Source organism: Pyxicephalus adspersus, chromosome 5 (genome assembly GCF_032062135.1).
Source record: "Pyxicephalus adspersus chromosome 5, UCB_Pads_2.0, whole genome shotgun sequence".
Lineage (NCBI taxonomy): Eukaryota > Metazoa > Chordata > Amphibia > Anura > Pyxicephalidae > Pyxicephalus > Pyxicephalus adspersus.
This window is the reverse complement of record NC_092862.1, coordinates 107316849-107585392: the sequence shown is the minus strand read 5'-3', so window position 1 is coordinate 107585392 and position 268544 is coordinate 107316849. Positions and strand designations below refer to the sequence as shown.

The 268544-nt window shown below is 36.7% G+C and overlaps 2 protein-coding genes across 4 annotated transcripts in view; both read right to left on the bottom strand.

The window, feature by feature from the left end:
- Positions 1-106111: 106111 nt before the first annotated feature.
- NEK10 (NIMA related kinase 10) lies at positions 106112-245685 on the bottom strand. 3 transcript variants are annotated; one of them, XM_072412389.1, is made up of 36 exons: positions 245623-245685; positions 236259-236369; positions 235427-235487; positions 231982-232097; positions 231797-231895; positions 230065-230149; positions 228046-228087; positions 226992-227070; positions 226395-226462; positions 223938-224017; positions 222765-222851; positions 222229-222453; positions 221454-221593; positions 219042-219103; positions 218237-218320; positions 215715-215779; positions 213932-214034; positions 213708-213836; positions 210473-210610; positions 209410-209455; positions 208140-208261; positions 207617-207719; positions 193404-193479; positions 177554-177683; positions 163071-163141; positions 160110-160323; positions 144055-144241; positions 131380-131460; positions 127723-127774; positions 122998-123035; positions 119575-119675; positions 117117-117227; positions 110661-110757; positions 108535-108587; positions 107885-107951; positions 106112-106515 (listed from the first exon to the last, which is right to left on the bottom strand). In XM_072412389.1, exons 2-36 carry the CDS (start codon positions 236330-236332, stop codon positions 106472-106474), a joined length of 3330 nt encoding a protein of 1109 aa, XP_072268490.1. In that variant the 5' UTR covers positions 236333-236369; positions 245623-245685; the 3' UTR covers positions 106112-106471. The 3 variants fall into 3 exon arrangements, with proteins under 3 accessions (XP_072268490.1, XP_072268492.1, XP_072268491.1); XM_072412391.1 differs by having other exon boundaries at positions 107896-107951; XM_072412390.1 differs by lacking the exon at positions 245623-245685 and adding an exon at positions 238372-238471.
- A 7225-nt stretch (positions 245686-252910) lies between these two features.
- SLC4A7 (solute carrier family 4 member 7) overlaps positions 252911-268544 on the bottom strand; it is a 90322-nt gene continuing 74688 nt past the window's right edge. The window contains 8 exon segments of the mRNA XM_072413379.1: positions 252911-258391; positions 261725-261829; positions 263024-263124; positions 264720-264740; positions 265198-265329; positions 265640-265813; positions 266546-266614; positions 267857-268132. Coding sequence (XP_072269480.1) covers positions 258310-258391; positions 261725-261829; positions 263024-263124; positions 264720-264740; positions 265198-265329; positions 265640-265813; positions 266546-266614; positions 267857-268132 — 960 coding nt within the window. The 3' untranslated portion in view covers positions 252911-258309.

Here is a 268544-nt window from a genome sequence, read left to right as displayed (position 1 = left end):
AATTGGCTATAGAAGGAGCAGCAGATTGCTTCCACAATCTCGGAATAGTGGCCCTTGCTGCCGTAAGAAAATGACATAGGACCCCACCTTTGATGCTTTTGAGCGAACCCAGAACCATGGATAAAAGAACTATATTGGGAGTATTGGTTATGGAGGACCCAGTGCTGTCGTTATACACCTGAATAATCGTGTCCCAAAATCGATATATAGGCGGACACTCCCACTATATATGAAGCATCGTCCCCTTTTGTAAGTGGCATCGCCAACAACGATCAGTTTGTGTGGGGGAGATTCTATGGAGGTCCACTGGGCAATAATACCACCTGGACAAAATTTTGTAATAAACCTCTTGAGCTCTACAGGTTAAGGCCAACTTATGCGTTAGGGTAAATGATTTTTCCCAATCATCCGCAGTTATGAGATCATTCAATTCCCTCTCCTAATATCTAGTGTATATAGGTGCAGAGGGCTCAGAGTCCAGAGCAAGTAGCTCGTACAACCTGGACAAAACATGAGAGGGGCGGTCATGAGAGCCAACCAACCGCTCAAAAGCTGTTAAACTTCTATATAGGAGTGATAAGTCAGGAATTGAAGCTACAAATAATGACAGTTGCCTGTATGAAAGCCAAGAAAGCAGCTTGCTTCTGTTTGGGAGATCCAGGGAGGCCAGTGGGGGAACCCGTCCGTTATGTAATATACTCCTAAGATGACGGCTGTCAGAGGCGGACCACGATAAAAATGTGGAGGTTCGCATTGCCGGGGGGAACGCTGGATTATCAAACAGCGGTGTCATGGGTCCTGGATTCGAGGACAATTTGCCTGCTCTGAGGAGGATATCCCAATTATGTAATAAATCCACTGTAAGTGGGAGTAGAGGGTGGGCCGTTTGTAGCAACGACCGGTCCACCCATGGCACGGACCGGAGGCCAACTGGAGATAGGCAATCTTCCAGCTGTACCCATTCCTTCATCTCCCTGTTGTGAAACCAGTCTATCAAACGCACTAAAATCGATGCTCTATAATAGGAAATACCATCCGGAGCCCCTGCACCTCCTCTACTTTTGGCTTTGGACAGGGTACTAAATGCCAGTCTAGGGCGTTTCTTGTGCCATATAAATTTTAAAAATAACCTATGAATTTTACGAAGATATGCGGTTGGCAAGAATATGGGGACCGATTGAAAAAGATACATAAAGAAATGATAAAGAACAGTTTGGGGATTATATCCATCTTAAGAGTGTTTATACGGGCGAACCAGGAGAGAGGCAAGGAATCATATTTCTGAAGGTCAGATTGAAGTTTACTATACATTGAGGAATAATTAAGGGAGAACAATTTGGAGGGATCCGATGGGACTATTATACCCAGGTATTTAATGGCATCAGAACAAATCCGGAAAGGCACATTAGAACACATAGCTGACATTTGAGAAGAGTTTAGGGTAACATTAAGAATTTCGGATTTGGAATAATTGACCTTGAAATTACTATGTATACCAAATTCAGCAAGTTCCTTCAGGATGGTAGGTATCATGACATGAGGGAATGTTATATATATCAAGAGGTCATCTGCGTATAAAGAAATTTTATAATGTGTATCACCCACCTGGATCCCATTTACATCTGGATTGTGGTGCAAGGCCACAGCCAAATGTTCCATGATTAAGGCATACAGTAAAGGGGAGAGAGGGCACCCCTGCCTCGTGCCATTCTTGATTTGAAAAGAATCGGAGAGAGTGCCATTACCCGCACCCGAGCTCTGGGTGTAGAGTACAGTGCTGCAATTCTAGAAACCATGCAGGGTCCCATGCCCACCTGACATAACGCCGAGTACATAAACTGCCAACTAACCCTGTCAAAGGCTTTTTCAGCGTCTATTGACGGTAAGCACGCAGGGGTGCCTGAGGATTTAGCAAACTGGGTCAGCAGGAGAGTCTTAATAGTATTATCCCTGGCTTCCCTTCCATAGATAAACCATGTTTGATCCTTATGGATCAATGATGGCATATGTGGGGACAACCTATTGGCAATCAATTTGGAAAAAATTTTTGCATCCACATTAATCAATGAAATTGGTCTATAATTAGAGCAAACTGTATGGTCTTTGCCAGGCTTGGGAAGAACCGTAATATGCGCTTCCAAACTTTGTGAAGGGAACGGCGTATCGGCAGAAATGGAAGAAAACAGTTTGGTCATGAAGGGGACAAGATTAGAAGCGTGAAGCTTATAGAATCGTGGAGTAAATCCATCTGGACCCGGGCTTTTTCCGGTCGGGGTGGCCTGCAGGGCAGCAGATACCTCCTCCTCCGTAAACGGGGATTGCAATTGAGAATTCACCTCAGAATTTAAAGTTGGAAGGGCTGTTTTAGTTAAGTATTCCTGTAGAGAGGAAGGAGTAGCTGGAGCAGGACGTAGTTGATAGAGCTCTGCATAATATTTATAAAAAGTTTGCAGGATCTCTTTGGGGATAGATGTCAGCCTGCCATCAGGAGTGTGTATGGACGGGATATATGTGGTGGACGTGCGTGGGTGAAGACGCCTCGCAGTAGTCTGCCACATTTATCCCCATATTGGTAAATCAATTTACGGAAACGATCCCGGTGGCGTTGGTGAGCCAAGTCGTACAGTTTCAAGAGATGGATTCTAGCAGCTGTCAATTCTAAAAATACAGCAGGGGCCATGTTTTGTTTATGCAAGCGTTCCAGAGAACGGATTTTATTGGATGTACAAACAATATCCTGTGCTCTGATCTTTTTAAGCCTAGTGCCTTGTTGTATTAGAACCCCTCGAACTACCGCCTTCATAGCCTCCCATTGCATAGGAAGGGGAGTGGGGTCCGAGGCGTGATCTCCAAAAAAATTGGTTATCGAGAGCCGCCTTTGCACAGAGAGAGTCTTTGAACAGAGTCATTACATCTCCATGTCCATGCTCTAGGGCCCATATGGGGAATCTGAAATGAGAGGGACACTGAAGAGTGGTCGGACCAGGGACAGGACTCTAAAGAAGCACTAGGACACCAATCAAGTATGAAATGGCTCACCAGGATATAATCTATGCGACAATACATATGCGACAATACATATTGGGCGGGTGGGAGAAAAAGGTATAATCTTTGGTAGTGGGGTGCAGAATGCGCCACATATCCATTAGTTCAATTTTGAATATGAGATCGGGGTTTTCCCTGATGAGGTATCTATGCGGGGATCCAAAACACAATAAAATTCCCCACCCACAATAATGGATCCCTCGGCAAACCCTTTCAGTAACTCCAAATATTGAGAGAGGGCCGTTGTGGGTTGGTGATTGGGAGCATAAAAAGAAGCCAATGTAAATTTCTTATCCCAGAGAGAAATTTTTAAAAACAAATACCTACCCTGGGAATCAGAGCGAGAATCTAGAATCTGTACTGGTAGCGATTTATGAAAAGCTATAGAAACTCCCTTAGTTCTAGATTCAGGATTGGGGCTATGGTACCACAGGGGATAATATTGATTACGGAGAGAGGGAAGTCTAGTGGAATGAAAGTGGGTCTCCTGGAGGAGTAAGATATTCACCCGTGCTTTGTGTTGGGCATATAACAATTGAGAGCGTTTGTTCGGGCTATTTAGACCCTTCGCATTAAGGGTACGAATTTTCAAAGCATTTGCTGGGGTATGTACCGAGGACATTAAGGGGAGGGGGCACGGGAAGGGGCACCAGACAGGCGAGGCGGGCTAAAACCTCGACCGTGGGGTGAAAAATCTAAAGCGGGACCCCAAAGGTCCCAAATCACTGCCCAAGAGGGCAGCAGGCCTATGTGGGGAAGTGTCTGCGAGCGGCAGGGGGAGGCAAACAGGCAATCAGAAACAAACATACGAGTCCCGCCTGGGGGAACCCGCAAAACCATAAATAATGTATAGAGTAAGCACAAACTCTTAGCAGTTGCCCAATAAAACCAAGCACTAAACAGTCCCAGAATCAAGATACCTAAGGTGTAGAGCATATATCAAAAAGCAGCAACATAAGATAAACAGTACACTGAATTCCTGCCAAAATAATCTAAGGGAACAGGGATACAACATCCCAGGGCCCATAATAGAGCCCTCTGGGGAGGCGAGAACAGTATAGTCCGCGCATCCCCCAGCGGGCCCTGGACAAAATTAACAAAATTAACCACAGGATCTAAAGGACATTCAAGAATAGCAGGTCAGCTAACAGCAAAAACAGTGGCAATAAACATGAGATAAATAACGCTCAACATAGCTACCAGTACATGGAAAGTCCCACCGTGAAGGAGAAACTACTTGCACAGAGTCAAATGTAATCCGAGGATGCTTGGCAACACAGAAACATATAACTCCATTGAAAGGCATACTGATCTCCCGACCAGGCACGGCAGGTGATGATAGTAGTAATCCAGTGATGTCTTGACCTCATGACCTCAGGAAGATGCAGATCCCATACGATATGGGGCAGGTCAGATGGCTCGCAAAGAACCAGGGTTCTGCCTCCAGATCTGATGATGAGATGGAAGGGAAATCCCCATCTATATGGGATGTTCCGTTCACGAAGAACTGTCAAAAGCAGTTTAAGAGCCCTGCGGAGATCCAATGTATGCTTAGAGAGGTCAGGCAGCAGTTGTATCGGAGCCCCGGCGTATTCAATATTCGTAGATTCTCTGGCTTTTTTCATGATATCCTCCTTGGTACTGTAAAAATGGATCCGACAGATAACATCTCTAGGGCATTGCCGATTTATGCTACGTGGGCCCAGCGTTCTGTGTATCCGGTCTATCTCTATATCAACATCAGATGGGACAGCAAGAAGCTTAGCAAACATAGAGTAGGCAGCTGCAGGCAATTCTGAATTCGGTACGGTTTCAGGTAAACCCCGTATACGAATGTTATTCCACCTGTTGCGGTTTTCAGCGTCATCATGCAACAGATACAACATATTAATTTGCGCTTCATGGCGTTTCAAAATAGTCACATGAGATACTACTCGTGAAGAAAGATCAGCACATTGGGTTTGCAGAGCTGCGGTGGCACTAGTAACTTGTTGAACGGACTCACGTATGGAATGGAACTCTGCCTTACAGCTCGCTTCCAAGTGCCCTATACTGCGTTCTAAATCCTGTTTGGTAGGAAGGGCACGTAAGTGGGCCTTCCAGTCCCACTCCTCTACAGATTGTCTAAATAAAATATGCCTGATCGTAATGTTTTCATTTTTATATTTAGTTCACTAAACCTAGCATTGTAACCAAAATTGCTGGAGGTTTTAGGTGGACACATGGGAATATGTAGTCAAAGCAAAGGGTGACTTAAAAGCAAAGCACAGTAGCTTGCATTTATAGTAAAAATACCAGCATTTCCACATGTACAACATAAACAGAACTATAGAAAAACAATTTTATTGTTATATTTACCAGGGCAAAAGGGACTAAATAAAAGTCCATTGTTGGTGTTTTAAAAAAACTTCAGCCATGTAACCAAAAGAAAAAAAAAACAACTTTTGCTGATTACAGATTAAAATGTGGTAGCTGGAGTTGGTCTTTATTGTGTTTGTTTCTAACTTAAAACCCATTTCAAATGACATGCCTAGCAAAGACCAATCTGCCAGCAGAATAATAAAAGCTGCTATGGGATTTCACTGCAGAATGAATAATAAGTAAAAAAAAAAAACAATGTTAGAGAGGTGACTAAAAAAACAAAAACGTCTATTTAAATATTACATTGTTTATGACAGGCTGCATCACCTACGTCATTTCTAAGTTTTCCCATAGTTTTACCTGGAGCGTAACTTTGCCATCATACAGCCTGGTCAAAGGAAATCTATTCTTTTTAATTCCTACTGAAGTTACATATATACACACCTTGAAAGTTTTTTGTCATATAGATTAACAAAAAACACTCTAGCTGGATTTTGTATTTGTGCATCATATCTGTTGTTTTTATGCTGCTATACTTTGACAGTTTGGTTTCTCTGCTGATATACATGACTGTGTAGCTACTTTCTGATGTATGACATGCTTATGTTTTTTTACTAGTCAGGATTTGTTGGTATATCTTGTATTGTTTATTGTACATTGAATCGCAGACAGATATTTCAGTACTTGGCGTCAAAACCCAGCACTGTGATAAGTTACTGAGAGATGCAATTTTGAGAACTATAATAATCTTAAATTTACCAGTCAGTCCTAAACAAAAGGGAAAAAATATCTTGCAAAAAAGTGATGAATAAGGATTGTTTTTTGGTTCACCTTTGGCTTCTTCTGCAAAGTGTTTCATCTCTGATTAGATCATAAGTAAATCTGTTTAGACCAAAAATTGGTAGCTTTACCTTCTATTTATCTTAAATAAGAACAAAGTTTGTGTTTGCCACTGCCATAGGTTTGCAAAAAAAACTTTTTCTGGGAAAGTTTGCAGGTTTGCTGTTAGAAATAAGCAACACATAGGGCTCTATTTAAAAAAAAATCCTTAAACAATTCCTAGTGGGAAATAATTACTGCCAGTGATACACATTGAAAGAAATATTTCCTGTTTCCCTTATGTTATCCCAATTCCTGAGAGCTGCATCTTTACTAAGTCTCTACTAGCTTAATAATCACACAGATCTTAAATACCAAGATATTTATTAACAAAGAAAATAATTAACAAGTAATCAACAATTATTTAAAATAAGCTTTATAATGATCTTACAAAGTAAAATGATACATTATACAAAGAGTCCGTCCTCTGTATCCTGCACCTTGGCTGAGTTCCAAGGTAAGGGAGAGGCAATAGGAGACGTAAGAAAGAGATTTATGGCTGTTGTCCCTTCTTATACATCTCCAGGACCCCTGGCCACATTCAGTCAGACCCATGCATCCACCCCTTACTCAGGTGTCCTCCCACTTCCGGAAATACACTGTTCCCAGGTGCCTGCTGATAATCTCCAGTAGGTGTCACTGTTGCATTGGGGGCAAGTCCTCTGACCCTGCTGACCAGCTGGTTCTGGCTCCTTTGGGTGTCATCTGATAACAGCGATGTTTACACACCTGGCAGGATATTTGTCCTTGAAGTAGATTTCCCAATGCACATCCCACATACCCAACAACTAGTATGGTGTGTTATTCTTGCTCACAGATATGGTATCTCTTTTTTGGTTGCTTGGCTCTGACCTCCAGCTGGAATCATCCTGCTAGTTTTTTTTCCGAGGCATTTCAGAGTCAACCCCCATCAAGGTTTCACCAACACCAGATTGAACTTATCATTTCCAAAAAAGGTTTGTTTATGAGGGAAAAATTGATATCATTCATGTTGCACACTCCAACACACATGGACCTGGAAGATTCTCAGAGTGGAAAGTTTGAGGGAATGCCAGATTCTATAATGGTATACTATATTATAAAATATAACCTTTTTCTTTGAACATCTAATCAACAATCATTTATTTAAACTAATGTGTGCTCACAGCAGTAGTCATAACCCTGTTGTAAATGTTGGGGACACCTAACAGTTATATGTAGGGAGGAAGATTATTTTTTCATTACTTATAAATTTAGACATGTCTGTCACAGCAGTGCCCACCATCCCATGCCTTTGGTTTGACAAAAGCATTCAGTGGATTTCAGTGGTTTTTATTGCAAGTTATAAAATACTTACAAACAAGGAGTCGTAATCACATTCCAACAGCTGGGGCAAATTGCAGCCCGAGGCCAGGTGGCTCAGGTGGACAGGCTGGGAGATGTATGCTGGGAGAGCCCAGGAAGTCTACAAAAGTTAAGGTGTGTGGGACCAACATAGAGAAACCAGTAGGCTAAATTTGTGCTTTACTTGTCATGATGACTTTGATCCCCTGAAAGGGAAAACCATGGGTGAGAGAATATATATCTGGTGTACAAACGAGAACAAAAATAATAGATTTCTTTTTATAGAGTCAGACACAGCAGGAAGAATTGCCTATTGGTGGGATTATAAGACACTTTCAAGCAAGAACAAAAGGTTTTCCAATAGTTTATCTTAAACAGATAACCTAACTGACAGATATCTGGTGCATCTGATGTTGGAATATCACAAGCACCTGAGACTGGATATATAAATATATAAGGCTAACATTAATGCAGAAGACCAATACTGCATTAATGCAGAGGGACAATGCAAAGCACAAGATGCCAAATGAAAAAGACATTTTTACAGCAAATAGGTAAAATGATCCCTACTGCAGTAGATACAACTGTCATTCACAAGACACAGTTAAAACATAACCAAATATGTGTTATGGCTGAGCAATCATTGCTATATACATTTTATTTATGGGTGAGTTTATGGTCTATGTTAGTCCGAAATAATAAAAGCATGCACACTCTTTCTAATTTATTCTACACCATGAACATCCTAAAACTTAGGAGACCCAGCTACCCTCTTTCTGTAATTTAGGAACTATTATGCAAATTAGGATACTTTCACCTTTTACATAGCTATAAAAAGCCATTTGTCTTATTCAAAACCTTTTTATTTTACTCCATTTACCCATCTGACCTTCCTAAGAGTTACTATGACTCCTGACATGAAACTAGGCAAGATATAACAAGATACTGCATCTGTGTTTGATCATCTACAACTGTATAAAGGTTTTAAAGGTTAGCTAGCTCCTGGGCATTATCCGCTTTAGGAATGTATTACATTATTTATTTTTATTTTTTCTATCACTTTACCAAAAGTATTTTTCTTTTGTATCATATAGATAAGGGTAACATTTAAGGTTTCCTGTCTTTTATTCAGGCATACCCCGAAGTGGGGCCTTCACTAAAAAAGAACACTTACCTTTACTTGTGAAAAGCCCCTTAATCCATCCACAAATCATCCGATCTCGCACTGCGCAGACGAGACCAGGGGACTTGTCTTTCTCCAAATGTAAACAGATAGTAAGATCTTTTTTACATTAGAGGAAAGCCCCTTGATGATGCATGCCAAAACTCGGGCATGGTCGTTAGGAGCAGCCCAAAGCTTCTTGGGATATGTTTTCCCATGGCGGTAAAGATGGAAGGTAGGGGGACCTCCTCTAAAACGTAAAAAAAAAAAACAAGGCAAAACAACACATTTTTTTCCCATTATGTAAAAGCGATAGCCACTCTTTTATATAATGTTAAAATGTGATGATAGGTCTGCTCCCATCTTCTCTTCTTCACATGACTTCTAATTATCTTTATTGTGCTACATCAACTTTAGAGCCCTAAAGCTGGTGAAGTGCAAAGCGTTTTTGTAAAGCTCATCACTGTCCTTTATAAATGTGCCACTGCATAACCATACTACTGAAGTTTCCCCATGGAAACTAACTACCCTTACATTGGGAGGTCAGTTAGTTGGGTTTGACTCTCGGAGCAAAAAGTCCACAGTCCTCCTCGATACAAAAAACAGAGGTGGACTAAACATCCCAACCACCCAGAATAGTTCAATGATAACGATTCCCCAGCAAACTAAGGCTTTGGACAGAGCAGAGATTTCATGGTGCTGGTGTCAGGACAGGTAAGTGTTTTTTTCTGAACAAGCGCCCCTTAATTTGTAGTTTTTATTCAAGCATCAGAGTCAGGCAATAGAAGCAAGTAACAGCAAGCATATTAGTGGGTTGATTGAGCTGCTCTGTCAGACTGACTGAACCTCCTATTGTTTGACATTGACAAAATGTAATTGTTTTTACAACAGGTGTCATGACAAATATTTCCACAGTCAGGCAATAAAACTAGTCTGATTGCTTCACTACAGTAACATCTTAAGAATCATTTTCTGTATACATTTCAAAAGCTGAATTTCCTACCACACTCAGTATATTAAAAACTGTAGATATTGAAGATACAATTGGGGCGTTGTTTTTATGAACTGTATTGTTGTTTTAAGCAAAAACTGACAAGGTCCTGAATTCAGAGTAGAACCAGAAGCACTCCTCATTATATCTTAAGGTACTGACCTTGTTGCAATTGCTTTGTGAGATTATTCTTTTTACTAATTGATTATTTTTGAAAAGAAAAAAAAGTTGCACTCTTTTAGAAAAATAATCCAAAATTGTAGAATATCAGGCATACATTGTTTTTCTTTTTTATTTCAATGACTCAACTGACTCAGATGTCTTTTGTGAAAAGGAGCATTAAAGCGCAGCTTTTGTGTAGTACTGCAATGCAGAAGGTGGAGCCTGGGTATGTAATGAGCAAATAAGGCTCCCTTAGGGTCAGATTTACAATTTGGCAAATGACTATATTCAATACTGGCCAAAAGATTCTTCCCTTGGTCTTTGTGTTTATGTATAGACACCTTCTGCATACTGCAGTTCTATGAAGGTGATATATCAAAATTGTTGGGACTTCTGCAGCACTAAAACATACTACAGACACATGAACAAAAAACACAATAAGCATTACAAGAACATTGGGTGATTAGCAACATTTAATGTACAGCGCTGCATAATATGTTGGCCTGTTTATTAATAATAATAAAAATAATAACATTTACATAAGTTGACATCAGTTTCTATCCTTCATGTACTTCATTAGGTTCCCTAAATCTCTAGTCTTAATTGTGACCCTTCACATGATAAAATGCTGTGTTAAAGTCCTAAAATCACCTATAGGGGAAAAAATTCAATTATCAACTTACCTTTTCTAAAACTACAATAGCTCCCAAGAAATGTTAAGTAGTTTAATTCCCATGAAAGGAACCTGCAGCAAAACAATATAATCTTTTCAGCAAGATTTGAACTACATGTAGAGAAAGAGAAAACCCCTACAAAAATTAGAAAGGTAGGAGAGGGTTCTAAAGTAGGGGTTACTGTAGCTACATTTTTATCAGTTAAAAATTCCAAAAATTGTATTTGTAAATAGTTAAAATCTAGTAACACTTTGCACTGAGAAAAATGTATCAAGCATGAATATAACTTTTGAAGAATATACATCCAGATTATTAAAGGTGAATATTTATCCACACAGGTTTATCAATCCCAATTTTCCTATGTGTTTTGGGGATAATGTAGTTTTTTATGTTGTTCCTACGTGTTACTATAAGATTTGAGCTACCTTATAATCCCTAAATCACAATGGATGGGAGATGACATTACCCTCACCTAGGTTCTGCAGGCGGAAATTGGAGTCAGAACATTTTGCACCTCCACGTAGTTTGTTTCCTTTAGTGTTGTAGCAAGTGAATGCATTTAAAAAGCCAACATTATATTTTGGGTACAGGATCTGCTTTAAAAAACCATACCATGTAAAAAAGTCATCACTAAAGCAAGAAATATTGAGACATTTAAAATAAATTTGTTAAGCAATGTGAATTTTAGTCTAATATGCAAAATGCAACTTGTTTGCTAGTTAGATCAGTGAAATATAAAATAGGATTGGTTCCAATGAGTTACAGAGCTCTGCACATTGTTCTATAAAATAAACCCAAAATGCATGTAGGCCGTTAGTACATTTTAAACTATCTGAGTTTTTCCACTACAACAAAAATCAATCCTCATTTCTTTGTTCACAGCAAAAGTAAATTTGATGGCATTCTGTTGAATTCTTCCTTTAATTAAACAAAGTTAAACAAAAAGATAGCTAATTAATTTAAACAGGAAAAAGTCCTATTTCAGGTAAGAAAACACAAGACTAAAGCTAGAATCTGGAAAACCAGTGCAAATGAATTTACACCGATAAGGTGCTCAAATGACATTCAGCTATCTAACAAATGAAATCAACACAAAAGTTAAATTGCTTCTATGACACTGAATACTAAATTCATGCTTAGAGCAACCTTTTCAAATTAAAATTCTCTAATTCCTCTTAGGTTTAAATCCTGTTCTTCTGCTGAAAAGAGTGTATGCAAAATAAATGCCACCAGCTATTGTATAGCTGTCTTGATTCTATTTTCATTATGGCTGGTTTAACAAAGCATTGTCCAGGACAGGGATATTGTAATACATCCCACAGTGATTTGCAATTTGTCACATCTCTTTCCTATTAAATCTTAAGACAGAAATCAGACTTCTTTTTGTGTGAATTTAATACACAAACATATAACTTATTCAGCATTTCATTAACAACCATTATTAGATTTTTATATCAATGAAATATTCATTTTAAATATTAATTCAACTCATAACTGCCACTGGTTTCTTCAATTTAGTTCTCTTTCTAATGTTACCCCAAGAAAACAAAGACAGCACAAAATGGATGAGGAATTGCCACAGCAGTTCTTTTTAACTCCCCTAAACAGTTGACAAATAAAATAATATCATAAATAAAATAATAAATAATAAATCTGTACACAATAAATAACCAGCTAAAAAAATAAAAAGTAAATCCTGCTATAATTCAATAGATAGAGAATATGCTACTCTATATATTAACACTTTAATATTAAGATTATTACACAGTATTTATCGAGCGCCATCATATTACGCAGTGCTGTACAAAGTCTATAGTCATGACACTAACTGTCCCTCAAAGGATCTCACAATATAATGTCCCTACCATAGTCAAATGTTTTAATAAAGCCTAAAGTAAATTTTTGGGGGAAAGCCAATTAACATAAATGTGTGTTTTTGGTATGTGGGAGGAAACCCACGCAGAACCTGCAAACTCCATGCAGATAGTACCCTGGCCAGGATTTGAACCCGGAACCTAGTACTGCAAAGGCAAGAGTGCTATTCCCTGAGCCACAGTCCGGCTACTTTTGTGTTAGGATTTTGATATGCTTTAAAGCCCAACTTCAGGCTCTCTTTGGGCCTGATTTAATAAAGTTCCCCAAGGCTGGAGAGGATACATTTTCATCAGTGAACTTGGGTGATCCAGCAAAGATGGAATGGATCTGGTCCAGGCTTTATACCATTTGCTAACAAATAGCAAATGGCTTCCATTCCAGGTTTGCAGAGTCACCCGGGTTTACTGATAAAAAAGTGTATCTTCTCTGACCTTGAAGAGCTTTAATAAATCAGGTCCATTGTCCTTTGTTTCCATAGTGAATATGTAAGGTAATACATTTTATATTTGTGTTTCAACCGTGTCAATTATATTGAGCTTACAGTTTGAAGACTTACACATAAATTATGCTACAGAGTATCTGAACATGTAATCATACTTTACTTTGTAATATATATATATATATATATATATATATATTAGTTCCTAAAACAGCTAAGCATCGTTGAACTAAGATAAGCAGCTCTCAGAACTAATTGTTACACTTTTAACGAAATAGGATCATTCCATCATCTAAATGACCCATGGCCATATTGTCATCCATACAATAAATGTCATATAAAATTTGGTTAAACCTAAATATTGTATTTTTCTCTTTCCCTGACAGGCTGCTTCATCCACTCAATTTCTGCATGTCATCATTACAGAGAATCCAAGATGTATCCTTAACTTTTAGCACGAGAAGATGCCACCCGACCCCTTCTTTTGTTGCATAGTTGTCATAATCATATCTTGTAATCCAAAGGGTAATCTCTTCTTAAACCCACGGTCCATCTCTGCATCTTTGGTGTTGCTGGTACTAGGCACCTTGAAGAATTTGCTTTGGACTTCACAAATATTTCCCTTAAATGTTCTGGCCTCTGCCTCTTTGTTTATTGCATGCAATATTGTAACTACCAGGTTGTGGTTGCTGGGGAGTAACTTATTCCTGAGCATTGCATATTTATTGCACTCTGTATCCTGGGCTGTATGCTACATACCCTTAACTATTGAACCCCTTTCACTATATAATTATGTTCTGTTAAGCATCTCCCATTGTTAGTGCAATGTGGCCAAATTTTCCCTGGACCAGCACATTCCATATCTCTTACCACAGTCTTGCCTCAATAAAGACATTGTATGAGTCACATGATCACACTTTTAAGTTGAGTTTTAAAATTGTAGAGCAACATATATGGGCTTTATAAAAAGGGTTCATTCACATTGGAGGGTTTTTTCTGTTTTTTCCTTACCCAGTGGGCCTGATTTAATAAAACTCTTCAAGACTGGAGAAAACAGACTAATATGGGAGAACCTGGCTGATCCAGTAAATCTGGAATGACCAGGAAAAGTACTTAATCTCCTGTTAAAAGAAAAAAAATAAGACTTGATCATCATGCATCTCTTGACTCCAACTCTAGGTGACTAAAAAGGCCATTTTTTTCAATGACAGTGATAAGTTAGGGGGAGAGTGATGAAATAGATAGGTGGAATGGATAGGGGAAGCACAGAGATTAGCTTTAAAAGTAACATTTTTCTTGCTTAGTAAAACACCTTTGCAATCTTACCACCAGTGAAGTTTAATTGGTTGTATTTCTGTTTTCTAGCAATATATCTTAATGTTGATTTGGTATTGCATTTACATTATTTTACAATAAGGGTATATTACCAGTAGGAATAAATTTTTTCAGTAGCACTTTTTAAAAGAACTTTAGCTTTGCTTTAAAATGACAAATCTCTACTTTAGTGTTGGTTTCTTTTGATTGAAAACACCATCAATTCTTTTCTAAGTACCACTCACATAAATGTAGGATATTGCATTTATCAACAAAACAGTGATTGCACCATCCTACGTACACCTCTGCAACAAAAAAAAGAGGAGCATGTAATAAACTAGATTTAAAAGAAGTGCACCGCAAGATTTTTTCTGTAGAAGGATTTATTGCTGTTAGGTCACTTTGTGTAAGAAAGACAAAAAAAGGAGCCTCCGGGATGGCATTTAGAATTGGAGAGATACATCAATGTTTTTTGCTCCTGACTGCACAGTGATAAAATGGTAATAAAAATATTTGATGCTCTGCAATTAAATCAAACATGATTACTTGGGCATTTATCATGCCGCAAACTTCAATAAACATTTTGATCTCAGATGTTAAAAAAAGCTGTGTAAATTGAAGAAAATGTTTCCTAAGTCCCCAAAACATTAATCAATGCATAGGCAGTGTAACTATGAAATAAAGAGCAATTTGTTCTGCAAATTGATTTCACCCTTTTACAATGAAAGATAAGAGTACCCAGCTCTTTGCATACAACACAAAGCAGACTACTTAACTTCTTTGTGCACAAAAAAGCCAGTTATATATTCAATACAATGTTATCATTTTATAGAGGAAGTCCACATTTTTATGATTATTTAGGATATGTCATCTGCTCCATCTTTTTTCATCAGTCCACATCATATGCTGTCACAGTATAGAAGACGTTCATGCATATTAATATCAATGTATTGTGTGTACAAGACAACATGATGATCACTGAGTGGTTTCTGGTGTCTTGCAGTGGTTTAAGAATACAACATTGGTGCTGTTCTGGTTAAACTGTCTGCCAACATATAGGAAAACACAAAGACAGGGATTCAAATAGAATAAGTTACAGTATGAAAATCTGATTCTTACTATATTAATATTTTAACACCGGATACTGCAGGGTGCTCCATAAATTGTGAATCTCAATAATACCCAAATGCTCTTAGTAGTTTGGCTAATGCAAAGCTTGTAAGATTGTCCATGCTTTCAGGACTTAAACACAGCTTAGGTATAATACAGAAGCCTTAATTGGTGAGAATGTTTTATCCTTTGTTACAGGAAAGAAAAGGTAATAGTCTGACATAGAAAGTGTAACTCGCTTAAAACTTTAATGAGAATTCTAGATATATGTAGTATGTGAAAATGTCACTTGCCTTTGAAATCATGCCTCTTGCCAAGCATACCTTGGCACTGACAATCCTGTTCATGCACCTGTCTATATAGAAAGAATACGACCTATTAACTGGTCTGGTATAAAACTAGTTCAACTAGTTCCTTTATTCAATTGATATTATTAATCCGTTACACATGTAATAATTCAATTAATCAGATAGCATTGTTTATGGGATCCAGACATAAAATTAGCCAAAATCAGCTTTACTATGGACCTGATTTATTAAAGCTCTTTCCTGAAAATCATTTGCTATTAGTTGTCAAATATTTTTATTCCTGGACCAGATCCATTCACGGTTTGCTGAATCACCCTTTGTTTTTCCATGATGGTCTATTTTCACCAGTCTTTGACAGTGTTAAGAAATGAGACTCCGTATATCACCTAAACCAATATTTAATTAAAATAACTGATCATTATTTAGTGTTAATACTTTGGTTATGTTGTAAAATGTTTTTTTTATTTAGCATTTAAAAGAAATTGTCAGGTAGATTGAAATGAATATCAATTTGTATTGCCATTATGATTCTAGTGTGTTTGTTACAAGCATATTTTTATTGTTTTAGTAATTTGTAAAAGAGGGGTAACCTCTCTAGTAGTTTTATTATTGCAATAAATACAGAATTCTAAAGGGTCCAGTTTGTAAGATTGTAGGATTTTTTTGGTGCATTGGATAAAATGTTTTTCCATTTACAAAAGCAGAAAAGCCTCTACAAAGTACAATTCTGGATAAATAGATGTGGAAATTGTCAAATCAGGGAAATATAATACTTTGCAGATGAAATACATTTATCTAATGCTCCAGTATAGATGTTCTGAGTTTCCTGATCCAAGGGGAATTCCACAAATCACGTTTCCTGAAATTGTAAATTGCTCCTTTACAGGATAACTCAAAAGGAACATATTCCAGTCATCTAAATTCTCATGCAGAACAGATAACCTATGCCTCCAATTAGCAGAATCGTGTTGATCTACCTTCTATTCTGGATAAGCTAATAGCTGTATGTTTTTGGGTGCATTTTTATCAGTTTTTCCAATATTATTCTGGCCTTATATTACAAATGTCTTCTTCTGGACTTTTGGATGGTTTTAGACTTTTCTTTTTTTCTGTTTTCTTGCACCCCACTCCATCAGTTTTAGTTTCCATAAATTCTTTAAAATGTTGTGTTTTCCTGCAGCTGATATAAACACAATTATTCACATCTTCCAGTGGTCGATGTAGTGTATCTCACAGAATGTACTTTGCAGAAACACGGAGCAGAGCTGAATGCTTTGTATTACTGTAACCCTTCCCCTGTACAGTACTTACAGCTTTGTCTGTCTTTTCCCTTGAGAAATCTGTCGAAGCACAATGTGAATTCATGAACCATGTTTTTTTATAGCAGTTTGGCGGGCTATTACATTGGCAGTAAACAGAAAGGCATTGTTTGATGTGAAAAATAGAAAAATGATACAGCCTCTGTACGTTAACATGCAATAGCAGAAACCCAAACAGAGAACATCAATCTAGTCAATAGTATAACAGCAAGCAGCTAGCGTTATTCTGAAGAAAACATTTCAAGTGATGTTTTCACTTTGTTCTATGCTGTCTTCCAGTTTTAATAAGACTTCTCTTTCCCCTAACATAATATATTTACTTACGAAAAAAAAGACCTCATTAGGTTGTGTGGTGATTACTAAACCATGCAATCCGCTAGCTCTGAAATATGCAAATTGGTTGCATTCATTTTCCTGATGCAGTTGTTGAAGTAGACCACACAAATATACTAAAAAGATTGTCTTTAAGTGTAAAAAAGCCCTTCTGATCATAGGAAATACTTTAATTATCAAAAAAAAGTTTGTTAGCCAGTTGGATGAAAAAAACATTTTTTGATTTCTAAGTGTTCCTTAAAGAGACAGCATATAACTTGCTACTAGTGTCTTTGGATTAAGCAACATATGACCCATACAAATCCACACCACACATTGTTGTAGAAATTTCCCAATTTTCCAGAAGACCAATTCCACAGAGATAACCAATAGTCAATAATCGGCATTTGTGATGCCCATCTTAAAATATCTCCATGCAATCAATGGGATATGCCTAACAATATGTTAGATAACATGACTTACATTTGGTTAGATCATTGTTAATGTGTAAGTAACAACAATGTTTTTGATATGAAAAAAATTTTCATGTCTTTTAAAAACCCAATATAATTGCTATATTCACAGCTCAGAGTACATTAGAGTGGAGGTCAGAGGGAAGAATTCCGCCCTTTCAGATGTCCCCAGAACAAAAAAAAAAAGAGAACTCTTCCAATGGGAACATATATGACATAAGTCATAATATTTGTAAATAATAATGCTTAATGATGTATACAATAATTCAAATTTTTAATCTATAGCAGATGATTGTTTATCACCAGATACATTTATTAAAGCTCTCCAAGGCTGGAGAGGATATACTTTCATTAGTGAAGTTGGGTGATCCAGCAAACCTGGAAAGGATCCGGTCCAGGATTCAAAACATTTGCTAGCAAATAGAAATCCAATCCAGGTTTGCTGAATCAATCATCTTCCCTAATGAAAGTGTATCCTCTCCAGATTTGGAGAGCTTTAATAAATGAGGCCCATAGAGAGGTCAGCCTACCTAAAAGTGACATTTGATTTTTGGCAGTCTGGCAAGCATTTTCACCTACTGGTGTCTAATCTCAGGTACCTGCAAAATATTAGTGATCTCCCCACTATATGTTTTAGTTCTTTTTTGTTCCATATTAAGGTTTTAGCTGTTCTTACCCACGTTTTGATTTTCCATTTCTTCCTTTATATTCTCATGTAAAATAAAATAAATACCCAACACAGCAATGACAGGGGTACAGACTTTGGACCATGGAAGCAGATATCTCAATAATGAAGCCCCGAGGTGTAAAACAAAAAATTGTAATTCTCCAACATTTTTAGGGGGTTTTTGGTGGTGAAACTTTGATCATAAAAACAGATGAAATAAATCCTGTATCTATAATAGTTTTAAGTATTTTCATATATTTAATATATTTTCATATATTTCATATATTCAGTATATTTTCATATATTTCATATATTCAATATGTTAAAATGATTTAGCCATGGACTGTTTAGCAAATATTTAGTTTTCTAAACATAAATAACTAATTCAAATAAAAAGAAAAAAAACAAAACAAAAAAAAAACAAAAAAAATGACACCGAATGTACAGAGTGCCTCATATGCGTTTTGCAGCTAAAGTTATTTATTGTAGATATGAAGAAGGTCAGAATTCAAGGACATCTAGCTAGTGTGAAATAAATACTGCACAGTACTTTCTTGGCTGAAATCTCGTCTGCATTGATTCTGATGTTCCTATTACATAACAGTTCTATTTAAATCCTTGAAGCTCATGTCTATTTTTTTAGTGTTTTGCTTGATCATTTTCAATACCTGTTGCTGTTCTGTTCCTGACATTCCATCCTCCTATATCATCATCCACAGTTGTACTTTGTGAACTAATGTAAATTTAAATGGAACCCCAATTCCAACTCTCTGGTTTTGGTTACTTGGAGTAGTAGTGTTTGGAAATGAAGATATCCTCTATGTTAAAGCTAAGAGAGTAGAATTTGTCCTAAAAAAACAAAAGGATGTAGTTATAAATGAAGAGATCTATTTATTTAAAACTATCCTATCAAATAAAAACTGATCCAAATATAAACAAAGGTACCCACTTTTACCTGGGAGAACAGGAAAAGTTTATTGACTCAAATGTGAACCTAGGGCACAAAATAGGTCAATTACTGCTAACATTAAAAAATCAATAGAATTGCCAATAAAATGAATATTAATATGTGCATTTGGTATTATTTTTACAACATTATATAAAAGGAGAAAAAATTAAATCAAAAGGCAAGGTCTATTTATCTTTTTTCCCCATTTTTACAGTTTAAATTATTTTGTATTTTTGAGTTAGGAATGTTGGGTAATTTGCTCTGAAATTATATTTTGTGCATTATTTTAAACACTAAAATGTTGGTACTGTGTTCTCATGTAAAGTGTTACAGCGTCTCTTTGACAGCTTGAATCTGTCAAACCAAAGACAAATGCAGTTCAAGGACATGGCACTTGGTATTACTTAAGTATAAACCAAAATGTTTTTTTCCAATGGCATTTTGAAGTCAACAAATCTTGCTTTGTACTCAAGTGTATACAGTAACTCATTTCCACATTGAATATATTTAGAAAATGTGTAAAACAACACTTATTTGTCCACTTTCCTAAATAAATCCAATGTGAAAAATGTAAAAAAAAAATTAGGTAAATATGAGTGAATCTTGGATGAAAACATTTATATACAGACCCCATATTTTTTGATTTGTGGGAAATATGGCAGTATAAAAAAATAGAATTTAGGCCTTGCAGCACTTGATTTCAAAGTTTGTTGTTATCTGTATGAAACATATAAATGATCCATTTCTTTCTTTACATACTAGAGTTTTCAGTCATAAAACTAGTAGGTTATCCAGTGGCTGAGAATATTCTTCTTTATTTGAATATCCAACTATTTTATCTGTATACAGAGTCTTGAAGAGTCGACACTAAGCACACACAAGAAATGTAAACCCGGAATCAGTATTCCACTAAGTCCAACCAACATTTCTAGTCAGTCAATCCTTATGTTTCATCACAGTGTTCAGCAGTTCCTCCCAATGACTGCCACAAAGGTATTTATTCACTTGCTTCTTTTACAGAAATGCCTTTTTTGCATTGGGATGGATGATGACAGTCACTTTAAAATAGATTAAGGATTAATCAATAGTCTCTGGTTTAATGCAGGACCACCCTGTTATGCACCTAAAATCATCACTACCCTAGACAGCTCCAATTTCAGTCTTTGCCCTTTACCGTGGAATGTCCACATCCTTTGACAATGTTCTGTAGTATTATGTGCACTATGGGCCTGATTTATTAAAGCTCTCCAAGGCTGGAGAAAATACACTTTCATCTGTGAAGCTGGGTTGTCCAGGATTGAAAACATTTGCTAACAAATAAGTTTGCTGGATCACTCAGGTTCACTTATGAAAATGTATCCTCTCCAGCCTTGGAGAGCTTTGATAAATCAAGCCCTATATATTTATATGGTCCTTTGGCGGGGTCATACTTAATGCATAATTTTCAGTAAAAAAAATTAAGCTAAATGGGTGTAAAGTTGTCAATCCCTCAACAAACCGAATCCAGTAGGTCCCGCGCTGCCCTGTCTTTCTTAATCTTTTTGGTGCAGACTGGAAAATGGACACCATCATCTTCTGTCTTCCTCTGGTTTGTTCTTGTTACATCATCTGGTGCAAGATCAGGTGACATGCCTTCCAGGAAAAGTAAAAAAAAGAAATGAGCTAATATGAGAAATGTAAAAGATATGTAAAATGTAGAAAAAAGAAATGCTCCTTCTGCACATTCCCTCCACAGATCAGAGAATGTGCAGAAGGAGCATCTTGCAGCTTCCAGGGATACATGACGTATGCTTCAGGTTTCCCATTCAGCCTTTACCGCTGCGCCACTAAAGATGGAAGGGGAGGGGTCCTCCCCAAAAAATAGAAAAAGTAATTAAAAACACATTTTTGTTCATTATATAAGAGGGTTAGCCACATACATACATTATGTGTATGATTTAATGTAGAAAATAATGGTGATAGGTCTGCTTTATGTAGTTGCCCCATATTAAACACGTTTTCTACCACTACAGAAGGGTTGATTCCACTAGCTATTGTGTTCTGTAGGAGGCTCTGTGTGAACAGATAACCCATACAGAGCAATAAAGGGTGGTAAATAATAAATCTGAGTAAACAGAGAATACACATCAGATATTACAAATAGAAAATGTTATAAGTGGACTATCATTTCAAATAACAGATTAAACCCCCAAAAAGGATTTGAAAAGAATCATTAGATTACGTGTATTTAGTTGTTCTGATCTATTGCACTCCTTTAAATCCCCTATCTTGTGTTTACTTAGCTAAAACACTAATTCAGAGTAATGCCTGCAATGCGAAGCTCTGTGTACTGTGCACATAGTAGAAGATAAAAATATCTACTTTTAAGTGTAACAACTCATACTGTCAACAGCTATTAGCTAGAAGCCAGGGGGAAGATGAGGGAAAGCCTCTCCCTTGGTACTTCATTCAGCAGAGTGGATTTATAATGGATTCAGATTATTTATGGCTTATCAGTTTCTGTTGCAATATAGACAGGCATATTAGCCATTAGTGCATGCACCTTTATTGAGATCTTAACCTAGAATAGCTTCAGAAATGAATGACAGAAGAGTTTCCTGCCTCGTCCATCTTTATAAACCATATCAGCTCTAAAAACCTTTCTTTTCTAAAAAAAAGTCTACGAGCAGCCAATTATATAAGAAAATATTCTCAGCCCATTCTGAAGAGAATAATTGCAATAGATTAAAGGCCATACTTAAATTAAAACAAAAATATTATTGTTTAAAATGGACTTGTCTCAAACCTGGGCAATTTAAATTGAGCAGAAAATGACCAGTAAATCGAGACTCACTGGCGGCAGAAAGTTTGATCAAATCTTAAAGTGGAACATAACCCTAAACTATCACTTTTTAAAAAATAAAATATAAATTATTTACTTTCCTGTTAGTTAAACTCTCCTGTGTCCAGATCCTGAGATAATGATGTGTTTGTCTCCATTCACATCACTCATGCATGTGCAATTGCATTTATAGCTGCACTGAGAATCTTCAGTATGTTGGGTTGACATCATCAGGGCCCCGGTACATAAAGTCCCGAGATACTTGGGTCTCCTTCCTGGGTAACTCGTTCAACTCACACAGTCACATGGGTTAATCTTCCACCTTTGTTGAGGATGGGTAGAATTTCTCTATGGCATGGCAGAAGGAAACAGACAAGATGGCGGCCATGGGATGAACTGCATGAAGGCCAATGAAGTACTAAATTGGTTTGTGTATGATTTTATTGTTATGGGTAGCTTTTGGATAGTGTTTGTCCTGCTTTAACTTTTTTCGTAGTGGTTGAAATTTCCTTTGCGCCTCCTGTCTTTGTGCTTGGATCACTAATTTTCAGATTTTTTTTTTTAAAGTCTGCAATAATATAGATAGATATAAGTCCTTTACAATAGAATTTTTTCCTAAGGCTTGTCTACTAGTGGCATGCAGACACTGAGATTTGCACAAATAATTTTAATGATTACAGACCCTCCTAATCAGGAATCAGCCAAGATAGGAATGGATAAAACAGCAATTTCTTCAGAACAGTAAGAAGGTAGGAATCTGCAACACAGTTTGAAAATTAAGTTAATATCTTTGTACACTGGTACACTGTTCACAAAAAGAAGATTTTTTTTAAATTGTGTTTATTACATTTGAGTGTTTGTCATAAAGATTTCAAGGGGGAAAAAATTACAGTAGAGAAAACAAATGAGGAAAAATATCTAAATTATATATAAAGTTGTTAGATGTTATAAGACACAAAGCACTCCATCTTTATAGAAGAGCTGTGGTTTTTCTGGGCCCATTTTTTTAAGGCAAATTTATAAAGCACAACAGTGTGCTTTACAAATGTGCTTGGAGAGCCCAGGCACATAATAATAATTCATTTTCTACTAAAACTATCAAGCAATGGATTTCTACCAAGTTTGCTACACAACTTACATGTACATCACACATAGTTCTAGCACCAATTATCAGACAGCAAAGCTTCATACAAAGCTTCATCAAGCCACTAAGTTATCACCTGTGTATAGTGCCAGAAGGCAGCTACTTTTGACTTAATAAAAAGGACATAAAAAAACATAATATTGACATAATAAAAAGGAAATATTAGTAGCTCAGCTCTATAAAGCTCCTAAAATGTCACATATAAAATTTAGGTTTAAAAACATTAGCCAATTCTTAATAAAATGCTAGCCGGTCTGATATCTGTTTTTTGCTGATATTGAAAGAGTTATTTTAATGTATACAGAATAAGTAAGACTTTAAAAATAGAAATTCATTGAAAATTTACATTTTTCATTTTCCATGAAGAGCTTTGCTGGAGTTCATGCATATTGAGTTATCACAATTGCACTTGAATTCCGGTAAATCTCCGGAGATATTGCGTTGTTTTACTGAAGACAATAGTTATTCAATAGTTAGAAATTTAAATGATTGATTAAAGCTGATCATGCATGCCATTTGATGTCAGTACCCTCATCTCTTTTTTACTGGAAGGGAAGTACAGAGGTGATTTTCACAGCTAGGGCTGCTTTGCCTAGGGTAGTGTACCTATCAGAACATAACATCCTAAAATGAATGATGGGAAGTTTGAATGGCTTGTTTGTTGACTACTTTGCTAGTGATTGCTCTTCAGATAGGCTCAGTTGGAAAGATAAGTCTGAAGAATAAGCAATAGCTTTTTTAATAGCACTCAGCTTTCTATCTTAGAATGACTGTAAGGTAAACCTTTCACTGAAAACTGAAAAAAAATATTGATACATAAAGCTATAAAAAGGTTTTGAAAATGAAAAGTGTGTCTTTTTCTAAACGTCAAAAACTATCCATTTTATAACATCTCACATTGCACTTAAATTGATGTGTTAACTGTACATTTCAGTGCTGTAATTCCATATCCTCTGAGTGTGTCATTGACCTAGTATATGTCAGGGCAAAATGAAAAAAATACATCCAGTACACCTCTGCAATATGTGCACATTTTCCATTAATTTGTATCTTTAAAAATGCTGGAAATAAAGAAAAACAACTGTTACAATTCCCCCAAATAATTGCAATCTTAACTTTCTAATAAAATTGACCTCACTGCAGCACTGAAATCCGGAACAGTGTTCTTAGCCCTTCTGCCCTAGCACAGAGGTACTTCTATAGAAAACATTTCTTCTCCATTATATAAGAGGTGTTGTATACTTCACATGAGAGAACCCCAGTATAACACTTCATTGCAGGAGCAATGTGTTGAAAGTTTACAAAAAAGGTTAGCAGCTTGTTGGATTTATGACTGGGTCGATTGTTGCATTTTATTGGGTAATTTTTTGGGAAATGTGTAATATAGAGGTGAATTAAATGTTTAAGGTATTTAAAATGTATTCATTTTTATTTTTATATATAATAACATTTTCTTCTAAGCAAGTAGCATTGCATGTTTACAAAACATTTAATTATAATTAAATACAATAACTATGAAATGTTAAAATATCTTTAAATATCTTTTTTATTATTATGAATATTACCATTCATTGTGATTCATGATGACACATGGTTTTTATTGATTTTAAGCTTATTCATTTTTATGACTGAGTTAAAGTATTTTTGCTGTTAAAATCCTTTCTTTATTAATGACTCTCTGTCATATAAAAGTTATATGATAATACACAAATATTGCTTAGTATGTGTGCACTTAATATAAAAACTATATCAGATGCAAGGTCTGCTTTCAATACATTTAACATTACTAAAATCCAAAGTTCACTACATTTTGGACTTGAGATGTGCTAATATGTTCAGACACATGTTAGTTCCAATGAAGATCAGAAAATATATTCTAGTGAACAGGTTCCATATTCTGGAGTGGTGATAAAAATTCAGAAAATGCATTCTGTATGCTGTCACCATAATCACAAACAGTTCCTGTAGCTTGTAATGAATTTTCCCCAGTGCATCATATTTGCAGGTTTAAAAATCATCACATTATAAAGGTGCAATAAATATTTTCATACATCTGATGCAACTGGGTCTTATATAATAAATTAACTTGAGATGGAGGAATTATTTCCATCTATATGCTGTAAACAAATTATACAAAGTGTGAATCATCACTTTACTTCTTAAATCTGGATTCTGTCTGTCAGTTGGTTGAATTGTAACATTAATTTGCTTTGTCATTATTTCATCTTTGTTAATCTATATTTTTATGATATTGCTTTAGGACTTCCCCTGTGCCTCTTCTCTTCCCTGGGGTTTTCTTTTATTTATTACAAACAGAAAATACATACATATATAAAATATATCCTATCTGTTGCTTGTGGTGTTTGTTCTGAATAGGTAGTGTTAGTTGAATTTGACTCTGGTCCACTATTCCCCCAATGTTTAGGTTGATTCAATTGCCAAATTCAAATACCTGTTATTGACAGTCATAGCTTACGCCTCTGGGTGCTGTAACCCATACCTATCAATGACAGGTAGGGCTTTTGGCAGCTAATCCAGCCAGCAGTCGTTGGCAGCTATCACCATCAGCCGCTTGGACTGGCTGAGCCAAAAGCCTTACTGTCATTGATTCTAAATGAATATGTTGGTTAACAGCTTAGTCAGGTCAGCTAAGGAAGAGATGGCCCAAAAGCACGAAGCAAAGAGGTAAAAAGCCATAAGACTACGCAATACGACTAATTTCCTGCAAAGTTATAACCAACTTTACTATGGAGCCCAACCTGTGTAAGCCAGACACTCCACTACCTAGGGCCAAACCATGATGCCCAACCTCAGGGTGGCCAACAGGCTGCTCACCAGCATACTTACCAGTTCAATAATCAGGGTGATAAGCTTATTGTGTAGAAATCCCTTTTTAAGAACAGGGAGCCTGGACCACTCATCAGCCCTGGGGTGGCTGCGTTCACTATACAAACGTACACTATATCCTGTCAATCACAGGTATAGCATATGGTTTAGCCATTCCAGTCGGAGGACAATATAATAATAATGACAGATCAATACATGTTTAGCGTGTGTCTCTGAAAAACATATTCTCCCTGCAGCAGCTTCCATAGGGAATGAGCAGCTGTCAAATGTGCAGTTGCTGGATCTTTTTAAAGGTACAAGGTGCCAGCTGTTGAGAACCAAACAAAATTGTGCATTGAAGAGGCAGGTGTGAACCTGTCCTAAATGTATTCCCCGAAAAATCATTTAGTAAAAATTGATATACATATTTCCTAAATGTGAAAAAAATTATTACATTTTGAGTAATAATGGGTGAAACATTTGTAAAAACATTTATAAAGACCTTAAGTTTTATTTTTTATCAGATCAACCAATAATTCTTCTATTTGCCTTGAAATAAAACATAAAAGACAATTAACTGTGACATAATTTGATAGATTTTTACAACTGTAATAAAAATGTATTTTTTAAGGTTCATATCAAATAAATGCACAGAAGCTACAGAACTGTCCAAACGTTTCTAGATCACGTTTGATTTCAGTCCAAATATCACAATGTCATCTTCTTGACAGAAAGGCATGTCAAGACTAAGCAAAGTTCATCTGTATACTGCATGCATCAACAAAGCTGATGGCTGATGGAATATTATGATGAAGTGCTGCAACAATATTTTAAGTCATGTTTATGGATTTTACAAGGAAGTTTACTAAAATGTAATGTTTTGTACAGTGTAATTAGTTTTGTGCAAGTGTTCTATTCATACTTACTTTCCACAGGTCCTAGATACTACCGTGAACAGGAACAAAAACAGTCATTGGGGGTCCAGAATGCAGTGGAACAAATCTTTAAATTGGGAAAAACACAGCCAGGCCCCCTTTATATATAGTGACAGTATATAGAGTTAGTTTGCCATTTACCATTATCCAATAGGATTTTGTTGATAAAGAGAGGGGGATATAAAGAGAATTCCATGGTTTAGCCAGTGCAACAGTGCTGCCAACAACATATATTATTGCAACTTCTTAGGGTATTTTGGTAAAGTAATTTCAGTTTTACTCAGAAGAGCATGTTCCTAGCTGGGAGACAATGTGCTTAGTAGCATCAATGAGATTAGTTGACAGACCTTAGACCAGTATTCTTGTGTTATTGGGCAAGACCACCAGATGTGCTCCATGCTGTCCCCACATCCCCTGAAACAGAGGCTAGAAGAGCCCGGGAATCACTGATCAATCTTGGTTGGAACCAGGTAGCAACACAGCATGATTTTATAGCTCAATTCCATCAGGCCTACATTGTAAAGTACAGATATTTGACCAACAGGATCAGCTAAGGATTTACAGGTACTCCCAATAGAAGTCATAATATGGGGGGGGGGGGGGGGGGGGGGGGACAAAGAAGTGGAGTTGAGCATAGCAAAAGAACTCTGAGGGTGGCAGTTCCTTAGATTCTATTAAATCGGGGTGTCAAACTCAAATGCACAGTGAGCCAAAAAGAAAAAAAAAGAAAAAAGAAAATCCAACTATTCAAGTTCGTGCCTTGTAGTAGCAATGAAAAGTACAGAGGGGGAGTGCTGAAAATGCCAGACGCGAGCAATGCGAGCTGGAACTCCCTTTACATTGAAATAGCGCCGCTACTAAAATTTTTGGCATTACTTGCGTTTAAAAAACAGTCCAATGCGGGGCCAAGCATAGGCAGAGAGCACGTTGGTCTATAGACGTGAGTGATGCCGGCAGGGCCAGCTGCAGTTCATATTTAGGATTCCTTTGGGGGCCCAAAAAAATAGGACGTGTGGGGCCAGAGTTGGGGCTCCGGGGCCACAGTTTGACACCCCTATATTAAATGATTTAGAAATTGAATGGACCTACCAAAGATAAAACCCTCCACCCACAACTTCCTCAACTTCCCCCGAATCTGCCCTTCCCAAGTTCAATGTGTTGGAATGCATTCTAACATAACTTTGAATGCCCACAAGCATGGTAATTTATTATTTTTTGGGGGGGGGCTTCCTTATTTGTATTTTAGGTGTGGGTTTCTGTGAGCAGACAGTACCTCTTAGATGACTGGTTATAATTTATTAGCCCTTTTATAAGCATAGCAGAGTCTTACCCTAATCCAACAGAAAGGGGCTGTGGACATTTTAAAGATATTTAGTCCATTGTGCTAATAAACATGATTAGGAGGTCATTTACTTACTGTTTTACTTTTTGATTTCATAAATCTTCTCAAAATATAATAACACTAATTCACTTTCAAAAGTAATAAATGTTGTTACCTTTTCATGTTTTATGACCAGACAAAAGTTTATGTTTACGTTTTCAGAGGGAAATCAATGCCAATTTAAACTTTTAGAACAGGCGCTGTAATGTGAAAGTTGATGCTTGACAAGAACTTGTATTAACGCCAGCTCTGGCATCCATAGTTCCCTACTAGTGTGCATGTCTCAGCTGGTGCCTGTCAAGTGGAACGGGTCCTGCAGTTATTGCTCAGTGAAGAGAATCATTTCTGGCCTTTGGTCACCAGTGGGCTGAAGCAGGTGGCAGAGCATTTTAGTTACAGAAAGCAAATAGGATTAGCATAGAAAAAGTGACCAAAGCCAATGCATAAGGAAGATATTGAAGACTAGGTCACTACAAACCTCACTACGATACCGAAAAACACCATAAAACAAATTTAAACCAATTTGATACTGATATGATACTTTGATATTTACCAGTTCCCAATTTTTTGATGTACAGTATTTCAAATTATCCTGCCAGATTAAATTAGATTTTTAGTGCAGTATTTTTCATGTAAATAAAACTACCAGAAAGTTTGAATTTAGCACACATTATGGAAGTCTATCAAATGTAATGCGCCTGGGCACACAAACCACAACCAACTCCAAGAATCCTTTGTCAAGCTTTATTGGTAGTCATAAAACAAGACAGGATTAATCACAGATGATTAGTTCAATAAGTGTGGCACTGAGGGGTAAAGCAGAGACAGGTCAGGAACAATCCAAGATCAGGGCAGGCAGCAGGCAAAAGTGTTCATAAACAATCCAAGGTCAGGGCAAGCGGAGTTCAAGCAGAGTCAGGTATCAGACCAGGTCACTATGGTAATGGCAAAACAGGTTAATATAAGCCGACACAGAGAACGCACCCAAGCACACTGTACTCACAGAGGCTTATAGCGGGCAATGGTGTTCAGGACAGGTTGCCACCTGGCGCCATTCGATTGGAGGGTAACTGAATGCCCTGCAGCCGATTGGCCGCAGGGAATTTAAACTATGTCCTGCCCTGCGGCGAGGCAGCCGAGTGCCACGCCCTCGGGGGTACAGGAGGCACGCATGGTAGCACGCACACCTCTTCCCACAGCACCCCTGGGACATGCCCTACTTTGCACATCCAGAGGAGTGCTGAGAACAGGCACTCTGTAATCACATCCATAGGGATGATGGGGATGCCGCCTAGCCAAACAGTAGTTTGGCTAGAACAGATCCCTCCATCTCCCTCTGCGGCTGTGATCCCCAGGGACGCCACGGGCTGCCTGGACAGGTAAGTTCCTTACTTTGAAACAATTATCCAATAAATAATCTCTTGATGATTGCATCAATTATTTATGAACTGTATTTTCAGTGAGTTAAAGTGCATGTCTAGCCAAAATGTTTTTTGAAGCCAGGTGAACAAAAGTTTTGAAGCCAGGAAAAATTAGATATCATTTCAGAGGTTCTGACCTTCCCCTATTCAACTAAACACAAATATTCTTCTGCGTTGCTCTTGAAGATTTTGTACTGGGTCAAGCCAAGGATATTTAGGGCCCAGAGAAACTGAAAGTAAATAATACCTCAAAGAGAGGACACTTGGCAGCATGGGGAATCTCTAGAATGAAACTGAATTTTGCAACAAATGCTGGTTCTGGTTCTGGTTTTTCTTGTTGCTCATTAAAGTTAACAAAAAGGTAAAGGATAACTTTCCAATGTGAGAGCTTTCATAAAGTTTTGTAAAAAAAAAAAAAAAGATTACAAAGAGTAGCAAAACAACACAATTTTAAAACGACACATGAGATACAAGGTCCACAGTAGGTCATGGAACCAGTGTACAAACTGCAGAAGACTTCATTGCCAAGGGTATAGAAAAAGAGCTTGTAAAAGGAGTTTAAACAATATTAACCACACGCAATTTGAGCAAGAAACCTATTAGTCTGAACTTTATGTTGACAAAAAGTCAAGGGAACTCTATGATCTGTAGTTACTTCCCTGTTTCAGTTCAGTAAAATGAATGCTAAAGAATCTCTCCCAATGGGTATCTCACAGAGTAGTGAGCAGTACAGCCATACACAGGTGATGGTTCTCAGCATTAACTTTTGAAAAAGTCAAGATTTACATCCCGCAAGGGCCCAGGTATTTGCGACTCCCAGAGTATCCAACAGTGACATATTTTCTTTTAAGTTACACCAGTTTGTTTCCCCCGAGATACTTTATTGGTATGGTTATTCCTTAAATTCACGATTAAACTAACAGTAGCAAAAAGATAATGATTCTCTTGTGTTTATCTATTTTCCTCAAGGGAATTCAACTGAAGCATGAGTTTTTGTTTATCCACAGAACTTCTTGTTCTTGATGGAACATAAATCTTCTTGATGATTGCTGTCTCTTCTTGCGCAAGTCTAAATCTAAACAACATTTACGAAATGTGTACATTAAATTATTCTGTTTAATCCTCGCCAACATTATCCATCATGTTCTGAACGAAGAGTACAAGTTGTGAATCTGTTTTTTTAAAAAAAACAATAGGCCAAATTCAGTAGTTCTAGAACACATTAAACTTGCTATTATTTTCTGACATTACTGTCAGAGCAACATCCATTTCCAAGTATCCTTTCGTATAAGCTATTTTTCAAAGTTCATTTTTATCCTCCCATGGCTCTTTGTGTCAGTGATGAGCCGCACATTCTCCCAAGCAATTTTCCAAGTTCATTCAGCCCTGATTTCATTTGAAAGGAACATTTCCCAAAGGAACTAAAAAAAGAAAGAATTATTAATTAGCAGCAATGCTGGCATTGTCAGTAGAGTGTCGCAGACATGTCAAAATTAATGTTGTGGAAAGAAGAAAACTCTGGTCTCGTATTGTCCATCTTTAGGTTTTGACTGTTTTTTAATTTTTTTAAATTCCCATCAGATCTTAAACCATTCAAATTTTTTGACAGAACTGATAACATTTGTTAATACAAAAGCAAGAATAGTTTAAGAACACTTGAATGTTCTGTATCCTATGCTGTAACATTACATTATGTATAGCATATCCATTCCATGTGAATATCAAATTGTACAAATTTTTTGTGGGGTTTATTGATGTTTTAACCAAGATTTGATAAACTTACTCAGGATTTACACACTCTGAACATGATATTTTCACACTGAATTAAATTAATGTATAAATCATGAGTTAAGCCATACATTTTCTTAAGTGAAAACATTTTCAGAAGAACCCGATATGATTTACATAAATATGCTAAATACATCAGCTTTATGCAAATACAGTAATGTTAGTGTATGTAAACCCAACCTCTAAAATCTCATATACATTTTAACTTTTTGTTATGACAATGAAAAAATACATAAAAACATTTATTAAAGAAAACCTGGTCACCCTGCCACAAATGTCCTTGTTCACGTTATTCCAAATGCAAGAATAAATGCCAAATGAGTTATCCTTTTTGTTAACAGCAGAAGCAAGTCATTTAAGACTATCTCCCCAAAGCTTTGCTGATTCTTTTTCCTCTTCCAGCAGTAATCAAGCAGCCTTCTGGCCTTCAACTCTCCAAATAAATTTTAGAGAGCAGGATAAGTGTTGCCTAAAAGAATGACCTTAAGTATACTTTATTAAAAAAAGAATATCACATTAAAATAAAACAAAATAGATAAAAAAATGCACACATACCCTTTTATGTAGTTAAACAATGCCATGTATTCAGGTATAATCTTCTTTCCTCCTTTTCATTCCTTTCAAGTCATTTCAATCTCTGGCATCACTAGCTTCTTCTCCTGCAGTGTAACATCAGGAACAACACAAAGAAGCTCATCAGGAACAACACAAAGAATCATTTCAACCCCTAACAACTATAAATAAATGGGTTATCTTTGTGACCCTATTGTCAATGAACACATCAGGGAGCGTTCTCATTGACTAATGGTTGTCAAGTTTGGGAACTCTCTCTGCTGTTTTATTCCCTAAAGAAATTTCATGAGCTGGGCAGTTGCGTACAAAAGATTTTCTGACTTTCATCAATGCAGGTCCTTCTACTTCTGTTACATTAACACCGAGGAGGACAGGGAGGAGACTTCTTAATGTATTTTTTTATTTAAAACTTATATACTTACTTGCCAGGCCAAGTCCAAATTTGATGTGTCTGCTGGAAACAATGAGAGTACATTTCTCCAATTTCTGAGGATGCAAATGTCAGTGAAGGACCGTTTGAATGCTCTTTTACCTCCTTCAAATTCTTAAATGTCCACAGCCTGACCACAAATCGTTTCAAGTAAAATATGCAAAGTGGACTTACCAATAAAAGATTATAAGAGCTGTCATTGCTGAATTCATTGTAAAGAATGCTACTTGCCTGGATGTAAAGCTGATCTCTTGCTTTCAGAAGTTTCAGTCAAATACCGGATACAAGCATGCCAATAAATGTGAATATTAAATTAACCTAACAATATGTAAAGGCTGCCACTGCTATTATCCTAAAAATGCTAAAGCTTGCCTGCAATGTTGATCCAATGGCATCAACTACTCTAACACAGAACAGGTATGTGGATCGGGAGTTCTGTCTTTGCATACTTAAACTTTACCCTAGGTCATTAATCAATAAAATAATGCAGCCAGAAACAGCAAAGCAAGCGGAGGAAAGTCAGCAAAAGCCACTTACCTAGTTATCTACCACATGTTTCTCAGAAAGGCTTTTCCAGAATGTGCTAAATGAAGGTTTCTGGTTAGTGTTGCACTTGTCAGACTTGCCTGGTAAATAAAATGATACATAACAGTGAATACTAAGAGCAGATGGTGGTGAATATGCATGGATGTGGCAAAGATGCAGTAAATGATTTGTAAATGTGTGGTAAATGTCACATTCACCACTATTAATATGCATCATAATCATCTTATGTAACAGTCCCAGAAAGGCTTGATCTCTAAGAATTTTTTAGAATTGTAGATCTAACCCCCAATAAAAAGTTTATAGAGAGCAACAATACTTAGAGATATACCCCTAAGGTATATTGAGGTTAGACATGTATTTAATAGACATCCAGACCTAACAAAGCAGACAAAGCAAAGGATATTTTCAATCTAGTAAATCCAAATGCCTCGAGTGTTAGATCCTGGCTCATATTTGCTGTATCAATGTGCTCTTCTTACTCCATTAGCCAAGAGACTGTCCATCTACTCTCTTATCATCACCCCATCTGTCATGTTTATGACTAATTACGCCAGGCTCTGTGTAACAGTTTGTGAATGTAAATTATGAAAAATGCCAGAAGGAAAGCAAAAGAAAGAACAACAAAAATATATGGAAAGAAAACAATTAGACACCCAGCACTTTCCTGTTGTCCATGATTTCATCAATAAATTGTTGTGGAACAGATGCTTCCTCCATCATTTAGTTGCTGTCTAGTGATTTCTAGGGGGACTAGGTATCAAGTGTTCTTCCAAGCGTTATAACAGTTCACAGCCATATTATCTGGGCTGAAGTCACCATATTTTTTTTTTCTTAAACAGAATCATCATATTCATGGAAAAAAACACAAGTTCTGTTTAGAAGTAAGGGAAATGGTTTACAAACAAAATACATGCATACGTTTCTTTTCTAACTTTGCAGCTAAGGACACTGATAAAATTGTAAAGGACCTAAGGCAACTATGGAAAAACTGGGAAGAACAATTGGCATGGCTTGGTTGCCTTGAACAAAGTGACTAAGATGGTGATTGTTTGAGCCTTTTCCATGTAAGTGCTGCACATGTATGTAATTAATTTTAGTTACTTAGACTTATTATTAACTATTGAGACAACTAAAATATGTTGGTCAAATGTAATGTAAAGCAGAGCTTATGAAGTGTAGGTGCACCCTTAAATAACATATCATGCGCCCACATATCATGTACTATCGGTATGGTTAGCCATCACATGAAGGTTTCTATATATTTTAACTATCCAAAAGAGATATTTTATCTTTTTCCAGGGTAGCCATTAGGTTGTGGGCATTTCACATTTTAATACTCAGCCCTACTTCTGTTAAATGTGATTATCAATTACTTATTCTGCCATTCACAGGACTTCACCCAAGTACACAGTAGATACCACTGCTTTGTGATCTTAGATCTTTACTAGAACCTCTAATAGAAGAGAATGATAAATTGTTCAGTACAAAAATGTAAATGTTGCCATTGTCAGTTTGGAGCAGGTCTTGTTATCTAGCAACTTCTCTCATAAGCTTTTTCTAACCTTTCTGAATGCCACAAATCCTTGGGGTAACCTTGACCTGGTGTTCATAGTAGGAAGGAAGAAGTCCAAAAAACATAACAGTCCAGGTCTCAAAAACTTCTACCACTAAAGTTATCTCTCCCATTGTCTTTACAGAATACTCCACTGCAACCAAAACTCCTTCTCTTGATTAAAGCAGCAATAGGAGGAACATGATTTAAAATATGTAAGCATCATTGCAAGCCTATGAACATTCCCCAATTTGAATACAAATGGCTGGATCAGACAGCAACCGTTTCCCACTGTCATGTTATAAGTGTAGCACAGGGAAGGCAACCTACAATTGAGTTGTTTTACAGTAAAGTTATCCCTAAAATCTGAGTGTACTGTGTCTGTGCTATATGTTTTGTGTAATTATGAAACCAAGGCTCAAATGACATCGCTTCACCAGACACATATCCTTTATACATTTCTGTAATCTTTACCTATAAATAAGATAAATAAACCGCTTTACTTCCAGAGGCTAGTTGAGCAGGTCCAGCACATGGTTGCCACCAGACCTTGAGTACACAAAGACCCTGATTTATTAAAGTTTTCCAAGGCTGGAGAGAATTCACTTTCATCAGTGAAGCTGGGTGATCCAGCAAACCTGGAATGGATCTGGTCCAGGATTGAAAACATTTGCTAACAAATAGCTAATACCTTTTAGGAAATCTATTCAAGGTTTGCTGGTTTTCCCAGCTTCACTGTTAAAAAATGTATTCTCTCAAGCCTTGGAGAACTTTATTAAATCAGAGCCATTGAATCATCCTGTAAGGACAAGGTTAGACAAATGACCGGATAGCCCATGGGGCAGACAGGTCCACAGTAATAACAAGGGCTTTACTGTAAGTATAAATTGTCAAGCCAAAGCAGGACAGAGGACATAGTTGAGGACATGCACATAAAACTGATAAACCAGGCAAAGTATCTAAAGGGCACAGTAAGCTTGAGGTCAAATAAAGGCAGAGGTCTGTCTAGGTGGCAAACAACTGGAAGGTCACACTGACAAGTATCAAACAATAACACACCCCAGGTGGACATAAACTGAATGCTAATATACTGACTTCATTCTAAGATGTGATTGATAGGTTGGTTGGGGATGGGTGAATGTTAAATCAACCAGCAGGTAAGGTCAGTTGACAACTTTTCTTCCCAGTGCTAACGGATAGTAAGCAGCTGCAAGGTAAAGACAGCTACTTGCTGGAGGACAGGTAACAGCAGGACGGCAAAAGTCAGGAGAGTGCAGATCCCCTTGGCTGGCATGTACCCTGCTGAGAACAGCGGCACCAATAAAGACTATAGATGGTATACATCTATCCAGCAACAGAAGATCCAAACAGGGAGTGCGGCTGCTGAATACTCACTGACCACAGCAAGATGCCACCACGAGAGGGAAGAGGGATAAGTACTGACAGTAATTTTGCTCGGTCTGCTGTTCAAACATGACATCTACAATTCAACTGGCTGCAATATTTTTTATGACAGATCATTTCAAAGCAGCTGTGCAGGTCAAAGAATGTCCCATCATATTAAACTGATATTAAAACATTTTTTGGATTTTTTGGCTCTAACCAGCATTTTTCTATAATATGATTGGGTTAACTAAATCCGTTCACCTTTACCTGTTCCATTACAAGGCGCCACTATCTTCCTTCTTCTTTGCTTCCTAAAGATGATCTTCAGCTATCTTTGTTAAATGTGCCAGGATGACCCAACTCCCTAACAAGTGCCCAGTAGTTCATTCATTCCCATCACATGTAAATAAAGCTATCATGCGCAGTTTATCAAAATTTGACAAGTGGGTGGCGATCAGGCAGATACAAACCATCATTTCAGAAGGGACACGGTACAATGGTAAGAGTGGGATTTTAGTTCCGCTTTAAATCAGTATTTTTCTCCACTTGTAATGTACTGGGTAAAACAAATGCCGCAGTTTTGTTCTTTTAAAGCATTTCTGCATTTCAAAACTATTTTGACATGTGTGTTATACTTAAAACATTTGACCTCCTATTTTTACTTTAGTAGCAAACAACAGCTTTAGAAATGTTTTAAACAACTTATTGTCTGCTTTACAGTACCTAACTACAGTCTGATACTCTGCATAGTTGTGTTCATTTCTAAAATGTAGTTACATAGATGGTAACTGGAGGAATGTATTAATCAGGGTCAGTTTTACTTCACACTAATCATGATTTTCAGTAATTTATCAAAATAATTTTAAAACTAGTGAAACACAGTTTCAGTAAAATCCAGTAAATAAAAAATTACAAATTATTTTTATGGAAAGTTTAATTTTGTAAATGAGGCGTGCCAGCAGAGTACCTTAATTTGTCATGTTCAACTTTATATCACTTTCTAAAATTACTTACGTAAAATGGGCAACACATTTGAATCTCAGGGCCTTGTAAATGAAACGTCAGCTTCCCACAAATCTGAAATAATGACATAACTCGAAAGAGGTTCATAGAGCTCCTATATTGGACCATTTAAGGAGGAAGGAAATGAAGAGTTTATTTAAAAGATAAATAATCAATACTAAACTTTTAGAAGAACTTAAAGAATTAATCATTTTTAAACATTAGGTGTATTTTTTTAAAGGGCAAAACAGTAAGAAATATCTAAATATCTCAAAATCAGTGTTGGAGTTTGTGTTTATGATGATTAACCACCTGGGCGTTACACTGATGTCTAGATTTCTGTACCAAAAGCGGTACACTGTTTTTCATGATTTTTTTTTTTTTAAATTGTAGACCTGTAACTTACAGAAATATGTCCGAACATAAAAAAAAAATAGTGTATAATGTAATGTAAATATACAGTAGCTTATATAATATATATAATACAATTATATATATATTATATAAAGATTTCTTTGTATTGGACTCAATACAGCTTTTTTGTATTGAGTTCAATGGATTCAAAGAATTTGTATTTCCCTCCCCGCCTTCCACAGTGACGCATGCAGCGACATCACCGGGAAACCCCAGAGATCGTCCCTGCACTCGCCTGGAGAAGACAGAAGAGAGAGGACGTGTCCGGAGGAGCTGCGGGGACCGGGTGAGTATTTTCTTACAATTGTAATCCGATTGTCATACAATGTATGACAATCGGATTGCAATACAACGTTTGTTAACCACCTGAAAAAAGTACGGGTTTAACGCTTTTTGCAAGTGTTATTACCCCGTACCAAGGTCAGGTTTACCGGCCAGGTGGTTAAAGTAAAATTTTGTACGCTTTAAAGAGGAACTAAAGCTGATTGACTCATCTATCTGTGATCCATTGCAGGGCGCCACCATTTTCTTTCTCTTCTTCCCAGAGATGGTCTTCAGTCATCTTGATTGGCCGTGTCAGGATGACGTACCTGTGCTGGAAGTTCATTCACCACTAGAACACACAAAGGAAGCTGGGATTGCTGACATTGCACAGCTAAGTTTTGTGACCAGAAACCCAGAGCAATCAAGTAGGCAAGATGCATTTTGGCAGAACAGACCTCGCCTGTCCATTTCTGCGATAAGGACCTGTCTGATCAGGCATTTAGAACTTTAGTTACATTTTAAAGCTGAACTCCAAAAATCATCTAAAAGAGAGATATAGGGGTTTTAACTACCAAAAAAAAATTTAATACTTCTCTGGTGGATCACATCCAGTTTTTATGATACAGGGTACCCTCCATTTTTGTCAAAAAACTCTATGACTTTTTTTTTACAGTAAAATATTTGAAAAGTAATCGAGTAAGCGGTTAAGGTAAAAAATTACGCTTATAGCTTTTACTGGAATGTTCAGTGTTAGGACAATTCCTCCGAATGCTCCAAAAATAGTCAGCCATCAAATGTACATCCCATCTACCCTGATACCATCCTTCCATGACCTTCAAATCTTGGTCGAATCGTTCACCTTGCTCATTACTGACTGCACCAAGGCTTTCCGGCAAGTTAGAAAGATGGCTATATCACGTGTTCTCTTTGTCCACATCCTTAAACCCTCAACACACTGTTTGCACATCTTATGAGGGGCCCAAGACTTATCTTGATCACCAAGTTTAGTTTTGAAATTTGCCAAATAGGCTTGCTCTAAAAATGTGCTGACGTTTGCCCTTTGACTGGGAATGGTGAAACTGCCACAGGTATAACAAAATGAATCAGGGTTGTTTAGGCACTTACGACGAGAAACAGCAGAGCCAGGCATGATCTGAAGGAAATGAAATATGTGTGTAAGTAAAAAAATAAATTTTGCTTATTCACTACGTAGAGCAGCGCACAACCTATACAAAGCCATGCTATAGTAATCGCATTATTATAAGCGGTAGAGAAAAAACCTGACGTGATAGAAGAAAACTAACTGCTAACTAACAATCAGCATACCTATTTTAGTGTAAATAAGGTTAACAATTGAAGTCAACAAAAAATTTGTTCAAAATTGTTCCCCAGTATTATGTATGCAGAGGTTCCTTCTATGTTACTACAAGATACAGTAGTGTAGGGGGTGATGGGAAAATCACAGAATACAGTGAGAACTGTATGCTTCCGGGTTTGTTAGAAACATTCTCCCCAAACCAGTAGCTTAGCAAAATTTAGACCTGTCATATGCTAAGGATATAAGTATTAAATTCTTCTATTTGATTTTTTTTTAATGACAAAGTCACTTTAGGACATGGACAATTCCTCCATTTTTATATGAAGTGTGGACACAGTGTGGTTTAAATAGTTTGGTAAAAATCATTTGCTATTAGTTGGCAAATGCTTTCAATCCTGGACTAGATCCATTCCAGGTTTTGTCTGGATCACCCAGGTTTTCCCATAATAATCTGTCTTCTTCATTTTTGGAGAGCTTAATAAATCATTTGAATAATGTTTGCATTATAAATACATTTAACTATATATTACTGATTACAAATCTGCATTATTTGTATCTCTCACAAAGATTTTGCAGAAATTATTAAGACTCTTGTCTCTTGCCCAATGTCTAAAAACCTTTCATAATTTCAAGCACAAGGAAATGAGTAATACTACTACCAAATATTATTTTTGCCAATCAATACAGTCAATGCCAAATAAATAACAACAAGGCACTAACCTTTAGAGAATGTATGCGGAACAAGCTGAAGTTAAACCTGGCTACTCAACAAATCAATAACCACATGATTTTAGTGAATCTAAACATTTCTGTACTACCCTTGCATAAATGCACATAATTTGACCTTAGTTGATCAAAGGAAGCAGGATGTTCCTTTAAAAGAGAACTCCAAGCATCATAAAGGTTTTCAGTTCAAAACAATGACACGAGGTTCTATGTATTTCATACATACATACAAAAGCTCATAAAGGTTAATCACTAACAGTTGATGAAGAAGTTTTCACCTTAAGACTGAACTACTGGCATGCGTATGAAGAAGGCATATTTATGAAGTTTTTAATGTGATTGCCACCATTCAATGATGGCAAATCATTTTCTCCCAACACATATATCAGATTATTCTACAGTAGGGGGTGTCCAACCTATGGCTTACGGGCCTCATCCGGCCCATGGAGCTGTCAGATTCAGCCCCCTCCTCATACCTTCTCTCCTTTTCTGCTCTCTCTGCTCTTTGTCTTGCGGGAGATGAGGGCGGTCACATCTCCTATGTTTCTCTATCGAGATTGTGCTGCCAGGAGAGGGAGGTTCTTCCTGCCCACCTTGTACTGTGAGATAATCCCAGCATGAGAGCTGTGTCTGTCTTCATGCAGCTGTCATTGTTCCCATGTATAAATCCTGGTATCTCCTTCACTGATTGTCATAGAAATGTGAAATTATTAGGGTTCACAGGGGACCCTGGGAGCTGCTACTAAACCAAATTTAAGCCCTTGCCAGATATGTCACATGCATAAAATCCTAACAACAATCAGGGATATTTTCCCATTAAGAGGGGCTATTTCAGGACCAGGGTCCCCAAATTGAGTTTGCATGTTAGGGACCCCCTGGGAGCCACTCCCATGGCAATGAACATTAGGGTACTGCCAATTGTCTTTGCACTGTGGGGCCCCTAAAATTCACAAAATTTCAAGGCTTCCCAAAATTTCCTTTTGCCATGGAAAACTGGCTTGGGGGAGATGCCCAGTACCACTCACTGCCACCTGCAGTTAAATCTGCAGATGCTGAGGTGCGAGGGGCTGAGCAGCCTGTTACACATAGCTAGACACTTACATTCTGTGAATTCAAATTTCTCTGGAATAGGGGGATGTTGGAAACTGGAAATATGGGAGCCAATAGGAACCTACTTATATCTCCCCCTCCCCATTAAAATGTTATACCCATCATATCATGCCTACCATGTCACTTATAGCTATCCCCTTAATCTCTATGAATCTCAATTACTCTGTCATAAACGGGAAATGTAACTGCAAGTGCAGGACTCTTATGGCTAACTCCCCCTAAAATGTCATCACTATGGCACCATCAGAAGATATAAAAAACTGTAACTGTTGTAATGTGCTAACCTGTCACACTTAGCTAGCCACTTACCTTCTGTGAACCCCAATATCTCTTTAATGTTAGAGGAAGGGAAATGTAGGATAATTTAGGGACTCTTGTGTCTACCCAGCCCCCCCCCCCCCCACTAAAATTGTATCACTCCTATAATTCCATGGTCCCCTGGCACATATAAATGTCCGCTTATTTTCTTTGAATATAAATTTCTTCTGAAAGGGGAGCTGTAGGTATATTAAAATGTATGATAAGTGGGGGACTCTTGTGGCTAACTCCCCCTAAAATTTTATTGCTGCAGCGCCATCATATCACATAAAAACTATACCGTGCTACCCTGTCACACATAGCTGGCCACTTACCTTCTGTGAACCCTAATTTCTCAGGAACGGGGAGATGTAGGGCCCTGTAGGTGATCCAAGAAGTATCCATTGCAGAGATTCTTGATTTGTCATTACTTTAATTTGGTGCAAGTATGTTATGGTAACTAGAACATTCATTTTAATTTAAATAAAAAAAAACTATTCTAGTTTTAAACATGTATCTTTTTTGCATTGTGGCCCGCGAGTTTTATCCCAATGTCAACATAGTTACCTAGTTACATAGTAGGTTAGGTTGAGAAAAGTCCATCAAATTCAATCACTAGGGAAATAAATATATCCCAGATATGAAACCATATAAGATATAGTTGGTCCAGAGGAAGTCAAAAAAAACCCTGGTACAATGTGCTTCAAAAGGGGGAAAAAATTCATTCATTCAAAATTAAAATTGATTCCATCAGTTGTTCCGTGGATCAACAGTCTCTGTTATCTTTACTTTAAAGCCTTAATACCCAGTTATATTCCATGCTACTAGAAAAGCATCCAGCTTTTTCTTTAAGCAATCTATAGTAGTTGGTGAAACTACTTCCTGAGGGAGCCGATTCCACATTTTCACAGATCTTACAGTGAAGAATCCCTTCCTTATCCGGAGCTTACACCTATTTCCCTCCAGACGCAAAGAGTGCCCTCATCCAGCGGCCCCTGGATGAAGAAAGGTTTGGCAACCGTGATCTACAGTGAATGTCTGGTGAATGTAAGAATATTGGTTTCAAAGTGTTCCTCTGTGTTTCCTGTTATAAGTGACTTGAGCTAAAACAGTGATCAGAGAGTCAAAGCTGATAGATTTTCATTACAATTGATATGCAATTAGCATGTAAATGTAAAACCTTGTTTATGGAAGCACCAATTTTTTTTAACTACTATGACATAAATTCAACATTTACCGAGTCTGTGGATGGCATAAAAAATGAATGGGTGGCTTTTTTCTTCAAGATAATGGATCACTAATGTATGCCTAAAAGTCTATAAAATCTATTGTTTTTGAAGTAGAATGATTTCATGGTTTGCTTATGGGAAACACTTTGGAGTAAATCTGACCACAAACCACTAAAAGTCATGATGAAAAATCCTTTGGGTAGTCCATCTAATGGAATACACAGACTGTTGTTTCATTTACAGAAATATCATCTCAAAACAAAACATAGAAGAAACATATCTGTCTGATGTTCCTTTAGAGCCAACATAAAACACCTAATAGCAATTAAAAGAATTAGGGTGCAAACTAGGGATCCTTGAAGAGACCTAATATAATGCAATTTTAAATGACAGCTGTGGCAGACATAACATAGGAGCTTTTCCGGCATGTTAGGCCAGATAAAATTATTGAATATGTCTCTGTTTAATTTCAGTTGTGTTTTAATGACGTAATTTCCCTGCAAGGTGCTCAGTGGTGGCATAAGTTGATCCATGTAAAATCAGAATTCAAATGTATTTTAATAGTTTTTACTTCTTCCTGAAGAAATACCTTGTTAAAATGATTTTTTGAGGGATTTTTTCTTTTAATATTTAATTCTCTGGTGGCTGACAAGTTTATATATTTCTCTATTGGGAGTTACAGTGTCTGGAACAGCCTTTCTTATAATTTTTATAAGGATTTTAATTAATAAACACCTTTCAGGTCTCAGGGAGCTCCTGACAATATATAGGATATGCCCAATGCATGGTACAATGCCTGGTAGTCAATTGCATGAATGCCAGTTGGCCAGTGGAAAGAATTCAACCATTTTAGATACTCAAATAGATCATTGATGTAAGTGGTAACTGACTTGAAAGGCACAAAATGCTCATTGATTGAAGAATCCATAGCAACTTCTAGAGGAATGCTAAGGTTCCAGTGAACCCTGGTAGAGAAACACTGGTCAAGGAGAATTCTAATATGTGATGCCTATGGGTGCCTATATTGCACTCTGCATGTAGTTGTTCCTTTTACTAGTACTTAAATCAATACAAGAGGCAGTAGAAACGTTTTTGGGAATAGGGAAGCAACCACGGGTGGATGTGAAGATTCTGTCCAAGTCAGTAACTCAGTAACATACCAAAGTTTTTCATCTGTTGAACAAGTATTATGGTTCTCATTTTACTGGTTTCTTCATTAACTTATCCATTTACCTTATGCGGAAATACAACTAGAAGCAGGCTGATGTGACTCTAGCAACATAGTTTTACCTTTAAATGTTCTGGGAAATAGACGCAGCTAGGAAACTGACCACTTGCTCAATAATGACTTCAATAGCATTAATGATCTTTGGAGAATTTTAAAATGCATTTAATGTAGATTGATTGTCGTTCCAACAAAACAAAAAAGCTGGAATAAATTATATTACAATAGGTAAAATATTACAGAAAAGTAAAGGCACTTTAAACAAAGTTTAATTATTTTATTAGGAAATGGAAGTGAACTTTTAGGTTTGCCAGCTCAGGGCAAAGTGTCCCATATAAGTTTCTTCCTATGTTTTCTACCTTTGCTACTCTCCTCCAACACTCCATCTATTAAATCCTTGAAAAATACCCTGAGAATCTATATCAATACGAGGTGCAAGCCAAAAGCTCCCAAAAAGATACTGTACCACTTAAACAGAGCATGCTATGCTGTAACGGTGCTAGATTTCACTTCTAGTATCACTCCGAAGCTAGTCTAGAAGTTTGTGTTGCTGTGGAAACCTGTGTTTGTTTACATTGTACATTTTTGTGAAGGTATAGTCAAGCTGTTCTGCTTTGGACATTGTTATGTGAAATTTTGTTTCAAACAGGGAAACATGGCAGCAGAGATCCACCATATTTTAAAACAAACATTTAGGGATGAAGCTATGGGTTACACTCAAACCCGTGGGTCAAGTGGTTTTAAAATAGTAGTCCCATTGCTCAATAGAAATCAAGCTAAAGGGAAAAGTTTTGAGAGGGTAGATGAAATGAGGAAGATAGCAAAGGATACACTGAATGAGATGACAAAAAATTACTCCCATTGTTGCTTTCAATCATTAAAATTGCCCAGGCACTGGTGCAATAATCCAACAGGAACCTACTTTGAAGGAGTTGAAGTCAGTTAATTTATACAGTGTATAATAGTACATTGTATACTGTGCAATTTTCAAAAAATAAATTCCTGAAAATTTTGGCTTGCACCTTATATATTCATATTAAAAAGTGTTTGACATGTACCATGCACATCCTCCCCATCATTCCTATTTTTCTTCTGCTAAACACTGTATACTATACTATATTTAATAATACTATATTTTATATTTTAAACAAATCAGAGAATGCCTTGGATGGAGAACCTATCCAGATGCTCCTGTATATAACCTATATGTTCATCTTCAAAAATTAAAAAAACTGATTATATAAATTCCTAGTATGCAGGTATGGTATTTGCACTTTATAGCACACCTTAATTGCCTGTAAGTTTCTTGTTAACTTTTTTTGCAGACCAAAAAAGTTGAGCGGTACATGTAGTTGGTCATGCTTTTATTTTTTTTACATCATGTGAATCTGGAAGAGGAACATCTGTTTCCAGCCACTAGTATTCACCTCAATGAGGTAGAACTGGTCATAGTTAATTTGCTATTAAAAGAAAAACTGAATGGGCATTGCCTAAATGGTAGCCAAGAAAAGGGTCATTACTTTCCTAGGTAAGTGTTCCCTCACAATATGCTGGGTATGTGATTGGTGCTGTGATGTCATTTCTAAGTAACTGCTATTTAATCAGGAAACAGTAGAGTTAGCCCAATGATGGCCTAAAGGGCTTTTTTTCAGCACTACTTTTCCTTGATACTGCCTAATTACAAATCCAACAGTTTAGAGATTAAATAACACATTTAGTGTAGTATAACACGTTTTCTAGTTACATTTTTTCTAGTAGGTCTAGAAAAAAGAGGCAACTGAAGAGGAAAGAGATACAGAGGGATCTATTTACAAAAAGAAGGTCTTATTAAATGAGGTGGGTGAAAATATACATACACATTTACAAAAGATAAATACTTTTAAACATTTATATAAAGACTATTACATCCATATGAATAACTAAGAAAAAAGAGCTGATAAGACATTTTCTTTCAAATTGGAGAATTCCTTTAAAGGCAAATTAAGCTTGCCTAACAGCTAAAGATACAGTAATTGACATTGTATTCTTTATTTGTTTAATCTTTTATTTGGTTTCTAATTTCATACAGCAAAAAGGTGATGATTAGCTTCATTGGATGTGATGTGTTATCACCACCCTGAGAGTCCTATTACTACTCTAAGATAGTGTCATAGTAGCTGTAAAATCCCCAACCTCATTTCACAACATGTATTTTTAAGATATATCCACACATTTGCTTGCCAAGTTAACACTTTTTTCTTTCTTATAATACAATGAAACTTTGCAGGATGAGGCCTGTGTAAAATATTTCACATGTGATTCCAGTGGTAGTTATCACTGATTTTATTTTAAGCTGTTTGTCTTTCCTCTGACATTCCAAGCAACACATGCAAAATGTGACAATGAATGTTAGGGTGTTTTATCTTTACTGGGGAAAAAAACAATTAATTTTAATTTTCTTGAAGTGAAAGGATTAGCCAAAGTAGAATCCTCACGTGAGTAATTGGATTACCAAAAAGGAATGGATTTCTAAGAATTGCTAAAAGGTTCCAATATTATATTGAATAATTTAATCCTTCCAAGATTTCAAAGGAAAACACATTAATTCTTATATTTTAATTGAAATGAACCCTTTACAATTTATTTAATAACATATACAATAGATGGTTGCTCATTCTTCTCAAATGTTCTCCTTATTGACCACTTACTCTGTGTGCATGTACAATCACTATTTTAGGGGCCCAGGTGGGGTAACTTTTATGCAAATAAACTAAATTGGCAAAGAGCGAGCCAATGGAAAGAGATAGATAAAATTTTATTAAAACACGCTGTAGATACCTTTTCCAATGCTCCAGCAGACAGGGTTTACATAACACTAGGGAACAATTTTGAAAAAAATTTTTGTTGACTTCAATTTTTAAGCTTATTTTTACTAAAATAGGTATGCTGATTCTGAAAGTGCAGTTAGTTTTCTTCTATCACGCCAGGTTTTTTTCTCTACCACTTATATTAATGGGATTACTCTAGCATGGATTTGTATAGGCTATTCAATTACACACAAGACAATGTGGTCAGAGGTTGTGTGCTGCTCTACGCAGTGAATAAGCGAAATTTATTTTTCTACTTACACACATATTTCCTTACTTTCAGATCATGCCTGGCTCTGCTGTTTCTTTTTGTAAGTGCCTAAACAAGCCTGATATTATATAGTGGCAGTTTCACCATTCCCAGTCAAAGGGCAAACGTCAGCACATTTGTAGGGCAAGCCTAGTCTTGGGCCCCTCATAAGGTGTGTCGAGGGTTTATGGATGTGGACAACATGGATGTGGGAACATGTGATAAGATGCCATTTGATATACCTACGGTTTGGCGAGAGCCAGGAGATCATTTCAGTGACTGTTACTTTTGTATAGTGAAAACCAAGATATAACAAGAAAAATAAATGTAACATGGAGTATCCTAGTCTACCATCGGCTATACCCCCAGTGGCTCTCTCTTGAAGAACATGATTATGGTGATGAACTAGGTGACAACACTGATGAGGAATTTGAAATTAAAGAGGACTCTGTTTGTAAGGGATTTGATCAGTTGAGTGATTTGACATGTGATTTGGGACTTTTGAAGAAGGCTTCAGAACTCCTAGCATCAAGACTGCATGAGAAAAACTTACATGAAAAAGGAACGAAGCTATCATACTTTCGAACCAGAGAAATTGCATTTTTGCAGTACTTTAGAACTGACAGTGGCTTTGTGTAATGCCATAACATACCTGGGTTATTGGAGGAATTGGGAATTCCAATCTTTAACTCAAAGCGGAGCTTAAAGTGTGTCCTCCTTTACAATGGCAATATATTTGGATCAGTACCAATTTGCCATTCAGTTTCTATTTGTGAAGAATATGCAGACATAAAGAAAGTCATTGAGTTTTTGCCAACACAATTGGGTCATTGTGTTGACCTTAAAATGGTATGCTTCCTTCTTGGTCAGCAACGGGGGTTAAACAAGTATCCCTGTTATCTATGCATGTGGGACAGCAGAGCTTCTGGGAGGCATTGGGTGGATAGGAATTGGCCTCCAAGATCTGCCCTAAAGCCAGGTGATCCAAACATTCTACATGAGCCACTTGTTGATAGAAAGAATATTATATTCCCGCCTCTGCACATGAAACTGGGTCTGATGAAGCAGTTCGTTAAAGCTTTGCCAACTGAAGGAGACTGTTTCAAGTACCTCATTTTGGCATTTCCTAGCCTGTCATTTGAAAAAATAAAGGCCGGTGTGTTTGATGGTCCACAGATTCGGCAGCTCATCAAAGATGAACATTTTATCAGGACAGTGTCAGAAGTGAAAAAGAATGCTTGGTTATCATTCAAAGCCATTGTCAAGGACTTTCTTGGAAACACACGAGTAAATAATTACACTGAAACTGTCCAGAAACTTTTGGAGAGCTACAAAATGCTTGGTCGCATTATGAGCATCAAGATGCATTTTCTGCATATCCATCTTTCTAACTTCCCGGAAAACCTTGGTGCAGCCAGTGATGAGCAAGGTGAACGATTCCACCAAAATTTGAAGGTCATGGAAGGACGGTATGATGGCTGACTATTGTTGGAGCATCCGGCGGGATTGTCCTAACACTGAACCCTCCAGGTAAAGCTATAAGCGTAAATATTTACCTTAACCGCTTACCCGATTAATTTTCAAATGATTTACTGTACAAAAAAAATGTCATAGAGTAACAATAAATCCTTTGTTTGAACAAAATAAATTAAAATAAACATTACATTCAAGTTAATATTTTATTATTTTTTCATTGTATGTAAAATTTGTATGTTTTTTGACAAAAATGGAGGGTACCCTGTATCGTAAAAACTGGATATGATAGCAAAAAACTGTAGTGATTTCTGGATTCACCACCCAAAAGCTAGTAAAAAACAAGTGTAAGATCTATCTAAACAAAAAATGCATTCCCCAGTGTAAGTAACCTTGATGCCTTGCACCTTGATGCCTTGATGATGGCAACTGGCTGCTAGGGTGACTAAAGTCGATCATTTAATAGGTTTAAGGGTAAGTAACAGGTCATAGTTTTAAATTAAGGTAGGCAAAAACAGTAACAAAGGAACATAGTTGGAAATCATGTTAAAGATGAAAACAGAACAAAGCGTTAGATTTAACATAAAAACTTGTAGTCAAAACAGCACATTTTTAAAGCTTGGAAGTTAAACAGGTGGTGAGGGCAAGCAACTGATTTTTCCAGCTCAGCGATTAGTCAACCCCCCCATATAAGTAAAGGATTTCTGGTATTGAAGGTAATCAATCCTGGGTTTATGCCATACCTAGTCATTGGGATTGGTGCCTAGTGTATACACTAGGCTAAACAAAATTTAGGCTTGTTATAGATTAATCATTCATTTAGTGCTGGTCTTTAAAGTTTTAATTCATAAAAAAATTGTGAATTTCAGAAAAAAAAGTTTTAATTCCAATTGAGGCTAACTGATTGCAAACAAGAACAAGTATGCCATATTTAGCTGAATAAACTGAAGTGGCAATGTTTTGTTCTACGAAAGTACAATAGTTAAATGAAATCCTCTTGATTTATTTCCTTTAAATCAGAATTGACAACCGTTTGTTGAAAACATGTGCTGTCAAAACATACGTCAACTTTTTATTCTGTGGATTTAAGTAGATTAAAATCCCCCAAACAAGTCTAAATATTACAGAATGTTCAGCATTTTCATAGGGTGAACGTCACTGTTCAGTACAATATTACAAATAAACATAAAAAGAATTTCTTTGATATCTAAATTAAGAAATGCTTGCCAGCATGTAGAGAATGAAAGAGTCCTCTGTGTCTATAGAATGTCATGTTTAATTGTATTGTGGGTGACAAAGGCACCATCTTGTAGGCTCAGCTGCAAACAGCAAATAACTGTTTTTATGTTGCTTACAGGCATGGGCAGCTGTGGAGACAGTTGTGTCAGTGTAAATTAACTAAAGTTTTAACAACTTTAACAAAATTAGACACAGCATTCTGTAAATTAGACAATGCCCATAGTATCCACCTAGTAAACATTACATTACCATTTTTGACATAATGCTTACTTTATGAACTACATAAACAAGTGATCTAAAATTTGTGTATAATGATACCAAACAAGTTATTTCACTGCCTTTGACTGTATTATTTCCTTCATTATTACTCTAGGATGTATGTATGTATGTATGTAAGAATAAATCCACATTCCCCATTCCTGTGCCATGTATAAAAACATCCACATTCCCCACTCCTGTGTCTTCTGCTTGCATTGCAGCTGCAGACTGCCCATTCTCATGGAACATTGCTATATTAGGGTTGGGGGGAACCCTTTTTTACAGAGGACCCCTTTTCCCACTATCGTCTTACCCTGTCTTGTTCTAGGCTTTATATCTGTGTAGAGGGAGCCATCTTGGTAGCGGAGTAAGATTTTTGTTTCCTCATGTCATAGATTCACCTTCAGCATTGGTGATCTGATAACAGTCAGGGTAATTATTAAGAAGCAAAAGAAGAAATGCAAAAAGCACAGAACTATTAAATAAATAAAGCGGAAGCATGAATTTCCATGCACTGTAGGTCCGTGGGTTGGCTCCTACTACAGATAAACAACTATGGTGCTCAAGGCACAGGGCTTATGTGAGGGTTTCAAGACAAAGGGTAAGTTTTACAAGGTGCATCTTTACAAAACAAACTCCATTCCTGGACATGAAATGAAAATTTTTAGTTTTTGAGTCTAATATAAAGGTCGTGTAAGGCAAAGCAATGGTTTTATTTCTAACCATGGTCCCTTAAAGCAACACATTTTTTTTTCCATTTAGGGATTGGAAAAAAAATGATGAGTATGTGATTTACGGCACGGTAAATTATTAGTACTTGACTAGGAGATAACTGCCTTCTTACCCTTCAGCTCAGTCCTATCAAGGTGTGACTATAATAATTGGTGCTGAAACTAAACAGAAGGTACAAATGAAAAATCACAGTTGCAGCAAGATCTTTATGTCAATAATATTTTAGATATTTTCACAGTGGTCGCACATGATTTAGCTTTTGATTCCATCTTATTACTTGTTTTTTACAGATGTTTATGGAAGCACATACAAATCTACAATCATGCTTAGCACAATGATTTCAGACCCATAAACAAAAAAAATTATTTTGTTTACATACTGCAAAATATTTAGCTTGTCACAGCAATATAGTGCATGTCAAAAGTAAGCAGGGCTTGAACTGACCTTTCTCATTGACAGCAGCGCAATGACCTTTATAAGCAGCACACACAGAAAGCTCACTGCTGTGTCAGAGGCTGTTAACATTTGGAAGCTGGCAAAAAAGCCTGGCTATGTGAAGTAATGTGTAACCAGAAATGATGGCATTGCTGGCTATTGAAAAGGATATGTGACCATGCATTAGACTGAAAATACAGGCTGATCATATGAAAAATAATTTTACATCTTGAGCATGTAACCTAGAAAAAGACATGGAAATATACATATTTATAATGACTATCTTATCATATAAACTACAACTAAATCCAAAAAGTATGACTAATTTATCAATTAGGTAAACTCTTTTCTTTATAGTCCTTACCATTTTTATATTTCAATATTGTTATTAAGGATAAAAAACAAAGACTTATATGACGGATGAAACTAAACATTTGAAGAATAACACCAAAGTTGGCCATGTATTATTTTTATCACTGTTTTTCCTTGTGCTTTATAGGAAATAATTATACTGCAATAATTTACAATTTGGATAGAATGTTTAGTGTAATATTACATTTATGGTAGTTACATTTAGCATCTATAAATCTTAAAAGAAAAGATGGATAGAGAGATTTTGCTAAAAGAGGAACCATCCTTCTGAATGAGGGACAGTCGGGAGATATGGCATAGTTTTCTAAAATGTGTAAAGGAAACTTTAGGCTATTTGTAAATATATACTATTTTTTATTTCATTTCATAAATAATAAAATGTATTTATTTATTTTATTCTAAATAAAATACTTTAAAACTATTTTTACAACATATTTTAAATGTAATATATCTATCACAATAGAGAACTAAGATTACTTTTATGTTTGAAAACTGTTTCCCTAAAGCAAACCTATCATGACATTTAAAAAGGTTTATTTCATAAATACTTTTTAAAATGTTTTGGGTGGAGGATCCCTCCTACTCCATCTTTAACAACACATTGATAAAGAGTAAATTGAAAAGCTAAGCCTCCTGGGATACCTACGTCACATATCTCAGGCTGCTCTTTCTGCGCATCCCCTATCTTGGGAATGGGCAGAATGGGCTTTCCCAGAATAGATAAAAAAATCACCAATCTTACGCATGTACAGTGAGATCAGCACTTATTTTTACATTTTCAAGAGACAACACCCAATCTTGCGCCTGTGTAGTGTGACATTAGGTCACATAAGAAGAACCCGGAAGAAGTACAAGATATTGTTATGAAAATTCTGCTTTAAGAAGTATAGAGGTACCGGTAGTAAATCTATAAAAAGCATATCAACATTATTTTACAAAATAGTATTGTACTTCCTTTTTAGGGCAGTGATTTACAGGATTAATCGCTTTTTTGGACACATGTACAGCCCCAGACAAATGCCCAGGAGCTACTTAAAGAATTGCTACCTTATAAATGATTAAACCACCTTCTTATTGACTTCAATGCATTTCATTTGTCAAATATAATCGAAATCTCCAAATATATACAAAGCAGGAATACCAGCTAGAATGTGAATAATACTGCTTATAGAGCCCATTAATACAGTTTGGGTACCATGAAGACTGCTTTAAACTTCAAACATTTCTATTTATCTATCTGTACGTCATGTGCTTTTCTGTATTTACAATATTTTTTATGTGAATTATTCAGGTTCAGATGTTGCATATTTTGTAGCATAAAACAGGAATAACAAATCCATGGAATGCTAATGAAAGTTCTCCGTCTTGAAGATGATTGAGCACCGATGAGCTAAAAATGAATATTATAGTAAAACCTAATTTACATTTTAATGAACGTTTTTATCCATAGACATTGGTTGACAGCTGAACTAGAAAGATGTTGACCAAGTCTATTGTGGCTATCTATTCAGTTGTCATGTCAAACATGCTAATTCTATGAAGACTACTTTTAGGATCATTTTTTGCCATGTAATATTTGACTAATCTTTAAATGAGCTCAAATGTTACATTTAAAAAAAAAAAGGTTATTTTAGGTTAAAGTTATGATTATCCCCTTTGAAAGGATAAAAATAAATGTTGCTTGCAATATCAATTTTATTTATTCCCTGTAGAAAGTAGAAGAGCAGCTGTAGCCCTGTTTGTTTTATGTAGATATCTTTATTATACCTGCAATAGAAGTTTACTGGTTTGCCAGTCATTATTAGGGTTTTTACAGTTCTTGATCAGTAGACATAATGGACCTGACCTGATTACCTCTAATTTGCATTTTTAGGGTTTGACCATATTTATAATTACTGGTAAATTAGTCTAATAACTCCCAACTGTTAGCATTGGAGAAATTCAAAATTTGAAATTTGCTAATTTGAATTCCAATAATTCAATCTACAATACGAGTGATGATGTAAACATGCCAACTGCCCAACAGTGCATTTCTGATTCCCATGGGTTGTATGCCTAGTGCAGAATCTGTCATATAATCTGACACTGATAGTTTCCATGGTACATTCCCTCCAAATTCCCATGGTAATAGATTTTTTCTCTGTAATTATTTCTCTAGTGTGCTTACTATAACTAAATAAATAAAATAATACATATGGCTGCTGGGTGCATGAGGGGGAATAGGAATATACCGGCAAATACAGAAGAATTGCAGTTATGTCTGGCATTTAAAACCAATCACTGCATCAATAACATATTACAGAAATAAATAACAATAAAAACTATAAATACATATGAAAACAATACACTGTAAAAAGATTTCTCTCTCAAATACAGTTTCTCATGATACAATTAATGTTTGTTGCTAAATAAAAGTTGCCAAATTTCTTTCTTTTTGCTCCCTGTTTAGATCCTTGCATAGACCCTGACACTGGCCATTTTCTACAATGTTTCAAGGTGAATTGAATACATTTAAATGCAAATGTTAAATAATCAATTACACATCCAAAATATGAAGAATACTGTCAGAATACTGTGTCACTGACATGTCAAATTTGTAAAGTTCTGTAACACCATGTACAGCATGTGAGCCAAGCATGTGATTTAAAGAATTTGTTGTTTTTCCATGTTGCATTCGGATCAAATTATAAGGGTCCTCTTCCTATTGTACAGTATTTTTAAACATTTTTTTTTCTTAGTTAAACATTTACTAGTTGGTAGTCCCCAGCTCCCTATTGCCCAGAGGTTTCTCTGCCCTACTGTCATTTTCCCGTCTGCTTGGCTAATGTTGGACCTCTTCATTTACAGGTAATTAAAGTCTTCTTATTCAAGTGAACACTTTTCTTGCCACCCACTTGCAGTGAAATTCTGTACATAGCATAGAACATTGTAAATTCCTCATGACATTGGGCTGAAATATCTTTGTTATATTACTTTGGTAACTGTTAACTTCCATTTTAATGAACTTTTTGAATGCTAATTTTACCCTAGAAAATTATTTAATCATGTATATTTTTCAATTATTTAGGTAATGCTTTCCTAGCATGGTGGAATGGTACCCTTGTTAGCTGTGGCCCCTGGAAAGCCGTTGCCCAAAATTGTTGCAGTATTTATATTTATATACACAGGGCCTCTGGTGAGTACATATGTTAAATGTAATGCATGGAACATTTTGTAAATACCAAGTTCCCTTTTCTCCTCTAGAAAATTAGAAAATACTGAAGGAGCAGTCATATTGAAACACAGTAAATCGGTAAATTTGTGAGTCCCAGTCTCCTTGCATACACATTTAGGGTAATATATACTATATATAGTATTCAATATAGGCGGCACAATATTGGACCATCATGCTACATGTGGAATGTTTAGCAATGCTGAACATTTGTCTTTTAAAACTTGTCTTTTAAAAACAATCGTTAACTTTTCTTGTATTTTTGTCATGTAAATGTGCATATATAATAAACATTGTAAAGCTTTTTTCTCTGTTGATCAGTGTTGAAATGTCATGGTTGTATATTGATTGAGGCTTCAAACGTCAACATCATAGTTAGCGTCGTATAATGTTTGGCTATCTTATTTTACTGCTTAGCATCAAGATTTTGCTGATTTCAATCAGGATTCAACAAACCCATGGCAAATCAAACGCGGGAACAGTTTTCCCTCCCTATTCACCACTGGTCACTGTTATAGGTTACATCTTGCAGTCCGCAGGAAGTGCAAGGCATAACAAGACCTCAATGTCATCTGAGAGGAACATACACATGCAAGTATGTTGTGGGTGCTGAAACCAGAAGCAGCCAAGGGGAAATACCACCCCCTTCCTAAGGACCATAAGTTTACAGCATGATAGGAAAATTTAAAATAAACATTTGATTGGCTTGTGTGGGTTAATAGGACACTGCCAACTAAGCGGCAAAAACCTATAATACTGTTACTAGCATCTGGAAAGAGGAAAGCTCAACAAAGAGATTGAAACTTAAACAATACTTGACACCATTTGCTATGTTCTTGGCTGTGACAGGGTGTGATTATTATGTGCTACAGAGAGCAACAGATGCTAAGCAGGAAGCTTCTCAGCTGAATTCTCTGTAAGTTCGTAGACAGTAAAAGATCAAAATATAAGAAGTAACTCACCAATGTCCCTTGTGCTTTTCAATAAAGGTAAGGTTAATGCAATAGTTTTCTTTGTGTAAGTTTGGTAAAAAGTTATCTGTTGCAACAGTCAGTACAAAGTAATTTCTCTTTATTGATTCCTGTTCAAAAAAAAAAAAACACACAATGCATATTTATGCACCAGCCAACTGATAATTTATACAATATTGTAAAACTGATTATACATTTAATCACATTCCTTACATTCCTCAAACAAAGATACTCAAATTTTTCCATAATCAATATGTTCTCCACTAATGCTAACTCTGTGAAGATACTGGATTTGGTCAACTTGGTAGGGCTTTATTGCAGAAAGAGGCACGCAATATCCCTTCTGCATTATGTATTCTTACCTGCCAAATCTTGGTAGTATTTCCACTAAACTATTATACAGCCAGTCTGACTGCAAATCAAATATTTTCCTGTTGTTGACCATTCCATCCATTAGCATGCCTCTTTGTTCATCAAAGATAGAATTCATTCTGTATTTGATGAAGTGCATATGTTTTAGCCAGGTTGACAATTGTGGCACAGCCATTTCTGCCCTATAGTTTCTTGACATGTTATGAATTTATTTGCTTTCTACATACAGTGTAGAGCATAGAAAATGTTACTCTTTACCTTTACAGTGATTTTTTTTTTTGTGCCAAGGCGTATACCATTGCTTCAAACATTGTCCAAGACTGGGACAAAGGGGTTAATTTATTAAAGTAATTGAAAATCTTCATATAAAAATGAAATTCTCTTATGCTAATGATATAAAATATTGGAAATTTAAATAGACATAAAAAAAGACAGTACATTACAATAAAAGCAGTCAATTACCTATGTAATTAGTATAACAAGAAACACCTGTATAAAAATAAATCAAAGGGAATATTTTTATTGTTAGGATGCTGAGAAGGAACATCAGCTCAATTGATTGCTGTATATTTTAAAATACAACAATGGCAACATATTGTTCACTAAAGATCAAAGCTTCCAAATTAGATTTAATATAAGTAGGATGGCTCACATGACCTGATGAAACAGGTGCCTCAATGACAGACCAAAGTTATAAAGAAAATAATTCATAGCATTTGAAATGCCTAAATACGCATAACCTTGGGGCAGATTATGTAAAAGAATTGACATTAATAGGGGATTAAAACATAATCAGGATAAAGCAATATGATTATTTTATACTTTAAATGGATTTAAAACCTCTAATTCTTGACCCTGCATTTGGCCTTCTTTGAAGTTAAAACTCTATGTGTGGCTGCAGCTGTGCTTGCAGTGTAGCCTGAGATAATCATTAACATTATAATTTCTTTCAACTTCTACATTATAGTTTGTTTTACCTCCGGTATTATTGTTTGACCTCCCTTATTTCTGCAGATTCTGGTACTAAAAATGTTGTTATACCTTCCGGGTTTTAAGTCTGCACAATCTCCTGAGATTTAGATTTTGATTTACAAGAGTTCATCACATCATCAAGTTTGCAATAGTTTTATTCCTAGCTGACGTCTTCCCAGGAGTAATAGTTTATAACCATAACAGACAAGTTAACTCTTATAATAAGGTGTCTTCTGATTCGCACTTCAAAAAGAAATGAAAATGTTATGTACAATATTATTCTAATGTGTAAAATAAAACTATATAAATGTATTGAAATAATTTTGAACAATAAAAAAGTGAAACTCTATTTTGACAGCTGGTATTCTTATCCCGGGGGAATAGGAGTTGCTTCTGTGGAATCCCTTCTGATTGGCAATTTGAAACACTTACAAAAGAAGCTCTGGTTTGCCTTTTTAGTGATATACAGCCCCGACTCTAAAATACTTTTAAGTCTATTGAGACATCCACCACATCACCAGCTACATTTTTTAAAATTTTGCTGAAGATTGATACGCATTTTATTTTAAGGATACAGCCAAAAAAAAAAAAAAACAATGTATCTGTGTTATCTGGAAGGAATGTATCCACTAGACCAGCCATTCTCAACCTAGGTTTGGTTCCTCCAGAGATTGTTAGGGGTTATTTGACTGATTGACCTCCAATTTGATGGTTTTTCTGGTTTGTGGCCAGTGCCCCTTGGCAGACCAAAACCAAAGCTCTTTTTACTTTTTTTTTCTATCTGTAAGGGAGGCACCACTGTAGGGGGGGGGGGCATTTTTTCCACTTACTAATAATATAAAGTGCATTTTTCCATGACCTCCATGCTTTTAGTGGGGGATCCCTAGGACCTATAAATTATTTCATAGGTTCCTCAGGTATAGAACAGTTGACAAAAGTCTGCACAAGACGTATATCTAGCCTATATCTTGCACAAAGATTTTATATGCAGATTCTGGTAGTCAGACCTTCGTTTAGGAAGTATTCCTAGAAAGAACCACAAACCTTAAAAAGATGTATGGCCTTCAGCCATTGGGTAAAAGTTTTTTGCCGTGTAAAAACTAATAATATAGAGGTAGACAAGAAAAGAGCCAAGAAATATTTTTTTTAGGCAGAGTGTTATGTATTGTATTCATACATATACGAATATAACAAGTTCTAGGCAAATCACATTATAATAATGTAAAGGGTTCCAAGCAGCGAAACAAAAATAGGAGGTCCACCCCATGCAGTGATGAGATTAATGACCATAATGCTGTACATAAAATATTCTAATCAATCAGCATCTTAAAGAAGAGGAGCCATAGGTTTTTTCTTCGCCCAACGCGTTTTGCCTGTTGGCTTCCTCAGGGGTACTTACAAAGAGAGAATTAGGTTGGCGTTGAAGATGTTGAAATACTTCTGTTAAGGATATTTCGATGGTAAGAACCAAATTGGTAAAGAGGTAAAAAGTACATGTAAAATATGGTTAGGTACACCAGAAATTTAGCAGAGTGTCTGCAGAAGGAGACTGCCATGTAGGAAGGCAGAGCTGGATACCAAGGTGAATTAGAATTGCCTATTTATTGCCCTAAATGAACTGGTATAGTGAAAAGGCTAAAATCATTTATAATCAATCCATGAACAAAGATTACCATTGCAGAAATGTAAAGGATAGGCAGAGGGTAATGAATTAGTTACTAGTATTGCCCGTAGTCTCCCTAAAAATGGCCTTTCCCTATTACTGATATACTGTTCCTTGTTTTGCATGGTGTCCATAAATAGAGGCCAACATCTTGATAGGGACAGGACTTTGCTTTCTCATATCAGAGGCTCCAGCTAGAAGAGCAGTGAGCAGAACAGTAGTAATATTTAACTCAAAGTGAACATTGCCCAATTCTCAAACTTCAGATCTATAACTATGAGGTTGGAGACATAGGAGTGTCTAAGCAAACCTACATATCAGTTTGTCTAAAAATAAAAAAATTACATTTTTATTTTTTTTTAGAGCTGTTTAGGCACAAATAATATTAGCTAATATTAGATAAGTTCTTTATCACATTGTAAATCTGTTTTTTAAGTTCACTTTAATTTTAATTTACAGATTACATGTACCTTAGTAATACTACTATTTCATATTAAATATTATCAGTCTATGAATCCATTTTAGCTTTACATTTTTAAATAAAAGATGACGATTTGACAAAATATTATTTTGACAATACAATGAAAAATATGGTCATAATATTTTTACTTCTTTTGCTACATTTTTCCAGCTATCTTATCTATTTTTCTTTCTTTTATGGTTTACTATATTCTATAAACTTCATTTCATTTATCATCCCAGATGTTTCTGAGAATGTACTCTTGTATAATTTATTGACAGTGAATGCCATACTGCTCAGAGAAATATTTTTATTTTTTTTAACATTTGTGCTTTCCCAATTCTATGTTCAAACTGATCTGAACTCCAGTCAAACTGCTAGAAAGAGATGAAAATATATATGTGAGCTGTGTTACCTGCCAAAAAATATGTACTTTGTCCATCCAGGCCTGGCCAAAACAGCTCTGCCACACAACAAAGCCCTTTCTGGCAGAGAAGAAGCTGATTAATTGTTTGATAAATAGCAGTACTTACAAATAGTGTCGCTTCTTCATCTTGTATAGGGTCAGTTAAAGGAGATGAAGTACACTTATGAGATAAATTCACTATCAATCTACTTTCTCTATTCCTATCTGCAAATTAATTCTAAGCATAGGATCCATGCTGCAGAACTGGTTTGTTCCTTTTGCTGCTTCTCTCTCCCAGCCTAAGCTGAGCTGTACAGGGGATTGTAAAAAAACTGATACAAATTAAAGAAAGTTGCTACTAGATGTGCACTAATTGCATGTTGTTTGCAAAGTTTACAAAAATAAAAGGAAGTAGAGGTAGAAGGCCTTGGAGGGGTTTCTCTAAACCCCTAGGTCTCATAGCAGAAGCGGGTCTTAGGGAGAGTCTTCCTAAAAAATGAGCTAGATGCAATAACAGAGGCATAAGACCTTGGAGGAGCCTTCCTAAAACACTTGTTATAGTTGCAGAGGCAGAAAGATTTGGATAGTGGCTACACACAAAAATAGAGATTGAACTCTTATTTTACCATTAGTTAAACAAATAGTATTGGAAATAAAAAAAAAATGAAAAGACAATATATATGTAATTATTTATTATTTTTAATATCCATGTTCGATTTTTGACCTGCTTTTTTTGTAGCTAGCAGACAATTTTATTACATAAACTAAAAGGCGCTTTAAAATATGATTGAAACTCAATAAAATGTATAGACCTTTTAGAATGATGCAGCTTTTGAAGGTGAGTAGTGTCTTGGGAAAATCATTCTAATTATAACCTATACAGGGAAAGTTTTAAATTGCATTTTATATGAAATATCACAAACATCTAGGGAACCGTCAGTCTATTTCATACATTACAGAAAATATTAACGCATATCTAAACCTATATATATGTCAGCATACCAGTGCTTGGATGTAGGTAAATATATTGCTTGGATTTGGCACAGATCAGTTTAATGTATATTCAGGACTAGTAAACTAAAATTTTTGAATTCCTAATGTATCAAATTTATAATAATCTTTAAACATCATCATATCCGGATATTTGCAAAGCATGTTAACATAGCATTGTCACTAATATTATTAGGGGTAGAAGGTAGAACACATCCTAAATTAAAAATATGCACAACCTCTGTTTTTTGTATAATATTAAATAATCAACTTAAGTAGTGTGGGTTTGTTATAAGAGCCATATTGTGGTTAAACCTTCTTCAGCTCTGTAATTGAGGAACGGGTTAAGGGGAAGCTGGATGAAGAGAAGCATAGGATAAAATAGGGGTAGATGCATAAAAGCATAGTAACAAAAAATATAGGGGGTGGATAAAGGGCTGGATTATTAAATTGGGTGCAGAGTTAAAAGAAAGATTAGGTGGCAAAGGCTCAGAGCAGAATGACTACAATGTGTTGAGGGCATTGGCAAAGTTATTTGTTTTCGTGCCCATGTGTTTCAATTGGATACATTGATTCTCCATCAGAGAAGACTTCAGTTTATGTCAGATGCACTACTTTAGATATTGATGATGGTTCTTAAAGCTGGTAGCTTGTGGAATTTGCTCTTAGATACCATTTTTGGTTTTAAAAAAGTAGAAAACTGACAAACAGGTGGCCTCCAAAAAATAGCTTTTCTGGGGCATAGACTATTAAGTCCAATGACAGAGTAATAATGAAAGAAGTTATCACATCAATAATCATAAACCAACAACAAATACATTTGTAGTGTGCACATAATTTTTCAAATATATTAATAGCAAAAGGTTTAGATCTGAGCATGTAGGCCCCTTAAAGGATGTCGCTAGGTTTGTAACTGGGGATAAAGACAAGGCAGATTTACTAAACACCTTTTTTAGCACTGTGTACACAAAGGAAAATGTCAGAGCTCAAGTCCAAATTCATAATAGCACTGCCTGCATGTCACTGCCTTAAATGAATCACAATGGCTGAGAATTGATATGATTGAGAAACAGCCGGGAAAAATTAAGGTTGACAAAGCACCAGGACCTGATGGATTACATCCACGTGTCCTCAAAGGGCTGAGCTCAGGTATTTCAAAGCCAATATTTCTAATGTTTAGAGACTCTTTAATCACTGGCAAGATACCAATGGATTGGCGTAAGGCCAATGTGGTTCCTATCTTCAAAAAGGGAGCAAAGTCATTATCAGGTAACTACAGACCCGTTAGTTTAACGTAGTTGGAAAGGTCCTAGAGAGTTTGATAAAGAGCCACATAGAGGAGTTTCTGCTAGAAAATAATATTATAAGTAATAGTCAGCATGGCTTCAAGAAAGACAGAAGTTGTCAAACAAATTTACTCTCAGTTGATATAGTGTACTTGGACTTTGCTAAAGCATTTGACACTGTACCCCACAGACGGGTAATATGCAAGTTAGGGTCGATAGGTGTGAAAAGTCAATCTGTAACTGGAAAGAGAACTGGCTTAAAGATCGTATCAAGTTGAGTTGTAATTAATGATTCATACTCTGAATGGTCTAAGGTTATTAGTGGTGTACCCCAGGGTTCATTGTTGGGACCTTTACTGTTTAACATCTTCATAAATGATATAGAGTTTGGGATTAAAAGTAGCATTTTTGTGTTTGCAGATGAGACCAGAAGTCCATACAGAATGTCAATAATCTACAAGCAGATCTGGATGTACTGTTTGATTGGGCAGCCAAGTGGCAAATGACATTTAATATAGATAAATGTAAAATTATGCACTTGGGAGCTAACAACATGCATGCTTCATACTTTCTATGGGGAATACATTTGGGAGGGTCAGAAATCGAAAAGGATCTGGGGGTTCTGGTAGATCATAGATATAATAACAGCATGCAATGCCAAGCTGCAATATCTAAAACTGGTAAAGTACTTTATTGTATTAAAAGAGGAATAGACTGGAGAGATGGAGACATTATCCTGCCCCTGGACAAAGCATTGGTCTGGAATATACAGTCCAGTTTTGGGCACCAGTTCACAAAAAGGACATTGTGGAATTGGATAGAGTGCAGAGAAGGGCAACTAAACTAATAAAAGGAATGGAGGAGCTCAGATATGAGGAGAGATTAGCTGAACTGAATCTATTCTCCTTTGAGAAGAGACGTTTAAGAGGGGATATGATCACCCTGTATAAATATATAAACCATATAGAGAACTCTCTTCCCCATTATTCACTTTGAGATCATTACAAAGAACAAGAGGGCAGTCTCTGCGTCTGGAGGAAAAGAAGTTTAAGCTCCGGATAAGGAAGGGATTCTTCACTGTAAGGTCTGTGAAAATGTGGAATCGGCTCCCTCAGGAAGTAGTTTCAGCAACTACTATAGATTGCTTTAAGAAAAAGCTGGATGTTTTTCTAGAAGCACAGAATAGAACTGTGTATTAAGGCTTTAAAGCAAAAAAAACAGTGACTGTTGATTCAGGGAACATCTGATTGCCTCATGGAATCAGGAAGGAATTTTTCTTCCCCTGTTGAAGCAAGTTGTATTTTTGCCTTCTTCTGGACCAACTATGTCTTATAGGGTTTAATATCTGGGATATGTTTATTTCCCTAACGGTTAAACTTGATGGACTTATGTCTTTTTTTCAGCTTAACCTACTATGTAACTATGTAACTATAAGCATAGAAAAATTGTATGAAAATAAATGCAGAAATATCATGTATCATAAAAAATTCCATGATACTGTCATTGTAACTGGCATGTGACAATGATTTAACACTGTAATTAGGGATCAGTAGATAAAGATAAGTTGCCTCTATTATTACATTCTTTATTCAACAATACTTAATGATACCACTGGAGATAAGCATACCTTATAAATGTATAGCTTCCATTAGATGAATCCCCACTCCAATGACTCTTGATGTAATAGCGGAAGAATGGTTCATTATGTAGAGGTTGCAATAATCAATTACCTAGACATAGCAGATAAATCTCTTTGATCTATTTTGTAAAAAACATCTGTAAATTATAAAAATGGTATGTAAAGTCACAACCCGGGGTGTAGGAAAAAAGTAATTAGGAAAATAATTTTCACATACAGCTGCAACAATCATGTTAATATGAACATGGAAGTGCATATATCTTCAAAGCCAAGAAATGCCCTTTAGTTGTCTAAATCTTTGAGACTGTATAAAGCTCAGATTTAGTTTGAGTTGTTTGACTGAGAAATATGTTTATCTATATCACATTTGGAGTGCTCCAAAATAAATTCACCAAGGATCAAACCTTTATAGTGAAGTAATTTACATCTTCCTAAATGATAGCAATTTCCTTTTAATGTATGTAATAGGAGGTTATAAATTATGTTTGTTTTTTCAAAGAAATATGTCTATATCCTGATGACCTTGTATAAGATGAATAAAACCTAAGCGTTTGAGAGCTTGAGAATTTTTAGTCTGAATCCAACATTCCCTATTTCATGTTTGGCACTCTACTTCAAATATCTTTTTATATTGTATAGGTTAAAGAGTATTAAGGCAATAATTAAAAAAAAAGTCCTAAAGAGCAAATTAATTATGTCTGCTGGACCAACCTAATTTAAGCAAATTTAAACTCAAATTTTGACTTTACATAAAAGGGTAGACAACCCATTTATATAAATTGAAAATATTGTTCTTTTTTTTTAACTGCAACACCCTTTTAAAAAAAATGCACCTCCCCTTTCTGTCTTGATTGCCACGGCGATCTAGTCTGAATGGGAGCAAGGAGCCTCCTGGGATACATACGTCACGCTTCCCAGGAGGCTCTTGGCTGCTCCTTCTGTGCATGCCTGAGCAGTGAGATCGGCGCCCTTTTTTTTTTTCTTTTACAGAGCACTACGTCACCCGATCTCACGCCTCTGCGAGATCCTTTAGTGTACCCTGAATAAAGACAAAGTAGGAAAAATGGAGACACTGGGACGAAGAAGAATTCCAGGACAATGTAGAACCTGATCAAGGAAAGCTCCAGTGTGGTTTAGTGATCTGCAGAATTAAAAATAAGTGGGATTTTTTTATTTTTCAGCCAAACTCTAGCAAAAAGAAAAAAATCTCCCTTCTGGGGTCAATCTAAAATGTATTTCAGTTAGGTAACCATTCAATTAATAAATATATATTTTAAATGTAAGTAGAGTAATTCCATGAAGTTTGACTTGGCATCATTCTCTGTAATTACACTTTCACTGTCATAAATCAATTTATTAATAAGAATAGGAATAAGAATTGTCAAAAAATAAAGCAAATACTACACTATTGTGATAAAAGTAACTGTATGAATGTTTGCAGTTAGTGAAATATTTAAAAATGAAACATTGTGAATAGGAAAAGCATATGTGCGATTGGGTTGGTTATGTTCATATCTAAAGAGCCATGCAGAAAAGTATAGCAGTTTTTTGTGAAATTTCGTAACCATAACTCATTCTTACATTGCTAGATATATATTCTGATCCATTCAGCTTTGCTGAAGCCTTCTGAACCAAGAATAATAAACAGAACTTTCTTCAGCAGAACATTGTGTAAGTAAACAAAAAGGAAACAACAGTACAAAGCAATCAAAACCACAACTTAACATTATTTTATCTGTTGTTGTTTTTTTTGGTCTGTTTGTTGACATTTTTGTGGTTACTGTTTGTGATCAAAGTTTATAAAAGAGGAAAAATGCAAAAAATATTTTTTTACAGTAGTATTGTTTATAATACTTACCTAAATTTTACTTCCAATTTATAACCTAACATTTTTTCTTTTTCCTTTTTTATTGATTTGTGAGTAGTATATATTTGTTCTGGTATCTGAATTACAGCAAACATTTCTCAATGTGTGCCCTGAGTTCACCTCAGATAAAAGCTCATCTCTGATCTCTCATCTGTACAATGTGGTCTGATTTTCTTAAAATAAATTTGGTCTGTAATTACAAATAGTGTCAATTATTACTAAGGCAAAATTTTTGTATTACTGTAGAAATGTTTAGTTAATAGTGTTTCTAGCCTCACACTGCTGCAGATTTGTTGACTGGATATCCATGATGTGAACCTCCCATTCCATAATATTCCGAAGGTGCTCTAATTGAGTGAGTTCCGGTGACTGTGGAGGCCACTTGAGTACGCTTGACTTGTGACGTTCCAAAAAACTGTTTGAGACAATTTCTTTGTGACATGGGGCATTATTCTGCTAGTCATCTGAAAATGGGAACGCTGTGGTTAAAAGAGGATGAACATGGCCAGCAAAAATGCTAAAGTAGGCTGAGGCATTTAAGGATGATGACGTGGTGCTAAGGGACCCAAAATGTGCCAAGAAAAAATCCTCCACACCATTACACCACAACCAGACTGAACTTTTGATACAAGAGAGGATGGATCCATGCTATTATTTTGTTAATACGAAATTCTGACCCTTCCATCTGAATGATGCAGCAAAAATGAAAACACATCAGACCTTGCAACATTCTCCAAATTTGATGAGCTTGTGCAAATTGTAGCCTAGGTATCTGTTCTTAGCTGACAGGAGTGGCACTTGGTGGAGTGTACAGCTTCTGCAGCCCATCTGCTTCACGTTTTGACGTGTTATGCATTGAAAAATTCTCTTTTGCATACCTTGCTTGTAACAAGTGGTTTGAGTTGCTGTTCTCTTTGTATCACCCTAAACCAGTCTGGAGATTCTTCTTTGGAATCAACAAAGCATTTTTGCCCAGATAACTACCACTTACTGGATATTTTACCCTACTCTCTGTAACCCCTAGAGATGGTTCAGTGTGAAAATCCCAGCAGACCAGCAGATTTCGAAAGACCAGCATGTGTGTGGTAAGAAAATAGGTGTTAGCACTGGAACTCTAGAGGCACAATCGGCAGATATCAGCCAGATGGCTGTAGATGGTGATAGCCAACAGTGCAACTAAAAAAATGGCTCTGTGGAAGGTCCCGGGCTTTATTATGAACTTATTGATTGTTTTAAGTAAAAGTCAGGCAACACAAAGTGTCTGCTAATATGTTTGTTTGTCCGAAAACATTTTTATTTTTGGTTCTTGGTTTAACTTTGCTACAATTGACTTTCCTGACTTCAGGGCTAGGTCTCATTCCCAGGAGTAAAACCCTTCTTTGTGGTATGTTGTATGTCCTTTGCTTAGTTTAGATTTCTGCTACGAATGAACTGACTGTATGTAATATGCGTTGATTGAACTACATGAAAATGTAGGCAAGCCTTACTTACATCGGCTTGTTTTGGCGATAAAGGTGTTCCCACAGGAGATGGGGCAATTTGTGGGTACTCAAAGCAGTTATGACTATAGGGATTAAACCCAAAGAAGGTGAACTGCAACCCTTAGTAATAAAAAACAGGTAAAAAGATGTAGACAAAAAACAAATTTCTGAGTAATAGATAATACTTAACACTAGTGTTAGTCAAATATCTCACTATTCGATTCGATAGCTATTCAATCGAATAGTGAGATATTGTTTGGGTGATCAAATGCCAAATTCCAACAACATTGAAGTCAATAGTGGGGGAATTCAGATTATTTTTAGGGACTATTAAGGGCTGCAAGTGCAATCAGATTGCTCTTGTAGCCCTTTACTAGTTGTATGTGTTCTTGGGTAGAGTTTCTTTATCTAAGAACACAGGGCTGCACCAGCGATTCTGATTGCTGTTGCTGCACTGTACTAGTAGTATGTGTTCTTGGATAGAGTTTTTCTATCCAAGAACACTGAAAAAACTTGTCCCCATTCAACCTCTAGTGCCCCGGGGATCGCCTGCAGTCACAGCTGTGACCGTGGGAACTGAACTGCAGATAAACTTTGCAGTTCCACTACCATCCCCGGGGTATACAGGTTAATTAACCTGTAATGCCCTGAGGATCGCCTGCAGTCACAGCTGTGACGGCAAAGTTCCCACGGTAATGTGACCGTGGGAACTGAACTGCAGATGAACTCTGCAGTTCCACTTCGATCCCTGGGGTTAATTACCCTGTAGTGCCCCGGGGATCGCACACTCTTCTCAATGATTGCAGACTCTGCTGCAATCATTGAAAAGATGCAGGCCGGCAAGTATCTCTTACTCTGTAGCACACACAGTAATATCATGCATTTGTTACATTTTTCTCGCAGTGGATAAAAGAAAAATGTAACAAATGTATCAGAATTTTTCTGTGCTGGAAGGTGTGTTAAAGAGTAAGAGATATTATGTCATTGTAGGATAATCTGTAAAAAAAAATTAGTTAAATAAACACAAACACTCAATAAATACATTTATCATTCATTTTTATTTTTTTCAACACATTTTTTTATCTAAAATTTTACCATCGAATCTCGTTTCTTTCAGTCGGGTCTACCCGAATTTGAACAGTCAAATTTGTGTTGAATATAAGGACAACCCCAATTCTAACACTAGTAAACACTTCATATCATCTGCTATTCATTGGAAAACTGGTTAACTTAAGATGATCTTTAGCATCTTTGTTAATAAATTATTTTAGCATTAACAGTCTTCAATATTTTAGCTTTCTGCTAGAATGTCACTTCATGTGGAATTTCTATTTTGGGATTTATGAGATAAAGATTCCTATTTATCTGGAATACTCATCTATAAAAGAGACAGAGTACATTTGGACAGAAGTTTCTAATCTTATGGTTGATTTGCTTTGCTCTGACTTACATCAGATTCTGGTATTGATGTAAATGTAATGAAGTAGATGTGCTTGAACAGGGAGGGAGGTGGACCAGAGTCATATTTGTACGAACATTTTCTTCTTCATGGATACACGTGTGCTAGGCTTTTGTTGTATAAATAAGGTATTCTAAAATTTCTAATAAGGAGACTAAATAGCTAGTTTATCTGCCTTCGTTAATGAGCATTTGAATCCTACTAGCTTTGGCTTTAAAATAAAACATGTAGACATATTTTACAAATATTCACCTAAGGACGCACAACTTAATTTTAGCAATGTGAGTAATGTGTGTAAATGTTTACTTTTTTTTTGTATTCCTGTTTCATTATATATATCCCTATCCTCATGTGTTAGCTTTGTGAATGGAACCTACTAAGTAACCAAATGCTTTATAGAGAGCAATATTTCATTTAGCTCTAGCATGTTCAGAACATTAAACATTTGTTTTGGAAGTAAGACTGCAAATTAGCAAAATTAAAATAACTGTCCCCCCATCGCCTATACATGCTGGAGTTGATTTACCAAAGAAGTTTAGGTTTCTCACTTAGCAATATAAAGTATCACTTGGCAAAGAATAATTCATTTCATTTTTTAAAAATATTTTTTATTAATAAGAGGATGACAACAAAAATGGTATATGGAACAGATTCAAGTATCAATTCACTTATTTAGTGAATAAGGCAAAGGTCTGCTGACTTCAGCCATCCAATCATGTGCAAGCATGTTTTTTTTACTTTTTTTTGCCAGTGTTTGAGTCATCTATTCAAAATGAATTTGTACTATATTGGGCCCACATTGCTTCATCCCATTCACTATGCTTGCTAAATTGCCCATACCAAAGTGATAATTCACTTTGCTAAATTATTCACCTGAATTCGTTTAGTAAATCAACCCCATAAAAGGAACATGGTCCCAGCCCACTCTTTAAAGCAGAACTAAACTATGCTAACCTGTCCCTGTTCTGTCGCAAAGGGCTACCATCTTCTTCATTCTTTTCTTTCGCCATTTTGACTAGCTGGGCCGGCATGACATAGCTCCCTTGCAGGTGTGTAGGAGTTCATTTAGTCCCAGAATGCGATGATGACGTTGAGATTTAAAGCTTCATTGTGACCATTTGACTAGTACTGCCAAGTGTCAGGTAAAGTTTACCCAGTGATTGGATATATGAGAATATCTTGCTAATGCTAATACAAGAAATACATATGAAAACATTGGTACACTAGACACACGGGAGCTCTATGGGCAAAGTGGGGTGAGTAGAGTTAGAGTTACTGTCATGCCTAGGGAGACAGAGTCTCTAGGGGTGCTACGGCTTGCACAGTAGATGTGTGAGCCCTGAGAAGGGCCAAGGTGCAAATTCTAAGCTGCAGCTAGTCTTCTCCAGAGCCTCAAGTGATGAGGATGTTGCGTTACTGGCTGCTGCCAGGTTGCAGTTCTTGGGCACACCAGGGTGGGCAGGATAATGCACAATACGAGGAGAGGAAAATGGTCAAAAAGGCTGGGGTCGAGGTAGGCAGCAAGCAAAAGGGGTCAGGAACAAGGCCAAGGGGTCAAATACCAGGGATCCATGAAACACCGCAGACACAGGGGAACGCAGGAAGCAACAACAGGCACAGGTGACACGGGAGACCGCAGACACAGAGGAACACTGGAATAATACAAGGGAATAGCCAGAGAAACAACAGATTGGGCAATAACAGGTTAACACATGAGCTGGACTGGGAAAGCACTCAATTAAACAACAGGTCTAGAGGAAATTGTCAGCGGAGCTATGGGGCTTAGCACTAGTAGAGACACATTTCACTAATGCAGAGTGCTGTGCCTTAGCTAGCTATATAGCCAAGGGCAGTTAAGAGGCCATTTCCTGATTAGCCAGCACAAGGGGTAATACTGAACAAATCTGGAAGAGCAGGCATTCCTGGCCCCAGAACTGCTTGCATGTGCAGGAGAGAGGAGCCTGCGCTTTAGTGAGGAGGGGGTAAGTGTGACAGTTACATGAACGCTTTCTGTAAGATTCAATGTTATAGTGAAGTTTTAAAAGAAGGTAAGTTTAAGATTAGGGATGAGCAATTTTTTTTCCCCGAGCCTCTGACTCATGTACAGGGTGTTAAATATCACGTGTAAAAATTGAATATGTAATATACATATGTGTGAATAATATCAATTACTTTTTCACATGAAATATAACTGTTTAGTTTTACCTCATTTACGGAAATTGGGGAAAACCTTGCAAGCTTTGCATTAATATTTGCATATAGATAGCTTTTTTTTGGTACCGAAATTACAGTCTCAATTTACAGGGAAAATCTAATAGAACAACTTCAGAAAAATGTTTTTTCCTGTCTTCTCTTATTTTTTTTAGTTTAAAGTGTATTGAACGGTTCATATTTTACACATGATTTGGAGCTAATAGAACTAGAGTTGATTTTTAGCTGTGAAAGGAAATATTATATATTGGTGTACTGAGTAATATTGCAATATTGTTATCTTTGAAGATGAGCTTTGCAGTCTGCTTACTTATCATTTGATGAAATTGAAGTTCTAATGAAGACACTTTCTGTAATTTGCTTGCCAGCATTCATTACTTTGACTTGGGAAGAAAAAGTCATTTTTTGCAAAGAGTAAGTCAAGCTTTAGTATCATACAGTAAAATACAATTTTTTCAAGCTAATCTTCATTCAGGTAACTAGCTCAACTTCATTGACATTTTCCACATTCTTCTTAGTTAACTGCCCAAATAGATTAAAAGAAATAAACTAAAATGAATAGGATAAAGCTTTCATTTTTTAGACATTATTAAAATAGATAGGATCATACAAGTAATAAAAAATAAGAATACAAGAATAAAAAAAATAAACATTCTTCAAACTGAGTTCCAAATGATATGGAATGTGGTACAAAACAATTTTGTTAATTAATTATCCGGCAAAAGTTGCCTGATGTCCTTGGACACAGTTCAGTCTTTCACGCATTATAGATGTCCAGTTTCGAATTAGAAAACTTTTAGTCCGTCACACCATATAACTCAATGTCATGAAGTTTGGTGGACTGACTGTGTCACCAGAGATTACAGTTACAAACTGTTAAGACAGATGCTGCGTACACATGCTCAATTATTGTAGTTGGTAGCAATCTTTCATGATTGTTTCCAGTGACAATAGAGTGACAGATAAACGAACAAGCACTCTACACACAGTGCCGTTCTATTCTGTGGAGAGTAAAAGGGAGAGAACTAGCAAGTGGCATTCCGCTGTGCTTTCCTCCTTTCACTTATATTACAGTTGTTCCTGGTTAGTCACTAATGGATCCGTCAGGACAGATCCATGAACATTGTCGGGCAACCTCTGAACACACTCAGATTCTCACCTGAGACAAGCCAGACTATTTCTATTAGGCGAGAATCATCTGACGTGTGTATATAGTCCTCAGACAGATGGTCATAGCAGAGGGTAACAAAGACAACAAAACGAACCAAAAGTCAGGTTCCAAATAAGTGAGCAGAGTAATGACATAATACCAAGGAAAACAGGCCAAGAAACAGAATTACCAATAAATGCAGTGCAAACAGACTTGAACCCAGGAGATGAGCACAGAAACAAACCTGTTGATCAAGTACAGGCTGAATGCCCAGCAATCAACCTAAACATTTCTAAGTCTGCCTAAGGACAGAGAACACCAACTGATTGGAAAGACTTAAAGCGGAACTACTAACAACAATAAAAATTATTTTAGTCCCACGTCGTCCTGGAATTCCTCTTCGTCCTGGTGCAGAGGAAGTGCTGTCTTCTTCTTCTGTCTTTTTTGTTCGTCACTGCAAGGAGCTGAGTAATTTTGCTTGAAGTCTTGAAGTTAAATATTTTTGTACTTTTGTTATGTTTTGTAGATGATTGATTTATGTTGAAACTAGTTGTACTCTTCTTATAAGTAAACTAACATCCGCTCCCCTTTTTTGCCTTGAAACTCTTCCTTTCCTCCCTACGTCCATTTATCTCTTACCTTGACAAATATTTTGTTCTAAGATAACCACAAGGACATTTGTCATGTCTGCTAATTGTCTGTAGTCATGTGATCATGCACTGATCATGCCTTTGAACTGTTATATAAACTGTGTGCAAACAATAAAGTTTTGTGAGTGATCTAACCACACATTGAGTTGTGTGTGTTACTCACTTTACCAGCGCTGTAAATGGAAGCTATCAGAAAGAGGGACAATTCATCTGGGATCAATAGGAGATCGCCTTAACAGTTTGGCATCAGAAGTGGGATATCTACCTACTTAAAAAGACCAGGATCAAAAAGACCTACCAGCTACCAACTGAATTAACAATAACTGTGTACAACCGTCTGATATTTATACTGTAATTTATACTATAGGGAATTCCGAAGGTAAGGGGAATTCCACAAAGGAGGAACAGCTCCCAGATCCACATAAAAACATGTAAAGAAACGCATTAAAATCAGACAGGAACAAAAACCCACAGCCATGTCACCCAGTGATGAGGATATTCCTTATAATATTCCAGGGGAAACTCCTGTTGATTTTGTTAAACGCAGGGCAGGAGACTATTACTTTGACCCGTTTACATTGCATTTGAAAAAGAGCACTGAAAACCTGAAATGCCCTGACCCCTTCCTGTTGATTTGGAATATTATCTGCATAAATATGGATATTATATCCCCTATCAATGCATATAGATATTCAATAAAAGAAGGTTCATGCACAAATGATAGCTAGTCACTCAAACAGTTTGATTAAGAAAACAAGGTGAAACATAAAGTACACAGCAATATTGTTTGATATACAAATATAGGAACTTCAGTCAAAAATATATACAGTGCATGAAAATAAGGTTATTAGTAGTTAACCCCTGTAATAATCTAATAATGCTTAGTGCACAACACAGTAATTACAAAATGGCAAAGTAATGAAATAATACTATAGACACCAATAAGACTACAATCAGGAATATCTTATAGCTAAGAAGTTAATGGGCACATCAGGAGCCTACTTTCTTCAGAAGAGTACTCCATAACAGCTTACCTAAGAAGACCCTCAGGAGACAAGAGAGCAAGCAAGAGAGCAAGCCCGAGCAAGCAAGGTAGATTAGGTATCCTTGAGGCTCTAGGATTGGTTACTGGATGTGATCTGTAAGATGACTATTGATTGATGCACCCCCCCCGACTGGGATTGGTTCTTGTAATTTCAGGAACTTACTAGGCCTCCTAGCTAAGTTGATATCTAATTTTAGGGGTCACCAAAAGGTCTGGATGGGCCATCACCCCCACCCATCTGTCCAGCTATTTATCCAACTCTTGCTTACTCAGGCTTCATTAATATGGGAACTTAATCAGTATGTCCCTAGTGTCACTGGAACTCCTTGGAAACCCTAGGTGGTCTGACAAAGGGAAACAGATCACCAACATCCCCACACATATACATTATATATATATATATATATATACATCTATATATATCCACATATATCTACAAATATCTATAAACAATCTTGAGGTGCAACACTTCCCACTGGAAGGATCATTCTCTAAATTCCATATTAGTTGTACGTTAGAAATGTGTCTCAGTAATCAAGACGGATGGGGATATAAATTAGATCCACGAGTTCCTGAGTGGGACCTGCAATACATGAAGGCTTGCGGAGAAGTCTGGTACACTTTGAAAATGTATTGGAAATATTACCACCGTAAAGAGAAAACTGTTGCCCAAATCACATCCTCTACCCCCCCCCCCCCGTATACACCCCTATATCCACAACTAACAGCAGAAACACAAAGGAGAACACAGGAGGATGAGGATTACAAGCACGATATCTGTCTAATACTGTCCGTGCAGCAACAAACCGTTGCACAGGATTTCCCCTCAGCCGCTCCTCTTCTTACCAAAACAAGGACCAAACAGTCACAGATATTATTACCACCCCCACTAGTCCTACATCACCCAGCAGCAGCGGCTACACTTCATCCACTGTTGTGTACTTAACCCCAAAAACACAAACACAGACATGACCAGGCGACAATACCCGATCCAAGGTGAATTCAGAAAACTTTAACTCAAACGAAGGCTTATTAACAATGCCTTTTATTATCTTGGGAGATCAAATGATTATTAAACCAATGAGGACCTCAATGACATTATTAAAAACACCCAAGATCCCTGTAAAACACCTCCACCCACTATAAATTATTTAAAAAGAATGGTACAAGGCCAGCAATTTACTGTACAAGACATTAGACTTATCATTGAAGGAGTAACAGGATACACAAATTTAGATGATGAAGGTGTAGATTTTGGAAAAATACCGTGAAAATAGCGTGCAAACAGAAAGCAGAAGAAACAGTAAATGAAAAAAGAGGTAGACAGGACAGGAATGACAATAGAGGCAATAGCAAAGGTTAGAAGGAATCAAACATGTTTTGCCTGTGGACAGGAAGGTCATTGGGCCAGGGACTGCCCCACACACCAACAGCAGTTAGTACAATAGTAACCACATAGCGCACCAATGCAGCCACATTCAGCTCACATTTACAACCACCCTGCCCCAAAGTACCCCATACAATGGGGAGGAAAACCACATCAAGCATAGGGATGCCCACAGGTAGACTCCACCACCACTATGTTACGAATCTCTGACCAGGCTGATGAAAACCCAACAATCACATTAGAAGTAGGACAGTTCCTGATAGACTTCTTAGTAGACACATGTGTGACTTGTTCTGTCCTCCGATACTGGTCAGGTCCATCTACACCTGGTGGGCTCTCTGTGGGACTAAACGTCATCACCCCTACACGACGCACACCTCATATTCCCATATGTACAGTATATGGAGAATACATTACACATCACTCATTCAAGGTATTACCTAGTTGTCCAGTTAACCTGTCAGGAAGAGACCTGATGGGATCTCTGGGAATGTTACTGGTTTTTGACCCAAAGGGAGGGATTAATGTCAATACAACCTTGCAACTGCCCTTATTGGATTTTCCAGTTCCTGACAGCACATGGTCCACTGGACCATATGACATGGGATTCCTGGACTGCACCTCATATACAGCACTCACAAAACCACATACACCAATATAACAAAAGCAGTATCCTTTAACTAAAGACAAGGAAGATGCCTTAGCACCCATGATTCAATCTTTCTGCCAGTAAGGCATACTTACAATACTCCAGTAAATCCTGTCAAAAAGCCTGATGGCTCATACCATTTTACACAGGATCTCAGAGCCATCAATGAGCTGGTTATGCCCCTGACATCAGTCATGTCAGATCTTAATACCATCCTTACAGCAGTACCGCCCGAGACCCAATTTTACAGTGTTATTGATTTGGCAAATGCATTTTTCTTCATACCATTATCACCCGAGACTCAGCCCCTTATGGCTTTCATTTTCATGGGACAGCAGTACACCTTTTGCAGCTTGCCCCAGGGTTTTGTTGACTCATCCACAGTTTTCTAAATTGCCCTCCAGCAGGTCCTTGCAAACTGGCAGCCGCTGCATGGTTCCACTTTATTACAGCATGCTGATGATCTATTGTTGTGTAGCCCGTCGCAGGAGGCATGCAACAGGTCACATTCCCGGGAATGCTTTTAACCCTAGCATCCTTGCTGCTAGCCCCCAGCTGTGTAAATGCCATTATAAGTCTGCCTTGCCCACAGACAAAGAAACAGCTGCTCAACTTTCTTGGCATGATCAAATTTTGCAGACACTGGATTCCTGACTGCTCGTATTGGGACTGACAGCTCCATCCCAGTACCCCTAACAACATTCAATGATCTGATAAAATGACTAAAGCATATGTGGTGTTAAAAGAATCCCTAACCTCTGCCCGTGCATTGGGAATGCTCAATTTTAATGTACCATTTGTATTGTATGCAAGAGAGAATTGTAAAACCATGGGTGCTGTCCTTGCTTAGATGCACGGAGGTAAATTGAGGGCTGTGGCATATGTCTCTAAGACACTGCCTGTTACTGTGCAAGGCATGCCAGCCTGTCTGCGTGTGCTGGCAGCATGTGCAATGAGACGATACTTTAAACATCCCATGCTGTACTACACTCAACACATAACCGCACAAAGGTTGTCCAGTTATGAAGTTATCCTAACATCCACTGCAGAATTAAGTGTAAAATATGCTCCTGCTACCAGCAGTCATGTCGCTGTGCTCAATGCCCTCTTAGGTCCTAAAGGGCCAGAGGATGAAGTGCCAGAGTCACACTCATGTATCACTGAAATAGATAACACATCAACACCACGTTCAGACTTATCCATAACACCCATTCCTCTAGCAGAAAATGTTTTTGTAGATGGGTCTTGTTCCCGACCCTCTGACAAAACTTATTTAGCTGGATATGCCGTGGTACAGCTCCCTGACACAGTCCTTGAAGTCGCCCCACTCTCTGTTAACTTGTGAAATTATGGAAGGAAAAGTTGTAAACATATTCACTGACTCCGGCTATGCTTTTGGAGTCATACATGATTTTGGAGCCATTTGGCAGCGAAGAGGTTTTACTACATCTGATGGAAAACCAAATAATTTCAAAACTTTTACAAGCCATTTACCTCCCCAATCAAATAGCCATTGTCAAATGTCAAGCACACACTTCTTCTAATTCCTTCAATGCCAGGGGCAACAGACTAGCAGATTTTTCATGCCCAAGCCGCTGCTCAGTCTACCATATCACTAGCCCTCCGGTACACTTCTGCTGGCCATCCCAGATTACACTGAAACCAACACACTTCTAATACAATTACAGTCCTTCGCCACCTCATAGGACATTGAATTCTGGGAGAAGGAAGGATTGACCTTGGATTCCTTTGGAATCTGGTCAAAAGGAGGCATAGTAGGGCTACCTCAAATAGCAGTACCCCTCTTTTGTTTTCAAATCCACGGTATAAGACACAAAAGCATTAAAACCACAACACAAGAAATAATCAAGCGATTTTGTGCCCAAAATTTAAAGGAACATACACAAGCCATACTTTCCCATTGTTTAACATGTGATAGAAATAACATGCAAGGAAAGAAAGCAGGACAATATGAACATTTGTTACCTCCATAGGGTCCATTTCAAGAGTTACAAATTGACTTCACACACATACCAAAGGCTTCCAATGTATGTCAGATAATGTTAGTGATTACAGATAGATTCAGCAGATGGGTAGAAGCTTTTGTAGTCAGGAAAGAAAATGCAAGGACATTAGCTAAGATACTATGCAAGGAGATCATCTCCTGATTTGGATGCCCAGTGAGAATAAGCTCAGACAATGGCACTCCATTCACTTCTAAATTCACGCAGGAGATTTCAAAAATGATGAACATAGAATGGATATTCCACATCCCATATCACCCCCAGTGTGCTGGAGTAGTAGAAAGGATGAATAGGACAATAAAAGACAATCTGGGACCAATACCTACTAGCTGTGCTACCAGAGATAAGAATGACACTTAGTCCAGTTAATAAGCTATCACCCTTTGAAATTTTAATGGGATGCCCATTCCCCACCCCTTGGGCCAAAGAACCCCTTATCTTAATACCGGGAGACTTACAACCAATGCAGGATCAATATGTAGCCAAGTTAATTGAAAAATTGAACAGCAACTACGGAGATATCTCTGTCTCTTTTCCTCTCCCTACAGATCAACCGATGTACCCATTCAAGCCCGAAGATGTAGTGTTGGTTAAAGCTCTACACAAGCACAAATCCTTGGATCCCCCCTTTAAACCTCCGGTCACCGTGCAAGCCGTCACTGGAACAGCCGTGCTGATCAGTGGAGGACCCACCTTGATACAAGCTTCAAGAGTGAAGAAGGCACTGCCGATTTAGCGCCAAGATGATGCTTCTTGATCCACAAGTACCAGCCCAGATGCTTGTCTGCAGCTTTGGAGCCCTGATGGTCATATTCTGCCTTGTATGGGTCACAACAACTTGCCACTATCACCCTCAAGATTTGCCCTTCATTTGTTTCCAATCAAACCATAGCCTAAAGAATGACTCTACCCTGTCTATGCACCGGTGAGGATTCGAGTTTAGTGATCAGACTGATTTCCAGGGTAACATATGGGAAAGTCTTGCCAAGACTCATGCTACCAACGCTGTAAACAGAAGCTATAAGAAAGAGGGACAATTGATCCGGGATCAATAGGAGATTGCCTTAACAGTCACCTGATCTTGCACTGCGCAAATATGAGATCTACCGACGTAGTCGCTGTGAAAGGTGGAAAAAAGAGAGCTGATCTCACTGTGCATGCATGGGATGCATCTCTTTCCCCTAGCAGGAGCAGCCAGAGCCAATCAAGACTTACTGGGAGCACAAAGCCTCCTGGGATACATAGGTCACGCATCACGGGAGGCTCTGCGCTATTCTTCTATGTAAAGTAAAAATGTTGAATTTAGGTTCACTTTAAGGCTGATAGGTTCGCCAGGCTATGGCTAAATATACTGATAAAACCACTATTTTATCTGAAACAACTTTTCGTGTAAATTCGCCATACAAACTTTATTTTTAGTTCATTGTTAATTATGAAAAATCTCACAGCAATGGACCAAAGATTTAAATTAAGTTAATTGGGGAAGGTGGCTTTATTGTAAATCCAAGAATTATGAAACTTAAAATCACACTTAAATATTGAGAAAAGTTACTTTAAACTTTGTAAACTGAAAATACTTCACCCAGATCCTAAAGTTTAATGTACCTTGTTACACAAAAATGTATTCAAGGCATGTATTTTATATGGTACATCGGTTTATTTGACACTTTCATTTATTAATTTTACTTTTTAACCTTTTTTCCTTTGAAGAAAAAAGTAAAGTAATAAGGCTAAAAAGAGTCTGTCTTTTGGCATAAAAACTAAGATAGTTGTCTAAGATAGTTGAAATGAACCCTCTGGAGAAATGTAAAGCCCATTGTAGCCCATGCAAAGATCGCAAGTTTATAAAAGCAAAAAGTTGCTCGTAAGGAAAGTAAGCGTGAATTCCCATCAATTCTTAACTTAGTATTCCAGGATGTAGTTCTAATATTTCCCACAAAAATGTTTAAACTTCAAGTATCCAAAGCTCCAAATGTTTCTTAAAAAATAAAGCTACTTATCATTTCTATGATTATCCTAAAAGCTTTGTCAGGTCATCCTTGCCTTCACACTTTGAGATGAAAACTGGGAATGGTAAGCATCTATGTTAACCTTTTACCTATGTTTTTGTCCATATAACCTACAACCAAAAATCCAACCAAAACACCTTAACTTTGTCTTCCTTATGGACCCCAATGCAAATTCTCAAAATGGCAACATTTTGTGAAATTCTAAAATTTCTGGTAAAAATTTAGGGAAATTTAAACTTTCAATTTTGCCTGTTTACTTTTACAACTTAAACAAAAATCTTTCACTGCCATTTCCCTAAGTGCTAAATTCAAACTACCTGAGCTGTTTAGTGGTGCAATAGTATAGATGTATCATGACAATTTACATAATGAAAGGTATTTTGATGTTTACAGAGGAGAACATTGTCTTGCACATCACACGGAGACATCAAGTCTTTGTGCACCCAAGTGAATCTGAATATGCTAAATTGTTGAAGTGAATGTGTCAGTTTCTACGGGCAGTGTGGTGTTTGGAATAGTTGATTACTAGAAGGGACAATCTTATAAATAAGTAAACACATCATGAAATGTTTTTTCTAAATATGACTGCTAAACATTATCTTCATTAGTTAACACATACAGCTAAAATTTTTTGTTTTAATGTATAAATCATATTTGATGTAGTAAAAATATATCTTAAACCAGTTCACTTAACTTTACATAAAAGCTGGTTCTGAATTGTGAAAAAGCAGAATTTATTCTGTCGCTAAGGCACTTAAAAGTAAACCACCAAAAGGCTTAAAGGGAAACTATGATGGTTTTGAGTAAAGTTTTTCAATTTTTAACTATTTAAACTGATATTTTATATATTTTATAATTTAAATAACCATGGCAAGTGGGGTGTTCTACAGAAGCTAATTTTGAAAGCAGTGATAAAGCTTTGCACTAAAAACAAGCACATTATAAAGCACAGCTGTGTACTTTACAAATGTGTGCTGTGTTGTGCTGCACTTGCTTTATGATTCTAATCAAAACTTTTAAAAAAGGGCACCAAACAAAATAAAAACAGGAAGAAAGCCTGGTCCTGTGGCCTTTTAAAGTAATATCACTTCCATCACCTATTTAATTCCAAAGCTTACTTTACTTTGGAGCATAGAGATCACCAAAGGCTTTTCTAGCTAGACACCAAGGCATTATTTTTTTCAAATAGAATGGACCACGGCATGGTTAGTGCATTGGCATCTTGAAGCAAATAAAAAAATCAGCTCTTTTCTACACTAAATTACCGCCCTTATTTGTACATATATACAGTATTTATGAACCAATACAACGAAAAGAAAGCTTTTTTTCTGTAGGTATTCCTTTTAATAAGACAATATAAAACAGTTATTGATTACTATGAAATGTCTAACATTGTACAAGTAATTAGATGTAGATGTAAAACATTAACTCTGATATCGTTGCTGCACCATTAGCTTTATAGAAATTAAACTGATTAATCTTTGTGTGCATTTTTACTAAAACATTTTAGGGAAACCTCTGCTAACTAATATTTCCAGAGTTTTCTCTTTTATGAATATGAGATATATCTATTGTTCAGTAGCAATTGAAAGACTTTAGACTTGAAAAACGCTTAAAGTAGATGTAAACCCTATCTATAAAATATATATATATATATATATATATAGTGAAATATTTGTTTAACATTTTTCATTCATTGTTGTATCTCATTGATTCTGACAACAATGGACCATGCTTGAGTAATAGATCTTGAATTTGAAATTAACAAAGCAAAAGAATGTTTTTTGGCACATTAATGAAATGTATTTAAAGCACATGTAAATGACAAAGGTATCAATAGTAAAAAAAAAACAACTTTTTTTGGCCAAAAAAGCGCTATACAGATCTTACTCCTGTATCATTTAGAAAGTTAGAGCATATTCAATATATTAAAGGAGTATCCAAAGTGCGATCGCAGTCTTCTTAGTAATTCCAGACGTTTCGCCTAAACAGGCTTCCTCAGTGGTAGTACCAATATGCGATGCAAAACTGAATAACATAATGATAAAATAATGCAATAATAAAATGACTTACATGTCTGGATACTAATAAAAAAAAGGTTGGATACATTTATGAGTCTTAGATAAAAAGTAGTGGATGGTTCATTATAAAAAAAATTTTAGGTTGAAAAAGAGTCAAAGATATTTGGTAAATTTATAGGTAAAAATTTATAATTTAACTATATTTTAGAGTAGCTATAGTAATGCGACAGTGATACCTAAAGATGAACAGTCCACCTAATGTTTAAGTTTCAATACTGCTCCATTTGGTAGGATAGTAGCTTGATTTTCATATATCCATTGGCACTGCTTACAACCCCCACATTTCAATGTGCCGTTAACCGAGGTGTATGGAACTTCAATTTCTTTATGGTTGATAACTAAGGAATCTTTTGGTAATGTGGATTTCCTATAGTTTATCATGAAATCCACATTCTTCATTTAGAGTAAGCCCCTGCTCAGTAAGCTAGTTGCACTGTCCCATTACGCAGTGCCCCAGGACATCCGTGCGCAAAGGATGGTGTCTGGGGAGAACTGGCAGAGGACCAAGATCAGTTGCCAAGTGTTCCAAGATATGTAGTACTGGAGGATCCAGCAGAGGCAAGTCTAAAAATAGAGACAAGGGTCATTTACAGGAATCAGTCTGCCAAGCAAGGTATCCAAGGGTTAAGATAAGCAGAGTCGGGGTCACAAGCAAAGGTTCGGTCCACGCAGCAATAATCTCACGTACAGAAAATAGGCAGAGTTGGCAACAGGTAAATAAACAGAAATCACACCACCAGCAGTTTAGACTAGGTAAAGCCTACAATGGGCAACTGGTGCCTGGGAGCTGAGCAAGATCAATCCAGAAACTAAGGTACTTATTGGTTGCAACACAAACTTCTAAATCCATCTCAGCTCCACACAGTCTCATACGAGGGATGCTGAGAGACCATTCACAGCTAAAGGGAAACTAGAGACACTGCAAGCTGCACAGCAATGCCATCACAGGAAGTAGACGGGGCGCACTGCATGGAGGTGGTTTACAGCCTATAACAAAAATGCCTGATCAAGAACCTTCATGAGTGGATCTTTTTTATATTCTGATTGGTCCATTCTAATAAATTCTAATAAAAATGGACCAGATTCTACAGCAAGATTGTCCATTTTAATATTTAGATTCATGTCACTAATCTTTGTTTCTGTGTCACTATATTATAATTTTTATTGCTCTTTCTTCATCCTGTTATAGTATGTTAGAAAAGTTTTCACCAAATTTGTGGTTTAAGATTTCTTGCTTGTTTGCATCCTATTTCATGGTTTCTGTACAGCTGTCTTGCCCCCTACATCAAAATGATAAAATTGATGATAGAAATTCTGTAGAACTAGGTAAGATGTTCTGTATGATGAGTTGGCATCATTGTGACTGGTACTCTCACTTGTCAAATCCTAACTAGGACATTATCTGCAAGGAATTTGCATAATGTCCCTATATTTCCATGGGTTTTCTATGGGCACTTGAGTTTCCCCAACATCGTGAAAATGTGCAGTTAAGTTAACTGGCTTCCCCAGGATTGACCATGGTGTGCATGAAAATCCAGAAGGCAGCATGAATTGCCAGGAGCAACATGCTAACAAGAATATAATAAAAATAAATTAAACAAATAAAAATTAAAAAAATAAAGATTTAGCTGTATTTGGTGTCTGCATGTATAACTGACCATAGAAGATGCATTTCATGTCTTGTAACTAAAAGGATTGAGTCATTTATTAGGCTTACTGAGAAATGATTTTATTCCCAGTAGCTGCTGTCTATGACAAATGATAATCAAAGTCTAACACGCAAGAGACAAGGTAGCTGAGGAATTTCTTGTTTCACCTTCTATGAAGACTTTTTAGCTGTGGTGACAGGAAATACCCTGGGAGATATAGTGTTATTTTGGTTACAGAAATGCTACTCATGAAAAGAGTAATGTTTCCTTGTCAATGTGCCTTCCTTTTTAGATATAAAGATATAGATTGGCTAGGGGAAAAATCCCAACAAATTGGATACACAACTGTATTGTTCTGTTACCAGATAAGACTATATTGTTCTGCAAACTTGTATTGACAATGAAGGTTTTATATTTCCCTTCATTCCAGGGCTTGTTTAATATTGTAAAAGTAGGACATACTATGGTATTTGTAGTCATATTTTATCAACCAATGTGGATTCTATTAGTCCTGAAGGGTTGGGTTAACAATCTCGAATGAGATGACTTTTATGGTTTACTCTCTTGATTACTTTGAGGTTTCGAGGTTACAATTGTATGGTTTACCATTCTTGTCATATATATTTACAATACCTAATATTCTATTCTATTCTCTAGTTCTATTTCTTATGTGTCTCTATTATATTTTGTTTGTTGTTCTTTTTTTGTTATTAAGTGTGTTAATTTTCTACTGCTCAAGAATGTATACTTTTGTGTGTTTTTATATTTACATCTTGTCCATAAAGGGCATTGTTAATTTTATCTCCTAAAATGTTTGTAAAATGTATTATGTTGAAAAACCAATAAAATGTTCCAAATACAAAGTGGATTTGTTTAAATTTGTGTAGAATGTACTGACATATTTGCTCAAAGTGTACAGGAATACAGGAATAGTGTTGATGTTTGAATTCGGGTTGTCCCTATATTCGACCCGAATATGGCTGTTCGAATTCGGGTATACCCGAACTGAATTTTGCTGCATTCGACAGCAAAAATTCGGGAGAAAAAAAAAAAAAAATTAAATTATTTATTTTATATCTGTTTTTTATTTTAAACTTGTTTTTTTTTATTTTTTACAGGTTATCCTACAATGACATTATGAATCATAATGTCATTGTGGGATTCCTGTAAGGTGGGAACTGTGCGGTCACAGTTAATTGAAAGCAGGTGCCTTCAATTAGCTGTAACCGCAGGCAATAGGAGGGCAATGAATGGAGATACTATGTTCATTCATTACCTCTACTGCTCTGTGATTGGCTGAGAAATAGACCAATCACAGAGCAGTAGAGGAGCTTTATGCTGACAGCTCTGCTCCCCTGATCCTGGAGGCAATACGAGGGCAATAGAGGTTGAATGGAAATACTATGTCCATTCATACCTCTACTGCTCTGTGATTGGTCTATTTCTCAGCCAATCACAGAGCAGTAGAGGTATGAATGGACATAGCATTTCCATTCATTGCCCTCCTATTGCCTGCGATTACAGCTAATTGAAGGCACCTGCTTTCAATTAACTGTGACGGTCCAGGAATCCCACAATGACATTATGATTCATAATGTCATTGTGGGATAACCTGTAAAAAATAAAAAAAACAAGTTTAAAATAAAAAACAGATATGAAATAAATAATTTAAGAAAAAAAAAAAAAGTTAAATTACACAAACACACACATTAATAAAATAAAATCCGGCCGGCAGATTCAGGATGCGAGTGGACGCGCGCACTCGAGTCCCGGACCGCGGTAATCCGCGATCGCGGGTCGCGCGTATTATCGCGCTTCCCGCGATCGCGGATTTCAATGATGAATCAGGGGCATTGACTTTAATGGGATTCGAATTCGACCACCCGAATTATTTTGCTATATTCGGCCGAATAGCTGTCGAATCGAATAGTGAGCTATTCGACCAACACTATACAGGAATATATAGTATGTAGTTGCCACACAACTATAGTTGTATTTTATTTAATGTTACTAAAATACATTTTAAAATCCAATCTAAAGCCAGCTAAATTTTCTTGGAAAATTTTTCTAAATACCAACATTCAAATTTATAACAGGAAATATTGTAAAGTTCTTTGTTTTGCATTTACAATGTCCATTGTATGTTATAATATTGAAATACTGATTTGATGCAATATTTAGTTGGAAACCTATTTTATTTTTGTTAAAAACAAAAAAGTCCCTGTTGTTATAATCTGGATTTCGTATGATGCGTGCATTTATATAAATTCAAATCTTTGTTGGACTTTTTTGTTGTTATGTGACTATCTAAACCCCCAGGAATATGTTAGAAAAACACTCTTCTCTGGAACCACATTTTAAATTACTGCTCCAAAGGAGTTTGCATTCTAATTTAGATTTTGCTGTCATATAGACACACAATGCAATTGTTTTAAGGCAGATGTACAAGCAAGTTTGGTTTATAGAAAAAACAGTCACTCAGATGAACCCCAAAAAAGCAGTTTGGGAATATTCAAGTCTAGCCTGAATATGTCTTAAAAGAAGACTCATAAAAGTGCTTCGAGGGGTTCTCTGATGAGCTACATCACCTGTCCCTTCTGCAATAAAAATCCAGCCTCATCACAAATCACTTTGAACTGCAAAACTAGTTATCGTAATGGAATCGCACTGGCCACAAACATTGCTATCCTATCACTACTGATTTCAATTCTTCAGCGTTTGGGGCCAGTGCGGGAGTAATTCCTTGAACCTTATTGTAATGCGTCACACACATGTTGCCTGTGTGACATGAATTTTTAACATCAATGCAAAACACTTTTTAGAAAATTTGAATTCATTGGCCAGCTGTTATCATCCTGACCTGCATTTGACCTGATTTAGGAAATTTTGCACTCCCATTGACTTGTAATAGAATGCGAAACCTATTTGAAGTCAGTAATGATCCATTAACACAAGCTCTGATTTCCTTATGGTTGAAATTAATAGGAAACCATAACTCTAAGAGGTCACTGATGTTTGTAACAATTTAAAATAAGTATTTATTAGCTGCCTTGAAATTAATCCTCAGCAGTATGGTTAGGAATTCAATGAAAAAAATGAAGATTGCCTGGGCATCTTACTGTATGGCTATTATGGTTAATTATGTTTTTTTCTCTGGCTGCAACTTAGTAATTTTCTGCTTTGACCACTTCTGTGTCACAGCTGTCAAATTCTGGCTGCCAGTGGCCAGAATGTAAACAAATGAAACAAACAAAAAATATTAATAAAATTATCTAAAAAATAAAATGTACAATACACAAAGTACATACAGGTAAAAACATTTATGAGCCTATGACTTTGATTATTTAAACATCTAGGGGCTTGTCAACCCCTTTGTAAAAGTAAAAAGGGAGATAAAGAAGTAAAGAAAATAAAGTTATACTATACCTTAATTAGCATGCATGTAAGCAAAGAAGTGCTTATTTAAAAGTAAAGCATTTTTACTGGAATACTAAAAAAAATTTGGTTGATTATACCTCAGAAAGCTATTTATTAAAAAAAGCTGTAGTTAGTCAAATAGGCACAAATGGACTTGCTGATATTCTTGAAAATGTTGCACGACTCATTCAAGTGACTTATTAAGTTCTATTTTTGGAAGGGACTGACATTTAATGAATAATATAATTACCATATTTTGTGTACAAAAGGCATGTTAGCTAGAGCGCATAAATCTAGGTGTGACTGTTGTTAATCATATTATTGAGGCAGGTGTTAAGTGGCATTACATCCCTGGGGGTGTAAACTGCTAACATAAAGATGTCAGGACAACACTGTAAATTTTAAATATTGCACGCCACCACCTCTTTAGGAAAGGTTACACAAATGTGGCATAAATTAATCATCTGTTTTTTTCTGTCTAAAACTTCTAAGTTACTTGTCTTTTAGATGTAGGTAGACTGATATGGATAAAAGAATTACCATCCTTATGTTCTCCCAGGTGTTTGATTTTTAAAGAAATATAATTTTAATAATGAACTCCAGCATAATCAAAAAAGGAAGATATTTCTTTTAAAGAATGCCTCATTGATGTGCAAGGGAAAAATAATTATTTTCTTGTCCAGCCTCTAACACCCATTACAGTTTTGTCTTTCTACTCATCTCCTCCACTACATCCCAATATTGAAAGTCAAGCCTAATATTATTATTATTATTATTATTATTATTAATAATAATAAACAGGATTTATATAGCGCCAACATGTTATGCACCGCTGTACATTAAATAGGGGTTGCAAATGACAGAAAAATACAGACAGTGACACAGGAGGAGAGGACCCTGCCCCGAGGAGCTTACAATCTAGGAGGTGAGGGAATTAACACACAATAGGAGGGGAGATATGTAGTGGTGGGAGGTAGTGACGTTTTCAAAAGACAGAAGATGGGTAGGCAAGTTTGAAAACAATGGGTTTTGAGTGCTCTTTTAAATTAGCAGAAAGTGGGAGCAAACTGAATAGGACAAGAAAGACCATTCCAGAGAATTAGGCAAGCTCTAGAAAAGTCTTGTAGCCTGGTTTGTTTGCGAATAAACCACAGTGAGGATTTTATACAGTAACTGACACCACAATGCCTAATAATATGTTGAGACAAACATCTGTCCTAATAGTATTTAATAAAATAACGTACCTGTTTCGACTTACATACAAATTCAAATTCAAGAACAAACCTACAAACCTCTCGGTATGTAACCCGGGGACTACCTGTACTGTAGGTCAAAGTTTGGTGCCCATCATAACAGACCTTTGGCCAACTTAATTTTTGTGGTTTTTAATAGATCAAAGAAAACTTTTGTAATTTGGGAAACAAAATGTACCTCCTTTTCTGCAATCTCTTTGCTGTGAGTGTTGTACACATTTACCTTCCTGACCTCATTTGAACTTGCACTCTCAGCTACTACCATTCTGCCAAGATTTCAAGATGTTCTGCATATTGTGTATTGACACCTGAATAATAGAGCATATGTATGAAGCATAAAACACATAAAACATTCACGGGGAAGATATATATTACTGCTGGTCTCTGAAATACCCTGCTAGAAGAGATCATTCTTTATTTGTCCTTTCTCCATTTGCTTACATTATAATTATTAATATTTGAAACTTACAACCACAATGAAAGCAATTCCAAATCAGAAATGGGTATTACATCTATAAAACCATCAGAGTGGAAGCAGTAATACTGAGTATTCAGTATATCTAGGTTGGTATCTATTGTGATAGAACACAGATGTGTGACTCACACTTTGTTCACACATTGCCAGTCTGCTAAATTCACATTAATCCCTTGCAACTATGACTAATACTGAATCGTAATATTACACTGTAGGCTGGCTATATTATCTAGATAGCATCATTTTCTTTCTTTCTAAATTGAAATGGTGTTGGAAATGGACAGATAACAAGCTTAGTGGGAGAGGTTAAATGAATATCAGTTATATGTTATGCAGTACAAGTCTGATTACATGCTCAGTGGAAATGCATATATACTTTGGAATTGCCATTTCCTATCCCTGAATTGTAATCCTCTTATACTGTCTGCTATATAACTTTGTCTCTTGTTATGATAGTGCAACTAAAATATGTTACAGAATTCCAATTTATCAGCAAAATGACCAACAGTATTGCTTTTTTTGTGATCAGATTAATATTTCCATTTTGGCCAGTTTTTTTTTTACCTAAAATATATTTTTTACTTTTATTATACATATTATTAGGTATAGAAAAAAGTCCAGAGGTGTAGCACCTGAGAGTTTATTGAAGCATGATGATAGTGTTACACAATAAATTGCATGTCCTTTCTCAGGCGTGTGACCCATCTAATCTGAAAAGATATATAGAATCCATTATATAAAATGGAACCAGAAATAGTTACAATTATAACATTACAAAAACTAACAGAAAGTAATAAATATAATAAAGACAGATGTGGTTCAAGTGTGTCATAATTCATTTCCTGATGAATACAGCTGAATACTCATAAATACAAGACAGAATGATTCTAGGTGTAGATCACTCCTAAATACTTGCAAGAAAACATATAAAAACAAAACTATATACATATATAGTACTGTACATATATAGAACATACAGTTCCTGTTTATCCAGTTAGTCCCTTTCATGAGAACAAGTACTGATCCAGATTGGTAGCAGTTGAGATAAAGGTAAGAACAGGTACCAATCCAGATGGAAGTTTAGCCTTATTGGGTCAGAGCGTTCAGTCAACAAATCCTTCTGATTGAAAACTATAAATCAATGACCTTAAATTTTTTATTGAGAAACCAAATGTCTGCGTTGTTTAGTATCTACCTTTATCTGTATCTGTGTAAGTTTGTTCCTTATAAAATATTTATGTCTCTTTATAATTTTTCTATTTCTTTACTCTGTTGTTTCCCCAAACTTAAGTGAATAAGCGGACTTTAAGACAACACAAATGAAGATTGACATGTATGGTAGACCAAACGTGTATTATCAAAACCCTTGTGTTCATTCCTAAATATAATACCTGCTGAAACTTTTTTTTACAGCACTAGGAGCCAATGCTCCACCCCCTAGGAGTGTTAGATTTGCACACTGGTCAATATGTACCAACTTACTGTAAATAGTTTTTCTCATCCTATGTGAAGGTAATGGAAAGAAGTAAATTCAGGGACATCAGGATATTTGTTTCCAAGCAGAGACCCATGCTTCCTAACAGAGCCAATTTTCAAGGAATATGGGTAGTGAGTCTGATACAAAAAGCAAAACCATTATGACCCAGAGAATATGGGTTTAACTTGTTCTTTTCTAAGACTATTACATAGATAGCCTCTCTAGAGTTGTTTTTATTCCATATCATCCAGATTTTTTTCCCTAATATCAGGCTATATAGCAATGTGTTTAACACTGGCTTCCAAGGATTGTTTTAAATACACTCTGTGAATAACAAAAATGATGCTGCTGATTGGGATCTCTGGGTTTAGAATAAATGTCACTAAATAACACTTTATTCATAGAAAAACTCTAAATATTCAAAATTCAAAAAGTAGCTGTAAAAGCAAAAGCAAAAGAAGCATAAACCAGATCAAGAGACTCACACTGTTGTCTCCCATAGAAACTGTTAATGTAGCAACACAGACTTAAAAATACTACTTGTGCAGATTATTATTAAAATATTTGGATATGTGGGAGTATCATGTAAGCCTATGGCCAAACTTTAATTTGTAAATATTGCTTTCTCTTGAAGTAAAAACAGTTTTAGCAGACATAAAGAAATTCAATTTCACCTTGAAAAAACATATTTAACTTATTTTACTTTTGGCTGTATACATGTACACAGACTGGATACTTCTCAAGAAGACATGGTCAAACTTGAAGATTTTTATTTATTAATTTTGACTTGCATATCAAAATTTCAACTTCCAGAACAATTCGTGTTAAAGTCTTTGCTTGTGGACCTTTCAAATCAATTGCTAAATCGCTTATCCCTTAAATATTATTTCTTTGGTTTTAAGGCTCCCTTCTTCTACTGTTGCGGTAAAGCAGCAATGGGGTATGGCCAAAGGGTCAATATGATGGTTGCTCCCTTCTTTCCTGGCAAGCCAAGTTCCAAGGGACTTCATATGGGCACAGAAGTGGAACACACACCTGGTGCACTACAATTTATAGCCTTCACGTTTTTTAATGCCTGGAGAAGGGTTCAATTTAAATATTAGGGGCTTTCCATTTTTTTTTAATAGGCAAATAGATAAATAAATTTAAAACACCTTCTGTTTAAGGCGTTTTGAGCACCACAACCGCTTTTTGTATTACCTTTTTTTATTATTCCAATAGCTTTGTATATTCAATTGAATTTGGTTTTTTAGCATTCTCTGTTATTTGGTATTTTAACACATGACCCTGACTGTTTGGTCAATTCTTTTTGTGTGAGTTTGCCATTTGTTTTTATATGATAAAACTTTCAATAAAAAGATATTTAAAAAAAATATATCAATAGCTTTAACCAAGTATCCATATATTACATAATAAATACATGTTGGGAGCTGAGTTGCAAATAAATGAAACTATAACATGAACCACTAGTTGAGGATGGAGTTTTAGGCACCCCTAAAGCCTTGATGTATTGTTAAAAAAAATCAGGGAAGTCTTAACTCTTTTTTTCACTAAAGAAAATATGATACTATCCGAAAAATTAGCACGGCACGGACGCAGACATTTCTACTCCTACGGGACACCCTAGGGAATCATAAGGATTCTTGAGGACTTTTGGAAGGAAATACATAACTGGAGTTTTGGGATACTCAGAAATGAGAAAAACCCCATTGTGACTGCCAATCAAACCATAATTAAATGCCTTTGATACAGTGGTTTAATGTTTTACCTTTACAAGTAGATACGTAGATTAATCAGACAATCGGTGTAATATTTCATTTTTTGTTTGACAGCATGTATTCAAATATGGACTATACATCTTACACATTTTTTATCTTAATATTTTTCCTGAAAAGTAAATGGGCAGTTGTCACTGCATGCTTTTATAGGTCACCTAATGATTTTAAGCAAGTTTGAAAATAAATAAAACTGCCAATTTCACAAAGATATTCTAAAATGGCCCAGACACATGTTGGTGCTCCTAGAAAAGATCATAAATAGATAAAGTAAAATGATTTTTCATAGTAGTTGTTTTCTTGAGTTAGTAGTTATAGTTAGTAGTATTAAACTTATCTCAAATTGGGCATCTCTCCAATCAATCATTCAGTCAATTTAAATCATTCAGTTCAGAACCATGTTGTGTCTCACATTAGATATAGACCAAAAAAAAAAGTTGTCTAAGGAGATCAGAAATAAAGTTATAGACAGGCATTTTAAACGCAAGGGCTTTAAGGCAATCTCTAAGCAGCTTGGAGTTTGTACAACAAAACTTTCAAATACCATTAGGAAATTTAAGGCCCCTGGAACTGTAGCCAACCTCCCTGAATGTGGCCTCAAGAGGAAAATGGCCTTCAGAAAGTAGAGAAGGATACTGAGAACCTTTCACACAATTTTGCCTTTCAGACAATTTCCAAAGAGATAAAAGTTTACTCCAAGAACAAGGCTCGTGGTCCAATTGCATCATCTGGTATTTTTCAAGTGACAGTGGGCTCAATGGAAGAAAACACACTGTTAAAAAACAAATTTACAAATGTTTGGAATTTAAAAGGTATGTTGACAAGCCACTGGGTATCTGGGAGAATGTAAACTGGACAGATTAGACAGAACATCGGCTTTAGATCCAGAAATGTAAACTTTAAAAAAAATAAAAATAAAACACATACACAAACACATATGTCTACTGTAAAACATAGGAGAGGCCTGGTATTCAGGCTTCTTTGCTGTAACTGGCATGCGGTGCCTTGAGTCTGTGAAGGGAACCATAAAATCTCAAGACTATCAGGACATTCAGGAATAAAACATACTGCCCAATGACAAAAAAATTTACCACAACCACATGTTATGAATCCTCCAACAGAATATTGGCACAAAACACACAACTTAAAACATCTAAAAAAGGGCTAAAAACAAAACAATCGACTATGCGGAAGAGGCCTTTTTATAAACACTGATGTGAATCCAAAAAACCCATTTATGAATAAAACTGAAACATGCCGTCTAGAAAAGGCACCTTTTAAACCTGACACAGCTGGAACACTTTGCTCAGGTAGAGTAGGTCAGGCTCCCTGTTGACAGGTGCAGAAATCTCAATGAGAAGTACTGGAATCACTTGTTTGCAGGAATTGTCTATGAAAGTTTTCTTTTTTAATTTGTTAAAAATATAATATAATCTTAATAGCAAGTCTCTTTCATCTTAACATCATATTTTTCAGACTGTGGAGCAGCTGGGCTCACTTAGATAAACATTTTGATTGTTTAGATTCGATTCTACTTGATATGCAGACATTAGGTACTACTGTATACAGTATTGTAAAGTATAATAATTGCATGTCCATTTTTTCATGAAAGTATATTTTTTTACAATATGGTTCGTTTTGCAACATGTATGATCATATCAGCCTTACAGTGAATCAGAGCTAAGTAACAGGCTTTTTTCATTATCCCTTCCCTCTCCTGCTGACACATACTACTCTCATATTCTCCCACTGATCAGTTCTGAAAGCAAGACCTTAAATGTAAGGCATTTTTTAAACTGTCAGACCTTTTTCTTGTATCTGGGTGACGGTCATTGACCCTTCTCAGCACTGCATATAGGGGGAAGATTACTTGTTTCCATTTACCTGGAAGTCTAAGGCAGGACCGATGGCTTTGGCAAGTGAGTGAGTGGCAGGAAACGTAAATATTTAGGAAACTGTGTTTTTTTAAAAAAGATACATAGAAGGGAAAATACACATTAGATAGGGGTCAGAGACTAATAGAAGGTGAATTGGGGATAGAAGGATGTAGGTCTATGGATGAAGGGAAGATGTCTGGCAAACAAAAGAGGGGAGTTGGAAGTTTTGTTGAATGGAACAGTAAAAGTAAATCTCTGTCAAACATTTGGGCTGTTAACATGCTAGGCAAGACACAGTAAAACAAAAAAGGTAGTGGTATCTGTCTTTACATGGCATGTGAGGTAAAAGGGATTGGAAATGATGACATTGCTGACATTATAGGTGCTGTTACATATGGGGATGCATAATGCACAGGTAGGTAATTATTGGAGTTCACTATAGCCCCCCAGTGCTAAGGAAGAGGTAGAGAATTAGCCCCATACACCAATATAAAGGGCTCCATAGGCTGGGATAATGGTAGTGATGGGTGATTTTAACTACCCTGACATTGGTTGGTATAATGGCACTCCTGATACACAAAAGGGTGGAATTATTTAATCCTACTACAAAACAATTATGGCTCAGTTTACAGAATCCCAAACTGAAATAATACTCTGCTGGATCTGGTATTTTCAAACAATACAGTGTATATTATAAATGTACATTTAAAATCTAGATAACAGTGAGCAAGGTAATTTAGGCTGAAAATGGGAAGCTCAGAAGTAAAAGATAAAATACACTGAATTTTAAGACAGCATATTTTTCAATATAAAGAGCTGACTTAGAATGGGGGGACTATTGTCCTCAAAGTACACGGAACAGACATAAGAAAGTTTCAAGTAGATTGTACTCCCACACACTGTAAAATATATTTCTTTGGGCAATAGGTTTAAAAGGCTAAAAGTAAAACCCGTGTGACTCACAGCCAATGTTAAAAAATCCATAAAGTATATAAAGGGGCATTCAAAAATATAAAACTGAAGTATCACTTTCATCATTTGAAAATTACAAAGAATATGACAAAAGATGTAAAATAGAAAATGAAATGTGCAAAACCTCAAATAAAAGGTCAGAAAAGTAAGACAAACCTACATTTTTTAAAAAAGATATTATTAGCAAAAAGATTGTGTGGGAGCTTGAAGGCTTCTTACAGGATGTCTCAGGGTTGGTGACAAAGAAAAACCTTCCTCTGGGAGAATGATGGATATCCAGAATAGGAACAGTATTGTCATGGCCTTAACAAACCACAATGGCTCAAAATTACTCCAGCATCCATCAGATTAAATAAGGTTAATAAAGTACCAGGACCAGATGGAATATAGTCACATGTCCTCAAAGAGCTGAGCTCTGTTATTTAAAAATGTCTCTAACTTACAAGCAGACCTGTATGCACTTTGATTAGGCAGCCATGTAGCAATAACATTTATTATTAATAAATATAAAGTTATGTACTTCGGGGCAAATAACAAATATGTTTCATACAGTCTACAAGAAATACATCTGGTGCAAGCAAAAGTGGAGCTGGATTTGGGTGTTTTGGTAAGTCATAGATTTAATAATGTCATAAATTACCAAGCAACAATTTCTAGAGCAAGAATTTCTGAACATTATGATCCCAAGATTTTGCCCACAAACCAGAACATTGCACAGCAAAGAACAATGGCGGTAACGTCAGCAAAAAAAGAAGGTACATTTTGGTAAGAAGGTAAGTTGCCTAAAGAAAAACAAATATTTTACCTTTCAAAGGGGACATGCTGCAAGGGCTATAAACATTTTTTTTCAGTTCAGCATGTATTCCTTTTGCCAATGTGCATTTTAGGGCTTCATAATAACTTTTGATAACAACAGAGAGGATACTATAATGTAAGATTTTCTCTCATATTCCAAAAACATGCATATTGGGTAATTGGCATTTCTCAAAAAGGTCCTAAGGCTGTGTAAAGACATATGACCATGATAGGAACTTTACATTGCGAGGGACCATTAGTGACATGATTATGCACTTCACAAAGCACTGCATATTAGGTTCTCACTAGAGATAAGCGAGAATGCCTCTGACATTCTCGTGAAAATATCCTTGAACTTCCAATGGGTCCGTAAGATTTTGCGGACCAATCGGAAGATTGAGGAAATCATTACAGGAGGAGTACTGCAGCTGCTGTGGGAATCCTCCTGTGCGGGATCCCCGGGCACTGGAAGTTAAATGGGGGCTTGCCCTCATTTAACCTCTAGTGCCCGGGGAGGAGGAGTACCGCGGCTGCAATTCAGCCATGGGAATCCTCTTGTGCGCGACCTCATTTAACTTCTAATGCCCAGGGATCGTGCACAGGAGGATTCTCACGGCTGTTGAAGTCCCGTGGCTGTGCTCATCATGAATGAATGCAGCTGTGGGAATCATCCTGTGATGATTCTCAGGGCTGCATTCATTCATGAGCCGTGGTACTCACACTGTCAGTGTGAGTCCCGCGGCTGTGCTCGCTCATCCCTAGTTGTCACTATATAAATATAAGAAAATAATAATGCAAATATTGTTTCATTACCACAATACAATAAAGTTGTTAGGCAACTAAATTGTTATGCATCTTTGTGTCCTCATCCAGACAAAGTTGCTTTATCCCAGCCTCTCTGATGAGCTCTTATTCTCCGGAATAGGCATTTATTCTAAAACTTACAGACTGGTTCAGGTTCATTCAGGCTACACAAGCTTGAGCATGCTCTCTCAGACTGCCTTCATGCATGTCATCTTTACAGCAACAACATACACAGAAAAAAGCCATGATTTACTGCTCTTCCTTTTGATTGGGAAAACCTGTCTGACTTCTATAAGACTTCTCTACTGGGCTGCTTCTGACACCTATTCTTCATCAGAACTTTCAGTGTCAAATTTGGGTACTTTCTGTAATTTGTAAAAGGCACGATCCACTCAAAGCAGTTGAATGTATTAGTTCAATTATTATTCTTTGGGGTATACATCCATTGTTTCCTAATATCTTTTTTGTGAAGAAAAATAAGAAAGAGATATTCAAGACCTGAGTAGACCCTTAATGTAATTTTACTTACCCTGAAATAGTTACATTGTGCTGGAGGAGTCTGTAAACTAAATGTGGTTGGGCTGCCTTGCTTTTAGTAATTAAACTGTCAAGTCAGATGGAACTATTTCTCCCTTTGGCACTGTCTGCAATACTACAATGGTCCTGACAGCCATTTCCGTGACCAACCTACAGGCTTAATGCATTTATTTTAGGAGAGTGCAAGAGGGCAAACTGCTACTTGTCATCTTACATCTAACAATATATTAGCTGACTTAATGTTACTTTTTACCAGGATAATCCAATTAGAAAACTAAAGGCAGACACATAAAATACATCAAATATAAGTAAACAGATAAGGAATTATTTTTAATTAGGATGACTTTTGACATGGACTTGGTTTTATCACTTTGACAAAAGTAATAGTTAATTTTAAAGTCGGTATGATTTACCTGCAAGCTTGTACTTTTTAACAGCCTGTGCAGGGGATGTCTCTGTCTTATATAGGAATCAAATCTAGCAATAGCAAGAAGCAGCTGATGAGTTAAAGAAATCTCTGCTTAGGTGTGAAGGATGTATAAAAGGCTCAGGAACAGAACATTCTGCCTCCCTTTCTAAAGAGAATCTGTCTGAAACCAGGGGACACAAAAGCAACTATTAGAAGTCATTCTAGAATGTATAATTTTACTGAAAAAGCAGCAGGTATTTGAGGCCAACTACCTGAGCATGTAATGGGAAAGACCACAATAAGTGAACCTAATATAGACTTGGGAAAACCACATAGATTTGTCCAAAAACTAACTTCAGATAAATTCCAAGTCGAAATACCTATATGCTTCGCTTGCTATTTATTTATGTCGGCCACACTGCACAGACAGGTAGTACATGAATTTACTGATTCACTAACACAGGTTTGTGTGTCACCCCTCTATCCCCAGCTGTCATATGGGTGTGTGGTGTTAAGGGAACAAGCTTTTTCAGATTTTGTTCTTTTTAAAACTTCGTACACATACATCAGATAATAGTTGCCAGAGATGAACAGTTGGAAAAACTAGTTCATTCATCTGTCACTGGAAATTATCACAAAAGACAATTTTCAGTGACACACATCTGACGTCCATCGAACTTCTGTACAAGGCTTAAAGCGGAAGTAAACCCAAAACAAAAAAATCACACTTACCTTCAATCCTGCAACTCAGTCTATCGGTCCAGAGGTTTCTTCCATCAGATACCGTGTCGTCCCGGTATCTGTCTTCGGCCCAGCATTCCCTGTGGCTGCCGTCATCTTCTCCTCTCTTCTTACGTGTTCTTCCACCTGCGTCACCTGATCTCCCACTGCTCAGGGGCGAGGTCGGGTGACGTAGCTTGGGAAAAGCGAGAATTTTTTTTCTATTGATGAGCTTCCTATGCGCATGCCAGAGAAACCAAGAGCCTCCTGGGATGCGGGACGTAGGTATCCCGTCAGGCTCTGTGCTCCCATTATATCTTGATCGCCTAGGCATACCCACAGATCACTGGGTTCCAAAGAAAAATTTCTGTAAGCCCCCTACCATCACCATTGTTTCCCCAATTTATGGTAAATCTGCAGTGGCCAGTACTTTGTGCTGTGTATATATATATATATATATATATATATATATAGAACTGGTAGTTAGTGCTGCATTGCACAATTATTTTTGTATCCTAAGTACTAGTGCCCAGTGACTCATGTGCACACATCTTTATGGCTCCTTTATGGCTGTATAGCACGATTATTTATGCCTCCTTTATATGTGTGAACTATATTCTGTGTTGAGCAAATACTTATAGCTCATACATGTTTGTGGCCAATGAGTCACGTGATCAACTATACTCAGAAGTACGAAGAATCTCTCTTTTCTTCTGGCAGGGACTATCAGGGAGCAAAGGAAATGTGTGTATGTATGCAGGAGGGGGATGAGTATGACCTGTTTGGACCTGTTTGTTTTGTTAGCCTTCCAGGTTGGATAGCCTTGCAGTTGAAAGTCTAACTGCAGTTACATGCAACCATAGACGGATCTGCTGTTCTTCTTTTTATATATAGGTAAAAAGAAACACTTAAACATTAGGCAATAATAAAATTCCACACTGTGAGTGTGGAAGCAGAGTTCCACACTGCTTTTTCACATTGATACGATTTACTTTTAATCCACCTGAAATATATTATAAATGCATGTTATATTCCCTTTCACAGAACAATATATTTTACTGGTATATTTATTGTAATTGTTCTTTATCAGTGTTCATCATTTATCTTCAATTTTCTCAGAAATTAAACTTGTTTTTGCAACAATACAGCTCAGCATTAAGTTTTACCTGTCATGGGTGGTAATAGGTGTTTATGTCAATGAAAATAGATGTTTGCAGAAATCAAAGATTGTCCAGTCTGCATTAGTTTAGGCTTTTTTTTGCATTGTTTTGACCTAGTGACCCTGCCCATAACATACTTTCTGTCATTAACGCTTTAAAGGACTGTTTGTGTTATTAAAAAAACACAAAATGAAATCAAAGGTAACTTTAAATTAAGAAAACAAAACCCTTACTAATTGTTCATGAGACAGCAATCAAACTTGACACATATATGACTTCTATTAAGGATATTGAGTAAAGCATTTTTCATAATTTTGTCAGCTGGAAGTAAACTCAAGTCCTAGACTTTTTCTTCAAATTCATGTTCAGGTGAACCCAAGTCATATTCCTACAGGGGCCTATAAATGCTTATTTAGGCTTATGTCTGTTATTGTATGGGGCTCAGCTCTAGGCTATTCCCTTGTTCCTTGTAGTAGTATAATAGCCCTGATTTTGTCTGTATCTGCTAGTTACCCCACCCGATGTCTTCCCTAAATATGTGTTGGTTAATCATCCATTACTGTCCAGTGCCACATGCTAGTACTGTCCAAATAGATTCTGGCACTCACTTCTATAAAAAGAAACAATTCAGCACGAACACAACTGGTAGGTCACAATCACCTTACTTGCCATCTATTTTAAGATTTGATAAACACTTGAGTGCCTTCATTATCTATTTAACCTTCTTTGCCCATTACTTTTATACATTCATTACAGAAGTAAAATGACTATCACATAATGAATGACCACTATGGACAAAATTATCTGATGAAGTGCCTTTTGTGGTCTTTACAGTGAATTGTGACATTCAGATGCTCTCAACGTTAGATAATAAGTAATGCGTTTTCAGGTTGCCTCTGATTTAAGTTCATGGTTTTCATTACTGATCCATCCCACAGAATTACTGTCAGCTTTGTAATGGATAGATTGTTAATTCAGATTTACAGATAACTTTGGAAAATACAGAGACCATGTTGTTTACTACAATTACTGATTTAAATACTCTACAATGAGTGCATAAAAACTAGTATCATTCAATCAGTTCAACAATCAGTGACTTTTAATTCCACCCACATTACCCCTGTTAAAGCAATTGTACAAAGTCCACTTGGCAAGGGAAACTGGCAATTAAACTATGTTAAAAAGATGGAGGAAAACACAAGTGTTGTGATCAAGTATATGCAATGGAAACATAAAACAATAACAGCAAAAAATGCAATATATCTCTGCAATGAAAATACATTTTTCCATGTTTTATCCCTATCAAGCTACTCTACGGCTTTCTTACTAACTAGTATTACAAAATAAAAAAAATCTAAATGTTCACAGTTAGCCAGAAATGTTTTATTTTAAGAACAAAGAGCAGAGGAAAAAAGAATAGAAAAGAAGGGAGTGGATGGGAAGGGAATCGAAGGGAAGGGAAGAGGTGTTCAGGAGTCTTTCCCTGTTATTGACCCTGACAACAATGCTCCTTTGTATATATATTGTTAAGGTATTGAGCAGTGACACCATAGGACAGTAAATGTGTTACTATCAGGATCACCATGTCATCCTAAAGCAAAGAAACTGAACAGAAAAACAAAATGAATGCAGTCGCCACAACAGCAATCTGCGGTATATTTAATTAGTCCACTTGGCTTTAGGTATGCTTTTACAAATTCATTAACAAAATGCACAATAAACATAAACTGAAGCATTTTACCCTGGCTTTTCACAATGCTCAAGGCCAGCCTTTCTCATCAGTTTTACCCATGAGGAACCCCTGAAATTATGTTCAGGTCTCAGGGGAATTTTTACTAAAACCAATTTATTTGGGCTCAGTGGGAAAAAAGCCACTTAGATGTATGGCTAGTGGAGAGAATGCCCCCATCCACACTTACAGTGGAATCTAGATTGCTATAGACAACTGAAAAAAAAGCTGGCCCTTCCACATGGCTCTGGCCCCAGGACTGTACAGACATAATGAAATATGAGTTTAATCAACCACAGTTTAAAGAACTCCTAACAGCATCTGGAGGAACTCTGGGTAACAATAGGTGTTCTGGCCACTGGCTGTTGACTGACATATGGCAAAGATATACTTGCAATGCTTGGTCCATGGAATTAGATAACTTGCTATATACACGTTTTAAAATTCAGTACTACTTCTACAAATTTCACCAATTATAAACCAGTCCCTGTAGTCCCTAACCTCTACTTATTGTTAAGAATCAGCACCCTCTCCTAAACTGATCATTCAAAATAATAAAAAAGCCTACTAAATATTTATTTTGTATTTACTTTGTATAATATTGCAGTTGTAGTTGTATTACAGTGCATTTTTGTCCAATTAATTTGTGCACATACTGCAGGGAACAGATGTGAATTTGTAAGCCATATTTTTAACCTTGAAACTTGGAAACACTTTTTCTTTTCTTTTTTCTTCTTCTTCTTTATGGTTAGAATAAAAGGTACTTAATGTGCATTTTAAATTGTAAACTGAGTATTACTTTGCCTGAAAGGCATTTCTGTAGCCTATGGCTTTTTTTAACACAACACCTGTTGAATATTAGGCAGCCTAGCAATAAAAAAGTGTAATTCACAGAGCTTGACATGACTGGAACTATTGCATGATAGTATGTACAATGTTTTTACCTAAGGTGTATTACTCTATAAGATTGGCAGTTTTTTTAATGGGTGGGGGGGAGGTTAGAGGAATATGCCTGCAATAAATGGATACTAAGTTGTAGTATGGTACACAATAAAAAACAGTAAAGGGTATTATATAATGTAAAACAAATCAAATAATAAAAACAGACAGTATATATGTATTGTGGCAGCTGCGGGGAGAGAGTGGATTTCTTTAAAGTTACTTGCTATTTGCTACCAAATGTTTTGAATGCTGGACCAGATCCATTCCAGGTTTGCTGGATCACCCAGCTTCACTGGCTTGCCTTGGACTGGATTTCAGTGGCCCTTTTGGTTTATCTAACACTGCCCAGGTGCGAGATCAGTCGACCTGAAAATTTAAAGCATACGCAGTGAGACCGGGTTTTTTTAATATTAGCACAGCCCACAGACTCCTGGGATATGTGACGTATGTCCCAGGTGGCTGTAGGCTTCCTATTCAGTCATTAGCCACCCTTTCATTCAAAGTAAAAAATGTGGTGATAGGTCAGCTTTAAGAATAAACAGTAATTTGCAAACCGTTTACATGATGTATTACACACAACCTACTGAGGATTGTTTTTCATGTGAAAGTATAAAAACAATGCCAGCATGAATTTGGTTTGGGAGATCATTAAAACTCTCCCTATAGTATCAGTAGAGAGGAAATAAATGTTGCCAAGTCATTAAATTACATTGGCATACAATGTGCGTAAAAAAATCATTGAGATGACCTGGGAGGTATTGCCTGGCAATGTTTAAAAAAACCTTTACAAAAACGTTAAAAAAGTTAGGCACATAAAAGTACAAACTATTACAAGACAGAAACCAAACAATTTTTAATTGGTTTACAGTTAAAGCTACGTACACACTTCCAATTATTATCGTTGGAAAACGAACGACGAACGTTCATGCACGATATATACGAACGATCGTATAGCACCGATCCTGCACATAGAGTTAACGGCACGATCGTTCGTAGATATTGTACACAACTTTTTTACGAACGATTTTTTGCCCAATCGATCGTTCGTCGTTCGATTGGAACGATAAAAATTGGAAGTGTGTACGCACCTTAAGAATCAGAACCTATTAAGATAAAATAGCTAATCTGATAGCAGATGCAGAGTCCTTGTTGATTTGGTGAGCTGCTAGGGCTCCATGTGATAGAAATCCGCTGAGTATACGAACCTCTGGAGTGTTAAATCTGAATGTCCTGTGTCAAAAGACGTACAGTTACTAAATATGCCAGAGAAACTGTTGTTTTTTTTCTGGTACAGAATAGCTCCCATTATACCTCAAGTAATCTGCATACATCAGAGCAGGGGTTCTTAACTTTTTTTAATTACAAACCCTTGCAGATTGCAGATTTGTACCCATTTCACTTTCACTAGACTGTCATTATTATCACCAGTCCTATTTCATACCAGTAAAATTATTTAAAAAAATACTTGGCCTTTCTGACATATGCATACCAATAAATAGAACAGCTAAAAGAAAATAAAAAGAATTTTATTATATTTATTCATCTAAAAAAGATGAATATAAATACACAAACTGGCTACTACTACTGAGACATGTGTTGTTGTTTATATGCAATCAAAACATGGAATCAAGGTACAGTTATTGTCAGTGTTACTCACAAGTCAACTAAACTGAATCATTTCTTTCACTGTAAGTTCAGGTTCATTATTGTACAGAGCTTGGTTGATTTTTTTTTTAATTATTAGGAAATCCAATCCCATACACCCATCTCCTGATTCCCATAACCCAATAGGTATGGCTACCCCTAGTTAGGCAGAATTTAAAATTAGTGGCTGTTTAATTAGAGACCTTTAATTAAAACACATATTTCAAGCCAGCTAATATTAGGAATGAGAATCATCATGATAAATGATAAAGCTAGCTGCTAATCATCTCCTGCTGTTCTAATGGATAATCAATAAAGTGAGATTTATCCTTCTTTGTCAGTGGTGTTGACTTTATTTCTTACCTAATAAATGCCTCCCTGATTAATGTTTTTCATTGCTTATTAACACATCCACTCATGCAGTAGAATATGAGTGCAGTTGGTCTGTCTGGCAGTTAAAAAGAAACAGCACGAGCCAATCAATTATGTCAAACCTATTGCAGTTCATTTTGTTGAAGCTCATCAGATACATGAGCTAAGAGGAATACTCATTGATCATGTTCAACATCTCCACAGAGGTGTAAATAGGGCAAAAATGATTTACAAAAGTAATGCTTCTGGATTTATATTATGCAAATTGTTAAATGGTTTTCCCCAGGAGGATTTACACACATTTGACCTATACATATTTCTTGCCAGAAGAGACTATCCACACAAATTGTCAAAAATAGCCTGGACAAAATTATTGGCGCCCTCAACTTAATACATGTTAGCACACCCTGAAAAAAATAACTGATGGTAATCACTTTTTGTAACAATCAATGAGTCTTGTACATCTCTCTCCTGGAATTTTCATTCTTCTTTTGCCAGCTGCTCCAGGTCTGATGGTCTGTGTGTAAAGCTGCATACACACGTGCAATTATTGTCATTGGAAAGGATCTTTCACAATACTTTCCAACGACTAAGGACTGCACGATGCATGAACGAGTGCTGTACAGCACTGTTCTGCTCTATGCTTAGGGGGGGGGGAAGAATGACGGAGCGGCACCCTGCTGCGCTCTCCCCCTTCCCTTGCATTAGGATCATTCGTCGTCCATCGTCCGTGGATCCGCCAGGTTGGTCATTTGGACGATGGATGATGGGTGCTGTACACACACCAGATTCCTCGTCCAATATCGGCCCTAAGCCGCTTCTCGGACGAGAACCATTGGACGTGCGTATGTAGTTTAACACACTGAGAATGGAGAAAAGAAAGGAGAGCAAAGAATTGTCTGAGGATTTGAGAACCAAAATTATAGAAAAGCATGGACAATACCAAGTAAATCTTAATTGCAACAATTTTCTGAAAGAAGTGCGTTTTCTGACATAAATGCAAGGGTGCCAATATTTTTTGCCATGACTGTGTATGTATTTTCTTTTTCTTTGCAGTATTTTCACTTGCCTACTACATGGTTATTCTGACATAATTTTTGCTTGTTTGTAGTTGTACTGTTTTTTCTTAAAAAAATGCTGTTACATTTCATAAATATATTGTATTTTAAAGCAAAATATAGAAAACAAATACTTTTCCCATAAAATTGTGCATGATTTTCTCTGGTTATTCACAAGAATTTGTTATACTTTTTCAATTTTTGATATTTTTTTAATAGTCTACTGATATTGTTTTGTTTTCTCAACAAAATGTTCTTTTTTTCAGTCTATTTTTTCTTTATTTTCCCCTGTATGGTGGTTGCTTAGCAACCTTTTGATGTTTGACTTGAGCAGGAAATATATTCCTGGGTCACCTGTGCTTGTTGAGGTCACTTTTTGTTTTCAGGGTCATTTCCAGTTTCCAGGGTGCATATTAATATGGCTACTTCCTGCTGCAGGGAGCGATGTGTACCACTCGTCACTCTGATGACAGGGTTAATTCATGTATGATATTGATAATTATTTGTCATCATTTGGAACCCAGGAGGCTGTAATATAGGTATGGGAGTTTGGGAAGTGTCTTTAATTGAGCAAGCCTGTTACCATTTGTACCTAGGATATATGTATTTAGGTAGAAGTACTTTGTATGTATCTTTATTCTGTTTTCCAAGGCCAGAAACACAGTATTGTTAGGTATAGAATAGAAACATTTAGGAGGAATCCAGTATAAAGAATATTTTTTTTTTATCAATTAAATATTTTAATTTCACAAAACACAGACTTCAGTCAGAATGAAGCCCACAGACTGCAGGTTGGGCACCAGGGGCCTAGGCAGTCTTGTTTTGTAGCCTTATATCTGTTAAACTGCTGTTTGAGAACATCTGAGGAAGGGGTGTCAAACGTAGGCCCGCAACGTCCTTTTCTTGGCCCCCAAAATCTACTATTGTAGTAGCGGCATCACTCTCGTCTATAGACCAGCGGCCTCTCTGCCTATGCGTGGCCCCCCATTGGACTGTTTTATAGACGCTGAGAATGGTAGTAGCGGTGCTATTTCAGTGAAGAGGGAGTTTCAAGACACTCATAACATTAAGCCCAGCATTGGACTGTTTTCTTGACGCACGGAATTGTAGTAGCGGTGCTATTTCAGTTTCAAGTTTGGCCCGCGTTTTTGTCTAAGTTGTTAATTTTGGGGCCACTGTGTACTGAGTTTGACACCCCTAATCCAAGGCAAGGTCCCCAATCCCAGTTCTGCCATGTCAGCACACTGTCACTAGCTGCACTAGCTTCCGCTGGTCGCGTTCCTGCCTCCTGTCGTCTGCAACCCCCAAACGTCACCAGTCCACAACTGGTGAGATTTGCAATAAGAATTGATATAATCACAACTGTACTGCTCACTGTTCTCTTTGCTGGTGTGAAAGTTGTAGCTGGGGACCTGCAGTTCTATGCTTCCCTCACCTCTCCTGCTGCTTCTTGAATATTCCCTACCAGTCTTTAAAATCACCAGTCATTTGGGAAACACAGTGTGGAACAAGGCATGGTAATTGCATTCAATGTAAGAAAAAAAAAACAATTTGGACTCAAGAGCATAAATAGTTACCTAGGCATACATCTTTCATAAAGTAGGTGTTTCTGAACTAGTTTATTTTTTTTTTAATAGAATATTCCACTACTTAAAACAGTTTTGTGGGTTGCCATCACATCACATGTAGCACAAACAATACAGAACATTCCAGGTAAAATATTGCACCTTTATTTATTTCATTGCTTTGTGCATTACTTTTGTTCAGGTATCTTACATCTGAAAGCACTTATATACACTATTCTACCAGAAGGACCTGAGACATAGAGCATTTTATATAAAAGATATAGTTTTTGATTTATAGAGCATTTCTTTAAGCAAAGCATCTTGAAACAAGCACAGCTTGTCCAATAATACAGTCACATCCAAGTCTTCGGAAGATTCTTCCATGGGATTTCTATCAGTCCACATTATCTTCTGGGTTAAGCAGCTTTAAGTATACCTATTGTATCATTTGGAGGGGGAATGCAGTCACAAGGCTATTTTGAAGGTGGAGGTCACCATCATATTATTGTTCAAAGGTTCTTGACTCCCACTGGGAATGAACAGTATCTAGAAAAAGACAGATATGATAACAGCCAAATATAATTAGGTGTCTTTGTAAACAGGATAAGCCAACATTTGTTCAATAGACAAACTGCTTTTAAATGAAAGAACTAAGTTTGCAATGACCTCTGTCTAATGTACTCTATCCAGACTGGCTGGAGTGATTGATTAGGAAACACTATATCTTCCTAAATGTGTCTACTATTGGCTACATTAACTATAGCATACTTAAAATGAAGATCTAGTTCTATATTTGCTTACAATTTTCAGGAAATGTCTTTTACATCTAATCCATTAGGTTGGTATTTGTCAGAAATCTAACAATTTAATGCCATACATACAATGCCAAATCATTTTTTCATCCAAAGCAAAATATGAACCGTATAATACTAAGTAAAAAAGACAAAAAAGAATTCCTAAATTTGTAGTACAGAAATCTGTTTTCTCAGCAACAGTATGTTTTTACTTAATATTCTTTTATATTTTGCAGCTGGGTTGTTTACCACTCCAGCAATCTATATCCCATAGGTCTCTGTTTATACGGCAAGAACTTTTATTACTTAAGATATCAAAGTAACATATAGTTTTTGGGGGAGAAACTAGGTTTTCTTTTGACAATAGTGTCTTGTGAAGATTTTAAATGCAATCTAGAAGCCAAGAAAACCTGCAGTATAATATAATAATAGTCACTATCCAAAAAATTATAATCCTTTCTTTGTTTAACACAAATAAAAAAACATTAACATAATGTTTTGGCACAAAGCCATGGCAAACTTTTTTGCAAATTCAAACTTTTTAAATGCAACATCTTCAGTGCAACACTGAAGATGGGGGTAAGAGGGTTACTAACATTTTCTGTTAGCGCGATGTTGCATAAAAGTGGATTCATTTTGAAAATCACTCATGCTTTGAAATAGGTAACAATTTCTGACTTATGCTTTAACAGCCAGAAATTGCAGTTAACACAAGGTGAAGTGGCAGCAGAAGAGGAGAAGAGAATAGCACATATGCCGCAGATGATTTGCCCAGCCACAGACTGGGCAGCAAGATGACCCAGATTTGTTACTTCCCACTTCTAAAGAATTAACAGGTTACCAGGCTGGCTGTGCTGTTTATCAGAGCTGTGTCACATGTATTGCTCTAATGGAACATAGGGGCTCATTTAATAAAGCTCCCAAAACTGGTTAAGATAGACTATCATAGGAGAACATGGGTGACCGGAAAAAAAACTGGAATGGATTTCCTCAAAATCATTTGCTATTAGTTGGCAAATGTTTTCAATAGGTCTTGCATTTTATTATAGTTTTAAAAAGGAAATGTTTTATTGGCTACAAATCTTGCTTCCATTACTGTTTTATTGCTTTCCATTTCTTACATGTCACATACTTGTTCGACGTTAAATTATAGTAGCCACTGTCTTCTAAGATTTCTTCAATCATGTTCTGAATAAAAAAAAGAAACAAAGTAAAAGAATACCAATTACATGTGCAAAAACAGTAGTATGTTGAAACATTATTTTTTTTTACCACGTTATGTTGGATGAGGGAAATCGAATTAGTCTTTGTAGTAGTATAGAGCAGGTCATAGGTATTCCTATTACCTCTTCCTATCCTAACCCAGGTTTGCAAAAATGTGTGTGTAAGTAAAAGAGTGACCTTAACAATCAATCATTTTTGACACATCCTTTAGATCTGTAATCGTCACCTTCACTAAATTTCACTTTCACTCAATACCATGAAATGGCAAAAAGGTAGTAAAAATATACAATAAATAGTTCAATAGGGTGATTATCCTAACCACAAACAATTTGCAGATGGTAAAAAAAAAAATTGATAATGGCTAAATTCAATCAAAACTTTTTAAACATTTTAAGCAAGCGTGATCAATTCTTGTAAAGAATAATTACTCCAAAGAGAAAAATTAGTGTTTTTTTTTTAATTATTTATATGACTAGTCCTGGAGCTGCACACAGACGAAATAGCTTTGACCTGACTGAACATCACTTTTATTTTTTATTTATCTCACCTGCAATTGTTCATAGGTTATTCCACCATCAAACTCAAAGGTGCTAGCAGTCCCTACAAAATGTAAAAAAAAAGTTTTACCAGCATATTAGATTTTTTTAAATAAATTTATTGTTGTCAGAGTTATATAAAAATGCATGATAAAATCAACTGGGAATAATCCTTAAATACTCATTAGCATAGATTTATCATACATGAATTAAAGCTGAATTTCAGGCACAAAAACCTCCATTTAAATGAATCACTTAATAGCTGCAAATGATAAAAGTTCAGCAGAAAATTCTGAAAAAAATATTTAAACTAATTTTTCAAATGACAAATTCAGAATGGGGAAGGGTTTGAACACCTTTTAGGTTTTTACTGCCCAGTCTGGGCCCACTCCCCAAACCAGTTACTTAGCCTAGGCACTTTAGATAGAAAATCAGGTAAGTATAATGTTACCTTTTTTTCTATTAGTTAGTTTGGGAAGGGACCAAGGCAGTCAAAGTTGACCCCCTACCAAACTACATTTTAGTCCTGATTTACTAAAAAGAAATTGCCCAATGAATGTGAACTCTTCACTTCATAAACTGTATTATGCTATATTTTGTGTGAAATGTGATGCCAATAAAGCAAGCAGATGTAAAATAGCAAATTGACTGTAAGGAAAAAGTCAAGAAAATTCCATTCTAGGTACAATACCATGTAACTGGCATAATTTTGAATACTGGGGCATTTGCTGCTCGCCATATCACATTTGATAGTGATCTGCCCACATTTGTATGCATCTCTGGAAGCATCATGTGCCATAGTAGATTCTAAACTTACACTTTTTTTGGGTTCCTCTAACTGTGAACTCCCATTCAAGGATGAGCAGCACAAGTAGGAAATCAGTTGTGCTGATGCTCATTAGTGATAACATAACATTCTAATAGTAAGAGGGAGCAACAAAGAGACAGAAAGAAAATGAGGTGAGGTAATCAGAGCTTCTCCTTTTTCTTTCTCCAGTTACAAATATGGGGGGGGTGACAAAACCCAGTGTTACTTAAAGCGGACTTATCACCAACATTTTTACATAAAAGGGTAAGCAACCTTATATTTTTGCTTTAACACCCTTTTTTAAATTGGGTGAAGCCCTTTCTGTTCCTGTGAATGGGAACACAGAGCCTCCTGGGATACCCACGTCGTGCATCCCAAGAGGTTCCTGGCTGCTCCCTTCAGCACATACTCGATTTCAGGCATGCGCAAAAGGAGCTTTTCTTACATTGGTGGAATGCGGGGGATCTGCATGCGCAGTGAGATCAGCCCTCTATTTTTTCCCTTTACAGCAGGCTACATCACCCAATCTCATTTCTGCGCAGTGCAAGATTGGGTGATGTAGCCAGAGGAAGCAAAGATAAGGATGAAGATGGCGGCGCCCGGCATCTCCTCAGTGCCAAGATAAAGGACATACAGGGCTTTGCTTTGTGGCCAGCCTAACCAATAGTATACATTTCTAAAATTTATAAAATTACCTGGACAGAAATAAATCTGGGCAGGTCAAGCCTCCCTAATATGTATATACCATGGTTTTGTATGATATATTAGACACAATTAGATAACATATGCAAGGTTTAATATCACAATATTAGGAGCTCAGTTTAAAAAAGTTCATGCTAACAGTTTTATAAATATGTGCTTTCAGAATGTTTTGAAGGAAAACTACAAGCAGAATAAACATTGGAACTAGCAAGCATCTGAATCACTAATGAAACATGCATTTAGTTAGAATATTCAGGCTTCTAGCAGACACACAAATAGGTTCTGAAGGATAGAACCGCAGATCAAAGTAGGGGTGTTTGTGTATGAACTGATACACTTCCCCAGTGGAGCCTTTATACATTCTTTGAACAAAAAAAAAACAGTGCTTTATGTCACAGTTTATGATTTCCATTTTTTGTAGCTTTCTAAAGCAGCTGTTCTTTGATCTGCATTCAGCTTTGATTAGGACAAGTTTGCAAATAAGGCTAACTGGGAACATTCATCAAATCTGATCAAACATTTTATACTGTTAAAACACCCAAACAAGCAGTTTGTGTTTTCAGGCATCTAATTGTGGTTATTAGACTGCATGCTTGCTGTTTTTGGTTTATTTCATTTATTGCAAACCTGTCTTGTCATCAGTGAGTGATTTCCCATACAATTGCATAAGTCCATGGCAGTCATCAGTAAAAACTTCAATAAGCTCGGGAGATCCCTGCAAGACCTGAAACAAAGTGAAGTCAAACAGGCATGATAAATGCACATCTATTACTGAGCTTCTAAACCACAAAATATTAAGTTATCATCAGACAATCACTAAAGGCAAAGGGATATTTTCCTATTGACAAAATCATATTTCACTTTGACTTTGCCATAGAGTAGCTTAGAAATATTTAGGCCTGCAAATAGTTATAGAAACTGTAGGTAAGAAGTCTGTCCAGGATTCTTTCAGTGTGCTACCAAGTATATAAAATATTAAAAAGGGATTTTAAATGTCAACAAGTGTAAAACCCTCTGACATATTTTTTACAGTGCAACAAAGCTCTGGCTTATAAAGGGGCATCAGCTGGTATTTCATAAGTTCATTGTTGATGCAGATAACTCCCTAAAGATATTACATTTTCTTGCTACAGTAAACTCTCAAGAAGTGGTCTCATCTGGATTATATCATTGAAAACTAGACAACCAAGATAACTTTATGCCAGGCATACATATTTTCAATAGATTCTAATTACAATTAATTTAATCAACCCTTCTAATTGATTAGAAAAGTTCCATTACAAAGTGGATGTACCATCCACTTACAGGTAGTCCCCAGGTTACATACGAGATAGGGACTGTAGGTTTGTTCTGAAGTTGAATTTGTATGTAAGTTGGAACAGGTACATTATTTTAATAAATGCAATTAGGACAGATGTTTGTCTCAACATAGTATTAGGCAGAGTGATGTTAGTTACTGTATAAAATCATCACTGATTAAGCTAATCACAAAGCAAAAAAAAAAAAAAACTTTATGGAGCCTAGACATTCATTACCTTCTGGAGAAAGCTGTGCATTGATATGTAAAAAGAAACAACTGCAGAGTTTGTCTTGGTCATTAAAGAGTTACAAGAGCTTGCAGAAGAGCTCAGTTTCAGCTGTGTTTAGCAAAAGATTTCTTCTGCAAGTCATGCAAACTGCCCCCTTCCCCCTCCAAGCCTCTGTCCTGCACACAAGGGAGCAGGGAAACCCTGTTCGTATCTAGGAGTCATCCGTACGTCTGATGCCTTAACCCAGGGACTACCTGTATTTGATAAATTACATGAATTACAATTAATTTTATCACAATATCTAATCAAAATATGAATTGTAACACAATGTGCTTTATTTATAAAAAAGGAAATCAGACATCTTCTAGGTCTATGTGTTTCAATGGCAGTAACTGATTCCCACCAGAAAATGTCAGATTCCCTTTTTCATAAATAGAGCCCAATAAGTGGTATTATTTACCGTATTTTTAATATAAGACGCACCCAATTTTAAAGGAGGAAAATCTAGAAAAAAAAGATTCTGAAAGATTATTCCCCTTCTGATCACTCATGTGCCATTCATACCAGTTTTGGGGAAGAAAAAGTGCGTCTTATACTGCAAAAAATACGGTAATACCACGGTTAACCAACTGACAACAAAAAACACCTTGCCCAATTAATTTTTGATAGATATTTGGCCTAATATATTGCTTAAACTACAAAAACATAAGTTAAATGTATCTTTGACCAATTGGACATTTTTATTCAGTATTGCGTAGTACATGTTTAGCTCTAGAAAAACCTAAATAATATGATCAATGTATAGCTCATTGTTTTCAGGATGGATTGCTAAGATCATGTTTTGAGGATGGATTCCTAAGATCAAAAGTATCTTTCTGCAAGACCTTGGAAATTCTACCTTTTCCTATTTTTAATTTTTATATCTGTCTAAATGGGGTTTGGGATCTAAGCAATGCTGCCTCTGTTAGGGTAGGTTCAGACCTGGTAGGAACAAACATTCCCTCATGGTTACTGGCAGTTGGCACCTTGCCAGTTGTTCGATTGCCCAAAACCACGGCAATAGTTCTTACAGAACCAGCCTTTGCAAATTTGACAATGTAGCATTAGGCAGGTACAGAACCGGCAGAAGTTGCATGCAGCGTCTCCCTTGAGGCAGAAGTTATTGGCATGAGAAAACGGTAACCACGCTGCAACCCCACCACCAACCTAAACATCAACCATTTGAAGTCACGTTATGCCTAAAGATTGCTTATCTGCTAACTGTCTAACCTGACCTATATTAAACACAACATTACTGCTTAATGCCTCATGTTTTCATGGTAACTTAGAAACTGGAAGACACTGAGATTTTTCAAATTATTTTTACATTGAATGACAATTCATGTGCAATATAATAATAATATTACCAATAACAATAATAAATGTGTTTGGCACATGACTGGATCTTTGAAGCAATCACAGCTTCACCTCACACACCCTTACCTAAGCGTCAGTTTTCATAGGGAACAACCTCTTTTCCATTAATAAATCATGAGTTCAGGAAGCTAAATGATCATTTTAATTAATTGGGTAAAATAATTGATGTGACACAAACTGTTAATTCATTGCATCGATCTGATCTTTTAGCAATGTCTAGAAATTATGGCAAAATACATTCATCTTAATTTCTATAATATGAAATCAGTATAAAATGACTGAAATGGTAGTGAAAAACAATTAATAATTGTTAGGTTTAATCAGAATATTAAAATAATCTTTTCATTAGAGTGGATCGATATATGTCTTCTGTGCCATACGGGTCATATAAATAAAGCCCATCTAGATTAGCACTTCATATTGCATTGGATGGTTATTGTGATAATAAAATCCTGTGCCTGGAAAGCAGACTTTGCATATTTTAATATGCATATTTTATAAAGTCTTCTCAATATATGCCAATTATAAAATCCGGCCTTTTATTTATATGAAAATGAGATACTTTTTTTCACAGAAATTGATGAATGAATACATTTTAGGGAACTCCGGTGGACAGTGAAAAGGAGCTGTCATTAATAATAAAAGTGTTGCTGACTTTGCTAATCGAGTGAGTAATAGTGTCAGATTGATCGAGCATGATCTTCAGAGGACAACCGGATGATATTAATTATGGAAGCAGAATATTTAGATCTGTATGGCTCTGATGCTGCTAAGGTGAGTAAATAATACTGCAATCATGTTACAGGGCTCTGAGTTTTATGGGTAACATTAGAGCACTAAGTTCTCAAATCAATAAAGATTTAAGGGAGCCCGTATAACATCAAGGCAAAAATGTAATGGGTATTGAAAGATTTAAGGTAGCCCAAATAATGTCTAATAAGACAAAATGTAATTGGCAATAAAGTATTTAGGTAGTCCGAAAAACATCTAGTAACGCAAAAATGTAATTGGTTGTATTTATAGATTATTTCCACAGGCATGGCATTAAAAGGAAAGCTTTTCTATTTACCCAAAGAGAAATGTCCAATGTGTTTACAACATTTGTCATATAAGTCATTTATAACAAACAATAGGCTATTCAAGCTAATAGGCTATTTGAACTGCTCTGAAGAACTTTATTATCATATTTTTTATTTATAATGTGGCAACATAATAGCTAGAGGTGTTCAATAACAAGAGGTGAAAAAAATGAAACTTGCATAGAAATCTAGTACGCAATATGATGCAGGAGGTAAGGAGTTGTTTATCTATAATTCACTTAAGTAACCTTACCTATTTTTAGTCTCAGGAGTATATATGAAAATTAGACCTAAATCTGCACAGTAATATCTACTTTTTTATTAATTTGTATTTTATTTAACAAATTTCTTAGTGGTTTATGTTTACCGTGTTATTTTATATAGCTCTTTTATTTGAAAATATAATATGGTTGTCCATTCTGCCATTTTCTTGGAATGATATAGAGCCTAATAATAAACAAATCTGATAATGTATTCAGCTTCCCATGTTAATGTGTATGTGTGTTTCTGTACTCATTCAGAGACATTCAGGCAGGTCAGCTGTGAAAGGAATGAGTACATTGTCCTTGGATACAAGGACAATCATGTTATATACATCCACACAAAGTAGGAAGATTGCAAAGAAAATTTTTCAGTTAATGATTAACCATTTAGAGACAAGCAGATGGGAGCGAAATGCAATACTTATGTCCTTATCTCTAGATTCAGCTGAGATTGTGTAGTATGACTATGGATTACTTCTCACTGGGTTTTTTTACCCTAAAATGTGGCACAAACATGTGCCGTATTTACTTAAAGGAACCTTTATCAAGTACCAGGTTGGACCCCCTTCTGCCTTCTGAACTGCCAGAGTTCTTTGTGACCTATGTCTATCAAGGGTCTGCAAACATTTTTTCAGGGATTTTGGTCTATATTGACATGATTACAATTGACATGATACAGTTGTTCCAGGTTTGTTGGTTGATCATCCATGATGAATATCTACCGGTCCACCACGTGAATGCTCCATTGGAACAAGGTTTGATGAATGTGGAGGCACAATGTGAGTACAGTGAACTTATTGTGATGTTTCAGAATCCAGTTTGAGATGATTTGAGCTTTGTGACATGAAGCATTATCAGTACACTGCGGTCATAAAGGGATGGATATGGTAATATTAAAGTAAGGTGTAGCATTTAAACAATGCTCATTCAGTACTAAAGGTGCCCAAAATGTGCCAAGAACATATGCCTTACCATTACACCACCACAATCAGCCTGATACAAAGCAAGATGGATTTTATGTTGTTGACATCAAATTATGACTCTACCATCTAAATGTTGAAGCAGAAAACAAGACATATCAGAACATGTTTCTCCAATATTTTTCCAATCTTTACTTGTCCAGTTTTAGTGAGTCTGTGAATTGTAGCCTCAGGTTCCTGTTTATAGCCGATATGAGTGGCACCCAGTGTGGCCTCTTGCTGCTGTAGCCTATCCACTGGAGCCAGTCTGGCCATTCTCCTCTGACCTCTGGTATCAACAAGACATTTTTACCTACAAAACTGCCACTCACTGAATATTTTCAATTTTTCAGACCATTCTCTGTAAATTCTAGAAATGGTTGTGCTTGAACATCCCAGCAAATCAGCAATTTCTGAAACATTCTGAACAGCCCACAAACAACCATGCCATTCAAAGTCACCAAAATCACCTTTTTTCCCCATTCTGATGCTGACCCTGCTAAGGGGGGTGGGGAGGGGGGGGGGGGGGGGGGTGCGCACTGGCCAGAGCTGCGGACCACCAACATTTTCTCATGGACCAGATTGCTGTTTTATTGTACAATATAGTGCCAATCACAATGAATGGAAGTGTGCATAAAAGAAAAAGGTGAATTCCCATGCATTGTGGCAACACAATAATATGTACCTTTTAGTACTCAGGTGTGAATTAGCCCAGATTCAGAACAGTGTATCTAATGCTTTAAAAGGCTATCCAACATCTGTTATCTATTTCCTTTTGCATTATGTATACTGGAATCAAGAATATTTGCAAAAAGCTACTATTGGTAACTAAGTGCAGTCTACATACTCATGCAAACTCACAACACAAGGGTAATTATAATTATCATTGTGATTTGTCCCTCCTTCACTGTAATAGATCTGTCCTATAGTACAGCAATGCACATCAACATTTTAGTTTTGCAAACTTTTATCTCATTACAAAATTCATACTTTTTTTTTTTAATAATTGTTTACAAAAGCAATTATTGCAATGTACACCGATGCCACCTGTTCTGTAGAACAGCTTTCTAAAGAGAAAGTACAACAGTAATTTATTCCAAACTTTTTACCAAACTCCCTATGTAATTGAAACTTGTTATACCGCAAGTGTTTAAGGTTTCGAAAAAAGCTGTGTATGTTTCTCAGTCTTTGCCTATCTACCTCTGTAGACAACAGGTATTCTCAACAATGCAGTAAAGGTTATCCTGGTAAAACTTTTCAAAAAAAGAAACTCGAGCTCAAACTGCTGGCTGGAAAAACAATTACTAAGTAAACTTTGCTGATTTCAGAGCTATAGATCTGACTCAGCAGGGGCCATGCCAGACCACTGATAATCAGATGTGCTTGGACCATGCAATTTATGCGGATACTTTTGAAAATAGTCTCCTCATTAAGCAAAAACTATATGTTGTGTTGCCAATCAGCAATCTTTTTTTCACTGAATTCATTAGGTATATTGAAAAAAATGTATAGATTTAAACCAATCAAATCTTTTTTCTATTGTGTTAAAATCAAGTTTCAATCAAATGATCATTTAAATCAACTACTTCTATGTCCAACTAATCACTTTCGGTTAAGGGTTTGAAAGCATAGGAGGGGAAACAGATTTGGAAGTGTTTGCTGGGGAAACTGCAAATAGCTGATGGCAGGAGGGTAAGCAGTTCCAACTCCCACCAGTCGGAATTCATACATAATATATATTCTAAAATGTATGAATGAGCACAGTACATGTAATTCAGAATGGCATAAACCAATGCATTTTTTGCAGAAGTAAAAATACCAACAAAGAATGTTTTACCTTTTGAATCTCCGCTTTCAGGTTACAAGGGTTGCTCTGGAGACTAAAAAGTGATTTCTTGTATCGTTCAACAACTCTTCGTTTCAGGTTATCTTGTAGTGCTGGAGGGAGCTATAGAAACATAGCAAGAATAAGAAAATGTTTCTGCACTGTTATTTTATTTATTGGTCTGTAATATTTTTTAATTGCATCCCTGGAGATACGCTAGCTAAAATACCATTAAATGTGTCCACATACTGAATTATATCTAAATCTGGTGAAAACCCAAAATACCTAGAAATAATTGGTGCATTAAGCTGCATGAGATGTGAATTTGAGAATCAGAATCCTATGTTTGCAGAAAGGTTACTGTGTCCTTTTTATATGCTTATAGTGAGTTTAGGCTAAGTCTAGTTACCACCAATAAAGTTTAACTGAAGCATTGCATTCAGTACTTAACGATTATACAGGCTACTGAAACAGTTTACTCTGTTTCCACTGCAAACCATAAACTTTTCACAGTGTGTATTAGATGTTGCGGGATGCTAAATAGAAACCACTCAATTTTCCGGCTCACATTCCTTGCATTAGCACTGTGGGCTCTTGTGAAGTGCACTAAGATAGGGTGCGGTTACGTTTTTAAAAAGGTATAGACTGTAACCTGCTGGCTCCTCTCACTAGTTATGATTTGCCTGCATTGCTTAGAGAATCACAAAAGCCAAGTAATGTGATGTTACTAGTTTTAAACATAAGGCTTGGTATAAAAACAAAGGTTTTATTCAGAAAATGATCAGTCAGGGGGAAGGTAGCCTTGAAGTTAGATAAAATATACCCAGATTATACTTTAATCCAAAATACAGAAGGGTGAGAATGGGATTTCTGGCATATATATATATATATTTATATATATATATATACAAAATACAGAAGGGTGAGAATGGGATTTCTGGCATATATATATATATATTTATATATATATATATATATATATATATATATATATATAAAGCTTTCTGAGGGTAAAGAAAAAAAATGTTTCTGATGCCTCAATGTTCAAACTGTAAGGATCAAATTTATACACTGAAAGGGAAAATTTATTCTGATTATTATTTGCAGTCCCCTCCCCTTATAACTATGTTAGACATTTCTATTTTTTAAATTGTACCTCATTTTAGACCTATACTTCTTATTTCTGGGTGTCCACAATAACTCCTTTGCTTTATCTATAAACCAAAGTTGTCATCCAGGCTGGACTTCAAAACCCATCTACCTAAGTCTATCTCTAATAAAATTAAATGATAGAATTGATGGTTTACACAAATAAATATAACAATATTTTGGCTTCTAGCTCAGTTCATGAGAAGTGACAATGACTATGGGCCTGATTTATTAAAGCTCTCCAGGGCTGGAGAGGATACACTTTCATCAGAAGAGATAGGTAATCCAGCAAACCTAAAATAGATCGGGTCTACAATTGAAAAAATTGCTAGCAAATGACTTTAAAGAAATCCATCCCTGGTTTGCTGGATCACCCAGCCTCACTGATGAAAGTGTATCCTCTCCTGCCAAATAAGTGACTTACAAAAAAGAAAGATCTGCATTGTCTTGTTCAACTGCATAATACAAGAATTCTTAAGTTGTCTTACATTTTCTATTAAACACCCAACTGTGTATTCGGTTGTCAGCTGTTGTAAGGAAACTGCTGACGTTGATAGATCTGAATGCATGAATAATTTAGGAAAGTGTTTATTCCTTTTTTTAAGATAGACAACACATACAATGTTTACTCTATACTCTTGTGGCCAAACCTTCATCAGACCACCAAATGGTATATAGTGTATCAAGGTACAACTTTCATTTACAGGGTAGACCTGAGGACTCCAGTGGAGTTCTAATTTTAAAGTCCCAAGAGAATGAATAAACACGACAACTAGCAAAATACATTTTCAAAAAACCTTATGCTTAAAATATTTATATCATATTCTCAAGTGATAGTGTATGTTATTCACAGAGCAACAGAATGAAATGTAAACATTTCTATAGATTTAAATATGGTGTTCCTGGACTTCCATAGGACTATTACATGGTTTGCTTACTGGTATATCTGCTTCCAATTTGTACTTTATTTTAAATTTGATTTCCATGACAAGAACACATTAGGGTTTATGCTTTTTTGCTCCTTTAACCCACGCCCCCCCCCCCCCAAAAAAAAAAAAAACAATCCCGAAGGCAACTCAAAGTGGGTGTACATTTGGTCCATTTGCCCCAAATGTGCCCCAAATCCAAGGACACTACAAATTTTCTAGCTTTCCAATGTGAGAATCCAACCCCACCTCTTCCCAAGCCTTAATATAACAATTGCACCATAACTAAAACAAAAACGCAAGGAGGATGGGATATCCTCTGGACGCCTAACATCTACAGCATGTTTTTTTTGGGGGCATTTCACACAAGCGTCAATCATACAAAATAAGTATACCTGTGTTATGTAAATTATTTTGTGCAGTTGGATTAAAATTTGTTGAATAGGGTCACTGATCTGCCGCACTTTCCTTTGAGATACTGCAATGCCCGCAGAAGCTGTAGCATAAGACAAAAAGTCAGAATAAATTTAACACATTAAAGGCAAATTTTAAATAGCAACTGTATTCTAAAATGAGAAGTAGGTATTACATGATTACAAATGAGAAAAATATTTCAGTGTTACTGTGTTCAATATTCTACACTGATTTGATGACTATCAAGGATTAATTCAATTCTCACTTTTAAGAATTAATTTTTGTTGGTATTATGTGTTTGGTTTATGTCTACAGATGTTTTGAATGCATTGATGGGAGATTTAAGTTGTAGGAAAAATTGAAAATTGAAACATAACTGCAAAAAGACATTTTAAATGTTTTGACAAAAGGCTTGCTTGAGAGAGAGAGAGAGAGAGAGAGAGAGAGAGACAGACTTACTACTCAACCTGGTTAGAGTACGTTAGACAAAAATTCCATAAGGTTATTTCCTGCCATCAGTGTCCTGCCACGAACATTTCTTTTCCCTTCCTGTCTAATATACTCAACAGAATGTGTGAAGAGATCTCTTCAATGTAAGTAAAATTCCATCACCAACATACTTCACCAAAACAAAAATAAAGGGCAAAATCCCACCTTTTTTCTTTTCTGGTGACAACTGAAAAATTTTGGTTTTGGAACAAGGCAAAACAGACAGAATACATTTACCTATTTGGACACTATTGGCTTTGCTAAAATACATGAATATACCAACTGAAATATTTATTGCATGGAATGATGTTCAAGGCTGGTTGTGCAATGCTGAGCTAAACAAGGTTTATACAGGATGAAGAAGGATTACAGGATGACATGGGTCCCGATCAGGAAAACCTTCAGAGGGATCGATGGATATTGGAAAGTAAAGTTGAGTGATTTTTTTAAATTTTAGTTTACTTCCGCTTTAATAATGAATGTCTCCTTCCCTTTAATAAAATGCTGCATTAACCTGTAAAACAAACAGTACTAGGGTAAGGAACTTAATAATTTATCTGCTGCTTTTTTTGAGGGTGGTGATCGCATTTTTTATGGAAGGTCCACTTTAAAGTCAATTAAATTTAGTGGTGTTGTCCGCTTGTTTAATAAAGTAACCAAATTCAACCTTTGGTGCCTGAAAGTAACCAATAACCATTCAAATTGTTATTTTCCAGTGAAGGCTGGCATCCAATTTATTGTTGAGAATACTCATCGTAGATTGAACATATTTTTATCCATAACTATGATATTATTCTTTGCTTTTTATAGAGAGTCTTTAATTGCATGGTATGTTCTTTCTTTACTCCCCAAAGAGGAGGCATCTCAAAGAGAACATGGTATTAATTTTATGCAGTTAGGGTTATATTATTTTTTAAGGTGTAAATGAGCCGGGTAACCCAGGAAATATTAATAACTTGACACTTTTTTCTGACAGTAGACTTGGTTCCCTAAGCCATAATATTTTATTATGATAATGGATGTAATTTTCAGCTATAACAGCAAAGGCAAGCTGAAAATAAGTCACGTGGCTGAAAATAATTTTAGCAAACATCACATGCATTCTAGCTTTGTTAATTGAGCATTATACCTGATAATGACCCAAGGCTCTGGAAGTTACAGATAAGTCACCTATAGTATAACAGTTACTGCCCATGAAAACCAATGTCATTATACTTATAACACACATTTTCAGGATACATTTTCATCAGTGAAGCTGGCTGATCCAGCAAACCTGGAAATGATTTCTTCAAAGCCATTTATATGCTAGCAAATGATTTCAATCCTGGACCAGATCCCTACCAGGTTTGCTGGATCACCCGGCTTCACTGATGAAAGTGTATCCTCTCCAGCCTTTGAGAGGTTTAATAAATCAGGCCCTGTGTCCTAAATGTGCACAACATTGTTACATAACAGTCCTGTGGTTTAACAAAATGTAATCAGGGCTCTGTATGATTGATTAGAAGCTGGAAGATGGCATGTGTTATCAGCACTTGACAAAACAGAAAGGGTCAATGCTCAGGATTCTCTTACCTATAGGTGCGTACACACTTCCAATTTTTATCGTTCCAATCGAACGACGAACGATCGTTTGGGCAAAAAATTGTTCGTAAAAAAGTAACCAACGACGCCGACGAACGAGGAAACTCGTTGGAAACGAACGACCGGACCGGCGGATCGGATTGGACGACGATCGTTGAACATCGTTCGTGTGTACGGTCGTTCGTTGATCGTCCATGGGCTGAGCATGCGTAATGAACGAACGTTCGTTCACTTTCCTGTCGTGCACATAGTTCCTCTATCGCTCAAACGATCGTATCTATTGTGTGTACAATATCTACGAACGATCGTGTCGTTATCTCTATGTGCAGGATTGGTGCTATACGATCGTTTGTAGATATCGTGCAGGATCGTTCGTCGTTCGTTTTCTAACGATAATAATTGGAAGTGTGTACGTAGCTTATGACAACTAGGGCCTATTAATGAAAAATTGCAATCAGATAAAAGATCACCACTTTCTCCTGCATTATTTTCCCTATCACTTTCATAATGCCATTTTTAGGAAAAAGGCAGTCAGTGCCATGCAGTGACTGTAATTATCCTAAATCAATAAGTTGAACGAAGTACATCAGGATCCTTGTCACAAAAAACATAGCACTGGTGTATATGTACCTATTTTATCTTTATATTTATATATGGTAATCAGGTTGTTTGAAACAAACACCACTAATCCTCATTAGAAGCCTAAATTGTTCTTCACTGTCAGAAACTTTAACTGGTGATCATAAAGTGGAGATCAAAGTGACTGCCACTTGATAAATCTGTCTGATCAACATTTTTCAATACAGGATTGTTCTGCTGAAGGGGTGATCTTCTCAGCTTATCACAATGTTCCTGATTGGTGCTATTTTTCTGGTGATCAGGTGTTTGGTAAAAAAGCCCTTTAGTATTTAGTTATCTATTGACAATGAAGATAAAGCTAATTAAGGGCATGATCATACATTTTTTTTAGGTAAGTTGCAGTTATCATAATTTAGGAATAATTAGATTCTTTCAGAAGCAAGTAATAAGTGGTTGTGTTTAAGGAAAATGAAGAGTGTCCGTGTACAGATGTGAACTGGAAAGTAGACTAAAAGAATATACCAGGATGTTTCAGACTGTGAAGCACCACAGGAGGAAAGCTGTGTGCAGGCCATTCTGTCTCTAAAGAATTCGCTAGTTTCCTAGTTTGAGACCTGAACACCATTGAAGGAACTTTCAGAAGAAGATCAAAAGGTAGCAAAGCTAAAGAAAAGAAAGCGAGAGACGGTGTTTCATGTTACTTCCGAAGAAATAGAAAGTTTCAGGTATGCGTGATAAAAAGGTGAAACAAATACCTGGTCTTGATTTAGAGCCTGTACTTGCTGTATTTTCCCTGTTAAAAAAGAAAGCACATGTATTTTTTTTAATAACAAGAATTTTTAGAACATTAGAAGCAAAACACATCTCTCTGTTATGCTAGTGAGAATTTTTGGAGACATTCACATTTATAGTCTACATTTCAAGACATTTCTTTCTATTTAATGAGCTCTACTTTTGTTCTCTGCTAGGTTACAGAACACATTTCTCTTTCTTGATCTCCATAACCCCTTCCTTGTTAACATTCCTAGTATTTGCTACCCTGTACTGGGAATTACTAAGAATGTAAACAAGAAGGGGTTATAAAGATGGAGTAGGGTAGGTGGTGATGTCATCACGCAATTTGGTGGTCCAGCAAAAAAAACAGGGCTGACAACAATGCATGCAACAGTGCAGAGGGAGCTCATCAAAGGATGCTTAAAAGATTTTAGGCAGATGAATATTTTTCTGTATTTAAATTTGATTAAAAGGGACAAAACACAGAGAATATGCATGTATAGGAGAATGTACTGCCTATATTTTTCCCAGAAAACCACTTTAGCTCAATTTATAAAACAGGGAATCAGACATTCCCTAGTAGAAATTTTCCAGGTCCATGTGTTTCAATGGAAGTAATTGACTCCCATCAGGGAATGTTGGATTCCCCGTTTAAAAAAGTGAGCCCTTTATGATGTAGAATACTATATTAAAGTTAGAATTCTCTTTAGCACTTTCTAAAGTACTTGAGACAGATCCTTTAAATTTGCTTATTTGTGGTATACATATATTGATTGCATTAAAATCCATTTGAAATTTCTGTCATCTTTATTTATTTATTCCCTTGGACTGCAAAAAACGTATAATGCAGAAATGAGGTTTTAATAGCACTGACAAGAAATTACCTAGCTTCTGACCAGGAAATTAGGATGAGTGTCAGCATACTCTTAACCAGCTGTCAATAGATAATATTATTTTATTCAAACCTAGGTGTGGTAAGTGCAGTTTGAAAGCCAAGCTTTTAGTTATAATTTAAACATCTAGGCTTTAAAACAAAGTGTTATCCTGCTATTACGGGAGCCCTATCACTTTGGACCCACATGAATCAGCTTTGCTCAAACCTGTTCTAAGGCTGTTGGATCAGCTGTTTAGAGTTGAGTACTTTTCCTTAGATGGTTTAAGCTCACACCTTGAGAAAGCTAAAAAATCTGATAGGACTAGTTTTGTCCAAAGAAAACCTGTTTTAAAAAGTTTGATTTCCCATGTGTCATTTTCATCAAAATATGCTGCCTAAGAAAAGCTCCTCACTTAGAAACTCTGATAGCTAAAAGAGCAGATCTGAGTGTCTGGCAAGGGTAAAGGAAAAAAAAGAGAATCAAACTCACAAACTAAGAGAAACTTATATAATTATAGGCTTTATATTCAGCAGATGCATCCGGACCCTTTATATAATAGTTAAAATTGATGCAACCACTCTCTGGCCTCTGTTCTGGGACCAGGAGCCAACACTGACAGCCGTGTTCCAGAAAATAGGGCATGAGGTGACTCCCAAAGCTGTAGGTTATGTACTGTACACATCTCTAAATATATTCTATCTCCATAGACCTTATTAAACCCAAGAACAGTATGAGCTGTAACTTCTGTTTACTACTTAGGAGCATGTCTTTTACTTATTGGTCATGAGTCTTCAGTTTAGAAAATGGCCGTAACATTTGCAGGTGCTGAATAAGAAATATCACACAAGATATACAATGAATAAAGTACACAGCCACCAGAAAAAGTTTTTTCAATCTATAGAAATATTTGTTTTTTTTACATATTTAAATGAACTAATATATATTTATTTATTTTTTTCAATAATTTATTTAACAAAAATATAAATAAATGTAATAGTGTACTGTAGAAAAAGTAAGTACAACACCATAAACTGGTGTTATCATCTTTAGCAGAAATTAAATTTTGTAGACATTTTGGGTAATTCAAAAAATCTGACCACTCCTTTTTATGGATACAATATGTTCGTCAGTTTCCTGAACTGCCCAATATAATTCACCTACATTACATGTTTCAAATCAGGGCTTGGGTCCTTAACCCGCCTTTTTTAGCCATTTCTTAGTGGATTTGCTAATGTTTCTTGGATCATTATTGTGTTAAAGGTACAAGTTTTACTTCGACTTTTAGAAAGACAGCTTCACATTCTTATCAACCACAATTTGCATCGAGTCAACTAGGAATTCTTTATAATATCAAACTGTCCAAACCCAGAAGCAAAAACATTTTCATCACCATGCTTCATTATGCTAAATAAGACAGGTTTCTGCCGACTCTGTTAACTATTTGCATTTATTCTGGAAACACCTGATATTACCTTCATGAATTTGGAGTGATGAGAAATGTACTTTTTCTTTGTGACTAATCTGCATTTTATTTCAAATTATGAGAATAAATACACTATAAATACAACCAAACACCTGCATCACAAAACAAGCACTGATACAACATATAGGCACTCATATTGACATGAAAAAAGGGACCATAGCCAGTATAGCCAGCAAAGCCTAGCATACTACTCCTGTCAGCATTCAAATTGGAGTATCTGCGTGTTCACAATGTTTTTCTTAATGTGCACTGAGCTGTGTATACGCTGCTCAATCCATGATGCTGGGTATCCTGGCATATCTCGGGGGATTATTGAATGAAGTACATGCACAGGAATTAAGTAATTCCTACCTGGCCAGTCAAGATTGGTGAAGATCCTAAACCCGGACAAAAACCAGGTGGAGATGGCTGTGCCTGCGATGTAGCAAGGACAGGTGTGTACAATTAAAAAATTGCAGTTAGGCAGATATGTTTATTTTATTGCAGAAGCAACATTGTTGTCCTTTCTGCGTTAAAGGACCTGCCTGCTTGCAATTTTTTAATTGCACTTAGCAATTAGTACTCACTATGTTACTTTTTTACTTTTGTTCCACCTTAAGGCTTTGTTTTGGCTTAGCATGACTTAGCATACATCTTGTATGTTCCCTTGGTCTGCTGACTCTATACCCATTTATGCAAACTTTAGAGCAGACTCAGATGGGAGCTTGGTAAATAGTGGGGGAGTATCATAATTGGCTGATGGTTTTAGGGCTAGCACTGCCCTGATGCCTATAGGAATTCCTCCTGGCCGGTTAATAGGTACCAGCAGGCAGTGTTCCACTGGCTAGTTGTTGTTCTTTTACATCTGCTGCTTAAAAACATTAACATTAGTTTGCAATTTTTCCACACACAAACTCAAGTCAGCCTTGAACGTCATACCTAGTTAAGGGGAGGATACCGAGTTAACTGAGGATTTTTTATTTTTTGACACATAGAAAATCAATTAGTGTTACTGTACAGATCAATAGATTCTAAACAAACCTGTATGTGTGGCTTTAAACCTGAAAACAAAATGATATACTGTGGCTATTCAAATTCTAAGTATTGATTTGAACTCAGTAATTAACTGTTTGGGTAAATATTACATTATAAAGAGGGAATTGTAGAGTGGATACCGGTATATACAGTGAAAGAGCTGTGACCATACTACCAACAATAGATATTTACATTAACAACGAATGGTACATCTAGCCTAAGTCATTATTATCTTAATAAATGTTTGCAAAATGGGTGATAATGAATATCTGACTTGATTTCACTTGCTTAGACACAATTATAGAGCTTCTCCCATTGTTTGATTAGAAAATTTCCACATGTTGAAGAAGTATTTATTAGCTATAAGGACCATTTCATCAAGAAGCATTCTCTAAATTATGTAACATATGTTTTGATGTAAAGAACAGTGCAACTTTTGTTGCAAGACAGATAGACATTAGGAGGTAAAGTGCCACTCCAAGTTTTAGCATAAAAGCAAAAACATAAAAGCTTCAAAAAATGGCCATTGTACAAAGCACATAGCTCCTACATAATCTGTATTATTTATATTGCAATAAAAACACATAAAATTGAAAATAGGACATAGATGATTACTCAAATATTTGCAATACATGCACAAAATTCTTAAATTTTGTCTCTTTAAAAAGTACAAAAATATGATCTGCCACAAATCCAGTGAGCTGATAACTTGCTGCACGAAATACCAAGCAGAGTTGTTAGCTCTGCCTGAGTTCTTCCCTGCTGGAGTACAGAGCATCTCCTTCTTGTCATCTCAATAACAGAAATGTATTCTGTATTCCATCCAGGGAGAACTCGGGAAGTGATGACAGTGATTCTGATTTCAGTGTACCAGTAGCTAAGTAAAATGTTCATATACTGCAAAGATATACTGATTATATTGACCAAGAAAATGCCCCTATTAATGTCTACTGATGCAAGTAAGGAACACAAGCATGCTGCTCTTGTGTAAAATATATGCACAGGTATACTAAAGGGTAACAAAAAATAACACAATTCTTTATATTGATTTCTTTGTGTGTAGTACAGCTCTGATCATTCATAAAAAGTTCTGTCCAATGAAAGCTAAACTTTTTATTTCTGTTTTAAACTTGGAAAAAGTAAATTTATGTAATTGTTTCTATTTATGCTCCCACTGAGGAGCTCTTGCTTCACATCTTGTCTTCTGACAGTAGGTGAAAGTAAAAAAAAAATCACAGACAGTTCTGATAACATGATAGAGGTTATAACCATCTGCCATTTTACCATTTTGCCATTAAAAAATAAAATTGTGTGCCAACATTCCACATACATACCTTGCATGAGATATATCTCCTCTTGGAGCACTTGTGCTTCTTTTAAGTGTACCTTGGGAAAGCATACATTCACATTAATGAATAACTGTGTATAAATAATATATATATTATATATAGGATATAATATATATATTATATAATATTATATATAGGATAATAAAACAGAAAATCACTATTTAAATATTTCTTTATGACAATAACACAAAAAAATCCATATCAATAAAAGCATATAAGAATATGGAATAAATCAAAATTTATTGCAGTCTTACATGCTTCTTTTTTTTCTGCATCTTTCAACATCTTCACACATGCAGGTCGCCATGCTTTCTCTTAAAAAGAAGCTTCATTTTAGGGTTTTTTTTCTAATAAAAAAAATAATCTTCTCCTTTGTTGGATCTAAAATCATTTTATGGGAAGATTGTTATCATTCTCTCCCACGGTATGTCACAAACCATCTTACTGCTGCTTTTCTAGAAATGTCCAAATTTTACATTAAGTCCCATCAGGCATCATTTTAGCAACCACTAGGTGTGCTTATACTCACAGTGCTAGATAGATAGCAATTTACTAAAAATAAAAATATAATGTTTTTTTAAGGTTTTGCTGGAGGAACCTGAATCCTGAGCTGCCTGTTACATCACTCGATTCATCTTTGCTTTATTATTTATGACTTATTTCTATATTTAGTTAGAAAGAAACCATGCAATACTAGAAAACGGAAAATACATAAAGGATTTGAACTGTGTAAATGTCTAGCAGTGAATGCCAAATGAAATGAAAATCTGAAAAATTATTTTAAAATTATTACATATTAAAATGACTAAACTCAAACGAATATACTGTATAAATGTATTACATAGTCTATTAAGCTTTAGCTCATGAAGGACCTGGGACTGTTCTGTAGGTTCTCCAACAATTAAGATTTTTGAGGGATAAGCGGCTAAGGCTATTGGTTCCATGGAGAACCTTTAACCTGGAGGACCAGGGTATCTTTTTTTTTTTTTTTTGCAAAAGTGGCTATGCAATGTCATTTTCAATGGAATCTGGAATATCAGCAGGTAGTATGTACAAAGGCTTGAACTAGCTTGTCAAGAAAAAGAAGATTCTTTGGTGGGCATGTTTTCTAGATTATGGCACCTGTCATAGGATATGAAAATAGAACATGGAATCTCTCACAGACTGTCACTTACATAATCCACTCTTGGCCCAATCACCTTCAGAGACTCATCTGATGTCTCTGTTATTCAGGTGCTGTCCATTCTCCCAATGCCAGTTTAGCTCACCTGCTGTTATGGGCATCACCACATTAAGAAAAGTAATGCCTATCTTCTACTGCCTTCTAGTGGAATAGACAGCTGCAGCAAATATGAATGATAACTACTGACTTTGTGAAGGTGTTGGGCTGATCTCAGGCCTTTATCATAGTAAATCTTTTGGAAGACCACTCAACCCTCAGACTCATAAAGATTTCTACTTTCTACTCCAAAATATAGAATTACGAAAGAACCTCAAAGAGGATCAAAATTAGTATCAAACTTGAACTAGTCCATACCATGGCCTTTTACTTGAGTTCCCCTGAGACTGGAAAGTGGCCTTTAGCTTATCAAGTTCTCCTAAAAGAAAGTAAGGGATCTAAGCTCCTGTAAACCTACTAACAGCTTTACTTGATTTGAAATTTTTAAACAAATATTGACCAACTACTTAAAAAGATTCTTACCCAAATGAATTGTCCATGGTCAAGTGAAAGTACTTTAAGAAACTCAGTTACAGCTATTTCCACCAGTGGGCCTGATTTTTTTAAGCTCTCCAAGGCTAGAGAAGATACACTTTCATCAGTAAAGCTGAGTGATTCAGCAAACCTGGAATGGATTTCTGCATTTACTAGCAAATGTTTTGAATTCTGAACCGGATCCATTCCAGGTTTGCTGATTACCCAGCTTCACTAATGAAAGTGTATCCTCTCCAGCCTTGGAGAGCTTTAATAAATCAGCCCCAGTGACCCCCTCAGGAAGAGGGAGAGAACAGAATGCTGAAACCCAGCAACTTGAAGGTTTCACTGTTTCTAATTTCAAAAGTAAGGGTTTACAGCACCTGCACTTATAACTTGTTTTAAAGCTCATGTACTTCTTCTAAAATAATATAAATGTAAATATTTAAATCAGCAAACACTGGGCACAGTTCTTTTTTTTGTTTAATTTTTTACAATGTTATAACAATTGTTTTTACCAATCCAGGGGGAAAAAACTCTGCTTTTCAATTTTAAATGTAATTTTCCATTTTTGGTAATACGTTTTTTTTTAATTCTGTTTAATACCCTGGAACTGTCTGTGCTGCAATGCTCTAGAATCTCAAAGTCACATTTGGTCAAAGTCATATTTGATCATCGTGACTACTTCAAAACCACCAACAAATTTTTGATCCTTATTGAAAAGTCCAAACAAACAATGCGTAGTAGAGGCAGCAGGTGGAATCAGACAATGGAATAGACTACCCATTTTAATTAAATGTTTGGTGTGTTTACTGTGTAAATATACCCATGATTACACTTGTAAATCTGATTTATAGAAACATACATTTTACATGACCTGCTGACATATGTTTTGTTTATACAATGTAATGATAACTGACTGTGTCTCTGACATTCTTAAAACTTAATGCATGATAAGTAATATAAAAGAAAAATAATTTTCTAGTTTTAAAACATTATAAAATGATGGATAACCTAGTGTTCCGACATAAATAAGTTTCTTTGTTTGGTGGCAGTGTGGGACTGTAGAGTACACACATTTGTTATGGCAGTCCTTCTTATGTACAGATTATACTCACTCTCTAATTAAATAGTCACAGTTGATAAATTTGAATGTATGATTGCGCTGTAGTTCTCCTCTTTGATTAATTGGCCCCATGCTGCCTAAACTTTAGAAAGCTCCTGATTTGCATATTATTCTGTTTATTTCCTTTGGGAGGATTTTTACTGCACATCAAAAGTAATTGAATGACTTTTTCAGTCAGCATTGTATGTCTGTTCAGATGTTTATTCTTTTAGAATACTAGTCCATAAAATATTGTAGACTGAAGGAGAACCTGTTCTACCCAATTAAAGGCAATAGGATTTTACTAACATGTTTGACATGTGTTCCAAATACACATTAAAAGCAAGACATGAGCCCCAAGGATATAAGGGCTACAAAAAAAACTTGTAACAAGCTTTTACTGAGATTGTGATCTGTCCCTGGAGTCTGTATCAAACCCCAGTATACCTTCTATAAACTGTGCAACAGTAAGGTTTTGTAATAAGCTGTCTCTGAAATTTCAGCAGTAGTAGTTTTATATTTTACAATGTGGATTGTTTAAGTGAAGCTGGTTTGTAAAAAAAAAAAAAAAAAGAAAGCCTATTACTCCCATAAAATCCAAATAAAAAAATTTAAATTTCACTTCCACTTTCAGTTGGGACCAATGCATTTCACCAAAAGTATTTAGTAAAAAAATTCATTACTGGTTTAATAGAATATGATCACTCTTAACCTCTATATATAGATATTGAGATCTGTTTGGTTGCCATGCATAACTGAATCCTATATATGCATATACATTAACTGCATTCTATTTACAGCTCCTTAGGAAAGCCAAAAGGTTTAATAAAATAATTTATCTTACCTGAGCTGCATCCTTTAAAGTAGCTAGAACAACTTGAATTATAAGACATATCAGTGTCATCATCAAATTCAGAAAAAACATCTGATGAAGGAAGAAACAAAACAAGAGCAGTGGTAATATTATTAAAAATTCTTATCTATAAGCTGCCAACATTTTTTGTACTGGTGCACAACTAATAATCAGTATGGAAGTTACCACACTAAATTCTCCATGTATTTTTCACATTCCAAGTAGGAAGATTGTGACCTAGACAATGTCTAAATGGTCCCTTTCTTTTCTGTGTTAAACCTATGGTCTTGTTTATTGGAATACAGGTAGTCCCCGAGTTAAGTACATCCAACATACGGACAACTCCTAGATCCGAACGGGCTTCCCTGGCTGTTCCTTTGCAAGATGGAGATTTGATTGGGGGGGGGGGCGTGTGCATGACTTGCAGAAGAAATTTTTTGCTAAACACAGCTGAGACTGGGCTCTTCTGCAAGCTCTTGTAATGCTATAATAGCCAAGATGGCCAAGACAAACTCTGCAGTAATTTTCTTTTTGCATATCAAAGGACAGCTTGCCCCAGAAGTTAACCCCCCCAGCGGTATTCCGAGTGTGACTCGTGGTGGATTTACCATGAAAACTGCGGTAATCCTGAGTCACACTCAGGGTCGCTAAAAACATAAAAAAAAACCTTATTCCGTTGTCGTCCCCCGGCAACCTGCTAGTCTATGCAGGTCTTCGGGACACGTCTTCTTTTTTCGATCCTCAGCCGGTGACTGCAGAGACTTTCTCCGGGGTTTCCTGGTGACGTCGGTGCAGGCGGGAGGAGCGGCGGGAAATTCAAATAATTTTGTATTGGATTCAATACAAAATAGCTGTATTGAGTCCAATACAAAGAAATCTTTATATAATATATATTATACATGCTACTGTACAGTTATATTACGTTTCACTATTTTTTTTAACAGATTTTTGTGTTTTTTTTATTTAAAGTTTATTATTAAATTTATTAAATATTGTATAAACCTGATGTTCTGCTAAAATGAGTGTCCTTGTTAATTCTGCTAAACTCAGATAATGTCGACTGTTTATGAATAACAGTAAGTCCTGTATGTGTCTGAAATTATGTAGCTAAACAGTTTCGTTTTAGAATAAGTATACTAGTGATTTTCCATTGTAATAAATGAACATGCGCTATGGCCTATTGTTATGATATAAAAAAAACATGTTTGTTATAATAAAGTTGAAGATTGCTTGATACCATACGAGTGTATGCGTCGTTGAGTGATTCTTCCCAGGCGCCTGTTCTGATGCAATGAGAGACTCTGGGATGGATTGAGATGAGGGAGGAATAGAGCCAAGAACCTTTCAGCTGGGGGTTTGTAGTCCGGGATAGGGCACACAGAATTTTCGGTAAGTACAGGAATTCCTCCCTAATGGGTTGGGAACTTTCTCGCTTCTTTCTGAATAATTTCTGTTGCCTCTATCTTGAATCCGTTAAGGATTGAGAGGTGCGAATTAACTATCTTTAGGGAAGATAGGTATTATTATAGGACTAATTGTATAAGTCCTCACATGTAGACCTGTATTCACGTCTACTAGGGATTCTTTAGGGAAGAATCAGTATAGCACATTTTTGAGTTTTGACGTTACACACATCCCAGTGTCTCTTATGGTCAGATTTACTTTCGCTTTTGTCTGCCTCAGTCTTTGTGAATATAGCAGCTGTTGTTTAAGTCAAATGGTCTCGCTTTTCTTTTGCTTTCTCTCCACTATCGCGTAGAAGTATAAGATAATTTGTTTGTATGACACAAGTGTCCGGGTGGTAAGTGTACGGACCAGGGTCATTGAAGGTTTTGTCAACAAGGTGTAAGACGCACCACCTCCTCAGCTAGGTCTTTTTGATCGTTGACCCGAGACAGGTGAAAGCACGGTGACACCAAGTTGGGTGCCTATGTCATGTTACATGTTAATTGTTGTGTAGGATTATTATTAGAAAGGAGAGAGGGGGATATTGGAATGGATATTATTAGAGCTGTAGTGCAATCAGGTTATAACTTACACTTGTGGTCTGCCACTAGAGAGAGTCCCCGTAGGTATGTTAAATCACAAAAGCTCTATAAATTAAATTTTTATATAGTTGGACTTGACTCAGGAGTTGTTTGGCGGGCCATAGGGGAGGCTATTCGAATACACTGTTTGAAAATCTTAGGGTTCCTCATTGCTGTGAACCGCCGAGACAGAGTACATACTATTCTAAAGTCTTTACTTATCCCCTAACTAGTTAATATTATAAACCCAGGACAGGTTATGAGCTTGGGTTAGAGACACCCCCAACATTTTTATTTTAGTTAAAAACACTATGAGTCCAGGACTGTAGGAATGAGCCTGGAACTTTGAATAATTGAGGCTACTCCTAAAACACATAAGCTATCAGTTACAAGAACCGATAGATATTGTGAACACTAACAGTACACAATAACTTTGTTCTCTGTCTTGGTCGGTCCCTCATAAAGGGAGGATACCTTCAAAAATTGGTCAGAATAGGACAAAAATGCCTCCCCCTAAGGTAGGAGAAACATGTAAGGATTATGTTGCCCGGGTATGTGGAACAGAACCTTTCAGTCACCTTGAATGCTGACCCCAGAGTAGCTTCTTGTATGCCTCTCAGCCGTATATTATTCCGTCTCCCTCTATTCTCTTGGTCATCTATTCTAAGTGCTAATGATGATAGAAAGGAATGTATCTGTACTTGTGAATGCTCCAAGGCTGTAATTCTTGAATCTGTATGTGATGTAGTTGATCCTAGTGCAGTCACTCTTGTATCCACTGCAGTGATCTAATGCTGAAGGGATTCTGTTTTTCCCTAAGAGAATTTTTCAAGCGTGTGACTAAAGACTCAAAATCCTCCTTACTTGGCAGAAACTTTAGGAGAGTTTGCAGATCACTGGGAAGGCTTTGTTTCTCTGCAGGAGAAAGTGAAACCTGGGCTGTCAGACAAAGAGATGCTGGAGAGGGAGGAGGGATGAGTCTGGGCTGTCAGCTTGTGTCCCAGACTCTTCATCCTGAGGCCTCTGATGTGACCTGTGGCTGGGGTTGCCATCTTAGTTGTTTCCCGGTGTGAAGTAGCTGGGGAGTCTGAGAGGAAGTACTGGTGAGGATCAGATTTCTTGGCTGACCTACTTGGTCCCTTGGGTTTCTTGTGCCTGGCCATGAAAGATTCAGCTGGCTGCAAACAGGTTTAAGCTCTAAAAAGGGTTAATTAGTCAGGACGGCAGGATGGACTGAGAGCATGGGAAGTGTAAATTTTTCAGAATCATCCCAAATTGCCCCGTGAATCCGCTAGGAAGAGATTTATTTGTTCTATTGAAGTTGCAGTTGGGGATTAGCAAAACAGGACAGCTACATGTCACATCCTCAGTCATGCCCATTCATGTGCCAAACAGTGGTTGTTATCCGGAATGTCAGCCACAGGATCCACTACTTGATCAGGTTCCTCCTGAAGTTTGGGCAAGGACTGACCAAGATGTTGGTCTAATCTCTTGTACACCATACAAGGCATTGCTTAAGCCCGGCACTGCACCTGTCTACATTAAACAATATCCACTTTCCCCAGAGAAAGAAAAGGGAATTGACCCTATGTTAATGGAATTTCTAGAGGCAGGGGTATTGAGGAAATTATTTCTCCCTACAACACACCTATCAACCCAGTGAGAAAGGCTGACAATACCTTTAGGTTTCTCCAGGATCTTAGCGAAGAAATGTTTAGATCATACCCATAGCCCCTGTGGTTCCAGACGTGCCATCTCTGCTATCAGCTTTTCCTGCCCATGCAGAGTTTTTCTCTGTTATTGATCTAAGGAATGCATTTTTTTCTGTCCCAGTTGACAAGGAGACACGGCCACTCTTTGCCTTTACATTTAAACATCGCCAGTATACTTGGTGTAGAATGCCTCAGGGTTATGTAGATTCCCCTGTAGTCTACTCTATTGTTCTCCAGACTACACTGTACCCTTGGACTGCCCCTCATGGTTCTGTCCTTCTACAGTATGTGGACGATCTCCTCATATGTAGTTTCACTCGGGAGGCCTGCCAGGCAGACTGTGTTAGTCTATTACTGTGGTTATGTGAATGTGGACATAAAGTAGCAAGAAAGAAATTACAATGGTGTACAGAAAGTGTTGATTATTTGGGCTTTGTCCTCAGTAAAGGTGAAAGCAAAATCAGCCATGCCAGAATTACTGCTGTACTGGGTCTGCCCCGCCCACAAACCAAGAAAGACATGTTAACCTTTCTTGGCATGATTGGTTACTGCCACCAATGGATAGCTGATTGTTCCTACTATGACAATATTCTGAGACAAGCCACTAAGACTGATATGTCTGATTTTAATAAATGGTTTGATGAAATGTTACAAGCTTTTGGTCATTTGAAATGTGCAATGGTTTCAAGTCCTGGCTTGGGCCTACCCGACTATGGCGTGATGTTTCACTTATTTGCCAGGGACAATTGTAAAACCATGGCCGGAGTCCTGGCACAGGAACATGGAGGCAAATTTCACCCTGTTGCTTTTTTCTCAAAAGTGGTTAGGTACAGGTTCAAGGCATGCCTGCTTGTCTCAGGAGTCTGGCAGCCTGTGCCATGGTTGCTGAGATGGCTACGCCTATCACCCTAGGTCATCCCACCACTCTGCGTACCTCCCATAATGTTTTAGCTCTATTGAAAAAAACACACACACAACATATGTCAGCACAAAGAGTGGATATGAAGTTTTGTTGCTATCTAATCCTCAGCTTCATATTAAATACTCAGCACCCACATTCAGTCCAATGGCTATACTAAATGCCCTACTTGGATACAAAGTAGAGCATGATGATTTGCCTCCTCCTCACGAATGTACTGAACTCATATATGAACACACCTCACCTAGACCTGACTTACAGTCCACACCCATTGAAGGGGCTCCTGATATTTTTGTGGATGGCTCCTGTTCCCACCCCAATGACAACACTTATCATGCGGGATACGCTGTAGTTCAACTCCCTGATGTTATTTTAGAATCAAATCCTATACCTTTTCAGTCAGCCCAAGCAGCTGAACTGATTGCCCTCACTGGAGCTTGTTGTCTTTTTGGGGGAAGAGATGTGAATATTTACACTGATTCTAAGTATGCCTTTGGGGTTGTACATGATCATGGGGTAATCTGGCAGAGAAGAGGTTTCATAGCTGCAGATGGGAAGAAAATCTCACATTCCACCCTAGTACATGATCTTCTGGCCGCCATCCAATTACCAAGCAAAGTTGCTATTGTCCATTGTAAAGCACATACTGGCCTTCAAACGGACATAGCTAAAGGGAATGCCCTAGCTGACATGGCAGCAAATGAGGCTGCTGTTAGGGAGGTAGCAACAGTTCAAATGCCCTCCCTAGTTCCAGAAATCACTCTTACTGACAATTTATTGCTAAGTCTCCAGGATTTGGCAACAAGTAGTGACAAGTTAGAATGGCAGTTGGTAGGTGCAGTACAAAATCCTGATACGGGTCTTACCTGCAAAGAGGGGAAACCATGTATTCCAGTTGCAAGCGCCCCAATTTTAATTGCACAATATCATGGCCTTGGCCATAGGGGAGCACAGGCAACCAAGCCTTAGATCAAAGGTACAGTCCTATGTTTCACGATGTATTATATGTCTCAGAAACAACCAAAATAACTCAAAGAAGGCCCAACACCAACATCTGAGTTACCCGCCTTCACCATTCACTCATTTACAAATTGACTTTACCCATATTCCAAAGACAGGAAATAAACAGGAGTATGCTCTTGTAATTGTGGATATGTTCTCTAGATGGCCAGAGGTTTTTCCTACTACCAATGAAACCACACAAATTGTGGTAAAGATTTTGTTACAAGACATCATCACCAGATGGGGATGTCCAGTTCAATTTACCTCAGACAATGGCCCAGCTTTTGCGTCCAGGGTATGTAAGGAGCTTTCCAAAGCCCTTAGAATTGACTGGAAGTTCCACCTCCCTTACCACCCTCAGAGTTCTGGGGTAGTAGAAAGGATGAAAAGAACAATTAGGGAAAAACTAAGGAAAATTACTGGAGGTACTTTTACTAATTGGAAAAAGTTTTTGCCTGTAACCCTAGCAGGAAATTAGGACGCAGCCTAATAAGAATACTGGCTACTCACCATTTGAGGTCCTAACGGGAAGACCCTTCCCCACTCCTTGGGGTCCAAAAGCCCCTGTGATAGAAAAAGGGGATCTAGAAGTAGTACAGGCAGAAAATGTGAGAAAACTTGTAGAAAACTTTAGATCAAATTGAAAAAGATGTTGCTTGTGCCTCTCTTTTCTCTCCACAGGAACCTACACATCCTTTCCAGCCGGGAGATGTAGTGATAGTCCAGCGCCTGGCAAAAGGACGGAGTTCCCGTTTGGACCACCCACTGGAGTGGTAGCAGTCACCAGGACAGCGATTCTCAGGGAGGAGGCTCCAATTTGGATTCACGCTAGCAGAGTAAAAAGGGTTCCAGAGGTTCCTTCTCCGGCATCAAGCAGAGACAGAGAGGGTGAAGCAGGTGTGAAATCCCTGAAGAGTGCCCTATCACTGGCTGAAGATGTTGAACTCGCAGGATTCTGGGAGAGTGCTTTGCCTATTGACGATTTGTAACTTGTGTTTATTCCTGCCTATATGGCTTACAACTACATGTGTCTATCATCCTGAAGAGATACCTTTTCAGTGTGGCACACAGGGGAACAGGTCAAGAGTAAAAAGGACAATTAAGGCTGAAGTATCAGTCCATTTGGGAGATAATAGTATTGTGAAACTAATGAGAGTTCTAAATGTTAGTTTCTTGTGTTTGCAGAACCCTCTCAACCCAAGGCATGTTACACACACGTTTAATAGCAGTGGCCACTCCACAGAGCATAATAGCACAGCTGTGGTATAGCAGACAACAGTATCCCAAATTCACATTACCCTCCCCCATATACTACTATTGTGGGGAATGTCATATCCGGAAGCCAAGGGATAAGATTATGGTAAGCACCGTTAATGTCACAGCAGCCCATAATTGTTTTAGTTTTAGTCGGGTGTGCCCCAACCTCCATTGGATGAATGGCTCTCCAGGAAATAATGTTGGATAGGCTATGTAAAAGCATACTTGCAATATACATATAATAGAACTGGAAAGTATAATGGTATAGGCATGAAGGTACCACTACGTACCTAATATTATGAGCTGTAATGCCACCCATCCGGTGCCTGGCGTAAATGAGGATATTGGACTACCCACTGGGTGGTTCCTATCCTGTGGTAATATTACTTTCAATTGTATCCCTGGTAATGTTACTGGAGGTCCTTGTACCTTTTCTCGACTTACAGTAGCACTCCCAAAAGAGAAACCTACAAGGGATATTCGGAGAGTGAAAAGATCAAATGCCAAACAATTGTCTCGTGATTGTACCTCTGGGTTGCCCCTATTAAGTGCTTCTGAGTACATTAGCTTGGAAGCATCTATTGTAGGAATCCCAGGTTTGGCTATATATAATGCTCGTACTATTAACTCTATTGCATGTGATTTAGCTAAATCTCTGAATCATACCTCCACGGCTCTAGCCGATATACTGTTAGATCTACAAGGTTTGAGAGGAGCAGTGTCAGAGAATAGATTTGCTGTAGATTATCTATTTCTTAAGCATAATCTAGGATGCCAGAGTTTTAAGGGTATGTGTTGTTTCAACCTATCACATCATTCAAAGTCCATAGAGGAAGAAATACAGACATTGCAAGAAATTGTACAAGGTATTAAACAAGATGTGGAATCATCCACATGGTGGGATTGGTTTCTGAGCTGGTTACCTGATATTAGCTGGTTGAAAACGCTTATTATGTATGGAATTATTATAATCATCTGTCCAATCCTGCTGTGTTGCTGTATTCAATACATTCCCTTCCTATTGAAAGGATTGCAGGCGTTCTGCCCTAGACCAAGGGACGTTGGACATGAGTACATTGAGTATCTACAGATGAATCATAAGAGGTAAAGTCATATTCATGACTTAAGCGGGGACTGAAAGGGCCTGAGACACTCCATTTTGTTTCTTATTCTAGTTTTTAGTTATAAGAGATAGACGTATTCTTTGGTTGTTTAGACTGTATGTGTATAAACCTGATGTTCTGCTAAAATGAGTGTCCTTGTTAATTCTGCTAAACTCAGATAATGTCGACTGTTTATGAATAACAAAATGTCCTGTATATGTCTGAAATTATGTAGCTAAACAGTTTCGTTTTAGAATAAGTATACTAGTGATTTTCCATTGTAATAAATGAGCATGCGCTATGGCATGTTGTTATGATATATAAACTAGATGTTTGTTATAATAAAGTTGAAGATTGCTTGATACCATACGAGTGTATGCGTCGTTGAGTGATTCTTCTCAGGCGCCTGTTCTGATGCAATGAGAGACTCTGGGATGGATTGAGATGAGAGAGGAATAGAGCCAAGAACCTTTCACAATGTAAAATAAATTTCCATGCAAAAAAGTAACGATTTTTGCGTTGAAATACGGAAAGACGTGGAACGCTAGGGGGGTTATTAAATGTCTAGGCCCCATAAAGTTTTTTGGGTTTTTTTCTTGCTTTTTTTGTGATTAACTCACAGTGAGGATTTTATACAGTAACTGACACTGTGCTGCCTAATAATATGTCGAGACAAACATCTGTCCTAATTGCATTTATTAAAATAATGTACCTGTTCTGACTTACATACAAATTCAACTTAAGAACAAACCTACAATACCTATCTCGTATGTAACCCGGGGACTACCTGTAATTGAAATAAAAATATCATTTAACAATCCCCTATGCTTTACTATGTTTTGCCACTGTCAGCCATATCTTTTTTGGAACCTTCTTTGCATCCATTTTGATTTCATCCAACCATGATGCTCTGGGTCAGCCTATATATCATTTTGCATTTAGGCTTGCGTCTTAAGACTGTTTATTAAGAAGAGACTATTTCATACAATCAGTTTTTGGTCTTTCTGATAAACTATTATCCTTATAAGGTTAAATAGTCAGGCTCCCTATTATATCTGCGTCTAATAAATACACCTTGCTTTCCATTATCTGTATGTTACAACGTCAAATATTCCACTCCACAAGGGCCAGTTGTTTTACAAAGTTTTTACACAGCTAAATATTTGTTCTCCCTGACAAAAAATTGGGTTCAATCTGGAAACGTTTCTCGTTTTATCTAAAAATCAAGATACTACTGAAATTCTTTGCAAGCTTTGAAGGCTGAAAAGGGCTCTTCGTTTAGTAAGTTGCCAAAGAAACACTTTTGAATCTTGAATGCTTTAAGTTATCTCTGGTATTATTGTAAGGTCATCATGATTACTGTTGTAACTTTGATCTTCAAAAGTATTTTCCCCTGGTTTATTCTGCAGTGAACAAAGAACCGTTTTCTTTTGATTAAAGCTACGTACACACTTCCAATTATTATCGTTGGAAAACGAACGACGAACGTTCATGCACGATATATACGAACGATCGTATAGCACCGATCCTGCACATAGAGTTAACGACACGATCGTTCGTAGATATTGTACACACAATAGATACGATCGTTTGAGCGATAGAGGAACTATGTGCACGACAGGAAAGTGAACGGACGTTCGTTCATCACGCATGCTCTGAACATGGACGATCAACGAACGACCGTACACACGAACGATGTTCAACGATCGTCGTCCAATCCGATCCGTCGGTCCGGTCGTTCGTTTCCAGCGACTTTCCTCGTTCGTCTGCGTCGTTGGTTACTTTTTTACGAACGATTTTTTGCCCAATCGATCGTTCGTCGTTCGATTGGAACGATAAAAATTGGAAGTGTGTACGCACCTTAAGTCTTGTATAAACTTTGCATATACTGTTATGTACAGGCTTGCACACTAATGATCAACACTAATTTTAAATTGTTTCAGCAAAGTTTTCAAGTTAACAGTAGAACTTGATACAATCACTTTGCAGTGGTAACATTGGTAACATTTCTGGATAGCCAACCTGACAGTGGCAAGTTGTTATCAGTAATACATTTCCATAAATTATAACGTTTTCATGTTGCTACACTGCCAGTGATTTCAGTCTATCTACAGCCTCACAAATGCTGCTTGTGAAGTTAGTGCAATTTTGTGGGTTAACAATTTACCTATTTTAGCACTGCTAACAGAAAAGTGTGACAGATTTCCCTTTTCATGTTTTTGGTTCTAGGTATCTTAAGGGTGGGCAAACTGACTTTTTCCATCTCAGAGCTGTATGTGTGACTATAAAAGTCTAATTTTGCTACTGGAATACCAAGGTCGTCCACAGGTAGGAGGGGCTACCTAGGATGTATAGTGTTTCTGAAATCCTTTAGGTCTTTGGAAGTATTTAAAATAAGCTTAAACAGGAGCAGCTTGAACATAGGTAAGTACGAAATTTATAGGTTGTATACAAAAAAAGAAATCTATAAATTTCACTTATCTTGACTAAATGGCCACTTATGGACACTAGTAAAAAATGTGCTTGAGAGAACAGAGAATAAAGGGATTGCTAAGAAAAGGCAACATCTTCTCTGCAGTATAAAGGAAACCTGTCCTGCAACTGCCTTTAGGCAGTCTTTAGGTAAAGCACATCCAGTCATTTTACTCATCGATACTGAACAAGTATGCAGATCAAATTAATTTTAGTGGACAGGAATAAGCAGAGATGACAAATTTTGCGTCACCTCCATTTATGTGGACAATGCAACCAGTTTCCATAATAATTCCATAATATTATTTTATTATTTTTAGGGCTTATAGCCAAACTATTGTCAAACAGACATAGGAAGCCAACCAAAAGGTTGAGTGGAGAGAATGTCTTTTCATGTGGCTTCAAAGGTAACATTGCACACAATTTAGGAGTTTCCCTTGATGATAACCCTTGCGTTGCAATAATAATAGCAATAATAACAACAGCATATGAAATTCTGATGTCATTGGCACGGTATTTGTCATTTACTGATGGATTACCATTATTGGGCAATATGTTGATGCTAAATCTACTTCTGGGTAAAATCTGTAATGTGTTGTGTTTTTGTTTTTATGTAAATAAAAAACCTTTGTCTGTTTTTATAAACATTTCACTCTTCACATGAATGGGTAAGAGGTACTAATGTACTCTTGTATTTATGTTTTCTGGAAGGTATGGATATCTAATCTACTAAAGGGGCTTCCAGATTTTTCAATAAGCCCTGTTAACCAATTCCCACATTTTTGGGGAACCAGATGCATGAAAACAGTCATGTCACGCAACATTAGGACCCCCTAAGTTAAAGGAAGGAATGGGACCTGGTATGGTACAGGAAGTGACTCCGTTTTTTCTGGCCCTTTTTGGGCTGCATGCTTGACTAGAGGAATGGTTGAAATACTAAGAGAGTTGTTTATATCTGCTTCTTTGTGATAAAATAAAATGGAAAGCACAAAACAAAAACACAGCAAAAGTATAACTTGTTATTTGTGCTAAAAATGCAGAGAACAGGATAGCAACCACAGTAATCCTGCTTTGCCCATCTATCTTCAAAATGCTTTTATCTAAAGTTAACTGAGTTAGTTTAAATAATAATCATCAGTCTTTAGTACTTCAGCAATCAGCAACATATATTGTTTATAGCATCTTCTCTGCACAAACACCTTTTAAATGTGTCTTTTATAGGGTGGCAATAATTGGATGATGGGCCTGTCCTCTGTGATATTAGCCTTCTGGGATCATTAAATTGGTTGATGAACTGATTGAAATTAAAAGCAGATATGTGTAGATGCATTTCAGCAGATCTGGCCACATGGAGGAATAAAAAGACACTTTAGTGGAAACTCTAGAGAAAACGTCTTATATGCTGCAGCAGTCCTGTAGAAAAGCAGGATACTGTTCCAAATGAGTGACTTAAGAAGTATTGTACCGTTGTACAGAAGTCAACAACAGCACCCTACATATTGGGCCTGATTTATTAAAGATTTCCAAAGCAGGGGAGGATACACTTTCATCGGTGAAGCTGGGTGATCCAGCAAACCTGGAATGGATTTCTTAAGTCATTTGCTACTTGTTAGCAAATGTTTTTTTATCCTGGACCAGATTCATTCCAGGTTTGCTGGATCACCCAGGTTCACTAACCAAAGTGTATCTTCTTCAGCTCTAGAGAGCTTTTATAAATCAGGCTCATTGTTTTGAAGTTATCTCCACACTGCAGGATTTGATTAACTCAAATTTTTTTCTTTTTTTTTTATGTAGGGAAAATGTAAAATCGCATTAAGAAAATATAACCGATCTTGTTTAGTATGCAAAGGTCAGATGAATTGTGTAGTGAGTGGATGTGTGTGTTGGGCTAATTTGTTTGTGATGTGCCCCCAAAACACACCCACTCACTACACAATGCACCTGACCTTTGCATACTAAACTAGCACCAAAAAAAAAACATTTTTGGAAAAAAATGGTCAGGTTTATTTTTTGGTTCAATAGACTTATGTATTGATGGTTCATAGCAAATTAATGGAAACAGGTTCCACAACATGAATTGATAGTGCCTAGAACAGCACTGGCTTGGCCTTGATTTAGCAAATATTTTATAATGTTTATCCCCTCAAAAAATAAAAATTTCTTGCAAACCTCACCTTTAGAAGCATTGTCCATGGAGTAGCTATGATCTGGAAAGAACACATCTGATTCCTTATCAGAGCTGTGTGGCTGCAGAAGACCCCGGGGAAGGATGGCGCTCTCAGAAAAGTCACTCTTACAGCTTGCTATTCCGCTACTGCTGCTGCTACTGCTCATGCTAGACTTTTCATAGTGATCCTGATACTGTATAAAAAAGGGAAGAAAAAAATATTTTATATTAAGGACTAATACTGTTTATGGATACAATGCAAATAAAGTTACTGTTTTACGTAATGAAGAAACTAGCTCGATATTTTTATGACAGCTGGTTCAGTTGTAGTCATGTCAGAAATGTATAAAGTGCACATACAAAAATCTCTGCATTTGTAAAAAAAAAAAAAAAAACAACATATGGGTTGTGGTGTGCTTCTGTGCAGGTGCACCTACTAATTAAATGGCAACAAAATGTGCAAAGTGCCAAGCTTTATCACATGTTGCAACACATAGTCCTGAAAGAGATATTTTTACTGTAGTAGCCTTTTCCAAAAGTTTCTAAGTTGGTAGACTAGTGAAATTTAGTTCTGGTAAGTTTGCTTTATTACAATAGCTCTAAACTGAGTTTATTTGACAACATAAGGTTTTTCTTTGTAACATGTGACTACACAATTTAACCTGTAGCAAAAACATACCTTTGTACCCGACTACAAGGGAAATTGTAATGGTATTCTATTTTGGATACAACAGGCAATTGGGTTAGAACAGTGATGATCAGCTTGGTAAATAAAGAAGGCCTCAAGTGTGACCTCTGACATACCCAAAGGGCTCCACAAACTTTTTTTGTAAAACGTATCTAAACTAAACTTTGTTTGCAATTGTGCTGCATCTAGCCAACCAGAGCTGTATTTACTTTTTGTCAATTCTGTATTTCTTTGCTCAGAATTTTTTTTTCTGTGTTCCTGGGAGGGGTCCTACCGGCAGGTGAAGAGAGAAAGCCAGTTTTAAATAAAGGATGTTTGTCTGGGTCACCCAGTTACTATGGGGCATTGCTCAGTTGATTGGAAGAAGAGGATAAATATTTGGAGGTGGCCTTATATAGAGGGCATTCTGCTAATATAGAAAAGATCAGTCATTTTATCATGTCTGGAGAAAGAACTTTGTGAAAGTCCTTCTAAAGAACCAGTTTGTGTGGCAGAAGAAGGGGAGTTGGACCAGGGCATAAACACAGTTTAAGGCTGTTTATCCCAAATGCAATGCCAGTTGGAGGTACTGCATGCAGGGACGTCAGAGATGGGAGACAGTCTAGGGTCATTTGCACCTTTTTGAGGCACCCCACTTGCTCTCTTTCATTTTTCAAATTGTTGAGTAAAATCCTAAAGAAAACATTACATGAATGAGCCTGATTTTGGTATTGCCACACATCAGGAATTATGCAACATACAACCAGCAGCTCCTGGGGTCATTGTACATCTGTTAGTCACATTTAACTGCATTTGTTTTTTTAATGGTGAAGATATTGCACAGTCTTATAAACTGCTTTAAAAGTTCTACCAGATTAGGAATTACACCAGCATTTATATCCACACAGTATTAACACTTTAATCGATACAATGTAATGTGATACTGCAGATGTTGATTGTCCAAGATACAGAGGTATGAAATTTGGTGAACCGACCTGTTCTTTACACATAATCCCAACCTTTGGTGTCAAGAAGTCTGCATAGGTGCATAAGTGTTGAAATAACCTTTGAAATACATGGCCTAAGGTGTAAATTGTTCTCAAATTGTTTGGTGAATATTTTGGACAAAACGGACAACTGGTTTGCATGGGGTATGAAAGGGGCCATCTACATCAGATCAGAATAACCATTCTAAACAGAACATCATCGGTTTTCCACCTACATTGCCATTTTAGCATCCAAACCCTGGACTTTCAGCACATTTAAAGGTTTAACACATATGCAGGTCTGGATTTCGGCTTTATTGCATTTTTATTAGCACTTAATGTTAACGGGTGTAACACATTGTTGATTGAGGTATTATGGAGGACAAGCCTAAGTTTAAGTGCTTTTGTTATCTTAGAAATTTAGGGTAGATTTAGGTGAATTCGGATTTGATTTTTTTTGCCTCTTCAACTGCCACAAGCTGTGTATTAGGCTGCATACACACATTCAATAATTGTCATTGGAAAGGATCTTTCACGATTCTTTCCAACGACAAAAGACTGAACGATGCTTAAATGAGCAATGTACATACAAATTTTTATTGTTGGAAACAATATTTCATGACAAATGACTAAAAGATGAATAATCAAGCATGTTCTGTTCTATAGAGAGGGGAAGGGGGAAAATGACCACGCTTTTCTCCTTCACTTTCATTACGATTGTTCGTCGTTCATGGATCCGCCAGGATGGATCCATGAGTAACAAACATCGAGTGCTGTACACATGCTAGATTCTTGTCCAATATCCAACTTGAGGCTATTATCGGGCAAGAATCATCTGAGGTGTGTACGTAGCACTGCTATACCAAAAGACAGAGTTAATTTAGGAAACACAGCATTATTGTGCAAGGTAAAAAATTAATTTGTCCATCGGTATCTATTGGCACTCCCTTTAACTGGTCAGTAAATAAACGTAGCACTTCATTGAAAAAGCCAAACTTCTATAATGTCATTGTGCCTTACTTTAATTTTTGTTCCTGTTAAAACCCATGACAATGTTACTGTAGAAAACAGGAGCTTCAGGGGATTAGTGATCTTACAGTAATTGTCGGAAAATCACAATTTGAATGCCTTTTTTACTGCATACTGAGAAACATACAAAATGAATACAAAAGTCAAGAGGGCAAACTAAGAAGCCTTTTCTATCGTTGAATCTTTGAATTTTAAACATGCCCTTAGACTATCACGGAATGTTATACTGAGATTACGCATACAGCTCAGAAAGACAGATAACGTCTGATAAGGGTCAGATATTAAAAGATTTCAACTACTCTAACCAGTAGTAAACACAAAGCATATAAATGTATGGTATGAGCTGGAGTCCCCTATGAGAATGAAATGAACACATTTACTACTTTCTGAGAATGGTCTGAGATTATTTGACATGTATGCCAGTTAGAAAGGCAAAAACTAGTGTAATACAACACAATATGCACTTGGTCTTACATGTTTTTTTTTATTATGAGTACCTATCTAGTCAGGGGGCAGTCATAGGGAGGTGCAAATTGTGCCCAGAGCCCTGTACCCCTCTCAGCCACAGGGAGCTCCCACAGGGGGCCCAAGTTCAGTGGGGGGGGGGTCTCAAAAGAGATCTGCACAGGAGCCCACTACTGCCTACATCCACCACTGCTCTAGCCTAAAGGAGGTCTCTCCTGGAGGTAGAATTATTTGATGGAAACAAAAATCTCAGCATTGCCTGGCACTACATTCCAAGTACAAAGCCAGGTTTCAGGGCAAGTTCACTAGGCATGTGCAAGACTGTATAATTTGTGATCACAAACTGGCCTGGCACTGGTCTTAGAAGAGATTACCTCTAACTGCCCCTTCCCCTAGCTGTGGATCTGTCTATTTTTAGTTAAAAAGGGAAATTTGAGATTAAATGAAAGTTCTACTGATCTTCTATTTTTGCAAAACTTTTCTAATGTATATTCAATGCATAACATGGTACTATCAGCTACTTTGCTGATAAAAAGAGCCATAAGTTTGCAAAATTCGATTGCTATACCTCACTTTACATACAAGCTGAATGATTTTAATTAATGATAAACTACTCACCTAACTTTCAGCTCCGTATGGATCCATATGGTCTCAGTTAGAAGAAGACAGTATGTAGGTAAGTGATACTGATGTAATTATTCTGTGCAAAACTATAAGGCAATATAAATGCACTAAAAAACAAAACTCCTTAAAAGTTTACTTTTTGCATAAAGATTTTAGGTAAAAAAGATATTTTGACCACTCTAAATGTTAAAAAGGGAAAATAACATTTTCTCCATTATATTTTTGTTTCTATTTAAATTTAAATCAGAAATTCCTGCAGCTGATAGTATTTTTTAATGGTTGACTGAGAAAATTGCATGGTACAGTGGGCAGTTAGTTGTCTGGAAGCAACATAAACAGGACTCTGTTCCAAACAGTGCACTGCATTTAATGGCTAGTTTGCTTTCCAGAAACCTGGTAAGCTGTTCTTCTATACAAAGCAAAAAAAAAAAAAAAAAAACAAAACAATCACAAATAAAATAGAAATCCAGCCAAACAACATACTACAAAGTTAGTGCAGAGAATGTAGAGGCTGCAGAAATCCAGCCAAACAACATACTACAAAGTTAGTGCAGAGAATGTAGAGGCTGCCAATTTCGGCAATTTGTTTTGGTAATACCATGTTTCCCCCGAAAAAAGGACATGGTCTTATAATAATTTTACCATTTTACCTCTGAAAAGCGCATTGGGGCTTATTTTCAGGGGATGTCCTATTTTTCTCATGTACAAAATCATATAGAAAGATACCTCTGTGTTACCTGTCAAAATCACATATTTTTTCTGTTATATACAAGAAATCCTGAATAAGAATGGACAAAAATGAATATTGAAAAAATAAAACAGCTTCATAGACAAACAAGTGCAACATACCAAGAAAATGTGCTGACAATTAACATGTGACTCATAGAGTAACATTCAGACACAGAACAGTAACCAGTAGTAAAAGTAAAAAAAAAAAAAAATATTCAATAAATATGCAATGCTGCTAATGAATGAAATTCTAGCAACGGCCCCTTGAAAAGAGAGTCCACCAACCTCTTGTTAAAGTTGTAGTGTCACACCAGAGTAGGTAAATAACCACCCTGCAAGTTCTTGACCCCTTGCTCCAGTGCTTTTAAAATCTCCTGCTCTCTCTCTGCATACTCCGTCCTCGTGGTATCCCTCCATGTACCACGTGTCCGCACTCTCCGAAGAAGCCGATAGGGCTTACTTTCAGGGTGGGGCATATATTTCCCCCTTGCATGATTAGCATGCTAGGGTTTATTTTCAGGGTAGGTCTTATTTTCCAGGAAACACGGTACTAGTTCTTTAGGGAGCCCCTGCTATAATTAGTATATACACAACCTTGGTTTAGTGGTTATTAGGAGAAATGCTTCCTACAATGCTGCTCGATGGGAAGACTGCCACCCCTACAGATAGCCAAAATGATCATTGGTGCCAATAGTAACTGACCTGAGAGTCACAAACTGCTCATTGCTTAAGTAACCCCAGGGGAAAACTTTGGGTTCCACAGAACCCTGGCTGGCAAAAACTGATGTATACAGACCAGTGTTTTTTAGGTTAGGCAACATTTACTGGCCAAGAGTTACTATGGTAGTTTCTGCCTCTGCCTGTCACTTCTGTGCCCTTTTTCCCATGCCAACTTGCTGATTAGGACATGTCTGATGACAACAGCGTTGTCAGGCAAGGAATGAAAGGCGGAGGCAGCAGTACATGAAGCCAGAAGCAGGGAAACAAATAGGTAGTAGACTGCATGTGGTCCGTCACTGGAGGACTGTCACAGGGGGAATATCACAAAGTGGTTTGACACTGAAGGGTCTGCCACAAAGGATCTGTCAACTGAGGTTTGTCAGTAAGGCCTGGTACTGAATGCTTCATCACTAGTGATCTGTCACTAAGGAGATTCTCTTTTTACATATGTGCACAAATAAGTGGCCACTTATCATAAATACCCATGATTAGCATAAGGGAGGAACTTTTAAGAGGTGTGATTCTGAACTTTTTTGTTGTTTTAGGAAATGTTTCATTTTAAGAATGTAAAAAAGATGCACAAGATTGCATGATTTGGCTTACTTTAATGACAACCTAACTGGATTCATAAATGTATTTGAAATTTAAATTGTGATCACCCTCTACTTTTATAGTACATCACCCTTTTTAGAAATGAATAAAACCTTAAAATAAAATAATGGAACTTCCCAACAAGCCTAAGCATTGCCTGTAAGACAAATAGTGCACACAAAAATGTAATTTAATCTTCTGAATGTTTATACTTTTGATATGAAGAATGACATTCTTGCTATATTACATGGTATACTCAGGAAAAATACATACAGTTTCATGTCAAAAGTAGAATTTAAAATATTTTACCGAATTTCAAGGTCATACATAAAATATTCCAGACATGTGAATTCTCCATTAAATATGTTTTGTTTATGTGTTCTGTGTGCACTCGCATACATTGCTTTGGTTATGAAGAGTTATGTAATCCACATAAACTGCAAAGAGCATTAACACCATGAGTTATATGAAATGTGTTCAAAATGCTTGGATAAATGCACTAAAATATGAATTCAACATTTAAATGTTCTTAAATAATTCATGATGTAAACTAGATGGTAAATTCCTATTTGGGCAATATAATGTATATCTATAATTACAATATAATGCCCAAAGGATCATTTGCATTTCTATAACATGAACGCTTGAGTAGATCTCTGCCACCATCTATGAAAAATTTTCAATCCTAGAAAAATATTTTAATAGGCTCTCTGTATTGTTTATTTAGTAGCATCCTCATATCTAAGAACTTCTGCATATGTAAAGAAAATGTGTAGCATTATGGAGTTTCTTTCCTGTCTGTCTGCTTAGTTGGGTATTTTTTTTTATAGAAGCCCATGATGCTCTGATACTAATTCCATTGATGAACAAAGCATTAGATGCAATGGACCTGATTTATTAATGCTCTCCAAGGCTTTAGAGGATACACGTTCATCAGTAAAGCTGGGTGATCCAGCAAATCCTGGAATGGATTTCCTAAAAGTAATTTGCTATTTGTTAAAGCTTTCAATCCTGGACCAGATCCATTGCACATTGTAACTACATCTGCATACAGCCGTGGCTAACCAAAGACATTCATGAACCAATGCCCAGGTCCACGGGGTAAGGAGGGCAGCCTTGCAAAGCAACACAATAACTGTAATTTTTTTAGTGTGCAGGATGTGGACACATGTTAACCTTTACTTTAACCTATGGCTAATTACAATCCTAAAACTGGTCAGGGCCACACAGAATGATTGATGGGGCTGCAAGTGGCAATTTGAGATGCCTGCTCTACACCTTGCAAGTAGGTGATGCACCCACATCATATCCAAATATGCAGTAAGCTTTCAGTTGCTTCTGTACTTCAATCTGGCACATATTCTTTCCAAAGATGTTGGCTTTTTAAAGCTTTCTTAAAAAAAAACTAGGGAAGTGCCACAAATGTCTGCTTTCTCTACACGTTTCTTTGCTCTTGTTATTAGTATGCATTGTTCTTAATTTTACCTTCTACCAGAAATCTCCCCTGGTAAAATAGATAGGTAGTACAATCTATTTCATTTGATTACTACTACACGAGGAAAACAAACAGTTACCTTTTTTCGAAGTCTCCTTTTCCAACCTCAATCAAAATAATATTTAGGATTCTTGAAGAACCTGGTAAAATACTGCTAAATTACAGTTTGATCCAATTTCCAAGACAGAGGTGTTCAGCTGCCTGAAAATGGGGAAGTTGCCAACTGACTCATAACTATGTCAATGCAATTATGCTGACATAATAGGCTCCCGTACTAGGGACACTTTTTTATGAAAAAAATAATGAAATTTTATTAAAGTGTAGGCGCTCTGGGCAACATTTCAGGAATCGATTCCTAAATATTTCAGAACACCAATACTGCAATACAGTGGCTGAAATCAGTGAGATCAGAAAATACCTTTCTATATTTAAACCAATTATTTAGAGAATGTTAAAGGGACAGTTACATAAATCTCATTTCTGATTTATCCAAAAACACAACTAACAACTTTAAAAAACAATTTTAGGCAAGTGTCATAATTGTGTCAGCAAGCACTGAAGCAAGGGACAGAAAGATGGTACAAACATACAGTATATAGGTATAGTCAAGCAGTGTTCCATTTGTGCCCTGGAATGTGATTAGTAACCTGGAAGGCTGTTAGACAACTGACTTGACATGACACATTTAATGGCTGTGGCTGTGGAACATGGTCGCAAAGATATGTTCATCTTCATAAAGCAACTTGAAGATGCAGTGAGCAGAAAAAAAACATACCATCTATGATCAACTGTGTGGTTCTGAATATAACAGGTAGCACACTGTGCATGTTCAACATGGGTTTGGACACCAAGTCTCTGCAACATTTTGGTGCCAGCCAGTGGTCTTCTGCAACATAATGCTGGCCTCCAGTGGTTTCTTACAACAAGCTGGCATCCTGTAGTTGTCTCCCAAACAAGCTGGTGGCCTGCTGCTTGTGTAGCATACTCCACAAGGAATCCCTAAGGTTAAAAGTGTCCCATGTAGCATAAAATTTAGGATTGCCATAGAAATAGGACATAGAACAGCAGAAAATCTCCCCTTTCTAAGATCCCCAAAGGGAAAGGGAACAAAGGGAACACGTGATAACATGCCCTTTGGTATACCTTTGGTTTGGCGAGAGCCAGGGGATCATTTCAGTGACTTGGGGTTAGTGTTACTTTTGTATAGTAAAAACTTCAGGATAAAACAAGAAAAATAAATGTAACATAAAGTATCCTAGTCTACCATCGGCTATACGCTAAGTGGCTCATTCAGATGAAATCCCAGTGCCGGTTTTCGTTGCACTACCCTCTCTTGAAGAACATGATTTTGGTGATGAACTGCATGAGAAAAACTTATTTGAAAAAGGAACAAAGGTATCGTAATTTCGAACCAGAGAAAATGCATTTCTGCAGTACTTTAGAACTGACAGTGGCTTTGTGTATTGCCATACCATACCTGGTTTAATGGAGGAATTGGGAATTCCAATCTATAACTCAACTGAATGGCAACTATTCATCGATAGCTGAGAGCAGAGCTTAAAGTGTGTTCTCCTTCACAAGGGCAATATATTTGGGTCAGGCACAATTGGCCATTCAGTTTCTCTTTGTGAAGAATTTGCGGACATAAAGAGTCAATGAGTTGTTGCAATATCACCAACACTATTGGGTCATCTGTGTTGACCTTAAAATGGTATGCCTCCTTCTTGGTCAGCAATGCGAATACACCAGGTATCCCTGTTATCTGTGCATGTGGGACAGCAGAGCTCGTGATAGGCATTGGGTGGAAAGGAATTGGCCTCCAAGATCTGCCCTAAAACCAGGTGATGCAAACATTCTACATGAGCCACTTGTTGATGGAAAGAATAATATATTCCCACTTCTGCACATGAAACTGGGTCTGATGAAGCAGTTCATTAACGCTTTGCCAACTGAAGGAGACTGTTTCAAGTACCTCATTTTGGCATTTCCTAGCCTGTCATTTGAAAAAGTAAAGGCTGGTGTGTTTGATAGTCCACAAATTCGGCAGCTCATCAAAGATGAACATTTCATCAGGACAATATCATAAGTCGAAAAGAATGCTTGGTTATCATTTAAAGCCATTGTGAAGGATTTTCTTGGAAACACACGAGCAAAAAATTACACAAAAATTGTCCAGAAACTCTTGGAGAGCTACAAAATGCTTGGTTGCAATATGAGCATCAAGGTGCATTTTCTGCATAGCCATCTTTCTAACTTCCCGGAAAACCTTGGTGCAGTCAGTGATGAGCAAGGTGAACGATTCCACCAAGATTTGAAGGTCATGGAAGGACGGTATCAGGGTAGATGGGATGTACATATGATGGCTGACTATTGTTGGAGCATCTGGCAGGATTGTCCTAACACTCCAGGAAAAGCTATAAGTGTAAACTTTTACCTTAACCGCTTACCCGATTAATTTTCAAATGTTTTACTGTAAATTAAATGTCATAGAGTAACAATAAATCCCTTGTATGAACAAAAGACATGCAAATAAACAAAACATTCAAGTTATTATTTCATTATTTTTTAATTGTTTGTAAACTTTGTATGTTTCTTGACAAAAATGGAGGGTACTCTGTACCGTAAAAACTGAATTTGATAGCAAAAAACTGGGGTCATTTCTGGAATCACCACCCAAAAATTAGTAAAAAAAAACAAGTGTAAGATCTAACGCAACAAAAAATGCGTTCCTCAGTGTTATTTACTATGTATTTTACTTTGGATTTCAGCCTTACCCAGAAAAAAGCTGTAAACCTATTAGTATTTTCCTCTGTGCTCCCAGTCATCTAAAACCCATAATTGCAATGTGATATTCTGTATCACACTATAATTTAAGCTTCAATATGCTTTCCGATTTTACATTTATTTGAATGTAATGAGAATTTCCATCAAATATAGAAAGAATTATAAAGGAAAACTAGTAACTAGACAGTTGTATTATTTTTTTATTGTATTAAATTGTGTAAGACTGTGTACAAACTTTTTCTAGCTTATAATAAAATACACACACACACACTTAGGAAATGTTTTTAAAACGCAATGAATATGACTTTCCCCAATTTCTGGTGGCAAATCAGTCACTCTCATTTAAAACACATGCTCTTGGAAGATTCAACTTAAGAGAATGTATGCTGAATGCCAGAATGGCTGCTTTATAAATAGACCTTATAGAGCAGTGTTTCTCAATTCTAGGATTCCTCCAGAGCAGCTAGCCAGCCAGTGGTTCATGGACCACTGGTGGTCCACAAGAAAATTTTGGAAAAATTTTAGCAATATTTTTATGTTTATTAGTTTTAAAACAATAATAAAACAAAAAAAATTCTAATAAATTCTTATATTCTGAATGACAAATTTCCCCTTTATAGTGCACTAAATTCACTAACTGTACTAGAGATGAAAAAACAAGGGAGGCGCAGCATGACGTCAGTGTGGTCTTAAGCTGTATGAGGCAACCGTTGCTGAGTAGTACACTTCAGTATTGTTTCAACCATTACAACAGTCACCCTTCTCCGTGACTACTGGTTCTCATCGAATTGTTTTATTTTATTTGTTTATTTCTTCTCTTTTAGGTATGTATGACCTTAATTTTGTATTTTCTTAAACTTTTTTATTTAATGGCATCAAATAGTTTTGCTTTGATAACTAACATTTCTTGTTTGGTCTTAGATTCGAATGAAATAAACCCATAATGCGTGAGAAAATAAATATTTAGCATTTCTTTAGTGATACCCAAGATAATGCAACTAATGATAATAATAAAAATAGTAATACTTCACTTAACCAATGAATCAGAATCCTCCACAGCCCTTGTCAGGCACCATTAGGAAGATCATTATTTTATAAATGTATTTATCTTTTCAAAAAAATTCATTAATGTTCTGCAGGATTTAAAATTATGAATTTAGTGGTCCATGAGGTTGGAAAGGTTGGCGATCGCTGCTCCAGAGGTTGCTAGGGATTCCCTGAGCAATAAGCAATTTGTGCCTCTCAGGTCATTTTATCTGACACCAATGATCTTTTTGGTTATTTATAAGGGTGGCATACTTCTGACTGGCCATCACACTAATGTATTGTGAACTGTGGATATAGTAAAGTTATTCCAATGGTTCCTTTATATTAAAAAGGTGAAGAAAGGCAGTAAATTGATAGTTTTTACTGGGAGGCTTTTAGTACTGAAAACAAAGTGAAATACAATAGGTAATAAAAATAAAAATATATAACTTATTAGGTATAGCAACAGGGTCACTTTAAACCATAAATATACTATTTGCAATAGTTAAAATGGAAACATAACCTCATAAAAAGCTTTAATGATATCTCCATAATACCTCAGACTTAAATGAGCTTTAGGTGTTTCTAATCTTTTCAAGCCACAGCCAAAAATTAGTTTTGGAATAAATAAAGGTAACAGCAATGCTTTTAATTCATAACACCACCAAATGGTTGTGTTTTGTAACATAGCAGTTGCGTTTCTTGTTATCTAGAAACTAGCTATCCACTGTCCACCGCATTCACTATTTCATGGGAAGCCAATTCTATATCAAAATTAGAACTCATAATTCAGTATAACAACAACTGAAATTATTTAGGAACATTTTATATATTTATTGCTAGCTGTACTTTAGTGTGTTAGTAAATCACAGAGTAGTATAAGCAGAAAACACTTCTTGCAGAAACAGAATGAATGTCTATTAGCTGATGGAGAATGGTAATTAAGAATCACAATAATGCACTTTAATATGTCTTGAATGCAGAAAATCTTAGAATATTGACAGAGTTTCCATCAGTCAAAACCTAAACTCTACAATAAAAAAAAGGAATTAGTTCTTACAAATTTCTCTTACTCTTCGTTAATCAAATTATTCAAAACAAATTATTGTCTGGAAAATATTTTAAAGTGCATAAACTAATTAGCGTTAATAGGACATGTGAATTTCCACAGGTGCTAAGCTAAGAATTCATCCTTGTAACAGAATTCTATACGCACATAAAACCAAAAAATGCTCTACAAATAATGCATTACACAAATCTTAGTATGGGATATGTTAGTAGAGGGGAGATATACAGTGGGTAAAGGATACTAGGGAGGTGGTATATAAGGGAAGATTTATGGTGTAGTAAACCTCATACATGCTACTAACAGCTCTAAGTACAGTCATGTTTTACAGTCATTTTGCTGATCAAGGCATATTAAAAAGAATCATTTGATTCTTTGCAAATTTGTTGCGTAATGTTATTGTTTATTTCATTTGAAAATTTCAATAAAAACTTTGAAACAAAAAAAAAAAGTAAGAATCATTTGGTCCCCAGCAGGTAGTTAAATACAACCTATGATAAGCAGCAACACATGACATTTTACACTTTGTCACTGTTTATTTATTGAAGACAAGGTGAAAATGCAGAGTGTAAACAACACACCCTTACCACTTACATAGAAATAAAATAGATAGGTAGTAGTCAAGAGCTCTGAATGAGATGCAGTTGATTAACTGACAATCACAAAGTGTGACCACTTCTATAAAAGCAGAAGTTTTAGCAATTTGCTGGTCTGGAGCAAGATGTGTGTGTTAACCTCCTGGGCGGTTCATTGCTGTCCGGATTTATATATCTAAAGGCGGGACATTGTCTTTCATGAAAATGTATTTTACATTAGAGGCCTGTAATTCTTAGGCATAATTTACTGAAATATGTCCAATATTTAATACATTTAATAATAAACTTTAAATAAAAACACAAAAATCTGTTAAAACAGGAGAAAGAAAAATAAATTAAAAATACTGAAACCTGTAATATTATTGTACAGTAGCATATATAATATATACATATATTATAATGATTACTTTGTATTGAATACAATACAGGTATTTTATATTGAATTCAATACAAAATCATTTGAAATTCCCGCCACGCTCACACACGCAAAAGGATGTGTCCAGAGGATGGGATTGGACGGGCAGGACACTGGAGGATGCCAATGGGACCACGTAAGTTTTATTCTTTATTTTTTAGCTACCCCGAGTGTGGCCCTGGGTTACTGCTATCAGCTGTTTTTTTTAACTCGGGGTTACCGCTCGGAAGGTTAACACAAAGCCATTGAGACATTAGCAATGATCTTAGAGAAGCAATCATTGGTGCCCAATAGTCTGGGTATGATCATAAAGCTATTTTCAAACAATCTGAAGCCCATCGTTGTACAGTCAGAAAGATTATTGACAGGTGGAAAACATTTAAGACAATTGCCAAGAGTAGACATCCCAGCAAATATACCCCAAGGTCGGAATGAGAAATGCAGAAGGAGAATGATCCAAAGCACAAGAGCAAATCTACAATAGAATGGCTTAACGCAGAAAAGAATGAAGTTGTTGCAATGGCTCAAAGTTCAGACCTAAACCCAAAATGGTGTGCTGGGACCTTAAGTGAGCTGTGCATATTCAAATGCCAGCAAACCCTAATGAGCATAACAGATGAAACACACAAGCAGTGCACAATTCAGGTAATTGTGAGTCAAAGAATTCTGCAATAGCAGATCAACCCCTACCAGTGTTTGTCTAACAATCAACATTTACTCAAATGAAAAAACATAGAAAAAATAGCAAAACATACTATTCTGTGACATTTCCTTCCATAAACATATCCTATATTTACATATATTCATTGCACATCACTTTCATAAGACAATCTTCTCAACAGACACACTCTATGCACTAGCATTTGCTGACACTCTAACACTCTAATTTAAATATTGTTTACTCCACTTTATTTTAACAAATAGTATTGTAACACTCCCAGCATATCCCTATGAAGTGTCAATAGGAGTGAATAATTTATTTGACTGTACTTAGGTCTGTAAATATTTTTCTAATTTACCTAACCCTATATCTAAAATATATTTGATCATTCCGATTTAGAAAACTCCAGCTTTCTTTATATCTATGGAGAAGCAGTATTATAACCCTTGTCTCCTCTGCTTTTTTATGCTACATCATCATAGCATAGAGGGTATGTTTTTTTTAAGTTCACAGCAGATAGATGGGAAAACTAATAACATTGTCAGAAATTTCAGTGTACAGGAAATTGCAAGGATATTGGATTTCTATCAGGATTAACAGGTGCTTTTCTGTGCTAGCAAAAAAATGTATTGAGATTGGTAAGATAACAGTAATGCAGTAACCACAATTTAGAATGAGGTAACTGCAATAAATAATATTTTGGGTTGGTATTTGGGTTTAGATAGTTTGAGCCAGATTTTTTAAAGCTCTCCAAGGCTGGAGAAAATTTCTGCTGGGTGATAAAGCTGGGTGATCCAGCAAACCTGGAATGGATTTCTTAAAAGTCAAGCAGCCTTTTGGACGGCTGCCTGCGGTTCACCACTATACCACAACAACACACTATAACGTGTACATACAATATACCTCTTAACGATCAGCTAACCTGCACTCAACATTAAGAAACACAATAATTGCTCATATTGAGCAACAAACTTCTTGTCACTCCAACATTAATTACCAAGAACTAACACTTTGGTCTCCAATTAGAACATCCATTTTGTGTGGGTTCATACCACTTTCACCAGATGGTGCATTCTTGATTATTTACCATTCTACAAAATTCAGCGTGCCCTTTAAAGCTTGTCATCTCATTCTCCTTTGATCTGAGCAAAAGCATGACTTTTACACATCACAAATCAGACTAACTACCACTAGTCATTATTTGTACCGAAGCAAACTCTTCTCGACCAATAACGTCCATGCCAGCCTTTATATGTCCAAACTGATAATGTTTTTTTTAAATCAGGGCACTTTCAAGTAGTAATCTTACATCAGTTAGTTCATTTAGAGATAAATGAACATCTAATGTTCATTTATCTCTATTCTACAGGTACGTCTCCCACTCTGCCAAATCTCAGCCCTGTGTATGCAATTGTTTTCCCCTGCAACCCTCATCTGATAATCCCTATTTAATGTACAGCGCTGCGTAATATGTTGGCGCTATATAAATCCTGTTTAATAATAATAATAATAATAATAATCAGATGTTTCGTACGCGGTAAAAAGTCTCAGCAATATCATTAAGTCTCCCAAACCTCTGAAGAAGCCCTGTGGGGCGAAACGCGTCGGGTAGGAAAACGTATCTGTTACTGCTAACATAACATGATGTAATATAATATCACTATTTCATGATTACCAGACTAGTGTACCTACGTTAGCCCAGGGTTAACGCAGGAGATGTTCTGCTGAAATTTTTAATTTGTCCTTAACTAATAAAATGTAATGTTTTTTTAAAAATTCTTGCCCTTCAAAAAGTCTGCCTTTCTTTCTCTTTCTCTCCTACATACCATTTAACTCCAGGCTGGGCAATTAGGAGGTAACTCCTTTCCTTTATCCTTTGTTCTTTTTGGGTCACCCATCTTGGTGGAACACATCCTTTGATTATTAAAATAACATTTTGATTTTTGAATCATTACAATATATGAGATACTGAGTGATGCCATTTCACAAAGGAAGGAATAAAACAAAATACATATAAACTCTATAAACCAATCAACACAATGATGCAACCATGAGGAAAATTGACAATTTTTTTCAAACTATAAAATTTACTTTACAGAAAGAATTTGATTGCATATAAAAGACACAAGGGAATTAGAATGTTACACTTAAACAAGTTTGGTAATTGTCTCTGGTTCTTTAGAAAATAAAAGAGGGTGATGTACTCACATAAGGTAGTGAAGGGTGGCGGTGACGATACGTCCCTGTATTTTTGTTAGCCTCAATGAAATATTTTTGCGCACGTTTTCTTTCTCTTTCCAGTTTTTTCTCTGAAGCAATCTGGCTAGAAGATAAGCTGTCCATATATCTCATCATGATATCTGATATCAGTGCGCACACTTCTACTATGTCCGGACGAAGATCAGCATCTGATGTCAAACACCTATGAAGTAATAAATCTGACTGATAAAGTGCAAATTATACATTTATGAATATATTAAACATATATTGGGGTAAATCCAACTGAATACTATCGACATAGCTTTGTCCATGGGAAAACAAAGGGGTATTTTGGGAACTGTCTTTGCAATGTATGAACATAATTTAGTCATGCACTTGAAAGGTAAAACAGCTCCTGTGCTTTGCCTTCAAATCTCTCTACAGTTCTTGTCCCACTTACCTTTTCTGACCCAATAGAAAAATACTCCCCTAGCCGCTCTCTTTGCTCGTCCAATAACTTACTACTGACTTCCTCACTCACCACACGCACAACTCCAAGACTTTTCTAGAGCTGCCCCAACTGTCTGGAATGGTCTTCCTCATCCTATTCAGTTTGCTTCTACTTTCTCCTCATTTAAAGACCCATTTTTTCAAACTTGCCTATCCATCTTCTTCTGTCTTTTGAAACCCTCACTACTTCCCACCTTTCCATATCCCCATCCTATTGTGTAATACTTCCCCCTCCTCCTAGATTGTAAGCTCTTTGGGGCAGGGTCCTCTCCTCCTCCTGTGTCACTGTCTGTATCTGTCTGTCATTTGCAACCCCTATTTAATGTACAGCGTAAACAGTTGATGCTATAGAAATCGTGTTTAATAATAATAACAGCAATAATAATAAAAATAAATGGTGTTGCTTGTAACGTACATTGGATCTTGTTTAATAAATCTGTCCAAGACTGTAAAAAAAAAAATAACCAATAACAATTGACTTGTAAGAAATCCATTCCAAATTTGCTGGATAACCCAGGGTCCCCTATGATAGTCTATCTTCTCCAACCTTGGAGAGTATTAATAAATCAGGCCCATTATCTCTGGACTCACCTTGGACTTATCTTTAGACCATTTGTACCAAAGGTCAGCTAACAAATTGTAGAATGACACAACCTCCTGAGTGGCACAAACTACACTCCACTTCCACTACTTTCTAGCAAACAGATGTGAGTGATCACATAATTTATATGTACATTAGCTGTAAAAGGGGTAAAGCTAAAATGTATGTGAAATTATTTATACACATACCATTTTTATATTCCCAGGAGAAATACTCATAGGCCGTAGAAGGGGGCTTAAGAATGCAAATCCCAATAGCAAAAAACACTTCTGCTAGTAAAATCAAAGTGCCCCCTATATATCAGTCACAATACTAATATGTAAATAAAAGATGCTACATAACTTTTTTTTTACCCAAGCTGTAACAATAAAAGTTAATCAAGAACTTGTAAAATTAAAAGTTAAAGGAAATTGTTTAGCTAACAGAGCTAAAGAGATCTGAAATTGTGAGTACCTTTTTTCTGCACTCACAACTTTTTGGTTTAGCATATTTTAGTCCATTACTAAGGGTGTCTAATTTAGCCTGGAATAATTGATAATCAGGAGCTGTGTAGCAAAGTAAAATACAATGTATGTATTCTGTGCATAAGTACAGGTTGCATGCATGTTGATACAGTTCACAAGATAAAAAGTAATAGATATAATGGTCCTGATTTATTAAAGCTCTACAAGGCTGGGGAGGATACACTTTCAACAGTGAAGCTGGGTGATCCAGCAAACCTGGAATGGATTTCTTAAAAAGTAATTTGCTAATGTTTTCAATACTGGACCAGATCTATTACAGATTTGCTGGATCATCCAGCTTCACTGCCAAAAGTGTATTCTCTCCAGCTTTGGAGAGCTTGAATAAATCAGGCCCACAGTATATATAGAATTTGATAATGTGTCAAGGGTAGCAGCGAATCCCCCATGTCTCCTGTCCTACTTGTGGAGGAGAAACAAAAACTACCCAGTTGCTAACCCAGGATCTAAGCAGTAGTTGCACAAAGTTATATAGTAAAGGATCCAGACAGGGAGGAGGGCGAGTAACAACATTAACAACAGGGACAATACCAAAGCTTACTTGAAACCATAGGAATTATTTGATCAATCATGCACTGAGCAGTTTTTAAATAAGACACCTAGGTGATGGCACAAACGTGTTGACTCAATGGCCCTGATTTATTAAAGTTCTCCAAAGGCTGGAGAGAATACACTTTCATCAGTGAAGCTGGGTGAACCAGCAATCCTGGAACCGATCTGGTCCAGGATTGAAAACATTTGCTAACAAATAGCCTGACTTTTAGGAAATCCATTACAGGTTTGCTGGTTACCTAGTTTCACTAATGAAAGTGTATTCTCTACAGCCTTGGAGAACTTTATTAAATCAGGGCCAATGTCAGTATACCAGCAAGATCAATGCCAGCACCAATTGTGAATGCATACTAAAATCAACATACCCAGCCCAGTGAAAAAGCATGACAGTGAGAAAACAAATAGGAAACAAACAAGAGTGAAATGTCTATACCGGGAATAGCCAGCTCATTACAACATGCTTAAACCTCTATTTACACAGAAACATGAAGTACTGAAATTAGTTAATGCATACCATTACAGCTTGACACATCCACAGATAGCACTTAACAATGCAGTGACTCATGGACATTAGCCCATTGGCGAACACAGTAAAAAATGATTAGAAGGATTAGATCAATTGATCCCCTAGGGTGCACAAATATAAGTATTCAAAGACTCACCTAAGATTTATTTTAATCCAAGACAGCTAATGGCAAATATTTAGGATTTGTTTACTCCTAATATATTCACTTTTTAAAAAACAATCAATACAAGCTGTAAATAAAAAAAAATGAATATTATTACCTTTTAATTATATTTGAGACTTTTTCAGAATACATTCCCTCAGAAATAGGAACATACACAGCTTCTACGATCTAAAAGAAAAAATGTTTTGCTATTATTAGCATGATACAAATAGTATTGACACCTAGTAATGACAAATAGTAGACACTCATGGTTTTCTAGGTGCACAAAAACATTGAATATTAACAGAGAGATCAGATGGTGCTATGCCAGATATACCATTAAAAGACAATTTCTAGCTTTATTAAACTTTGACTACTACTGCTTACCCTACTTATTGTATATTTAACTGATTCATCAGTCCCATCCCGCATCCTGTTGTTGTTTGCAATTCCCTAAGACGCTATCAAGTTTAATCTTTCAGATATACAGTCTTGTGTAAGTAGGCATATCCTACAGAAACCACTGACTTTTTCAAACCATACAGTACTTGCCTAGGCAAACATTAGACCTTTAATCAAACAAATATAAGTGAATACAAACACAAGGAAAATGTACTTAATCAACTCTACAGTACACTCTTGGCCTCAGAAGCTAGTATTGTCTTTTAAAGCAGAAGTGACCCACCAGTCACTGGCATCAACTTGGTAGAATTTTTGTCAACTCTTCCTTGTAAAATCTTTTTCATCTGCAAGATGTTTGAAGGTTCCCTTACATTAAGTGGCCCTGAAATACCCCACTGCATTTTTTTAACCATTTAGCATTAGTCTTTATATTAGTATCCTGCAAAACTTATATTTTTGTATCAGATGGCTTCACATTCCGATCAAGTACACTTTAGTTTTGTTTCAATTGTTTTTATTAGTTTCCAGAAAAAAAATTACAACATAGAAACAGAAGTACATACACAACAAACATAGTTTAACAATATAGCAACCAGTATCCAACATGTGTCTTTAAAGTAGAACCCAGCTTCATTCGTGAAACCTGAGATCTGCAACACTAATCACAATGCTCCTCAGGGCTGGTAATAATATACAGATAAATTACTGACTCCCAAAACTGAAATATAGGCGGACATTCCCACCATATGTGAAGTAGTGTTCCTCTTTGTGTGTGGCAACGCCAGCATCTGTCAGATTGCTGTGTGGAAATATGATGCAGGTCTATCAGGCAGCAGTACCATCTAGATAGTACCTTATAGTTTGTTTCTTAGGCTTTACATGTCAGTGCAAGTTTATGAGTAAGTATGAAGGATTTCTCGCAATCTTCATTAGCTATTGACCCACCTAAGTCTCTATCCCAATACCGTGTATACACAGGAGGAACAAAGTCAGGTTCCCCGGTTAGCAGGCCAAACAATATTGAAATTAAATGGGTAGAGCGTGTGGTGGAACCGAGTATCTTCTCAAATTCTGTCAAGCCTCAACACAAGGACATATCAATGAAGGAGGACACAAATGAAGACAATGGTCTATAAGAGAACCACAAGACCATCTTACTATTCTTGGGTATATCCAGGGAAGCCAAGGGAGGAACCCGGCCATTAAGTAAAATATCTTTAAAATGTCGATCATTCACAACCGACCAGGATAAGAAGCGGGATGTACCCACAGCTGGTAAGAAAGCCGGGTTGTCAAATAAGGCCTCCTGGGACCCCGTTTTGTTGATAAAGAACCCGATTTGATAGAGATATCCCAATCTAGAAGAGAACAATCTACCCAGGGTAAGGACCTAAGATCAATTGGCGAAAGAGAATTTTCTAACCTTACCCATTCTTTGGAGTCTCTATTATGAAACCAATCCACTACACCCACCAAGACCGATGCCCGATAATAAAACGTAAGATCGGGAACCCCCCCCCCCCCCTCTATCTTTAGGTTTGGCCAGTGGCGAAATAGACTATGCAATATACGTAGATAATTCGCTGGTACAGAGATTGAGACGGTTTCGAGCATGTACAATAACTTTGGTAGTATATCCATTTTAAGAGTTGATACGTGCGAACCATCCCAGAGGTAGAGAAGCATATTTCTGGAGTTCAGATTGGAGTTTACTATAAGGGGAGGATTAGTTATAAGAGAACAGATTAGAGGGATTAGATGTTATCAACACACCCGTCACACACGCATCTAGAGGAATGTTAGTAATTTCAGATTTTGAGTAATTTACCTTAAAATTACTTTAGAGGCTGAATTTATCAAATTCTGTCAGGATAGCGGGTATCGTGATGTGGGGGGATGAAATTTAAAGGAGGAGGTAGTCCACATACAGTGACAGTTTGTAGTGCACGTCACCCAACTTGACACCTTTGACATCTGGATTTTGACGTAAGGCAACAGCTAAATGCTCCATTACCAATGCATAGAGCAATGGGGAGAGGGGACACTCCTGTCTTGTTTGTATTCTGAATATATAAAGGGCCCGATAGGGCACCATTGTCCCTCACCCAAGCCCTGGGTGAGGAGCAGAGCACTGGGATTCTCACAATCATATTGGGGCCAAGGCCTTCCTGTCGTAATGACGAGTACATGAACTGCCAGCTGACTTTGTTAAAAGGCTTTCTCTGCATCAACCGAGAGAAGGCACATTGGGGTTTGGGTGGCATGAACATGTTGGGTCAGTAAAATGGCTTTGATGGCATTAACTCTCGCCTCTCTCCCATAAAAAAAACCTGTTTATCCTTATAGATCAAAGATGGCATGTAGTGTAATAGCCTATTTGCTAAAAACGTAGAAAACAATTTAGCATCCACATTTATCAAAGATACAGGCCTATAGTTTGAGCATGCATTGTAGTCCTTGCCTGGTTTGGGGATACCGGTAATATTTGAGACATTGTGTTTGAAAAGGTGAGTCAAGAAAGGAACTAAAGTAAGGTCGTGCAACTTGTAGAATTGAGGTGTGAACCCACTGAGTCCTGGGCTTTTACCCGCTGGAGTTGCTTTCATCACTGCATTAACCTCTTCTTCGGAAAACGGGGATTCTAAATAGGATATTGCCTCTGGGTCTAGTTCTTGGAGGGCCGTTTCTGATATATATTGCTCTAGTGAGGGTAGTGATACTGGGTCCAGTGGTGATATAAATTGGAGTATTAATTGTGAAAGACCTGTGGAATACCTTTAGGAATAGATGTCAGGTTACCCGTAGAGTTGCGTATGGAGGGTATATAGGTGGCAGATCCTTACAGGATGCTGTTAGTTCTAGAAATACATCAGAAGACATATTTTGCTTATGTATTTTGTTATGTTCCAACAAGAGTAATTTATCGGATGTAGGTTTAATATCTTGAGTTCTAATCTTCTTGAGTCTAGCTCGTGCTGTATTAGGACCCCCCTAAGAACTGCCTTCATAGCCTCCCATTGTATCGGGAGGGAGGTGGTGTTGGAAGAATGGTCTCTGAGAAAATTGGATATTGTGTCTAGTACTGCCATAGCAAAGATCGGATATTTGAATAGTGAGTCATTACACTTCAATGTCAATTCGCTAGGGCCTGCTTGCAGGAGTTGAAGGGTTAATGTCACAAATGAGTGATCAGATCAAGGGCAGGGAATCTATAAGCAGTCGGGTGCCAGTCAAGTGTTGGGTGACTAACAAGTAGTCGGGAATGCGGGAATACATCGAATGCGGGTTGGAATAAAAGGTAGAGTCCCTAGTGGTCGGGTGTAGTGTACGCCAAATGTCCATCAGCCTAAACTCGTGCAGTTTGGAGCAAAAAGAATTTAGTTTAGAATAGGAGATGGGGGTTTTCGCAGAGGATGTGACAAAGCGGGGGTCTAGTGCAAAGTTTAGATCGCCTCCCACTATGATACTGCCCTCAGCAACGCCTTTTAAGATTTCCAAATACTGAATGATAGCCTTCGTGGGTTGCTGATTGGGTGCATAAAAAGAGGCAATGGCAAACTTCTTGTCCCAAATGGAAATCATGAGAATTAAATATCTGTCCTGGGGGTCAGAATGGGTATCTGATTTGGACTGGTAAGGATTTATGAAAGGCTATAGAGACCCTTTTTGTTTTGGATTCAGGGTTGGAGCTGTGGGACCAAGTGGAGTAATAACTGTTACGGAGGGATGGAATGCAGTTAGTCTGAAAGTGGGTCTCTTGAAGGAGTAAAATTTATATTCTAGCTTTGTGTTGGGCGTATAACAATTGAGAATGCTTGTTGGGGCTATTAAGGCCCTTAGTGTTGAGGGACTGAATTTTCAAATCTTGTGGTTGTACAATGGATGGGGACATGAGGGCAAGAAAGGGGGAAAGGGTCACCAGACAGGCGAGACAGGCTAGCTTCTCACTTGTGGGGTGAAAACTAAAGTGGGATCAAAAATCCCAAACTGCCGTCTGAGGGGGCGGTAGGCCTATGTGGGGAAGTGTCGGTCTATGGCGGGAGGAAGCAATCAAGTCTAGTCCTGCCTGGGGGAATCTGTGTAACAAAATGTGTGCAGAAAAAAATCAAACAAATATAACATGGCATATGCACAGCACTAGTTTAATACCATGAAGAAAACATATGTCAATAGAAATGAGGCCAAAATACTGAAAAGGGACATCCGAGACATTAGGTAGGTAAGTATATACCAGTCAATCTCGACCCCACCACACATATTTGGCAGTTAGGCCTAAGGCCTAAGGCCTGCCAAAGCATGGAGGGGAGAGGGGTGGGGCATATTGTAAAATATCTATCAACTGGCAAGCTTGGTTTTATCCACTCAGTAAATAGGCGGTTAAAAGGCCAGCTAGTGACTCTACTGAGTTGCAAGGGAGCCAGTGGAGAATGACATTAAGTAGCCATACTCAAGGTTTGCTCAAACTTTAAAAAACAGGGCTAAAAAACAAAAAGGCACATATCTACCAGTGCAGAGTAGAGAAACACATTCCTAAGCGACAACCAGAGAAAGGCCTTCATAGCTGGTAAACTAGGTACCAGGTATATAAAATAAAATAACAGCAAAACATATACTGGAGCCTATCCTTAGTGGCTCAGTGAACTTAGGCAAAGTTGAGAGGTGTCTTCAACAGGATTTAGAAACGTTGTGAAGGGGATGGCGCTTGTTGGGAGCTGGTATCTGCCATGTGTTCTGCGGCGGCTTCCGGGGGCGTAGGAGGTGCAGAAGGTGAGAGATGTTGCAGGGGATGGGAAGAAGCTGCAGGGGGGGTCCTCTGTGATGAAGGCATTGCTGACGGCCATTCCAACAGGGTAACAAGAGGAAGCTGCATATCCACCAGTAACACAGGAGAGCGAATATAATTTTTGCTGCCTTTACGTATATTCACATGGAATTGGTACCCCCACCTATAGGGTATGTTTCGCTCTTTTCAGAACATTGATTAGTGGCTTAACAGCTCCCCTTTGATCCAGTGTAAAGTTTGGCAAATTTGGTAGCAGTTGGAGACATGTGTCTGCATATTCAATGGGTTCTGCATCTCTAGCTTTATGCATGATATCCTCCTTGGTCCTATAGAAATAGATACTGCAAAGCACATCCTTCGGCTGCTGGGGATCCTTGCTCCCTGGTCCCAATGTTTTGTGAACTCTATCTATCCCCAGGTTCACGTCTGGGGGCACCCCTAATAGGGAAGCAAAAATAGAGCAGACCGCGGAATGGAGTTCTGAATTTGGAACAGATTCTGGAAGCCCCTGGATATATTGTTGTGTTTGTTACGTTTTTCCACATCGTCATGGAGTAGAAATAATGTGTTAAGTTGGGCTTCATGCTTTTCTAGTATTGTACTGTGAGCTGCCATTTGAGTGGTGAGGTCAGCACAAGCAATTTGCAGTGTGAGCGTGGTAGCTGTAACTTGTATAGAACGCTGCATAGCCTGAAATTCTGATTTGCAACTTGCCTCTAGTCTGCCAATGCTTTGCTCCAATATGTGCCTTGTGGGTAAGGCCCTCAGGTGTGCCCTCCAGTCCCAGTCATCCTCACCTGTTGCAGGAAAAGTTTGAGGAGGCCTATCCATGGTTGCAGGGATAATCGGGGTAAGGATTGAAGAATTTGGGGTGCTGGACAGATGGGGGTGAGCCTCTTCTGTGGTCCCAAGGCCAGCTGTGTCTGTGGGGGTTCTGCTCATCAGCTTGCCAGGCAACCACGCTCCTGCTGTCCCATTTGTGGCCGCAGAATTTACTAGAGGCTGCGGCTTTGCGGCCTGGTTCCTTAGGGTGCGGTCTTCCCAAAACCAAACGCCGGGAAGCCCACCCGCTATACTCCTGCTGCTCGCAATTTTCCCCTTCTGGGTCCCTTTGCCTTTAGGACCCATCCAGGAGCTGGAAAGAAGGCACCAAAGTGTTGACATGCTGAGAATTCCCCCGGATGGCAGGGAGCTTAAGTAAGATGCGTCCTAAGCCGGCATCTGCTGGGCACGCCACCCCCCAGTACACTTTAGTTTATTGTATAAAAAATGGTTAACCTAAAGACTGCAAGTTTCAAAAGCGCTGAAGCAGCAAAACAACTGCAAACCATAGGCACAACATTACATAGTATGAGGGTCCTCTCCTAACATTATGACTTTGGTTTGTGCTACACAAGACTAAGAGCTATTGTGATATTTTTTCAATCTTAATAAATCCTGTGCCAGACTCATAGGACCTGAATTATTAAAGTTCTCCAAGGCTGGAGAGGATACACTTTCACCAGTGAATCTGAGTGATCCAGCAAACCTGGAATGTATCTAGTCTAGGATTCAAAACATTTGCTAGCAAATAGCAAATGACATTGAAGAAATACATTCCAGGTTTGCTGGATCACCCAACTTTACTGGTGAAAGTGTATCCTCTCCAGCCTTGGAGAACTTTATTAAATTGGGCCCATAGGCTCCACAATGGCCTTAGAGGGCTGCTTTGATGTTGGTATGATGACACCACACACATCATTAGCAATAAGGACACCAGACCCTAAATATGTTTAAATAAGGCAGATTCCACTTACATAGTCACCCACAGAGGATTTAATCTTTAGCATGTAATGAAAAACACCTAAATTAAAAAGTATGGATTTGATGTGGTAGTAACTGTAGGATGTATACTTATTTATCCTGCTTATTAACTATAAATACAATGGACCTGATTTATTAAATTTCTCCAAGACTGGAGAAGAGACAGTATCATGGGAGAACCTGGGTTCTTCAGGAGAACTTTAATAAATCAGGCCTAGCATGTCCATTTTGTATGTCATTTGTCATAGTATATCATCTTAACTTGTAGGAACTTTGAATTATGATCATATGTTTGGCTGTTTAAATTTGTTGAAAATGTTTACAATTTTCATGAGGTGTACTTATTTTACATTGTCACTGTAACTATAGAGCATTGTTGTAACTGGTTAACCTCCTACACCAGATGACCTGTAAATAGAGCTGCAGGCAAACTGGCTTTAAGAAGAAAGCCTTAGGCTACGTAGACACGCTATATTTTTATTCCTGGAAACAGTGTTTCACAACGTCAAATGACTAAAATATGAATATTCGAGTGCTGTTCTGTTCTATGGAGAGGGGAGAATGAGTGAGCGGCACTCCAATGCATTCTCCTCCATTCACTTCTATTGCAGTTGTTCATCGTCTATTGTTCAAGGATCCGCCAGGATCCTGTGGCTCATATCAGCTGAGAATCATCTGTCTATACATGTCTACACACAGTCTAAGAAGGGTAAAAAGCAACTAAACTCCTTGGCGGTCTGAATATATCAGTATTTTTAAATGTCAAAGCCAACAATACTTGTTATTTTAACTCACACGTCCCGTTGATAATGCCAGGGACGCGAGGCCAGGGGACTGCAGGCATCGCCAGGGGACGCAAATGCCAGACGGGCATCCGGGGGAGGCAGATGCTGGGCAGGCATTGTTGGAGGACGCTGCGGGCTCGTGGGGACCAGGAAAGTCCTTTACAATTTCACCCCGAGTGTGGCTCTGGGTTACCGCTTTTGGTACTGAAAATTAACCCTGAGCCACACTCGGGAATACGGCTAGGGAGGTTAATAATAGACTAGATCAGATTACCCATTTAAACACTTTAATCTATCGGTACCTAATAAAAAGTACACACCTGTGCTACAATGTGCTGTCATCAGACTCCAAAGTATTAACTATATATAAATAACTGGGCATTATTTACTTAAAGAAATGTGAATGTTTACTCTGGAAAGTACATTTAAAAACGTTTTAACTTTAACATTTCACTTTTTAATGACTGGATATTCAAATTGTACACTGCATTACCATAGTTACACAGCTAGGTGAAAATTCACTTTGGAAAATAGGCATGCATTTTCCAAAATTAGTTTTCTCTTTGCTAAGTAAACAAACCTTATTATTTTAGCAAAATTAATCCATTCCATAAAACTGCTAATAATGCAGAATTATTACTACGAACACATTATATTACAGACACATTCTAACAAAAATACAAATTTTAAAAATTATTTCTCTAACAAAATCTGAAAAAGAAAAACCACATTATAACAGCGGACTCCAATATGTTTACCTGAACAATACCTTTCTAAAAATGCAAATGGTGAATGGAAAGAAAGAATTTTGCAATAGGTGGAACACATAAGGAAATAACATCTTTTCAGATTGTACCTATTAAATTGCTGAGGTGTATGAATTTGCTTTAAATATGCAAACAAATTATATTTCTGTGTCATCAGCATAAAACTGACAAACATTTCATTTTCAGATATATACTTTATAACCTGCATGTAACATTTATAGAGTCTCCAGGCAAGTCTTAAATTATTGCAAGATTAGCAGAAACTGCTACAGCGGGTCCTAAAAGAAGAATAAAGTGATTTAAGCATTACTATCCAGTTGTGACATTTTTCGATTTATAATGGCAATGAATAATCTTTCGCAAATAATGGAAAAATTGTTATGTTTTCCAAGAAAAAGTTGGCCTGAAAACTTAAGTCAATAGAAAACTAGGAATGGAAGACTTTAAATTCAAAAACCAACAAAACATGTTTTTAGATTTGGATAGAGTGAGGAATGTTTAATGTATAGTCTGTGTTCCCACTGAGAAGACTTTAGAACAGGAACTGGAATTTTTCCAACAGATAAACTGCAACAAAACATTATATTTAGTTCAACAGAGAAAGTTAGGAATCTCTGGTAGGCTGGTATTACTTTCCATCTTCATGCCTCAGTGACAACCTTCCACTTCCCTCTAATTTCCTATAGGATCACAGAATTCCCCTATGAACCACATTGTTTGTTTTTGTTTTTGTTGTTGTAATTATAGTAATAACTACCATAATACAAATAGCGTTCAAACTAACACTTCTAATTAGAGCAACCCTAACAAGGTTAAAGGGTTTTTTAGCAGAATTACTTGCTGGTGGGTGGTGAGTTTCTGCCATAATCTGAAGTACGCATGGCATACTTGCTTATAATGGCACAGACTTACCTGCAGCCTGCCAGCAGCAATGACAGATCCAGGAAGCTGCCAGCTTCGCTGCTGACTGCACATGGGGACTTGCGAGAGCACAGTGGTCCTCTTTGTCCAATAATGATTTAACTCCTGCACATGCACAGGAGTTACATTGGACCTCTTTTATTAAAGCTCCACAAGGCTGGAGAGAATAAGCTTTTATCAGTGAACCTGGGTGATCCAGCAAACCTGGAGTGGATTTCTTCAAAACATTTGCTATTTTCTATCAAATGCTTTAAATCCTGGACGAGATCCATTCTATGTTTGCTGGATCACCCAGCTTCACTGATGAAAATGTATCCTCTTTAGCAGAGAGAGCATTAATAAATTAGTACCATTGTCTCCAGCTGCTGGCTCTGTATGTGGCACCACCGTACACAAAGCTGAGCTCTACACTACACATGCATGCACAATGTAAAGCTTAAAACAAAAAATGTACATTCTAATGTCATGTAAAGTGACATGTAATGTCTTTTTTCTCAGGTAACTCTACCTCCCGGTAGACTTTTGTTTTTTAAATTCAGGTCCTCCATCTCCAGCAGCCTTTATTCACTTACATTTCACCCTTCCCTACACATAGATACACACTGCTCCATTTAACCAACAGGAAAGTTAAGTTTAACAGTAGTTGTAGGTATATGTGGGATTCAACCTTGACTCAATCTCCTTCCATATGGCATTGGTATCTCTTGATCAGCTCAACACTGTCATGCAGAGGCAGGGAAGGAGTCCAAAATCCTGCATATGCTCTGACGACAGTCTTTATCACACTGTAGTGCAAGCTGCAACAATGAGAATGGTAACTTTGCAGTGCAGTGCAGCATCATAGTCATACTATTACAGGAAGCTGCATTAGGTGGACTTCACCTACAGGCTCCACAGGTATTTGTCAGACATTGTAGGAGTTTAGATGCACTTTTTATAAAAACTACAGCACATATTTACTTTTAATGGGAGGCTATATTTCCACTTTAGCCCAATTACTTTGACCAGCATGTCAGCTACTAATGCTATAAAGCACAAAACCTGGGCATTACAGCATCCCAAACAGGGTATTCTTAGAAATCCCCAACCAACCAGAATAAGTGGTCATATTCAAAGCTGAAGTATTGATTGGGTTGGGTCTGCAATCTATATGCGCCTTAAGGCTATCTATTTTGCATAAAATTGTAAAATTGCATAAAATTATTCTTTAATTGCAAGTGCCAAACTTCTGTTTATAATGCATTGCAGCCAGTAACCCCTAAACCTGGGAGGCACAATATGGAAATATGAACTTTCTACTCTAAAACTGGAGCCTCATCACACACCCTGCTTTGTCCAACATTTACTGTTTACAGAGCTGATAGGAGAGTATCATTTCAGAGCAGTAGGCCTACTAAACTTCTCCATTGTTGGGGAACTTCAGTAATATAAAGGACAATATGTAGAGAAATCTCTCTGACCCTGCAAATAACAGTAACTGTCACCTTAAATACTTGAATAATACCACCGATATTCATTAATAACCTTTACTTCCCCTCTTCATACTTGATCCCTTTTGATCTTCTGACCTATCCCACATTTCTTAATTTCACTGGCAACCTTATGTAACTGCCTTAGTAAAAAAAAAAATATTCTAATTGTCATTGCAAGCCACAGGCAATGTAGCTAATTGGAACCTCAGGATGGTTCCCATGGGGGACCGAAAACCATCTTGTCATGTTAGGTCCCAACTAAATCAGAATTAAAGAACTGTAGATACACAGTCACAAAAATCACAAGAGCCTTGGACACAAGATGGAGTTTTTCTTTCAGGGCCATGTCATACTAGTGTTCCTGTCACTGGCAACAAACAACAACTAACAGGATCCATAGAGACTTCTCATATGATTCATAGAGTGTCTCTTTTGCTAGTTATATGCTGCAGACTTGCTCACTATTAAAGGCAGGGCAGCAGGGTGACACCTCATTGGGTTGGCCAGTGGGAAAATAAAAAACATTTGATCCGTTGTTGAGGACAACACAAACATTTTCTCTTTAAACAGTTTTGGAGTACATTTATACATGCAGCCCAGTGTCATTAAGGCCCTAAGGTCCTATTGCTAAAATTGCAAAGACCTTTTGATTGTATTGGTAACTTTATTGGTAAAAAAGCAACTGACTTTTTCATTCACATTAAAGTTGTTGAATTGCACAAACTGAAATTAAATGTCACATAATACACATTATTACAGCCTTTGTAAGAAACATTAACTCTGTAAAACGCTAAAAAGTAAATACAATATTTAAAATTCTATTACAAACTGTCACAGTAGCATATTACAATTTTTATATTTCCAAGAAAAGACAATTTAACTAATAGAACTCAATAAATTGTGTATGTGATATTATAATTCATACAAGCACATTACTGTGTGCTTTAACAATGAAACAGTGCTAGAATAATTGGGAAGTTAATCTACTGGATAATATCTATTGTCTGGTAATAGAACTATTCCTTATAAGAAAATTGCATTATTCGTAATAAGCAACAACTGTGCTTATTCAAAGATTCTAAAGGTGTTGACAGGCATAAAGAAACAAATTTGTATTCAAAACTGATTTGTATATTATTAAATGGGATAAGATTTAGATTGCTTCATAAACATTGCCAGGAGAGTTGAAAAACTTAATCTAACATCTGCGCAACCATCACTTAGAAATAAAAATAGGAAACATTGGATAGAATGTTTTTGAAGCATACATTTAATCTATCAAGTTTGTTCATTGTTTCATTGTTTCTGCATAAAGTTCAGAGTTTTACATTCAGAAAAACAACAGCTTTTCTAAAATGTCAAACATGTGTTAACAATTTTTTAGGTAGCTTTGTATGATTAAGTCATTTGTTATGGTCCCTCATGCATCATAGGTGTACAGATATTTGGAAGATCAATTTTAAATTCAATGTTTCTGGTTGCTTTATTGTACAAACAAGCTTTGTTATAGCAGTAAACATATAAAAGTACTCTGACATTTACATACTGTATATGGAACAAAATATTAAAGTGAATTTGAGTGTAAAAGTTTTCCAACCCTGTAAATATTTTTACTGTTGTTAGTAACCCCTTCCCCTCTCTTCAAAATGAGTTTAATTGCACCAGAAGGGGCACAAGCAAATAAAAATAAATCTTTAAAAGAGAAAAATGTAACAAAAATCACACAAAAACAGATTGATCCTCTTTATTCATCACTTTTCTATGTTTCTAGAAGACTGAGCGAGCACAAACAAATAAACAGCAACAAAAACAGATTCAATTTACCTACACCCCAAAAAAGGTTTAGTTAAAATCTATTACAAAGTTTCAGCCTAACAAATGTAAAGCTTTAAAGTAAAGCTATCATGTGGACTGCCATTGAAAACTTTCTCAAAAAAATGCTTGTTCCCTAGCTGTAGCTGGCATCAATATTAACCTGCATCACATATGTAGCTAGTCAAAGTATAACCATTACTCTGCACACTTGTTTCAGATCACTGACTCACAAGGCAAGGAAAGCATGACATGTAAGAGAATAGCATTTAAAAGTAGAACTTTTTGCAAACACTTGTATTTGTTCTTGACATGTTTTTTTTTAACAGAATGCTAACATTTTGCAAATGTTGTGGATGAGGGTTATGGGGAAGGTTGGTAAATGGAAAGTGGTAATGGCAGCTTAAAACATGCAGATCATTCCAACAAATTTGTAAGCTGCATTCATTGGAGGTCATGTAGTGTACAAAGTAAATAAAAAATCACCAGGACCCAAAGAAGGTTTTTGGCTAAAATACATTTTATAGGTCATTTCTATTAAAAAAAAAAAAATCTCTGTCGCCTGTTCATTTTTTGTTAAAGTGGCTTTAGTTGTACTTTAAGCAACGTGTATCCTTTGCAGAAAAACAACTCCTGTACCCATACGCCCAAAAGGAAGGTGAAATAGAATTAGGAAAATTAGAGTATGTGCAGTTGGGGAGGAGGGTATTAATGTGAACCTGTTGCTTTGGCCTGTCTGATTCATTTTAATCAGGTGGTCTGCCCTTTTCAAACACAGGATGCATTATTAGGGATTCAGTACTGGCTTGTAGACTTTTTATATAATCCTGGCAAATCACTTTCATCAGTAAAGCTGAATGATTCAGCAAACCTCGAATGGATTTCTTAAAAATCATTTGCTATTTGTTAGCAAATGTTTTCCAACATGGACCAGATCCATTCTAGGTTTTCTGGATCACCCAACTTCACTGATGAAAGTGTATCTTCTCCAGCCTTGGGGAGCTTTAGTAAATCATGGCCAAAGCCTTCTAATGCTATTTTGAGTGATTTTAATGAATCTATAACTATACTCCACCAGGGAAGTAATATTTTGATCAATATGTGTCCTTTTAATTAACAAATCCTGGCTTCAAAAACATCTCTTAATAATTGATCTTTCTATGCTAAATAGACCTGGATCTACCACATGGGTTATTTTATTAATGTTTTGTAAATTTTAAAGGAACGAGGCACTCTTATTGGGGGCAAACTATTATTTCTAACACATTTACCCTACAGCTGTTGAGTTATTTAGAGGAATAAAAGTCATTCCTCTCCTCCTGTATCACTGTCTGTATTAGTCTGTCATTTGCAATCCCTATTTATTGTACAGCGCTTCGTAATATGTTGGCGCTATATAAATCCTGTTTATTAATAATAATAATAATAATAATTCCAGAATTTAGTCATAATAGAAGTTTGAGTTAGATTTCAGGGCTTATTCATACTTTGTTTAAATTGAACTTTAATGTATTATAAATTTCATAAAGCACATGAAACATTCAGCTACATTTAGGTTAAAAAGCACACTAGTAAAATGTTCTTAAATACACATTAAAAATTGAATGTTTAGTTTAGAAATGTGAATGGGTGCACATTACAGTTCATTTTTTTCTTCTTTTAGACCATTCTATATTAGTGACAGCTGTTTAGCAATCAACAATCTGTACACATATTGCTAATAGCATTGCCTGAAGTAAGTGACAGCAAGTGTTGTAAATAAAGCACCATTTAATACAACTACTGTCACTATATCATAGAAATGAAGACAAAACATCCAGCTCTATTGTAAATGGAAGCAATGCAAACCTGCGTACTTTGGTAGCTAAAGACAGCATGTTGGTACTGTGGAAGGGTGGGTTTAGAGTTGCCATTTGATAGAGAATGCATCCTGCTGCCCATACATCAGCCTTTTCACCATATGGTTCACTCTTAACAACTTCTGGACTGTAAAGGAAAAAAAAAACAAATATTGCTCATTATGTTTCAGTTTGAAAATTCTGTGACTTTAAACAGTATACAGGTAGTCCCCGTGTTAAGGACATCCAACATATGGACGCTTCCTAGATACGAAAGGGGCTTCCGTGCTCGCTGTGTTCAGAACCGAGGCTTGAAGGGGGTGGTTTTTTGCTAAATTTTTTGCTAAACACAGCTGAGGTTGTGGGTGAAATTCTGCAGTTGTTTCTTTTTGCATATCAGAACACACCTTGCTCCAGGAGTTTATGAATGTCTAGGCTCCCTAAAAAAAATATTTTTTGCTTTGTTTGTGATTAACTCACAAAGGATTTTTTACAGTAACTGACACCTCACTGTCTAATACTATGTTGAGACAAACATCTGTCCTAATTGCAATAAAATAATGTACATGTTCCGACTTACATACAAACTCAACTTAAGAACAAACCTACAGTCCTTATCTCGTATGTAACCCGGAGACTACCTGTACAAACTATATACCCTATAATGAAGCTACACTGATAAATCATTATAAGGCCCCATGGTTCGTCATCTTCTATCTTCAATATTAAATACCATCACTTAGACTTTTATTATTTTAAAATAGCATAGCATATTGTATTCTGTCATTAATATTATATTAATGTATATATATATATATATATATATATATGTGCATTTTCTTTGATAAAGTACTAAAAAACACAAAAAAGCAAAAACGCAAAAGCATAAAACAAGCCTACCACTATTCCCAACCCTCACACCTGACCTTTAGCTATACCATTTCTCAAAACTCAAACAAGGAACAAAAACAGCATCTCCACTTAATCCTTCTGTAAAATAACTCTTTTTATTGTACCTTGTTAAAATAGAATGGGCTTAAAGGTTTCAGAGCATGTCCTGCTATGTATAAGGACATAACTAATATTTTATTGAGACTGGTGTAGCTTTTGGGGAAAAGGGGGGTTGGTAATACTTGTATAGCCCTATTAGCATATATTATCATTGTAATTTTAGGTTGTCTATAGAGAAATTTGTTAAAGATTTATTTGATTCTAATTCCCACTTGAGATCAGAGGTTGTTAATTGTTGAGCATGAAAAAGGATTTCTTTTAAGTGATTTTATGGAAGTGTTACACAGAAGTGCTGTTTTTGTTCCATTTCAATATATTTTAAAGGCTCTATTTATAAAACAGGGAATCAGACATTCCCTCAAACATTCCCTGGTGGGGATGTGTATCAACTGCAGTATTTGATTCCCAAGTGTTGCAAACAGACCAGTTAGCTTTTAACCTATACAATAAACACCAAAAAAACCTAAGCAAAGCCTTTCAAATCCCCTTAAACTTAAACTCAATCTCTGGTAGCATTTGTTACTTGAAACTGATATGAATGATAAAATTCTACTGGTAACCAGCCTGATTTTAAAATTTAACTACTTTGCATACATTTGCTAACACATACATATATATATATATATATATATATATATATATATATATAGGGAAAGCATATTACATTACTCTCAGATGCTGTAAAATATGAGCAATACATTTCCCTTGATATACACACACATTATAAATGCTGTTTCCCATTCACAACAGTAGTTGAATCAAATACTGCTATGATTTTGTCTGAGAAAACACATTTACAGTCTTTTTTTTTACACAAAACATCCAGCTGCTTGCACACATATAGATGTCCTATAAATAAATTCAGTATAAATTCAGTATGAGCTTGTATTTTAGCCATAATACAGAGTATCAGTTATGTGATTTTTCTGGAGATGTCAGATAGTAAAGTTAGTTGGGTGAAATTAATTTTTACTACATATCCTTCTTTCATGCAGATGGTAATGGTGCCATTACATTCCACAATACTGGTTGACTTACAATTTGAGTGACTATTTAATGAAGAACACTGTGGTCAGGTCAGTACTTGGAGAACATTGTCTTGTCAGTGGGTATGTAAATTATGGTGGTTAATCTTCCAAGAGAACTGCTTAGAACACAATGAGGTTTCCATAAATTTTGAAGAGGCATCTGGCAACTCTCTACAAACTGAAAATGATTTATTAAATATGTCACAAGGCAATGCCAACTCTTGTATTACATTTAATAAATAATTTTCAGCCTGTAAAGTGTTGCCAGATGCTTCTTCCAACATGCCAAAATATAATTCCAAGTTTTCGGAATACCCCTTGACCAAATGTTTTATGGTTGCTTTGTAAATATCTCTGCAGGCAAGATTAAGTAAAGAATATATTATAAAAATAATGGAATATAGTAATAATCACTGATTTTAGATTACACGCCTTCCACAAATCTATGTTATGAAAATCATTTTATCCAAATAAGAAATAATTAAGTATAATTGTAAAGCATCAGCTATGCATTTCCCTTGATACTTAAATTTTCAAAATCGCTAATTTCTGGAACATGCATACTGAAGATAGCCAAGTGGTCAAAAAAAAATAAACCAATGGTAATATAACAGGATTATAACTCAATGGTTCTCCACTGACAAGTGATACTAACTCATTAAGTGTTAAAAAAAAAAATAGTTTTTTTACAAGCTGCACAAGCAGTGCTGCAGGTGATTACTAATGGCAGTAACTGATGCGAGATCACTAATGGGTGAAATCAAGTTTATTTTAGGAATGGTGCCAATATGAACAAACAATGTGAACACAACTGTGACAATCCAGAAAATACCAAACACAGACAAAAACAACTAACAAACTTCTAAGAAACAAAAGGTACCAACAAGGTCAGGTCAGGTCAGCATCAACAGGTCTTAGAACAGAAAACAGGGTCAGGGCCAGAGAGCACAGATGGGAACAGACCATATAACACTGAAGATCTGGCAAGGACTCAAGGAAAGGCAAAACTTTAAATAGGGAGCTCCCAGCTGTTTGTATGAAAAGTAAATACAGAGGGTGCACTGCAAGGTGCAAGCCACTCATAAGCCTCAAGAATAGAAAGGCTAGATTGGACGTTGCTAAAAAAAAAAAAAAAACACCTAGAAAAGCCAGCTGTAACAATCAGGGGTAAGGCTTGGAGTCCAGTGGCTGAAACAGCAAGCAGACACAGGCGGAAGCAGTCCAGGATCTTTGCACAAGCAGAGGTAGCAGATAAGGAGCAAACACAAGCGTAGTCAAAGCACAAGCCAAGGTCGGTAGCCAATGGTGTAAGTTGGAGACGGAGTGCGAGGAAGAGTAGTCGTTTTAACAGCAGCCAAGGGTCAGTACACAGATAGCAGTTTGGAGAGCACAATGTAACAGTAGCAGGAAGAGCAAGATATTGTCAGAGCACAATATTCTGGCAACAGGAAGTTTCAGAGACATTTCAACCAAGTATTATACATTTACATTTTATTTTCAGCTTTTTAATTTGTCCAATTACTTTTGAGCCCCTTAAATGAAGTGATTGTTTAAAAAAAGGTTTTAGTTCCTCACATGTTTATGCAATCTTTTTGTTCAAACCACTGAATTAAAGCTGAAAGTCTGCAGTTCAACTGCATCTGAGTTGTTTCATTTAAAATTATTTGTGGTAATGTACAGAACCAAAATTAGAAAAAAGTGTTCTCTGTCCAAATATTTATGGACCTAACTTATGATCTATCAGAACCCCCAGATCCTTTTCCATTGCTGACTCCCCCAAATGTATACCCCCTAGACAGTATGAAGCATGCATGTTGTTAGATCCCAAGTGCAAAATTTTACATTTATCTATATTAAATGTCATTTGCCACTTGGCTTCCCAATCAAACATTACATCCAGGTCTGCTTGTAGATTATAGATATATGGACATAATTCTATTACATAGTTTGGTGTCATCTGCAAAACCAGAAATGGTACTTTTAATCCCCAACTCTATATCATTTATAAAGATGTTAAGCAGTAAAAGTCCAAACACTGAACCCTGGGGTACACCACTAATAAACTTAGACCATTCAGAGTATGAATCATTAATACAACTCTCTAGATGCGATCTTTAAGCCAGTTCTCTATCCATTTACAGATTGACTTTTCTAAACCTATCGACCCTAACTTGCATAATAACCATCTGTGGTGTACAATGTCAAATGCTTTAGCAAAGTCCAAGTACACTATATAAACTGCTACTCCACTGTCTACCTGTTTACTTACTTCCTCATAAAAAGAGAGTAAATTTGTTTGACAACTTCTGTCTTTCTTGAAGCCATGCTGACTATCGCTTTTAATATTATTTTCTAGCAGGAACTCCTCTATGTGGTTCTTTATCAAACTCTCTAGGACCTTTCCAACTATGGACAGTAAACTAATAGGGCTGTAGTTACCTGGTAATGACTTTGCTCCCTTTTTGAAGATAGAAACCACATTGGCCTTACGCCAATCCATCAGCACCTTGCTAGTGACTAAAGAGTCTCTAGAAATGAGTTTTAATGGCTTTGAAATAACAGAGCTCAGCTCTTTGAGGACATGTGGATGTAATCCATCAGGTACTGGTGCTTTGTCAACCCTAATTTTTCCCAGCTGTTTCTCTATCATATCAATTCTGAGCCATTGTGACTTATTAGGACAGTGACATTGCTAATATGAACTTGGATTTGAGCTCTGCCATTTTCCTTTGTGTACACAGAGCTAAAAAAGTGTTTAGTAAGTCTGCCTTGTCTTTATCCCGTTACCAACCTAGCGACATTCTTTAACCTTCCTAGCGCTAACCAAGAGTGTGTGATAGAAAAAAGTTGCTAAAAGCTGTAACCCCGAGTCACACTCGGGGAAGGTAAACCTACGGGAAGGTTAGTAAATACAGCGCTTACCTGATCCATCGGCATCCCGCGTCGTCCATCGACGCAATCTCTGTCCTCTTCTATCTTCCTCCGGGCGTGGCGGGAAATTCAAGGTTTATTTGTATTGCATTCAATACAATATAACTGTATTGAATGCAATACATGGGATTTATATGTGTAAACGCAGTACATTGTTTTCAAGAACATTTATTTTACAGTATATATATTTGTATGAGTATAATATGTATTTTTTTTTTTTTTAAATGAAAAAAAATATATATTTTTTTTATTATATAGATTTTTTAATTTATTCAATTTATTGTTTTTACATGATTTTGTGTTTCAAACTTTATTATACTCATACTATTATATTACACAGTAAAATAAATTTTCATGAAAAACAATGTACCGCTTTTAGACAAAAAAAAACGGAAAGAAATGAACCGCTAGGGAGGTTAAGGGGCCTACATGCTCAGCTCTGATCTTTTTGCTATTAATATATTTGCTAAATTTTGGGGGGTTTACCTTACTTTTCTTTGCAGTCTGTCTTTCACTTTGAAGTTTTGCACATTTTATCTCCTTTTTACATCTTTTGGTATATTCTTTAGAGGTTTCAAATGATGAAGGTGATCCTTCATTTTTATATTTTTGGAATGCCCTTTTCTTGTTCCATATGGCTTTTTTAACATCAGCTGTGGGCCACACAGGTTTTAATTTTAGCCTCTTAAAAGTATTACCCATTGGAATATATTTTTCGGTTTGCTTTTGTAGAACAGACTTAAATTCCCATTTCTGTTCTGTGTTCCTTGAGGACAATCTTGTCTCCCAGTCCAAGTCACAGAGAGCCTCTCTTAATAATGGAAAATTTTCTCTCTTAAAATTAAATGTTTTTATTTTTCCTGTTTTTGCTTCCTGTTTACAGCATTACATTAGTTGCTGCTTTTTCTATCTGTGCTAGTAGTTGATTTTCTATTTCTTCCTTAGCATTGGGGGCCTATAGCAGACTCCAATAATTACCTGTGCATTGTGTATCCCTACATTCAACTCCACCCATAATGCCTCAACCTCATTGCTTGTTCCATACGCAATTTCTTCTTTCACATTCACTTTTAGATCGCTTCTCACATACAGACACCACCACCCTTTCGTTTGACTCTGTCTTTACGAAAGAGAGTATACCCAAGAATATTGACAGCCCAGTCATGCGAAGAACAAAGCCAGGATTCAGCAATACCAACTAAGTCAAAATCCTCCTCACTCATTAAGGCTTCCAACTCCCCTATCTTGTTTGCTAGACTTCTAGCATTGTTAAAATGGCTCTTTAAACCATTGCTGCTTTTACCATCGCTGTTTGCCAAATCCTTTTGTTTTTTTTTAGTACACTTAGTACTGCACAATCCAATGTTTGTTTGTAGCATGGGAAGCTCCTTACAATTATCCATATCCCTCCCCCCAACTATGCCCAATCTACCCTCCACTAGTGTCTGACCCCTGACTAACATTTCTGCCACCTTATTTAACTGTCCCACCCCCTCTGTCCTAGTTTAAATATCCCTCCACCATCCCTCCAAATCTTTCCCCTAGCACAGCAGACCCCCTTTCATTTAGGTGCAAACCATCTCTGGAATACAGGTTGTACCCCGATGAAAAATCAACCCAGTGATCTATGAACCCAATCCCTTCCTTTCTACACAAGGACTTAAGCCATGCAGTTAGCTGCCTAAGTTCCCTCTGCCTTTCCTGTGTTGCGCATGGCACAGGCAATAATCCAGAAAACATAGCCTTGGAGGTCCTTTTCTTTAGCTTGAAACCTAGTTCCCTAAACTGATTTTTAAGAATCCTCCATCTTCCATCTATATTGTCATTGGTTCCAAGATGGACCAAGACAGCTGGGTCCTGTCCAGCCCCTCCCAGTAGTTTGTCCACTCAGTCCACCACATGTCAAACCCTGGCACCAGGGAGACAGCAAACCATTTGGTTGAAGGGATCCGGGCGACAAACTATTCTATCCGTCCTCCTAATCATAGAATCCTATGACAAACAATTGTCTTTTCCTTCCTGCATTTCCCTCCCCACCACTACTAGATGTGCTGCTCTCCCGGCTGTTAGGGGTAGCAGTAACATCTAGATTTGCCACCACTGGGTCTGCCACCTGCACATCTTCACATAAGTTTGGAAACATGTTGGGGTGCTCAAACGCAGGACTTGCCTTCCTTTTCTGGGTGCCCCTACTACTCCCCCTAGTTACAATAACCCAACTCCCTACAGGTTCATCCTGACTAACCTCTCCACCCTCCACACCTAAGCCATTAACTGCCTGCTCAGTGAGCAGGAGACCCCCTCTCAAGGTGATCCAGTGATTTCAGTGTTGCCATGCGCTTCTCCAGCTCTCCAATGTGAGATACCAGAAAGGCGACTTGCACACATCTGTCACAGCCGTATTCACCAAGGAGCTGTTGCTCCATTTGTGCATACATGTGACAGACACTGTGCACTGAACCAAACCTTCCACCTTGCTACCACTCATTTTCCCAGTTACAATTTTTGTTTACAAGGAGTTATAAAAGGTTACTTACAGTTTGTGGTTACTATAAGAATTTAATTCCTTTTGTTTTTGAACTGCTGTTTTTTCCAATTCCATTTGATCAAAGAGTCACTTTTTTCACAAGCCAAACCATGAGCAAGCTCAAGTTGAGTACCCCAGGAACTTAAATCACCTGTGAAGCCTTGACCATTCCCCCTTAGAGGTCAGCAAGGAAAAAATAGCTGTTTAAAACAAAACTGACAGTCAAACAAACACAACCCAACAGTCAAACAGACACAACTCCCAAATGAACAATATCCTGTTTTTTCCAACTCCACTTGATCAAAGGGCCACTTGTTTCACAAGCTAAACAGTGAGCATATTTTTATTTATGAATAATATTGAACCCCTGTTTGGACAAATTTTCGTGAAAATGTTTTGATAAATTTGTTTTTTTTGATAAATTACATTGTTGTGGTCAAATATTTCATTATTTTTCATAAATATTATTTATATTTATTATATTATAATTTATAAATTTATTATAATAAATAAGTATAATTATCATACCTGGGAATTAATTCCAAGAATTACAGGCCCACAATATAAACAACAAATTTCCATGTATCTCCTTGTATCACTTTTTGCATCAAAAAACTGACAGAATTAAAACGCTGGGGAGTTAATATAAAAAAAATGCTTTATTAAATACACAAGTGGGTTATTAAAATTCTCAGTATTAATTAAACTCAAAAGATTATTTTTGGGAGAATTCATAAAAAGAATGTCAGTTTATAATGTGACTCTCAAGGCAGATATAAATAATTATTATGCCAAATTCAATAAAGAATTGTTTGCATTTTTAATGGTGTAATAATTGTTTATCAACCTGCCTTGATTTTTTTTTGGAGTATATTTTTTAATATGTAATTGTTCTGGGATGCGGCAAGGTTTGACACATGAGTAAAAGATTACTTGGAATATGCAAATGTAGGTAAAATTTACGTATATAGAGTGATATAAGATGAATGACATTGTCTTGTCATGGCAACTGTATGGTATTGATTATGCATTCATTATGCTAGCAGCTTTGGCTGCTTTGTAAGGAAGCAGTACTTTATACCCATGGAAATCTTTTTCCATTTACCTTCTTGGAAGCTGCTTGGTTGAACTTGGGCATATCAAAAGTCAGGACCATTTGTCCTAGCTACCTGGAACTTTGCCCTAAATACTTTAAACACCCATATACCTGTATATCTTCTAAAACCTTATGAGGATTTATATGAAGTAGCAAAACTATTTGCATTGCTATCCTGATTTTTGTCAGCAATGGTATTGTACTTTTGAAAAATGGTTGCTATCTAACTCCTGATGAAGCAGACCACATCTGCGAAACATGTAGAGTTTAGTTAAAGTAACAATTTCTGTCCTTTCAGAGATGTTAACAATCATAATTATTATGCACTCCTTTTGATGACTCATCCTTGTTAAAAGCATGAAAAGACATTGTTTGAACAATGCTATTTATCTACATGATTGTTTTTATGATATTATCATGGTCTATGTGCAAACTTTTATGTTCAATAAGATGTTTTAATGTTTTCTAAAAAATTGCTTTTTTAATTAAGAGTTTGGTACCTTGAAAATACCTGTTTACAATATAGGTAGTCCTGCTTTGCTTCTCTTCTAAACAGGACTAACAAATATTTACCCTTTACTAGGTATAGCATCTTCATTGTCACATAACCACCTGCTTGGAGCAGGGAATTTTAATTTGCCACATACTCTTCAGTGGGACTGGCTCTCAATGACAGATACCACTAGACCCTCAGCTAGTTTTAGACACCTCCTTCATCGCTTTGGTATACTAGATGTATTCAACATCCCATGGATAAGCAATATACCTTTTTTTCTAATCCTCATTGTACACACTCTAGACTGGACTACTTTTTTGTAGACCTAGACCCTATTACATGGTCTGACTATGCCCTGTAGTTCTAGAGGTAAAACTAGATACAATTCCGGTGTGAAAATGTCACTGGAAACCTAAATTGATTTTCTGCCTAAATACCCCCCCCCCCCCCACTAAAGTGGCCCTGCAAACTTCTTTGACTGCTTACTTCCAGGAAAATTCCCTTTCGGTAGCACAAACCTCCACACTGTGGGAGACCCATAAAGCAGTATTTCGGGCCCATTGCATAGTGGGATCTGTTAAGCTTAAAAAAGATGCCTTGGCCCAGCACATACAACTTGTGTCATCCCTGGAACAATTGGAGTGGTCACTTTATCCTAACCCTACTACTTCATTACATTGTAAAGTTGTAGATGTTAGGCATAAACTTAAGGAGTTAGCTGTAGGTAAAGTATAAAAGTCCTTGATGTACCTTCAACAGCGATATTATGATGAGTAATAAAGCTTATTCACTTTTAGCAAGCCAAATTTGGGATCAAACTGCCAAGTATGATCCAGAAGATATGGCTGGAATTTTTGAAGAATACTACTCCTCCTTGAAAAGTACGGTACATGATTCAGAAAAAGGAGACCAATCTACTTTTCTACATCACGTATCTCAGATTACCTAGCATGCTGTTCATTTCCAATTTTGGAAGATGCAGCTATTGAAAAACGTAATGAATCTATCTCATAAGAGGAAATTGCACCCACCAGGATAAAAGGGGTCCCTATTAAGACTAAATCATTTACTATCTCATTATATGCTGAAGATGTCTTATTGACTCTCACTAACCCTCTTATCACTCCAAATCTTCATAGAGTACTGAATGAGTATGGCTCCCTATCTGGGTACAAGATTAATACATCCAAAACAGAAGACCTCTTCATAAATTTGCCACCATATCTACAGCAGCATCTTCAAGCACAATACCCATACCGCTGGCACTTAGATTATGTTAAATATTTAGGAATTTCCCTTACTACATTTTATGGTAATTTATATGCTGCTTATTACCCTCCACTATTTAAGGAGCTGTACAAAAGGAGCTCATCATACAAAAATTACGTACTTTCCAATCGTCTTTCTTTGGCCGTATAGCTTTAATTAAAATGTCCACCCTGCCAAAATTTCTATATTTTTTGCAACACTACCAATACCAATTCCTAGGTCCTCACTTGGAAAATTGCAGGCGGAAGCTCTCAATTTTTTAGGGGGATATAGACACCACCGCCTGCCTAAATCAGTTTTATGCTCCCTCCGAAAAAGAGGAGGACTAGGTGTTCCAGGTTTCCTTATTTAGCAATGCACTTGAGTCATCTCGCTTCTTGGTCTACCATGCATTCTTTCAACAGATGGACGGAAATTGAAAAGTTATGATTAGCTACTATTTATCCTAATTCATATCTCTGGAACTCACATCATGATGCCCCAGAGAGCTTCCTATTGCGTCCTATACATTTCTTCGGGGGAATATGGCTTCAATGTAAAGATAAATTTGCCCTGGCTACTTCTGCATCGTTGCCTAATTCTCTCCTATTTAACCCGCTTCCCTGATAGTTTCATCTCATCAAATGGTTCAACCAAGTTTAAGCTTCCCCATATTTGCTTTTATGGGTACCTTTAAATTCGCCATTATGCACATTCTAATAGTAAAAATATGTCATTTATTCGTATGGCAGAATTTGAGAAACTGTGCGCAGGAGGACCCTCTCAGAGAGGACCTATTTCTGGGATATACTTGATAATAAATTAATAAAAGTTGTCTCTGTACAAATATTTATGGATCTAACTGTATTTGCCTTGCACTCTACATCCTCTTTGTACCCTCTTCCTTTCTCTCTATCTTCCTTTTTCTTCCCTTTGCCCTCTTTCCGTTTCGCCTAGAAATTTCATATTTAGACAATTGTATCACTAGATATGTTTACTGCTGTTTATATAGTAAATAGTGTTGATGTTGGAATTCGGGTTGTCCCTATATTCGACCCGAATATGGCTGTTCGAATTCATCTTTTTACATCTGTTTGGAGGCTGTAGAAGCTCTACACAGTGCTGAAACAAACCCGAATTTTTCTCCCATTGACTTTAATGGGATTGGAATTCGACCACCCGAATTTTTTTGCTATATTCGGCCGAATAGCTGTCGAATCGAATAGTGAGCTATTCGACCAACACTAATAGTAAACTCATTGAAAGAACATCTCTCTTTTATTGCTACCTCTTAACCAGAATGATTATATTGTGTTATATTACTTTCTACTGAAATCTGTGATACACTACTTTTTACAAGAGTCATTTATATGTTTTCTATTCCTAGTTATTGTCAAATTATTACTTTATAATTCTTGGCTACCTTCTTATATTTGTTGATACTTTTTGTTTATTATCTGAAAAAAACTCAATAAAAATAAAATGTTTCAAGATGAATGACATCAGGGACCTCTTTATTACTGTTATGTAAAACTCAGGATTCAATATGCTCACTCTCACTTCTATCAGAAAGAATTAAGCCTGTTGCACAGTGTGTTTTCACTCTGCAAACTGAATGTTTCTTAGTAAACAATGTGAATGTATGTTTATGTTTATTTTATTCATGCCCCAAAAAAATAATATATTTCCTTGCATTATTGGTAAACTTATCACAACTTAACCTTATATAAGTATAAACATATATGTAATTTGAACATTAACTTTATTAACTGAAAAACTAAGGCTGAAATGTAATATCTGATCTAGTCTACAAGTAGTGTTTAGGTGTGGGAGCTTTATTTTCCTTAGTACATGCATACAATTTCTATTTTACAAATAAACATGTATTAAACAATAAATAAATCCCTGAGTACTATAAGCTATCCATATAGATATTACAGGTGAAGTTGCTTGCCTAACAACCTTTTAGGCAACGTCAGGCAAAACAAGTCAGGTAGAAGAAGTGGATGGGAAGAGACTGATCTTACTCACGAGTCTTTTATAAAAACATCTTTTATAGTGCACTTAGGAAGTGTGAGTAGTAACCTTGTTCTTTTTACTTGTCTTTTTATTAAAACATACAACACTATATCAGAGGTTTATTTTCTACTTATAATATACAAAAGACTAATTGCACAGATATAAAACTTAGTGTTGTGATATGGACACGATGGAACATCCATGAGGTCATATTTAATTTATTGACAATAGGAGTTTGTCCAATCAGAGAGCACAGCACACAGTTATTGTGCTGAATAGTAAAAAAATGTGTTATTAGAAAATTCCTCAGCATTTTTCAGAAGTAAAATGTTATCCTTCAGTGTACTCACCTGTACCTTCAAAGCCGAAGTGCATTTGCATATTTTCTGAATATTTTGGTCATATCTTTCCCCCTCTTTTCAGTTGACTAGTATGATTAGTAAAGAAAATAATCCATGCACGCACCACCATCAGTATATCTTGTAAAGCTGGACCAGAATGGGTGGTGGTGACTTCAAGAGGTACACCTGACTACAGGTGGGAATCACTAGGCCTGAGAATGGCATGACCTCCATGACTGATGGAGCTTTTGTTACTAACAAAGCTAGAGGTTAAGAACCAGAAATCCAGGAAATAGACACCGGTAACACGGGGGCCACCACAAACACAAGGGAACACAGGATACACAGGAAACAACAGGAGGCACAGGTGACATAATCACCGCAGACACACAGAAACACTGGAAGAGCAAAAGGGAACAAGCTGGAAAACAATAGACTGGGCAACAAGGGTTTAACACAGGAGCTGGACAGGGAAAGCACTGAATTAATCAACAGGTGTAAAGGAAATGCTCAGCAGAACTAAGGGGCTCGGCACTAGTGAAGAACGTTGCATAAATGCGGAGTGCTGTGTCTGAGCTAGATAAACAGCCAGCTAAAAAACTGACTGACCTCACTTCCTTTGTAGATTCTTCTTCAGCCTATAAACCACCCTCTTTTCCCATTCAGCCTACCAATCCTAGCTCTCACCTTCCCACTAAAACCACACCCACTTTTATAAACCCCAACTCTCCTTGTTCCCCCAGTACTCAGTCATGTTGGCCCTGTTTACATTTTTCCCATCCTCTCTAGGCTTCAGGCTTTCCTGTCCCTTGGGAGAGAGTAGGGTTGCCTGCTATGATAATGTAAGTTTACCTTATGTAAAACATTTCAACCTTATCCACATTATCAAGTCACATTATCCTTCTTGTCTCTTCCTGTGCAGTACAGTTGTGGATGTGCTTCAACGCCATCTTGGATGGATCATTCTGGCTATGTAGTGTCATCTTTTTTTCTTTTTTTTTTTTTACTTTGTCATGGCCTACAAATTATGTGAGGTGGTAGTAGAAATGAGAACAATTTCAATGAACTGATAGACAGGCATGGCACTGGCAATAAAAGTGGCAAGCCCAGTCAGAGAGCCCAGAGATGCGGCCACTCACATAGGCCTCCAAGCAATACTACCTTTATTTAAACATACATATCTAAGCTACTTGGAATACAAGGGACAAATATTTTCTTCTATTAAAATTTACAGATTCATTTGGACTTTGGAAAAGGGGACAAATCATTAAGTTTTTAATGTTTTTCTTTGCATGGGTTTGTACTAAAATATTAATAAACAACTTTCTAATCATAAATGACCTTCTAAATGCTTTATATCTAAAGTTCTGTTTTAATATAGCTTGCATAAAAAGACTATAAAATCAGTTGGCATGCAGAGTTTAGATTTAAATGTATCAACACAAAATAGATATTTGTAACTAAATAAGGATAAAAAAAACATTTCTTTTATTAGCTGGATAATAGCCTTTATGTTTAGAGATTACAAAAACCCAATTCAATGGCAATTACAACTAGCAAAGCAAAATTAATTAAATGTTCCAACCAAGTTCCCTTTCTAAACTATTCTTCAGTCATACTATTTAAAAATGAAATCAAAATTTGAATAATAACTAAAAAAGCATTAGCCAAAAGTCCACTGTTAAAATAAATGATAACATTACTTTAAAACTGTTAGCTACAGTACTTTAGAGGATATAATTGTATAATTCTTTCAATTACAACTTTTAAATATACTCTGGGCACATTTTTGTATGTTGCAGGATGAATTATTACTAGTTAAGTTATTTTTTATTAAGGTTTGTTTTGGACGTCCCAGTTGTATTGAGGGCTTTGCCTATTAATTTGGTAATAATATGATGAGCAACAGTATGGGAAACATATCATAAAGCACAATACTCACAAGAAAACTGCTTTTATTATGCACAGAAAAGTGTACAGAATGGAACAGTCTATAGTATGTTGTGTACAGCAGGTTATGGAATGCAAACCCTAACATTCATTCTAATACACTAACAGTACATTCACCTGCAATAGCATGTTACATCAGGGGTCCCCGGTCTGCAGCCCACTAGAGGACTCTGTTTGGGGGGTGCTCTGGCCAGAGCCGCAGACCATGTCTCTAGTACGCATCACAGGCTCAGAACAGTGGGCGGGTTGTGTCCGAGCCTGCAATGGGAAAATGGGCGGGTACTGGCATCATGACATAACTTTGGGAAAGTTTCTCCCCCTTTGATTGACACACGGCTCCCCGCAAATGCACGGTCTAGAGTCTGTGGATAAAATGGTCCGCAAGCTTCAAAAGGTTGGGGACCACTGACTTACATTTCATACACAGTTTTATTTTTCCAAAGCTTTTGCATTTCATCACATGCTAGTTTAAAGAGCCCAGGCTAGTGAAAGGTTTTAGTTTGGTTCTGCTTTAATATCATGGTTCCAGAATTGGAATAAGAAATTGGATTTGCAAAAAACTTGCACCACAAATAACAGTGATCAGTAAATATTAAAAACTTTGATTGGTTTACCAAAACATATACATATCCACACTTATGTCCAAACATTTGCTTAGTTTTTTTTTCCCTGGTATTTGAATCCTGATATTCCAATGTTTAAGTATTGTTAAAATATAATGCAACACTGTAGCCACCAATGTAAACCATTAGGAACTGAAAGCACACATATCTAATACATTTGGGTTAAAATACTGACAATGGCATATGTAAAATAACCAGTGTAATAAAGCTACCAGCAGCAGTCTGCCTGATGATTGTGCTGGCTCAGTCTGTTATCAAGGGTATACTGGGGTACAGAAAGCATAATATCTTATATGACTGCCCAATACACTCCTAATAAAGGCCAGTGATCTGACACAGCAGAACTGTAAACAATGTTTGACTGTTGAGATCTGTTTTATGGCAGGGAAACCTTTTGGTTATGTTACCACTCTGCCCGCAGATCGTTTGTCTAGCAACTTACAGCAACTGTGGCCTTCCTTTAGCTGTTTTGGCATCCCCAGCACTTACACTGAGGCTGCACACAGCTGAAGGGGCTTTTGGAGTATGTGCTGCAGCCAATGAGAAGATCAGTTCCTAAAATTCAATCGGCAAGGGACAATATAACTGCAGCTCTTACCAGGAGTAGAGAATGGTTCCAACAATTGATGTTAGTTTGCTGTTTTCTTGCTTCTGCTTAGCAAGGCCAAAATCAGCTACAAAATGAAAAAAGTAGTTATTACTAATATGCAACCCAAAAAAAACATACTTTTGTACATGAATAATTTGTTGACATTACAAATGTTGAACAAAATTGTCTATTTTGTTTGCATGTTTAGATATTATTTTCACAGGTGCAGTTTTCTGCAATATTGTTGTAGATTGAGCTTTGAATCAACCTGTTCCACATAATTTTACAGGGAACACTGAAATATTTACATTAGGTCAAGATCTTGAGATTTTTCCCCACCATAGTCTTATAGAGACACACATGCACACACACACAGGGTTGGAAAATGCAAAAATATGGTGAGAACATCAAGAAGCCCCCTCCCACATCTGTAGATTTATCGGGAATAGATAACTGATGCAGATGTATATAATGGATTTGCTTACTGGAATAAACAGGAACCTAGGTGAACAACAAATGTTGGTAAAGAGATGAAGAAATTATAGAACATAAAAATATGTGAATGATTATGATTAACTTAGTATGGTTGCCCCCCTAGTTACAGAGGAAATAAATTTAGGGGGAAGTTCAAGACCTTGCCCAATATGACCTGCTGTCATAGGCAAACTTTAAAGCTTTGTGCTGTATACCTGCTAATTCCATATCATATATTCGCGCCATATAGTCAATACAATAGCTGACCTACATTCAGATTTTTACTTTACATAAAAGGGTAGACAACCCTTTTTATATAAAGTAAAAATATTTTTTTTTTTTGCAACACCCTCTTTAAAAAAAAGGTGAAGAACCACTCCTTTCTACCTTGATCGCCAAGGCGATTGAGACTGAATGAGAGCCCTCCAGAGATACCTATGTCACACATCCCAGGAGGCTCCTGGCTGGGCATGAGCAGAAGGGGCATTTTCCTCGACACGTGTGCCGATCTCACACATGTGGAGTGGGTTCCACAGGCTATAGGAAATGTAGATGTTTCAAATCTATGACATCCAAGATTTAGAATAGGTTCAGAAATTCTTAAGAGAAATATCACTAACGCACAGCTTTCACAGAATATAATGCATACAAGGCCAGTCAAGTTATGTAGTTTCAAGCTTCTCTTTCCTTGCAATGTACAAGCCTTTAGAAGCTGGAAATATTACTAATGCACATCTATGCCTTTTAATATGTTAAATACAGAAACGTTTTCCAGAGGATATATTCACTAATTAAAGAACTTGTTTAGTATTCCTTTCTGCTAAAGCAGGAGTTACTTTATTTTCACACTTGTAAGTGTGGCTATTAATACTGAAACCTTTTGCTGAAAATTACATTCAAGTGTGTGCTCTTATCTTCCTGAACAAAACACAATCCCTCTTGTGCAATGTGTACTTAAATGCTATTACTTAATGGTGCCACAGAAGTATTCTCCTAACTGTGGCGCATAAAGAGCTTGTAAGAATAAATGATACAATGGTTTTACATAAAAGATCTTGCCATACGATTCATAAATAAATATGTCAAAGTTTCAGAACCTAAATATATTTTAAAGGAAAGTCATATTGAAGTAATGGTAGCAGGTACTTTTACTAATACACAGCAAGAATACATTCCAGTAATCCAAATACACTGCCAACTGCTACTGGTAAGTGGTTTCCCAACATGGCAGCTAATGTAGAATAATTATTAGTACAGAACAATGTAATGGCACAACTATATAACTCCTTGCAGATAGAGTCCTGGTTGAGATTCAAACCAGGGAACTAGCGCTGCAAAGGCATGAGTGCTAATCTCTGAGCCATGCTCAACAAAAGCCAAGCAACACTAACACAGGGTGGACACAGAACCCATCTTTCTGTACAGAGATAAAGATAAAAAAAAATCAGGGCTGGAACATCACATTACCACATTACTGTGGATTTGGATGATTAAAAGAAAGGGGTCCAAATACTATTTTTGAAGTAATTTCTTAGAGGTTGAGGGTAGGTGAAATTTTCAGGTTGTTGTTTGTCGCTGGAGTTTATGCTGGAAATTTTAATTTAACAGTTTGGTTTAGAGAACTAAATTTGATAAAAGTCCATCGTTGTTGATTTTTTAAGTTAATTGCAATGCCCCTAAACATAGTTTTGCCACAAAATTGCTGGGTGAAAGGAGAACCTATAAGGATGTGACCCAATTAAAAAAGTGCAGGTGTTAAATTAGTTTTTATAACATTTACCCTTTACAAAGGGTATACTATCTTTGGAATTTTACAATACAGTGCTTGTATTTACAAGAGGTGTTCTTGGAAATTGGAAACAAACTGGAAAAAACAGCTGCAGCGTCAAAGAAAAAAATGTGAATAAACCAAACGTTCATAACTTGGTTGTAGGAAGTCCTAACAATGTAGTATTTTTTGTACAATAAAAGAAAAACAATGTGGGCTCCCCCCTACTAATAAAACCAAACCCATATTAGGCATTGAACCTGGCTGGCTAGAGAAAGGGGTAAGAAGAAAGCTTGTGAACACCCACATCAGACCCCATAGAACCAGGCTGGCCAGACAAAAAGGGGCTATACCGGGTCCTGGCCTGCCACCGATGCGATCATTGAGATAGAGAGCCTTATCCCCACAATGTGACCCCAGATTTGTGAGGGTCCATGGGTGTACACTTACTGGAATCTAAAAGCCACCATTAATAGGAAGATCTCCAGATATTTGCCTTTACCCTGGAGAATGAATACAGGGGTACAAAGCACCCCCTACCCATTTCTGAAGAGGGTAATCAAAGCCTTGAAATAAACACACACATAAAAAAACATACATATTATCCTTTTTTAATTCACTATTTACCTTCGTAGGGACCAGTGATTTCCAAAGACCTGATTGCTCAACTACCCATCCAGAGCTGGAAGCTCCAGTTACATAATTACAAAAGCATTGCCCGGTCAGTGAATAAATGGGCGGAGTCCAGCTTTGTTCAACATTTGACTGTTTGACATATTCAACTAGAACTTGTCAACGAGTCATTCACAAAGATCCTTATAGCTCTGGAGGACCATTAGCTGAGCAAAATCAGTGCATTTCACTGAGTATTACTATGGAATGACTTGATGGTATGACACTAACACAGTCTAACGAATCTAAATATAATATAAGCCAATGCTTGAGCTATTTATATCCTGCTTACATATAATACCAGAGCAAGGGCAGAAAAGCAGTCTTAATTCCCAGTTTAACATTTTCCACATCTGTCAGTCATATCTGTCTATGGTTACACAAATTTAATAACTGATATTGAACCATTATCTGCAAAGGAGGGAAAACAAAAAGTTGAAGTAATGTTCAATAAGCTGCCGGTTGGGTAAACCTTTTAATTCAAATGTAGGGGAAGCTTTCAATAGCTTATCAAAGAACCAGAACCAAAGAAACTTTAACACATCCTTGAATGAATGCAGAGGTTGAACTATCTCTTATGTCAAACTACATTTTGTTTTGTCCATTGCAAAGATTAAATCCGTGGCCTTCATATGTACTTACTATGAATCAAAGAAGCAGTTCAAAGAAAAGTCAGGGATGTTTAACAAATGTAATATTAACAATAAAAAATGTCTGGAACTGTAAGAACAGTATTACTTCTGTATCATTTATGCAGAGAAATGTTTTATAAATCAAAGAATATATTCACATTACTGTATATAAAGGAAAAATGGCTTTGACTATAACTACAGCTCTCTCCTTAGCATGAAAGGCTAATCATGGTAATGGCCAGCCTATAACCTTTATATTTAGAAAAAAAATGCTTTGAATGTATTAGGTAATTAGTATACAGAAATTCACAAGGCTGTAAATACCCGTTATCTGTATATTTTGTAGCACTGTTTTATACCAGACTGACAAAATCTAGAATCTGTAATTCAAGATGTTTCCCTGTGCTTATGATCAAATCTTGGTGGCATATGAGTAGCCAAAAGTGGACTACAGTTTAAGAAACAGTTGCAGTACACAAAATTATGTGTTTATATTGTAAAACATAGTTTGATCTGGGTTTTAGCCAGTCTACTGATTTTATCTATGAAATAACACCTAAAACCTTATAAAAAATATTTAGGACTTAGTGTAAATGTTGTGATTTGCATTTCTTGCTCCACTGGGTTTTTCACCATTTTGCCATACCTATACAAAGTGTGTATGAAAGCTTTTTGGGGCAGGGTCCTCTATTCCTCCAGTATCACTATCTGTATCTGTCATTTGGAACCCCTATTTAATGTACAGTGCTGCATAAAATGTTGGCACTATATAAATACTGTTTGTTAATAAGAAGAATTTACTCTTCTTTAACTGATTTTGGATTCATATTTGTAAGATTATTATTAATTTGTGCCTCTCAGGTCAGTTTCACTGACACCTAAGGAAAATAGTATCTTCCCTCAGAAGAAAGGTTGTAGTGAATAAAGCATGTGTGCAGGTAAAGTCTTCCATCATTAAATAAAAGCTATAGTAAGCAAGTTCACAAAGTAAATAAAAAGAAAGCATATTAGGATATGACGTGCTTGATGTTACAGATCAGTTTGCAAGAGAATACAATGGTCCAATCTTTACCCCAAAACTTCATCTATTTCAACATTCTATACAAAGAATGACTTAGAATGTATATGATAAATATCGGTGTTTCTTGACCTTTTTAACATAGGGGAACCCTTGAAATAACTTCAGGGAAACCCTGCTATAATTAATATATCAACAAATGAAGAAATGAGGGTAGAAGAATGTAGATAGGAAGTATTCAAGTTATGAGCTGCTGAGAAAATCCTCCGGAAATATTTATTTTTCATAAAGTCATGACTGTGCTGCTCCCTGTTCTCTTTGCTGGAGGCTAAGGAAGCAAAGCCCTGCCTTTACCAAGATGGCTGCCTTTACTTAGAAACACAATGATGACTAGTCTATTAACCTCTGCCTTTTTTTGGGAGGGGTTAGAGCTTACAGAATTCAGCTCCTCTTTCAAGTACCTATGTGTGCAGGTAAGTTATTTAGGTCTAATGTCTGTTCCAAAGCCCTCATTTACAATTAATGACAATTTGTGGGAGTTTGGTAATGATTAATGAGCCATATAAGACTGCTTGAATTTTCTTTCCATTATTGTAAACCTGGGTGTGCTCTTGTACTTCTGTGGGGGGGGGGGGGGTCATTTTGTTTTGTAATACTATGCATATTTTAATCTAATAACATGTTCAGATGTTTCTTACATTTGCTAGATAAGTACATGCCTTTTTAACAGTGGAAAATGTTACTGAAAATTACATATTTGAAACAGATTCTTTATGCCTTTTCATTCTGAAAAAAAGAGACCTCTTCAACTGTTAATATGTACTTTCCCACCCACAACACAGGAATTTGATATAATCCACGGCTGTTTAGACACTGGAAGATTCCACTTCAAAAAGCATAAAAATAAGCAGCACTTCAAGGAGTTTTTGAATCTTAAAATGTATGGAGTGCAGAGGAATAAAATCTGCAATCTGTTATATAAGTACAATGACCTAAAGCACTGTCAGGGCACCCTGCTAAAGTGCAATGATGATTGGTCCTTTGATGGACATAACATTCCAAATTCAAACAGTCATGCCATTTTGTATAAACATGTTTAAATCAATAGAGTCAATAACACAGCAGTCCTTAACTAATGTCTATACTTCTCTTGTTGGAAAACTATTGTTATACATTGTATATGGATGAACAGACTGGCCTTTTATGAGCATACATGCCTATGCACATGCCTATAAATAGATCTCCTTGTCTCTTTATCTGAAAATTACTATTTACCTTTCTGTTTAAATGGGGGAGTTTTAATTTAAAAAGGAACATAAGGACTGTCAACCTTGGCCTCTCCTTTTGTAAATGCTGGTTGCCTGTATATCATGCTGATTATCAGGATTTTCAAGTAAACTTGTGCACAGGGTATGCACACTGAAGTATTTGAAAAGTCTAAATAAGCAGTAACAGCACTGTAAAACTAACCCATACTGATCACAGTGGCTATGAGCTTTTCATTTTTAAAGTTCCTAACAGAAGTACTGAAATCTTGGTCTTTTCCATTATTGCTGCTGACATTCCAAGAAAGACCCCTTAGAAACACATCAATCTTTGCTAAACTGATTCAAATGTTTATTTTGCTTTTAATGATAATGTCAGTGTAATTAAAACTTTACAAATAGGACTCTGTTAAACCTCTTAATATTAATAATAACAATAATATTAATAATAATAAACAATGTCAATTACCAGCTGGAATATTGGCAGCCTAATTAGGACAATAGGAAAAAAAACAGACCCAATTGAATGTAAAAGCAAAAAATAGAAGGATAGAGGTAGAAATGATGCATAAACCCTTTAAGATTTTATTTGAAGTGAACAGGCCTGTGGTGGGTCTTATAAGGACCTAGGTACACCTATTTACTAAAAAATCAGGACAACACTTTTAGCAATAATAATTCTTTACCTGAGATTTTATTTATATCAGTATTATCAGTATTTATATCAGTAGTATCTTTCTACACAGTTTATTGTTAAATAAATAATTAATTTTGCCTTGAAGAACAATTTTGTGTATATATATATATATATATATATATATATACACACACATGCACACACAAAGAATTAGGCTAACTCATATAAACAACAAATAGATGAGAATTCACACTGTGCCAGTCAGCATGAGAATTTGATGCCAACACACGCTTGGTCTTCTAATTAAAAGTTATGTGGAGTATTTTTGGTTTTTGGATAAGAATGCCAATGTTTTCGTAATGCTTAGCTGGTACAAAAAACACAGAAATTATTTAAGTAAAGCTAAGTTTCATTATTTTTTCAGGCATTTTTTACTTGGTAATGGGGTTGCCAGTTTTATATTAATGAGCATGTGTACACTGTAGAATGGCTCAGTATATTTCATAATGAAATAAAAAAATACAGTTTAAAACATTAGACACTAATGTTTTAAAAACTGATTGCTCAGAAAAGCAAACAATTTCTTCGCTGCTTAAGAACAGAAGCTTAACATAAGTCATGGAGTGTTTGTAATAGCCTGGAGTTAAATGGTAAATGTCTACTATTCCCAGTGTGAGATCTGTGTGCTAAAGGGCAGCCCAAGCTTCAGTAAAATATAATATAATATAATATACAGTGAGAAACCAATCAATGAGTGCTATATATTTGTTATTGCTTTACTGAACAGTTCTGGTTCAAATAAACATCATTTCAGAAAAGAAAATTCAGATAAAGAATTAGATAATGTTACAGTTGAGATGTTTTGAGGAAGGCTTGAGAAAATAAAATGAACACAAAAGTATAATCTGATAATATTTAGCTTTCCCCAGTTTTGTAGCAGTATGGTATGTGAACTAGATGAATAAAAGTTCATGATCCATGTTCTAGTGTTTGATAAAGCTGTGGAATGGCTCCATGTCCATGCATTCATATTATGTACCTAAGTAATGTACTATGGGTCACTGATACGGATGCTTGGTGCGTGTGCATTGAGCTAATTTCATCAATTAGCGTGTCTGCCATTAAACAGTAAGAGTTACACTGAACAAAGTCATTGAGCAGGCAGGTTGGAGGCTGTCTGCTTCATTGTAAGGTAACTACATTGTAAGTCAGTGTACAGAAGCTGTCTTTTCAACAAAATTCAGTGAGATACCCTGGATCAAAGCATTACCATCATATACTAACATCCTTTTGAGATATATATATATATATATATTTATCACATCACAAACTGTGCACATGCTTATGGCACAAAAATGGACCCGCAGCCAATGGAGGTAGCATTCCAAAGCATATTGCTTTGCTACTGAAAGGTATGTAGTTTGTCCTACTTCGTAGTTTATGGCTAGCAGAAGCCCCTAAATGATCTATTAATGAATATCACTGCTTTACTGCATTTTTTTCTTTTGTTTTTACAAGCTACACTCAGGGCAGCATTGCATATCCATATTACTCACTTTCTTTTTGTCTGCTGATGTTTCCCCCTCTTTATGAGATACATATTTTTTTTATTCAGAGTACTTTTTGCAGTTTTCGGCTGCTCATCAACCCCTCCAGTGTGTTCAGGTATAGTTTGTACCCATGTGATTTCCTGTGGGGCCCCTTAGCTTAAATTGTTTTATTAGTTGCTATACATATACATATTGCACATAAACATATACATAACACATTTACATATACATAATACATATTTATATATATGCTATGTACCAGTAAGTAGTTCATTACATATGTTTTCATGAGGTTTATGTGTAACATGGTTTTGTTCATTTGTACACACACACATATATATATATATATATATATATATATATATATATATATATATATACACACACACATATATATATATATATATATATATATATATATATATATATATATACACACACACATTTTTCTTGTATGCAGTTAATACTTAATAATCCCCTGATGAAAAATGATGAAACGCGTTGAGAAGTGAGAAAATGATTTAGTTAAATTAAGGATGTGTAAACATATTGCTCCCACTAAGCACTTTCTTGTGAAAATTGCAAAATTGAGCATGAGACTCTATCTATAATTTACAATGTTTTGTGTGGCTGAGAAGTCAAACACAAAAATGGGGTTACCAATACTCAATTGTATTTTTCAATGTTTTTTTGTGAATTTGAATAAAATTGTGTTTTTATATAAAAATGAACTATGTACCGTATTTTCCGGCGTATAGGGCGACTGGGCGTATAAGACGACCCCCAGCTGATTGGTTAGAGCGTCTGCCAATTAATTGGCAGACCACTCAACCCAATCAGTTGGGGGTCGTGTTATACGCCCAGTATTGTACTGTTCCTTCTGCCTGTCAGATCTCGCTATTGTGCGAGAACTAAGAGGCAGAAGGAACAGTACAGTACTGGTAATTGGAGGAGAGATACAGGAGGCGGTAACAGCCTACACTGCCCCTCGCGCGCTCCACACTCCTCCTCTGCTGGAGAGCCAATCCAGGCTCAAGTTCCCCTCTGTGTGCAGCTTGCTTCCCCTTGCTTCATACTCCCCACAAAGAGCAGGGACTCGGCCGCGCCGGACATATGAAGCAAGGGGAAGCAAGCTGCAGGTAAGTACCCGGCGTATAAGAAGACCCCCGACTTTGGCACAGATTTTTCAGGGTTAAAAAGTCGTCTTATACGCCGGAAAATACGGTACATGGATATGTGCTTGTACCCTGAAAGTCCCTCTTTTTTTCTCTCAATTTATTAAGATTCGTGCCTTTTTTGGATATGGTATATAAATATATATATAAAGGGTGTCTTAAGGATCTTAATATACTTTAAAATGACAAACAGAAAATATTTTGCAAAACATTGCTAAGACGGTTAATCTAATTACTAGGTGTGCATTTTTTAATTTAAAAATTCACATCAAGTAGAGTTCAATACTCTAGCAAGGATTAATTAGTATTTTATTAAAGCTGTGTTTTTCTCTTTGGAAATGGATGCAGTACTACCACGTTTTGTTATTAAGAAATACTAGCACAAGCTTTGCTTAAATTTTAGTTAAAGCTAATGCATAATAATACAACTTTTAAACTAAGTACAGTAAATAACAAGCACTGGAAAATCTGTGCAAACAAATATTGAGCCCAGCTGGAAAGTATATTGCTCACTAACAGCATGGCTACTTCCTATTTGTGAAAAATTATAGGATGAGAATAAATCCATGAGCCAAAGCAGAATAAAGTGTAGATATTGCAAGAGAAGAACTAGAGCACCACAGAGTGGAGAGACATGAGAATGACAGCACTGGAATGTTTTTAGTAACATAAAAATCTTAAATGAATAGTACTTTAGTACAGCAGCATTTATTATTTGGTGCTTCAGAATATTACACATTACAGCCTACTGGTTTAGAAAACATATGTTCATGAGGCTCCATTGACAAATATTAAATTTTAGTCTGGCGTTTTTTAATACCATCATATCAGAAAATCATAGTTCTGAGACAATCATGCCAGCTAACATTTGCATTCCTGTATTATGCTATATTCTTAAGTACAAAGGCTATCTACTGCTGCGGATTTCTTGGAGCCCAAGATTTTAGACATCCTGGATTATCATCGGCACAATTTCATTTCAACCTGGGGACGTGATGAACTTTGTGACCTCAAACACAAAGCTTTATCATGGATGGACCAAAAATGTGATTTGCTCCGGTTCTCCAAATGGGCATGGTTTATAAAGAGTTTGTATGGCTTAAAAGTGAGAATGTCATTATATTAGTTTAGAGCTAGACCCCTTTCTTCCCCTAATCCCTTTCCTATGCCCCTTTCACCCTCTTTCTTTTCTTGTAAATAGTATTTATGTACAGGAAATTGTAAATTGTAAAAACTTATTTTGTAAAAACAAACCAGTCCCTTATTATAAGATCCAGAGTCTTTCATTAAAAACCAAGACACCCTGATGAGAGTACACTCCAACTGACCAAATGGTAAACCAAACGAGTTCCCATAATAAAAGATTACCTGTACCAAAGACTAAAGATATACAGCAATGCACAGGTCAATAATTAAAGCCCTCTATACAATATGGCATTTGTATCATTTGCAAAAGGGCAGATACATCCAAAGATATTCTTGTAACCAGATAATAATCACCACTTACATATTATAGGATCCTGACGACTTATCATAACATAAGGAAGAAAGGCATTATTAGCAATATCATTTCAAAGGGATTACAGAAAAGATCAACTCTGCAGAACATTTGGAAGAAATATAAAAGAAATCTACTGCTAACACTAAAATAAGATTGCCAAAAACTGTACGCGAGCAAAGACCTTAATTTGAAAGGGGGCTATCACTCATTGTAGCACCGTTTGACACTTTCACATAATGTGAATATTCACCCTGTCAGGATATTGCACCTAGTAGTCATGGTGCAGTAGAAATAATCATTAAAAATAATTTTGATGCCATTAAGAAAGTAATAAAGCCAGCAGATTGCATCTCAGATGCTCCTGTTTATGCCAACAGCAGGACTCTGAAGATTTTTCATTAATGTGAACCTGTTTAACCTGGACCTACAGTGTCTCATTATCAATTAATCTCATTATCAGTCCTCATTATCAATTAATCTTGGTCTATCTTCAGATTTCTTTTCTCTAGCCATGATAAGGAGCTTCTAAGAGTGGCATTCTGGTTGTACTAAATGTAACTGCTTTCTTTATTTTGTAGGACCATTTTAAGATGTTTTTAACAAACAGTAAAACAAAGAGTGATAATTTAAGTGTGCCTTGTACAAACTCTCTAAATTATACAACTAGGTGTTAAATGTTTATGGAATGAAATCCAATTTCTTAACATAAAAACTTGACACAATACAAAATAGGGCCTTGGGTCTACAAAGAGTCAATTAAAAAGTATGAAAAATTGACTGATGCCCTAAATTGTAATGGTCATATAAATTGTTTATTTTAAAATATTTGGCTTATACTCTACAGGTGTATTGGGTGTTATGACATGTCCAAATAAAGATAATCAGTACTGACCTGTAATAGTAGATGTTGGACCTATTAACTAGTAATGAATGTAGTACTTAACCTTTAAATCCCTAATTACCGTGTGTATAATCTGAAATGAGGCAGAACTCAAGTAATATTTACAATAATTTGCTCTGATTTTTAAGATAACATTATGTCAGTTTATCGATGTGTACTGTATAATAAAGCACTGGCATAATCCTGTCACCTAAAAAAATTAACTACAATGCATTAAATTCTGATTTATGCATATTGGCTTTTGATGGGTATATAAAATAGAAAACACTGTTAAGGTGTGCCATGAAAAGAAAACTTTAAGTTTTTCTGCATAATGCTTTGTGTTTGGGCACAGCTAAAATTAGTGTTGAATTATTGTAACTATTTTGGTACAGATGTAAGCCATTTTCTATGTTTTTATTTTATCTGTAATAATAACAGAAGTGCACATGCTGTAAAGTGATTCATTTTAGGGAGTAAGAGGCCCCTAACTTTTATTTGTCCAATTAACAGAATGACAGCATTAAAAAAAAAAAACTGAATAAAATGTTTTTTCAATATAACAAATGATACTTTGGGGGTGAGAAACTGCTTTATGCATCAAACAATTGTAAACCACAGTCCATCCTTATATCTATTGCATGCGATTATGCGACACTATTTAAAGTGGACGTATTTTGGTTCTGTACATATTTATTGTAGTAAGGACAATAAACTTAAACAATTTTTAGCCAAGCAAATAAGAAATTTTACCTATGACAATTGTATATTTTCTTGTTTCTTCTGTTATGTAAAGCCTGATGTTTACAGAGCTCAAAAGCTTAAATTAAAATGAATGAATCTATGCGCAAGTTAGAAACTTATCGTTTGCAAGTCGGCTACATCTGGGGCTTCGTTTAGAGATCTCAGACTAACAAGAAATTACTTTCTCTAATCTCTAGCTAACACAGTGGGACAGATTTTTAAAGCTCCCCAAGACTGGAGAAAATAAATCATTATGGGAGAACCTGGATGATCCAGCAAAACTTTAAAAAAAAAATAGCAATTATAGTGAACGGTGTCTTGAAAAACTACACATCATTTAGTTACGATTTACATCTTTTTACTTCATATAATACTTCATAGTGCATTTTTCCTCTTTCCCCTTGCCTAGTCCTTTTCATCCCCTCTGCCTCCTACTACTGGTGGTGACTTAAATTGGGATGAGAGTGAATACGGCCACATTGATCTATGCTTAACTATGCTTCGCCCCTTTTGCTGAGAGATAAATGTCTTAAAGTGCATAAAGGGTGATGGAGAAAAGCCTAGCTTAAAACAGATAGACAGTGGCCAGTGTTTTGCTGCTGCACCTTTATACCTGGACATATATAAACGCAGCCAATAGAAGGGTACTTTCACAAGTATGCAATGTAAAAGCATTACAATCAATAAACTATGCCCATTTACTTAATTTCTAATTTTCTCCCAAAAAGGAGTTTAAACTGTTCACAGGAATTATCACTCTGCAAAGTTAAATTCACTTAGCTTAGTGAATGCAGTGAAACTTGACTTTGCAAAGTTCAAATGAAAGAAAATGTTTAGATTGCTTAAGTCAGCAGAGCTTTATCTCATTTCTTGCAGTTTCTAAATCAGCCACAATTTGTATTTTGAGTTTAATGGTTTTGTAAAGGCATACTATTAATTAAAATCAGTCTCAGGAAAAGAAATGACAGTTCTTTTTTTACACCAAAAAATATGTTCTACAAAAAATATTGAAACTGAAAATCATTTTTAGCCATAGGCAGCCCAGTTTTGAGAAAGGTTCTCTGTGAACCATTTTTTAATAGCCCAATTACCTATTTGGCCATTTTCCTAGAACCATATATTGTGTTTTCCTACACAATGATATGCAAATCTGTCAATTTGCAAAATGATTCTAAACATCCAAAATCCCCAGTCTGATCACTCATGTGTGTTAGAGCAAAAGAGAAGAGCTGAGGGTTCACCAATAAAATATATGAGAGCTGCATTTAATAAAGTGTCTAAGTTGAGAATCTCTGCTTTACCCCAGAACAACCAATTAGATTTAAAACAGAACTGGACAATTATAACTACGAATTTCGAAACTTCTTAGTTTCAATGAGGTAATACAGCCAGACCTTTTTTAAACATAGGTAAGCCCTCTAGGACTAAATATATGTGAAAGATGGGTATTAAAACCAATTAATTATCCAACATAAAACGTGCTCTTATCAACATAAAATGGGCAAATTGTTCTAGGAAATACCTGTTACACGTTAACATTATTTAATATGCACTTAGCACAAAAATATACAATATATGTCCACTTGAATGTACAAAATGTAGGGGATGGTGGTAATTGAAAATAATAATTCTCACGTGTTTTAATGCCCTTTTAACAATATCTCTTGTTAATAGCTATAACAGGTAAGTTGACCTGTGAGATGAGGAAGAGAGACATTCTGCATGACTTTTAGTTAGGTGTTATCCTGCTGCAGATTATGTTTACGTCTTATAACTCGTCTCAGAGACACCTTTGTAGATCAATAAGCCAATACATCATATACTCCATCCATAACTGATATACTGTTGCTAGGCTGGGCAATACACAACATATATTATATTTACAGTTAGCTGCATGAATACATACTGACGGTTAATTTATCTCTTTCTCCCAGCATGATGTTGTTTGGTGATAAGTCTCGGTGAACAATCCGTTTTTCTTTGTGCAGATATCGCAATGCCAAACACAACTGCAATGAAAAAGAATGTAATGTTCAAACTGACATTCCTAGAAAAAATCTGCAAAAAGCGGGACATTAAAGAGAACATGACTTGGCATAAAACCTATTTCTAAAGTAACAACAGTGATGAGTTCAGCAAGGTTGTGCTGCCTACTATTGTCTTTGTTAGTCTGGCTGATGAGGTCATCTGTCTTATTTCTCTATCTGTCAAGATTTTACTTGTGGCATACAGCAGAGCCTGACTGAATCAGAATATTCTCATTCTACCCCCCTTTCTTTCCATTTTACATAACAAATACAGGAGACTGCTATCAAGAAAAAAAAATTACTTCAACAAACACAATATTCACATAAAGTTATGTTTTCTTACATTTCCATGGAGTTATAGGTTCATGTTTGCTATTGCGATCATTACCATTTTCTGCTCACCTGTATAAATATGTGCCAAAGTCGTTCCTCTGTAAACTGATGTTTTTTCTCTTTTAGAGACTTGAAGTGTTCACCAAGAGATGCTCCTTCAATGAGCTCCATAACAATGTACAGCTTGTCATCTATAGTACAGCAAAGACAATATTACGTTGAAGTATTGGTGGTAATATTATGTGTGTTATCTTGCTACAGATGGTGCTCTTCCACACTAAATGCAGTAGTGACAGTCATCGAAATAATAGATAATAATTTAATACTGAGTATCTTGCAAAAGCATAGTTTGGACTGGTTCTCTTTGAGGCTTGCCTTCTGCACCAGTAAGGCTTACTCACATTTTATTTTCACTTATTTAATTAACAAACTGTTAATATAGAAAAATTGAAAACATAACACACTTTTGAAAACATTGTACCGCATACAACCGAATAAAAACCTTGGTTCTTACTCAACTGAGAATACAGGTAACTTGCTTTGACTGATACCTAACCTAAGTTATTTGACCTAACCTATACCTAGGGTACAAAATGTGGCTGTCACCGCTAACATTCAAAATGGTAAGGTTCAAAACAGTGAATACATACATCCATACTGTAATATTTTTTAAACATTTAAAAAAGAAAAAAACCTGGGCTCAGTCTACAAATATTTTACCCTTTTTACAAATTAATGTATTTTGTACTTTTGAGTTGGTAATGATGGGTCACTTGTTTTTTAAATGGTGCCGTGTCCTCAAGTAAAATGTGTAACAAACTCATGCCTCCAAAGGACACAGTGCCATCCACTGGTGTGACTCAAGAATAAAGGAAGATTCTTTTTCAAAAGGCATTTGGAGGACAAAAAAATCTTAGTTTATATTTGAGAATATACAGTTTTGCATGAAGGTTCTCAACTTCATCTAGTAATTTTTTCCAATTACATTTCCTAAAAGCAATACGAGTGATTAATATACCATATTGTAGCATTACCTGTAGACCATGAAGATTGTTCCATATAAATGGATAAAATTGTTGTTTAAGACTGACATTTTCAGAACTGCAGTCTGACTGCAGTCTGTTCCTAGACAATTGACAAATGTAAGAAATTCAGAGAGCTCATCTGATATAAACTGTGGTTAAATTGAGGAAATTTCAACATTCCATATTGTTAAAAAACAATAATAAATATCATATCCTAAATAGTAAAAGAACATTATAAGTTTAAAATATTAGTAATTTATAGCTATTAATAGAAAATCTATGTTCTAATTATGAAAGAGTGCAACGATACTCACTTTCTAGAAATGTTCGATAGTAGCGCACAATGTTAGGGTGGCAAAGCTATAAAATGGTATTAAATGTGAAAAAATTGGCAGTTATTAGAAGCAAATATAAAACAATAAACAATTATTATAACTGCACTTAAACTACATTATATTTAATGAAAAGGGAATCTAAACTTGAACAAGAAAAGTTCTTAAAACAATAATGTTGAATATTACAGACATATGGATATTAAATAAAGTTTTAATATGGTTTTAGTAGCTTCTAAAATATGGTACATGGTTCTTGTGGGGTTAGAAAACCTTTATATTTTAGGAAAATGTGAGCTGCTGCAATGCAGAATAATGAAGATCCTTTTGCAAACAGTTTCTGCTCCTTTATAACCTGTGCTCAAATACTAAACTATATATAATTATTTCTTGATAGGAAGAAATTAGGATGTAATTGCAGTAAAACAATAAGAACGTTTTTCATAGAGGCAGAAGCTATTAACTAATTGTGAAGGTATTTTAATGCTTTGCAGTGGCTCTGCCTTATTTGCCAAAAAATAAGATATGAGATTGTTTATATAAAGCTGTAGGTCTCACAGAAATCAACAAGACCAATGAAAAAGGTTAATCATAGTCCAAATTCAAAGAGACAGGACAGAAATTTAGAATCAGTGATTGACTTGTTCATGAAGGTGAAGTCTAAGGCTTTGATTTTTAGCCTGTAAATAAACAGTGGGCCTGATTTATTAAAACTCTCCACAACTGGAGGAGATATACTATCATGGAAAATGTGGGTGATTCAGTAAACCTGGAATGGATCTGGTCAAAAACTGAAAACATTTGCCAACTAACAGGATAACCTATTAACCATTGCTGGATAACCCATGATAGTCTATCTTCCACAGTATTGGAAGGGTTTATTAAATCAGGCCCACTGTTTATTAACAGGCTAAAAATCAAACTCTTAGACTTCACCCTAATGAACAAGTCTATCACTGATTCTAAATTTGTCATAAACCAGGACCATGTGGACGGTACCAGCAAACATTTATTTCTTAAATGACAGGTTCAAGGGTGTACGCACCTGTTCTCTGATTATTGTTAGTTCTGATACTATGTTTTCAGCGCTGCTATCACGATCTCTTTTGTCTTTACCAAATGCTGGGTTGTGCAGATTGATCTCTTTCATAGCAAAGAGATTCTGACCGCTGCGTTTCCTGACCTATTGAGAAAAATGGATAGAACAAAAGGTGATTAAAAGGTATTAAAAAAACAACTAATATCCATTCATATTCCAAAACAAGGATTACATGTACAGTATACATGTATATGTGCACAAATAAAATGAATGTTGTGCATATAATAAAAAAGTAATACACTATTTGTTACTAATAGAAATGCTTTCACTTGCATTATTCACTCAATGTCATTTCTTTTCAGATCTGCTACAATAGCTAGCCTTGCTTTTCCCTATTTGAGAGAGGGAGAATGACAAAGATGGAGGTCTTAGTTATGGTCTCAACCCTGCTTCTATTTAAGTTTCATACATTGTCAATTGTTTCATGAGAATTGTAGTTCTCAAAAGTCATTCCTTACATGCAGCATGAGTAACTTTAACACACATTAACTGTGTTCTGTGTTTAACACTAACCTGCTGCCATTTCCAGGAGGTTGGATCATACTTGTCTTTGACATTTTTGGATCATACTTGTCTTTGACAAAATTTGACATTTTTCAACCATTCTTACATGTATTCCCTATCCTCCTGCGAAAGCAGCCTTGTCTATTACTTGACCTGATATATATCTTTGGATCTTTGGTCTATAAAAGCCTTTCTAAGTAGTGGGTACCCATGGTGATACATAATTTGTTAGTCTTCTTAGGTAATCATAGTGTGACCTCTAATTTTAATCTGGAATTCATGATTTTAGGTTTGGAAAAAAAATTCTGATTTTTAGATGAAAATGTTCTGACATGGAAATATCTTGAAGGTGCCCAAAAAAGTCCTATATGGGTATTGCCTCGTTCTTGGTGTATAGTTATTCTGGGACTGGAACCGTTAATTTAATTTGCTGTAGTTATATAGGTCTACTTCACATCAAGGAAATGGTGTCATGTACTTCTGGTAAACAAAATCAATCTTATTCTCCATGTTTAAAAAAAGGGGGAAATACAGATGTGGCATTAAAATGCATGGAATTGTTTATATAATTTGGTGACATGGTTATATTGGAGGAGTGGTTTTTAGTCAGACAAATGATCTTCCAGAAGCCGTATTGTAAAGCTGAATTCCAGGCATCCAAATGTGCAGCTGAAGGACACAACCCTGCCTCAGTATCTGTAATGCTGTAAAGCTAGATTTATCATTTTGGCAACCCATCTAGACAGCACATTTAGGTGCTCAACTTTCTTTAGGTTGGAAACACCACTTTAGTATTCTCAAAAAAAACTAATGAGCAGCACACAGGTGCTCAATTAGGGATGCTATGAGACCTATTTGACACATACTCTGGGTCTTCTACCAAGTGCCCAATTCTTCTTAGCAGTAACTGCTAATTTTCATCAAAAGAATGAAAATTATACTTCTTCCTTTCCTGGACTTTGGTTCTAAGGTTTGTTCTTACCTTCTACATCCATTCTGAAGCCTCCACCGGTGGCAGCATTTTCTTTTTAAAGAAATTATTATGGGAAGGTAATTTTGTGAATGCAAGAATATGACACTTTAAACAAAAACACTGTGTTTCTATTGTTCACCACTGCACATTGCAGGGCCATCCCAGCAATGGTTCAGTGCAGCATGATATTACAAGAAGACAAGACATGGAAACATCAACATCCTCTTAGGTCTTCTGGACTCCATCTGTCTTCCTTCTCCTCCTCCTGAGTACTGCCAGGTTTTATCAACTACTTTAAATGTGGCCAAGGGTCTGTCTTTAAAGACTATTATTTGCACCACTTGAAAAAGGTCAAATGCAGATCAGAAAAAAGTCAAGCACACCTGGTAAAGGATTCTCAAAGATCTCAGGAACACCTTAGCCATTTCTAACCATAAATAGAGTTTGAGTAATAAATACAGTAGACTCTGGACTATCCGGCCTTATGTGGTGGAAGGGCAGGCCGGATAACAAAAAAGCCAGAAAGGCCGGAATTCTATAAATACAGTACTCACTTCCTGCCCTACCCATAGCATTTAAAACACCCACAGCGCTTTCATACTTTCCGACCCCTCAGCACAGGCCAGCACTCCGCACCCCACACTCACCGACATCAGACACACAACCGACGAAGTGAAGAGCAGGCAGAAGGGCAGGGAAAATCAGTGCCCCGCATGTCTTAACTTGCGCCATGCACACAGCACGCAGAAGGACCGCAGCAGACTCCCGTCCGCAATGCTCCGGCATTTTATTACGGAGAATTTTTTTTTTTTTTTAACTAGGCTGGATAGTACGGAGGATGGATGGTCGCAAGCCAGATAGTCGAGAGTCTACTGTACATTCTTAGTTTTTTTTGACAGTTTTCCTGGATACATTGATTTCACTGTTGATAGAGGCTGAAATCTGAACTTCTTTGAAATGCAACCAACAAGGAAGTAGTGAACATACACTACAATAGTTTGGGGGGTAGACAGAACAAAGGCAACTTTTTTGCTTTTCATTTTAAAACATAAAAATCTATCCTGTCCTAATCCTTCTCCAATCTTACACCATACCTAATTACACAAAAGATGATACCTATTACCTGAATTATTTGTAAAAACACACTGAAGTTTTTAATATTTTTTTTAAGAACATTTTGGTGTGTTTTGCTACAAGTACTTATCTGTTCTTCTGGTGCACAATCATTGTGATCATGTGGGGTTGAACTATTTTGAAGTTAACTGACCCTGGGGGTTTACCTTGCTTTGACAAAGAACAGGTTCACTTTAAACCCTCACAATCCCAGGTAGTATTACTTTAAAGTTTGTTGATGGCAACTGAGTTTATGTGGGTCCAAGGACAAATTACCTGGGTTACCATTTATTTACCAGACTTGTCTGTCATGTGGAACTCATAATAATACAGATCTCTGAGCACTTCCACATGTTTTACTGAGCATACAAAAGAAATTAAATTAACAATAAACTTACATAAAACCATGGTAAATCCTTCTTGTAAAGCACTGAAGGCTGACTATGAAGATGCTTTAAGTTTACACAACCTTAATACGCACAAATATTGATCAAGGTCTGCCTAGCTTTCAAAGAGAAATAAAAGGGCTATATAAAAAAATTGATTATACTTCAACCATCAGATTTACAAACACTGTAAAATAAAACTCGCCTTATATACACTCCCAAATGCTCCACTTCCAAGGTGATCTAGAATTGCATAGTTGCCAATAAATTTTGTTGGAGTTTTGTTCTGATTGATACCTTCAATGCCATCAGCCACTTGCTTCAGTTCATCTTCCTGGAAATTGCATAAAAGACCAATTATTATCACTCTTGTAATAACAATATTTGATTTTTTCGTTTTATAAATTGAATGTAAAGTGCATCACTTACTGGTAGTGAATTTAATTTAGACACAAGGTTTTCATAGGCACTGATGTCTCGAACGTAATGACCAATGTCAATAAACATCTCAAACAAATCTGGTGGGAAAAACCTAACAGAAATAGTAAAATACCATTAAATTCAAAGACAGTATGCAACAAGTGCATCAGAGTAAAACTTAAGCTCCTAATCGAAATATTTTTTTCTAGTCATTGGGCCTGATTTATTACAGCACTCTAAGACTAGAAAGGATACACTTTCATCAGTGGAACTGGGAGATCTGGCAAACCTACAATGGATCTGGTCTAGGACTGAAAACATTTACTAACACATTGCAAGTTACTTTTAAGAAATGCACTTCAGGTTTGCTGGACACCCAGGTTCACTGATGAATGTGTATAACGTTAATAAATTAGAACCATTGACTCAGAATGTACTAAAGGCAATGAATCAGCATGAGAGGAAGATAACTAGGTTTTGCAGATTCACAGGTCAGCAATGTCTCCTTATATAGAAGGAATGTAAAAGGAAATATCCATTAAAGTATAAATAAAAAATGCCTGTATGTTTCTTATGATACTGAAATTATATATTTACGTGCAATAGCTGAAGCTTTATATTACATATGCATGTTTTGCATTGTACATAGTAGTATGTTGGGTTATATGTGGCTATGTGTGGTATAAGTAGAATTCCAGCCAAAATTTCAACCAGTTGTGGAAAATGGGGAATGAGTATGACTATGTTCAGACTGGCAAGGAGGATGCAGTGCAGTTACCACTTCCTTATGCCAGTGAACCAATGCCACATATAGCTTCCTCCCAAGGCAGCCCCTTAAAGAATGAATAGGGGAGGCAGTGAGCCAACCAATCACTACCAATCAACCTCTGGGAGTTGTGCGGGATCGCTTGATCATGCTGCAGGTCTTAGTCTGCCCTTAGACCTTGTAAAGTTATATTTGTTTTCCCATGGGGAGATTCACCCTTAACTTTTATTGCAGTGATTGCTGATAAAGTGAGGGAAAAATATTTTCCAGTTGGCATTAGAATGGAACTGGAAGGGAAAACTGTTCTAACAACAAAAGTACACAACTTTGAATTCTCTTCAATTTGGAGGGTTTACATGCATTTCTTGTTGTGTCTTTAGGAAGGAAATGTCCTGAAAACTTTCCAATGGGGGCACAGGCAGCAATAGTTGACCTTTCCTAATTTCCTGTTAGGTAGATCTACTTTTGATTTACTTTAAGGCACCTGGCAGTATATATACAAAACAGAAAATGTAGGATCAGAAAATAATTTCAAATAACATTGTTGGAAAACAATATACTTGCAGATGCTTTGTTCCTAGTGGGTATAATGGTATATACATTTTTAGCACAAAAAATTCAGAAATATTATCTTTACATAAATGTAACATGATTAATGAATAAATGCTAAAAGTAACAAGCAAATATGGCTAAATGTGTATATAAACACATACATCCATATTTATTTATCTATAGTTCTATGTATATATAATATATGTAGAAATAAGCATTTTAAAAACAATAAAGTGCACCTAGAAAACTGCTAACATTCAATTGGTATCTTTCAAATGTCTGGGAAAAATGAAAAAGTCTTTTTAAAGATATATTATCTGTAAGGAGTATCTTCTTTGTTCTATTATGTATAAAGCATTTTGCTTTTTGCCATTTGTGTATCTATCTCCTATACGCGGGAACATAATATTTTATTTATAGAAATCTCTTTTTTGATTTAATATTCTGAAAAGATTTTATACATCCATATTCTACCTTTTGAACAGATCTCGGTTTCTTTCCATGCTAAAGAGAAATCTTAATGCTCGGAACGCATAACACTGTAAAATAAAAACAAAAGGCAGTCAAGCTATAGTATTTGTACCACAACAACAGTAGCACCCAGCAGGACTTGCACAATAATGAGATGCTGCCAAGGATGGTATTAATTTTGCTTAGTCTATGATCAAGGGCCATCTGGCTGTACATTTTTCTAGTAGGGATCTTCTGCCATCTGGAAGCTTGTACTACAACATATTAGTGATACTGTAGTGTGAAATAAATAACCTTAATTATGTGTGGTTATAGCAGAGGCAATGTGAACAAAACAAATCATCAGTTTCAAAATGAAATGAATTCATAAAATACATAGAATTATAAAAAGTAACTTGTCACCATAGAAATGGCATTGCATTGTAAGAGTTCACTTACAGTGTGATGGGCGCTGACTTATCATCTGCCCAGCCTCACACATTATTCCTGATTTATGAAAGCTCTTAAAGACTGGAAAAGATGCATTCATCAGTGAACCTGGGTAATCCAACAAACCTGGAATGGATCTGGTCCAGGATTGAAAACATTTGCTAACAAATAGCAAATTACTTTTAGGAAATCCATTCCAGGTTTGCTTGATCACCCAGGTTCACTGTTCAAAAGTGCATCTGCTCTTTGAGCTTTAATAAATCAGGCCCACTGTCTACAATTGTTTCAGTGTGTAGTGTATACGGTCAGACAGTAGATAGGTACCATGAGACACTTTTGATGATATCCATCCACTGACATTGCAGCTCCCATTTCTGATCTAGACTTAAAAATTAAATAGCTCAATAGAGGAAAATGTTTACTTTTTTTAGCCAACCTGTACAGGTATGCCAATTAAGCCTGAATATTTAGAACCTGACATTAACCCAACAAATCTGCATGCTTCTTTCAGGTGTGTCACGGAAACTACTAAACCCAAAGATCCCAAACCCAAAGAGCCTACATTCCCAACTATTGTTTTAAAATTATTATTATTATTATTATTATTATTATTATTAATAATAAAATGAGAAAACAAATTATCAATATGCATTGTACTACTATACTAATACTATATAAAACTATGAAACTAAAAGTAAAGAAATGATTTAAATCATTTGATTCTGACATCTTAACCATAATAAAAAAACAACAAAAATATGTAGTTAAAACAAGTGTAAGTGATATAAACTCAATGGCCAATCCCATACATAATATCAATATCCAAGCTTAAATTTTAAAATTAATAAGACAGCATTTAGCAATACATTTTATCTAACATGCTTTTTCAAATCATATTCTGATCATTAAATTAATATATCAGTCTTTAAGGACAACCAGTTTGCCCTCAATCTTACAGTGCTTAGTATATTGTTATGTAAGTACAAGAACAATGGATTAATAATCCTTTTTTCTCACTAGGTGCAGTTTTTCAATGTATCCCTTGGCTGCTCCCAGGACTTCTGTGTGCAAGGGATAGTGTCTGGGGAAAGGACTGATAGGAGAGATAAGCCCACTGATAATGCAGTACCAAGATTCCAGCAGAGACAAGTTCAGAATACAAAGCAAGAGGTCATACACAGGTAATCTGTTACCAGACAAGGTATACAGGAGCAAGACAAAATCAAAGTCGGATCACAGGAAAAGCTCGGTCCAGGCAGCATTAGCTCACAGTGTCAGTAATAGGCAAGGTCATCAACAGTAAATCAGAAGAATATACACACCAACAGCAAGACAGCCTAGCTTAATGCACTGGCACTGGGGACGGCAATGGCTTGCAGTCCCCAGTGCCATTGCACTGGGGACTGCAAGCAGAAAGGCTATATGTCCCCAGCAAACAATGGCAGTGCAGGATTGAGGTAGGGACTAATATGCTCCTAAAATCCTCTTCACAGTCTCAGAGTGTGTGTAGGGGATGCCAAGATAGTACATCCCAGGCTGCACAGCTAAACGGAAGCAGGGGATGCTCCCATTTCGTGGTGTGGAATACTGCAGTGGCGCACAGCATGGAATCGCCAGCATCTCCTAATCAGATGGTTATTGAGTATTTTCAATTGTATTTAGATATACCATTTACTTCAGAAGATGCAGTTTTTTACATACAGCAAAAGGCGTCGAGACCTATTCAAGCCCCCAGATAACCAACAAGACAATGTATATTTCTTTAAAGATAAGCTGTTTTTTACATATTGTCTTTGTACCATATAGATTGAATTATCATGGCTGGCAAGATTGATTTTAAGTACACTATGTAACATATGTGTTGTATCAATGTTTATGTTTGATAATTAGTCTGATTAGAGGACCTTTTTATTAAGAAATGTAAATGAAATTATATTTGTATTACTGTTTTGTTATTTAGGAGAAATTGTGCCAACTAAACATCCCAATTTATAGGATGAGTCAGTTGTGTCTCATCACTAAATTTGGATATTAAACAACAAAAATATGAAAACCAAAATCACTACACATATTCTTTATGCATATTGTGCTTTTACCTGTAACAAAGTAGACTTGCTTTTAATACATTCATTTTTTCTGCTTGGTAAAATCATCATACCAATAATGTAAACACCATTTTCCTGCAAATAAATAAATATTAGGTTATGTAGCTATTCTGCAAAAAAACTGTATATGAGTATGTCGTTCCATCAGGCAGTCAGAGACTCAGGTGAAAATCTGACCTGGTGGATTGATGAATAGCTGATCAGGAACTAATGCCTATGACAATCCTCTGACATCTATTGGATTGTGCCAGGCTTAAGGTTCAATGCAATCTGTTTGTTTATTATGTGACATGTACATAGCTTTACAGAAGGTAAGAATCAGTGCTGTACACATATGGCAGAGTGATTGTTGCTTGTGACCACCTTAGTTCCAAACACTTGTTTTTGAGTTTTCTTTACAAATTTAAGTGACATTGAGCAACAGGAAAATCTAATAACTCCAAAACTGCATTTAGTAATTGTGAAAAATGCAAACTCTGCGATAGTTAGTGATCTAATTTATCACCCTGAGCCTCCAATTTCACAGATATAGGGCACAGAAAGACCCTCCTCCCACAGTTCTGACCTCAGAAGAAATGCATTAGCAGCTGGGAAAATGCATGATCGGATCCATTTTTGGGGGCTTTAGTTGTGTCATCAATGGGCTTACGCAGCAAGAAAAGTGCTGTGTTCATCAGCATTTAATTTCTTTTTAATTAAATAGGTTAATTGAATATACATGCACCCTTATAAGGGTTATATTTACAGCTTTGTAATACATTAACAGACAAAGAAGGAGCAAGAAATGTTACTTTACCTGAACCACTTGGTGAGCATTGGTGTCATTGAGCACCAGTTCGGTAAGAGCTGCACAGCAGGCTGGAATGAAACAAGACACACAGTCAGTACATCATTTACACTCAGCAAAGGCACAATGTGGCTCTGAACTTTTCCAAGATGACCAGAGCACATTAGAAATTCAGCACTGTAGCTATAAGAAACAATGAAAAATAAAAACCCTAATCCCAATAATGCCTCAGCTATGTTATTGGGCCAGCATTAAATACTGCAGTAAAATATTTGCCGCTAATAAAGTAACTGACAATATTAATATGAAGTCTATCTAGACAACAAATAAAACGAGAGAATGTTACAACAGTTTTATAAGATATACATAATGTTTGCAATCCAGTGCAAAAAGAGATACTTAGTTCCACATTTATTAAAATAGGCAGTAAATATAAAAATGATTTCAAGCTCACCAGTGAATCATTCACCTTCTTAAAAAAAAATGATTTCACCATAATCATCGGATTGAGCAGTATTTACTGACATTACTTAATATGTGCTCTGCAACAGGAAATAGCACTCACAATACTGTTCATTTTATATATCATCCAGAAAATGTCATGCTCATTGCACAGAGAAAACTGTAAAACAATCACTAGAATCTCATATAAGCTTTAACATGCTAATCTAATTTCATCCTGCTATTAATGTCTTTGTACAGGCACTTTCTCCTAAGGGATGACAACACTTGCCACAGCGGCTTCTGATGGAGACTACAAGGTGCCTTTTCCATGCCTATTACATTACCCATCAGGAAACACACCCTAACAAATGCCATGGAGCCCTCATTAGACTGCATGTGTGCAAACAGAAAATGGCTGCAAAGAGGAAGTCAGAAACACTGAGATGCAAAAGAGGAAGAAAACAGGGAGAAAACAAGTATCAGTCACACATAAACACATGCATACCTAGCTGGTTTTAGTTAAATTGAAGACAATTGCAGCCTGGACAAAGAATCAAACTGTAAAGTAATGTGATAACCCAATGCTCCTTGCCAACAAACCTGCACTAGGCTGATAAACTGCACTGCTCCAAAATTCACAGATCCATACATTTAAACCCAGTCAATTTTTTTACAAGTACATTACACCATACTTACAATTGGATTGTTAATTGTTGTACTTGGCTTTTACTTCTGTTCAACAGAAGAACCATCTACTACAACAATATATTCAAAGGAGATTATAAAATCCAAACCTGTGCACACAATCTTGCACTCTGCACTCTACGCACAAATTTTTACATGGCCCTCCAATATACAGTGGTAAACTATACAAACAAAGCAAAATCTGCACATTGCAAACAAACAAACATATAGGCCTTTACTATAATGACATATGATAATCTGTATTATACACACATCACTGCATTAAATTAATTTCCACAAACAATCCTGTGTCCCCATGTTACATAAGATCAAAACCCAGCCTCTCACTTTATGTTTACAGAAGATATTTGGAGCCAGCTGCTACTGTCTTTACTTCTACCAACGCTCCACATTGTTAGTAACAGCTGGAGATAGTGGAGCAATCATACCCATTGCCTACTCTATACTCAAAGTATAGAGTAGGCTATGGGTAGGTGGGGGAAACTGCTAGGGACCTAAAAAATGTTAAGGCCCTGGGCAATTGCCCAGTTTGCCCTTCCCCTCTTCCAAATTCAATCACATCCTTCTTCTCTGTCCATACCCTTAATTGAGAGAACTAACTGGTACAGTTGCTGCATAGTCAAAAAACTCATTAGGTACTAAAACGGTCCTTCACCAGACATAACCATGTCTATGTTGTAAAATTGATAACCTATATGCTTTGTAAATGCATTGTACCAAAAGAGCTCAGTAGCTCAGATAGCTGTAGAATTCTGTAAGCTGGTTGTAGGCAAAATATTGAGTCCAGACTGAATGGGAGTGCAGGGCTGGTCCTTCTGCACAAGCCCAATCTTGGGCATGCACAGGAGCATTTACCTTTATAGCGGGGTATGTCACCCAATCTTACTCCTGTACAGTGCGAGATTGGGTGACGTAGTCAGAAGAAGGAAGAAGAAGACTGAAGGTGGCAGCACCCGGCACTTTCTCCAGGTAACAGGGTAAAGGTAAGTAGTATTTTTTTATTTTTTAGTTTAGTTCCCCTTTAAGTGTTTTGTCACGTGTTTGAGCACATTGCATTATATTTTTTAAAAACTCATTTTTTTATTGACTAAAATGGCAAACTGAAGGTCACTGTTCTTTATACCTAACAAAATCTTAAACACAAAAAATAGTTTATTCCATTAAAAATAATGTCATACATTGAATAAGTAAATAAGCTGTATACTTGTCAAAAAAGACAAGATGTCTACTTTTCACTGCACGCACAAATATGTGTATGACAAGTTATGATACCTGCTTGGAGAGAAAGCGTATTTTCTTGTATTTCCCTTGGGCTCAGATCTTCAGATAAATAAAGATGCTGGATTCGGCCTGCAGCATTCGCACTTGACAGGCTCCCAATGGAAGAGCGATCAGAAACTAGATACTGTTCCCTGGAAGAATTTAAAATGATATAGTACAATTTACTTGCTGCCAAGCACAAGACTTCACTGATATTTCCTTATAAATAACTATGAAAGATAACTCAGTGCATACAACTTTATAAAACGTACCATATTTACCCAAATGGATAGCAGTAGTAGAAAGATAGATTACTAAGACAGAATTTACATAGTTTTTACCAATCCATTTTTTTTAATAATTATCAATGTTCTATGAGTATTATTGTTACACTTATAATGAGTCCTCATTCCCATAGTAGTTAAATCTGATTGTAAAAAGATGTATATGGAGTTGGAGACCTTGGTCATTTGGCAGTTAAACTTCAATGGAAATCTCTTAAGGAGGGGCCAGATTTCACTTTGTTATGGGTTGTTGAAAAGGCTTTCTTTTTAGGTAAAAAGATGAGGTTGCCAAAGAGATCCATTTGTCATTGAATTTGGCAGTTCTTATGCTGATGAATAAAGGGTCAATGAGCAGGAGGAGTGAAGATGAAAGCAGGGACCATTTATTGAAGATGGATATGAGGACCATGTAAATTCTCAGTAGTACCGAAGCTCTACCGAAATTAATATATATTATACCTTCTATTTAATGTACAAGTTTAAATATATTAATATCCACATACCCCTTTAAAATATGAAGCAGTTGTTTGACTCCTCCCCATGTACGGATCTCCACACTTATTTCAGGGTCTTCACATATCTGAACCAATATCCAGACCACACTCCATAGAAGCTTCAAGTGGTCAGAGTGAAGTAAACTAAGTAATGTGGGAACACCATCATAAACCTTGACTTGTTCCTTAACCTCCGACTCTGAACAGAGAAGTCGTAAGAGCTCTGCTGAAAGTCTAGAGAATGAGCACAAGCATACATTATGTCAGTAGCATATCACTGTTATAAAAATTGTCTTCTTTTGCATTTGATGACAATTGATAATTCTGGTTTGATCAAGATACAATGGATAAACAGCTTGACATTTCAAATTAGATTTTATAAAGTGCTAAAGCCAAAATCCAGGTAAAACTATTTTTCCATACAAAGAAGAAATATTAGGAACTTTTTAATATTGTTTTTGTGCCAGTTTGTGAATTTTTAAAAGCAATATTAGTAAAGCTTAGTGTTGGCAGAATACAAGCTCACCTTTAAATGTATGATTTACCTTTTTGAAAGCAGATCATATTCATGCAATATTATCATAAGACTTTCAACAATGATGAGTTCACTTATTGCAGGTCTGCACTCTGGGCTGTAATACAATATTTAAAACAGTGGGCAAAATAAAAAAAATCAATGAATAATAAACAATGAAAAAATAAGGCAAATATATGTTGATGACATAGTGTATTATAAGGCCTGGAATTTAAACCTGGAACTCAGTCAATAAATAGAGGAACCAATTGTTTTACGTTTATTCTTTACCACACAGGATTCAACAAATATGACCAAACCAAGCCCAACAGTTTGCTATACAGTAAAACTGGATTTGGTCAAGTTTTCCAGAAAAAACGTAAAACGTTTGCTGACCACTGATCCATATTATTTTACAAAATTGAAAATTGAATTTACATAAGCAAGTTTTGACAACCATAATAACAGATTACTCAACAGATCACCGTGTTCACCTTGCTTCCTGATCCTATTACCCACCCTGCTGTTTATCTCTTCTTTCCTACTAGTGAAATTCCAATGCTCTTGCCCTACTCGTTTTACTCTACACCCCTCTAAAAAATACCCATTTGTATGCCTTAGCCCATTAAGTGTTTGTCACTATCACTTCTCTTTTAATCCCCTATGTCTGTGGGGTTTCCTTTGGGACCCATAGGAATGGAAAAAAAACAAAAAAAAAGACACTTTCTGAATCACAGATATGTTCACTATTTTACAAACAAGAAATCTCATTGCTTTATAGAACAATTTTATGAACTGGGAACGTTTCTGCATAGTCCAATATTTCTATGTTGCCTTAATAGGTGAGTTCACTCTTGTTATCTCGCACAAGCTGTGATCTACCTTTTTTGACTGTATTGTTATTTAACCTTTTATTCTGTTATTCTAAAATGTTGATTGGCTATTATAGGTTGCTAAATGTTGCACATCACCACTCAACTTTGCAATACATTTTCTAATAGGACCAATATTGTAGTGATAATTACGGTATATATATATACCGGTATATATATGTGTGTGTGTGTGTGTGTGTGTGTGTGTGTGTGTGTGTGTTTATGTGTATAATTAAGCATAGTACTCAAACTACAGAATACATGGAAAAGCAAAAAAGCAAACAATTAAAAACAAAATACCAATACTAGTTATTGTGATAAGCTTAACGTACCTTTCTGCTAAACTGGTAAGTGCGAGCAAAGCACCCAGCAATACATTACTGTCTCTAGCAGCTAGAAGTCGGACTAAGGTCTGAAAAAAGGAAAACACATGCTTTATATGTATGTTTAGTGATTATTCTATTAAATGTATGTCTGAGTGAAGTAGAAAAAATATTCGGTTCATCAGTCCAATATCTGAACAATTTCCCATTCATCAAGCCAAATTTTTAAAAACTATTTTCCTTGGCATTTACCATATATTCATTATCATGTAACCTTATCTACAAATTTGTAATATTTTTAGTTGCGCTGTTTTATCACTGCCTTCTCTATAGGATCCTGAAACTTGTTTTAATTAACACGAGAGTTTAGCTTTCCTGATGTGCTGATATTTGCCCGCATGCCCTTTGGCATCGAGGGGAGCCTACAGAAGAGATTCGCCAGTTGCCCTCAAGAAGCAGCAAGACGATGGGCATTAGGCTCTTCAGCAGGGGGTGTCAGCAAAGAGGATAAGCTTTTAAATCTCATACATGCCCAAAACAGGCAGTTGCCCACTGCCTGAAGATCTGATTTTAGGGGACTATCACAATTCACTCTGTGTGTGGATATGAAACAATACCAAAAATACACCAACAATGTGTCTGCTCTCTTTCTGCACAATTTTTTCCTGCATTTACGATTGTACTTCAGTAGCTCTTCTGTGAGCTACACACATACACACTTCAATGAGCTTTGGGTGCCCATGACCCTATCATAAATTCACTGCTTGTTTTCTTTTAACCACTTGGTACTGACAACTATATACCAACACTTTGACACTTTGAAGATGCCTTGTCCCTGTTTCCTGGCCTTTACTGCTTTGCCTCTGATCTTTAACCTTTATTATTAATATTATTATAATTAATAAACAGGATTTATTTAGCGCCAACATATTATGTTGCGCTGAACATCACACAATAGGAGGGAAAGGAGATATGGAGTGATGGGAAGTAGTGAGGGTTTTAAGAGATAGAAGAAGACGGGTAGGTAAGTTTGAAAAGTTGGGTTTGAGCGCTCTTTTAAATGAGCAGAAAGTAGGAGAAAGCTGAATAGGAAGTGGAAGACCATTCCAGAGAGTCAAAGCAGCTCTAGAAAAGTCTTGAAGCCATGCATGTGATGAGGTTATGAGTGAGGAAGTCATTAGTAAGTCATTGAAGGAGTGAAGAGATCGGATAGGGGAGTATTTTTTTACCAGCTTAGAAAGGTAGGTGGGACAGGAACAGAGGAGGGATTTGAAGGCAAAGCACAGGAGCTTGAATTTGTTTCTAAGGTGAAATGAAAGCCAGTGAAGAAAACTACAAAGAGATGCAGCAGAGGATGTATAAGTCTGGCTGCAGCCTTCATAATAGATTGTCCTTCAGATGCCTACAGTTGCCCATTTTTCCTGCTTCCTACACACCACCTTCAAAAACACTTTTTTTACTCATACGAAAGTGCAAGAATAAGACAGACTTTTCTGCAAAATAATACTAAACAAATAATTTAACAATACAAAAAAAAGAAATTCGCCCTATGCTTAACATCGATCAGCTATGCTAATGCCCTAGGCTAAACACAAATATCCTTATCTTGCTCTATACCCATATTACAGATAGCACATGGGATCATATAGGTCAATTGCCATTTGAGTCCGTATTCCTAACGCATTTCGCTCAAAGAGCTTTATCAAGGGATTCCTTGGGACTGCAATTGGTGACCAAGAGTATGTAGAATGATCGTTGAATGATGGGTAAGGTGCAAGAAGACAAACAAGGGTTGTTAAAGTAAAATTATCCTTAAAAAGGATAGAAGGATGTATTTTGGTTTGACTCTGCTCTTATACTCATAGGATTCTTCGTTATTCTGGTTGATATACTGTGAATAAATGAAGGTGTCCAAGTCCCTTGAATTTGTTGCTAGGATGATACCTTTTCATTTATTAGTGTTGCTCTATTGTTACCCATGTGTGGTTTCTCCAAGAGTTCTGTAGGTATCTTAAAAAGCCACAATTAATTTCCAATAGCGTGGTAATGAGTTTTGATTCGTTGGTATTTAGTAGAGAATGGGGCAGAGTGCCAGCTTCCAGCCAAAAGGGTTAATAAATTATTTGTTTAGTATTATTTTGCCTAAAAAACTGACTTATTTTTGCCCTTTCCTATGAATAACTCATTTACAGGCTAGGCAACTGACATCTTCTTTTCTAGAATAGACATTCCAAGGGGGAAACAAATATACTTGTCACTTTTTTTTACTCACTACTTGAAATATCTAACCCCTTATTAGGTGCCATTGTAACAAGATATTTAATAAATACCCTTTGACTATATGAGGCCCTAGAGAACTGGAACTGGACAGTCCTGATATAAAGCATTTTCAATGTAGTATGTATATACAGTAAAGATTGATTTTTTGCTGTGTTATAAATGTACAGATACAAGCTGGTTCCTTACTTTGTGTGATCCACTTTGAATTAACCAATCTCTCTGTTCTTTTGCAGCAGCAAGTTTTTGAAAAATATCTATAGGGGATATAGAATAAATAACAATAATATTAAAAAAAAATAAAAAGATATATATCTAATGTACATTTAATGTATATTTAATGTCATTTAATGATTGTGTTGTTAAAAGCACAGAGGCACAAGACAAGTTTACTACAAATCCTTGTTTGTGGAGCAGTACTAAAGACAATGGCTGTAGGTAAGGTTTTCTATAGCTCATGGCTGCAACTCTATGCAACGCTATGTCTAAAGAGGACTTGACTGGAAGGCACACTTTCATCGGTGAAGCTTGGTGACACAGCACATCTGGAATCGATCTGGTCCAGGATTGAAAACATTTACTAACAAATAGCAAATGACTTTTAAGAAATCCATTCCAGGTTTTCTGGATCACCCAGATTCACCAATGACAGTGTATCCTCTCCGGAGAACTTTAATAAATCTAACCCAATGATATCGGAGGACAAAATACAACAAAATATCATGTCAGATCAAATACCTTATGCCTATGAATATTACTAGTCACACTGGTGATATTAATACTTACATGTCATATTGACCAACTTGTCAACATTAAACTCATCTTCTCCAGATGAAAGGTATATATTACATGTTGTCTGCATGTACTAAAAATAAAAAGATGATAGCATGTCATAATATAGGAGGCAGCGATTCAATATATATCCAGCAGATGGAGCAGTAACATTAAAAATAAAACAATCTGCTAAATATCTGGTATAGGATAAAATTACAGTTGATGTATTTCCCAAATATTGTTTTAACGTTAGCATATGTACAGTAATTTTTTTTTTTTTGATAGGTAATGCTAAATTCTGCACAAAAGACACAGCTGAGTAAAGAAGAAATGGGATATCCCTTCTCAATTCTCTTTTAAACGAGCTTCAGTTCATACAAGAACACTCTTTACCCCATGCTTTTAAAAAGCATTTGCACAATTCTTGGCACGCTTTGTGGAAGCCTTTAAAGCAAAATTAGTAAAATCATACTTTCTTCTCTAAAAGATTTGGTGCGCCATTTTAATTCTATATAACTGTTCCATATTGTATCCCGATCTTTCTCAACCAGGGTTCTTCAGAGGTTGGTAGGAAATACATGAGCAATGAGCAATTTGTGCCTCTCAGGTCAGTTTCACTGACATCAATGATCTTTTTGGCTTTCTGTAAGGGTGACATTCTTCCCACTGGCCAACAATGAAAGTGACATTCCTCCTACTGACCACCACACTAAGGTGCTGTGAGCTGAGGATACATTACATAGAAAGGTTCGCCAAAACCTGAAACTTATTTCAAGGGTTCCCCCATCTTAAAAAGTTGAGAAAGGCTATTCTACCCTAAACTACAAAAAGTTGTAGCTTGTTTGTAACAATCGTTCGTGGTCATTATCAGTGACAGATGAAGGAACGAGTGCTGTACCTAGAGCACCATTCTGTTCTATGGAAGAGAGGGGTAGGATGAGTGGGAGGCACTGTGCTCTCTTCTAATGAAATGCACAATGGTTGTTTTCAATCAGTTGTCCATGAATCTGTCAGTAAATGATAATGTCTAATAATGTAAAGATAGATCAATTATTAAAACATTTACCTGTGTAAGGATGTTGATGCCATTGATCTGGTAAAGCACTCCCTAAGTGAGAAACAATTGGATGAAAGTAATCGTTACTTTTTTCTGCTTAAAATAAACCTAGACAAATCAAACTGAACATATGGTAAAAATGCATAAGAGGTAACCAGAGGGCAGAACAGATTTAGACATACAGGCAACATAAGCGATATGAGACCTTAAAGAGACCATGTCACAAATTTTAAACACTGCAGCTAAAAGCACAAAAAAAGTAATAAAAAAATATTTTAATGCTTACTTGCAACATATTACTTCTTATAAATGATTAATGTAGTTTATGGGTAAAGGAGCAAAAAAAGAAATACTGTAGAATATTATAAAGTGTTATTTAGGTGACAGCGCCAAGTCTGCTAGGGCTGCTGACATCATAATGAAGATGGCAGCACCAACATGCAGCCTTGGGGCTTTTGGATGTCCACACAAGGGGAGCTTGTACAGGCAAAAAACATTCCAAAAATATGTAAAATGCAGATTTTAAACTTATGGAAAGATTGTTGTTGATATGAATAGTCTGGGTCTCTATAACCTTTCCTTTAAAAACTAAATTTGCCTTTGTTCAATCCCAGCTTAAAGCCTACCCACTGGTTAGTGACCGTACTCATCACACGTGTGTTTATTTGTGTGTAGTTAGAAAAAATGTTTTATGTTAGAATCAGTTAGAAATACAACTACAATAAATGCATTGCTTGAGTTTGTCTTTTAATCCTCTCTGCAGAATCACTGGGAGAAGCAGGGCTAAACTACTAGTTATTCAAGTGAAAATTAGGCAAATATACAAAATATGTAAAACCATACAGAAGGATAGAGCAGAAGGATGCCCTTGCCAATCTCCTGTGATCCTGTAAAGTCCAATCAACAGGATGGGATTAGCAGTGTAAAAATTTAAAAGGGAACTAAAGCTCAAGCAGGCAGGTCATTATTGCAGAAAGGGACAGGAGATGTCCCTTCTGCAATAATTCCTCCTACATGCCAAAAAACTTGAGTTACACACATGCAGCTCAGATTTGGTTTCCAGGACACCCAGCAATTCCAGCTTCCACTGCTTTTGCCAGGAATAAATGAACTACCTCCCCTGCACAGGAGTTACATCATCTCAGACCAGCCAATGAAGATGACTAAAGATTATATTCAGTAAGAGAAGAATGGAGGCAGGTGAGTATAATGAGTTTATTTCTGTTTTATGCAGTAAAGCCAAACCTACAAATAAAAAATGTAATGGCCAGCCCTTGGACAATGTGGCTGCTTTTGTTTTCCCTTGCAAAGGCATATTTCAGTTAACTCTGCTGGCTACAGCCATTCAATCATGTGCAAGGAAATATCCTGTAATGTTACATTTCCTTGCATGTGATTAGGCATTCTTACAAAGGGAATTATCAACACAATCCCTAAACTAGGTGGATTATCCTTTGACAGGTGGTAATTCACTTTGGTAAGTGAACAACCTATATTTTTCATTTATTAAATCGGCCTAGTTATTTCCAACAAACCCAGTTTACACTGCATTGATATGCACTGGGTGAAAATGAAACATGGTGAATTTATAGTATTATATTATTATTTTTTTGGCTTTTGTTGTATAAAACAAGAAATCACGTTTTAAATTTTTTTTTAACTAAAGTGTGTTTAAACCCATACAATTGTTTGCATTTATTTTGGTTAATAGGAGTTTCCTATTCAGGTTTAGTAGAATTGTCTAAAGAGATTTACCCTACGGGCCTGATTTATTAAAGCTCTCCGAGGCTGGAGAGGATACACTTTCATCACTGAAGCTGGGTGATCCAGTAAACCTGGAATGGATCTGGTCCAGGATTGAAATATTGCTAACAAATAGCAAATGACTGGATCACCCAACTTCACTGATGAAAGTGGATCCTCACCAGCCTTGGAGAGCTTTCATAAATCAGGCACTATGTGTTGTCAAAACCTTTAACTTATGATACATGCAGTCAAAACCAAAAATCTATTTTAAGATGAATTCACCTGATAGAATGGGTCCCGTATTATTAACCGCAAACAGATCAACACTCGAAGCAAATGAATGGATGGAGTTCTGTCAATCCATTCTCTGTAATAAAAACCATATACTATTTAAACATATTACATATATAACATATATTTCTGCATTAAAACTTTAGATTCAGTAGCCCCATAAACTCAAATACAAATAAATGTTTTAAACCATTTTTTTCATACATTTAAAATTGATGACTCTACATATTTAAAAAGAGAATTATTCAGTAATGTGTTACTGTTAATATCTTACTGTTAAAGTGCCAAATAGTATCTGAGGCCTACGGAAGCATAGCATGTGTGGGATCTTGGTGTGGGCTAAGACACTCTGTATGTCTGAGGTTAATAATGGCTGGTCTGGGAGGAAGGCCAATGTGGATAATAAAATTATTCAGATTTGGAAAGATGTAAAAGACAATGACACATGAAACTAGACGAGAATGTTTGGAATTTTAACACATAAGCAATGCAGCTATTTGTAAAATTCCACACAGCTGCACATTTCACACACTAGAGAGGCCCGCATGCTGTGGACTGTGATTTTAAATTCTAAGTATATCTGGAAATCCTTTTAATATGTATTATAAAAATACATATTTTGCATCCAAGGGAAAGTTTGTATTCACACTGGGCCAAACTTATTAAATCTCTCCATGACTGGATATGATAGACGAACCTGGGAAAACCTGGGTGATCCAGCTAACATGGAATGGAGCTGGTCCAGGATTAAAAAACATTTGCCAACTAAAAGTAAATGAATTTTAAGAAATCTGTTCGAGTTTTGCTGTATCACCCAGGTTCTTCAAAAATAGTAAATTTTCTCCAGTCTTGGATACCTTCAATAAATCATGTCCAACGTGGCTGATTTACAGCAACAGAACCACATTTTAATTTTCAGAGAAATTTTCACTTTCCTTTTTGAATAGGTTTGCAAAAAACTTCTAAGAATAACTTTCATAAAGATTTCACCTTTATTCCCTTACAGTAAAGGCAAATTCCTTTGCAAAGTGAAAATTTATATTCTTTAATTTGTAAATCAAGCACAAAGTGTAGGTTGAAGCAAACTGGATAACAAAGTGAAAAAGATGTACAGAGTAATTAAAATCAGCCAATCAGCCAGAGAAAAATTATACTAAAAATTAGGCTGTAGTAGGATCTGGTGGCTTAATCTATCAGACAATGGCAAGAGTGAGCAGAGCGTCAAGACATAAGGAGACCATAATTAATCATTAATATCTTTCCAAGGACAAATGTTGCCGCAAACAGACGTTCTTAAATGTGCTAAAATATATCTTTTTCAGAAACACAATATTTGGCTGTTGCTTTTTCCTAATTATCTGCCCAAAACACTACTCCTTACATTCACCATTTCCGGCATTTATACAGTACCAGCATAATACTCTCCCCATTACAGTGTACATGAACCCATTCAAATCAATCTCTGTTCTCTACAGCAACAAAAAGTCTAATAACGCAATTACACTAGGAGATAGCAAATTTACTTAACAGTATGATATTGGACTGTGGGAGAAGTATCGGACCTGCTTCTAAATTGTACCTAGTGCGGTAAGGTAATTTAAAGTATTAATGCAAGATGGTCAGGAACTAAACATTTCTGAGGGAGAGGTGGGCAGCTCCCATGTTTTTCCATGGTTTTCTTTAAAACCAAAACTATTACAAATATAAAATACATTTTCCTTACCTGCACCCCAGTCTGTTCTTCACCAGGGCCATAAAGATTTCAAGAAACAGGTTGTGCTGAGAATGTTGGCTAAAGTTCCTTTCATTTTTGAAATAAACACTAGAAATAGGTAACAAATAAAAAAAGAACTATTAGTCTGAATCAGTTAAATGTTTTAACTCCAAATTACCAAACAATTCACTTACCTGAATTTTTCAAGTTCTACAGACTCAGTGGACTCTTGCCAGTTGTGTTTAGATGTATGTGCCTTTCCAAACTTCTGCTGATTCTTTGGTGTGCCAGTAGTTTTTAGTGCTGGAAGCTAAGAAAAAAAATATTTTTATTTATTTTAACTAGGAACAAATAAATATCATAAACTAAGGTCACCTCCAAATGCAAGCCTCTGGCTTCTTCCAGCTGCACCAAGTTCTGTGCTACCTTTTCTAGTAACTCTTTTATATTCACAATGATCTTTGCTGTCTTCACTCTGCATTGTCCCCAACATTGCAAATTTACTGTGCTTTGTTATGCTCTATGGGCCTAATTCAATAAAGCTCTCCAAGGCTGAGGAGGAATCACTTTCATCAGTAAAGCTGAGTGATCCAGCAAACCTGGAACGGATTTCCTAAAAGTCATTTTGCTATTTGTTAGCAAATGTTTTCAATCCTGGACCAGATCCATTCCAGGTTTGCTGGATCAATCAAAGGTGCCTTGTTCCAGACTCCCAATATAACTGGTATTCTCTCCAACCCTCAATGTAACATAGCACTTCGTTCCTGACTATCAATATGGGTAGAGAGTTATTTCTCCACTAAGATACTTATAATAAGATTCATTTCTTTATTTCCTATTTAATAAGCACCAATGTAAGAAGGCATTTGTCCTCTGAGCCTGTATGTAAATAGGACCCTTCTGCCCCAGCCACCAATGTAAAGGGAGACCAATGTATGGTGATCTGTTTACTTTGTTGACCTTTGTTGACATTTGTTCTATTTTTAAATAAAATACTATTATTTAAAATAATACTTTTATTGACTATTATATCAACATAGAACTGATTACACAAGTTAATATATAATTTATAAAGTTAATATATAATTATATAAAGTTCATATAATAGAGCACCTCAAGATTGATAGCTATTTATAGATATATGTGGATAGATATAAATGTATATATAATGTATGTGTATAGGTGCAGGAATGTTGTGTGCAAACATAAAACCTGTTTTTCTTTGTACTGGAGAAAGGGAATGATGAGACTTCTTAGGGAATCAGGCTCCAGGGTACCCATCAACATCTTTACAGGTAGCTATAACACATTCCTGAATTGCATTCTTATATTGTTTAGTATATGTCTATGTTATTATTGTTATATTGATTTAATGTATTGTGTACTAAGTAGTTACTAGATTATTACAGGGGTTACTACTAATAACTTTATGTCCATGTGATATATATGTATCATTGATTGAAGTTCCTGTGTTTAAATATCTGACAATATTGCTGTGTACTTTGTCTTACCTTTTTTCTTAATTAAACTGTTTGAGTGACTAGCTATTATTTGTGCATGAACCTTCTTTATTGAATATCTATATGCATTGATAGGGGATATAATTTCCAAATTTGTGCAGATAAATAGACCTAAAATAACATATAATTTATAGGAGTAATAATTGGTATAACAGTTCTTTAAAATTATTTAATCAGTTCCTTCAAAGTAATAAGGTTGAGAAAGACTGATCTATGGCCTGATAAACAGTATCTGCACAATGACTAGATTAGATAAACTGGAATGATGTTTGTAATTTGTTTAATACACACCTTCTAGGGTGTAAAAAACATTCTAATCATAAATGTGCACTACACATGACCAATACATTTGTTGTGACCATGGTGTTACAAATATTGATTTCTACCTGGTAAACATCCGACAATAATAAGTTATGATTCCTAATCCAGATCCAAATCCAAAGACAAAACTTGGTGGATGCATTTGTTTCTGTTTTAAGGCTCAGAAGCATTTTTGGCAAGCACTGCTGCCACACTGATGTGTGATGTGCCCATTACTAGTCATATTCCCTAAAAAAAAGGGGGAGTTCTTTGGCATCTAAAATGAGTTGTCAGTATTTGTTGCTGCTGGACAATAATTTATGGACTTTCACAAAGAGGTTTGGAAATTTTTTCTAACTATGTTTGTTGGGCTTAGAACCCTACATTGGGGTTTCTATATTGTAGGCCATAAGTCTTCCCAAATCTATTGTTCTATGATTGTAGGTACGTTCTAAGATTACAGAGGGAGTGAGGTAACATAAATTTAGTGCTGTAACTCAATTTATCACAAAACTGTCTACATCTACTTTCATTTAAGAAGCAGAGTAATGCACAGTGGCATGGTGTTTCTGCGGCAGACAGAAGCCCCTTTCCCAAACATAAAGAGGTCAATACCTTTACATGGATAAATATTGTTAAAATACAGGTATAATATAGCAGTCTATAGAAGATTTCATTATGGCAGTATGGCTGGAACATTATGCCAAGTCTCAGAGATAAACAAATTGCAAAATAAGTCTTAGGTGTATAACATAGCACTGTGTTTACCAACTAATATGTCCCTGCTGAATAATTTATTTGTACAAAGCTATGTACGTTAAAATGTGCGTTTTGGGAATATAAATCTAATTAAAGAAAGACAAAAAGAACAACTTGAAAAGGTATTTTCACAGGAAAATCAACTTCCATAAATTGGAAGGAGGAGAAATTAGGTAACATTGCATGTACTGGCAAACATACAGAAATGTAGGGCAAATGTACATGAATGCGTATGAAAGGGGAAGTCCTAACAACAAGGTTAACTACACACCTTTAGGTTGACTTAAGAGCACCGGAGGATGCCAGAAACATATGACTTTTGTTGCACTAATGCCCCTTCATAAGCATCTGAACCACATAATTGGTTATTTAAGATGATGGAAGGCTTCACTTGGTAAAATCAAGGTTTGTAAGGTGAGAAAAGGTGGGACTTTTTACTAAAGGAGGTAAGTCTGTTCACTGAGCGAAGTCCCTTGCAGAGGATATTTCACTGAGCATTGTGAATAAGGTGAAGCCTCACTGACTTCATTAATCATATCACTTGTGGATAAATATCCTGCTTTTTTATTCCAGTCGTCAAATACAGGTCAAAGTGCATGAAGTCAAGCTCCACATAACTATTTCTACTGAGTGTAAGACAAACAGAGGGCAGACATTCATGTGGATGCTGGTTCATCTAGCAGAATCATTGTATTTCAAACAGAAAAGGTAGGACATACTGTATCTGTAATTACAGGCCATATAAAATTATATGCAATATTTCACTCAAGTGGTAAATTTGCCCTCCCTACCTCTTGATAAATATTAGTCCCATAGATATTGATTTCCTCATCTCTTTAGATCCCCTCTACTGCACCTCACATGAGCAGGGCAAGAGGGCAACTGAAAATGATCTGTTGGAAATCAGATCATGAGCCTCTGCAAATGGCTAAGACTGGCGGCAGGACAGTAATGAACCACGTAAAGCACTGAGCACCAGCACGCCACTCAAATGGTGCATATTATAATTTATGATTTAGGTAATTTCAGACAGTAAAAAACTCAAATGTTATATATTTACCTGCTGCTTGCTTGCTGGAACATTTAAGAGTGACCAGAGTCTCTTCACATCAAAGCATTTCCTATAAAAAAAATGTTAAGCTGGAGCATCAGTTCAAAGGTTATCATAGGTTCATAGGTTAGATAAATATTTATTCAGAACTGGGAATATTTAAAGTAAAAAGACTACACATATATATATAAATGTATTTTTTTTCTTTTTGTCTTTTCATTTTTTTTTCTGGTTACATGAGACAGAGGTAAATTTACATTATTAGTTAAAGCAGCTGGATAAGATAAATCTTAAATCTTTTAGGCTCTATATTTTTTAATAGTTTATATGAGCTGACACTCAATGTACAAGATAAGTCTTCAAGATTGCTGTCATTACTAGTCACAGATTTTCTATGTGCATTAAGCACGTTGGTCCTCCTTCCTAACTGGAAGTAGAATTAGTGCCTTTGTAGCCTCTGCCAAAAAGTAATAAATCAATCAATGGTTGATTGAAGAATGAAACAAGGAAGAAAGAAGACACAGAGCCTACGATGGACCTAGTACAAGTGAGTGTATTTAAAAAAAAAAAAAAACTACAAGAAAGAATGTAGGATTACTTTACAAAAGGGACATCAGGCCAACTTGGGAATTCATAACTCCCACAATTATGCATGGAAGTTCTTTGATGCCAGAACGCAGCAGATGACACAGTGTACACTCAAAAGTACAATGCAGACAAGAAAGTAAGAAGCTAATGTTACAATTTATTAACATTAATTGAACATTTCTTATTTGAACTTTCTTTTGGAGAACAGTAAAATCTATGAGTTAGGTTCTGCATTATTTTTGGTTTGACAGACCTTGATGATGACCCGTGACTTTTCTTTTCAGTTGACCTTTCCGTTTTTTTCCCTTTTTCATCCTGATCCGGCATTATCAAACCTCAGTTCATTGAACTGAAGTTGTTGGTCCTAAAAAAATAAAAAGACAAAAACAAAATATCTATTTGAATCTTTAGATTAAAATGCAAGACTAGCTGAGAAGGATATAAGGTGACATGTAAACTTTAAAATAAAAAATGTAAGAACACGGACACTTTCTTTTACAGACACACACAAGGGCTGATTTAAAAAAGTTCTTCAGGAATGGAAAAGATAGAGAACCTGGGTATTCCAACAAATCCGCTATGGAAATTTTAAAAATCATTTTCTTTTAGTTGGTAAATGTTTTCAATCCATTTTGTGTTTGCTGGATCACCCAGGTTCTCCTAAGATAGACGATCCCCTCCAGTCTTGGAGACTTTAATAAATCAGGCCTACAGTGTATCTAAGAATTCCACTTGCCTATTCAGTTTACTCAATTTACAATTTCACCACCTGCCAGGATTACCTATCCCCCACACATACATAGGAGTTCATTTATCCTAGCACAATCAAGGTGACTGAAGAACTCGAACAAGGAGAAAGACAGGGCCAAGATGTTGTTGGCAACAGCACTGACGCTCATGAACCCATACCTCCTGTTAGACACTACTGTACTCCCCGCCCATGCTGGGCCCTATTGTTATTCCCATCAGGGACTGGCCACTATTGTTCCTCTGAGGCAATGTTATATTGGCCATATTATTCCCCATACCCCTCACTGGGTACCACTGTTCCCCCCACCCCCTTCTGGGCACTTCTGTTCCCCTCAATGCCCCACTGAGAACTTTTGTTCTTTCCCACTCTTCCCTAAGCCTTATTGTGACCCATCTCTCTCCCGGCTTGGAATTATTGTTACTCCCTCTGCACTGCTGTTATCCATTGTTCCTACCATCACCTGTCTGGATACTAACGGCCCCCCTCCCCCCCATCTATGGAGGCTAGGTAAGTAATCGTCCTCTATGAAGTGAACCTGTGCCCAAATTATTCACACAATTACAGATTCTGAACAAAAAATATAGGCACTCTCTGTAATTTTCAAAGTTACACATTTTTAAAAAAGAACCATGTCCTTTGTCCTTTCCTACTGTGCTTGTGTCAGTGTGTAGCCTTGGGCATGATTCTTCCATGGTGGGATAGCATGTTAAAACGCTAAGTATTTTCTGTGAAACACAAAACACCATGCTAATTTGGTGTTTATAACAAATTACAGGCATTTAAAGGCAAGCTTTAAACCTCTTATAAAAACTTGTTCAAACACAGGTAAAAGCATTAGGAGCATTTATATGTGTTTTTAAAAACAGTCTATGTAGACCCAGCCCTAATGTCCATAGTCTGGGTAAAAGTGTGTTTATATTGTGCTCCTTTAATTAGCAACATTTATTGTTAACTAATTTTATGTTAATTTCTGTTATGAGGTCAGACAGTTGACTGGGCAGAAAATGTAAGACCTCGGAACATAGGTTTACCTCTTGCTAAATTTACCATTATTACTATTATTTGAAAATAATCTTATATCACTGAAAATGAATTGTTTGTTGTAAAAAATTATATATATATATATATATATATATATATATATATATATATAAATATATAAATTGTACTTTGTTTTCTTAAAAATTTTTCTGGTCCAAATGGGTGTACAGATGTGGGACTTGAACTGGTTAAAGAGTACTACATATCCATATACAGTACTTTGAGACAGTCACACTAGTTTTAGCTAAATTTGCTGCTTTCATTTCAAAACCATATTCAAATAGGTAAAAAATATACCATATGCTTTCACTACCTGCCCAATGACGGCTACAGTTACATAATATTTGTATATGAAAACTAAAGCAGGAAAACACCTTGCTTGCTTGGTGTATAGAGAGGTTTTACCTTTCCTTTTGGATTACAGAGCTCATTCTCATAGCATCCACATATAACAGTTAAGGAGATCTGATGACTTAAGGCAGAATGAAAGTTCTACTTTTAGGCATATATGATCCGGTAGTTCATTACTGTAAAAAGTGACAGTAAATGTCCATTCTGCAGTAATCGTTCCTACCTGCCTGGTCACACTGGGGTTTCTGCCATAAAAGCTGAATGTTGTCAGGATAGCAGCACCCTGTGAAGAAACAGGGACAGATGAGTAACAGGGGGTTTAGTTCCCCAATCGACCAGCATACACCCAGCAATACAATTTGGTTTCAGGTAGACTAGGGTTACAACATTACAATAAACAGTTTCTTTACAAAACAGTTTCTGTGGGAGCTGTCCACACTTTACTTATCCTTCAGTTAAATGGACATGTAAACAACAGTTCAACTAAAAATACATTTGTCTACACTGTCATTAAGAGGTGAGGCAATGAGCATGAACATAGCTGACATATGACCTAATATTTGCTCACTAAAGTTTACACATTTAGGAAAACGCCTTAACCGCCATATAGTTGACACAGATGGCATTATAAACGAACTACCACAAAAGTGATAAAGTAATCATTAGAGCGTAACTGCTGTTAGTTTGTATTTTATTGTACATATTAATATCTCAGATTTCAAATTCTGACAGTAGCAAAGTGTTTGCTGTCTGATGCCAAGTATGCTGTGAGTATAACAAGCTTAATTATTAGCTTTTATAATTTGGTTCTGATAAAGCTAATGTTCATTTTATCAGTTTGGCAGTAATTGTACTTAATACCATAAAAAAGAAGAAGCACAATACAGTCTAACATTAAAATGTCTATTAACACGTGAACTGCTCAGTAATTCAGTGCTCATCTCCTCCGTTCTTTCCTGAATCCTTGGGCCTAGTCAGACAACAGAGGCTGTAGGGCTTTAGCTTCTTCAAGTAATCCATTGCAAAGGCCCCCTTTAGCGCAGTTCTCTTGTATCTAACTTGTGTCAAAAGCCCAATTAAAGCGGCACAACACATTATCATGGGTCCAAAAAGTGACGCACTGGAGTAGTGATTGACTGCTACTTTCCTATGGCAGGTGCCTCCTCTGCAACAAAAAACAGCCAACCATCACTCCCTAAAACAGTGATTGCCAACCTTTTCGGACCCACAGACCACTAAATTTACTGGCTCTGGACCGCGCATGTGATGGGATCTGGGTGTCATTCAAAGAGGATGAAACTTCCCCACTAGTGACATCATGGTGCTAGAACCTGCCCACTCTCCCATCGCAGGTCTGAACCCGCCCACTTCCCTGAGCCTGCGATCCGTACCAGGGTGCGTGGCTCTAGCTGATGCAACCTCCCAGCAGGGTTTTTCTCCCGACCCCACTTGGAGGCGCACCTGTCAGAATTGCAGACCACCAAAATTTTTTTGCGGACTACCACTGGTTGGTGACTGCTGCCCTAAAGAGAACTGATTCTAGAACTGTCCAAAGTAAACTAAGAATAACCCCCTAAATCCTTAAAGTGACCTCACTATGCAAGGGGTGCCACAAAAGTATTAATAGTTTCTATTATCTAGCCACCTCCCCTTTCATCATCTACTCAATCCCTACCACCCCAATCCATACTTATTCCTCTATCATGGGTCGTTTAAACTGTTCACCTTAACCGATGAAGCTTACACTTCTCTATTTTCCAGTTTCTCTTCTTTCCTGTACATTCCAATTGTCTGACAGATTTATTACAGACATGCCCTCTTGCTTAAATCTAATTCACTTCTTTAAAGCTTTTTGGTTTGTCTATGACTTTTCCTATTCCATAGTTTCTATACCCACAATTATGCTCTATGACTCTGACACAAATATTTAGAAGTTGGCTTTCACCAACTTCGTTTTTTTGATCTTTCCATCTTATCTGACATTTCAGATGGTCCCTGTGCTATTGAAGCCTGCCCTGTTAGCAGCACTGGATACTCTCCTACACTCTGAGTGCTTGACTCAATATTCTTCTCTATTCATATCACTTCTCTTGAAAAATTAATATCTTCTTTTAACTCGAATACCATCTTCATAACCCCATACACACTGTCCAAAATGTGAAGATCTACAGCCTCTGCTTTGATCTTGCACTGGCTAAATATATAATAAACCATTTTCTCTACAAAATATTAAAATCTAGGCAATACCTAAACAAGGAAACAAGCAATGAGAAAAGGTAGGTAAAGATGCAAAGTAGACAAATATGTAGACACAAGCTGACCATTTCAGGTATCTCTGCAGAATGTTTGGACTCTTTCTGTTAATGTATCATAAATCTTACATTATTTTATGATCAAAGATGGCTCTATTGGAAGTGAGTTATTTAATACCTATGAGCCCATTATACCTGATAACAGCCAATAATAACATTTCACTGATCATAACCACTTCAGCACCTTTAAATCCTGGTAAATTCTTCATGGACCAGATTAACTTTACATGCTGCTATGGATATGTATGTTGCACACAGTAAGTAACTGCTTAAAACTTGGTAAAGTAAACCTTCTGTATTAATTATTCCACTAAACCGACTCTCTCCTCTACAATCTATTATGAATGCTGCAGCCAGACATCCTTCCCACCGCTCTTCTTCTGCTGCATCTCTTTGTAGTTCTCTTCACTGACTTCCATTTCACCTTAGAATCAAATTCAAGCTCCTGTGCTTTGCCTTCAAATCCCTACACAGTTCTTGTCCCACTTACCATTCTTACCTGGTAGAACAATACTCCCCTAGCTGCTATCTTCACTCCTCTAATGACCAACTAATGACTTCCTCACTCATAACCTCATCACACGCACCACTCCAAGACTTTTCTAGAGCTGCCTCGACTCTCTGGAATGGTCTTCCTCGTCCTATTTGACTTGCTCCCACTTTCTGCTTAAAAGAGCACTCAAAACCCATTATTTCATACTTACCTACCCATCTTCTTCTGTCTCTAAATCCCCCACTACTTCCCACCATTCCATATTTTCCCTTCTGTTTGATACTTCCCCCACGTTCTAGATTGTAAGCTCTTCCGGGCAGGGTCCTCTCCTCCTGTGTAATTGTATCTGTCTGTCATTTGCAACCCCTTTTTAATGTACAGTGCTGCGTAATATGTTGTCGTCATGTAAATACTGTTTATTATTAATATTATTATTATTATTATTATTATTAATAATAATATTATTAAACATAAAAATAATTACTGTTTTTTAGTCAGGCTTTCTTTACAGTAATAAATATACTTCTCCTTTAGGTTTAAGTTCCTAAGTGCTAAGATTTGGGTAAAATTCCCCATGCAGAGTTTGCACTTTGCAGAGTCAGACCGCTGCTCTCACATCTAAAAGGAGACTGCATTCTTGCTTCAACAGAATTCTACCGTGTTTCCCCGATTTTAGGACATCCCCATTAAGTAAGCCACCCCCGATTTTTAAAAAAATAATTAAAATAAGACACTCACCCGTTTATAAGACAGCTCCAGATATCTGATCCTGCGTGTGTGTCCTTTATGCTGGCTGCAGCGTGTGTGTCTCTGATGCTGGCTGCAGGGCGTGTCTATTCCTGAGCCAAACTGAAAGTAAAAAGCCTGCACACGTGCTCCCGCGATTCTGAACAAGGAAGCAAGCTGCTGATCCCTGCCCTAACGGAGATACCTGCACTTAATTACGGGTAAGTGATCAGAAGGGGACAATGGAGTCAATTGAATAGAGTGATCAGAAGGGGACAATCATTTCATAGTGATCAGAAGGGGACAATCATTTCATAGTGATCAGAAGGGGACAATCATTGCATAGAGTGATCAGAAGGGGATAATCAATGGCATAGAGTGATCAGAAGGGGATAATCAATGGCATAGAGTGATCAGAAGGGGACAATCAATGGCACAGAGTGATCAGAAGGGGAATTTGAACGGCACATGAGTGATCAGAAGGGGAATAGGAACATGAGTGATCATGAGTGACTTTCAACAATAAATGTGTACTGTAGTCTTCTTCATGGAAAAATAAGACATCCCCTGAAAATAAGACCCAGGGCATATTTTGGCATTTCAAAAAATATAAGAGAGTGCCTTATAATCAGGGAAACAGGGTAGTATATGAAGCACAAGAGTTAATAACGTAATAGTAATAAATGAAATCTGCTTACAGCATTTCATATATCATTGATGAATTTGCATTGCCTCTTCAAAGCCTTCCAGCGTTTTACATTGTCATATGTGAATGTCAGATCAGATGTATTATATTCAGTGCCATATACAAACACAATTCATAAGTTTTATTCTGCTATTGCATTTGCTACCAACCTGTCCACTGAACCAGGACAGAAGTTGTGTAAACACAGTACTGTTACTTCCTCTGTCTGAAACTATTTGTTTAAAGCAGGAGAAATTATTAGAAAGGAAAGGTTTGTTTGTTTAAGGTGGATCAAGGAGTGTATCTGGAAAAGAAGATGCAGGAAACAGATCTATCACCCTACACCTGCTAGCTGTCATGAAAGTAAACTTGGTACATACCAGTGGTCTTCAAATGCAGATTTGATGCCATTTTTCAATCTAACAAATGTTGGCCATTGCTGTCTATGTCATGGGTAGGCATTCAAAGTCTGTGATACTTTCTAACTGTTTGAGTTACATTGCTGGGTGCTGACGCCCCCCTCTTCCATTAAATATTGACTGTCCCAGTTTGACATAGATTAAAATTCGCCTGCACACATTGTATAATACTGTGGTGTTTGGATGTAGGTAACAGAGTTGATGGGCACACATGGAAACTGACTTGGATGAGTGGTCATTGTGAACAAGTCAAGCTCAATGTAACTATTTTCAGCTATAATGTGTAGTTGATAGGTAACCTTTACATGGTGACATCATATCCATCACTACCCATTGTGATCTAGAACTGGCATAAATCCAGTGATTTGGCTAGGGATGTAAGAAAAGTTCAGTCTGCCATCTTTGAGAGTGCAGTGGCCACTGCTGGCCACAGCTTCATCTTTCCAAATCAGATATTTCTTATTTTTGCTGCAGTTCTTAACAAACTCAAACTACCTGTCAAACCTCAGATATGGGAAGGGACAGTACAGAGCCAAAGACTATCCCTTCATCTTCCTCCATTTGGTTACATTGGCACAGACAGGGTAGGACTTTCCCTCACTGTAAACAGCTGATGCTTTAAAGGGTAAATCTGTACTGGGGGGTGAGGAACATTGTGGTAAATCTGTAATGTTAGGGGAAAAGTAGATCATTACTGGGGGTGAGGGATGTATGCGGGAGATCCAATTGGGGGCAATCTGAAGCAGTAAGATTTGTTGTGGTGGTATGGAAAGTTTGTGAAGAACTGTAATGGGGGGAGATTTAGCTTTAGTAATCGGTACTGGGGGAAGGGGAGAGAGATCAGAGGCTGTGGAGGAATTAGGAATACTAAGGGGGTTTTACCTTTTGTGCTAGAAGAACAGGGTAATTTCTAATTACATTGACCCTTGTACTCTGTGCATTACACATTTCTGACCCCTGCACTCTGTGAGCCACGCTATCCTGTTTATTACACTCAATGCATCACGTCCTGCATACGCTCATGTCTACGCACAGGGGTTTGCTAAACCCGGACACGAAGCTAAGAGTAAACGTGAAACAACAGAAAGCCGTGACAATGACAAAATACTTTTGAATGACACAATACGGTGCAAACTAACGTGTGCATTCTTAGCTCCAAACCTATTGCTTGGATTACTCCTCTTTGCTTTCCCACCAAATCCTGGGAGAAGGAGGAAAACGGGACACAAGCCACGCTGATTCATTGTGGACTGCAAGGAAAACTTTACAGGACCGCAAAGGAAGAAATAATTCCACAGGTAAGGTTCCCTGTAAATGCTGTAATTGTAACATAAAGGACCCACTGACATTGCATGCCTTTTGTCAACGTTATCGAGAGATTTAAGACTATAAACAGCTTGAAAGTTAGCTGACTTTATTATTTATAGCTATACATACAGTTAGGTCCATAAATATTTGGACAGAACCCCTGAAATGAAGTGATTGTGTAAAAAAAAGGCTTTAGTTCCTCACATTTTATGTAATCTTTTTGTTCAACCCACTGAATTAAAACTGAAAGTCTGCATTTCAATTGCACCCGAGTTGTTTCATTTAAAATTATTTGTGGTAATGTACAGAACCAAAATTAGAAAAAAGTTGTCTCTGTCAAATATTTATGGACCTAACTGTACTTATCTAAATGTATCAATGTAATCTTTGATTGTTAGAAATAAATAATAATAAACACGTGTGTAGAAGTTTGTATAAGAGCCCATGCACCTTATTTGTTCCGGGGCCCGGATTTTCACTTGGCGGCCCTGGCTACACCACAAACAGGACATAAGGCAACTGAACTTATTTAAGGCTATTTCTCCTTATCCCTTTGCTCAGTCCCCAACCATAACTAATGCAGTGCAGACTTTTTGTATTATCCATTTGTATATCACTATAATATTTGTTGTCTGCACATTGTCCCAGATGCTTTTTTATTATCTATCTTGAATGTTAAAGAGGAACTAAACTCAAAACCCCAAAACAAAAAAAATACACTTACCTTTAATCCCGCAGCGCAGTTAATTGGTCCGGAGGTCTCTTTCATCGCGTCCTGCGTCGTCCCGGCATCCATCTTTGGCAGGGTTCTCCCCTGGCCTTTTTAGCTGGGCGTACCACCCGGCACTTTTCAGCACCCACCTGGCTGTTTTTGGGTGGTTACTAAAGAGTTTGGTCACAATAAAGGGGCTGCCACCCCTGAGATGCTTGGACATGTGCAGAAGGAGCACCGTGGAGCCTCCGGGGGTGCGTGACGTAGGTATCCAGGAGGCTCTGCGCTCCCATTCATTGAGAATTGAGGGGGGGTGCTTTTTTTTTAACCACCCTTTTATGTAAAGTGAAAATTGTGAGTTTAGGTACGCTTTAATATTGCTTTTTTTAATAATTTCAGCCTATTCTTCATAATTTGCCCATCCTCCGCACAATAAACAATAATGAAAGTTTAAAGCTTGCAGCTTGTCAGCAAATGAAAACACAACATTGCTGAGTTATTTACATTTACATTTAAAGTATCAATGCAGCCACCACATGCTGAAAAATAAAATAGAAAAGTAATAAAAGCTAATAAATAATATACTAAATATAATATAAGTGCACGTCTACATCACACACCACAAACTCTAAAAGGTCACAATTCTGTTCTGTACGATATTGGTTTAATATTGACGATGTGATCCTGTCATTACATTCACCCTGTTCTGTGTGAATTCACCATACAGCTCATTCCCCTGCATTGACAATGACGCGGCCCCGTGACAGCTCCCCCCTCGTGTCCCGGGATCACAGCGACCCCCCTCCCCCCTGTACTCACATGCTGCTCTGCCGGTGCTGGTGGCCGCTGTGCGGGTCCAGGCTGCCGGTCTCCTGGGTAACGGTGTAAACACTGAGTTACCTAGTGACGAGAAGGGGCGTGTCCAGGCAGGCGCACACCTGGTAATCCTAGACAGGTGATCCTGAGACGGGACTACTAATGCCCAGGTGATAGATGGAGAGTCTCAGGCTGAAGAATGGCTGCCTCTGAGACATCAGAGCAATCTACCCTGGAGTTTAGTTCTAGCTGTCTGCAGATCAGGGAAATCAGAAGATCTACTCAAAATGTTTCCCAGTCAATAAAGCTGAACTTTCAGCAAAAAAAAATAAATAACACCTTTAAAGTTGTTGTTACCTCTGCAATCATTTTCCAGTAGATCCCGCATTGTCCTGTTTTCTTTACATTGCAGACTGGACTTTCAGCTCTGCCATCTTCTTACATCACCCAATCTTGCACAGGTGTGACATTGCGTGACGGACCCTCCAACAAATGTAGCGCTCTCATTGCGCACACAAAATGGTGCAGCCCGCAGCCTCCTGGGATATGTGACGTAGGTATCCCATGTAGGCTGTGGGTTCCCATTTACTCTTTACTGCCATGGCGGTAAAAAAAAAAGTAATTCAAAAATTAAAACAAAAAAAAAAATGTTCCAGTTTTGATAACAACGCAGCACAAAGCGCAGTAGAGCGTCAACATTACAAAGCATGTGCGTTTCCTGGTAAGCCATTTAAATTGAATGGTACCGCAACTCGCTATAGCTTTATGTTTGTTGGGTTAATGCATGTTTTTGCAGCACTACAAAGGCCAGGTAAGTGTAACATGTCAGCCAGGCATACAGCATTTTCAGAAGGGGGTCTTGATATGGCAGTATCCATGTTTGTGTCATGACAGGTTTTCTTTAATGCATCTCTGAGCCTGAGCATCTCTGAGCCTGAACAAACATGCAGCCAGTGAAGTCAAATTTAGGACTTTAAAACCTTGGGATCAAAAAAGTGTCAAAAAGAATTCAAAAAGAAACCAAACTCAGCCAACTCACCTGTCTGTGTTCCAGCAACAGGCGCCACCATCTTCCTTCTATTCCTCAGCTTCCAGATGATCTTCAGCCATCTTGATTGGTCGAGTAGGGATGACATAACTTTAGGGCATCCCGGCATATGTAAGGGAAGCCAGGAATGCAGGGTTTCCCTGGCCACTAAAGTCTATGCTGTGCTTATGCATCTCAATTTTTTTCCAAAAACCAGGCACGATCAGGCATGAAGGTTTGAATTATTGCAGAAGGGACATTGCCTGTCCATGCAAACTTAAAAGTAAAACCTTAGTTCCACTTGAAGCTTCTAGGTTCATAGGGCAGTCAGGCACATCACATTTTTAGGCTATGAGGTTGCAGTGCGGTTATTGCTTTCTCATGTAAGTGAACTGCTGTGTCAGGGAAGACGCTGCAAGTAGTTTTTTCCCATGGAAGCCCCATAGAGCAGTGGTCCTCAACCTTTGGGGTTGGACCCCAACAGACCACTAAACATACGGTCTCCGGACCACACATGCGCAGGAAGTCGTGTGTCATTCCAAGGGGAAGAAACTTCCCACCGCCCTGAGCCTGTGATTCATACGGGGGACATGGTCCACGGCTCTGGCTGGTGCGCCCCCCCAAGTGAGGTTTGCGGGTCACAGGTTGGGGACCGCTGGTCCCTGTGCTCTCCATTCTCTCACAGCCCAGCTGTCATACGGCCCCCTTGTTGGGGACCCTTGCCATAGAGTATCAATAGGGGTGTCATGAAACCAGCGTAGTACCACCCACTGTCCCCAGCTGTCAAATGTAGAGAAGCAGTTCAAGCAGCTTGCACGGTGGCAGCTCGATCCTGAAAAAAGTCTGACCCTGACCTAAGAGAAAAGGTTGGTATTGCTCTCCCATATACAGAGACACAGGGTAAAATTTATCATTCATATAGGAACCATATGACACAAAGTTTTTTTTATAAGCCTTATAGGGAAAACCCACGGATACCATACCATCTTAGAGTTTTAAAGAAATCTTCTACAAGTGATTTTCAGACCTGCTTTTACTTTTTATAGTGTTAAACAAAGATGACGTTTGATGATCAGCACCAAAACCAAGATAGGTTGTGCTATTTTAACAATGCTCAAATGGTCAAAAAAAATCCCCCACAGCATTACAGCAACATCAGCACCTTGAACTATTTAAGGTAGGATGGATCCATGCTTTCATGTTGACACCAAATTCTGACCCCACCATCCAAATATTGCAGCAGAACTCAAAACTCTTTAGACCAATGAATGTTTTTCCTGCCTTCTCCTGCCCAGTTTTGTAGTCCTTGAGAAAAGTAGCCTCAGGTGTCTGTTCTAAACAGACAGGTGTGGCACCCAATGTGGGCTACTGCTGTGGTAGCCCATCTACTTTCAAGGTTCAACATGTTGTGGACCTAAAGATGCTCTTCTGCATACCTTGGTTGTAATGAGTGGTTATTTGTGTTACTATTTCCTTCTATCCACCCAAACCACTCCAGCCATTCTCTTCTTTCCCCTGGCATCGACAAGGCATCTTCATTTAGAAAGCTGCCTCTCACTGGATATTGTTCTTTTCTTGGACCATTATCTGTATCCCCTAGAGATGGTTGTGTGACAATCCCAGGAAATCAGCAGTTTTTGAAATACTTAGACCAGCCCACCTGGCACTAACAACCATGAGTCAATGAATCACATATTTCACCTTTCTTCTCCATTCTGATGATCAGTTTGAACTTCAGCAGGTCATCTTGACCATGTGTACATGCCTAAATGCATTGGGTTTGTGCCATGTGATAGGCTCATTAGATATTTGTGTTAATCAGGTGTACCTTAAAAAGTGGACAGTGAATGTATGTAATGATATATCAGTCTAAGAAAGACTTGTAATTCCTCTCCAGAGGCTGATGAGACCCCCGTTTGCCCTCCCTAATAACTATGTCCTCCATTAGAATCCTTACGTCTGGGAGTTTCAGATACTTTGCCCCCATCTGCACTCTGTGGTTGCTCCTGGAAGTGTCAGATACCCTTCTCTGCACTATTAAACAAAAAAGTGTTTACACCCTTTAAGCGTAACCTTGTATCCTGTAGGCTTTGTAATTTCAATCTAATGCGTTTAACTATCTTAGACTGTATGTAAACCCCATCAATGAACTTCACTTTTGTTGGTACATTTTTATCTGTGAAATATACCATTAAAATTATTTTGCTATATCTATTTGACAATTTGAAAAAACATCTGGTGAGCAGGTCATGAATTCAGACTGGTCCTGTGCTCACTCCATTATCACTAGTTAAGAGTTCAGTCCCTAGTTGTTATCTTGGCACTACAGAATAAAGCTTCTTACATGCACTAGATTTCAGTTTCTGGAAACTATCTTTTGTGAAAGAGGCCATCTATGTCAGATAAAAACAACCATCTCTGAACAGAGGTGGGAGTCTTCAACACCATCTATCATCTATCTATCTTCCACCTATAAAACCATTTTAACATCCCTGCCTTTGTGATTTGACAACCATTCACACCTTCAGCCATGTAATTTATTAGTTTAACACCTATCCAGACTTCCTTACACCAAGCATTGGATTATTATTATTATTAGAACAGGGTACTTTAAAAATGTCACACCTTAGACAATGAAAATCTGTGGTGTCACTTTCCATGGTGACTGGATAAGGTTTTTATGCTCTGTGTATATAAATGCGCTTGTATTTCCAAGCAGATTATGGACAGAAAGGGGTTAGCTTTCTCAAAACAGGTCTCTAGGTATTAAAGTGGACTTGGGATGGTCAAACTGGAAAGTGTTAAATGATGCTGGATGTCAAAAAAAAGATGAGAGTTCTGAGTGATGAGTCGAATAACCAGCTTATAAACAGAAAGACATCAGGGGGACATTTTGAAGGGGGGGGGGGGGGGGGGGGGTGAGCTATGTTTTATCCAGGTTGAGTTTCAGAAACTTGTCAGCCTCCACGATGAGATGGCTGACAGCCAACATGAAACTTTATCCCACACACACAAGTCAGGGTGGACAGATAGATTTGTGTGTCATGTGCATACAAATGGCACTGTAAGCCTAAGGAGGGTATGACATTTCCTAGTAAGGTGTACAGAGAAGAGAACCAGTCCAAGTCCAAGACTGCCCCTTGAGAAACAACAAGAGGAAGATGAGTGGGAGTGGAGGAATTACCAGTGAAAGGAGCTATCAGACAATTAGGAAACAAACCAAGAGAGAATGGTGTCACTGATGCCACCAAGTTCTGGATCTAGAGTAGAAGAGGGTAATCAACAGTGTAAAATGCAAGAGAGAAAAGTTGCTGTGTGACAAGGAGGCTCTGAAGAGGTCATTGGGCACTTTTGTAAGTGCTATTTTAGTGGGATGGTCAGGTCAAAAGCTAAATTGAAGTAGGACTGACCAGGAGCCCAAGTACAGGGTGGAAGACACAATGGAAGGTCAGACAGGCCAGGGTCAGTAACCAGATGATTCGCAGATAATGCAGTACAGGAAAATCCAGTAGACAATCGTACAAAACAGAGCCAAAAAGTCACAGTCAGTCAATCAAACAAGTTATTCAAGATTAAAAGTCAAAGCAGAGTTGGGGGTCACAAGCAAAGGTCAGTTCAGGCAGAAACAATCATATTGTCAGGAAACAGGCAGAGCCAGCAACAGTACATCCAATAGATTATTACACCACTAGCAGATCTGCCAACAGCCAAACAGCCTATGGCAGGGCTGGATTGAAGCCAGGGTCTAATCTGCTGATTGGCAGCAGCACATTTTCTAAAATCTCCCTCAGATCCACACAGCCCCAGTGTATGTGCTGGGGGTACTGAGAAACGTACAGGTCAGGTAGAAAGTGCATAGATGAAAAGATGCTGGGGATGCTGCAAAACTGCTATACTGTGGTGATCATTTTGGATAGAACGGGGAAGGGTTTGAAGTTGCCAAATTTTGACAGACATATCAGTCCCTACCGAACATAGATGTCCTAAACTTTGGCAAGGGTTTTTAACCTTTCTCCACGACATTTAAAATTAAAACTATTGTATAGCTTTTTTATAATTATTTGTTCTGACACTTGCACCACTTTCCGTGAAGCGCTAGAGAACAAATAGAAAATTCTATATGTAGCTTAGAACTCAGTATCCTCTGTACAGGAAAGGTCTCGCAAATAAACTCACGATTAATGTTCTGTGAACAAGTTTCTTTGGAACAGTTTTGGACTCATTAGTGACCTCATTTGCCTTGTTCTCTTGTAGAACATGTTGTGCTTCTTTCTACCGACAACATTAATGAATGTCCTTTTATCAGCTAACAAACCCTGAAGACTGCATGTGTTTTATATACGTCATTGCAAGAAAGTGTTAGGAACTTGTGGCTGTCACTCACATGCATGTTTAGAAATATCACTAAGAATATGATTATTCACACTGGATGGAATAATACAAAATTAAGACATTGTTTAAGGTTGTCATCTAATCTGCTGCCTAAAATAAAATTGGAAAAAGGGCCACTCACCATGTTTTCTTCTATATATGTACAGTATATCTATCCACACACCAATACACAATTCACACATAAATGGAAATAGTATCTGGGAGCATGCCATCATGCTAGGAAGGTACACAAGATTGGTTGGATAGTGGACTAAAAATACCACATTCCAATGCTATATTATTAAGTTACAAAGGGGACATTTACATCAAGTACCCACCAATTTGCACAACACATTACAAAAGAACAATTTTTAAAAATAATTCTGTTGGTAAATTCAGGGACCCACTTTGAATCGTTTATCTGAGCAACCCTGCATTAACAGATAGGGAGAATTTTTCCACATCATTAGGAGCCCTCTATAACAGAAGTTAGACTTGACCGATTTTAGGCAGTGCCCTCAGTGGATAAGGTTATTTGAGAAAGTAATGTCTTGACATACCTGTCAACAGATGAGAGAAGTAATGCAACATTCACCGGCTCATTGTTTAGGTTCTCTTCTGTCAAATTAGTTGACATTGAATGGTTGCTCAATATTTCTCCAAGAAAAATGTAACTTTAGTATAAATACTGTTGGACCTCCAACTCCTATTTTACAGAACTTTATTCATCATTTATTTACCTCACTTATTCAACAGCCGAGCAATAGGTACAGTTTGGGTTGCAACTGTCCTCTATATCAGCGGTCCCCAACCTTTTTGGCCCCAGGGACCGGTTTCACGGAAGGAAATTTCTCTGAGGAGTTTTCAATAATGGATCATGTACTCGCGGCCCACTGAAAACACCGCCACGGACCGGTAGTGGGCCGCGGCCCGGTGGTTGGGGACCGCTGCTCTATATCTTTTTTGGGAAGTGAATATAACAAGGAACTCCATGTTGGACCCTTGCCAGTGCCACAAAAGCAACCCACCAAGACTGCAATATCTGACCGCAAAAAAACATTGCTCAACATATAAATTTTTTGTTTATGTTGACATGAACAATGTACATCGTTGTGCCGTAAGCTGGGAAGGTGAAAATACCTGAAATGTGTAACAAATACAAGTGTGCATGACCTGTGCTTTCATTGTATGAACTTAATTGATAAAGGACTTCCAAAATGAGAAACAGAAACTGCAGCCCCTAGTGTGGTGCTTACAAAACAATTATTCAAAAGCAATACATAGTACCTGAAGAAAAAAACAAACAAAAAAAACCTACCTCTTCAAACCCAGGATTTGGTTTGAAATAGATTTTATCTAGGAACTGCCCATATTCGTGTACAGCTATATGGGAAGCGGGTAAGGTAACATGTATTGGACATTTTGCAGAGTGTTTGTAGGTGAAATCAATGGTGTAACAGAAAAATTTATATACAGTGATTGTACAAGTTAGAACTTTATTGACCTTATTGGATACGAAATCTGGATGCATACAATACGAAATCTGGATGTATAATTCCTTGCATTCTCCTCTTTCAACCTATTTCTTTTATTTTTGATTGATATATATGTTTTTACCATACAACCTAAACTTAGTGGAATGTACCTTTCCACCTGGCTTTGAATTGGCTATATCTGCCATATATTAAAGACATGACGGTGCCACAAATGACCCAGTGGCTAGAAACTAGTTTGCATGCTTTCCCCTAGTTCGTGTAAGTTTCATCCAGGCACTCAGATTTCCCTCTCACACCCCCAAAAACCTGCAGGATAAGGAAAGATAATATTCCCAAATTTTCATTTAAAATGATTACCCCAAAAAACTTTTTTTTTTTAAAAAAAAGCCAGCACATGTTGAAATTTCAGTAGACTTTTATTGCTTCAATCATTTTTTTTTTTTAAACATTACAAAATATAGTTTGCATTTTCTAAGTTCTTCAACAAATTATAAAGGCAGGGTTTCACATCTCAGGTAGAACAAGATACTCACATATCTGTCATAAAAACTAACAAAATATAATTTATGGTTTCGGAACTTGCTTTGGATTTTGTTACAAAAGAAGACAAAATACACAAACAATACACTATATTCAATACAAAAACAGGCATAAAAAAAAACCTGATGCTGTGCTTTTCCTAAAGGTATTCAGTATAATAAATACTAAAAATCTGGCTATGTTCAGGTACTGCCACTGAACAATGGAAGACAAAACACGATTTTATCCAAGATACTAAACAGGAGAAGTAGGAAAAAAAATGAACAATGTTTTGTCCATAACTAGGGGGGAAAAAAAAAGTGTTAAATGTTCAAGTTCCCATTACATTAAATGCACCCAGTTCATTACAAACGCAAAATCACTCATTGTCATTTTCATCCTAAAATGTACGAAATAAAACTTCAGTTAAAACATTTTTGATTACATCCAACACTGGGACTTAGAAACAATAAGATAAATATCATTGATTATTAAGCAGGATTTATCAACACTTTAGTTTACAAGGACCTTTATCATCATCAAGTAATATATATATTGAACCAACACAGAGGAACAATCCCTGTTTGGTTATTTAATGTATGTCACCGTATTTCTTTTTGATAACTGTGTACTTAAAAAACAAACAAACCTACAGCGGCAGATTTCATCAGCTAAACTAACTGGCTAGGTTGCTTCTTGAGTAGTAGTCAACATAGGTTTCCTAATATCTTTCTCACAAAGTTGGATAAAAGTACTTAGCTGGTGGACTAGGTCAACTCCATAAATACTAAAGTAATGGACTGAAGAAATTAAAGTATGATGGGTAGTGGACACTTAACTCTGGGCTCTTGTTCTGCAATTTGGTACATGAAAATACAAGCCCTATTGGCACCTATATGATTGGCTGTTAGGCGACCCTATTAAGTGTAAAGTGTAATATTACTGAAAATGCATGCCATGGGCAGTAAAGAAGCTGTGAGGTTATCAAGCAGCAAATCATCAGAACATGAGCACAATGTGTATTTTATTTGCCACATTTTTTTACAAACACCTGTGGAGGGTGTGATCATTGCGACAAACTAGGTACAAGAAATCAAAGTGGTACAGTGCACTATACCAAGCTCCTGGCTGAGGGCCATTATCCAAAACCCATCACTAAGCATGTGCAATAGTAACACAATGCAGATCAATTTGACAAATGTTACAGGTCAACCGAAAGATTAATAAATCCTCCACTATTTTGTCACATAACTGACACAGATACAGCAAGTGGAGAAAAGCGGACAGAAAATAAAAGTACAAAAAGTTTTAGTAACATTTTCCTATTAGTAACTATAGGGAGACTGAAAATAAAAGCTGATAGATGTTGGCAAAATACCAAAAATAAACTTACCACCAAAGCAAAGGGAAGAAAACAAAGCACATGCGGTATGTCATTTTGAATGTGGAACCCTATTCAAATGTAAGAAAAAACTGTCAAGTACACGGTCCACGAACAAAGAAAAAACTTCTGTAACTGAAAGTAATCTGTAACTGGCTGTTTTATGGGTTCCAGCACTTGGAAAGTCATAAATATTCGCACTCCCCGTGATGAACCTAATTATACATTTTCTGACTCATTTGGTTCTGTGTTTTTTAGGCTACTTTCTCATCTTAGTGCTACAAAATGGCGGTCTCAAATGTACGGATACAAGCTACGGGTAACAGTTCATTTTTGATAAAATGTCTATAGAGAAAATCAAATAGTTATAGTAAAATGTTGATAATTATACCAGTCCTTATTTAAAATACAGGACACATAAGAACACACCGTCATCTATGAAGACATATCTGGAAGCTTATGCAGTAGACAAGAAGAAACATGAACTAAATCCATCTATTTAGCATGCGGTTCCTGAGAGCACCTATTACACTAACCATGTAAATTCTATTTCAACATAATAGCGCACAGTTGAATTTAGTAACACTGTTTAGGATTTCTTGTAGAAGGCCATGTACACACAAGAACACTGCTATCACCGCAACCCAACAGCTGATGGCCATCACATAATCCTTTCATGACAGCAGTAAGCGTTGTACATTAGCACCTATCTATGCACTTGGCGTTCCTAAAATATAGCATGCAGCATAAGTGATGTCTACTTGAAGCTCAAATACCAGCCTGAAACTGGAATCCACCAGCCAAACATCTACTGCACAAAAGGCAAACATATCTGGAAATGCGTGTATGTGACCTTAGTAGTTGAAAAGTAGGACTGACGTGTCCAAAAGCATGTAGAAAGTACTTTTGCCTGCCGATGAGTATAAATACCCTGTGTGAAAAATACCAAATATATGGCTCATTCCATACGTGTCTTATAATTACAAAAACAAAGTGAACTGCTGATCCAGGATCTATCTGTCTGCTCTTAAGCTTACATGTCTTAAGCTATTTTAATATGGTATTGCTACACTAAAACTGACTAACTAATGGAAAAAAACCCATACTGGGCTGATGATCATGGTCTTCCTTTGATCAAAGAACTGAAAATGAGGGATACCAATGATGTTACATGTCATCTCTGAATATATAGTACATATGTACAGTAGATATAAAACTAGCAAAAATGTACATTGAAATCAATTTCAAGTGATGGCAGATGCTTGCCTTACTGAGTTATACATAACAAATGATACCAAACTGCAATATTCACCATCCCTTCAAACCAATTTCCTTTCAGCAATCAAGGAGTTACAACAGAACAATAACATACATCATTCACATAGTAACCCTATGCTTTAAAAAGAGTGGGAGGTGTTTACAGCATAAAAATAATTAAGTAGAACTTAGTGTTCAGATTCAAACATCTAGGGAAATGTATCAAGTTTATTATACAACCCCAGATCATTTCATTATTGAAATACAAAAATATCTCTTAACAGTCACTGCTAAATTGACAGGGCACTATAATTCACAGCACCATCCTATGCAACCTATAAAAGAAATTCACACAACAGATTACAATTAAACTGCCACATTAATTCTTTGTAGCAAATTTGGCAAGAAATTATTATAAAAGGTCCTACACTGGGACCTACTAAGCACTGTTGCGGCATATTGCACAAAAAAACCTGAGTTATATCATTGAAAAGAGCCCTGGGCCCATATCAAACTTTAGAAAAATAGCAATATAGGTCATTATTGTATTTTAAGGGCTATTCAGTAGCCTTGTATTATACAACACAAAGGTAGGGCTATGATGAATCAATGTATTTATTTAACGTGGCTGTTACATATGGATTTGTGAAAGTTCAGGAAATAAATGATTAACACATAGTAAACTATACTTAAGAAAATTACTAAAATACTTCCTATGGCTTGTATGAGCTATAATGCACCAGCTTTTGTACATGTATTCTGGGGTTCACTGATTCACACACAGGTCACCATGAAGACCATACACCTATGCATTTTACAAAAGGCTGGGATACAACAAGTGTTGGTGGTACCCTGGTTGGTGAATAATGCGATTGAGCAGTACTGAAATCTACATCTCCTGTAGAAAGCAATGTGAAAATGTAGCCACAGCCTGATGGAAGAAGTTATAGCAATGTAACAGCATCACTTTAAAATAAACCTGATAAAAAAGCAAGCAGGGGCTGCCATGGCCAGCTGGTTTCAACATGTAAATTGCCTTGCTATTATTTCTCCATTAACAAAGTAAATCTATAAAGATGGTAATCTGCAAGTTGCTTTGTTATAAAGGTATAAACTTAGAGGCTGTCCTCCTAATGGTCCCTGGTTTAGCTGCCTAATGAGCCCTAGAAGAGACAGCCAGTAATGTCTGGAAATCTAAATTACCATCATGCATGTTTTTTTCAAGTTATTAAAGCTGAGAGTTTTGCCGCTTAAACCTTTACAGAGAAGGCCAACAATGACAGCTTCTATACTTCTTCATTTAATTGGATTCCTATCTCTGAATTCCTATGCAATCCAATCAGTTATGGGGACACTGCTAGATAAATACTTGTTATGGAACAATGAGTAGTAAATAAGGATGACAGCCATGGAGATTTAGGCGGACCTAAACTTAAAACTGCTGACTAGAAGCAGAAGGACATTTTCATTTATGTGACAGTGCCTAGGGCTCACAACTATCAGGAGTTTAATAGAGCCACACTTGTTTCTAATTACTGGGTTAGACTTATAGTATTCTCAGAAGGTAGAGTCCAAGAACAAAATGAACACTGACGACCTTAATCTTAGTAATTAGGTGTTACATACATTTCAGTGGAGACAGTGGTTGTCTCAGTCTAGGTCTGCTTTTAGCTTTAGGAATCAATTCGGCAGCTTCTCTAGTTCTAACAGGTTTCTTTCAAAGGTGCCCACAAACATTAGATATCCAAGGTTTGAGGGCTATGATTTTAGCTGAGAACTTCAGCCAGCTACGTAAAGGACTGCAGGAAACTTCTGCCTCATAAAGATATCAATCACAGCGAGAACTTTAACTGAATTAATTCTATAAATCTGATGCCAAAACAGTAGTGGTACCCAAGTTACCAACAATAATGTAGGATGTGGTTGGGTGGCCAGAAGCTTTCAATTTATATTTCTACCAAAGTCCTTTTGGCTTTCTAATGTCTATGGGCTTGTTGGCTCCATAGCATAGCATGGGCTTGTTGGCTCCATAGTCTGTGATTGCTAATATTGAGTGTTTTATCTTTATAAATGAGGTTATATTAAACAGTAACATTTCAATTTATGTTATGGAGGTATATAATCCGCTCGAACTGTCCCTTACTATGCTGGCCTTACTGATTTACTGAAAATTGATGCAGCTGATAAAGTGGGTGACATACGACATTACAGCAACCTATAAAAATATGTAAGAAAAGAAGTGCATTAAAAATATACATCCTTGTGGGAATACATTGCTATGGAGTTCTTGGGAATGACAAATAGAGTTTTTATGTACTCAAACAATATTGTTGGATGACAGGTTTTTACATATACAATAAAATCAATTAAAAAAAAGGTTTATTAAAACTCCTATTGAATAAATAATTGTTGAGTGATCATTCTGTGTCATATTATTACAGTTGGATACAGCCCATTTTGGATCCTATACAGTATTTACAGTGCTAATAATTTATCAGGCGCACACACAGTATATTGGAAATGTTTTTGTTTTTTTTACACTTTGATGGTCTGATGATCATTGGAAACAACGTACATCCATTCTCGCGGACTTACACACGCACAAAACACACACATACACGTTCTTTCTTGACACGGTTCTATACGGAGGTCTCGGCGTCCACATACTTGCGGAGAGAGCTGTCATCAAGTGTGATTTTTACACTTACTGGTTTGTCAGGGCTGTGAAAAATAAACAGATCCTGAATGAAATATAATTATATCCATTGGATGTAAACAAAAAACATCAAGTGTTAAAATACGTATTTAAATACCTAAATCTTGAACTGAAGTAGAATAGTCAAAGGCATTCCAGAGAAAACAAGAAGCTGTATTAGGTTTTAGTAAGTTGCAATAAAATAAGATCTTAGAAAGGTACACAAGAGAAAGTCAACATGCATGGGTTATGAGTAATAATATCTCAATCCTGTATTTTTTGGGGTTCTCCAGCCCAAAGTGAACTCCTGCTTTAGACCTATCTGTGTAGTAACACAAGTTGGGGGTCTCCCATTACCCATTTGCCGCAAGAACTATTGTACAGTTTGGAAGTGCAAAGTTAGGTGATGTCGAAAACAGATTGACCATCAGATTGCCTGTTTATTAAAAATCAAATCATCATTGTAGAGAAAGCTGGATACTGCCCTAACCCCCAGTATTGAAGATAAAATCTTAAAAGTCTGTTACAGGTTAAAATGAAGGTAGGGACCCCCTCCAAGGTAATGTGGAAGAGTCTTAAGCGAGAGTTCACTTTTATCATTGAAATTCCCTTTAACGTGTCCAAAGAATACTTTGCATGCATAGTTTATGCCTAACTGTATATTAGGCCATTGATGGCACAATATAAATGAACCTATAATATCCTCCTGTGGGGTGTGTTGGAGGATCTCTGTACTGTACCTGGCTGAGAATCTTTCCTGTAATTTTTACTCCTGTTGGTCTCTGGATTTGCTTCTTCGAGGGCGCGATCTCCTATGTTACACGACAGGTTCACTAACAAGAAACATTTTTACTGGGCCATAACCAACCCCACCAACGTTTCATAAAGACATTGGTGTTCCTCTTGCCTTGGGGGCTGGAGAGGGCTGATAAGATTCAAAATATCATCAACACAGGCTTTCTATCTAATACCAGTTTTATTAGTGAGAAATCAGAGCCAAGTGCTGCACTCCACAACTCTGCACTCTCAAACGTAAGCAAGTGCATTCCTTTGCAATGACAATGCATACTGGACATGCTGTGCGCATCTGCTTCTGGTTGACACAACGGACATGTATAAAGAGATAACTGTGTGTGAGATAAAAGAACTTCAGATTGTTTAAAAAAAATTAACAGTAGCTTTTGGAAGCCCTACATATAACTATTTCCTGTCTTTGCAAAAGGGGGACAGCTATGAAGAAGTGCAATGAATGAAAATCTTTCATATTTTGGGTTTAGGCCCATCCCCTCTGCATTGTACTGGCATTGGCATTTCCTTTTGCAATGCAAAGTCAAAGCCAAGCTTTTTTTTACTGATTCTACTTAACTATGATCTGCAGGAAATATTTATTTACATTTGGTTATTATCCTATTCTCAGTGAGTGGCACTGAAGCACTATAAATTACTATTTTTTTAAACATAGGAGGATTGTGTCAAAAGAAAACTTCGTTTTCAAGCAATGCTTGAGTGGGGGCGGGGGCAGTATATATAGATATAACTTCTTATCTATTTTTTGACAAATGTTTTTAACAGCACTTTTATACATGTCACATTGTTTTGTAGCAGACTGTTTCACTTACCTATACTTTAACACTGAAATATTTTTACAACCTGTCAGAGACAACTTCATGTTAGCCCTGTTATCTTAGCCAGACATAGAAGAATATATTCCTTGGTTGGGCATGAAAAAGTACACATATTGCTTGAATGCTTATGGCATACATTGTCATCATTATTTTGTCTTTACTTATGTCCCTATTTTGTTAAGGTGAGTCATCTGCTTTTCACTGCATGTACAAAGCACGAGTTCAGGAGAACCTTTGTCTGTCATTCTTAGCCTTGTATCGCCAAACCAGCTAACCTTGTATCACTAACCTAGCTTTTGTCACTAACTCAAGACAAACATATAGGCCACAATATCTAATATCTATATGCATGTTTGTAGTCTGTGGGGTACAGGAGGGATAATAAGATCCCCAAAGCCTGCACCTTCAAGAAAGTCAACAGTAGTAATTTCTTTATATCTATACTGACATGTTTCCTTTAAATACAAATCGAAAATACAGCACGATTCATTTAAAAAAAAAAAATCATGTAACAGACATATTTGCGATTATTATTTGCAAAGCTGCAGCAGAAGCTTAAGATGCATTATCCATATGTTCTAATTGCATTAGTAAGCAAAGAATAAGCAATTGGCCGAAGCGCTTCCTATGTTACATCGCTGGAAAGATTTGCAGCTTATAAAGCAGTCTAATTCCAATGATAAAAGTACTTTCTACAACAAGCTTTTGGCATTTTGCATAAATTAACAGGGAAAGACAATAAAATGTAATTCATAAAACTCATGTAAGCCTAAATATTTATACAACACAACACTTACCATTATTTACATAAATATCCACTAAGTATGCAAAGAATCGGACAGGGATTCTAGCTATGGGAAAGCAGGTTACCTCCCCATGTGATAGTGCTGGGAGTAATCATCCTCCCGGATCTGATCCATCACCGTCCAGTTTTGAGGATTACCCAAGGTAGACTCTTGCAGCGGTGAGGCAGTGAAGGGTGAGGGTCTAGACGAAAACCTTGCTAAGGGTTGGGCTGTCTGTAGGCATGATCATAATGTGTAATATGACACTTTAAAAGGAAACCTGTGTTGACAGATTCTGACATTTCTGAGCACCTCCAAGAAATGGTAGTTGTCTGTCATCTCCATCTTTTACACACTCTTGAGTCACAGACTTAGAACAATATGCAGAATACTCATTATCAGCATTCTTGACATAGGTCTGTAGGTAAGTACTGAAGTTATCAAATCACAACAGCAAAGCAGCTAGTATTGGCTTCTCAAAACATAGGTTTCCATTTTTCTAGCAAACCAAACCATCCGGTCTCTGAAACCCTAGGGTAAATCAGCAATTTCTGCTTTCTTGTAGACAGTTCCTGCAAACACTCAGTCTTCAGTGTTTGAAAAAGACACGGTTTTGAAGAATCCCTTTTCACTACAGGGTCACGGGTACAAAAAAACCAAACCCGTAACAGAAGAGACAATTAATTTATTAATTGTCATTATTGGATGTATGATGACTGAGGGGAGCAGGGTGACAGGTTTTTAACACAGCCGAAGGGCTGAAAACCATAGGGGAGCAAGGGAGCAATAGGAATTTAACACATTATCTGCCAGTAAAGTAAGTACATTGACTCTTCTCTTAAAGGCTTGATTTAAAAAAATAAGTGATCTGGTGGTCAAAGGGTGACTTATCCGCATAGTATTTGATACATACTTAAAAGCGTAATTAGACAATTAGTGAGATAGCTACCTCTGGTTAGACTTGGATTTGGCATTTTCTGGATTCATTGAAAGAGCCTTCCACTGTGCTGTTTTTGCCATCTCATCTGATATGTTTACAACTGATGGATCAAGGCTAGAGAACAAACATAAGTTGATGTTAGTAGCTTACCCTATGTGAGCATTAATGGAGTTATTTTCTAGGAAGCTTGTGTATATCTTCTTTGTATTTATCATTTTTAAAATATGAGTTACAGATGGTGGTTTTTCAAAAAAAAAAAAAAAAAAACAAGAGCCTAATTCAGAGAAGAACTTTCACTTTGCATTTAATTTCTGAAAGCTCTACTAGGGAGTGATGTGAAAACAGTCACCCCTGTGAAAATCTCTCTAACTGTATGGTATGGTAGCAAAAGCAGGGGTGTTTGATACTATGTTGTTTATCAAAACTCCACCTCTGACCACTTCACTTGTCTGCCAGCAGAACTGGTAAAAGGATGTCCCAGAAAAAAAACATCCTGCTGCAAGCAATTCAACCTGGTTTAATTATAAATCATTTTAGGCCTAATGCCAAAGTGGTGCGAAACTTTGGAGCCTGAATGATGGGGTCCATCATTTATGTGAGCCTAAGACCGCACACATTAAAGAAACCCCGTCACCAGCTTAACATAATTTTGGGTAACAGTACTGAAAAATCAAGTATCTTAAATGCAGTGTTTTTTTCTCCTTTGGATAAATATGTTGTGTTCACTTGCAATATGCCTTTGAACGTGCTAAAAATTCTCACTCCTTGCATGTCAAAACCCTCTTCTCTTCTGGAGTATCAAGTTGCTCTCTGCTGGTTCCTTCCTTCCAACATAGGGTCTGATTTATTAAAGCTCACCAAGGCAGGAGAAGATAAACTTCCATTAGTGAAGCTGGGTGATCTGTATGTTTTCAATCCTGGACCAGATCCAGGTTTGCTTTATCACCCAGCTTCACTGATGAAAGTGAATCCTTTCCAGCCTTGGTGAGTTTTAATAAATCAGGGCCAAAATCCTTTAAAAGCTCCTAGGAAGGAGTAAAGGGGAATATTATAGTGTTACTTAAGGGTCAGATCAGAAATCAAAGTCTGACATCACAACCAAGATGGTGACTCCCATAAGAAGTCTCAGGGCTCTAGAATATCTACATAGAAAAGGCTTTTATAGGTAAGTAATAAGCATAGGATATGATACATGCATAAAAGAAATCTTATGGGAAGAGCTTTGTTTAAATGGATAGTCCGCCAACATGGTATCTAAACACTACTGCATACATGTCCACTATGTAAACAACATTTCTAATTGCATACCTGTACTTCAAGCTTTTCACTGGAATTTGTAGAACATTCCTGCCTTCATAGGCCAGCTGAACATTGTCACTGTCATCCACCTGGAGCATTCGCTCTGCTTCCTGCAGAAAAAGTGCATAATCATTCCCAACGAGATATTCATATTACTTTGTCTTTATAGTTAATTGGCTTTAAAAATACAGTTTTATCATTAGTAACACACCTATCATAAACACCCCTTGCAATGACATGCTTTCAAGTAGGCTAGCATGCCTGACAACAAAGATCATTCAATTATAAAATACACAGCATGCAATATAAATGACATTTTCTTATACTCATTCTGATTTATTGCATGGCATGTATCTGCAATTAGTCATATTCTGGACAGCCAGCCTGGACAGCACCTGCTTGGATGCAAATGACAACTTTCTATGTTTTGTCTTTAATATGTATCAAACAAATCCCTTTGTAAATCCTAATTCTCAAATCCTTGTACAGGCTTTACAGTACCCACTTGGCTGGTTCTCATATAGGTCTGTAGAAGGTTGTAAAAAGTATCTATAGCCAAACAGCAGTACACCGTGTACAACTTCTTTGTACACGGCAAACATTAAAAACATTCAGTAACAAAAAGATGGCCAAAGATGAAAAACCCTGATCCAGTTGTAAAAATGTAAACATTATTTGTTAGTATGTCTATAACTAAAACAAATTTGTTAACTTTAGATAGAATTGGGAATGGGGTCACATTTGGGAGATTCTCACGTCTTGTCCTGTAGACTCAGCAGAGAGTGATAAGATCACGCCAAAATAAGTGAAATCTTCTCTCAGGCTGCATATAGATGCTAGACTTTCACTATCAGAGCTGAATATTCATGATCGACCTAAAATTTCACCTAAAATAGTATTACTGTCCGCAGATAAAGTTTAGCAATCTACTGTGCCGGATCATTCAAAAAACTAACAAAAACTATAGTAGTATTCTAATAGGAAGCAAACGGTGGGGTGCCTAACATTCATCTTACCCCTTTTTTCTCCATGAAATATGCAGCTGCTAAGCCTGTCTATACAGCACTCATTTTGTCATTGTGACTGCTGGAGGATTTGCCAAATTTGGGTATAAAAAGACTGGGGTTCTAGTCCCCCACTACTCCAAAACACTAACATCTAAAACCTAGGATTTTTTTTAATTACCCCACAAGCACATTTTCCAGAATGTAGAAGAAAATCTTTATGTTATAATATAAAAATGTAATTTGTCAGCAATATTTATTTTCCATTTTGGTACAGGTGTAACATTAATTTAGTTCTAATGTTAGACTTTCTATCCATTTGTACATCAATTTATGTAGACGTAGATTTGTTAGATTATAACAATCATACCAGTTAAACACTAGCAAATAAAACATCCTCTGACTTTGGTTGCTACTGAATACATGCAAAAAAAGAAACCAAACTGTGCTGGTTGAATGACAATTTTTGTGACATTGTTAATTGTTGAAATACATGAGCTGTATTAATACATACATACATACATGGGGCACCGACAAAGACCTATTATACTGTTTCCAGTGTTCTGCTACTGTTGTATAATCAAATGTTTGTCACTCAAAACAGAAAAAAACTCAATTCTGGTATTAAAATTTTTTTAATAAAATAAGCAGATTGCACACTCTAGAAGTCTGCACACTATTTAAAACTTTCAATAACGTACCTCAGGCGAGTCATCTTCAATCTTCTCGTTTTGTAAAGGAGAAAGGAAGAGGATCGTCAAAAGCCAATTTATTCCTCTCCAAAGCTATATTTTTATGCATACATTAGCAGCAAAGTATATGCACAGCATGCTGCAGTTTCTTTGTGAAATCTAATTTATTTTGGTATTTTAAAATCTAAGTATATAAAAGTACAGCCAAATGTTATCTAAAAATAGTGGATGAATAGGAACTACCTATAGACATTACATAGCAGGAAGGATCTAGGGAAGTTTACAGTGATGTCTATGGCTTCTTTTCACACTTGTTACTCTTACTATTCTATCTTCTGCATTCAAATGCGCATAGCAGCTAGTCAATAGGTGTTAAAAGGTATATCTATTTAGGGAAAAAAGCACAAACTTTCCTATTATGAACAGTACCTGGGTAAAACACAAGGGTCTGGTACCACTATATTGGAGAAAGAAAACAAAAGACTACCTCTTTCTCCTTTTTCTTCTTATCATCCTCTTTCTTTTTCTTACTTTCAGGCATCAAATCATCCAGCCAGCTCAGCTCACGTTTGGTGAAACAAAAGTCCAATAACTTGCGAATAAACACCAGAGCAAGGACCTTAAACACAAAACAAGATTTATACATTGTGGCATATAATGCAAGAAGGGACAACGCATCATCTGCCTGTCTGGGAGCACAGCTTACATCTAAAGGTACAGCAACCTGCTATTAGGACATGCACAAAACACATAATCATGGATATATAAGGGTGCAAGAAGGATAGCCCCTTTTTTAATAGTAAGGTATAAAAAGAGTTTACATGCTTATTTGTTACCTAGACTTCGAAGTAAAATATGAGTTAAAAAAAATGCAATGAATTTTTGTTTTACTAAAATAAATGTTACAATTTTGGAAAAAATTAAATTACCATCATAGGAAACACAACAGCAGCTTGAGATACTTTGATAACCCATAAAAGAACAAGGCAAGTGAGCTGTATGACGGTGAACACGTGCACTTTCCATAGGGGAACATAACGCAAGTAGATGAGGTCTGGCTGATGCTTGGCTGGCATCCCAAATAGCTTTATCCGATCGAAGAACTGCGGACAGACAAGAAAAGAAATAAGTAACAATGCGGACCAACAATCTGTAAATAGAGAGGACTGGTATAACCAGCTACAGGAACATGCATATTTGCAATTAATACATTAACATGCAGGTTTGTTGGCACTGCAGTATAAATAATCTCAGATTACAATAAACAAACACATCTACAGTATGTGCACCTATCCGCTGACTACTACCCAAGTGATTGACTAAAGCTGCATACACACTTCCAAAAATTATCATTGAAAACGAACAACCCATCAGCCGAAAGGTGACCAATGACGCCGACGAACCAGAATTGTCGTTCGAAATGAAAAACCGTCACGGCAGATCTGATTGGCCAACGATCGTTCACTATCATGTGTACAGTCATTCGGTGAACGTGCATTTTTCTGCAATACATTTTCCCCTCTGCATGTCACTCCCTGCATCGTTCAAATGATTGTATCTAGCGTGTGTACACTATTGGTGGATTATTTTTTAAACGATCGTATCATTAAAGCATGTACAGAATTATGCACAATTTGATTGTTCAAGAATAATCGTACATAATTGTTGATCGGTCTTTATCATTCGTTTTCTAACGATAATTATTGGAAGTGTGTACCTAGCTTAAGTGTGCTAATCGATACATTCAATTACCCAGACTGCTAAACTCTATACACTATAATGAACAGTAATTCTACTATAATTGTTTGGAGTAAATCTGTATATGGAGGACTTACCTGGATACCCTTTAGTGAAGACACTCCCATATAAAGAAACACACCATACAAAACCGGCATTGGAATAAACTGTAAAGAATCACACAAAATGTTAGCAAGGATTTATCATCATAAGCTGCAAAATTTACAATGTTCTTTACAAAAGGAAAAGGAACTTTATCTTTTGTTTTTAGCCCTGTGACTATATTTTTCTCTGTTCTCATTGGACTGAAAATAATAGTCAATGCTTTTTCAATTTCCGGGCACAAATTTTTTAGTAGAGTTTTATGTAGAGTGATAAAGAAGGAAGGGTTTAAATCATTTTCCCACGGTTGTGTATGATGTCAATTGGGAGATTTTATCTTCCTTTCCATCCAGGTGATGGGTGATAGGACAGGAAAAAACACAAAACCTAGAGAAGTTTTCTCACTTAGAATACATAGCCAGCAAACAAAATCTAACCCATGCCTTACCAGGCTTGTAAATTAGAATTAACAATAGCAATACGCCCTACAGGCATCGCCTGCGTGAAAGTGGCAACTCTGCTCTTAACTCAGGAGCACCACAGCATCATTGCCGTAACCTTGTTCAGAAGAATGCAGGCAACAACCATACTGGTCTAAATGTCACTCTCTCAACAAAAGATGTTTAAATTGTCCACTGCCTCCCTTAAAGTTGGAGAAAGGGGGGCCTTATTTGATCTACATGACACCCATCACAGACAAGTGACAGGGAGAACCTCCCCACAATTAAAAAAGTTAGTAGTTGCTCTATCCAAACCAAAAAAAAAAAAAAAGATAGAAATAAGTTTTGCTGGAGTTGGACTTTAGCAAAAACTCCCCAACATGCTATTTGATAGGTTCCATTTCAGGGATGAAATTCAAGAATGAACACTGAACAGTCTGAACCTGTGTAACAGGCCTGCAGTGCCATTGTTAACATTGTCATTGTTAAAAGTCTGGACAAACTGGTGGATTCACACTGTGGGCTGTGACTAATGATGGCAGCACACAACATAACAAAAAAAGGTTCTTCTTGCCCCACATACACTAACAATAGGGTTATATTAATTTCTGTACATCTCAATTTTCATCAGTTGCAATGGAATGCAACAGTGAGCATGACATGCATTTTACCTTTAGGATGCAGAAATGCTTTAAACACCACATCTTTTTCTCTTATGCAAGCATATGCAGTATCTATTTTCATTATCTATACACAAATGTACTACAAATATAATCCCTCATGTTTATGGCAAGTAATGCAATGACAGACACCAAGCACATTTATGTGCATAAATTCTGCTATGAATAGGTCAGCATGTCATCTTACCTTTAAAACAGAGGTCATAAATACGGACAGTCCCATCAGAACAAAGATCAAAAGACCTGTCACTCTTTGCTCTTTGATACCGAGGAATTTTGGCTGCTCTCCTGGAGCCGAGCATTCTGATTCTACTTTTAAGCTGTTAACATGGCTGATGGATAGGACAGTAGCAGCTACAAACCATGGCAGCCCCATGAGAGAGCACACACCCAGCATGATGGCAACCATGAACAAGTCCAGATGATACCCGCATCCTTTCTGTAACAGCAAGCACAAACAAATCTGATAAAGCCACTTGCCTTCACCTCAATCTCCTAGACTACTTATTACTTTTTTTGTAAATTTAATTGATCAGAAAAAAATTTAATGCAATATGAAGGCACAAATGTTGACTTTATAACAAATGGGTAAACATGATTGATTGTTTGTTAACCGCTGTAGTACCTAATGGTTTATGTTAATGCAGAGATCGAAAATATTGCTATAGTAAGTTGGATTGAGGATGTTCAGTGTTGGATGGAAAGCAGATCTGGCAGCAAAATATTTATTTAATGCATGCTTTTTTTATGTATAGGTATACCGCTTACAGGTATTTGAACCTCTTAAAACCAACCAGCCAGTTTGAACTTTGTTAACCACCTAGCCGGTATGCCCGACCTTCGTACGGGCAAAAAAAAATGGCTAGGATGGTTAA

Coding starts and splice junctions, on each gene's coding strand:
- NEK10 (XM_072412389.1), bottom strand. CDS start 236,332: ATGCCGGATCAGGATGAAAAAGGGAAAAAAACGGAAAGGTCAACTGAA. Junction 228,088..230,064: donor TACGGGACCCATTCTATCAG/GTGAATTCATCT, acceptor TTTCTCACTTAG/GGAGTGCTTTACCAGATCAA. Junction 209,456..210,472: donor TAACAATAATCAGAGAACAG/GTGCGTACACCC, acceptor ACCATTTTATAG/CTTTGCCACCCTAACATTGT.